At 44.8% G+C, this 254,914-nt stretch overlaps 1 protein-coding gene across 4 annotated transcripts; it reads left to right on the top strand.

The window, feature by feature from the left end:
- Positions 1-18,675: 18,675 nt before the first annotated feature.
- FGF12 (fibroblast growth factor 12) lies at positions 18,676-250,443 on the top strand. Of its 4 annotated transcripts, XM_074877447.1 has the most exons (6): positions 18,676-18,790; positions 18,910-19,064; positions 169,295-169,405; positions 178,017-178,120; positions 241,069-241,267; positions 249,712-250,443. In XM_074877447.1, the coding sequence occupies exons 2-6, from the start codon at positions 19,052-19,054 to the stop codon at positions 249,828-249,830; spliced, it is 546 nt and encodes a 181-aa protein (XP_074733548.1). In that variant the 5' UTR covers positions 18,676-18,790; positions 18,910-19,051; the 3' UTR covers positions 249,831-250,443. The 4 variants fall into 4 exon arrangements, with proteins under 4 accessions (XP_074733548.1, XP_074733546.1, XP_074733549.1 ...); XM_074877445.1 differs by lacking the exons at positions 18,676-18,790; positions 18,910-19,064 and adding an exon at positions 104,276-104,528; XM_074877448.1 differs by lacking the exons at positions 18,676-18,790; positions 18,910-19,064 and adding an exon at positions 146,153-146,382.
- Positions 250,444-254,914: the final 4,471 nt, after the last annotated feature.

Genomic DNA, 254,914 nt, shown 5'->3' with positions numbered 1-254,914 from the left:
AACAAAAAACAACAACAAAAAAAGAAGACCACCTAAAGAGCAGTACATTGTCCACAGAGCAGAGCCAAGAGTGAAAAAGAGCTTCAGATCAGTTCTAATGTTGTGGCAGACTCAGGTTTCCTGCCCAGCTGCCAGCTCACAAGGAACCTTACTGTATTATACTCTGTCTGGAAGGGGATTTGTTCTACCTATACAGCTCTGATAACTTTGGAAAGATGGAGGCAAATGCAAACCCATGCCCCACTGCTCCAGCTCAATAGTGAGCATCAGATGCAGTAGTGGTTTCTGTGTGGATGCATATGTCAGATACTTGAACTTCTAATCTTCCAGATTTTTGCTATATTAGTGTCTTAGCAGCTCTCCTGAACAGTGAAGATCTCCAGGAGATCTTTCCCACCTTGATACTTCTGTCTAAAATTACAAGGAAGACAGTACAGTGCAAAAGTGCAAGAATGAGGTACGTTAGGTAATTCCCATACAATGTGCCAGGTGATCTTCACGGTGTCCTTTCCTGGCCCTCTGTGCCTTCACACCCATGCATACACAGGAGAGGTCTCGTCTCAGGTGTGGTCTGGAGGTGTTGGGAACAGCTTCATCTCCCTGTCCCTGACTGACTGGCTCTGGGTTCAGCTGGGCAGAGCAGTCAGTAAGTCTGGGTGATCATGTCTCTTTAGAGTCCAGTTGTCCCAGTGGCCAAATGCTCACCTTTTATTTCAGGCTTGAATAACTGTAGCTATACAGTTGCATATGCCTTAAAGTACTAAACAGATCTTTACACAAAGGTGGGGGAGTTATGAATTGCTGTGGTTTATGACTGCGCATGGGATTTCTTTATCACAAAGAACTGAGTTAATCTATTTGTGCAACCAGATCTGAGGTCTAAGGGACCAGCAAGGCATTTAGACATCTAAGTCATGCCCATCCTGCATCACTGGTGCTTGCTGGCACAGACCTGGTCCCTCAAATACTTGTTTAGTGGCATGATGCCATTGTCATAAAATAACTTGCCCCAGCAGCTGGCTGGGTCCTCATGTAACCACATGTACTCCTCTGACCTGACTGCAAAAAGGTCCTTCAGATCCAAATGCTATTTCTCTTTCAATAGTTATCACTCGCTCACGGAGCACTTCCCTCAAGTACATCAGCAAGGCACCCTGTGAACCTGAAGAGCTCTGACCGGGAGCCAAGGGCCATCGCCAGCCAGGAGGAGATGGGATGCATCTTGCCCCCACTTCCAGTGCCCTGTGCTTGGCTTGGAAATAAGACTTGGGTCTTTTATTGACAACATTCAGCAAGCAGAGCTGATGCGCCTGCACAGCACGGCCCCGTGCAGGACCAGCCCAGCACTCGCAGGTAAGGCAGCTCTGCACACAAGCTGATTTGTTCTTTCCTTCAGTGGCACTAATTAGAGCACATGCAGCTCCTGCTTCGGGGAAGAGCTGTTTTAGAGCCAGCTCAGGTATATCTCAACTGCACAGCATTTGCCAGTTTGAAAAGATCCACCCTGCTTAGAAAGCTAAATAATGTGTCACAGCAGTACTGCAGCCTCCCAGTTCTTACTGAAAATAACCTGCTGGTGTTTGTCTGTGGCCTGGCCTTGTCCCTTCATGCATCTAGCAAGATAAAACATTATTTTGAGGGTCAGGGTGATGATGGGGAAGATATCTGCTGTTCTCAATTTTACACACAGTACTTCAGCAAATGTCCACATTTGCCAGACTGAATCCAAAAGATGAAGGGAGGGGTGTGAGGGTACAATAGCAACACAAATTAATGAATGGGTTTGTAAAATAATCTCTTGTATGCATAACTCACTTCTAGTGCCTGATTTTCAGTCTAGTCACAGAGAGATTATGTTGATTTGCACTTCTGCAACCACTGAAATTCCTTTGCAGTCAGTTAGAGCCAGGAATTTCTGTTAAAAATATATATATAGTATTTCTCCAGGTTCATTTGAAGAGAGTGATAATATATCATTACTCCCAGTGGGGACATAGCTGCTTCCTAGCTTATGTCTGCTCACATGCATTAGGGCTGAGCTTGAACAGTAGCAATCAATAGTGGGAAATGCAGAGGCTGAAACTGCTAAGTGCAGCTCTAATGTTTCTTACGCAAACGTTAACACTCATCAGAGAGCATGCCTGCTCAAATGAGCAAAGAAATAAGATTGACTGCTCTATTTGCTAAATGATTCCCAATATTTCTTGGGGCTTTTGTGGTCTGCATATCTTATGCAGAAAACAGTTGCTGAAACTGCAGAGGCTAGTACCAGCCAAAATAAAAAAAAAAAAAAAGCACCTCTCTTTTTAGGACAAATGTGTGTTGCCCACACACTCAAGGGCAGGTGGGCTATCCTGGGCTATGTCCAAACACATCAGGACACAGCCAGATGGGTTCTGCCCCCCTCATCTGCTTAGTGCCTACTGATTCCTCTCCTGATGCAGACCAAAGCAGGCACACATGTCTCTGACTCAGCTCCTGGGCAGAACTAGTGAATGGGTGTTACATCCTTCTGCATAGCTCCTGGGCACCCCCATGCCCACCCAACATTGTTATACACTAACCAGCCGATCAACCTGAAGCTGGACCTGATGCCCAAGGAGCTGAGCACCTGCTGCTCACGCCAGACTAACAGGAGCTGCATGTCCTCAGGATTGCCAGTGGCTGGACCTGTAATTTGCTCATGCTAAAAGCCAATTCATTTGCTCTGAACACACAGCTGATACCTGGAGGGAGACCACTGTTATGACAGGCAGGCCCTGAGGGTCTGGGATCACCTTATTCCATTTGCAAGCTGAAGTAATTGCTGTGATGACTGAGCTTCATAGTACTGACCTCCTTCCCCCTCTGTAATACACAGAAAAGTGGAATAGGAGGAGAAAAAAACCCTTAGTTTTCTTATTTCTTTCTGCACAGTAACCCTGACCTTCTTGGCACACCTGGCCGTTGCTGTGTCTGGGAAGGTTTACACCTACCAGCTGCCCCCAGCACAGCTAATCAAGTGCTCAGCAAGGCTGGGTACAGCAGCAGCCCAGGTGAGGGGGATGTGCGTTAGCAGCCATTTTGGCAGAGCAAGGTTATAAAGAAGGAAGGGAGGCCCCCAGGAAGATTCTGCTGCTGGGTGTCTGTTCTTAGGGATGTTTGGATGGGGACTGCAATCAGAGGAAGATCAGCGATGGACTGAGAAGTAAGTGAGCCTTTATGTGGGACTAGTATGAATCTGTGCATAAAGTAAGAAGCAGCTTTGCATCCTGGGTCTGGCCCCCTGAGGAGCTTTGGGCAGACCCTGTGGTCAGGAGAAGGCTAGCTCCTGTGAAATGGTGGAAAAGGTGATCGCTCATTTTGGGGGATGTGTGCGCTCACCTTTCCATTTTCTCTTATTATCTAGAGATAACAGCAAAGCTGCAAACAAACTTGTGAGCTGAGTAAGATGAAAGGCCAGGGCTTGCTTGTGTATGCCAGAAGCTGCGCTGCCTAGAGAGCCTGAGGCAATGTTATGGGCATTTGAAGCAGCAAGTGTTCTGCTGCCTGCCCTTTCCCTAGGAAAGGATCAAGGTAACAAAACAAAAAGTTGTTAGCACGTCTGCAAGGCAGTCACACTATCTGGAGGAGTTTGGTTTGGTAAGAGCTGAGCAGGAGAGATCTGCTTGATCTTGAAGGCAAGGAGCTTTGGAAATGCTGCTGGGCTCAAGTTGTCTGAAGCTGTTTGTTCCTTATGTGATAACACTGCTTGGCCAGTAGCGCCTGCACACGTTCATCTGTGGGGAAGTATGTGGTCAGACTGTGAAGAAAGGACATATCCTGGCACACAGTCAGCTTTGTTTACTACCATCACTAGTAAGCTGGACACCAGCAGGTATTTATCAATGGCTGTAAACCCTTGTGAGGTGTCATGGAGGGAAGGCAAAATGTTTTCTTGGTTTATGTGACAAATTTTTAGGAAGGGTGCACTCTTTTACACTGACTTGAGGGGGAGCATAAGCCTGATAAGCCTTGTTGTCCACATGCTTTCTTCTATCCTGTGGAGTGCTTCCCTGAACACAGTTGGGGTGCAGGTATGTGTGAAGAGCCCTGTTTCTGCTATTGCTGGATGCACTGGGCTGCAGCATTGTTAGCCTTGCAGGGGTGCTTGCTGTGAACCAAGGGGTTGCCCCAGCTGGGAAGACAGCTGACCTTTGTTGATCAAGCAAATTCATTAGCTTGGTTAGACCCTTACCTGAGGAGTATGTTGTCTGCATGTTGACTTTGGATTATCCCTGCCTGAAATGCTTGCAGTAGTGATTTCACTGGCCCAAACAGTACGAGAGTCGTCAGTGAACCACAGGTGTACTTATTTAATGCTAATGCATGAGTGTCCCAGGCTGTGTTCTCAAAGTCGTATTGCCTCTACAAAGTTTTCAGCCTGTTAAAAGCAGAAACTCTCCAGTGTAGCACCACCAATGAGTACTTACCCAGTACAGCCTGATTTTGGCTTACTGTGTTTTAAAGATTGTAATTTCTCACCATGCTACACCACCTTATTTGTCTACCTTTCTAAAGCAAGAAATGTAGCCTGAAATACAGTGTCCTGCTCTTGGAAAGGAGCATTGTTTAGTCTTCGTTTTCTATCCCACTGTTATGATATAGCTCTGCTTGCCTATGAGTGTAGTGAAGGGGTATGATTATGCTATCCTTCTCTGCTGACCCTAGACATGGTGATGAGAGCAGTTGGTGCCTTATTTTCTTTATTTCTTAGTGAAGCCTACATGTGAGCTGTCTTGAGGGTGTGGACCCAAGGGAGAGCTTCCCTGTGGGTGACTTGTTAAAAATGCAAACAAAACCCTAGAGAATTAAGTCCACCAAGTGCTGGAGAGGCTTGTTCTGATGGTCCTGAAGAATTTCAGGCAGGTCTCTCAGCCACAGGTGGTAGGCGCATTGTCACTGCTCTCTGCATAGCCTGATCAGCACATCAGTGGAAACGGGTAGAAGTCAGAGTTCTCAACTTCAGAGTTTAAATGATAGAGTATGGAAAGAAAAGCTACCACCTCCTGACTCCTGTACCCTCCCTCCAATGATGTTCTAGCAGTAGCCTCTACACAGTTTTTGGTGAATATTTAATCTTCCTTATGGGTATTTCTCTCACCTATTGGTTTCCATTACATGCAGTAGAATGAGAATTTCTCTTTTCTGGATTCCAACTTCTGGATGAATCTGAAAATCTAATGAGAAGGGTGTGTTTTTATCTGCTCTTGTTTTACCTGATGTGTATAAATGCTTGATGAACAGTCTTACTATAAATGCTCTCACTTCTCAGTGTCTGACTCCAGCCAGCTGCTGTTCCTGCTTCCCATCTCTGATGCTTAGCGAATGGGGGCTATTGATTTCAATATGGAGATGGACTAAATCATCAGTGATGCTCCAGATCTTGTGGATTTCCATAATTGCTGAAAGATTTGGTTATCCTGGGTAATAAGTCGTCATCTCTGGTGGGAGATAAGATTGTTTCATGTAGCCATTTATATTCTTGAAATGATAGTACCCTTTTACCTTTGAGATTTTTAACAATGCAGAAAGATAGTATTGCATGACCTTGCTTTTGGCAGTGAGTATGAACTGATGGCAGCCAGCAACATTTTCATCTGTTCTCAGCTCAACTTCTTCCTTCCTAGTCCTCTTCTCCCTGTTTGCCCTTGTAATTGGAGATAAGCTGGACCCACATAGTTATGCAGCATCAGAAATGTAATCTAGACATCTCTTCTGTGAATCGCATTTCTAACATGCCCTTCAAACAGAAGTCAGATGCCTACAGTCTGTTTTCTGTGAGGTGTTTGGAAAAAATCTGAGCTGCAACTATTGATAGATACATGTTTGAGGGACACCTGGAGGTGTCTGATGTTCTCACAAAAACAGCACAATACTTCTCTGAAAAGAAGCTTTGCTCTTCCTAAAAGGAGATCAAACTCTTCATGGGAGGGCAGGCAGGGGCCACTAGGGACTTTGATAAGGTGATGAAAGCCTCTAAGTGATTCATTTTTTGAGCAGAACAGGAGTTCAGGCTGTGCAGGTCTGCAGAAGAGATTTTAAAATACCTTCTCATGCTGTCTGGGAACAATGGAGGATTTGGTGAAAGATCAGGTGTATTTTCTGTCTTTGTGCCCTATCCAGGCCATTTTCTTGCTGAACAAAACCATGCTTGCTGTGCAATGAAGCAACTAGCTGAGGTTAGATTCCCAAAGCTGGACCTTCTTTTCACAGCATCACTGAGCTCCTACCTTCTGTTCCAGAATGACAAACTCATAGAAACATGGGCCGGAAAGCAAGAGTGGGGGTGAGCAGTTACATGCAAGTGATAGGCAAGAAATTTTGACAATTATTTTGTTGAGATATTGAAGTCCTCTAAGTGCAAGATAAACCTTACTTCCAGATCTTGTCCCTACCCTTGGGTTCTCCTTCTTGGGAGGCCTCATGGCTGCCTACAAGCACATACTTTGTTTGGCAAGGCTAAGGCCAAGGAAATGGAAAGCTTGGAGGAGGGTCAAGGGAGGTACCCAGACCAAAAAGAGCTATTTGGACAATGTCATTGCTTTGAGACAGATGAAGCTGCACCCAGCTGCTCCTGACAGGTGGGTTGAGATCTTGAGGCTTTATTAAAATAACAAAGGTATAGATTCTGGAACCTCTAAATACACAGTGAGATGCTCAGATAAGTGATTGCTCTGAAATCCTGGTTGTGCTGGATCTGGGGGTTCTCAGAACCACAGCAGTAAAGCAAGCTGTTGCATTTGACTGAGATCATGAGTATGTTCCTTAGCCCTCCCCTCTGCACAAGTCTCTTGGAAGTTTGAATCCTTTAAGTGGTGGAAATGAGATGTAATGCTCTGGAATTCCCTGGCTGGGTGGTCAGTGAAATCCTGTGTTGTGAGGCCCAGTAATGCTGGGTTATCCAGATTAGATGTTGCATCTGATTATCTTGCTGATAATCCTACCCTCAGTAATTTAATCAGGATGGGGATTGCAAGACCAGGATCAGGCAGAAATAATGAGTGATTGCCCCCTTGCATATCTGTAGTACTCGGAACTCCTTGTTTGTGGCAATATCTGTAATGCATTTAAATAAATATACATGTGTGGTAGTGCTGTGTTGCCAGTGGCATTGCAACTGGAGTCTTCTGTTGTTTCTCACTGTTTGTAGGTGAGAAGTCAGTTATTGAGTGGCTTGGGCTGACACAGATTCCTGCATCTGCTTTCTCTGAATTCTCACCATGTGTGAGAAGGAACTGATATGTGATGCCAATTTAAACAAATTGGGATGGCAAAGAGAATGATCCAGTCCAGTAAGAAGAACAGATGGTGTTAACCTGCCTGTCAGAGGCAGGACTCCTTGCCTACTGCTATGGGAGAACTGGGTGAAGTGATCCCATCTCTGGCAGAGGGTCCCCCAGTGTGGGTTGGGAATGAAGCTGCTTGGGCATGTGCTTGTAGAAGTGCCTAAATTGGGGATGTGTTCATGCTACCTAATTTGGTCCAAAAGGCAGTGATTTAGACTGCCTGACATCTGGAACACCAGGTCCTACAGGAAAACTGGTACCCAATGTATCCAACTTCTCCAAACCTGAAATGAATTAAGACCTTATTGAGAGACCCACCTAAATATGTGCACATGGGAATAAGAGCTGCTAAAGGGAATATAAAAAGGCAACTTTCTCCATGTACTCTATGAATCTGATCCAGTAGCCAAGCAGGATCTTATGCAAAGATGATTGGTAGTGCCTTAGGATTTGGGATGCATGCTGCAAGATACAGGTTAGAGGATAATGGGTGCACTTGGAGCAGCTCCACGCATAGCTGAGTGTCACAATTCGTGTTGAGCTTTTACCACAGTGCATATACGGGATCTATCAGAAAGACATTTGAGAAATGCTAATATGCTTGGAGGTATAAAATATGTATCCTGTGCAGACCCGCAGCTTTGCAAGGACTGTTAAAATAAGTCTATTGTGTAAAGCCTTAAGTGTAAATGCCGACTTTTGGGAAGTGCTCACGCCGTGTACAGCGCAGGGGACGGGGGAAAAGCCTAGCTCGACATTTCTTGTTCCAGCCAGGAGAGGGCAGAGGTTCATACACAACCACGTGTGACCTCGGGAGGCTGCTGATAATTAATGATGGCATTTAATGGTCACTGCCAAGGGGCTGAGCGCTTACAGCTGAGGTGGTGTTTCCCCTCCTAGATCATGACACTGGAGGAAGCATGGGGCAGCTGTGAGACAGAGCAATGCTCAGCTGTGTCTGAGGAAGGAGGCTCATCTTAGAGCAGGGATGAGAAACTGAAAGCAGGGGAAGGAGGAATGAAAAAAACAAGGGAGAGAATGGATGCTGCAGGAAGGGGAGGACTAGCAGGTGGTAATGGCAAGCCTGGGTGCTGGGCAGGGAGATGAGCTTTCCTCCATGTGGCAAACATGGCTCGTGGCTGTGTGCAGAAGCCAGAATTGCAATGCTTCGAGTGTGTAGGAGGGCTGCAGCCAGGGAATGGGGGAGATGCCTTAGCTGGAGCTCACAGACTGGAGGGCTGCCTTGGGAAGGAGTCTGCACACGCTGGCCCAGGGTGTTTCAGTTCAACATAACTCCTACCTGGTGCTGTCACCTTAGAGGTGGCACCCTGAGCACTGCACTGAGCATGTAATTTTGTTGCTTAAATATTGATAACATGGGGAATCTTTAGGATCAAGCAGTAAGTGTTTCCAGCAAATGCTTTTATTTTGGAGCTGTTTGCCAGTTGGTGCTTTCTTGGTGCTGGCAGGAAAACATCTTCCCACTGGAAAACAACCTCATTGCTTTTCCCACTTGCTGTTGCTACTGTGTTGGGTTTTTTTTTTTTGCTGCTGCTGCCAGTTGGCTGCACATCCCATCACTTGGTGTTTCTGCTGCTCTCAGCCTTGACGTTGCATCTTCTTGTTTCCTTGTTGTCTGTCCTCTTGTCTGCTACAGCTGATCCCCTGTCATTCTGAACCTCTTTCCTTCTCATCCCACTGATGTGGAGCTTGTTATTTCCAGTCTTAGTTCACTCCAGCCTTGGCTTCCTCTGCTCCTGTTACTTGGAGGGTCTCAAAGCTTATTGCCGTGCTGATTGTGCTAAACTTTTCCAGTTTTGCCTCATTGCTGACTAAATAATTTTCCTTCTCTTGCTTTCTTGCTGGCATAGGATTCAGTCACAACTGGCTTCCTGCCACCTTGAGTCAGTCCAAACCTTCCTCCTCTGCCTTCACTTCTTTTTCTGACCAAAATCTCTTCTAAGTTTAAAAAGAAATGCAAGATTATGTGCTCTCCTTCCTTGTCCTTCTGTCCTGGATGTGAGTGCAGACACATTCTCCCATCTCCCAGACTCCCTGTATCTATTCCTATCCATGCTGTTATTCTTTCCCTTCAAACCACCCTCTCTTCTGGCAGCTCTTCCTTACAAAACAAACTTACTATTCAAGCCCCCACATGTTTCTTGAAATACAGCCCATCTCTGCACCTTGACTTGCAAAGTGTCTTCGTCAGTCAGCCCTTCTTTCCTCTCATGTCTCATTACTCTTATCACCTGGGATGTTCCTCCATTGTTCTTCCTTTCCCTCCGTAGACTGTCTTCCACAAAGCCCCTTGGAGGATGCTGTTTTTCCCTTTGGCCTTTTCCAATCTAAATTTGTGCAAGTGTCCCATATCACACTGTCCTTGGGCTTTTTCTCTCCTCCCTTTACATATCATTTGACTGATCTCATCCAAGCCGTTAACTGCCTTTGGGGATGCCTGGCCACCTCTTCTTAGTCTGAGAACAGGAGGAGACAGGTCTACCCTGAAGATCTCTCTGCAGATCCAGCTATCTGCTTCAGTCAGTCTAGAGCAGAGCTCTTCAGTTTCCCTTCACTTCCAGTCCATTCCTGCTTCCTGCTTTTTCAGTGACAATGGACATTGCCATCAGGCCCTCAACCTGCATGTCACTTGCCTTGGATATGTTACTGGATTCTCAGGTCACAGCTATTTTAATGCATACTACTGTGTAAGGTTCCATCTCCCACACCACACAAGCCTTCCCTGACATCTTTGCCACTAATGGTGTAGTATTTTCCCCCCTTGACAGGAGTGATCTGAAGCTCCTCCTGTCCATGCTGAATATTGCTTTCAAGCTGGTCCTTTCCCTAACTCAGGAAAATATCTCTTGGGGTTGGTGTTTCTGCAAAGCCAACCACTAATGCAGCAAATACTGTAAAAAATGCCCAAGGAGTTGTTTTCTTCCCACCATTCATTCTTTGTGCAGCTGCTCCTCTGACAAGAGAGGAATGTCCTCTTAGCACTGTTTGCTAAAGCTGCTACTTGGTTCTGGTATTTTAGTTTTGAAAAATAACCACTTTGACTAAGAAACAGAAATACCCTTTTACTTCATCAGTCAGCTAAGAAAAAGGTTCTAGAAATGCAGGGGAGGAAAGACTAATTTTATGTGCAGTAGAAAATGAGATCCTGGGAAAGGGCAATAGTATTTCTGCTCTGTCCCTCCTGAAGCATGTGGAGATCAGCTCTGGGCATGGCTGGGATGGGTAGTGGCAGGACTGTATGTCTTGACGTATCCTTTCATCTGGCTGCCATGCAGGCCAGAGCTGTCCATGGCAGATGTGTGCAGCACTGACACAGCTCAAAAGCTCTGTTATTCCAGGGCTTCTGGGCCAGAGCAGGATCTTCAAGGGCAAGGCTGGAAGATGGGCAGAGAAACATGAGTCTGATCCCATCTAGGTGGTAAATTGAGTGCTTTCTGGACTTGGTTCTTGACCTCTGAAACCCAACCTGGACAGATCTTCATGATGGGAAAAACAATCTTTTATACTTAATATGTGTTGGACTCTAAAGAAAGAATCTGCACTGGAGCATATGGTTCTTCAAACTCAGTGCTATGCTTGCTGCAGTCAATTTGAACATCTAACTGGCAACAGGTTACTAATGCTGCCCATGATCTCAGTCTTGCTTCATCCTTTGCTGAAAGGTCTGCAACAAGAGCAGAGATGGGAAACTGCTGTAGAGTGAACAGGACTTAAGTAACTTCCTGGCTACACTGAGTGTAGTCCAAAATTCTTCCTTGAATCTGCATTATTTTCTACATTTATGTTTGACTGTCACTTGGAAGATGCCACTGCAATGTTTAGGAAATACTATAGGTTGCTATGTCTACTCCACCTATAGCGAGAAGGAGGGTTGTACTTGCTGGGTGGAGCTGAGCTCCTTCTAAGTCGTCAGGATTTGCAAGTCTTGGGTTAAAGGTGTGTGGTTTGGTTGTGCAGATGGGTGACACAGCTGAACTCCTCTGCACCTCTTGGCCGTGCTGTGGCCACAGCAACCAAGAGCCTGCAAATGGTGTTCATCGTTTCAGGGTCAGTCATGCTGATTTTCATCCTGCTTGGGTTGGTTGTAGCCCAGACTTCTGGGATGGATCCAATGAGATCCCGTCAATCAAGGAAAGGAAGGCTTAAAGAAATTGCTATTTATGTGTATAAGCAAAGAAACCAACCAAGGTTTCCTATAAGCAAAACATCAGCGGAGAAGAGCAGAGGCAGGCAGTATCTTGGCAGGCTCATTAATAACCCATTGAAGGCTCTCTGTGCCTAGTGTCCTGCAGATTAGGGGACAGGTGGCAGGTCAAGTTCATTTCTGGGTTCTGTGCTGGTTGGAAACCAGGGCTTCCTGAGCTTTAAATTAGAGCCATCATGCATATTCTGGGCCTGACTGGTGCTTTCCTGTTGATGCCAGACCCCTCTGCCTCCACTGGAGCTGTTGTCCTTGCAGTTCCTTCTAGGTTGCTAGGTGAGTATTCTCACCACACAGTTTATAGTCCACTTAAATGACACTAGAGCACAAAGCAGCAGCATCTCTTTGTATTACAGGGCTGCTGGAAGCTGGTGTGAGTTAAAATGGTTTTAAGGGTCAGGCTTCACCCAGGCAAGGTGGAACTTTCAAGGACCAAGTTTATCCTACAAGCATGAAGAGCTGTTTCCTCAGCTTGCAGGCAGCCTTTCATGTCAGGGATGAAGGTGCTCTATGGGTGCTGTCTGTTCCTGTGGATTTGATTTTTGGGGGAGAACTGAGCCAGCTTTTTTCTCAATTTCTCCCAGCAAAATGCATGATTTTGTACTTCAGGATAAGCATGTGAGTATTTTTTTGCCGTTACCATGTCTGTTCAAGTGCTTAAGGTTTGTGTCACTGCCTGATGTAACCATCTAGTGTGGGGGTAAATAGCTTCACACCTAAGGGTTGGTCTTCTCATTTTTGCAGCTGAGAGTGAGCTAGTTTAGTTAGGATTGCCCTTTGCTTTTGTCACTCTCCCTTCTTCACTCCCCTTTCCCCTTGCTTTCTATTACATATCTCACTCATTTCAATTTCACTTCTGTTCTCAGTATTTTTCATGATATCTGCCAAGAAGATCTCAAGCTCTGAACTGGTCTGGTCAAATGGCTATCGGTGGGACTGGTATCAAGCAGCACTAATCTGCCTCTTGTATTTGGACAAACTCTCAGTTTCAGCTTGAATTATCACAGAAAGATCCAATTCCCTGAGGCCTGGGAAAGCTGCACTACAAATACACCGATGGTAATGGTCTTGGCTCTGCAGGTTTTATTGCATTTGTTATTTTCTAGCATTCTGGAAAACATAACATTAAAACCAACAGGGTAAGCATAGGCGAGTGGAAAAAACGTTGGAGCTGGATAGGAGATGACTCTGTGCCCAAGGCTCTGCTTGTCCCCTACCTCAGGGACACTGGAGCTGTCTGGCACATGCTTAGGATTTTGAGTCTCAGCTGGCATTGAATAGCCTTCTTAGTGGGCATCTCACAGGACTGTGGGGTCCAAGGGTTCAGTGCTCTAGAAATGGCTCTTACGTGGTAGGAATAAGGCAAAGAAATTGCCTCCCTGGGATTTGGACCTCATCAGAAGACAGTCTGCTATGATTTCTTGAAATAGCAGACAAAGAATATGAATGTTATTCAGCCCTGATGGCTGTAGAGTAGTGATGAGCTAATAGTTTTTTATTGTAGGAAACAGGCATAGGCAAATAAGATTTTAGGGTAATTAGTCCATTCTCTGCAAGCATTTGAGCACCTGGCTCTTATGAGGGCTGAGCTGCCAGCAGGAAGCTCCTGCCTGCCTCTGCCCTGTAAAGTTTTTTTTTTCCTTGTGTAAAGCATTCCAAATGCATGTAATTACCTTTTTTTAATCAAGTCAAAAAGGGGCTAGTGCTTAAGTAGCTCCATTCAGCAGCTTATTTTCATAGTTTCTCTTTTTACATTAAAATCTTAAGCTTTTATAATGGTATAAAAACCTGACTTCAGACACCTTCCTCCCTGTCACCACCTGGCAGTGGAGGTGACAAAGTTATTTACTAAACTGAATAAGTAGAAATCTGTGGTGGGGCTCAGAACATCTGAGAGCTAGCCCTGACAACACAAAGTGTTTTGCTGCAAGGACTGAGAACAACCTGCTTCCATGGACTTTGAGGAGCTCAGGGTGCTCAGTACCTCACAGAAAACTAAAATTTGGAGTTGAACTGTTTGGGTCAGATCCAACTACCATTAAAGTCAACATCAAGACTCTCATTAATGTAAATGGGTGTATGTGGATGGTTATGAAGTATAGTAGCAGAAGAAAGCTGGTGGTACTCTACTAGCCCAATCATGGTGCTCAGAAGGACCTTCCTCTGCGTCAATACAAGGAGGGTTACCTCCATCCATGATTTTCTTCTACAATAATTTTTGACTTAGTTGCAAGAAATTACAAAACTGCTCCCTTGTTTTGGTACTTTTGTGACTTTGCTAGTGCTTTTTCCTTTATTAATATAATACCTACTGATTAATCTCAACAACATTTGATCAATAATTTTATGTAATGAAACTGACTGTGCTTGCTCAAAGGTTGTGACTTGCTTTGGTTTTTTTCCACACACTAACTGCTAATGCACTTATGCTCTGCTTCTAGCAACTATTTGGATGATGTAGGGAAGTGACATCAGCTGATGATGTAGTAGTTATTATTTTTGTTGTTCATAATGAGAAGCTTTCTATGTACATCATCCTCAGGGTGATGGGTTACAGCTTGTAGAATGTTCTTTGTATTTTGCCCTACCTATATTATTAAAAACCTCTAGTCTCTATTTACTCCCCTTTTCCCCCCGCTGTGTTCTTTACTTTTTCAGTAGTGTTAGAGGTCCTTCCTGCTCCTGCTGTCTCATGGCCTACTTTCTTGGAACTTGCTGCTTTTGCTTGTGCTTATCTGAGCACAACCCATGGCATGTGGACATCTTCTGAGCATGGTGTGATGCAGAGCTGTTTTGTTTTCTGTCCTAAAGAAATCTGTTCTGCTGGTTAACGATGGCAGTTAGCTAATGATGCCCACTGGTTTTGGGAATAGATGCTTCAGAGTCCAAAATAGGACTTCCAGAAGCACTTGGCTGAGTCCTGCTCCCCATTGCAGCTGGTTTCAAGGGGTGCACTGGTTTTGAGGTTAGACCCACACTGAACAAGGTTAATAGTTTTCCTCCCCTGTGGTCAGAACTCAGAACAGCTCCTTTTTGAGCTGTTCACTGCCTTTAAGGAACATTGTCTTTAAGCTCTGGGCAGGACAAAGTTCCTTTCTGTCACCTGCTGTGAGAGCAGCTGTGTCTCTAGCCAGGAGGTTTGATCTGCACACTGAAGTTGGCTTCTGGGCAGTTTGGAAACAGGCTGAGACACTGGCACCCTCTCTTAATATCAAAGCAAAGAACTGAAGCTGACTTGTGGCCAGCTTAGTAGAGAAGCTAGATGCCCTGGCCCTTGAGATGGTGCATTTGCCTGGGTTTGTTGCCATTCTGGATGGTCATCACCAGAAACTAGCACTGAGCAGATGAAATCCCACCACTGGTGATCATCTCCCTCCTGGCCCATCCAGCCTTATGTAGAAGTGCCCCATGCAGACATGGCAGCATGTGTGTGGCTACATGCATGACGTTGCAGGCTAGCTGGTGCCTCTGCTGCCTTGAACGGAGGTTCCCTCTAGAGAAGGAGGCACTGTGCCAGGGTAGCAGATGGGCAGGAGCAGCAGCAGCTGGGAGACCATGTATGATCATCGCATGGGCTTACTTTCTGCAGCAGTGCCAAAATGGCCACTTGGCTTCATCATGTCTGTGCTCAGGGTTGCTCCTAAGCCAGCCTCCTAGAGGCAGGGTGTGGAAAGGGGGCAGGCAGCACTGATTGCAGCAGGCCATGGGCTCTGCCCAGCATCCACCATCAGTGGGGGAAGCAGCAGGTTCCTCAGGAGATGGAGGCCTGGGTAGTATTTCCATTTCTGTCTGGAGCACCATGTGAGTTTTCTCATCTATACAGGCTGAGCTCTTCTCTGCTAGGTAGAAGCCTTATGTCCAGATGCACTGTCCTGTCACCACTGGGGAGAGGGGGTAGCTCTAGGGATTACTGTCACAAAGCAAGCTAGTCTGGTGGGGTGGGCAGGTTTCCAGTAGTGCATGCTGTGCAAAAGCCCTGCTGATCAAACAGTGCAGGTGGCCCTGAAAAAGCCCTGTGTTGGCAGTCCCAAAGAAACCACTCAGGACTAACATCAAGGGGGAATAACTCTGACTTTCCCAAATAGTCATCTCCCTGCCCTGACAGGAGTCAAGGACTGAAGCGTTATGAACCCTGCATAGGGTGGTTTGCTTGGACTGAGCCACCTTCTTATTTGTACCATCATTCTAGCTTACTCTCAAAGCTTGCACATGCAAGGGAAACAGCTGACAAGTGAGGGAAGCACCCTGGCAACCCTGTGGACTTGGTACAGGAGAGTGGTGCTTCAGGAGCCCTTCTTCTACCTTGGTTCAGAGGGCGTGGATGAGAAGGAGTCCAGGCTCAGCACACTCACAGCTCCTGAGTGCTGCAATGCTTTGTCTTATTGTGGTTCAGAGAACAACTTAATGGGTTACTGAGATGCCATTGCTGTGTGTATCTTCATGTGATTCTTGTTACTTGCAAAGCCACAGTAGACACACATCTGGCTTCCCTGAGGGGCTAGAGGAGAAAGTGATCTAACTCAAGCTGGTCCAACTTGAAAGATGACCTGTAAATGGTAAGGGAGGGAAAATACCCACTCGATTTTTTTCCCCTTGAATTTGCTTCTTTGTATTGAGGAGAGAAGCCTTGAAGGGGCTTCATTCTTCAAGCTGGCTTTTTATTTTACAAAACATGTATCTTAAGGCCTTGTGATTGTTTCATGATGTAGAAGGAAAACTGTGATGTCCCAGATATGACCCAGAAAGAGATCTGATAATCTGTCATTGAAAATGAATGTGTGGATTGATGAGTTTTGCTTGAACTATGTTCCTACCTGCTGTTACTCCAAAGGAAGAAATGCTTCAGAGATCAAAAGCAAAACAAGAATTCACATAAATGTTTCTTTTGCCTTGCTCCCCAAGGGTGAGCCCTCTGGACTCCTAACTTGTGGCCTTTTCCACTGAGAGGACCTCCACAAAGAAAACAAACCCTAGAAGAAATCATCCTACCTTTGCTAATGGGGAGCACATTATGGCTGTCCCTTTCAGGATATTAGAAAAACGTATTTTCTATGTTTGGGAAATTTGGTCTTGTATTCTCATAGCAGTGGGTCTCAGCCTGATGCCTGCAGCTAGGAACTGTTCCCCAGCTTTTTCTGTGAAGCTGAATTATTGATGGCTGTAAGCTTTCCAGGGAGTGCACAGCTTTGAAAGGAGTCTCTTGGTTCGTTGGTGCAGTGCGTGGTATTACAAATAGTGCCTCAGATTATGTTCTTGGTAACTAGCCTGGCTGTACCTTAAAAGTTAAGGTGTTTCTTTGCCTTCCCTTCTTCCTGTTGAAAGTTATTCTTCATCTTGGGTGCCAGGAACCTTAATATCCTCTGACAGTTTGCCTGGTTTTAATCTGTGGGAGTTGATAACTTAAGTCCAAGAGTTTTAAAAGAACCGGCTGAGGAGTTATTGAGCACTCTGGTGTACGTTCTGATTGGGTTTTGAAACATTAGTAGGGACTAATAGATCTTGAAAGAGTTGTTTCATTGCTTTTCAGAAAAAGCACAGAGGTGGGCCCTGGAAGTGTAGTCTGGTCAGTTTGGCATTGATGGTGGATAAAGACATAGCAACGGGGAAATAGGATCCCACCAGCCAATGAAAGATACTGAAGAAACAATAGAAATTTAATTTGACCTTCTAGTCAAATCATAAAGTCTAAGATGTCTTTGTCAGTTCTCTATAGAGTGGTTTTGACACAAAGCTCATCTACAATACCTGAATATTCTGTCCTGAAATAAAACTTATTCTTCACGATAACATAGAACTTAGTAAAAGGGTAGGAGACAGTGATGTGAATTTTGCACAGTGGGTCTTTATCCGGCTGGGCTGTTTCTAGCTCATTTTCAGGGGTGTGTTCTTGCACTAATAAGCCATCTCTAACTTAAGTACCCTGCCACCCTTGTGGGCTGGTAGCTGAGGTTGGAGCAGGTGTTGTTCAGAACTGCCTGGACTGGGTGCTAAGGTGGGATCATTTGCACAATGTTCACTTCCACACCCAAATTCAGGGTTCTGCTTTGGGATAGGGAAGCCTGTAGGCAGCGTCTGCCGCATGGGTTGCAGTACCTTAAAATGAGGAGCACGAGAGAGCCTACATAACCACTGACTGGTTTGCGGGCAATGGGCTGTAGGTGAGAAGGTGAATATAAACACCAGGATGTATAAAGAAACAGTAGGAGAGAGGAATTACTGTTCCTGTATTTAGAAACTTATGTAGTGCTGGAGCCATCTATCCTCTATGTGTGCAGCTCCCAGCACAGTGGATGCCTCGAGCTGCTTTTTCAGTAACACAAATCATAAAAATAAGCGCAGAACTGGGTTTTACCTTCCCCATCGTATCAAAGTTGAAAAATCTGGGAAAATTTAAGAGCTACAGAGGAATAATTTCAATGTGGAAAAACTTCCTTACAGGGACGAATTTAAGGAGCTCAATCTGCATTCTCTGAAAGTGACTTGATCCTGGTATGAATGTTTTACCAACTTCTCATTAGCAGGGAACTGCTTAATTTATTAAGCAAAGGGAGAGCAAAATCCAGTGGCCGGATGCAAAAGCAAAAAAGCCCAAACTAGCCATGAGGCCAATATTTTATGAAACAGCATAATTAATCTCGAGACAAGGCATCCAGAGAAGGCCTGAACCCGAGACTGGGCATCTCCGAAGAGATCCTGGCGGTGTCTGCGGTGGGGTGGGCTCAGCCTGGCGTGTGGGATACGGGGGTGCAGGCTGAGTGGAGCGATCCCCCGGACCTGACCCACCGAGCGGCGTGGGCTGAGGCGCAGCCCGATGTCCAGCGTGCGCATCACCTGCGCAAGAACCGCCGATGCGTATGCAGCAGCCGGGCGCGGTTCTTGTCGTGCCGCACGGTGCCCCCGCCGCGCCCGGGGGGCGATTGACGTGCCCGGGGTGGGGGAGGAGGACCCCCGCGGGCAATACGCGGGTGTTTGTGCCCGTGTTGTGTAACCCAGCGCTGCCGCTGGCGGGGCGCAGCCCCCCGCGGGTTGGGTGGAGGGGGGGAAGCGGGGCCGGGGCCAGCCCAGCCTCGCCGAGCGGGCGCGCCGCCTCCGCGCCCCGCGGAGCCCGCAGCCGGGGGGCTCGGCGGTGCCGCGGTGCGGGCCGCGGAGGCGGGGCGCGGGCGGGGCGCGCATGCGGGCGGTGCCAGGCAGCGCGGCGGGCCGCGGAGCCACTCGCCCCCGCAGCACCGCTCCGCCAGGGACAGCTCCCGCCGGCGCCCAGGTAACGCGCTCCCCCCGCGGCCGCGCTCCGCGCCGCTCCCCCCTTCCGCGGCGGGGGCGTGGGGGGGCTCGGCGGCTCACGCGTGTCCCCCCCCACCCCCGGTGGTTGCTTGCTTGCAGCTCCGAGGCTGTGACGGCGCCGTCCCCACCGCGGAGCAGGCAGCGGCGGCCGGCTCTGCCCGCCGGGCTCTCGGGCTGAGGAGGGAGCGCGTCTTCCGGCGACAACTTCCCGGCAACTTCCCGGCGCTCGCCAGGCTCCGCGATGGAAGGGAAAGGTGAGGGGGGGCGGCGGCGGCAGGACCGCAGTGGCCGGGCCGGGTGCGCGGCCCGGGGCCGGGAGCGCCCAGCCGAGCCCAGCCGCTGTGGCGGGGACATTGCAGCAGCGGCGGGAAGCGGGCTCGGGAGGCGCTTCCCTTCCCGCTCCAGCGGGGGCTGAGCGGTCCGTTGCGTAGTGGAGTGTGGGGAAGGGTGGGTTTCGAGGTTTTTTTTTTTTTTAAAAAATATACATATTTTTTTCCTTTAGGGTGAGACAGATGTTAGTTGGCGATTTGTTTTCTTAATGCTGAGGATTTGCATAATAAATAGGAGGTCTGTCCCGTGTTTTTTAGTCAGTCGGCGATGGGGAGATTTTTAAGAGATGAAGAGCATTTCATAATTAGAATGGCTTTTAAAAAAAAATCACAATTTTTTTTCCGAAACGAGAAGAACAGGGCTATAGAGCTCTGCCCTCATTACGTTGCATATTTAACACATCAGAACATCCTGATAAATTGGGAGAAATGCAACGAGTATTGTGCTATTGAACTCTATCCACCCTAGAAAGAGGAAATCATTAAATATTGCCTGCCTAGCTTGTGTGTCTGCATACAAAGAGGCATAGATCTAATCCAAATATATCCCTTCGTGTCGGGCATATATATCTTGTTTCCATACATAGCTACGTAGTCCTGCACATTTATTTACCTATCTACCTCTACAATTGCATCAGACATCACACATTCAACTGGTACATGAACTCAAAATCTGTAAATGTTAATTGCCCATGAAATATTGATGGCATATCAGTCCATGCAGTGGAAAGTCTAGTTGCCATTCCCACCTAACCCTAGCTGCCAGCTCTCCTGTATAAGACAAATCAGGTAGCTGTTTAATTGACAGAGATCAAGGCAGGGGGAGAATATGGACTATAATAATTCAAGGAAAATGATGGTAGACTTGTATAACACAATACTACATACCTTTCTGGGAGCCGAGCAAGCTATATTTAAACCTCAGGTTTATTTTTGTAACTATCTTGTCAATCAGGGCTATAGTTCTCCTGTGTGGGAATATCTGATTATATGCTGATTAAGGAAGGAAGCTATTTCAATCATATGGAGGCAGTATGTCTTATAAAGCACAGTTTCTTGTGGGTAGTGATCAATAGAATTACTGGGGCTTGAGGACAGGTAAGTACCTCTTTTAAAAAAGTGAATCTGTAAAGCTTGACTTAGATTAAAAGCTCACAGCAGTCACGTTAGTCTTGATATATTTTTTTGGCTATCCACAGTTTTCACAGTTAACCTTTACCTTTTTTGCATGTCCTACTGGTACATGTCTTGATGCAAAACAAATAGACTGTGACTTTAGTATAATACATTACGTGCCTTGTCATGCACTACACAAGCAGGCGAAAGGCTCTCTGTGGACCTTCTGATGGGACTCGTGTAGCTGAAGGAGTTCTACAGGGGGCAGAAAGGTAACATCTGCAACAAAATAAAAGAAAAAGGGTCCAGCTAGCTGGTGGCAAAAGCAGCACCTGAGAGAGGGTCACCCAATTCCTATCTTGTGCAAACAGAGATAGCGACTGTTATGATGCAGTCGCTGCCTGAATTGGCAATGAGCAGCTGAACATGGCAGCATTTTGGGTCACTGGTACTTGTGTTTATTAGTTGCAAGACAGGGTCCACAGCAGTCCCAGGCTCTTGGCTTTAGTGGAAGAGTTATCGGGGGTGAGACAACCCCAAGAGTCACTATTCTGTTATCTTTTGCAAAAAATTCTCAGCAATTTGCTCTTACTAGAGATTTTCCTTGATGGGTTAGAGGTGGGGAACAAATACTCTCTGGGTTTCCTCTACCTATGCAGGCAAAAAAGGGATGTTCAGAGCAAAGCCAGCAGAAGTTAAGGCACCAGAATGGGACATGTCCAAAGTAGATTTGACCTTAAAGGAAATACACAAGCAGCTTTGGCATCTCAGAAAATGAGAAGGCAGGAGAAGTCTGCTCACAGCAGGGATCCAGTTGTGTTGGCACTGAAGTAATTCTTGGGACTCACTTGGTGTTGGAGTAGCATGAGAAGGCCTATGGTGCACAGATATAACAGACTAATTTTGTGTACATGTATAGTGAGGCACAGTGCAGGATGCCTCCCCAGAGGGGAGGGTATGAGCCAGCCTAAACCCTTCACATCTTCATCTTTTGTGACTAATCCTAGATGGACTTGCAACTGCATTGCCTTACTAGGAACTTGTTTACATTTTATTATTACTAACCAAGCCTCTGCATTGCAAGTGTTATGAGACTGCTGCTTGTATACGGTGTTTCTCTGAAGTCATCCCTTGCTTTTTAAATGCTTCCTCTGGCAGCCCTGCTCCCACCCCTCCAGTCTTCCTCAGTGCAAATCTTTAGAACATTTCAAACTCAGCATTATGCAGACACTGGGGAAGAGTGTGTGCTATATTAAGCAGCATAAAGTCTGTTTAAGAAAACCTACCTTCTGGTCCCTGAATTCAGCTGTCCCCGGTGACTGGTGTGGACATTTCTGCCTAGGATTTGCCACCCCAGGACAACTTGGTTGTCTGACTGTGGCTGGTGCTGATGCTTGCAAAGCCTGCAGTCCTCTGTATAAAAAAAAAAAAAGGGCTAATGGCCCATCTCTGGTGCTGCTCAGAGCAGCCATAACTGATTGCACTGGTTGGACTCATGAGAATGAGGGGAAGAAGACATATCCTAGTTCTTGTGCAGTGCGGTGCAGGACTAAGGACCCTACTGTTGTTAGGACTGTTGCAGTAAGACTGCAAGAAAGAGGGGTCCTGGTGTGGGCTAGGAGGTGGTGGTGGTGCAGCCTGTGCTAGAGATGAAGATCTCTATCTCCTGACTCCTAAAAGATAAATAATTGTAGTACTCTATGGATCTGCAATGTTACCAACATTGGTGGTCTAAAAGTAACATTTGGCCTCATCCAGCTTACAGCTTCTTCGACTTACTCTGTTCTGCACATTCACTGTTTTCAAACCTTTTCCAGCAGTGAGAAGCTTAAAAGTTGTAGTTGCTCCCAAAGCTCGTTAGGCAATGGGGGAAGGGAGGGCATTGTGGGTGAGGACTCTGTTTTGCATCTGCTACCTGATCCCTGTCCTCTGAATCTCGCCACTACAGCAGTTCCTGTAGGCTGCAGCAGTAAGCGATACCATGCCAGGCATCCCAGGAGCTGGGCTTTGCCAAAGCTAACAATAGTTAATGTGGAGGTTAAAGAATACTTGGTCATTTGCCAGATTCTTCAGTCACAGTCAGAAAGACGCTTAGTAGGGGAAGGAACGTCACACAGTGATGTTCAGACTTGGAGGCTGGGAAAGAAATCAGCCAAGCAAGAGTCAAGCTGCACAGTGTGGAATGTATCCCTGGGCTTCTGGATGGAGTGGGACTGCAGGCTAGTCTTGCTGCAGGGAGGGCTCCCTTCCTCTGAAGGTGCTATACCGGTTTCTGTAGTCCTGAAGACATGGGGAAATCCCTTTCTGGCAGTGAGTGAGAAAAGACATATTACTGCTATTGTCTTGTCTGAGGGGGAGACTGGGGACTTGACATGTCAATGTTTCATGGGAGGCAGGGGCATACTGCCTGCTGGGCCCTTCTGCAAGGGTCCAGCCAGTTCTTGGTGCTCTCTGTTCTCCCTGGAGGTCAGTGCTGGGGACTGGTGGCCATGGTGAGGTTTCAGTGCCTGGGTGCAGGGCAGGCTGCTGACAGCACAGGTATGTACTGTTAGCTGGGAAATACAGCAGGACTTGTTCTTGTCAGCTGGTCTACTGGGACAGCAAAGCTAAAGCACATTGTTGGCTACCTGACTGAGATCTAGAGGTGCTCTTGTCAGTCCTCTGAGCCATGGTGCTGCCCTGTTGGATAGTAGTGTCAGGTTGGAGAGACATCCTCTATGCAGTGGGTCTTCCCTCAGGAACACCATCCTTGTGCTCAGAAGGCTGTGTGGTAGAAACCAGGGGATCTGGCCTTACAGCTCTTTTCTGCTGGAGAGTCCCAAAGCAGCAGGGCTTTGAGGAGATGACCTCTCTGCAGAGTGACTGTCCCAGGCAGATGCTGCCACACTAGTGCTATCTGAGTCATGTTTTCTTTCCAGTCACAAAAGCTGGGAGCAGGCTTTTTGCTTTTTCAGAAAAGTCACAATGTTGTTGTCCATAGACATGCAATGTTCAGGCCTTTAAATGAGGTCCTGTAAAACAGCAGTATGATCTGGTTTACCTGGGGCACAGACTTGCCCTTCATGGGACTAGCAAATGGGTCCGAGCTCTTTTGCAGTTTGCTGTCTTGTGGATATGTGAATGGGCAGGGTGGTTTGATCCATCTCTCCCCATCAGAGATGCTCTGAAGCCTCCCTGACCAGACCCAGCATCGTGGGCCAGCTTTCTCTGTGCAGCTGTCTGTGTGCTATGCCTGTAAAGGGCAGCCTCTTCACCTTGAAGAACTTGTGATCAAAACCCAACAAGAGCCGATGAATGTTAGGATTGCAGATGGGCTTTGTGGACAAGGTGAGAGAGGGTGTCAAATGAGAACATGCAGTTCTGGAGATTGCTGTGCACTGTTCCCACCTTCATGGCTTTCTTCAGCGATCAAAGAAAAGATCTTAGTGATCCCAGCTGTAGTTCATGTTCTGAAGCTGTTTAGGATGCTCATGTCAAAACCTACCTCATCATGCATCTTCCTGACATGTATATTTGTTAGAGGTGAGTCTGCAGCACATACTGTTGACCACATGTTGAAGTAATGCAGATTGCTTTGGTAAAGACTAGGTCACACAAGCCATCTTGTTTACTTCTTTGTACTGGAAACCAAGTACTGGCACAGTTACTTTTGTTATGAAACTGTTCCCTTTTTTTGGGGAACACTTGCATCTATGTGAAGATGGTCAGAGCCTTCTCCGAGCAGCTCATTCTCCGTAGAGGAGGTACCTGCATGCTCTCTGCCTTTTAGTGATGTGCTGTGAGAGATCCAGGATGTGTTACTGAGCCCAACAGTTCTCAAACTGGCTGCTTGAAGTTTGTCACAGGGAAGCACGTTAGCAGATGTAAATAAATGGCCTGATTTTTTTAATATCTCCCCCATGCCACAAGCTGTGCATTTTCATATGGGTGCCAGCTTTCTGTATAGCAGGGGAACACTTTATTTGCCTGACTTTAAGACCTTATCCCTGAGGCCGGAGTGGGGTTCTGTGAAGATTGCTTTGTTCCGGTGTCTCAGACTCAATCTCTGCTGAAAGGTGGGGGACAGGATTATAAGGCACTAAGCTAGCACTGCATGCATGCTTTTCTTTAATGTGTTTCAGAAAACAAGTGAAATGTCTGTTCCTCTTATGTTAGAAATCACATTAAACACGACACATACATGACTGTCCTGGGAGGGTTCAAAGATGGTAAGAACTCAAGTTGCTCTGTGGGACTAGCAAATGAGCAAACCTTGGCTATGTGCTGCCACCTAGAAGAGCAGATAACGGTCTAATACCTTTATTAACCATTGGTTGGTAGCTGCTGAAGTACTGTGGGCAGACAGCTGCAACTTCTGGATGAGAGGATGACCCAAGCCTATCTGATGCTGGGGAAAGTAGATATGGTACCCCAGAAACCATCTGTGCTTTAATGGGCTTCATAACGAGGAGGGGGAAGTGGCCATGCTTGTATTACTTCATACCTACAAACACACCATGTTACTAAAACAAAGGGGGAAAGAGGACCCTAGTAATAGGCTTAAATGTTATAAAAATGGGAGGAGAATTTAGTCATCTGGCTATTTCTCCACCCCACTTCTACAAGTTACATGGGAGCTGTGGAAGTTGCATTTAGCCTGAATGAAATACTGGAGTAATTTAAAATATTTTTAATGTATTAAATTGTTCTGACGTACCATTTATATGTATAGTGGCTGGAAGTGTAATCGGTGAATACTTTGAGTAATGACCTGCATACAGCTGTTCCATCCTTAGTTCATTTAGAGTCCAGAAATTTAAAAAAAAACCCTTGATTTTTTTAAAGCAGGTTTTTCAAAAGGCTTAACTTACTTCAAGATTTTTCTTATCTGCTCTTATCTTTCCCCCTCTATCCACTCAGCTATTCAAATCCTGTCTGAATTGCATTCATTTCTAATGTGCCATAAAACTTGATATGCAAAAGCTAGTTATTTAGGGAGAATTGCAGAAACTATTTTAGTCTCTGTCTTTTGACCTATAAATGAGATAACATGATTAATTTTTACATGCAAAGTTTGGTGTTTATTAGCATGGTAAAAGGCAATTTGACAATGAAAAATATTCCTGATGGGCATAATAATTAATGCTTTCACTCAAAGTATAAAGATTTTAATAATGCTGTTATACTAAAATGATTGAAGAAAGAGTTTACTGTTTTCCTGTCAGTGATACAAGGATGTTTCCTTTTATATAGCTCCTATATCCCTGCTTTTTCAAAGTGTTCTTTATAGTCAATAGCAGTACAAATCATCACGCTAATTCATTGAGTTTCTTCTCCCAGGTCCCAGGTTTGGATGAACCTTATGATTTGATACTTATGCAGGATACACATTGAAAGCTATGGCTTTTTTCTTCAGATTGAATTAAACTATTTATGGTGTCGTCATGTTTCAGTAGAGATCTTGTGGCTTGAGATGATGGCTGCTCAATAGAGTGCGGGAGCAATACTGCGGCGTGCCTTGAGCCACGTGGCTGAGGGAGGGCTGTGTATGCATTGGGATGTGTACTTTAAGAAGTAAGGCGTTTTACTTGCTATTTTTAATAGCATGTGCAAAGCAAGAAATCAGGAAAGTATGGAATAGCATTTCTAATTTGGAGAAACGTTTTTCTCGAGCTGTGCTTCTTCCTCTTGTTTCACCCCTCTGTTGGAAGCTGGTTTAGACTGGCTTTATCCACCATCAGCCTTCAATTGGTAAGGTTAATTTACTGAATGTAGCAACTTGGAGGATTTATGAAGAAAATCCAGAAGTGCTGAACGTTTTATTGGTATAATGAGGGAAAGTTGCCTTGCTTCTCAGTCATTGAGAATGTATTATTAATGCAAAAACACTTTCCTTGAATTTAAAGCTATGTCCTAAAGAGGCTGACAAGCAAGAAGGACTCTTCAGGAAGTTTGAAGCCTATCTAGTCACTGAGTCTCTTATACCATTCTTATTCCAACATAAAGTGCTATCATTGATTTTTATTTTTAGTTTTCTCTCCAAGTTCATCCAGCCAAGGGTTATTGGTAGGATGGGCATGTTCACGTGTTGTGTTAGTCACTACTCAAGTAAAATGTTGGACTAGAGACCTTGTGGTCTCTTCTAGCTGACATTGGTCTCTGACATGACCCTACTGAGAAGCTTGAACTCTAAATCTGGTTCTGAATCCTGCCTCTTCTTTCTCCCATTCACATTCTGGTCTGTACCCTCTTCTCATATCTGAGTGTTTATCATTACTTGGGGCATTGAAGAGCTGGATCCAGATGTTGTAGCTAGAATTTGGCTATGATTTGGGGGGGTGGGGTGGGTGTGGAATTACATGTGCCTGTGTAGTTTGAAAGATCAAATTTTATGAAATTCAGCAGTGGAATAAACTACCTTGAAGGACAGCCCTCTGAACTTCATCCTTTATTGATGTGTGGTCCTGAATGTGTATTTTAGGGGAGAGCTTTAGTGAGTAGAACACTTGTCTGACCTTCAGTTAAGAATATCTTGCAGCAATGGCTTTAGAATGGTAAGAAACAAACACAAAACCCCAAAATATTTCAGATGTCCAGAATTACTGTTTCATCATAGGTGATACAATTTTGAGATTCAGCTTAGTTTTCTGAAACTTTGTCTAGGAGAGATGTACAGTATGAATTAATTATTTTCTTGAGAATCCTTGCACGTGCTGTGTTTGCTACGACGGAAAAGTATCCATTTCATTGCCACTTTAGAATAACCCCACATTCAGTATTATAAATGTTAGTAGCTCACACATACTGTAAGAGAGAGGAAAACAGCAATAATGCCAACAAAATAAGGGAAAACGTAGAATCCAGCACCTTCTAGTATATGGAGAAAAAAAATATATGTAGAGGAAGACTTGGATTTCCTTATTTGATACTAACAAGCCATTGCAGCATAACTGGTTGACAGTAGAATAAGCTTCCTCAGCAAAACCTGCTTTCTATACTACTTCTAGCTTATTTGATCTCTCTGAAGCCTGAATCTGAGCTTTTGAGATACTTTCTACCCTTAAATTCATATTCCCTTTTAGTATTGACCAGTGCTCCTGGTATTCTGAGGTTGCCTGTTAACCAGTGCCATACATTATCAAATAATTGCATTGACGAAGTGAGCTGTTAATTTTTAAACTTTTTATTCATATCAGTATGTCCCAGTGGAGAAATTACATACTGCAAATTGTAGCAGTTTTGTTGCCATATGAGAAGTGAGGGAGAAATGAGCAGAGAAGTTTAAAAATTACTGTCCTGAGTCTCCTCTTTCAGTCAAGATTTTAAATAAAGTCTGTGGAGCTACTCTGGATTTTCACTTGTGTAGATAAATGTATCATTTGGAACATAGGCAAAGGCCAGGTCTCTAATGCTTTACCTAACTGAAAACACGATGGAAATAATACTGATTATATGGTGTAAGACCTATTTAAATCCCTTTAGACCTTAATTATTAACTACTTAAAAAGTAGTAGATGTTTGAAGAAGTCATTTTATATTGGTTCCAGGGGATGTTAAAATAAATAAGCCATAACTGTTTGTTACCTTTCTTTCTGCCACTTTGAAAGCAGTTTACTTTATTGGTACAAATTATATAGCTTTGAGGCTTTTGTGTTAGCAGCTGCTATTAAAATTGCTATATAGTATCTTCAAAAGTCAGAATATCCACCCCATCTTAAGAATGACTATTAATTACACTTATAACAAGTGGCTCTGTGCTGAGCCATGTCTCTGCCATTACTACTGAACATAGTACCAGACATCTAGAATTACATGTCAGTTTTATTTGTGTGATTCATCTCTCAGTAAGGTGCATTTCAGGCTTTCCTACCTAAACTGTGTTTATAGTGCATTCCTCTCCCAAATAATCAACATCCAGGAACAGTAAGACTTGGTTTTGTTTTGTTTAAAAAAAAAGTTAGGGTTGAATTTTCCACCTCCTTTGATTAGAAGGTTCCCAGAAATAGTGAGCACAAGCCTGACATACCGGAGCAATGTAAGCATGCAGCCGTGGGCAGTATACAGAGACAAAGAACAGAATGTGTTTAAAATCTTAATTATTTATAGTAAGAAAATACTGGTTTCGATTCAATGGTCCCTTCTGTGGCACCACCCTAAGGTTGATGACAGCAGAACTGTTCTGCTGTCTGAAATTGAGAACAAGGTATTGAGGCTGATGCTGAGCTTTGCATGCACAAGGATCTTCTAGTGCGAGCAATGCTCTGCGCTGTGCAAGTCGGTCAACTGGTAGGAACTTTTGGATTGATGGCCTGTTATAGACATATTGCTATACACATGAAAACACAGGCAATTCCTTTTTTATTTAAAGGTTTTTGGGAACAGTGAGTCCAGAAGAGTCTCGTGAATCTCGGCACCCTTAAAGCTGGCATCACCACCACTGAAATGAGTTTATGCTCATGTGGAGCATGAGTTTATACCTGGTAATCTCAAAGGCAAGGCTGGTGTACAGCTACTTTACTGCTGTAAAGTCATCTTTATTACACAGAAGCTGCACAGCAATTTGGTCATCCAAACCAAACAGAGCATGCCCTGAATGCAGCTTTCCATCTTATCTGGGAAGTGGCTGTGGTGGGCTATTGGCTTGCTGAATATGAGGAAGGACCATTTCGGTGGACATGTCCCACTTCTGTCCCTCCTCTGTACCTTCATATCAATTCTGTAAGTTGGTCTTTGGCTTGAAGCCTGGCTGGGGCATGTAGGAGCTGTGTTTAGTGCTTTGCTCTTCAACCTGACTCCTCAGATGTGTGAAGGCTTGGCCTTCTGCATTTTTCCCTGCTTGTGGGCCATCCTTCCTCTTAGTGTCAGGGACTTCTGTTCAGCCTTAGGGGGTAATCAGGAGTCTAGCAGAGGATAATATATGACACTTCTGGGCTGTCCTTTGCCTGTCAGGAACACGGAAGTAAGCATCTGCCCCTTCTCCTTCCTGTTTGCAAAGGAGCAGCCTAAAAATCAGGTCTCCTATTTTGCAGAAAATCGCATTTCCTGAATTGGATTGAAGCCAATATTTTTCTTACCATTCAGGCCAGTCAAGGGCTTCCTAGACTCTACACTTATTGATGGGTCCTGCCTTGAATCCATGAGAGTTTGTCAACACTTGTGGTATTATGAACAACACAACTGAGATTAGAGACTCATGTTTTTTCAGATAAACAGTTTTATTGTGTGCTGGTTTTGTAAGGAGGTATCAAAATAGCCAACACTTACTGATCTCTGAGGGACTGTGGATTTCATGGAATGCTTTTAAGGCCTTTCCAGGTGGATGTACATATGGACCATAAAGCTTTATTATTGTTTTTAGTTCTTGTGTTATTTCCCTAATCAACCTTATAGCTTTTCTATCTGTTGAAGTATGGAGGTATGGAGGATGATGGGGAAAAAGTTGTTTACAGCTTTCCATTTTAACTTATTTTGTAAAAGATAAACAGTGCTGTTTGCCAAGAAAGGAGAGCTGCATAATCAGGAAAACCTGTATATTATTCTCTTCAAAAATACTGTATTTCAGTTCTAAGTAACATGTTTTAGTTTGAAATTGTTTTGAAATTATTTCTTTTGAGGGAAAAAAATTATAGAACGAAAACCATTTTAAACAGAACAAAGAGTAATGTTTCATTTAAAACTTCAGAATTTATCTTTTTCTATAGAATTCCCTAAAGCAGTTCAACAGTACTGGTCATGAAATTTCAAGTGTTAAATTTACTATATCAAGTATTTCTGTGCAGATGTCAGCTGTAAATGTTCTGCCCATATTTTGCCAATGGTAACTGGCTCAAATGCCTTGCAAGGCCATGTGAAATTGTTTAGTTCCATGAAGATGGCTGACCTGGCCTCACCTGGATGGATTATCTTGTAGCTTTACCAAAAAAGCATCACTCAAACCAGACTGTGTTGTCTTGGTTTTCACCCCATGTCCCAGAATAGCCCCAGTTGGCACCAATAGCTATGAACTACGCATATTTATAGTGATGCTGCAGAGTACCAGAAATAGTGACCAAGGTGGATATCGGCCAATGGCTGCTGAATGCCCCGAGTCTAATGAAATGAAAAGCTCATGTACCTCCTTGAGGGGAAATGCAATCGGATTGTCTCTAATTAAGACCCCAGATGATAATAGAACAATCCAGAAATAGCAAAGCATGGGCAGTGAACTCCCTTGATAGAAGACAAACCTGGATGGGTCTGGTATTGGATCCTTCTTTTTCACTGAAAGACCTATTGGACTGTTGGTTCTGTTCCTGGAGGGGCTAGTTACAGCTACATGAGGCAATAAATCAGCTCCTGCTCCTCTGGAAAAGAAACCCCTTGGCTCTCAGCTCAGCCCCTGCTGGCAAAAAAGAGTGGGGATGGAGAGCCAGAGATTGACACAGCTGTGCCAAGTCCAAGACACAAGCTTGTAAATCACCTGGGTTCAGCCCCTTATGTCTGTATTCTACAGTGGGAGAACATCTAGAGAAACTTCTGGTTAATGGAGTTACTGTGCATGGGGACTCTATGTCAGTATGGCTCTGTACCTTATGTGAAATGGGAGGTTGGCTGGTGCCTGGACAGCATGTGTTTATGTGTACACTCTGGGGTTGAGGCATGTCTTCATTACTTTATACAGGAGTTGTATTAGGAATCCAAAGTGGTTTCTTAGTGTCTTACACTGCTGTTCTGAGGCCTTGCTTGGGTAGCATTTGCAATTTGGGAGTGGTTGAATCCAGATCTTGATGTATTGTTGGCTAGAGAGCTTAGCGAGCTTTGGAAGGAGGTCTTGCTTGGTGATAAGGAAGTGGGCAGTACAGAGCAGCAGGATTCCTGGGTTAAATCCTGTCTCTGAGTTTTCATGTGTTAAGATCACTTTTAAACCTTCTCAATGTTGCTGAATGTTATGAAGATTGACAAGGTAATGCAGCCCTGAAACCAGGGCACTGATGTTTTGTTTTCTGCTAACACAAAAGATTTTGAGCCACTTTACTACTAAAGCATCTGTTTACCTCTAGCCTAGTGGGGTGCTGTTAGATTCCCTTTCTTCCTTTTTCTGAAGTTCATAGCTCAAAGATGCTCTCTGAAATCTCAGATGAGTTCAACTGGAGAGATGCATCCCATGACAGCTGCCATCATGACTAGTGAAGTTAAAGTTTACCAGTTAGTTTTTGAATGATGGATCCTAATAGTTTTTCAGCACTTCAGCTACAAATAGAGCAGCGGTGTTTAATAACAGAAGGTAAGAGCATAGTGTCAGACCTGGAGGCATGCATTAGTGCTGCAGCATCCTAAGTGGTGGTGAAAGATTGTAGAAGGATGAAAGCACATCTGATTGGTTTGGCAGGATAGACAAGGACATTAGAGAACTTCTGTTTTTGTTTTTCTTCCAGGTGATTGTTATTGTAACACGTTGTCTTAATCTGTGTTTTTTCCTCTTAGCTATTGTCAGGCCTGTATGTTTAGGCAGTAGTCTGATGTGAGTGTGATATGGTGATGTCTCTCCTGTGCCTCAGACAAAGGTCCTAATCTTGTCCTTAGTAAAGATGATGATGCAGAAGACACTGGAAAAACTAGAGGTCTGAGAACTGCTTCTGTAAGTGTGCCGCATCCTATAGACTGATCTGTGTCCTGTATCCCAGAGGGTTATCCTTACAGAAACCTAGATGAAGGGACTGAAGTATCAGTCTACGTAACTGTCACTTTTTTTGGTACAATTGCTAATCACCTGGCATTTCATAGCATCTTTTTCTCTTCCTGTGCTGTCAACTCTAGTACCTGAGCTTTACAATCTCACATTCACTGGGATGGCAGAAGATTGGGATCCCATAACTGCTTTATAGTTGGTTTGCTGTGAGACCCAGCGGATGGAAATTACCTTGAATGGTAAATGAAGTTATAAGTGCATTTGATTGAATGCCAGTGTGCGTCACTGCCCTCTTCACATTTTTATACTGCATATGTAACGTTTCTGTTAGCTATAACTGAAGGACTTGTTCATTTGTTTGCACCGTTTTGCAGGATACGCTAGACTCCTGTCTAAAAGATAATACCAATATTTTTCCTCCTGATAAGGCCTGATTGATATGCGCTTTCTGGTGGGATCTAAATCTTTTGGTGTAAAAGGCATTTCACTTACATAAGACATTTCATATTTTTAAATACCAGAGAATCTTTATAGAGCTATGAAAATGTTATGAATCTCCCATATAATCTGACTCTTAAAATCTACAGATGTCTTGTAAAATTATTATGGTAAACTTATTAAGTTTAAAATAGTGTAGTTGGTTTGGAGTAATAATCTGTAAAGTTTCCATGCACAGTAAATCTCATTTTTCATGCAGAAAAGATCTTCAAAGACAAATATTTGCAGTAATAGAAAAGGCAACATGGAGAAACAGTGTCAAAGAATATTATTCTTTGTATAATTGTTTCCTTTCTTTTCCTTACGGATCTTCACTGGAGGAGAATACCCAGGGCTGTGTGTGGATGTGTGTGCCTCTAACAGGTAGCTAGCTTTAATCACCCTTCCTTTGATGAGGGGAGGGGATTGGGAATTTTGAATGACAGGGTTTAGGAGAGCTGTGCTGCCTTAATGCTTGAGGTCTCTCAAGTACTAGTTGGCTTGGTTTTGTGGGTGGTGGATGCATTTGGGACTGTTCCAGAGAGATCAATGAGTCCATCTCACCAAACCCTGCCAAGGGCACGCCACTAGTTAGCGATACTTGCATAAAAGTGTGCATGCACTGTTGGGGAACAAGGGACAAGTCGATAAGAATCTGTATGAGTGGGTGTTTTTCCTGTATTTGCCTTGTCATGTTCCCTTTGACTTCTGTCATCATACCTGTCCTGGCACAGCTACCTGTGCCAGTCAGTAGAACTGGCATATCTCAAATCAACGTCTCGGGCTCTTATCCGTTTGTATTTACACTACTGGTGCTTAAGCAAAGATGCCTGGTAATGCTCTATAGCTGATATTGTCTGTTTGAATAACGTAGCCATTTCAGCAATACAGGGTACAGCCCCAGGAAATCAAAATCCTTTTCTGAAAATGTTCCATGTTGTTCTTTTGCAAAGCCCAGCCAGGAACAAGCAGTGTCAGCTCCTTCTGGTGTTAGAGTGCTTTTGGGGTGGTGCAGCTCACCTTGTATATTCAGCAACTATCTCAGCAGACAATTAGAAATATTGGCAAAGGCAAAGCCTTTCAGGCCTGGTGTAGACTTGAATAACTCTTGGAAGACCCGTCTCCTGGAAAGTTCAAGCGTTTCAGTATTTGCTTTTGCCCAGACTAAGAAAAAACAGAATGTAAAACTGTGGGACATGGAAGAACTCAGTACAGCAACACTGACTGCTTTGTTTTGATACTTCTGTTCAAAACCAGCTCAACATCTCAAGGATGTTCAGGTGACACGTGTTCATGTGACATTTAATGTTTTACTGAAAGAGCCCAAAAGCTTCATTTGCATTGACTTCAGTATTTTCTCCCAATGACACATGGTTTCTGGAGCTGGACTCCACTTTCCTTCCCTCAAGTCAGTCTGCCTGGTGAAACACCAGCCTTTGTAACATACAATACTAAGTTGTTGCATAGCTCTTTGCATTCATGATTACCAGTGCTACAAAAAGGAAGCCAAGAGCTTTATCAGTGTTAAAAAGGAAAATGAAGCATAGAGTAGAAGCAACTTGCTCAAGGTCACCCTCTAAAGTGCTAGGATAACCTTCCAGCACAGTTAGCAATAAAACACCTTTTCCATGATACTCTGAGCTAGAACATCAGAAAACTCATATCCTTAGTGAAAGACAGGAAGACTCCTTATTGCAATGTGGAGGGTGTTAGTTCTCCAGGGATTTGCCCTCAATAAGAGAATAGGGGTATGAACCATGGGTTTGAAGCAGCGTGTTAGTAGGAAAAGGCAGCTGAAGTTCTTAAAAATATTCTTCAACTATTTTTGGGTTAGTTGAGCATGGCACAACATTCTTATTTGGCCCTGTATGATACTTCACTGCAGTTACCCTGAGGAGACTGTCTCAGTGTTGAAAATGCAGGTTTTTTCTTGCATAATAGGGAAAAAAAAAATCCAAAAGACAATTCTTAATGGTGGTAATGAAGGAAGCCTGGGGGCTTGTTGAGGAAGCATCTATGGACCTGGTTCATAAGCAGATGATTTCTGAGGATATTGTTGCCCTCCTTTGGCATAAAGAAATATTAGGAAGCTCAGCTTAAAACAGCAGTAAGACATGTCCACTTCTGTAGCACTTATGATACCTGCAGTTTAGGAACTTTGAGGAAATGGGATGTTTTCTGCTATTGACCCAGATATTTATGTATCTCGGTGTGTATATAGCGAAATTAGAGGGTGCAGTTCTTAGTCTTAAATGAAGATTTTTGCAGAGTTAAGAGAAAGCTAGGTCTCTAAGGTGTTCACTTTCTTCCTTCACCTGCCAGCATCGTGACCATCCTTGCAGGACTACTGTGGTCCTTATAAACCAGAGTTCAGTGCCCTACCTGCAAAGCTTTTGACTGCCTCTAAGCATCACCCTCCCCGAAGGAGTAACACTGACACAGAAGAGGAGTGTGCTGAGAACAGAGCGATGCCTTTGTTCGGGGTGGCAAACGTGGGGGTTGTGCTCTCAGAGGCATAACCCAGCCTTCAAAGCCAGCCTTTGAATTGCAGCTTCAAAAACAAGCTACCTGCTGGAAAATCAGGGAGTCCAGGGGAACAGTTACATAATGCAGACTTAAATGTGTATTTTTCCCAGAGATGGGTATGAGCTGCTCAGCAATTTAGAGGTGAGCGCATGTTCTTTAGGATGTGTCTTTCAGTAGGTAGGACCTGGGGTCCCAAGAGATTAATAGAAATGGAAGCATACAGAAGTATCTATGTGTAGGTGACACTGCTGTCTGTTATGGGAAAGGATATATCAAAATATAGTGTTTATTTCTGTAGCCTACACATAAAAGGATATTCTTTGTGAAAAGGTAATACAGCTTTCCTGGACCCCAGTTTTTATGAAGTGTAGCAATTTAGTAATTTGTTAGAAAGCCTAGGCTTCCTCTATTCAGAAAATATGATACATCTGCGCAGTTTTGGTTTTTGCTTTTACTCTAAATTCGAACTGTTCACACTCAGTGGTTCAGTGTCTCATGGTTGATTGCTCTGTATGGAGGATGGATATTTCTCAAAGATCTATGCATAGTGTTCACAATATCAGCTGCTGTCTAATCTCTGCTCAGACAGTATTGAAAAGCAACAAACAAATGGCAAGACACTTCTCAACACTTTAAGAAAGACTCAGGGACTGTTTATAAAGTGTACTTTCTTCAAAAAGCAATATATGGCACAAGAAATTATTTGTTAAGTTTGTGTAAATCTGTCCTGCTGGCTGGTTATCTTCAGGCATTGCACCCAGGTGGCAGGCTGTTTCTTGTTTAAGTCCAAAAAACCTGTCTGAGTGTTAAATTCCACTTGGAAACTGGTCAGAAGCTCTGGGTGGACATGAGAATGTTATTGTAGTATATTCCCTGCGTGAACTGTTGCTTGGTAGGTTGGCAGGACCATGGAGTATTAGTTTAAGCCCTGGGTGCTTTCTTTGTGGTGGTATCTTAAAACCAAAGGGTAGGGCTCTATTCTGAGTGTGGGTGGTGGTCCTTGCTCCATAGGACAGATGAAAACAAGCAGGTTTATCCTGGGCTACAAATAGAGCTACCTGAGTCAGTGCAGAGCTCCAGGGTGCTCCTGCTGCCACAGAACTAGTCATACATATGACATGGTCCCAAAGCTGCTGTGATCTCACTTTTTCCAGGCTTGTGCCTGCCTTTCCCAGCCTAGAAGCAACGGTCTGTACTTAGCTGCTGTGGAGGTGTATTGTGCTGTGGCAGCCCCTATTGCTTGTGGGAGTACCTGGTTGGAAGCCTCTACTGCAAAGATTGGGCTGTGCAGATGGAGACTAGGATGCTGGCTGGGGTTTGGAGTTGTCTAGCTCTTGGTTCGGTGAGAGTGCTGGATTCAGGGCTGTTCTGTGGAGGGCTTTCCTCCTCCCAGATGTGCAGTCCTGGTAAGCCAAACCATGGTTGCTCTGCAGAGTAGTGGGAGAAAATCTATCAAAAGTGTTAGCTCCAATATGTGCTGTAGTACAGTAGAGTCTTGCTCCCATTGCTGTCTTGCCCTGTGCCAGAACTACTTCTGGAAAGCTATTTAACCATGTAGGGATTGACTTAATCTCTTGCCTTATGTGGACAACAGAAAAGATGGTGCCAGCACTCCCAACCACTGAGTGCCAGCATTACAGATTAGTTTGCCTTTGCACTTCATCCTTGTGCTTATTTTTGAATATGAAACACTACTTATAGATATTTATAGATTTGCCAGGCCTTTTCTGAAGCTCAACCAACAAGACATTAATGGATGTTTCTGTCATCGAGAAATCCCTTCCTCTGTTGGTTACTTAGGTTTATTAATTTATTTTGAACCACTGTTTATTAGCATATTACATGGAAGGATTATATTGAGGAGTACCTGATAGATCTATAGAGGTTCTCTCCTTTCAGTCATTGCATATCCATTTGAGGAAAGAAGCATAACAACCCCAACCTTTACTCATCCGTAGGCCATCCTACTTGCTAGTGTGCCAGGCAATAGCAGGGATGCCCAGTGGGATGGGGACACAGATGTTTAGTATCCCTATCTGTCCAGTCCAAGATAGTTTCTTTTCAACTCAGGCTTTATCAAGGTGTGGGAACAGCTTGGATTATTTGGGGAGAGTCAGAGCCCTTTGAATGTTCTGAGGGACCTAAAAGTTACTGGCCAAAACCAAGCTGACTTGAGGGTTCTAAGAGGTAGGAGAAGGGACATTTACTTTAATGAGAACCTGAAGCCCTCTCAGAGCAGGTCTCTGTGCATGTGGCTTTCCTTCTCTATCTCTGCCTAAGAAAAGAAACCCCAGCAGATCCATCTGAATGCATTTCCAGTGAGCTGCTGTTAAAATGTACTTGGGTCTGAATACACAGAGAAGTAGGGGTCAAGGTTTGGTTGCAAGGGGTGGGAATTACTGCATTCGTTTTTTATTGCGGGCATTTGAGGGTGAGAAGGTCAAGATGATGAGATTTAATGGCACACAAGTCATTGCAGTTAATGGTAGGCTAGACAAATTTAAAAAACCCATGTTTGATGCTGTGCAGCTTGAGCAGCTCATGAGTTGCTCTCAGATGCATTTGGCCAGCAGACTTTTAGCAATGACTTTCTAAGTATTTTTGAGGTAACTAGAGAAAGAACAGGGTCAAATCCTTACCCTGAGTTGTTATTGCCTATAAGTCTTTTATGCATGCATCTTGGATCTTTCTCAGGTGCCTTAGAGGAGTTAAATGAATAATGTACACCCTTGAGGAGAGTGGTGCTAATTGTTTAGGAATAACCCTTGCTAAGGTACATGTAGTCTCAAATGTCTGCCTTCGCAAGCAGCTTGCCTGAGACACCCTGATGGGCAGGTGATGAGCTTCAGTAGCTCTTTTGTGTGGATATGATGAAACTGCTTAGGTCTGCTGCAATACACAGTAGGGTGAGGTCAAAGAAATTACAAAATCATTGTTTGTCCTACAGAATAGGGATCTGTGAAAGCCTATTTTCCAGCTAGGCACTTCAGAGACGTTTTAATGTGGATCTGAGCACTGTCTTGGCATTGTATATGTGTTTATGCTTTTGCACCCCACAGATTCTCATTTGCCAAATAAATTAGTGTCTCACAGGTGACTCTTTAGAAAGTGAAGTCATCCCTGAGTGGTCAAAACCAGTCAAGGATGCCCTGAAATAGGAGAAATCTGCCCTCATTGTTCTTGGATGCTTCTGAGTTTCTTCCCCTCAAACCTTGTTTTTTGCTCTTTTGGAAAGTCTCAGGGGCCAGGGTACAGCATTATTGATGGTGCCAGCTTGGCTCTCTTCAGAAGAAGGGAAAATAATATTTTAATTGATTTGTTAATTGCAGATCAGAGTCAGACACTGTCTGTGGAAAAGTAATTGGCTTATCTTGATCTGATTCCATATTGGGCAAGCATCTCTGTTGCAGCATTCATTAGCAGTGAGACTGGCTTTGAGGAACGAAACAAGCTGGGAGGCGTGTGTGGACAGCGCCTATTGCTGATGGAGTACATGGTACCTGCCCTGCTGAGAGGGGATGGACTTCAGTCTCGGGTGGCTGCTGCTTAGACAGGCTTTGCCAGCACAGGATTCACACGTTTCCAAGGTGTTGTTTAGAGGAGCTTGATTACCAGGGATAGGTGTGGCTAAGCCTGTGCAGCTCTGATTTAAACAGCTGATGTCAGGACAGGTGGTCACTGCGTAGTTGTAGAGAGGAATGTAGGAGGGGGACTGGGGAAAGGTGATCAACTGATGCCCTGCTTTAAACTCCCCAAATAAGCCTGAAATCTGTTTTATTCTGCTCTGAAATAATATTCTCCTTGACTGGGAATTAACATGGCTGTGATGCTATTCCAGCACCTTAAGTGGGATTGAGGCTGTTATGTTCTGTGCCCTGGAGAGTCACTGCCTCAGAAATCTGCTGGGGCTCTGCAGTTGTCACTTCCACATTGTATCAGCATCCTCAGCCTCATCAGTGGTTCAGTTTGAAGCAGCATGGGCTTTTGATCCTAAACCATTTTACTTTCAGGACAACATGAAGGAAAGTGCGTTATGCTTTGCTTGGAGGACGGGAGGGAGAGGACCGTGGCTTTCTGCATGTGTATTTTTGCAGCACACTGAGCCCAAACCTTCTAAGTTAATGGGACAGATTTGCAAATTCACACCTGCAAATTCTGCCTTCCCAGGGTTTTTGTGCGCAAGCTCTTTATTCATGCCCCAGAGAGCAGCCTGCACCTGCTTCATCTCGCCTGTGAGACAGGCAGCTCAGAGCAATTGACAGTTTACTCTCTCTGGTAATAAATGGCTCATCCTGCAGCACTGACCCCCTTTAGGGGGTAGTGAGGGCTCGCTCAGGTGAGCAAGGGCCAGAAACACAGCACTGCTCATCCATGCTGCAGATACTGTCACAGCACAAGTGCAATAGAACATGTATAAAGCACTGCTGCTGCCTAAGCCCACGGATCTCCAAGCTGTCAAGAAAAGCTTTTTTTTTTGCTGGTGCCTGCATGTAAAACATCAAGGAGCCGTAGTACACAGCTGCCCATAAGACTGGCCTTGTTTCTGCTTCTTCCTAACAGTAGTTCGTGCATTGCATTTTTCCTGAGATGGGAAGCTCAGGCTCCCATAACCATGGAAACCTGGTTTGTCTTCCCTAATAGCTTCAGCTGTACTCAACATCTGTCTCCCTGGGAGAAGGAAGGCTGCAAGCTACAGGTTAGTTGTATGCACCTATGGGGATGCTAAATCCCTTGAGTACCTCCAGCAGGCTCCTGGCCCACCAGAACAAAGAAGCAATGTTGAGATAATGGTTGAGGGGCTTATAAAAGATATGCCGGACAAGAGGGGAAAGTAGGGAGTGAAGGAAGGTTCTCCTGAGGCAGGAAAGTGTTATGAAGCTGAATGAGAAAATGCTGCATTTTGGTTGTCTTGCTCTGTGTGTGTTGGCTTGACATGCTGGGCGTATGGAGCTTTCTGTTGTGACTTTATGCTTTAAAAAAAGCCATTTTCCATTTTAAGTTAGCAACCCTTTAAACAGCTTGTAGCAGAGAGGGAAATCTGGGTATAAGCTGGTGAGCATAAAATAAGATTTGAGATGTGGTAAGTGCCTCTCTTTGGTAGCTGCTTGTCTCCATACAGCCCCTCAGTTACTGGAAGAATGTTTGCTGATAAATGTGTCTCATGGCTCTAATTTGGTGCTCGCAGTGTTGCCAGACTGGTTAACATGGGGAAAAGTGGGGAGAAGTGTTCTAAAACAAGACTAAAAACTAATTCAAAAGGTCTCTTTCAGCTGCATTTCTTCATAAACATGCATGCATCTCCTATGGGCTGCAATTTAAACTTTTCCTTTTCGACTTTGAAAGCTAGATGTGTCAAATAAAAACTAAGCACAGTTGTAGCCCTGGACTCCAGGCTTCCAGCAGCAAGTCCTGCAGACTGCAAGCCTCTCGGGCATCGTGGGAGCTTGCGAAGCTGTGCTCCTTTCCTGATGGGCTGAGTCCTGTGTCTCTGTTAAATGCAGGAGCAGGCCTGGTGCAAGCTTTTGGAAATGTGTGAAGTGCCTTCCTGCACCAGGGAGGTGTTTGGTGCAGTGACCTGTGCCAGGGCACTCTCTAAACTGGAGGCAGAAGCAGAAATAGAAGCAGCCTTATCCACTGACAAATCACAGCCTCAATGTGTCCATCTGAAATGGAGGTGGTAGTATTTCACTGTGGATGATTTAAGGCTTAGTTAGTGTTTATGGAATGTTCTGAACTTTGGGAAGGTACCACTGTAGAGGGCACTTAGAATGGTCCCCAAATGTCTTTGTTGATGCAGCAGGCACATGAAAACACTGGCATCTTCCTAGTGTACAGTATACAGCGATGCTGGACTTGTTCACAAGTTAAAATCAGGTATTTCTGAAACAAACCTATAATATTAACCTGACAGCTATCACCTGGAGGTGTTGTGAGCATGAAGAAAAGGAAAATAGTAGCAGGTAAAATCCAGGGTTGAGGTTAGTGCCTGAACAATAAAAGCTGTTTGGGAAATGCTTTGTACCTCTGCTTAATATAGCTGTTGATGTTCTACATCTGAGCACAGAGCCACCGGTCTGTGTGATGGGTCCACATTTCTTTGTGGACATGACAGGCATAAATCTCTGCTTTCTCCATGGCAGCCTGGTAGGAGGGTTTTCATGCAATTTGCTGCAGTGTTAGAAGATTAGACCAAATCAAGGAGCAAGTACTCCAAACTCACCCTCTCAGTAGGAAAACTGGCCAGTATAGCTGCATAAGATGTAGCCTCGTAATACAATATGCTTCACAGAAACAGTTTTTGGTTTTCTGGCTCCTTGAGTGTTTAGTGAGCAGAGAAACAAATGCCTGCCTCTTGTCTGCAAAATCCAAGTAAAGGTCTTGGGAACTGATACAGCCTGTGTGCATCCACATACACAGCAACTGCTGTAGGTTATTTTACTGGCAGTTAGAAATCAATGTTTTTTCCCCCACAGCTTTTTTGGTATTATAGATGCTTTCCCACTCCTTGTTTACACAGACTGAAATGATCTTTGATCAGGATACCTGGATCCCTGTCTGTTCAGAGTACCAGTCTCTATTTCCAGCCTGGACCTGAGGAACCTCTTCTTCAAGTAAATTTAATCAAGATTATTCCTTCTAATTAAGCTTCAATTAAAAGGCATTTATGACCAAAAAACCTTTTTTTTAATACAAGAGCCAGCTGGGAACAGTTTTTCCCTGTACGTGCTTCTGAGAGCCAGCAGTTCCAGCTGTTGGCTGTGTCATATGTCAGAAGTACACTGAACTGTTTCAGTGCTCAACACCACTGTTAGAAGGTAGCCGGAACTGCTCCAGGTTTGTAGTTTTGTCGTCTTGTAATAGGGATTTCTCTGGTAGTACCAAGCAACAGCTCTGTTTGTCCAGTGACTATGGACTAAAATATGCATAGTCTATGCATTTTTTATACATATGTGTGTATATACACATATGTATAAAAAATATGCACATGGATCAGAGTATACATACTCTGTGCATTTTTATGCATACAAACATGTAAGTATAAAAAAATGCGCGTGCTTATTAACTTGGCTACAACAGTAGCCATTTACCCCACCGTCAATGCAACCAATGGGATGTAGTGAATGGCAAATGTTACCTGAACTATCTCTGGTAGTAAATTAACTTAGAGCAATACTGCAAATAGTGCCTTTTTTTGCTCTAAGCTCACTCTGGCATTTAAAGTAACACGAGTAAGTTCAAAGCTAACCTCTGTATCAACACTTCAGAGTTGAGATTGCAGCTCTAACAATATTCAGTTGATCTAGCATAGTCATTGCAGGGGGCGTGTGTGTGAAATAACCCCACCTGGAAGTAGACACGAAGTTGAACCTTCTGAGTTGTGCTAGAAAATATCTATTTTTCTGTCTGTACTTAAGTCAAGATTTGTACAATGACTTTGAGTTGGGTCTTGACAATGGAGATGAAATAATGAGTGGGAGTGCATTCATGATGAACAAGTCAGCATCAGGAACTGGGCAGGTGATTCTTGTAGATCCATTGATTTGAAGTTGTGAGGGGTGACTTTGGTTTGCTGGGGCTAGTGATAGGTGCTGATTCTGTCTGCTGAACTGCATTTTCCTGGTGACCTGTTTCTTGCCAACCTAAGTCTATGGATTAAATGGCGAATGAGTGACTACTGACTGGGCTATGTTGAGGACCCCAAATGAATGTGAATGCAGAAGTGACAAATCATCCTGTAGCTGCTGAGGAGAATTATCTGATGACTGCAGCTCTGGTGCAGGTTCCACTTACTGTTAATATTTTTGCATCAATAAGATAGGTCTGCAAAGAAGTTACAGTTAAGGGTCAAGTTCAGCAGGCTGGCAACTGAGCAGGAAAGGAGAACAAACTGGTTCTGGACACCCTGGTAATAATCTTGCCTCTGTACTTATTTGCTCTGTGACCTTAGTCAAGCCTTGGCCCTCTACAGTGCTTTTGATGTGCAGTCAGGTTTTTTTATTTACCTGTTGAGACTGTAAATGCTTGACAGGCGCTATCCCTTCTTGTGTCTGTATGTGATAGTGCATTCAGTCCAGATTCCAATCATTCCTTCAGGGTGTTACTGAGCTAGAAATTATCTAGTAGCAGTTATGATATATAAAGGAGCTGAGTGACCATCTAGGGAAGGTATTCCCCCCTTCAGGGGGCATGTCTTGAGAGACTCTGTTAATAGTTTACATGTTTCTGTAATGTCTAGCTTTCTAAAGCTGAGGGAAATCTGGAGGCAGTGGATTGATCTTACTAATGCATGAAAGAAGGGAGCGTGGAAAACAATGAGGAACTGGGCAAAGCTGGACACCTTTTAGCTTCTAGAACTGGTGCAAGGCTCAGACCTTTTCACTCCAGTAGCCTGAGGCCAGTTAGAGGTGGCTGTAGTGAGTTCAAAGCAGCTCTAAGCAGTAGCGGTTTGTAAAGCTCTGTACAGAGTTCAGCTCCTCATTGCCCATGTGCTGCCTCCCTTCGTTGTCTTTAGTGCTGCAGCACACAATTACACTGTGGCAGCCTGAATTCACTGGTCAAATATTATTTGCGATCTTGAATAATACTCTTAAGTAATACTAAGAAATTATGGTGTAGTTACAGATGTTAAAGCAGGTGTGTTGCATCTGAGCATAAAGCATGCAGATGGAGCCACATGCAGAAGGGTGTAAACCTGATACTGTCCACATTAGAGTGTGAGGATTGCAGAGAGCTAAGCAGCTATGTAGCTTTACTTGTGCAAAAGTTAGCTCTGATCTTAGGCTAATGGTATCAAAACACAGCTTTTCTTAAATATGTATGATCCAGAGATGCTGCACTATGCTCTGTAGTGCAGGTTAAACCAGATTACTGCGGTGGCTTCTTTTGGATTCTCAAACTTGGAAGTGACTATGGGTTGGGTTTTGGTGTGTTATAGGCTTTCCTGCTAGAGGAGGATGTGTGCAGGTACTTGCTATGTCAGCATGATATGTTAAAGAAGCATCCTTGAGTTGCCAGGAGACCTTTAGCTGGATTCATGATCTTGCTTTTCAAGTGATAATCCAGTCTTGATTTCAGAAGATCTGGCAACAAACAGCTTATCTTGTATAACACACAAGGCAAGGAGGAAAATGTGAGAGCTTCTCTACTTTTGCTCTTGTCTATCAGTTACTTGAGAGTTTGGAGCTCACTGGGTCTGAAGCTTCCCCTCTCCCAGTAGTGACATGCCACCAATGGGCTGGTTGCCACTGGCAGGGGTGCATGGGTCCCTGCAGCATGGTAAGGTTGCGTGTGTCACAGGGCCTGTGCTGAGCAGATTCAAAAAGCTGCTTCTCTGAGCAGAGGAGGTCAGGGAGTGAACCAAATGGATCCGAGTTATAACGCCAAACTTGTGGCTGTTCTGAGGTTTGAGTTTTGGGTTTGGTTCCAAATGTAGAGATGCTTTTTTTTAAGAAGCAAGTCTGAAAAGTCTGAACTATGCTGTTTTTAAAGCTACCATGCATGCCTCCATAGGATTACTTCTGTCATTGCTGCTCTGTGTGACCTGGGTGTGAAAATGTACAATGAAAAGGTGGCAAGGTATGGGCAGGAATTTTCTAGTGGTTGGGGACTGTAGTGCCTCTTTTTAGAAATGGAGTTGAAGATGCTTTGAAAGGTAACAGATTTGATAAATGATTGCACACTATTTTAAATGCAATTAAAAGCCATATGAAGAATCTCAATTTAAGGCATCCTCAATCACCAGTCACTTCTGGAAAGTAAGTAATATTTCATCTCATTAGCAGTGCATAGAGAGCTAGAGCTATATAACTGAGTCTGGAAAAGGGCCTGATAAATGTCTGTATTGCTACCTCCCCAAATAAAAAAAATAAACAGAAAAATGTCTCTAAAAGGTTCCTCAGCTGGATGGTTGCTTGTGTGTTCTTTAATAGATCCTTCCCATCTCTTTCTGTGACAGATCTCTCACTACATGCTGTCAGTACTTCCCTTGCTTTACTCTCTATGATGCTTAATATTGGAGAACCAAAACCCCATTTTCCTCTTTGAGAAGGCTTCTACAGCATCTGAAGTTAATAAAAGTGAAGGGGATGGCAACCTAAGCCCATAGAGCTTCCACAGCTGGATAAAAGCTTATGGTCCATGAATTTTGAAGTATAATTTTTCCATGTGTTTTGAGCTTCTAATAGTTATGTTGTACAAAGTGAAACAGAACCTGAAAGCCCTGGATTTCCATGGTTACTGTGGAGACTTCTGCTGAGACCAGTACCTAGAGGTGACAAGCATCCCTTGCAGGAAGGAGATCTGTTTCGTGTTCTGTCCAGCTTTGTGGGATGTGACAAGGTGTTTCAGACCTACATGGATCTCGTAGTTGGTAGAGAGTAGAGCGGGGTCCAGACTGCAGCCCTGCTGACTCAGACCGTCATGTGTTTAATTGGAGTAATTTCTTCAGGCCAGGTTGGGACTAGGAGTTGGTGGTTAATCCAAAATAGAGGGGAAAGGACCAGCTCTAGCTGATCCAGCACAGCCTTTCTCTTCCATGAAGAGCTGAAGGTTGTGCTGTTTCAGATGACTAACAGGCTCATATGGAGTGACTGCAGAAGCTGAAGCTCATGTGAGGATGCTCCAGTTTTGTTTCTAGTTATTTATGTCTGCTGGTGCTTTCAAAACATCTTTGTGGGTCTCAGCTACTATGGTGCCTTATCAAGGAGACAGATTTAAGTCTAAAAATTCAAGGGCTCTAGAGACTGAAGTCAACCTCTAAAGGAAATGCAGTTTTCCTCAGCTTAAAATAACTTTATTTATAATGTCCTTTACTCTCCAAGGTCTCTTTCAAGGCTCTGCCTGGGTTGCATTTTGACTTGTGCAGAGCAAAGCTCCTGTGAGGAAGGAGGACTAGGAAATTCAGGGAAGGCAGTTTGGGGCAGAGAAGGGGGAAATGCTGATAAGGGTGATGAACAGTTTCACCTTCAGGAGTGATGAACTGTGGGAGAGTTGGCTGCATTGAGGGTCTGGCACAGCTTCAGCATAGGCACGTGGGGATGGATCAGCTGAGAGAAATGACTGCATTTATTCAATGAATTTACATGAGGTACCTTCATTGCCAGAAAGGGATGGGCTCCCTCCCCCTCCAAAACATCACTGGCTCTGTGCAGGAACGGCAGGAGTGGAGCAGCAGGCTCGGCAGAGGGATGGGGCTGGGAATTTTTCAGCAGAGCCTTTCCTGTGAAGGCTGCTGCATGAGGCACCCACACACAGTGTGGGGTTCAACTCCCCCCCTGCTGTTCCTGGGATCTGGCTCCTATGAACTGAATTAATAAATAGTTACAGATAGCCAGTTTGCTGCTGGCCGCTCTATAGGTTGCTTCTGCCTCTAGCCAAATTCTTTCTCCCCTTCTCCTCCAGATCCACATCTCTACAAATCCACCAGCAGCTTCTTGCAGATCTGATTTGAGGTAACAGCTTCTGCTCCGTAGTTTCATTTCACTTAAAACAGCGTCTATATGCAGGGTGTAGGGCAGGAAGCATTGATTTGCAATAAGTGTAAGGGACAGAAGAGGAGTAGGTCTGTACTGAAAGGTTGGAGCCACAAATGCTTTCACTGCATGTGGTGAGAGAACTGGGACTTGAGGTGGGGAGTCCTAAGACACCTCATGCATCCTTTGGGCTCCCTCAAAGTATACCACATGCAAAACAAACTCCACTTGCTTATCTGCTCTTATTCCTGGCTCTGAGGAAATGTCCTGCCACAAACCTGTGGCACATAGGAGTCAAAGAGCTTGTTAAGAAAACAGGCTGAAGAGGTTAAATTACCCTGCTGGGTTATTAACAAGGTGACTGTTAAATAGGTGGCCCAGGCCTGTGACTGGGGTGTGTTTATCCTAGGGGGTTGTTCTCAGCACAACCTATTGAGCCGGAAACAACTGGTCCACATTGAGAACTAGTGGGGGTCCTGCAGATGATGCTCTGCTTCCTCAGCTTCCAGAGCCAAACAGCATTTAAGGAAAGCCATCTCCCCAGTCCTTCTAAAACAAAATTGAATAATACACAATAACCAATGAATACTTGATCTTAAAATGGGGTTTCTTTTAAGGATTGGGTTCTTCACTTTAAGCCTGGTTATAGCTGTTGCCCCGCTGCATGGTCCAGGGTCCTGCAGGATGTGGGCTGAGCTGAAGCTCCATGGGGTTTGGGTTCCATGTGAATGTGCATGTTTTACCCCCAATAGTCATGTTTTGTGGGAGATGCTGAAGGATGAGGTACTGCGATAAGTACTGGTTTGGCAGGGGAATGCTGGCCAGCCCATGGTACAGCAGAGATGCTTCGGTCCTATCCTTTCATTCCTGATAGCTGCTAGAGTGACAGAGCCTGTCCCCAGCGGCACACCACAGTCCCCACCTTGGAGCAATGCTACTGCTGTAGGGGCCTCATGGGACACAAAGAACTGCTCATGAAAAGCCTGTGCTATGAAAATAATTCCCTAGCTGCTCTGAATTAATTCCCTTTTTAGCTAGAAAGTTGTGTCTGAGTAGGAAAAATAAAATCATCCCATCATGTTTTTAATGTGTGATGGAGAATCCATGACAGCTTTTACTGTCCTGCATTCAGCCTTACTGACAGGCATCAATCAGTACTGGTAACACTGTCAACATCAGCATTAACTGATAGGGTTAACCGTTATAAACATGTATTGGTTTGGGCCCCAGTTTGGTTTTGTATTGCCTCTTGTTAGACTGGATTTGCTAAAGGACAGAGCTCTTTGATCGAATTTCCGTTCCTTACGTAGGTACTTGCAAACTGTGATCAGATCGTCCTATTAACCTTCTCCCTTCATTAAGGAGAACAGATGGTGCTTCTGGAGCCCTTCTCGAAGCTGAGCTTTTGGTCCTTTAATCATCCTCTTGGTGGTTCTTTGCACTGGATCCAGTTTTTCAACATCACTCTTGAATTGCAAGTGTTAAAACTTACTATAATTTTGAAAGTATTAATGTCAAATGCCACACACTGATTTTTTTTTTTCACTTGAGCATCCCCCATCCAAAGCCTTTCAGCTCTCTTGACCACAAGACTATTCCAGCACCATGTCCTCAGCTATTTTTCCATGTTGGCCAGGATGTTCCTGCCAAAAATCAATGGCTTCACAGGATGTTGTTCCCATCACTTGTGTTGCTCTGTGTGTGTGGCAATACTCAAGTCTATACTGTATTCTTTGGTGCAGCTTGTTTAGCCATGCAGATCTGTTGGTCTCTTCTTAGTTATTTAGCAGTCCCACACTGTTTGTCATCTTCAGGCTTGATAAGTAATAATTTTAGGCTCTCTTCCATTCATTAACATATGTGTTTACACCATAGGGCCAAGGATCAGCCTTTGCCAAGTCCTCAGTAGGAACATACGTGTATACCTGTGACTATTTGGTCACTACTGCATGAGATGATTTTAATCCATTCACACATGTCATATTACTTCTTAATCAAATCACCATGTAGTGTGAAGCTAAATTCTGTATGGAAAATCAACAATGTCATTTTAATGAGTAAAATCATGTTAAGTAAAAGTTTAATTATTTTATACTTCTTTAAAAGTAGTACTAGATACTGCCTGTTCTGGAGAATTTCCAGTTCATACAGATTAATTTTATCACTCTTCTAGCTTACTGGAGATCATTGTTAGGATTTTCTATTTACTTCTTAAAATACTTGGCACATCAGCAGGTTTTGTTCCAGGCACTGCAACTTCCATGCGCCCAAGATACGTTTAAAATTGATATCAATAATAGTGTTTCAGGATGTTCTTTAAAACTGTGGTGCAAGTCATTCAAACCTGCTGAATTTAGGTTCTGCTTAATTAGCTGCACTTTCAGGTTCTGCTTAGTTGGTAGTAGAATAAGGAGCTCAGAACTGATGCTATAACATGTGCATGCTCCACCTAACTACTGTCCCCATGCAATGAAAAGAAATTTTTTTGACCCCTGCCATGTGGAAATGATTGAAATAGCACTAGAGTAATCTTTAATTGCCTCAAAACCCATCTATGTGGTTCTTAATTTTACTAGCTAGATTCACCCCTGTGCCTGCCTTTATAAACTTACAGTTCCTAGTTTTTGGCTCCTTGTAATCACCTTTACCTTTCTCCAGGGTGATATGTGTTTAATCTCGTGCTTCTAAATGAATTAGTGTTGGACACAGCACTTTTGAGTTAGTACGTTGTCATCTGGATGGTGGTGGTAATGTTTGGAGGGCATTTTGGTAACAGCCATATGGGACCTCCAGTTTTTCCATGCTGAAATCCACTGCCATATCTCAGTTTTTATTCTTATCCATTCTTGATGATGGTTCAAGAACGAGTAAAATCTCAACTTCGTCTTTTTTCTGAGCTATCATTGACTCAAGGACTGAGGGTTGTTCCATTTCTTCTCTAGTTACCATTTCCCAAACAGGTTAAAGCCACTGATTTCTTCATGTTGTGTGACTGTCTGCCAGGATGCAGCACTGTTGAGTAGTGGAGTTTTCAGAAATGAGCAATCCTGGCTCCTCTGATGTGTTGTAGTCCTACTTCTGCTGTGTAGACAGATAAAACAAATTAACCTAATAGGAGACATGCAGAGAGGAAACAAATCCTGAAGTTTACTTGTTTCATTTTTTTTTTACCTCATGTATCAAAGTTTTGCTGTTCTTTTCTCACTTGTCTGGCCCAACCCAGAAGATCTTTCTTTTGCCGAGACATACATCCCACTTCTAACAGGTGGTGGGGCATTACTGCATGAAGTCAAGGTCCTCTGTGCCCCACAGGGTTCCATGATTGAGCAGTTGTGAGCTGAGAAGGGTACTTCTGAAGAACAGTGAGGAGTTCTCTGCCAGTGAATCGCTCAGATGTGCCTGTATGCGGTGAAGCGCTGCTCTTAGTCCCTCAGGATATTTGCCAGCCAACTTCAAAAGCCCTGAAGTGTGCATCTTGTCTTGGATCTGGGAGGCCACCAGGCCGCCCTGTTGTTCTCTTGCCTCCCTGAAGAACACTTCCATCCAGAGTTCAAAGCTGTCACTGTAGGGGGCTTGTAGGGATGAAAATCCCTCCCAAATGCATGCATTATGAAAGCACCATTCATAGTTATTAACTAAAACCAGAATTTTTAACACTTTCAAAAGGACAGAATAGTGCATTCTTCCCAAAACGTGTAGCTTGATCTCACCTGTATGCATGTTAGTGTGGTGTATGGTGCAAATATCAGCATCTACTTAGTGCACAGCGTTTGGGGGCAGAGAGGCAAATGCAAAGCAACTCAGGCATGCTCAGCTTTCTTTCACTGAAAGCTGAACTCATTCAAGTTGGTTTGAGCTTAGGGTTTCCTCGGTTCTGTGTAAATAGAGTTCCTTGATTGTCTTGCTGCCTTGCTGTGCCTTATTTATCTTGGTCTTATTCTTTGAGAATAGAAGGAATTCTTTGATGGTTTGTGTGGCACTCAATTAATGGGATTTTTATAACTAGAATCAGGTGATTTGTAGAAACAAATAGAGAAAATATTTTTTTAAAGGTTTCCTTTGAGAAAACAGTGTTTAAGTGTTATGAATGACCTTGATATCAAAACAACAGATACATCACACAGCTTCTAAGTCAGCCTTTCTGAAATCTCATCCATACTCTGCATTTGAAGTAGTTCTTTTAAGGATTATCTCCTTCACCCTCGGCCTCTCCCCTTCATAATTGAAAGTTTATACGGCAGCCATGTGATTTCAGTATGGGCAGTTGGTGAATGTGACATCTTTAATTCTCTCCCTATGCCGTGATGCAGTGGGAATGAAGATGTGTGGTGTTACACCAGATAACTGTGCAAGGACTGTTAATGTGGAACCGTGTTGTGGCCAGATGAAACAAGCGTTCAAAGTCACATGGGTTTTCTCCCTATTGTTTTGACCCTCCCACCTGAATTGGGCAGAAATGAGATGAGATGAACTCGTAATTAGACCTACCTGATTTTAACCTGCTTGATGTTGCAGAAGGTTAGCTGTAAGTCTGAATGTCCCAGGCTTGGAAATTGAAGCACTTGCTTGTGACAACTGGCAGGTCTCTGTGGGGTGGTTAGTTCTGTATTACTGGTATATATGGTTTCAACCTGCACTCTGCTGTACTGTATCTTTTAATTAGTAAATATATATGGAATAAAATACGGCCCTTGTCAATGCTGCTAGTAAGGTGCACTTGCAAGTTGGAACCCTTGAGAGTAACTGCAGGTGTCACCAAGCACATGCTGCACCTGCAGAAGGGAAGACGTCCTCTGGAAAATACAGTCTCAGATTATGGGTGGTGAAGAACTGATTCTTTAAATTGTAGTCAAGTGCAGATGGGAGTCACAAACAGCATTTTTTCTCTCCTTTTGCTTTTTAATGTTTTTTCTGTGCTGTAACTCTGCTTCATCTGAATGTACCCTAAACCTCCAAAGCAGCAGTGGAGAGGGTAGCTACAACTGTTCTGTTTCCTGGCCATGGGCTGGAGGTACCACGTCTTTAATTAGAGCAGTGTGGCAGGATCTTTTCTTTCTGTGAATAGTGGCGTGCACAGTAGTATGCCATTGGAATATTCTACCAAGGATAGAGCTACAAGCTTTAAACTTAATATAGCAAACCCAGGACTTTAAAGATTCCTTGGAGGTCTCATTTGTTATTGCAGATGCTGCCCCTGCTGTGTGATGATTTCTGAGAGATGGCTACTCTCTGCTTTGGAGAAAGTACCCTGCGCCCGTGAGCAAGTCTCCCTGACACCCTGTTAGCAGTGGGGTGTAAATTCATTGCAGGGTGGATATTATTTGAATCATCTCATAAATGACTTCTGGTAAATGATCTTGACTCAAGATCACCTTCAAGAGCTGTATTTTTGCCATGCATAATGCTATATTTGAGATCAGATTTTTAGGATGTTTCCTGCTGGACCTGAGAGCTGCCCCTATGAGCAGGGTGGAGGCGGAGTGTTGTGTAGAGGACGTGCCCAGGGACCAGTCAGCCCCAGCTGGCATGGGACTGCCCTCTGCCTTCAGCAGGGAGCAGGAACATTTGTTCCTGGGGTTCAGTCTCAAAGTTGCTGTGTGCTTGGTGTCACAAAGATGCCCAACAGTGAGGTTCAGAGGACTCTGTCACTGAAGCAACTACTGGGTCCAAGGACATATGTCCTGTCAGCAGAGCAGCTGACTTGGGGGGTGACGCAGGATAGTAATCCCCTGGATAGAGCAGGTGTCTCTGAGCATCACAAGGGCTTTTGCTGCAGACCTGTGCTGACTATGTCCAGGAAACTTTACTCCTGTATCCCCCATCTCCCCTGTGCTTCTATTGACACTAAAGGGTGATGCTGGAGCTGAGATCCTGGTCTGAGATTGTTCTGGGAACAGGCTCAGGAAGGCAATTCAGGTGTACCCCTGAGCTCCACAGAGGGATGGGGGCTCAGCTGTGGGAGGTGATGTGGGGGTGGCTGCTTCTGTCCCAGGGCACTGCACTTGTCAAGGGAGATGTGGTTGGGGTTAATGAACACTGAATTCCCTGAGTGTTAGACAGAAATCATTGGTTCAGGAAACCCTGAAAAGTGGAAAATGGTCAGTGAATATGAGAATATTAGGGGCAAGTAGCTAATATTTATGGTGCATCCCTAGATACCTTTCCCTGGCTCTCTGCTAATACCCTGTAGGAGATGAGATACTGGTCTATGCAGCCCATCTTCATGTTGAGAATGGAGAAATCTAAACAAACTGGAGATGTTTGTGACAGTTCACACTTTGTTAAACTTCATGTTCCTCATGCGGTAATCATTAAATCAAACACCATGATGCCAGCTCTGTATTTTTAAGTATACCAATATCTCAGTTCCTTCTTAGTGCCTCTCCTCTTTTGTTCAAAGACTGTTCTTGGGGTAAAAGAAAAAATGTGTTTGTTCTTATTGTTAATAAACATCCAGTTATGTTCAGTGACAGGACAATGAATCAGTGCAGCAACACACTGAATACACTGAGGCCACTTCTTGGATATATGATGCTGTGGTTCACTATGGACCGAGCACAAGTCCCTCCTGGGTGTATTGTTTTCTGCTGTCCAGCTCAGTGAAAATTAATTACAGAGAATGGTAAAGGGAACTCTCTTGCAAGCTACACATGCTGTGAGCAGAGATGAATGGAAAAAGGATTTTGAAAATACCTGAGTCCTCATTTTGGAAAAGGTGGAAAAATGATGTTGGCTAATTCATCCCTGGTGGGATTCTGCTGCTACGGAGTTAATCACAAGGCAGATTTGTCCCTGAAGTGTGGTATTTCTGTAACAGTGCAAACCTGCTTATTTGGTGGATAGAAAAGGGTTTTACAGCTCAGCTATTAAAGACATAAGAACCAGCCTGGCTTCACTATGAATGTGATTTGAGTGTGAAATGGTCCCAGACACTGTGCTCCATAAAAATATTTTAGTATTTTGAAACAGTTTCTAGTTTTAGAATTTGGGAAGAGGTGGTGACTTTTTTTTCACCTAGGTTCCCCTTTCATTCCTTTTTTACTTGAACTAGACTGTAGAAGAAATAGTTTTGCTTTAATTGACAAAGAGGCAAATCTCCTCAATTTTGTAATAGACTTTTTCTTGTTGTTTGGAGTAATTACATTAATATATTTTTATCTCCAGGTGAAGAATATTCTCCTGCCCTCATCGCTGTAGATGAACATAAGTCCTGGAGTCTGTATCTGTTTTTCAGCTTTTTCCCTATGGGCAGACTTTAGCATTAATAGGGCCTTCTCTTATAGTGCTGCTTTGATACACACACACATAGACATCTAGGGCTCACCTCCCTTACAAATTGGAGCTTCTCTCTTCACAGAGAAGAATCCAAAGAATTACTTGTAGTAGGGAAATCAATGTGGAGTTTTGTCTGATTTCTTTTCAGCTTAGCAAAATAGAAATGAATATAATTTGTCCTTAGAAACAATTACTTTAATTATTTTTTGCTATGCTGCACTCTGCTGATGGCGTATGTGGCCAGTGGGACTTATTTAAAATATGTATGCTCTTAATATCAGCTCAAAAAGAAAGCTCTCTCAGCTGGAAAAAAATAATGTAATGTAAAAAATTAGATTATTTTTTCCATCTGACCCTGCCTCTATTTAGTTATCTCTGCTTTTGATGTTGAAATTTACAGATTAATAATTGTAGCTGCTTGAGCAAAGTCAGGGCAGAGAACAATTACGAACTGCAAACAAATCCCTCTTCTGCTTTGCCTTTCCCTCAGTCGGAGTGCAGCGTCTACAGCACTGTCATAACTACACATGATTACTCACTTTCCTAATAACTCAGGGAAAACTAATTACTTTTTTAGGGCTGTTTGCTGCCAAAAGAGGGTTTTCCATTATCTGGTGTAGCTGAGGTCTGCAGGGTATGTTTACACTGCATCATTGTGATGTCAGGCCCCAGTTTATTTTATCAGAGCTGCCTCGGGTGTCAGCAGCATCCCAGCCCAAGCAGCACAGAGGTCCGCTTAGGGCTACATGGGGTTTTTCAGGCTGGTTTTGCAGTCTATGCTGAATTTTACTCAGTCCTTGATAACCTGCTGTCTGTCCCTAGCTCGGTGCTTTGAAGGTAGCTTGTCTTGCTCTGATACATCGCAGTCAGTCTTTCTGTGCTGTGTGAGCGCTCGTCCTTGCTGTGGCTGTGATACAGTATGCTGTGACAGTACCAGTGGCACCAAGCCTTCTCCAGCCTCAGAGGCATGTGCTTTGTGGTCATCGAGCTCTTGACTCATTCCTCCCCCTCCCCGGGCTAAGTTTGGCAAATATTCTTGTATCTGCTTGATTCAGGAACACTGACTATAAGATGGTCCAGTTTGTATGAATAAGAGTGACTGTTGCAGGTGCTGGCATGCTGTGGATGAACTATGCTTTGGGTACTGCACGGATAACGTTTAGAGATTGAAGTCCAGAGGTATTGCAGTTATTGAGGCCGTGTAAAAGCTATAAAGGTCAAGTCTCAGACACGTAACAGCTGATTGCATGTGACTGTAGGCGTCACTTCTTGAAGGTGCCGTTGCAGATAGCCCTTGCAGTGTGCAGCATGTTTCCAGGGTACATGCTGTTCTTGGAAACTAGACCTGAAACTGGCTTTGCCTTTAGGGTTTTGTAGTGGAACAGCTTGTTACAGCATAACTACCTGAATTTTGGACTTTGAAAGGCTCTTAATCATCTCATAAATCTAATCAGTGCTGTAATTTTCTGAAAACTCGGGATTCAGTTTGGAGCTGAAGCCAAGTGTTCTTGGAGAAGACCTAAATCTGTTGGAGAAAGTAGATCCTTGAGCTAGAAGGGTGAATATAGAAGACACACCTGTCCTCACCATTGCTGACAGAAATTCAAGAGCTGTTCTCTATGCTAAGCTGCTTTTATTTTGCATCTGTAGGTTTGAGGATGCTTTTAACCCAGAGCACTGCTCACCAGATCAAAAGCATGATTGGGAAATTAGATGTTTAATTATTGCCTCATTAGATAAATGAACCTGCTGTACAGAGCCTCCATCCCCTGCCCCCAAAGTTGTTTCTAAAGCTCAGACCTTTAAATATAGGGGTCCTCTGGCTACTTAAGGCATTTTTTAGAATTAAAGATCAACTGATTTGCCTGTGCAATTTGCAGCCCAGCTCTCTGTTCAAGGCTAGTGACGTTTGAGGAGCTGACTTTGTGCTCTATTCAAGCAGGAGTGAAACCCTCTCTGAGTAAGGGGAGTTCTCCTGAGTCTTTCACACCTGCCTCACTTTGTCTCTCCCTGGATTTCCATGACTCTGAAATGACTGATAAACTGTGGAGCTGTGAAGGTGTAGGTGCAAATAACTGCAGTGCTCTTTGAGGACCTTTTCTGTGAAGTGGTAGTGAAAAGTAGTTATATGGCCATTGCTTCTTTGTGCACACCAGCTACAATTAACACTACACCACAGATAGCTGCAGTGCTTCTATAATTAGCTGATGACATGGTGAGTGCTGGTAAAATAAACTTTACTTGGAAATAGACCAGCTATTTACCCAAACACATACTGCCTTTTAAAAGACATCATAAAAGGGGCTTACTCAGTCACAACTAGCACTATTTTACATGTTCTGTATGTGAAAGGATTTCCATTTTCTAATCTGGTGATATAGCCAACTAACCACCTCACTAATAGAGCAGAAGGGAGTTAAAGCAGTGAATTTAAAATAGTCTTCAAAATTATTTTTGTCTGATAGTCATTCCAGGAGCTGGATTTTGCCATATGCCCATGTTCCTGTTCCTACCAGCAGCCTGTTGGATCTCACATAGATGTGGTTATGCATCACATCATATACTGTCACAACATATGACCCCTCCCTCTACCCAGTCCTATCATTGACTTCAATGTTGCTTATTCATACAAATGTGAATGGCTCAACATGGAAGAAGTCTTGGAGGTGGGGACAAAGCCTGAACAGAAGGATGCCACCTCTCCTCAGCTACTGCCAGCCAAGCCATTAGAGGAGATACAAACATTTTTCTTTGCCCCTCTATTTGCCCTGGGTTTGCCTGCACTACTTCAGTGCAGCTGATCCCTGTGCTGAGCACACAGCCCTGTCCTGACTGCATCTTGCTTTGTGCTGTTGGCTGTGCAGGGTTTTGGGGCTGTGGAAATGACCGAGCTTTGCTGGAGGGAGGCACAGGGACTGTGCATCACTTGTGGAAGGCTGATGGTTCAGGAGGATAGAAAGATACTGTCAGCCCTGAGCATCACAGCACTGTGCTCCTCACAGCCTGGGAGGATTCCCCATTGTCCTTCACTGTCCACCTTGCTCATCCAAAATGGGCCCTAGGTACAGGCAGCAGGAGCTCTGCCTGCCCCTTGATTGGGTCTGAGGGCAGAAGTGAGCTTGGGCATGAGATTTGGGTAGGAAATCCCAGAAGTGCTCACAAGGCTGTTAGCACAGCTACGTGCATCTGAAAAATACTTGGTATTCACTTTGATCTGCTTCAAAGGTTGCTTCTTATTGAAGAGATGAACGTGTAAAAAAACTGGTGAGAGGATCCTTATTGTATGCAGTCAGGAGATAACACTACACATGGGGATAGAATCCCATCTTTGTCAGGAGCTGCTCAGTTCTTAGGTCTGTGTTACACACCTCTGTTTCTGTAGCTTCCACAAGCCCCAGTGGAGGTAGGAACTGCTGGACATAGAGGTGCTTGTGTTGGCAGGCTGGTAAAACACTTGAGTAAACACTTGCTCCTTTGTGTATGGTCCAGGAAAATCTCTAGTTTAAATGCTGGTGGCTGCAGAGAAGATGCTAATGAAGCGAAGCTAGCAGCCTCATTTACCCATATGAAACCATTACCAGGGGATAATTCATTCTCCTGGAAAATACAATAATAGTAATGTAATATACAGAACACAATACTACCTTCTAATAAGTCTGACAGGCAGATTGCAGTGTCTATTTAGACTGTATTAGCCAGCCAGCATGCTTTTATGTGTGGACCATTGTTGCTTAACTCCTGCTCTTTCCTGGTTGAGCTAAACTAATTAAAGAAAAATGTGCTATAGCTGAGAAGTCCAAAAAAACCTAAAACCAGCTCTTCTAAACAAAATAACCCTCCCAAATGAACAGCTTTCAGTTGTTTTTGCAGAAATGAAAGTCACCTTGTTTTTCTTCAGGAACGGACAGGGCAATTATGCTAGGTTTAATAATGTTGTTGAGGATCTTGGGTTCATAAACAGGGATCTTTATTGCAGACTACAAGCACTCAAAAATACTTTTGTTCTTAGAACACGAGGTGACAGTTCTGTTGAGACAACTGGTGCTAGACATTTAGTGCATGCTACATGGCCTGTAGCCTCTGAGCACTAGCACTTCTGATGAGTGTTTAAAGCTAATTGTGGCTGAAGCTTGCAGTGCCTGAAGGCTGCCTTGATGGACTTCTTGGGGCATGTAGCCTATGAGGGACTGTCCTGCTTTTCCTTTGTGCGTGCAGAATGCTGCCACTCTGCTTAGGCTGATGCAAGCTGCCGGGCAGAGGATATCTGTGTCCTTGATGGCTGTGGTGTGAATAACTCCTGCTTCAGGTGCTGGAGTGCTGCTCAGTGCTGCTGGATCTGCTTTGCTCGAGGTCAGCAAACATGTAAGAGCTTTTGTGAGGCGTGTGTTGTCAGTAGAAGTAATGCCAGTTGTTGTAGAGCTGTATTTACAGGCTGCCAATCATTTATCTGCCATAGTTGTCAAGCCTTCAAACTAAGTTGCAGACCCTGAAGACATCTTCGCCTCACTTGCACAGTGGCCCAGGGACCAGATATGAGCAAGGAGCATGGATGGGGTTGGGGTCTGTGCACTGAATTGCTCGACAGAAGCACCATCCTGATCAACCTATTTCTCTGTGAAAGACAGTGATGACCTTGCTGGTGCACCCATATACCTAAAGGAGTCCTTTCTGTGTTCTGTGCCATCCCATGGGTTGGAAGAGAACCCAAAAATCCTAATCTTATCTATTTATATGAAGATTACTTATTTCTTTTTTGGACATCTTGACCTGAAAAGCAGTTTATGAAGCAGTGAGTTTGTGCTTTTGTCTCTCCGGATTGCAAACCCTGCATGTAGCTGGGGCTGTTGTGATGTGTTCATGGTTTGTCTGGGTTAAACCATTGTGGAGAGACTTGGGCAGGTTCAGGCTGCTTCTTGGTCTGTTTGAATTTGACTCAAGTAGCCTGTTCTGATCACCTCAATGGTGAAAATTGGTCCAGAGTGGGAAAACTTTGTGCGTGTATTGTAAAGTCAATAACTGGTTATGATCTTGAGCAGTGCTTGAAGTCAAAGTTTAGAAGCTCCAGTGTTCAGGCCATTCACTCTGCAGCCCGAGTTTGAAAGATGCATACCCATTTGGCATTCGAAGAAATATTGGCACAAGGTGCTGTTGAATGCTGGCCCGCTTCAATTACTGATGGAAAGATAAAACACTTTTTGCTCTTGGCTGGATTCCTTGCTTGCTGATGCTAATAACATCACGAGCTCAGCATTTCAGGGGTCATCTTGAAAGCAGCAGAGACCTGAACCCCCCCGGTCCTGCCTTCCCGCTGCTGTTGCCACTGCAGGGAAGCATTGCTGGGTCAGAGACCAGTGTTTGTGCTTCAGCAAAGCGAGTGCCAGGTGACTGCAAGGGCTGCTGTGCGCAATGGGAGTCATGATCCAAAGCAGGGTGGTGGTGGTTCTCCTTCTGACTGGCAGGTTTCTCCATGCACATCTCGTCTTTTATTTTGCACTTGCACTAAGGTCAGTCTGAAAACCTGCAGGACTGCAGCTTTCTCAACCACCTTTACAGGATACAGGGCTGAGGAATACCTGGTCATGTATATGTGTGTACATATTTCTCGTCCTCTAGGAAGTTTTGTAGTCTTTACATCATTTTGTAGCACCCCAGGGAGCTTCTCTGTCTCTGCCAATTAATTTGCTGTGGTTATTTCAATTTTGTTCACAAGCTGCTTGACAAAAGCTCTTTAAAGCTAGAGTCCTGACGTTGAGGGGGAAAAACATGAAGCTGGTCTAGATCACAAGTAACAGTAAGGGACATAACGCTTAGCCATAAAAACTGTATACATGCCTATAAGCTGATGCATGGAAAACTCAAGTGCTTCCTCAGCTGCCTGCCACTATGAATGATAAAGATGATAGAAATAAACTTTAACTTGTTCATTAGTGTGAAAATCAAACAACTGCAAAGCCAGCTTTTGCTATACCTCGCTCATAGACAGTGGTTTTGCTACAACTACTTAATGCCAGTTATACCTCTGCATGTAATTGTCCCACATGAAAAATAATGGCTTTGTAGTCTGATAATGGGAACTTGTGCTTTTAGCACATGATGATGTAGACTTTGGCTTTGCCTGGACACCCAAGAAAGATGGAAGAAAAGGGGCAACACATAGTGTCACCAGTGGGGAAGTATTTGTTCCTGCTCAAGAACAGTGATAATTCTGAAAACATTTAATTGTGAAATGAACACACAAAGTAGTGTCTAAATGTTCATCTAGATATGCCCACTTATCTCCCTTTTGTCCCTGAAAGAGGAATATTGAATAAAGAATTACTTAGGAATTCAATGCGTATGCTGCTTCTAGCTGTTTTTTAGCAAACTGCACAAGCCCACAGATAGTGGAGAGCCGGGGAGGAGAGCTGCTGCGCAGTGCTCTGACTTACCTCGGGGAGGCTGCTTCATCTCTCCCTGCTCACACTGTCAGGCAGGCTTTGACTCATGGATGTTAATTAACCCCAAATTGTTTTGCAGCCTCCACTGTGGAATTTCTCTTTCTCAGCACTTAGACTTCTGCATGGAGTTGGTTTATTTATCCCACATCCCCCCAGAGTCGAGAATTTTAATTCTATGAGGACCAAATGTCTCTTTCCTTCCCCTACATACAGCCTTTTATTAGCCTGCTGCTGTAGATCACTAATTAGCTACACAGGTGACGTTTGCAATCATATTTTCTACCCGTGGAGGTTATGGTAGCTGCAGGACGGCAGCAATTCAGCCAGTCCATATACAAATATATCACTAGCTCTGCTCCTGCTAATGCTCTATCTCCTGGCAACTTTCTCTAAGGGTGCTGCATAATTGCTCTGCTGGAAACATTGTCATTAATAACACAATTTAACTTCTTAACGTGCTATTAACTAGATTTCCTTCTTTTAGGTTGACATTAGCTGTAGTGGTTCATGGGGCTTGTCATGTGCATGCAAATATAACTGTGTGCGGAACTTGGTCTGTCACTCGGGGTGATAATTCCCAGGGCCTTCAGTGAACTTTGTCAGTTGATCTGAGGCAAGGCACTTGGATCCTTCAGATCTGATTTCTGCAAAAAGACTTCATGTTGTTGAACTTAACAATGTTGAAAAAGACTGCTCTGAGAAACGGTGGATGTCTTGTGCCTCAGTTTCCTCCAGTAATTTTAGTCCAGCTGATAAAATAACCTCGGTCATCTGGAGGTTTTGATGCTTCAGGCTAGTCTTAGTGATTTAAAATTGTTAAACTTCAACAAATCCTCTGTTGAGGATTTCCTACCGTACAAAGATCAGCAAGCTCACCTCCCACCAAGAAAAGCTGGCTTGATAAAGCTTTCCCTTGCAGACCTGAGGAATGGTGAGGGTGACCTGTGAATTGAAGGGGACCTTGTGTCCCTTCCTGGCAGAGCAGCAGTGGGGAGCTGTCCATGTCCCATCTCAGCTGCTTAGCTCAGTCCCCCAAGGGAGGCAGTGTTTCTTAGAGACCTAAAAGCTGTATCAGCTATGCTTATCAGAAAAGGTATTTTGGCTGGTTTTAAGTTCCTTTAATTTATTAAAATCTGTTTTCTTCTCCTGGTTATAAATTAAGGCAGTGTTTTCAAGACTCTTTAATTTGGGCTGTAACAAGGCTCATCATATCTGGCAATGATGAATAAAGGGTTTGACTGGAGCATATGCTAATGCACAGAAAACAATGACACTTAAAATAAATGCCCCCAAAGTGCCATATTTGGCAGTGGCTGCAGGAGATACGTAGTAAATGATGCAGGGCTGCTGCTGTGCGTATGAGGGCTAACAGCAGCTTTGGGCTGGTTCAAGAATTTAATTCTACTGAGCTCCAGCAGTTGTGTGGGCAGTGACCTGCAGTGAGTGTCTTGCAGCCAGGTTTTCAAAAGTAGCCACTGACTTGAGCTGTGTTAGAGGTTTGCAAATCTCTCTGCAAAAGGCTCTGAATGCAACGCACCTCCAGCACCAGATGCAAGGGCTCTGGAGGCTCAGTGGGTTTGAAACCTGGGCTGGAATTTGATTATTTCTTTGAGGCTTCCAGGCTGAATGTAGTCAAGGTGCCGAGTTATCTATAGCTGGAATACAGATCTCTTCTCTGTCTCTGCTACAGGATACCACCTACCAAAAGGTGTCCCTGCATATTGATTTGCATGTGTGCTGTGTAGCTTAAATTGTTTGGATGGAAGAGCAAAATGCCATTTGCACCAAGACACAGCTTTTGCAGTAGCTGGGTGTTTGTACCACTAGCAGAGCTATTTAAGCACAACAAATGACACTTTCTTTTGCAAGATTCTCTTTCATCTCTTTTACTCTTATGTTTTCTGTCATAACACATAACTGAAACTTAGTTGTTACTTGCAAGGGTTTTGGTAGTAGCAGTATGATGCCCCTGGAAAGGCACATGTAGTAAAAATTTGGGGGAGTTGTACGCTTTTCGATTAGTAAAAGACGTTTCTTGCCTGTGGGCAGGAAAGTTTTGTTACACATCAACTCATCAGTTTAAAGAAAGCCAACAAAGTTTGCTAGCAAGCATAGTGCTGTTTTGAAATGAAACGAGGTCAGGGGATGCACAGACAATTAATTTATCACATAGTCGGCAGTCTGTAAACTTCACCAGAAGGCTTGTGCCTCCTAGTGCTGCTTTTGTTTTAGGAGACAGAAAACAAAACCAAAACCAACCAAACCAACAAACAAAAAAAACTCCAACCCTGAAAGCACAGGTAAAGTCTGTAACTTCATGTTTCTGGAAAGGGGTTAACACAGAGCATAGGGGCAGCACAAGGTAGAGAGTAGGGCTGGTTCAAGCACGCAGGAGGGGTGACCTTCTGCTTAGAGAGGCTGCAGCCACGTTGGCCTTGCAGGCTTCCCAGCTGGTGCATCTGGGGAAGCACATTTGGGCTCCAGAGCAGTGGGGCTGGAAGCTGAGCAGGGTGAGGGAAAAGGGAGGGGGCTGTGCTGGATGTGCCGTGGGGGTCCGTGCTATGCAGCAGCTCCATCGCGGTCAGTTTTGCCATTGCATAATTGTGTTTTTGCACTCACAGCATGACTGAGGCACGTGTTGGGCTGGCCATGGGCAGGCAGCTCTGCCGTGGCATTGGAGCAGCTCCAGCACACCCATGGGAAATGGCATATGGGACAGCATGTTGTTGGATGCTCTCACATGGGGTGCTGCGGCTGGGCTGGGGTCCCATCCTCCCAGGGAAGTAAACATTGCAAACTGCGTGCTGCGGCTTAAACTGAGCCTGCTCAGAGCCTGTGTTTGCTGTTGTATTCAAGCTTTTAACCAGACTGTGCAGGGGCATGTGTGACGGTGCTGAGAGCCAGCCACGTTTCTCAAGCAAGCAAATCCAAGCCCTGTGGCAGGAGCAAAAAATGTGGCAATACTTCTTCACTCTGACAAAGCGGGACTGTTGCAGATGCCACAGATAAGATCAGTGTTGAACAGCTTGCAGCAACCCCCTTGCTACAGCTAGAAGTGGGCTGTGAAAAGCTGGGTGGGAGAAAGATCTTCGTGCCTGTGCTGAGAGCCCTTTTGCTTAAAGGAGTCAGGGGTGAATTTTACCTGAAATGACTACAGGTATGAACTTACACATTTATGGAAACAATTTGTATCATTACCCTAAAGAACTGCTATGCTGTGCTTGAAAGTAATGGGAATTTAGGATAATGTGAATAATAGGAAAAAAAACCCAAAACCATAACCTGGCTAGTAAAAGGATTTCTCCTTCCAAACCTCAGTTGGGTGTCGTTGCACTGTTTCTTGCTGCTCTGTGTTCTGAGAGGGCTTATTAAACAGCACAGTGCTGCAGGAGGTCTGGCAGACAGGTGAGATCTTCCTGGACCTGTTAGCTCAGGCCAAAAGTCATGACAGTTGTGACAAACCCTGCCAAACCTGAACTAGCCTCCCAGGAGGAAGTGGAGGTGCTGGTGGTGTTGATCTGCAGCCTGGGGAGCCTGCCCATGGCAGTGGTTGGGTTTCTCTAGCATAGCTATGCAAACACCGAGGAGACAGAGATGCTGTTACTGAAAACGATCTAGAAAAAGAGGCTTTTTTTCCTCTTTTCTGGAAGTAGATGTTCCCTAAACAAACTCTCGGTACTTTAAAGAACACCTGACGAGGAGCCTGGCTTTTACAGCACACTGGGATTTAATGCTGAGTGAAAGCTTGGTTCACTTTCAGTAGTTGTTTTCTCATTAGAATTGTGCTAGGGAAATGCACTGTCAGTTCAGCAGGGAGAGAAATTAGACTAATCCTTTAGGATTTTTCCCACTTTTACTTGAAGATACTGCTTTATTAATGAAACAGAAGAAGATGGGATTTCAGAATTTTTTACAAAAATGCTGATAAAATGAGCTTGTAACAACTTTTACTTTGAATGAAGAACTGATATGAATTAACCAAAATATTTGTTCAATAGTCTTGATTTTTGATCTGTGTGGGAAAGGGAACAAATATGGACCTACCTCAAGACCAGAAACCTGAGTTGGAATATCACCTTTAAGACAAAACTGATTGTTCCCCAAGCTATAGCTTCCAACTCACGAAGGCTAATTAATAGCAAAAACATGAATATGTGTTTATACTTGCCCACCTAGTTGCCTTTTCTCTGAAGGTATGATATCTGCTCCCAGCCAGCTGCTGTAAGCTAAAATCTCTGGTTTTCCTCATGTTGTTTCTACCACGTGGCTCTAAGCAGGTTTCACTGGTGACTTACATTTTTGAAAGCTTTTACTGTAACTTATCTTCAGTTGTATTAATTGACAAAGCTTTTTGGTACTTGCTAGTGTTTCACTGAGCCTGGACAGCATGAGAAGCAAATAAATGTCACTGCCTTCTCTAGGACAGCAGGACTTTGTGAGCTTGCAGTCGAACTGAGACATCCCTTGGGATTGCCTTACAGGCAGAAAAAGTCCTACAGACTGCATATTAAACTTCCTATTTTTAACTATGTCAGGTTTAGAGAGCATAGCAAGACAACCTGATTTTTCCCCTGAGGATTCAAGTAGCAATATCAGTCTGTTGTATCAGTTCACTACTTGGGGATAATTAATTACTGTTGAGGACAATTAATCATTTTAAAGAATTTGTTTCTTGAGAAGGACAGGGACAAATACAAGATAAGTCTCTAGCTGACTCCATGTGAGGCCAAGCCAAGTCACTGATATCTTCAATATAATAGTTATTTGTTGTCCTGAACCTTGGTGATTCAGAGTGGTTTTGGTGGTGTTTGGGTTCCTTGGTCCTGTCCTGGATGGGTGAAACCATAATTCAATTGGTATGGGCAGTTTCTGACGAGTTTGTTCACTAGTGGTTCCTGATTTCAGGTGACTGTGGAGAAAGCTCAGCCTGTGGCAAGAGCCAGAGGGGCTCAAAACCATATGAATGACTTGTTCCTGCTGTGCTGTGTGGGCAGTCAAGGATGAAAGGGCCTTGTGCCTCCTGGCTTTCTTCTCTGCCGGGCCTGTGCCATGAGCCCATCTTAGGAGGATGTGTGACAGCAGCTGAAGTTGGCTGAATATCCTTTGCTGTGGGTGTGATTGGCTCTGGACTGAAAGATCTGAGAGTGCTTAAACCTGTCTGATATTAGCTGCTGCTCTCCTACCTGTCATCCCATTTTATACTGATTGCTAGATGCTCAGTGCATTGCAGAGCCAGCCTCCTAATGACATGGTAAAAATGGAGCTTGATATGAACCACTTTTCCCCAAGTTCAGCTGTGTTCTCTCTGTGGTCTTGGCAGGCCTCATTGCCTTGATGTTTATCCCCACCTTTATGAGAACAAGGTAGTTGAGTGGTTCTTTTCCCAGGACTCTCAGCCATGCCATAGGTTTGATGGAACAAAACGCTAACCTTCAGAGACCCTGCCCCCTTCCCCACATCACCTCTGAATGGATGTTTGATCTTGGCAAAAGCATCTTTCTACTGGTACTGCTGGTGCAAGCTTGATGCAGGTTTGTGGTGACTCACTCATGATAATCTGATGGTAGTTCTGAGCCTTGACAATCCTTCTAAATATCACATCTGACACTTCTAGACCATGTTGGCAGAGCAGAGGGCACACAGCTTCAGGGTTTTCCTCTCTGAGCTCAGGACCACCTGCTCGGATCCTGATGGTATTGAAGTCTGTGGAAGCTTTCCCCATTGCTCTTGCAAATATCTACTAGGGGTTTCTGAATATACTTGCCATTGCTTCTCTACTGACTGCACTCGGGTGAAGGTCAGGCAGTGCTGAGTGATTTCATGTTTTCAGTGTTAGTGAGTGCAGCTTTCTCCCTGGAGCCTGGTGCCTTTAGTTCAGAGTGGCTGCTGGAGGCTAGGGCAGTTTGGAAAAGTTGGCTGGGAGGAAGAGAAGCAAGAGTTCATTCCTGATGCAGCCAATGAGACATTTGTGTTGCAAGAGCTAAAAGGAGAAATGGATGGAAAACTCTCCTAAAACTCTGGTGGCTCTATCTCTCCAGCAGGATGCTAGAAGGCATCTATTTTCCTGTTTAATTATTGCATAGTTTCTGTTATCCCTTTTACAGGCCCATGAAATCCATGAAAGCATTTCAAAGTTTCTCAAGCTTTGTTCCACATAACCCCATAGTCACCAGAGGTTGTGCAGTCAGCTGTTGGGGACTGCTCATGGGGCAATCCTTTTCTGTCAGGAAGTGCAGGGAGCAGCAAGCACCAGCGCTGCTGGCGAGCCTGAGCACGAGGAAGGGGTGTGAGGCAGACGGGCGTGCTTAGCGTGCCCACAGAGGCTTGTCAGGGTCAGATACTGCCCTTGAGTTATCATGGTGGGTGTCCTAGGCAATGTCACTGGTTTAATGGAGGATTTACCCAAGGGGGATGTAAAATCAGATGTTTTTTCTCATTGTATATCAATCTTCCCTGACCTACTTGTTTCTGGAGTATCAAGAGCTATGGTGTATACACAGGAGAATGGGGAAAAGCAAAGGGTCAGTGAAGCCAATTGTATAAAGACTTGTTTTGTGAAAGTAATATAATTTATATAATTTTTAGACCATTGGCCCAGTTAAGCACTGGTCTGATCCAGTAGTGCATCTACAGTGTCTCAGTGCATGGCCCAGCCCATCGCTTCCAGTCATCCATGTTGTGAGCTCATCCCAGGTCTCCTATTGAAGAAAAACATCATGTCCCTCAAGTGGGAGAATCCAGCTGCTGCTGGTACTAACCCAACAGGCTTGTAATGCCTGTGGTTGAATCTCTTTCCCTCCTTAGGCCATGGTGCAGGTGTTAACATAAAACTGCAAACCTCTCAATGAGTATAATAACAAGACTTCCATAGGTTTTTACAGGGCAATTATTATGTGTATTGATTTCCAATAAACAGACATTTCAGAGCCAAGTGGAACATATTTTGGAAACATGTAAGATCAACTATGCTTTATAAATAAATCATAGTTGTGATGCGTTGTGAGACTATCTTATGAATAAGTTAGGCTGCCTGAGGTCAAGCACACTTTCTTCAGGTCATCGTAAATATGACAGAGAAAAGTCAGCTTTGTGTCTATACTGTAACTTGACTGGGAAAGCGGGGCAGACTGTGGTGGGAAGGAGGACCAGCAAGTTGCTAGTTGTAAAGAAAGTAGTCAGATAATGTTGTCCTGACGATATTTTTCAGAGAAATTTCTCTCTGGACTTAATGGGCCATACTTTAGTTTCTCAGCACAAGTCCCACAGGCAATGCCAGTGGTCAAATAAACTTCTTTCTCAGTTCACTCTGTCCACAGTTAACCTGTTTTTGTCCCAGTCTGGCTTCTTTTAAGGAGAATGGCAACAGAGCTGTCTGATGGTTTAAAGGTTCTCCTCAAGTGCAGCCTGTTGTGCAGCGAGATCAATGGCAATGGATATTTGGGATTTTGAGATCCAGGTGTTTGGAATTGTTTCCTGAGGAAGTGCAGAGAATAAATGTAGTCTGAAAGAGTGTCTCCGAGTGGAAGATTCCTTATCTCATAAGCACTTAATTAGAAAATATGACCTCCTGCATGCCCAGATGACTGTCATGTACCATGCAGCTGGTATCCTCTCTCTTTGGGAGTTCATGGTAGACTGAAGTGGTGCTTTAGCATCTGACCTGAGTTAAAGGTGAAGTGCTCCATGGGCAAGAATAGTGTCATAGCTGGGTCTTTGCTTAATTCATGCAGCAAAAGCAGCTCTTCTTGATACAGATTACTTCCTTAGCCTTTGCTGCTGGCTGCCTGTATTTTGTCCAGAGCCTGCCAGCAGGTCGGGGGAGGTGATTCTTCTCCTTTGCTCTCGTGAGACCCCCCCTGCAGTGCTGTGTCCAGCTCTGGGGCCCCCAACGTAAAGATGGACTTGCTCAAGTGGGTCCAGAAGAGGCCATGAAAATGATCAGGGGGCTGGAGCACCTCCCTTATGAGGACAGGCTGAGAGAGTTGGGGGTGTTCAGTCTGGAGAAGAGAAAGCTCCAGGGAGAATTTATAGTGGGCTACAGGAAAGATGGGGAGGGACTCTTGATCAGGGAGTGCAGGGATGAGGGGTAATGGTTTTAAACTGCAAGAGGGTAGATTTGGCTTAGATATAAGGAAGAAATTCTTTACTGTGAGGGTGGTGAGACACTGGCACAGGTTGCCCAGAGAAGCTGTGGCTGCCCCCTCCCTGGAAGGGTTCAAGGCCAGGTTGGACGGGGCTTTGAGCAACCTGGTCTAGTGGAAGGTGTCCCTGCCCCATGGCAGGGGGGCTGGAACTAGATGATCTTTAAGGTTCTTTCCAACCCAAACCATTCTGTGATTCTATGAAATACTGCGAACTGATGCAGTGGCATGTTTTTTTCCTGCACAGGATTGAGGACAGCTGAGCTCTTACGTAAGTAAAGTTTACTCCTACATGCATGCATGCAAGCCCCAGTGCTGGCTCTTACTTGAAGCTGGCAGGTTTTGGCTCTAGCCCTCTGTTAATCAAATTCCTGAGTTCCTAGTTTGTTATTTTTCCTGTCAAACATTCACTGAGCTGAGTGGGCATCTAGCAAGAGTAAATCTGTAAGACACCCTAATAGAGAACGGCTGTTATTATCCTGAGAGAAACATCAATGTGAATTTTCCCTCAAGGTATTTGTGTTTCAGAACAGAAAATGTTTAGACAGTGGCTGGCCCATAGGTGGGAAACTGAAACATGTTTGGAGAGAGGGGACTGATTAAAATGCCCCTCTGCCTTAACCTGCTATTATACCAGACAAGGAGGGGCAAAGACCTCCCTGGCCAGCTGGCCTGGCTTCCTCCCATTGCTGAAAATCTCATTGTATATCACATTCATGAACTTCAAGTGCCCTCTTAAAAGCTGTATTTCTGCTGGGAAACTGTTTCAGAGCCTCCCTGTGCCCATCAAACCTTTCCAATTTCTAGGTTATGTGTATTCTTGGCCATATTTATCTGCACTGGGCTCCAATGCTATCCTATAAATACCTCAGGGATGTTCATATTCCCTCTTGCATTTGGTTTTGCTAGGTTTAAATGGGCCAAGCTGCTTTAGTCTTTGTCACGCACAGCTCCGTTCGTCGGCCGATCCTGCTGACCCTGCTCTGTACCTGTTCCAGATGGACTTCATCTCGCGTGAACACTGTAATGCAAGCAAGCCACTTTATTTAAATGTAAAAGTCTTCCAGGTTGACAAGCTTAAAGATCAACATCTTGTCTGGCATAAGGCTGAAGTCTGCGAATTCAGCATTTGGACTTAAATAGTTTTTCATTTTTCACACATTTTTAAAAAAATGCAGTATACACACTAAACAGATGATGCTCAGCAGGGCACTGTATAAGCTGCTTTCTGTTGTGTATTGCTCTTGGTGATGGATGAAATTAGGCTTCAAGAGTCACTGGCAACCTTTCTTCTGGATGTTGTGTATCCAGATCTATGGCAGGGGACATTTTTTGGTGATTTCATTTTCAGCTCTTGTGCCAGCACTTCTTAAAGTGCCTGTTTAGCTCTGCCAACCTCCAGAGAGCCTGAGGAATTTAGAAACATTTGGATCCAAATACCTTGAAGGGTTTATGAAGTTCAGATCCAGCTATGAGCCTGGCAAGTGCCAACTAATGGAATCTATCACACTAGCTAAGATTTATGGTTGGTTTTGTCCATTATCTCTCTGACCATGTCCAAGGGCCAATGCTTCACAGGGACCTCTCACGAAGCAGCAACAGATCAATGCTTCTGTAGGAAAAGAGTCTTCTCAGCCTCCAGTATTTGGCTTATTCCCTAAAGCAGGAGTGTTATATTTCTCATAAAATGTGTCAGCCAGTACCTGTGGATGTTTTTTTTTTTTCTTATAAATAGATGATCCTTTGCAGATTTGTGCCAGTCTCTTCCAATATAAGGCATCATTACAGTGGTTGTTATAGCTGAATTGTGCAAGGAGGAAAATACGGTGAATTTTGGAAATGCTGGGATCCAGTTATAAGTTGGACTTCTTTGTATTTATGAATTGCATGGAAAACATAACCCTATGCAACACATTCAGTGAAGTCTGACTTTTGTAATACAAGTTTTTTTCTGGTCTTCTAATAGACAGTAGAAATTACATGAATTTATTAAGGCTTGTATTAATATCCTTAGTTCCACTTTGTTACTGAACCTTGAATTAAGCTCAAATAATTGGTAGAATAAAAGATTACCAGGAACATGGGAGTTAAATGATTTCTGGTATTTTTTCGGAATGAGTGTGGATGTGAATGAAGCAGCAGAGCAGCAGTTTTGAGGTGACTGGTTCCTGAAGCTGGTGTAAGCATGCTGTTAATTAACATTTTTGCAGCGCTTTGAAAATGTAAATTACTCCAGGAATGTTAAGTATCATTATTATGGCAGTCTTGAAAAGTAATAACTTAATCTATGAAATTACATGTCTATTCTTGAGAATTACAAGTGGGACCGTGATGTGGCTGCTAGAGTAACAAACTGCAGTTCGGGACACTGGGTTCAGCTCTTGGGGCTTTTTAGTGGGAGTCTGTCTGAGATCAGCTCATAGCTGTTTGCTGCTCAGTGATAAGTGACCTGGAAGAAGGGTAAGGAAGATGAGAACAGATCATTCATGGAGAGCCATCAAGTTGCTTGATGAATTGGCACAAGCAAATGGTATGTAAAGTGTTACTTCTAAAAGCAGGCATTTGGGTACAGAGAATTAAGGTGGAGCACCACTGGCTAGTCAGCTGAACCAGAGCTCTTGGGATTTAATCTGAGCACTCCCTGTTGCCATCCATTGTGTCTGCACTTATGGGTGTAGTAGGGGTGAAACTGCTTCCCCAGCAGTGAAGATCCAGTCCAGGGCAGCTCCTTGCTGGTAACTGAACACAGGCAAATGTTGTCTGTGGGAGGGCAGACACAGAAATTTGGAGATGTAGTAAAGTGATTATATTTTCTCTGAAATTAGCACTGGTGCAATCTCTTATAAAATGCCTGAGGCAGTTTCTGATACCTGTAATCAAAAAACTATGTTGGGGAGGAAAACATATCAGAGATAAGTCAGAATAGCAGGAGAATAATCAGAAAACACGATTTTTTTTATAATGAGGCTACAGGAATTTGATTAATCAGAGTGATTTGTTCTGTCTGGTATCTAGATGGAGAACAGCTTTTTAATGTACAGCAAGATCCAGTGGTTGGAAATGAAAGGTAGGCACATTCTGACCAAAAATAAATGGAAGTTTAACTGTGAAGCTAATTAGGCATGGGAACAGTATCTGATAGTGAGGATTATGGTGAGCTCTCCATTACTAGAAACTTTAAAATCAAAATTGAATGCTTTTCTGCTTCAGCTTTCATAGAAATTGATTCAGGACTATGTCTTGGTCTGCGTTACGTAGAATACCCAAACAGATAATGATAGTGGCCTTTATTTATTCAGTCATTGTGTGGCTTTGGGCAGGTTTAACGGGGACGTCGCAGTTTTAAGTACTATCAGTGACGTTGTATCTCAAGGGATATTCAAAGGCAAAACTACCACTGAATTTGCTGGGGCTAAGGCTTCTCCTGTGCTGACTTTTAAGAGCATTGAACACTCCAATGTCTATTTATTTCAACTGGAGTTTGCTCAGCAGCTGTGAAAATACAGCAGTCAGCTGGGAAAATTAGTGTCTCCAGAACTTTGGGGGCAAGAAGAGCCATGTTTTCAAATTTTGCCTTATCCTTCCTGTGAGAATGAGGTTAGTTTCCTGTGAAACAGGAGTTAATACTAACCATTATCTCCCAAGGATGTGTATGTGACCTAATGAACACTTGTAATGTGTCTTGCAGAAAGGTGTGTGCAGTTAAACCTCTCCCCCCTGGTGCTGTTGATTGATGCTCACTGTACTGCCTGTTGCAGAGTGGCTGAGCTGACCTACTGTCTGGCCAGAAAACACGAGATCTGTCTTGAAGGAGGGGAAAAAAAAAAAAGTCAGGATTTGGTGCATGTTGCCTGCATCTGGAACTTTTCAAACCCTCTTGTGTAAAACCCTGAGGAGAGGCTGTGCAGGTGATGCATCTGAGCGATGCTCCAAGCTGGGCAAAGCAGGACTCTGAACAGGCAGTGCTGCAGGAGGGAACTTGAGCATCACCTCTTCCTGGTTTTTGTTGAGTTTTTGGTTGTGGGTTTTTTGTTTGGTGTTTTTTGTTTGTTTGTTTAAACTGTAAGCTCAATTTTTTTTTTAAACATCAATTCTATTGAAACAGTTTACTTTGAGAGTTGGTGTTTTCCAACAGTGGTATTTTTACCTAAGCAGTTCTTGTAACAGCAGAATGGTCCCTGGCCAAGCAGGACTCTTTGAGGTATGCTGCCTCTCCCAGGGGTGAAGATGGTTTGAGGCAGCTCAGCTGGGCAGGGATGGAAAGATTGTTCTTACATTAGTGTGCATGTTCCCCAGTGCATAGTGAGAGGATAAAGGGGATTTATGTTCTTGAAGTTTCCATGGTTTGCCTGAACTTATCTCTGTCATTGGGATATCTGCTAAGTGAGGGATATTGCTGTTACTGCTCTGGTGGGGTGCAGCAGACAAAGCACTAGTTGTCACCAGAAGATCACACAGTATCAACACGATACCCCCTGTGCATAAAATGCTTAATTCACATACAAACTGCCTAACCTATTACTAATTGATGCATCTTGCATATATGGGGAATCTAAGCATGGCCAGTCACTCCAAATGAACCGGCATCAAAATTTGACCTATGCAAAGTCACACATTGAAGCAGGAAGCAAAAGCCAAGAATAGATTCAGGGTCCTGAACTTCCCCAACCTCTAGAATGGGAGCCAAATTTCATCTCTCACTGGTAATTATGGTCAAAGCCTGGGCTGGAAATGAGAAGCACTGATTTCTGTTTCTGCTCTGCAATAGATTTACTGTATGACCTTGGAGGAAAATGTGTCCTTCTGTGTCTCAGTTTACCTCCCCACTAATGGAGATAATTGTACTAGTATGCAGTAAGCTTTAATGGACTCTGTTTCTGCACCTACTGAAGTTAATGGCTCTCCTTGCAATGGGAAGAAGACCAGATGCACTATTTGTCTGGATGAAAGGATGTTGCAGAAGTGAGACAGGTATTATTTGTTTTAACATATGGGCCCAGATAATAGCTACATATGCTTGAGTGTTGATTGCTCACATGGATAGTAAGGGATAACAATGCAGTCTTGAGAACAACAGCTGCCTCGACCCTCCTTGTGCTGCTGCTGTGTGCATGTGTGATCTCACCTGGCCCGGGTGGTGCTGCAGCACTGGGAGGCTTAGGGGGGGATTTTAAAGAAATCCAAGATCCAAATCTGTCAATAGTTCAGTGAGCCAGGTGAATGCTACACCTTGATGCTAATGCGTGGCTGTAGTGAACAAATCCAGTGTGTGGAGAGTTCCTGGTTGAGCAGGGTTCTGCCTTGTGCCTTATTTTTCTCATTAGGAATATCAGTCCGTACATTCATCCGAGCTAGTTGTTTTTCAAGTGTACAGAAATGGGACAACTACTTGCAAAATAAAGCTGACACTGACTCACCATGGTTCATAATGCTGAGCTAGAAAAGCTAACAGTCCCAGCACCATGCAAGTTAGTTCAGTATCACTTGTTGCTCTGTATTCCCTCCTGTACATTGCAATGGTCTGGGTGGCTCTTCCAAAAAACTAACCTAATGTTGCAAAGTGTATCTGATGTGTTTCCTGGTAACTGGTGTCACTAAGTGGAATATTTCTGGCAGGTGGAATGATGTTTCTCTGATCTTCTGTTAGTAGATGCTAGTAGTAGCATCTAGTAGATAGTAGCGCTAACAGTTTACACCTTTTGTGCTGATTCTTTGTTTCCTAGGCCAAGGGGAAATAAACCACCATTTGATCTGCTCACCAACCAAAAGTCTGTTCAAGTAAATTACCCCACAAATACTCTTTCTGTGCCTTTTACTTTGAAGTTTTTCAGAGCCTGATTAAGAAGTTCCTATTTTGAAGTATCTGGGTTGGTCAGGTTTCAGTGTGTTACTATTTCCTCAGTACTAACACTGGGGATCCCTGGAGTGATCAGGTATTGATGAATACTTGGTTTCCACACACAGCATGGGACTGTGGCTGCCTGATGGAGACATGCAGCTACATCCAAACCTGCACTATTGCTCCCGTTTGTCAGTTACTGCAATAGGTTCCTTTGAGATTTTACCAGGTGAACAATTGCATGCAAAAGACAGCCTCCATCCCCAAAATTTTATAACTTAGAGAAGGCAAAGGGAGATTTAAGTCTCCAAAGTTTTACTGCGTCAGGTCACAGTCATAATGTTCCCCATTCCTCCTATCCAGGAGGAAGGACAGGATTGTTTGCTTGCCAATATGAAGCTTTACACATTTGCATACACCCTTACCACCACTTTTTTGTTTCAAAAATTATTTTCTCATAAAACTGCCCTTGATCTCCAGCCTGAGACTGATGCATATTTATAACCCTTCCTCTGTACTTTCTTGTCACTTGACTTTACCAAATCACAGTCCTTGTCTGAGTTGACGATATAAAGCACGAGCTGCAGCCTGAGTGGGGATGAGGACTGGAAGGACTCTCTTGCTTTGCCTTTACTCTGTTCTACTTTGAGCTCCAGATGTGTAAGGGGGCATAATTTCTCTGCCTGCTATGGGATGTGACCTGTGCTTAGTCAAATCCCTCCAACTCTAAGACACCTGGCTAACTTCCACTGCACAGCTAGCTGAGCTCTTCTGTGGGCAAGCAGTAAGTGGCAAAATCCCTAAACAGAGTCCTCCTGCCCCCAGATCCTTTCCAGATACATATCCTTATGACAAAGGCAAAGCAGGGGCCAACTTTTAGTCAGTGTTGTCACCCCTTCATCACCTGATTCAGTTTGCCCTCACAAACGACTTGTGCCTTGCTGTTCAGCAATAAACGAGAGGAACAGGGATATGTCAGACAGCTCCCAGTCTCCGGAGACACTCCAGGAAAATCAGGCATCAGAGATCTTGCACCTCAGTGCAAGCAGTGTGCAAAGCCTGCACGCAATCTCCAAGGCTCCAGCCATGGCAGTGAGGGTGCTGACAGCCTCACAGCTGGTCTCCTCCGAAAGGGTCCCTCCTTTCCCTGAGAAGCTGAGCACAAAGCAGGATGGCATCGCATCGCCAAGCCCTGGGGGTTATAATTCAGCAATTCAGTGCACCATGCACTATAATCCTGGGGACTATTAAGACAGTGCAGCAAGCTGGGGGAGAGGCTGTTGGGAAGAGCTGTAAAACGGCAGCATGTTTTACACTCTGTCCTTGGATGTGAGTCATGGAGATCTCGGTATGCTGAGAGTAACTAGCATTTGAATTCAGATAATTTCCCAAGCTCTGCTGTTGAATGCTGGGGAAGAAAAAGTGTTTACTGTTGTTTTTATAGGCAGGGACAAAGTGCAGGGTGGTCTCAAGCTGCTCTTAGAGATATGTTTATTGGGCTCTTTTGCTTGTTCTCTGCTTGCACAGAAACAGTCAGAGCTTTCTGTGCTTTCTTCCACCTGCTGTCAGTGTGAGACAAAACATGATTCTCTGCACAGGTCCCAGCAAAAGGCCTTGTTATGGTTGGACAGGTGGGTTCCTACCTGGTAGTCTTTATAACTTAGATACAGCTAATGTCTGCTAGACATGAAGCATATTCAGACACAGAGAAACACTACCTGCCTTCAAGAGCGGGGTTTTTTGTTTGGGGTTTTTTTGTTGTTTTTTATTTAAACTTCAAAATAGGGATTTGCTATGGCTTGGACGGGGGTATGACATGTCCTTTGCTATCAGACCTGTCCATGTCAGGGCCCTGGCATCCTGTCTTCTGGGGATGAAAGAATAATATCCCTCATGAGCTGTGCTGCAGAGCTGTCAGCCAGGAGTTGCTGCATGTGTGTCCTCTCCTCCACTTCTTTGCATTGGACTGTGGTGGTGCCCCAGTGGGGCTTCTTTTCCTGGCAAGGCTTCTCCAGAGGTGCTGAAAGACAGGGAATTTTCTGAAGGCAAGGAGGGCCCTTTGTGTCGTAGACTTTACCCATTGACACAACGTGTCTTTTTTGATGATGTGGTGAGAATTCAGGTCTGGTGTTGAAAGGGATACTCCATTTGGTGCCATGGGTCAGCTGTTGACTGCTAGCTGAGAGCACAGCTAAGGCCACCCCACTGAATTCACCAGCTGTGTCAGTTAAATGATGACTGCATGCTTCATTGGAAGCTGCTGCTTTTTGAAAGCCATAGAAGCGATCATCTCCACTGGGAAGACTATTTCTGAGCTTCTTCTGTAGAGCAGGTGTGAATTTTAAAGAAGTGGGGTCATCTTTAGTTAAGTGCCCTCAGCATCAATCAGTTACCAATATTTCAGCTCCCTTCCCTGGTGCTTTTGGAGGCATCTGACATCCATCAAATAAAGCAGCCTCCAGATGGCCCCAACATATGGTCCGTGTCTTGGAATAGCTGAAATCTAAATGCTTGCCTCCTTGGGAAGCTGTGGCCCCTTGCTGAGTCTCGACATCCAAGGGAGATGCCTGCTGCTTTAATCAATGTGTGTTCTGTTTTTTTCTGCTTTGTCATAGTCATAATAATAAGCAAGTCTCACTTTGGCGTCCCTAGCTGCAAGAACCTTTCTGTGCTTGAAATACTAAATGCCTGTCAGTCCCTTTCTTTCCTCTCGTCTTTTACCTTGTCATTTGGACCCTACTGATCTTCTCAATGCTGACAGCCTGTCCCTTCTTCTCTTCCCTCTTGCTATTGCTTGCTTTCCTTCCTTCTTCTAATATCTTATTTGTATAAATCACTAAGCGTGAAGAAAGAGTAAATATCAATAAAGCAATTCAAGCCACTTGTGACGTTTCTAAGGGCTGTCCAAGCTCCTACCTGGGGAAAGGCAGTTAGTGATGGCAGTTATTGGTCTGTCTCGCTTTGCACCAAAGTTTGTTTCGGTCTGTCATCTCTTCATTCCTCTGTCCGTGCTCTGCTTAGCATTGTGAAATGGCAAAGCAATTTCTGAGCCTCCTGGTATACGCCTCAAAATGTGTGCTGCCTTAAATCTTCTACTTGTTGTTGATCCTGTAATCCTAGCGTGCCTGAGAGTGACACGGTGTAAGGGCTGCTTGCTGGGCAGTACCCACGGAAACGTAGCCTTGCAGCCTTTAGTCACCATTTTCCTTGTCCCTGTTGAAACCCGTTTGGAGGGAAAGTCTCCAAAGGATGATGCGCTTCTGTAACTCCTGCTCCCTGTCAGAGTAACAAGTAATATAAAAATAATTTTCAAAAATAATTTAAATTATTGGAGCTGGATGGAAAAAAGTGCCTGCACAAAAACTTCAGATGGAAACCTTCAACCAATTCTGTAAATATACAAGACAAAAATACGGTCTTCCTTTAAAAAGTGGCCCATGTGACTATGTGATGCTGTTGTCACATTTAGGATGTGGAAGTAGTTATGATTTGTACTTATTTGCTTTGTGTGCAGAAGTATTTGGCCAAGACTTGCCTAAATCAAAATTTCAGTTAAAATTCCCATTGATGAAAAGGCCTATCTCTGCAAATACAAAAACTGAGGAGTTGTTACTGCAGCAGTAGATTTCTGTCATTCTGCAAGATTCATAAACTTTACAAAGTTTACCTTGTGAGCAATGTAACTTTGTGTTGGAGATGTCAGAAGAAGAACAACTTGCCTGGATCTCCAGCGCCAAGGTCCCTAATGGCCTTGACGTGCTGAGTTCTGCACAGGGTCATTATTGCAGAGCTGTATTCACGCACCCTTCAGACTCTGAGATTGCCGTTCAAATGGTGCAATCTACTGGTATGAGATCTAGCCTTGCGTACTCATCTGTGTAATCTGCAGCTCAGTTAATTTAGCCTGTGGCATCTACTCAAAAGACCATTGCTTTTTATCTAGCTTGGTGGTAGTTCTCTGCCCTGTGTTTGAAACTCATGGCAGATGCTCCCCAGACTGTAATTTGATTTTAAGTTTTTGAAAGTGGAGATGAGAATGAGATTCAACAATGCGGGAAGGAGTTACTGGTACCATGGTTTCTCTTTCACTTTCCGTGAACCTTCAGGCTTGGTGGAGCCCAAAATTCAAAGAAAGAACAGCCTCGCTTTCTCCATCCCAGGCTAGGCTTGGCTGCAAAGAGGTGTGTATTGACAGACCTGATGCTTCATGTCCCACCATTGTGACACTGGACTGACAGCAGGTAACATGCAGCCTGTGTCTGGGCTATCTATTGGGATGAGACCTTTATTTAATCTGCCTGTTTGCTGATGCTTGTCCTTTCTGCTGAGCCTGCCAGCGGGGATTCCTGTTAGCACCCATTGCTGCAGTAGATTAAATCAAATATAGCAAGTTTATGTTACCTAAGTCACCAAAGAGCCATCACGTAGCAACAGCTTCCCAAAGTGACCTTAACAGCTGCCCCCACCTCACCTCTTCCTTCCCCAGAGGTGGCAGCACATACACGTGTTGTAGAGCGAGCGGTTCCTTTGTGTGCAGATGGCAGTGTATTCATGTCTCTTGTAAATTATTTACAAGTCTTGATGCTTATGTGCAGGAGGTATAGGGCCTCGTATTGTGGCAGTATTGGGATTACATTAATGAATTCAGGCTTGAAGTTAGAAAACAGTTTGTGATGAGGAAAAGGGCAAGGTTCTGGAAAACCTTCCCATGGGAGTAGTAAGCTGCTTGTTTTTTTTCAGATGGCTTTTAAGCATTTATGGTGAGCCCATATGAAGTGATGATCTATGCTAGTGGGTGTGTGGGACAGGGCACTTTATGTTTTGGGGCTGTAGCAGTTGTCTGTGGACCTCATTCACCATCATATTTGCAATGGCTTCACTTCCTCTTTCTGAAAGTAAATTTCAGTAATATGGATTATCTGTGATCACTTTATTCAGCTCGCAGAGTGACCCTGCCTCAGGTTCAGTCACTGGGATGGCTCTGGTGCAGAGCAGCAGGGCTAGAGCCTGGCACGGTGCTGTGCAGACATGGCCGTTCGGCTTTGGAGATGCTTTTGTATGTGGAAGCATCCCAGTGAGGTTTGTGTAAGAGGCACTAAGCTCCATGGGCCTGCACTGATGGTTACCTTTGTGCTGTAGACACGTGGGCAGGTTTGACTTCAAGGAGCCCCTCCCTGGCTCTGTGGGGCAGGCAGGACTGGTGGGGCAGCTGCTGAAGCAGGCCAGGAAATTGTCTGGGGTGTCTCTGCATCCCCAATCTCATATTTTCCCTGTACCTGAATCCCCTCTCTCTTTCCCCCTGCTGCTCCCAAATACTCCATCCCTTCCCTTCCTCCCCTTCTCTTGCAGATCAGTCACACCTCTCTACCCCGCACCTCATTGCCGGCAGCGGAGTTGCATAAGTAGCTCCTTTAAAATGTGCTGGTGCCCTCTCATTGGTGAGCAGTGGGAGCTGCAGTAAGCACGGCAGCCTGGCACCTTCCTTGCACCTCCTCATACCAGTTCTAGCTCTCCATCATTGAAGGCAGATGCCTTTTATAATTGGTGCTGATAATGGTCATAGGACACACCGTTTACAAGATGTTAGGTGGTAGCTAGCAGAGGGAGAGAAAAATCTTTCTAACCATATGGCTGTATCAGCACTAGTTTGATGCCAAGGTTGGATCTTGGTTAAATTGGGATCCCACTTTGCATGCTTATGTCTGCTGGAGGAAAAAAAAGTTTGAGTTGGGGCCATAAAATTATTAGTTTTTTTCATAGTCTTATTTCTACATTCTTTTTCTATATGCAAAGCATGCAGCATAAAAAACATTTCTAGGTGTAATATGTTGGACTGACTGTGATACTATACCAAGACAAGTCAATTGATTCTGTCTCCACTGAGATATAGAAATAAAATCTCCATGGCTGTCGTTCTGTCATCTTTCCTAATCACTTTGACCATGTGTTTTTGAAGATGCCACCCTCGTTGTCTCACGTGCCAGATAACTTATACAGCATTTTGAAGACCATGGATGGTGTATGGGTGTAAGGGAGTGTGCTACATTTCCAGAAGGTACTCAGGAAGGTTTCAAGGGTGGCAAGCTCCTTATTTCTGTTGTTATTCTCTGTGCATTTATTGGTAGGTTGATGGGTATGAATAAAAGTTTGAGACCTTGTTGGATCTGTTCATGAAGATGATGTGTTACCAAAGCAAAGAGTAGCCTTTGTTCTTTTAAGTTCACCCTTGAATAAGAAAACATACAAAAGTTGTTGTTTGTACCAGCAGATACTGGAACAGATAATGTTCTGGAAAACCTCATGAATTAAAACTGGGACCTGGGGAGAAGGGGCAGTGGAAGGTGTGGAGGGACTTCTGGCACGGTTTATTCATGTAGATGTGGGGTCTGGGACCAACTTCCCTGTGAATGCAGTGCAAACAGGAGGTGCTTTTCCATGGATGCTCTAGGTCAGTTTTATGCCCACCATGTGGTGTGCCAGACTGGCTCAGCATTCCTGGGTGGTCAGAGGTTAAACTGTAACTCACATTTTAAGTGATGCAGAGCATTTTGCCTGTGTTTAAGACTATGTTAAGTTATATGGATGTAGCCAGTGTGTTTCATCCTCAAATTTTGGATTTGGGTCTTTTTCTGTCCCACTTTCTCTTTAAATTCTTCATTTATGAAGCTTCATATAACAGTTATACCAGTTGGAAAGTTATATTAAAATCAGCTAGAAAAAGAAGAGACTGTGAACTCTCAGCACATCTGAGATGGGATATGCTAGGGATACAGATCAATTTAGAGACAAAAAAGTTTTAATGCATTAGAAGAATTCTTTGGGTGTGTTTTGCCTCAGCCTGTGGCTTCTCCACTGCGTGATGTGAATGCACTGAGGGCTGGTGTTGAAAGCATCTTCACAGTATGGTGTTGTTGTGGAACCTAGAGTGATTGCACGCTAAAGTCGGTATGTAGATAGAATTGTGAATTGGATTGTTTTCCTTATGATGTTCTATATCTTCATTAAAAATACATACATACCTAATATTCTCAAATGGCAAATGTGTGAATCAGAAGCTTATAGATACCACGTTTTGAGGATACTCCATTTCTTATGCAGCAGTTAATCTGAAATACCATAAGAAAATATGTATTATCTCCTCTCTGAGAATTTGCAAGTAGGGCTTTGAATAAAAATAGAGTTTTAGTGGAGGCAAGTATCAGTTCTCCAGGTAATCTGACAATCCTTTCCTGTTATGCCACATGCTTTGCAAATGCTCTTTTCCCACACAGTTTTTCTTAGTGGGAAATGTGAACTCTTTTCCCCAGTCAGACAAACTACTTCAAAACTGGGAAAACAACATCAGGCCCAATGGTATTTTTTCTAGATAATGTCATAATGAAAAAAGTTATGTGCAGAGGGACAAAATATTCAACCTGCTCTTGCCCACAGGCATGGCAGAGTGCAGACTAGGCACATGTCCTTATTCCTCAGCTTGTGTAGCCCCCAGACAAGCATCCTGGAGCTCCAGCACTGGGACATGAGCTGTGTTCTCTTTGTGGATACCAGCCAGGCTATGCCGGACTATTAATGATTACAGAAGGGAGCTCCCTCTCTGAAAAACTGTATTTCAGGCATTACGAGGTCCCTATCAGTGTTGCTATTTTTGTGCATACAGAACAATTAAGAGAAAACTGCAGTATTTTAGGGCAAGTGCTGAGTCTCAAGGAATACCTGACAGTCATTATCCCACATCATCTCCCCTGGCATATGTCTGTCTTGTTTCAGGGAAGGTGTTGGAATGGATGGGGCAGAGAATGGAAGATAGATTTCTGAGGTGATGCTCTTAAAGATGTTTGGGACTGGACTAAGAACTGATACAGCAATTTACTGTTCAGCCTGACACAAGACTTTTATCAGGAGCAGAAGCATTTGCTGACAATGCTGGCAAAACTGCTTAAATTGCCTGTTGTCTGACTTAAGGTGAAAACAGGCCTGTCCAGACTTTATGGATGAGGTTCAGTTGCTGAGCACTGGTGTCTAATGCCATTTGAGTCTCCCCAAGATATCCGTGTTGGTGCAGGCAGCTCTGGTACAGCCTGGAGGCCAGGCAGGACACCCTATGACTCCTTAAGTAGCACTGAATACATACGTTAGGGGATATAGGTGATTGATTTCCCCTTCTGTGTGTGTGCCACTGTGCATCTGGGTACATCTGAATTTGCTTCCTAATGAGGTCTGCTCTGGGATTTAGCGAGTAACTTGTGATGCCTGACAAGGCACTCAGCTACAAGAGGAAACGGAGCTGAGGTACTGAATGAATGAAGCAGAAATCTCCAAGCTTTGGGTAGACAGGAGCATATTTTTTGTGACTCTGGAAGCCCACCAGCAACATCTACACAGACAGGAGCCAGAAGGACCAAACTGAGTGGAGAAGCAGGAATGGTGATGGTCGTGATTCATCTGCCGTGGAATGGCAGGAGCAAATGGGTAAAACCCTACCAAGCCATGTAAGCACAGCGCTTTGTGCTTATGTACCAACCTCTCCCCCAAAAGGTCTGTAAGCCATGTATGGCACTTGCCAGTTCACAGAATCACAGAATCATCTAGGTTGGAAAAGACCTTGAAGATCACCTAGTCGAACCATTAACCTAGCACTGACAGTTCCCAACTACACCATATCCCTAAGCACTATGTCAGCCCGATGAGTTCTCTTGATGTGCTCACAGAGTTACCTTACTTGGTCTCCAAAGCAGGTGGGTGTGTGTCTGTGAACACTAGCAATGGAAAATACCTCTCAGGAGAGGATGGCACTTGCCCAGCCTCAACTCCCAGCTAATAGCTACACCACAACTCTGGTCAGTAGGTGAGAAACAAATCCTGTTTTTCCTAGATAACTCTCTGGGTCTGAATATCTAATGAGCTGAAAACTCATTGAAACCACATAGCTTTGTTTTGTTTTTCCTTGAACCATAACTGAGTCTGAACCAGTGTTTCAGACTCTGTTGAACTCAGTCTGCAAAAACATGAGTCAAAACTGAACCTAGAACTGGACGAAGTCAGTGGTAAGAATTTTACCTGGAGAATCTTTATTAGTATAGGGATGCAAAGGTGCAAAGACCAAAAGAATTGAATGGGCTGTCTTCTTGGTGTGTGTTGTGTTGGGATTTTTCTGGTAGGATAACTTCCATTATAATGGAATCTCAGAAGTTTTACAGGAGAGGACTCATAGCTTCCTAAAGACCTTACAGTGTAAGGCTCTAGCCCTCAGGACTTGTCTATACCTCCTAGCCCCCGTGGGCTGAGCTACTTCATTGCAGGCTTTAGCTCTGCATGTCACTGTTTCCAGGACGGGGTCTAAGGATTGAACAGGAAAGATACAATGTTGTATAGTCAGTGCTGTGTGTTTTATCACAGTCATAATTTTCTATACTAAGGCTTCTTCTAAACCTTCTTTCTCTGTAATCTTGCAGACTAAGCCACTCAGGCTCCACGTGAACGTGTGTGATCTAACCACTGTTAGCAAGCTTTTGCTTTTATTAGCCTTTGGCCCAGGTTTCATATAGTTATCACTTATTCAGATCTGAAAATGAATGCCTTTGTCTTCCCACAGCACTTCTGTGCATCTTCTGTCTATGTAGACTTGGGTTTAACTCCTCTCTTTCTGTTGACTTGATCATCTTTCCCTGCACTGCCTTATCTATATTAGCCTACTATAGATTTTCCACTTTGACTCTGCAAGAGCTAAAAGGAGTTTAGGAAACAATAGGTTTGTAGAGTGAGAAGCCACAGCTAACTGTGTTTCTTAGGACATCGTGAATATCCCAGGCAAGCGGTAGTCTCATCTCTTGGTGCCCCTAGAAAGCCAGTACGTCCAAGCTTGAGCCATAAAATTGCCAGTCAGTTGCACAACGACCCACCCTTGATCCTCAATAGAAAGGGAGTGTTTTGCCAAGAGAGGGCATCTGCTGGGCAAGAAGGACTTAGTAATGTACAAGCTCCTTCTAGCCTCTGTCCCTGCCTTCAGGGCTTGACACAATGTCCTGCAGAAGTCAGTAGCTCTGGACCTCCTGACTAGGTTTCTTGTTCCCTGAGCTAAAGGTTTGTCAGGCTGCTTTCTGTCACTGTTGTAATTCTATGTTTGTGTGGACATGTCAGTGTGGGGAAGGTTGTTACTTTAACTGCTTTCAATTGTTACATAAAAGACTGTCAATGAGGGGCTGTAACTACTCAGAAGTTTTAATTATGGCCTGATGTGATGTTATTGTCCTGGCCTTGCACACTTCTGTGGGTGTATTTCTGAAGGAGGTGGCTTTTGTTGCTACAAGCTGATGATTCCTTCTGAGAAGTCATTCTCTCCATCAAGGTGACATTCAGGAATGACAGTGCAACACATCAGTGAGGAGGAGGAGGAGAAGTGCTTGACAGGGAACTGTAACTTCGATGTGATGTTTCCTCATATCACCACAGTCTTTTCCAAAGGGATATTAGTGATCCTCCCATTTTTCTGTGGCATCATTCCCAATAATAATCCTCTTGATCATAAAGAAAAGTTGTATCCTCCTAAGCCACTCTGTGAGCAGCCACAAAAATTAGTGATGTGCGGCTTCCTTGTTGCAGGTGCGTTAGCAATCTAGGGCTCCCAGAGAGCAGGGAAACTGCATCACTAAACACCTGAATTGCAAATAGGATGAACGAGGGGCTGAGAATGGCATGTGGAGCCTTGTGCTTTGGTTAGCTGGTAGTAGCTGTCTCTCTTCTCTCTCCCCTCACCAGAGGTCCAAATCACATCAACTGGGGGATGCAAAGTAGTGTCTGCAATTCCCCTATCTTGAGCTGCCCAGTCTCTCAGGTCTTCTAAGTCCGGACATTCTTCCCAGAAGTTGCACAGAGCTGCTGTCTATATTCACACAATAACTGTAATGGGGTTCCCGGTGGTTTGGAAACTAGAAACTTAAGACATGGGTTGAACCCCTCAAATTAAGACATACTGGCAGGAGTACTACAGATGGTGTTGTGACAAGACAGTAGCCAGGAGAGGACTTTGAGGGCTGCCCAATCATATCCTTTGCCCATCTTTCAGAGAAAAAAAAAATTGTTTGTGCTTTTTGCAGGTTAGAAAAGGGAGAGAGTTACTTTGTGTAGGTGTACTTAATTTGCTGTAGCAAGAATTAAACAGGTTGTAGCTTCCCACCAAAGGGGCAGTGCCTATGACAAGAATGCTGGCAGTGAGATCAATGCAGTGTGACTGTCATGCAAATGTATAGCAATGAAATGCAGCCCTCCTTTTTTAAACAGGTTCTGCAGCTTGTTTTCCCCAGTATTTGTTATGTTTTGGACTGTTAACAGCTTTCTTGTGTGTTATGAAACACACAAGGATTACTGGGGCAAAAATGAAGAAAAGGAGTGACTTTGTAGCTGGAACCATGCACATCAAACAGTTAGATTGAGGAAGGGTCTGTTTTAGCTCACTGTCTTGTCCCAGAATGTCTCAGGCTGCAGGTTAGAACTTGGTTGAGTGATTTGTAATAACAGATGTGTTTATATTAAATATCCAGACATGTTGGATGGGCAGTGGGGAATCTTAAACTGAGATGCCCATGCTCTGACTGTCCTATCAGGGATGCTCAGTGCTTCCAAAATATGTTGTCCCCTTGAGGTGTCCTGACCTCAGCTACAAGAAAATGAAAACACACTTATATATTGGATACTTTCTTTAAAAATGTAAATGGATCTTGCACAGAATGTGCTCTTTGTAATTCATGCAGAAGATGTAATGGAGGAGTGAGCCACTGGACTGGATTTAGATGACACTAGAGATTTTTCACAGTGGTACAAGGTGGTGCTTCTGTTGTCTTTAGCTTTGGTGTCTGCTTCAGGGAGCCTGTGAGCGAATATGTGTGTGTCTATTATTGATGGGACAGGGCTGATAATCAAGTTCTCTACAGGGGCAGAAGCTTTTCCCTAGAACTGAAAGTCTGCAAGAGCCTTTCCTCTACCTCCCATTGCTTCCTGACAATGTGGCAAAGGGCTGATCCTCAGGTGTGGCACAACATCTGGGTAGGGGAAGTAGGATACTCCAATTTGGGGTACAGTTTGTGGAAAATGTATTTAATGACTTCCATCTGTAATAGTCACTGAAAGCAGCTGCGCTGAACAGATATAAATTGACAATCAGTGCAGTGTCAGCTGCACTACAGTGTTAACCTACTGGGCGAGACATACCTGTATTAAATAGGATAGACAAGGGAAGTTTAGTTTGTCTTGATTTTTAGCAACGGGCAGATATGAAAACTTCTGATTTAGGGGCTTGAGGGTTTCTTTGAACTTAGGTCTAAGAGAACGGAAATTTTCAACTCTTCAAGTGCAGCTGGATGAATAATTTCTAGTGAATAATATATCTGATGGCTTTCGCCGCATTTGGGATTGACAGCAAACACATCACAATTATTGGGAATGATCTGCTGAAATATTCAGGAACTATTTTTGGTTCCTGCAGACTGTGCATGAAAAAGTTAGCTATTTAAAAGCCAGACTTCTCCTTTTTTTTTTTTTTTCTTCCCCCTGAGCTCCTGGCTGGTCTCCTTGCTCTCTACAAGGCTCTCCAAACAGGACAACATGGCTCCTTACATCCTGGCTTGCAAATCTGACATACAGGAACCTTACAATAAAATAATTAGAAAGAAAAAAAAGTTATTGCAAGTCTTCCTATCCTAATACTCAGTAGAAAGCATGCGAGAGGGATCAGGACGGAGTTGGTTTGTTGGCTTCTTGAGGTGCTTGCAGAGCTGAGGGCTGTCCATATAACTGGGGTGGGAATCTGCAAGGTGGGGAATGGAGACTTTTGTAGAGGTGAGGGAAGTATTACAAAAATGTTACACGTCTCTCCCTCTTCTGTACTTTTCACAGCTTTGAGAAAATCAAAACCTCAGGACTGACCATCAACAGTTCAGGCTGAGTGTTATTTGAATGTTGCATAAGCAAGACTGTTGGGGTAATCCTGACTCCTAATGTAGGGAGTTACTGTCGTGGCTGGTCTCCCCAAACCACTGGAAACAGCTATTTGCCTTCCTTGACCCTCTTTCCCTCCTCACACCTCCCCATCGTGTGGTACCATATCATTGTACCGTGGTGGCATCCTGGTACCATACTGCATGCTGCCCACTGCTGCAGGGGGTGAGTTAGCCTGGGGGTGATGCAGACACTATGAAGAAAATTAGGGAGAAACAAACTTCTTCCCAAGGAGCAGGGCAGGAATAACATGAACTATAAATTTTCCTTCTTATCTGCAAAGAAATCAAGGCAGCATTTTGAAAAAGGAATGGATAGGGATTAATAAAAATGTGACTTTCCTGAAGAACTGACATAGCAACTAGAAAGTACGGAGGCGACACAGGTATGCTGGTTTGCCTTGGCTTCTGTTAGCTGCTCTCTAAAATGTTTTGCTACCCTCTGGTGGCTTTCTGAGGATTTGTGCAGTCTAGTTTCCATTCCTTATACAATACCCTGCCAACTTTTTGAGATGCATTGAGAAACCCAGATCTGCCGATGAAGGTTTTTATTTTCTCTGATTCCAAAGCAGCAGTACAATAATAATGGAAAGGCAGCTTTAGGTGTTTTTTTCTTTTTATTTTTTTCTGTTTCCTTTTGTTCATAGGAAGTCTCTTTTGGTCTAGAGTTATCATCACAAAGGCAGCTTCGTTGAGAGGTTAAAATGAAAGAATAGTAACTTTGTACCTAGGCTGGCTGTGTAGTGGGACCGTTCAGTGTTTGGGAATGACACAGGCTTTGCAACCCTGCAGAATGCAAACCTGTGTCCTCTACTTATCTGCAGAGGACACAAAGCAAGTACCAGCAAAGTCAATAATAGCAAAACAAACATGATCTCCAGGAGCCCAGAATAGGTCCTATTCAACCTGGTGCAGGAGCAATGCTCAAACCTCTGTCATCCTTTCACTGTGCCTTGGTCTCCATTATTCAGTAATTTCTTGGGTTTTCCCTTTTCCATCTTTCCTGCTCTTTAATTGATTCTACATTGTGGTTTCATAGCAGAAGAGCTGTAGGTAGGGATTTAAAGGGCAGTGGTTTGACAGATTTTACAAGAAACTCCTCCCAGGCATTAATTCTTGGGTTATGGGGTCAGAGAGGCTCTTGTGATCTTCTCAGTCTGATCTCCTGCAGAGAGCAAGTCACAGGACTGCCCTCAATTGACTCCTGCTTGAAGTGCAGCATTGAATATAGAAAACATCCCCTCTTGGTTTAGAATTTTCCAGTGATGGAAGATTCACCTTGTTAAATTGCTCCAGTGCTTTATCACCTTCAACGTTAAATACTTCTGCACTTTTAGTTTCAGCTTCCAGCCTTGGGTTTTCTTGTTACTTTATGAGTTTGAGAAGCTGTGTGTTGCTGAAACTGTGTCCTGTGTAGGGACTCATGGGCTTGATCAAGTTGACAACCAGGTGGAGCTCTGAGAAGCACCTTGGTTCTAAGAAATGAAAAGTTGTTAATATTATTGACTGAGTTGTGGGGTGCGATGTGAAATCATAAACTCATTGCACAGAAGGCACAAAAAAACACCATACAAGGGTACTGCTGGAGGCCGGGTGCACTTTTCCCTAGTGCATATCTGCACTGGATATTTCTAGGGTTCACAAACTTAAAACAAACAGTTAGTAAGGGAGATTTTTACAGGTTTTCAAATGAGATGTAATTGCAAAAGTCCTGCAGAAGTTCTTTCACAAGAGATGACTTGAAACATAAAAGCATTTGTTTTGGGTGTTGGTTTTTTTTGTAAATCAGCTGTGCTGAGATCCTTTGGGATGTAGGCTGCTACATTCAGCAAAATTATTGTTGTTAGCTTCTTACGCTGTTCCAATTCACAATATTTTTTAAAACCAGCTCTATCCATCTTATAACATGGCAAAGGTTTGGAGTGGAGAGCAGCCAGCATCTTTTGTGCTGGATTAGCCTACAAAAGCCCTGAGAAGAGAGTAAGATCACAAGTCTGGTGGGGTAGTAAGCACAGCTAGAAGGCCATCTTAAAGGAAAAACCATATTTTTGCAGTTCAGGCAGGGGAAAGGGATGCAGTAAATTTGGGTTAGCTCAACCACAGAATATGCTGTGACAGCAGATGACCCAACTCTTTCTGTGGTTTGACCTCCATCACGCCAAACTTGCTGTTTTTAAAGCCACTTGAAACCTTGCAGGAGATGATGGAAAGCAGCATGGGGACATGCATTTAGGTTTCAAATTCTTTTCTGTTCTTGGCAGGGTGTCTCAGCCTGGCACGTGGGGCCAGCAGTCCTGAGTGCAAAACTACTTGTAATACAGTTCCTTTCACGGCCTTGCGGGCTGCATGCATCAGGCACCGGGAGCTGCTTATTTCAGTCCTACTGCAATATCCCTGCTTGTGAAGAGGGGACAGAAATGCCAACCTCAGTGTCCCTGCCAAGACATACTGTAAGGATTTGTTAATGTACGCAGCTGTTGTGAGAACAGCTCTGCTCTTGATGTTCAGCATCCCCAATCCATCTTCTGGCATTGATGTTTCCTAAACCAAAGAAGTGTTTTGAGCTGATGCCAGTAGTCATGGGTATGTCTTACATGATCTTTTGCAGCCAGATGCAAACTTTGGGCTGTGTTTTGGGCTAGCTGGACTCAGTCTGGTTCAAGACTGCAGGCTGTGTAATTGCCTGGGTGTCTGAGCTGATAAACCCAGTCTCCCAGCAGACCTACATAGCTAAGTGTAGTGCTTGGCTGATATGGTTAGAAGGCTTTGGGACTGGAGATGGTTTACATCCATCCCTCTCAGGGAAACTTCTCACACGCCAAGAAAAGAGAACGTAGACCCTTCTGAAAAGAGAGCATATGCATCAGCCTTTGAAATCCCTGGACGCTCACCCTGGGTTCAGTGACCAAATGGATGACAGAGTGTAAAACTGAGAAGACTTCAACTCTGGCACTTTACACTTTAAAATTACTTTTTACTTCCAACCTCCACCTTGATCCTGTCAGACCACAGCTAGTTCTGGAGGAAGACAAGATGCAGACTGACAGCATCAAGGTAAGACAGTAAGGGAGATGCTAGGGATGTGTGTGAATACCTCTGTAGCGAGGACCCCAGACTGCTGCACTCCCCCTTATAGAGCCTGTCTGTGTAGTGACAAATTTTCCTGTAGGAAATCAGGACAGTTTCATGAAATCAGGATTCCTGCAGGATCAGCAGGAAAGCACTTTGCCAGCTGGGATGAGGGGTCTATCTGTGATCACTGGGAGTTCCTGGAAGCTGTTGCATTGCCATGCATAGAGACCCTTTTTGTGCAAGGTAACCTCTTTGCCAGCTGCCTATATGAGAGGGCATCGAAAAAGGAGGTGTGAAAAAGCAGAGGAAGAAGCATTGCATCATTTACTGCTCCAAAAGGAGAGGGGGGAAAAAGGCAAATAAAGGGAAAAGAGGTCTCTATGTCCTTAAAAATCAGTCTTTCCCATCAGATTTGGAAATATAACTGACAGTGGTTAGGAAAGAACAATCCCATCTAAAAGCTTCACCAGTGAGGTTTGGCTCCTTGGTACTGAGGGGAAAAATGCACTCCTGAAACTATGCTCCTCCCTGTTTTCCAGGGGGGAGCTGCACCCTCAGTCCTGCGAGTACATCAGACAACTTTCCCAAAGAGGCACTTTGGGGATGTAGCCTACATCTCTGGAAGGAACTGAATGGGAAGCATGTCTCTGCTAATGAAAGCTGCAACCAGAAATAAGAGTTCTGGAGGTTGAAAACTAGGTTAAAAGCAGCCAGCAACGGAAAGCAGCTGAAGATGGAGTGGGTTAAAGAGCTCTTGAGCATTAGGCGGTGGATGGTTTTGCTTCACTCCCAACTCCTGGGTAGTGCAGTCCTGGCAGACTGACAGGGCTTCTGGGGTGAGTTGTCACAAGATGCTTCAGGTTGTTGAGGTTTTTTTCCCTTAGGTTTTTATTTTTAGTTCAATCCTCCCACTTAACACACACTACAGTGACCCCTACTGCTGCCAGCAGTCAAGGGCCCATCTCAGTGCAATTATTAAACTGTGGGAAAGTATTGCCTGTAGTCTTATAAACAGATAGTATCATTTATAACCCTTAACTATGCAGAAAGTCTGCTCAACCCTATATCATCAAAGGGGAAAGCTTCTGTAAACCCTGTGATGCTTAAACTGTGGTTATAGTGTTTGTGTAAAGAATAAGAATCAGGCAAAACCTTCACAATAAACCTTTTCTCCCTTTTCGATGTAAGACTGGAGAGGGCATGCTGACCCAGTTGGACCTCCCACACTATAAAACTGCTGTACTGTGCCACATGCAGGAACAGCATCCTTGCTGCTCCTGCTTGGTCCCAGCCACCAGGGCCCTCTCCCATTTTTCAAGAACAGCTGTAGGGTGGGAAGATCCTGACAGCAGTAGCATGAAAGGGCATTCAAGGCTACTGCCCTTGCGAAAGTGAATGGCAGCTGCTCTATCTTCTGTAACTTTTTGTGATGCTTTAAGGGAAGAGCCTTATACTGGTCTACATGTATCATTTTGTGTCTGTGTTAATCACCCTGACCCTGGTCTGAACCATCACCTGCTTATTTAATCCCACTCTTTTCAGTATGATTTTTCTGGTGGGTGAGTTCTTAACAGGGACATGGAATTACAAAGAGATCATGAAGGAATATGAAATGTGCGATGTGGAATAAAAGGAAGTTGAAAGAGTTGGAATATTAAATATAAATAGCAGGGTCTCGGTGAAGTGCAGTGAAAACACAGCTGCTGTGTGGCAGGCTGGCCAAGCCACCACGTGCCCATCTCCATCAATCCTAGTTGGTGTAAACACCCCTGAGAGAAACGATAACTGGCCTTGGCAGGCATCCTGCATTAAACTTCCCTTGGTGAGAATGCACTAAGGAAGAAATCATGAGGTACCAGACACATGACCCAATGGTTTCTCCAAGATGAGGACTTAACTGGGAAAGCGAACTGGGGAGGAGCAGAAGGAAGAAACTCTAAAATGAGATTATCCAGGCACTGCTGCCTGCATCCCTGACAGACCAGTTCAAGCTTTTCCATATGACTTGTTCCCCAGGAATTGTTCTGTTCCAGTTTTAGCTGCTCAGAGACCATCCCACAGGCTGGAGCAGACGTCAGCTCAGAGATTGTTCCTGATTATTAATTTACTCTGTCTTAATGTAGGCCCGTTACCAGATGCTTCCCCCAACGGTGTGCAAGTAAAGCTGGTGTCTGTTCTGCCTCTCATCAAAGGCAGCCACGTGTTTTACCTGGAGACTGGGGACTGTCACGCTTTCTGTGCTTGCTGAGAAACGTCTCCACTTCTTTTGGTCTGGATAAATGGGCAAAGAGGCAGCTTCGGTGCTGCCCTGCCTGACCCCAGAGGTGCTCTGCCAAAGGGCAGGGTGGTGAGCATGGAGGTGGCCAAGCACCAGGAGGCATGCCCGGGTCTTCCTGTGAGTGGTGCCTGCTCCTCTGCATGGACAGCCTGACTCATGGCCATACTGCATCCAGCATACATCTGTGGTCTCTGGCAGCAAATGCCCTTCTCCCCTGTTGCCCAAGTTAGTGATGGCTTAGGTCTGGGGAAAGGCAGCTGAATTACTGCAGCTGGGTAGAGGCTCACAAGTCCCACTTACTCTTTCAGAAGTTATCTTGGGCAATCTGTCCCCTGAAAGCATCATCCTGACAGTGATCCTTCTGTTTTCACCTGCTTTGCTTCATGTAATTTGCTGTTGGCATTAACCATCTTAGACATTTGTGGTCTGCCTGATGCCTCTCACTGTAACCAGGAGAGTGAGCAGGGTGAGGAGCAAAGCTTTTCTCTGCCATGCCTTGCTCTCATTTGCCATCACTGCAGTTCAGGGAGTGTAGCAAATAAAAATGGGGAGCCAAGTTCTTTGTATCAGACTCTTCTCCTTCCTGCAACACTGCACACTACCAATCCTGCTCTGCCAAGCTGGACCAGAGTGCTTTTGTACACTGTTGAGTGATGCTAGATTCACTGAATCATCTAAGTAGGAAAAGACCTTGAAGACCATCCAGTCCAACCATTAACCTAACACTGACCGTTCTCAACTACACCCTATCCCTAAGCGCTATGTCATATTCTTTATAGTTTCATTATGGCTTGACACTGAGCACAAGTGGAATGAAAAATAGATGATGTGGCCATGACGCTTGCAGTAACTCAGCAGGCGAAAGGGAAAGACACTCCCCTGGGAACCTGCCTTTCCATTCCTTGCACCCTCAAATGCCATGTGCTGCCTCAGGAGTTTGTGGCTCTGCCATCATGGAAAACAAATAGCTAAACTTGTGTTTTACAACAAGCTGCTCCTGTGAGACTTAAGTAAGGACGAGCTGAGACTGTGACAGAGGGAAGAAGAAGGAGCTGTGGTTTGGGCAGAAGGTCCCCTGCTGTGGGTCTGTTTTTCCTTACAAAGCAACCATTGCTCCCTTTTCCCTGGCACAGCAGCCCCAAACCAGATCCATGAGGACCTTCTGGAGACAGGCAGTGATTGTTCTATAGCAGGAGAACATTTTGATGGCATTCTGTAGGTCAGTCATCCTGCTAAATCTGTGAATAGCAGCTGAGTGAGAAGGGGAGTGGGGGATGGAGAATCCCCTGTGTGATCAGGATAACAGTGAAGGAACCAAAGTGGTGGAGAAAGGCTGAGTCAAGCCTCTGAGTGATGGGATTTGAACGTGGGGCTGGCCTTCCAAATAACTAGGTAGAGCTCCTTTCACTGCTCCCAGGGGGGAATGTAACATCTAAGGAGGGTTTATGTGAACCCCAGTACTGCATAGTTGAGGTTGCCTCTGTGTTGGGGGTTTAAGCAAATGCCAGCTGGAAGGGAATAATTTTGACAGAGGTCTGGGGATGGATATGTGACATGTGAGAGCTTGCTCAGAACAGTTTTGCTTTAACCGGATATTTTTTCCCATCATAACTACTGTTTTTCTGCTGAATTGTAGGACATAGCTCTTTGGGAATGGAAAGCAATGGCTGTGGTTCCACTCACTCATGAGCCCAGTATACCTGGTAGGACGCTTGGGCAGGGACAGAAATGGTGTGTGGGGCCAGGCAGCACTGAGGACTTGGGATGACTCAATTGTCACTCATGTTTTTTAATTCTGTAGGGTCTTCCTTGTCTGAGGGTTGCAAAGCACTGGATAGATTTCCTAAAATTTAGTGCTGCCATTGTGTGGTGCTTGTTTGGACAATGTCTGTGGCTGTCCTGATGTAAACAGGCAGAAGGCTCATGCAGGACTGACTGGAGGTCAAACATGTCCTGCAGTAGAGTCGATGCCGTGGCTCTGACAATAGCCTTAGCAGGTAACATGCTGTGGTGACTTTTCTCAAGTAGCCGGAGAAGGTACTTTGGCCACATGCCATTCACAAGTTAAGGTGAGAATTTGAAAAGGTGTATTTTAGTGACTCATAAATAGCTTAGCACATGCTGATGGGGCAGCAGCTCAGCTTTATCATTCCAGCTTTGAATGCCTAAAGTGTAAAAATAAAACAAACAAAAAAAAAGTGCCTGAAATGTATGGGCTAAATTCAGACTTCATGGAGCAGTGTCAGTTTATAGTGTCTGAATCTGGCGCCAGCTCTCTAACATTATTGGTAAATTCTCTGCAGCCACCTCTCTCTCCTCTAACCCTCCCTTGGTCTGTTCTGCTGCTGCAGTAGTTACAGCTTTAGCTTGTGCTGAGCTGCATTTTGTGCTGTGCCAGGTCCATCACATGTGCCTTGCATATGGTCCAGGTTTTGAACTTTTCTTGCAGGAAGTAGACAACCACCGCACTGATTGACCTTCAAGGCCTTTGGTAATGCCTTGTGCATGTTTCCCTGCTGATAAAGTAATGTCTTGCTGATTTATCTGCTCACACACAGAAGTATTTGCCTCCCGTATTTTATTTTCCTCTTGAAATTCCACCCATTGGTCATTCATCTTTTGTAATTTCCTCTTTCTTGCTGTGCTCTGCAGCAATCTTTATAGAAGGGTCTTCATCTTTCACGTGAACATTTTTCATTCCTCATCAATTTTGCCAGATTATGCATGTTTTGGAATGGGACTGGCTGGAATTTTTCTTCCAGCATAAGTGCAGTATCTTCAGCTGCTGAAGAAAGAAGGCTTTTTACCTTCTCATAGGGGAGCAGAACTTTTCAGGGGCTGATAATCAAAGCTGTCATCTGGGCTGGCACTGCTCTGTTTTCAGTAGAAACAGAGTAAGGCTGTTACCAAGTGTGTCACAAGTCAGCAATGATTCCTGCCTCTGGGAGCCAGCCATGTTACCTGTCACTGGTGTGATTGTTGCAAACTGGTGTTTCTAACTCTTAGAAGATTTGGGGCCTTTCTTAAATCCCCAAGCCATTATGTAACAATGACAACTTGGCATATTTAGATATTTTCTGGTTCTAATGGCTGCAGAGAAAAGCTAACAACAGAAACCTTAGAAGACCCTAAACCATGAGTCAAATGCAAGAACGAATCCCAAGTGTGTTACTTAAGTTTGGTTTTACTCTTATAGCAGAGGATGGAGGCAGTGGGTCTGCCTTGTAGCTGGCAGTGTCTGAGCCTAGTAATATTGACTACCTTAACGGTTTGTTCTGTGACTATGAACAGCAAAAAATCTCCTCTGTCCTCTGAAGCCAGTCTGTGGTACATACATACCACTGTGCATAGGGCTGGGGCTGCAGCAGCAGTGTGGAAGTTACGGCCCAATGGGGTGGAAGTAAAGCTCTTCCCTGTTCACACCAGTGTCAGCCAAACATTCCTGGTATGCATTAACTGGCAAATTTTGAGAAACTTAACATAAATGTTTTGTTTGATAAGGTCAAAACCTTTCCTTGCAACTTGATTTTCATAATATTGTCTAAATATTTCAGCAAAGTTGAAATACTTTAGAAAATGTCATTTGAAGCAAAAATGATGAGTGTGTTGATTATTATTTTTTTTTACTACTTCGGTGTTGTCCTGGTTTTGGCTGGGATAGTTATTTTTTCTTTTTAGTAGCTAGAATAGTGCTGTGTTTTGGATTCAGTATGGGATTTGGTATGAGAAGAATGTTGATAATACACTGATGTTTTCAGTTGTTGCTAAGAGATCAAGGACTTTCCAGCTCCCCATGTCCTGCCCATGCATGGGTGTACAAGAAGCTGGGAGGGAGCACAGCCAGAGCACCGGACACAAATTGGCCAAAGAAATATTCCATATCGTGTAACATCATGCTCAGTATATAAAGGGGGGTCCGCTGGGAAGGAGTGGGTTCTCTCTCACTTCCAGGATTGCAATTGTAGGGTCTTGGTATTTCAGGATCACTAGCCAGGAACAGGCTGGGTATTAGTCGGTGGGTGGTGGGCAATCGCATTGTGCGTTACCCATTTGTGCTTTCTAGTATTGTTATTGTTTTATTTTATTTCAATTATTAAACTGTTTTTATCTCAACCTATGAGTTTCCCTTTACCCCTCAAATTTAATCCCCCACCCCCAAGTGAGGGAGGGTGAGCAAGTGGCTGCATGGTGTTTGGCTGCCAGTGGGTTTAAATATGACACGAGCATCTGCCCAAAAAGCAAAAGTGTTCCCTGAGAAAGAAAATGTGAATATCTTTTTATTTTTTCGCTTTCTTGCATTCTGGTGAGGACTACACTGCATGAGACAGTCTCAGAAAAGGAATTTTCCCAGACAAAAAGTCCTCTTAACTAAGTTAATCTGGAAAAAATGTACCCAGTAGGAAGTCCTGTCCTGAGAAGCCAGGATTTCAAGGCTGGCTCTTACAAAGGTCATGTAAATCCAGTCTTCAGTTCTCTTGAAAGATGAATTTTCCTTTACATATATAGCCACATTGTAACTATGCTGTAATATTATTATTTAATGTCTAGCTTTTGTCATTTTTTTGCCTTCAGAACCAGCAGGGACAAACCTGTGTGTGGGTGTGGAAAAGACCCTGCTGTCTTAGCAATGCTACACTGGAGGAGCTGGGAGCTACATGTTCCAGAATAGCAGTCTTGCCAGTGCAATCTGTGTTTAAAATGTGCCTTCACGTGCTCTTCAGCCACAGTGGCCAGTTAATGAGTGAGGGTCTGAACCATGGTGTCCCAGTAGTGGCTTTACTGTGATCGGAGAAGCTGTGAATTGGAGCAGAAAGCGTTTCTTGTATCATCGTTCCCAAGGCAGGGAGTTAGGCAGGCAAGTACTTGCTTGTCTCGATGAGACTGTGCCACACGTGTTGTATTCACATGCCAGAATAAATACACTTCAGATCTGGATGACAGTAAAAGGCTCTGTGAGTGTCACTGGAAGTAGGCAGATGGGGAGGTTCACACTTCCACAGATGCTGCTTCTGACCTCAGATGCACTCCTGAACATTAGGAGTGAGTTTGCTGGAAGAGGTGGTCTGTTGTACTTGCCCTCAGAAAATCTTTACTAAGCTTCCCAACTTTTCCTTGTGAGATGGATGGATTAGTTGTGCTCTTAGATGAGGGAAGTGCCCTGCCAGTTGTTCGTGTTTCACTGGTGAATTGGGGGGAATGTGAAGAGCACACCTGGGTTGAATTTCGAAGATGCACCTCTTTTAGTGCAGGCTTTGCCCCGGTGGCTGCCTGCTGAAAGCAAAGGAGCCAAGGGGCCCTCCAGTGGGCAGAGCCCGGCACTTCTGCTGGCCTCCAAGCTCGCTTGCCTGCCCATCTCAAAAGCTTGCCCCAGCTGCGATCTGTTGCCCTTTAAACTCGGGTCAAAGCCATTGTTGCCTACTGTGAATTAATAACCTCAATTACTGGGGCCCTGTGGGTCAGATCTTCCCTGCGCTGGCTGCATTACAGCCCTTTTAATCTGCTTTCCTCTCTTATGTATATGCCTCTGAGCCTGGAGGGATCAGCAGATGGGGGGAGATCTGCCTTCCTGCATGTTTTCCCTTGTGAGGGGCTGCAGAGACTGATGGGATGTGAAACAGCAAGCAGAGCTGGCAGGGGAACTGTACCCACCAAGGAGGCGCATCTAGAAGATGCTTCCACCACTTCCAGGTGCAAAGGACAAATGTGGCAACATGTGGGGGTCTGTCCTAAAATTAAGTCATCTGCAAAAAATCACAGCCCCCCACCCTGAGGGGGCCTGGCAGTCAGGTTTGGTCATCAGGGGAAGGGGCTGCACAGCTCTTGCAAGGGGAGGAACGTGCCCCCCCTGAGCATTTGGGTAAAGGTGATGCAGAAGTCATGCACTTGGACTTCTAAAATGCTTCCCTCGCTGGGTGTTTCCTTTAAAGAAAATGGGTCAGGTCTCATCGGTGGGGAAATTGCCAGTGAAGAGGGAGAGGACTCTGCAGCCCAGCATGCTCCTAAATGATCTTGAAGGGCAAGGGGATGGAGGGAAGACAAACAAATCATTTGTAGTAAGAAAAACAGAAGTGGATGCTAAAGAGTTGCAGGAGGATCTCCTGATACAGACCTTCTGGTTGACTAACAGCAATATAAAGTGAGGAGTGCAGGGTAATGCACCCATGAATAAAACCCCCAAAAATATATATTTATGCTCAGTCATGGTAAGGGGTGCTATTGGGGCCATTTTCTCTCTGGAAAAAGACCTCAGAGACAGTGTGGATCTCTCTGAAAGTGCTAGCTCAGCAGATGCAAGCAGAAATTATTGGGAAAGGTACACAGAGCAAATAGGAGCTATCATCCTGCCATGCTAGAAATCCCTGGTGCACTTGCACCTTGAGTACTGCGTGCAGCTCTAGTTATCCTGTCTCAAAAAGAACTAGAAAGGCACAGGAAACAGTGACAAGGTCAGTGGAGTGTGCAGAATAGTTGCTGCCCAGGGAGCAATGGAACAGATTAGACATTTTCAGGTGTCTTCAGAAATGAAACAATTGAGGAGGGAAATACGACAGAGGTGTATAAAACCATGACTATCATGGAGAACATAAAATTACCATCTCACAATATAACAGCTAAGGTGAGCATTAAATGGAACTACCGAGAAGCAGTTTTAAACTAATAAAAGCTTTTTCCTGGCACATGATTAACCTGTAGAATTTCTTGCCAAGAGATAGTGAGGAGACCAATGGTATTACTGGCTTAAAAAAACAGTTATAAAAATTTGTTGCAGAGAAATCCGTCAAGGGTTCTTAAACACATTGTAAGACAACCTGTGGATGAGGAAATCACAAAGCTGCAGGGCACTGGAAGCGGGTGGAAGGAGCAATGTATGGTGCCCCTTTCTCCAGGGCATCTGTTCTGAGCTGCTGGTACTACTACTAAATTATGTTTGGAGAATCCCAGAAATTCCAACTTCTGAGGAAATGTCACTGTGCTGAAAAATATCCAGAACAACCACTTCTCACTAATTCAGATTTGATACACAAAGCCTCTTTACACATAATATTAGATTTCTTCTTAATGTCTGGAAATGCAGCTACTAAGTACTCATTACTATGAGCTTTTATGTGTCTGAGGATAAACCTATTAAATAGGACATCTTTTCTTTTTCTTCTGAGTCTGCTTTGGTGTGCTGAGAGGAGGCTGAGGTTTTACCAAGTCAGTCTCTCCACCAGGAGCTGGAGTAAGTGGTTCCTATTCCCTCTTGTTCATATGATAGCACTGCTTTTTAACCACAGAAAAGCAACCAAGAAATTAGTCTTTCTCATCTGATGTACAAAATCAAGCTATGTCTTTTTTTCTGTCTCATCTTCTATTTGCTGTCAGGACGTGTATGGTATACTTTTTCCATGGAGTTTTCAGCAGAATCCTTGCCTTGTGAGTGCGATTTTATACTGATTAGGAAGAGGCTAATCCTCTCATTAAATCACCAGAATGAGGACTGACAGATGATTCCCTACTTGGCCACAAATTTATTGTGTGACCTTCAGCAAACTCCTGAACCTTGTACCGCAGCTCCCACTGGCTCTGGTGTGAGTGCTCTGTGCTTTGGTGGAGCTGGATGCAGTAGAAGCTGTACATGGTTAGTACGTCTCTGAGGCAGACCCTGACATCCCTCCTTGTCAGCAGCCCTCTGCTTCACAAAGAAGGGGCAAAGGGTAAGCAGAAATAGGCAGAGAGCCCAGTGATGACAGTGGGGTAAATACTTGTTTGTAGTGAAAAGGGCTGTACTTGTTAGCTCCTTCCAGGGTAGATTTTGCTCAGATGGCTTCTGCAAAGAAAGGTGCTGAGAAGTGGCTATCTGCCATCACTGAGAAATATACCAATACCGATCACAAATGGATCCATGGAGTAAGGGCTAAGTGCTCCTATAGGAGTTTTGTAAATTTACAGAGAGGGACAAGGTCTGAGATCTGCACCAGCACCAGCTTAAACAAAACTGTTGAGGTTAATGGGCCATTTCTCACCATGTCCACCTGCATTTGGCCAGAAAATACAAGACAAAGACTTGCCAGAAAAAAAACAAAACAAAAAAACCCCAAAACCAAACACCACCCACCCCCCCCCCCAAAAAAAAAACACCCACCAAAAAAAAAAAAACCAAAAAAAAAACCAACCCAACAAAAAACCAAAACCCAACCCCCAAAACCCCACCTGCACAGGCTGTTTTTCTGTGTACCAGTTGCAATGTTCTAAGAACTACCGGTAGTCAATACAGGTGAAAACAGAAACAGTACGTACCCAGTACCTTAAAAGATTATTACTTGCTTTTGTATGAACACAAGGAAATTACCTTTCCTGACTAGTCTCTACTTTGAGCTTTTGTAGATTTTCTTTCTTCTTTGGCTTTTGTAACTGATGAACTCATGCACTTTATGCTATTTTAATACCTAGCAAAGAGCCTTGTCTGCTAAATCACCTTATTTTTCTCTGATCAGTGCACAGTGCATTCCTCTTTTTAGTAGGAGGTATTAATTTAAATTCCATAATCCCAAACATATTCTCATTTCTGTTCTGTGGTTCAGAAGGCCAATGGCATTTTAATTTAATAAGGGAGAAACACACATGACACTGTGTTCCCTCTGTCTTCTGACCTCAGTGAGTCTTTCACAGCTTGCTTTGTGTTTCAGCAAATGCAATCTCTGCTTTTATTCAAGAACACTATCATTTCTAATACCCATGTTCTACTGGTGGGCAAAAATCTAAATATCTAGCATTTTCAGAGTAACTTTTGAGATGTTGTTTGCATTATTATTTAGTAATTTAGCAAGATTTATGTACCACTTATGTCCCATTGAAATACTGTTTGGGTACATGCTGTCCCTTTGCAGAGAAATAAGTTTTATTTTGGTTTAACTTGGTTTTTTTGGAATGAAATGAGTTAACTCATCTAGCAATATCTTGATTTATGTCAGCTCCATTTATCTTTCTAAGTTCCATAAGCTTTGTTTACTGGGTTAAGGTTTACCTAATTGAGTACATGATATTACTGAGTATTTTGTGGCACGTAAACACTTGAGTCATATGAATCACAGTTCCCAAAGAATCATCCTTTGCCATTTTTATGCTTCCATTTTGCTGTTTAAAGTTACTTAAACCCACTCAGTTTGAAAGAAGCACATGTGCTTGTTGCAGTCTTCATGGCCCTTCTTGGAAATGTCAAGTAACACTCATTCATTCTTTTCACTGGTTTGGTTCTGCTCTCCTTTACTCTGAAGTGAATCAGGATCTGACCCCTTGGAGCCTGCCCCACAAAGGCAGAAGTCCTGGCAGGTTAAGCCTGGATCACCAGCCTTGCTGCAAGGTGATGGAAACCCCTCAAAGAAACAGGGATTGTTTTATTAGTGGTTTTGTGGGTTATTCTGAGTAGATTTTCCAAGAACAACTTATTAGTTTAATGAACAGAGGTCTCAAAATTCACCTACCTGTTGCATTCTCATTTTTCTTCTTCCAAGTATCTGTATTTGTGTTCAGTACACTTGTCCTCACATATCCAAGTAATAATGCTTGCTTGTTCACATGCTAGCTTAATAAGTATAACATCTAAGTGCACCTCTCTCCTGGCACCTGGACCTGCACTTCGGTACTAGTATCTCTAAATAAGAGCCCCCTCATTTACAGCTCCGTGTTGGCTGCTAAGCAAGGAGGGCACCTTGACTTCAGATCTCACTGTACTGTCCTTGATCTGCCAGACCCAGAATTGTTCTCATCTCAAACACGCTGCTGATGCATTTGCAGAAAGAGGACTATTATTTTTTTTTGTCCTATTACAGAAGTACCCAAGAACCACTGGTTATGTTTTAGGGCTTCAGTGTGCAAACTACTTCTGGGCTTGTTCCAGAGGGGCTACAGGCTGGCTCACTGATCTGGTATAGCAGAGAACAAAGGAAGACTATGGGTGAAGGGGGGGAGATGTAACAGCTGTAGTCTCAGTTTGGTGTCTACCCTAGCACAGCAGTCTTCTGTGATTGCTGTAGAGCCGGTATTGCTAAGGAATGTAGCTGGAACAATGATCTTGGGTAAGCGGGGACATGTAGACAGGAGATAGAAGGGCAGTTGCATTTAGCTTTTTGTTCTGACTTGGTGCATGTGCAAGGTCCCGTGTAAAATAGCTTATGAATTAAGACCTACAGAGTGATGATTTTCAGCACAAGTCACAGAAGACAACAAAAACTGAGTTTAGCATGGATCCCAGGGATTAGTTATTAATACCTTGCATCCTTTTAACAGTCCTGAACTGTATGCTACTGGCTTTACTTCTAGGTGCTGTTTTCAGTGTATGAAGTAGGGCTGACTAGAAAACAAGAGTTTCTCTTTCATGAAACATTTAGCATTTTAACTGTTTTTCTTTTTTTTTTTCCCCTGTTCTAGATGAAAACTCAAACTGTAGGGTGTTTACTAGGTGTTACTCCAAGTGCTCTCTCAAATACTGGTTTTGCCACAAGTCCTCAATAGACTCACACTAGAACAGCATTTCTTTTGCTATGCCTGGTTTATGTGTCTTTGTACTCTGATCTGCATGTGTTTTACAGCTTTTACTGTTCCACACTAATGGGATTCCCAGTGAGCAAACCAGTGTTGCACCTTGTATCATGCTGACTGTGCCTCATTCTTTTTGTTTGGACTTGAGAGATATCCTAGCAAGTGTTAATAAAAAAGTCTGTATCCACACTCTTGCATCCCTGCAGAGTGTTGGCCAAACGCCTGTTACATCCTAGAGTGCACTCTAGAAAAACTTCTATCTCATGTGCTGGTCAGAGAAGCCTGGTCACTTCTGCTAGATGTCAGGAGAAGTGAAAGCAAGGAAGGTGTTGAAAGGTGGTGCAGGATTCGGTGACCCTGTTCAAGCACAAGGTAATACAGGTACAAACTCATGCTGGTTCAAGGTTGATTTGTCCCAGAGGGCTTTGGAGTCTACTCAGGTGAAAGAGTTCATTTGAGAGGTGTTTGTATGTACTATTTCCTCTGAGGAACTTTCAGTGCTCTGGTGCTTTCCAGCCGTGTGTTGTGGGTTTTGCACTGTGCAATTTCGTGAATTGAAGACAGCTTTAAGCAGAGCATCTTTCCCCAGCCTTCCTTGCATATGAAATACGGGCCCTACCTCTCCTTGTGCAGCGTGGAGACTGAGCCTGGACTTAAGTCTGCAACCCTGTAACCGCGATCTTTTAAACATGCGTAGAAAAGAATTGAACCTTCAGTTCCAGTGGAGTGACCTTTGCAAGCAGCTTGTCGCCTTAGGGTCTGTAGGTGTAAATGAGGAACCTTGCTCGTTTAAAGCGTGTGCTTATAGGAACACCCCTGCTTCCAGGCACCCGCTCCTACTGGTGATTTAAGACGAGAGGTGTGTCTTCTTCCCAGCCACGCTGCAGGTCCCGTGGTTTCTGCCAGGCAGGGAGCCCCGAAAGGCCCCTGGGTTTATGTCCCCTGCACGTGGTGCCTTCTCTCGCTGGAGGGACTCACGGCGCAGGGACCCGGCCGTGCCCCCGAGGGGAGCAGCCCCGGCGCCTGCGGGGGGCGGGCGGCAGGGACGCGGGGCCACCCCCCTCCCTCCCTCCCCGCCGGGACTCGGACAACTTCAGCGCGGCGGAGCCGTGCGGGGCGGCGGGGTGGGGGGGGGGGGGGGGGAAGCGGCGAGAGCCTCCGCCCGCCTCCCCGCCGGCGGAGCGGCGCGGCCGAGCCCGCTGGCAGCCGGGGGGGTCCCGGCGGGGGCTGTGCCGGCAGGGGGCAGGGCCGGGAGCCGGCCGCTCGTGTTTCTAGGGCTTGACGTCCTTCCAGCTAGCCCGCCCCTCTTCCCGGCAAAGCCTGCCCTCTCCCAGCGGAGAAGTCCCGAGAAGTGGCGGCGGGGTCCCCCACCATCCCCCGGGCGCGGCGGGGCCGCGGCGATGGGCCGGGAAGTTTGGCGGCGAGGGGGGCCGGCGCCCCGCCGCTGAGAGCCGGCCGCTCCGGGGCCGGTCCCTTTTCCGAAGAGCGGGAGGGCGCCACAAAGTGAAATCCATGAGGATTCTCGGGCTTCTCCTGGAGAAAGGCTCGCATATGCTGCAGTGTCTCTGTGGAAGGCGCCTGAGATCCAGCCACAGCCCAGGTGGGGAGCGCGCGTCCTTGTCCCCGCCACCCTCGCCTCTCCGCCCGGGCGCCGCTCGGCCCGGGCTGGCCCCGTTTCCTCGCCTTCCTCTCCGCCGCCTCCTCCTCCCTCCCCTCCGCCTCGCTGGCCGGGATGGGCCGGGCGCTGTCCGCGGTGCTGACCCCACCGGGCACCCCCCGATCGCGGCCGCTCATCAGCCCCGGATCCCCCAAACCCGCCTCCCATCCGCCCCCAGGTTCCCCACTCGTGGCACCAACCCCAACCCAGACCCCCATCCACCCGAGGCCTCCACCACACCTGTGTCCCCTATGCTTAAGCAGGTTCCACACCCCACCTGCAGCTCCCACCCAAACAGAACCCCCACACAACTCCCTGCCTCAGAGATGACCCTCACTAGTGTCCCCCATCCCACCTGCAGCCCACACCCACACAGGTCCCTCTTCTCCACGTGGCACCCGTGTATCTCCCATCTCATGGGACCCCCAACCATGTCCACTATATGACCTGGTCAGGAGAGGGATAACCTCCCCCAGACTGCCTGTGGCCCTGTGCACCTCTAGGGCTTGGCCCACTGTAAGAGCTCCCTGTACCTTGTGTTTGTAGTAGCAACGTTGCAACGTTTTTCTAGTGGAGGGTGTTAAATGTGTTTTTGAGTGGGGATGCCCCTAGAAGCAAAGGGAAATCCCCAGCTACTCCTGATGGGGGGCTGGGAGACTCCCAGCACCTCTCTTGGGGAGGGAGCATTACACCAGGATGGGGAGTGCAGTGGGGTGAAGGGCTGAAGGATATCCTTCATCTTAAGTGTACCCGAGCACTTTTTGAAGAGGGGAGTAACTGTACAAGCGCCTTGTCTTGGTGTGGTACTGGCCATGAGTTTTAGGGTGATCTTGTTGAAGTTCTTAAGGTGACGTCTCTGCAATTTTTTTTGTGCTGCACATGTTTTGTGAGTCTGACTTCCCCTTTCTACAACACTGTGTAAATGCCTGTGGACAGAAACCCCATGTTGTTGTTATTAAGATCTGGAGAAGTTACAGCACTAACTCTATTGCTTTGAGCTTCATTGGGTTTCAGTTCCTATTTGGCTTTTGAGTAGGTCTGCTTATCGAACCCTGACCATTGTAATCGCTGGGCACTGGATGCTTACAAGGATGTCTTTTAGAGTACTGCTTGTTAACGCTCCTGCTGTTTCCTAACCTGTGATCTTGATCATAGAGGGGAAAACTTTCTACGCCTCCTGCGTAAATACTTGGTGTTGTCCGTTGAAGAGAAAGGCTGTACTTGGGGGAACACTGTTGCTGAGGTAGCCTGGATTCCCTTTTGGCCTTGCTAAGAAACATTTGTTAATGGTTATAGCCACCTGTTTATGCCTCCATATCCCCTTCCTCCCTATGAGACTCCTGTGTGCAAGTTGTCTGTGACTGGCTCACGGCAATAGGGGATATGCTGGAAATATTTGAGAGTGGGCTTGGTTCCCTTGAAAGTATTTTCTGCAGTGCTTTGAAGAACAATATGATAAACAGAACAAATTGTGGCTGTTCTTGGAAGCATTACACACATTGTTCTCTTTTCGGTGAAAAACTGGAGTTTTCTCTGTAACGCTATGTGTGAATGTTTTGTGTCGTTTAGAAACCTGGGAGAGCATAGAGTACAATGACCTACGGGTAAAAATGAGGTGGTGCTTAGGATATAGGGCATGCTGGGCTGTAACTTCAGCAAACCAGAAGCTGATGATAGTGTCCTGGTAGTTGTGTTGCTGAGCTGGTTGGCTTTACTGCTGGATCCTGTGCCGAAGTATGCTTGATGTGTATGTGGTGACTGAATCTTTCCTTATTCCTCCTGCTCTGACAGAGTGATATTGAACATTGTGTAGTCTTTGTAGTTCATGATGTTGTGCTGAAAGGAGGCAATCCTTGGGAATTATGTCCTATCTCCAACTGACCTTGTTCTCCAGGTACTAGCCCCATGCCACCATGAGCCTGAGCACTCCAGATGTGGTCTGTTGCTTTGAATCAGGCTGATAAAATAAGTTCCCACTTCCTGGCTGCATTTGTTCCTTTTCCATTAAGGTTGGGCTTTATGTTCTTGAAAAACATGCCATAAAAATAAAAGCTTCCACCTATAAAAGGGTCACTGTGGGCTAGGCCTGCTAGAGGAGAGATCTCCTTGGTATTTCTTTGAAAGGTAAGATGCTTCAGGAGATGGGTGTATACTCCTTCAAGAGCCCTAAAGGTATAGTACTGTGCCCAGCATGGTACTGTGGGGGCTATGCCAGTCAGAGGTGTAAACCAGCAAAAGGGTTATAAGTTACAGGAGAGGAAGGATCATGGAAACATGGACGACAGCAGTTGTGGCATAGAGTGCTCTGAGCTACTTGCATGCCCTTGATCCTCCAGTCTGAAGTGTTATCCTGATAGTAGGTGATTTATGCCAAACTATTCTGCACTTTGTGCACTTGAGTTGAATGACAGATTGACCAAGCCCTTTGCCCTCCTCCTATATATGTTTTCTTTAACACAAACAAGTCATAAGCATGTAAGCACGTGTTTAAAGTCAGATTCCTACTCATGTGTTGTGCTCAGAGCCTTAGACCACTCCTGATTCTGGCAGAAACTAATGCACGATACTTCAAAGAAAAACAGTGAAATATTGAAGATAGTTGTAGGGTACTCTACAGCTCTGTTGTGATGCTAGCAAAAATATTAGCAAGATTTTTGTTATTGTTATGCTAAGATCTCCCACTTTTTTACTCAACTAACTCTAGCTTGTTGTTTTCTTATGCTCCACTTCTGAGGTCTGCAGACACTTATCTTAGTCTGTGTACCAGCAGGCTTCTTTGGTTGTTTCAGCAGCACCTTGCAAAATGGGGCTTAATGGGTCTTCAAGGCACCACAAAAGTGCAAGTAATTCATAGAGATTTATTCCTAGTCCTTTGTGTATTTCTTTGCAAGTATTTTAGCACAGTAGTGCCCTGTATCATCTTCCAGGTACTTCACTTGTTATTTTAGTTTCAGAATTTGTAAGCTGACTGATTCTATTGCATGTGCAGAGATATTTCCCTTCTTGATTAATCGCAGTTAATTTTGTTAGTTTATTTTTTAGTTAGTTTATTTTCTCTGCTAACACCTTTTCCCCCTTTGCTTGGGAGGTGTGGTTTGCCAGTCCAGAATCTTTTTTGCTTTTGGCTTCCTAGTCAACATTATGAAATAGCTACTACACTGTTAAGTTCAAAGTAAACATCAGATAATGATCATATTGTTGATATAACTGTGAATGGAGTTGTGAAAAAACATTTCAGGTGACTTTACCTGGTTTGGAGCCACTTTGAGGCAAAAGGTCCTGTACCCGAAGACTAAGTTAACAGCAATATGGAGATTTCTGGGAGTGAGTGTTTCAGTTTTCCTCTGTAAGGGCTTTTGGCTGTATTGTGAGTGGTTGTGTCTGATGTCTGTTCTGCCCTTGGCTCCTGTACAGATTCTCCTGTGGGATACATTGCTGCTAAAACAACAGGTATTTCTCACATCATCACATCAACTAGCAACAACGTTCAGCATCAATGGATTTTCAGCTTTGTTTTCAGTAGCAGAGGCCTGGTTGTATCCAGAGACTGATCTATTCCCAAACGGATACAAGTACTTCTCAGTTTAAATCCCTATTCTGCAAATTGGTAACTTCAGTAGAAATTAAGCTCATATTGAAAATAAACCCTGAACTGGGCTTCCCTGGGACTCTCACACTGGTAAAATTTGGAAATGCTCCTGAAAATATGCTGATTGATGCCAGCTTTATGGCAGATTCAAATGATGCTTGGCACAGTAGGTCTTCATGTTCCTCTAGGCATCACGACACTTAAGTTTGATATTTGGGGCAATAGGAACTAGCCTTCTGTCTAGGTAGGCAGGGTCAGATTGTGACTCTGCTATTAGCCTGCCTCTTACTGCCAATACACATCTTTCCATTTGTCCTGAGACTATCTGGGGCACTGTCATAACGTGTCTGCAGTGTCTGCAAATGAAGTCACACACATAAGAGGTACAATTGCATATTCAAAACTAGCATTTGGCTTATGAGCAGAACAGGCATTCCTTGTTTTGCTTGTGCCATGATCTATGCATTCATGTACACTTTACACTAGTTCTAGAAAATTTTCCCACTACTGTTTATTCAAGCAGAGAGTGGGTTATAGTGTATAGCAAATACTGTACAGCCAGCTTCAAGTTAATGGAAGCAATAGCTCTGTGTACGTAAGTGACAGATAGTAAAACTTGCAATTCCTTGCTGAGTTTAGGGAGCACGGAGAGCCCTTCTTGTCTGTGGCAGTTTGGAGTGTGGTATGTGCATTGCTGGTGGCAGATGGGAAAGGTGGCTTAATGCCAGTGAACTGGAGATGGGAGTGAGTCGCAAGGCTGAGGAGCAGTGGAGTTGCACTGGGGGTCACCAGTACTCTTCCCTTCCTGCACCAGGTCCCTTGCCTTGCCATTCTCTGCCACTGTTCAGAATGTGTCAGTGTTCCTGTGCACATTTTGCTCAGGCTTCCTTTTCCTGTTATGTGTCTTCAGAAAAGTAACACTTGCTGACCAGTGGAAATTAAGGACCTGTGCTGTTCCAGGGTAATGCCTATTGTTGACACTCACATGCTAGTGGAAAGAATACCTTTATCTGATTTAGTTGAAATCACCTGGGAAATGAATTAAGCAAAACTCTGAAAAATCTTTTTTATTGTAATAGGAGCACTTCTCTAGGGTATTACTCAAGAATAGCTATAGCATTTTAAATCCACACTTTCCTTTATTCTGAAGTAACCCTCTCATGTAGACATATGCTAAGCATCTCTCCTGGAAGCCCATAGTGCTTGTGCATCTTCATAAAAAAAAATCTATTCCACTGAACTATAAATGATGGATTTGATAAAGTTTTTATTTGGTGAAATTGCTTGAATTCTATCATATGGAAGTTCAGAGATATAGATTATAATGATCTTAGTTATATGTATATAACTTTTCTAAGTGCTCACAACCAGTTCTGCGTAGTTATGCGAAGGAAAGTCTTTGATATTATGTAGGATTTTATTGTTCAGTTTGCAATAAAATATTTCATAAATCTTCAAAAGCAAATGTGGGTCCAGGGACTCCTTGGGTATAAGGTGGTTTGGCAGTACATATAGTTGTCAGCCAGATGCCTGGGCTTACAGAGCTGGGCGTCTGAAATTCACGGATCTTCACCCAGTCTTCTGAGTCTTGAAACTTGTGTGAGTCCTACTGGAGCATCACTGGTATTGAATCATTTTTGTGAAATGCTTTACTTCCACTGAATGAGCAAATCCAGGCAAAATAAGCTTCATCTGTATTTTCTTAAGTAGCTGTGATAAGGATGATAAACAGTACTCTGAAGCAGAGGTTGGCTGGTTTATGGCACTTCTCACCTGGAGGTTTACATGGTTTTGCAAAGGAATAAAGTTTAACTTCCTTCACTTCCCCACCTAAACCAAGGAAAGAGGAAGAAGTTTGTCTCAGTTTAAACACTATGTGCAATTGTGACACTTTATAAACTGTAAGTCCGAGCAGGAAACGTTAACCAAGAATTTAATGAAAGATTTTTCGAGCCTTTCCATGGGTTTTCCTAAATAATTGTACACATAAAATATTGTCTTCTGTGTTATTGTTTTTCCAATTGAAGAGTAACTAAAGAATCTAGGTTCATAAGCAGATATTTAAAGCTGATGACTTTCAGAGCAAATGCTTTCAGCTTAAGAGCTGTGTGAAGATCGTTAGGTCATGTCCACTCAAAGACCAAGGAGTATTTCCGGAGGTAGGTCTCAGTTCAGTGAACCGTCTAAGTGCATATTTAACTCTACGCATGCACCTAGTCCCATTTTAAGATGATCATGTGCTTGAATACTTACCAGAATCATTGTTTTAGATGAGTGGCTTTCAACCTTTTTTAACATGTATCATCCCCAATATTCTGCCTGTTTTCCCTGTCCAGCAGATCATTGATGGTAGGCGTGTTTTCTGTTTCTAGAGGATCCCTCTGGAGGTGTTCACAACCATCAGCTCCCAGTTGAAAAGCCCTGTTCATTAAAGAAACTCAAATCCTACTGCTTTACTTGTGAGAATGATCTACTTCTGCCTTACTGAACTTTGTCTCCAAACCAGTCCATTTCTCTTGCCACAGTCTTTTCTGCTGCTTTCCAGAAGTAACCTGTTCCTTTTTTTACCAAACTGATGTTAGTTGTAAACGTTTTAAACCAGGTGGTACAGATATCATCAAAAGTTCAGCATGCTCTGAAATCTAGATGAGATTGCTTATAGAGTTGTTTAGGTTGGAAAAGACCATTAAGATCATCCAGTCCGACTGTTAACTTAGCACTGCCAAGTCCACCACTAAACTATGTCCCTAAGCCCCACATCTACATGTCTTTTAAATACCTCCAGGGATGGTGACTAAACCGATTTCCCTGGGCAGCCTGTTCCAATGCTTGACAACCATTTTGGTGAAGAAATTTTTCCTAATATCCAATCTAAATCTTCCCTGGCACAACTTGAGGCCGTTTCTTCTCATCCTGTCTCTTGTTACTTGGGTGAAGAGACTGACACCCACCTCGCTACAACCTCCTTTCAGGTAGTTGTAGAGAGCAATAAGGTGTCCTCTCAGCCTTCTTTTCTTCAGGCTAAAACCCCCCAGTTCTCTCAGCTGCTCCTCACAGGACTTGTCCTTTAGACCCTTCACCAGCTTCATTGCCCATCTTTGGACACACACCAGCACCTCAATGTCTTTCTTGTAATGAGGGGCCCAAAGCCGAACGAGGCCGAGTACAGGGGGATGATCACTTCCCTAAATGCAGTGGTAGTGCACAAAGCTTTCAATTGTATGAATAGATGCTTACTTAAAAGGCCTTTAAATAGCTTCTTCCCCTTGGAGGAAAAGAGATGTGTAACGTTTAATAATAAAAATAGCATTTCTTCCCATAGCCTGAAATGGCATGGAAGGAGGTAATCATGTTTTGTATGGAAAAGCATTTTTCTAAATGGCATGTTTATGCCTTTCTAGTATTGTGGCTGCGATTGGCTGCTGGGCCTATTTGCATGTGCTAAATTGCAGTCCTGGGGATCCGTGAAAACAACCCAGCAAAGCCAATCTCAGCTGGGAGCATGGAAGCTGCTGCTAATTTTGTGATGAGCCACCCACAGGCCCAGCGTGAGTCATTATCATTGTTTTGTTTTCCAGAAGTTGGCACCAAATGCTTCTAGGATCCAAAGTGTGGATTATCTCTGGAATTGTATTTATTCCCTCATAGCTTTGTTTGTTTCAGATAAGAGGAAAGAATAGGAAAAAATATGTTCTAAAAAACATGAAATAATTAACTGTTTCCTTATTAGTGTCTTCTTCCTGCTTTAATGTGCATTCACAGCCATTTGTTCACTTGAAAACTCACTTGTGCACAGCCCAGCAATGGCACTGCTTCGTCCTAATCAGCTTGCTTTGTGCCACTGAGGGGATGGGTGGCAAACAGTAAGTACAGTGAGATGAAGTGACTTGACTGAAGTCATTGCCTTGCCTCTGACAGAGCTGAGATGGGAAGTTTCTGCTCTCTGTCCTTGTATGTGTCCTGCTAGTTTTTCAGTGAGTCTTTTTATAAAACCACAGGACCAGATGAGACATCCATTTGTTGAGAAATGCACTGGCCTTATCAGAGTCGTAGGCGTGGTACCCGCTTGCTGAGGTTGCTAGTCCTCCTGAAGATAGGACAAGGGGCTGAGAGAAAAAGAAAATCCCCTGCCCTGCACTGAGATTGTGACAAACATAGTCAATTTGGTTCCAGTTTTTAGCCCTTCTTTCCAGGGTGTCTTCTCAAATGGACTTCTTTGCTGTGCTACTGACCGTGCAAATGTACCTGCAGGAACCGTGGGCAGGATGCAGAGAAAATGCTGGGTCCTTCAGGGGAAAGGTCCAGGGGTAGGAAAATGCATGCGTGTGGACATACAGAAGCATAGAGGAGTTTTCTAAATGCAAAACTTGGACACAGAGTGGGTGGAAAAGACGTGGACAGTGTGGGAGGGCCACATGAGCGTGGGAGTGGAAAAGGAGCTGAGAACACTGAGGAGAGGAGTGGAGAAGGGGGGACTTTTAATGAAACCGGCTTAAAGAAATGTAGCTAGACATGTGGTGCTTGCTTTGTGGATAGAAGTACCCAACACAGCACTCCCTGCTCTGCCCTAGTCTAGTGACTTTTCAGGGTGGGGAGGTCTGCTGGGAGGACCCAAGGTATGCTAGGAGGGAGGGACAGGCCATAGCAATCTTCCTTATGGGGCTTGGGTTGGGCCTAGACATACTTAAACAGAGCATTCAAACTGGAAAAGCACAAGGATCAAAAGCATCCATGACACTCCCACAGTGACAATACTCAAGCATCTCTCTGATGTTGGTGTGTCTACAAACGACCACCGGAAAGGTGTTGCCAAATCCTCCATGCTGCAAATTCCTTCTCAAGTTCTGTATTTCCTCTTTTCTAACAACGTGAAATGGAAACCAAACCAAACAAAATAATAATGATTATACTGCTGGTGGGACTGGGCAGCCAACATGCTGCCACTGCTTTTCTGAGTTCCTGTGACTTACTGTTGCCATTGCTTCTCCTCTTCCATGGTGGTTTTTTGCTGGTGGAGAAAGCAGCTTTTCATTTTATGTGTGGATAGCTCTAACACAATAAGCTCTGGTCTCTTCCAGGAGCATGAATACCATGGGCTTTTATAAACAAAATAAGTAACAGCCAGATCATCTTTTAGTGTATCTGTGACCTTATGTGGACTCGTAGCAGTGAAATTCAAGCGCAGACCCTGACACTCTGGGGACACCTTCCTATGTCCTGGCGTACAGTGCTCCCCTTGCTGCCAGCTCTGTATGCCCAGGCCCTTTACTTACCTGATTCTAGAGTTTAGCAGTAGCTTAGGGGTATTCTGGGTGGTGTATTGGTGACTCTGGAGGGACTCTTTTAAGTGTTGCTTTTGAAAGGCTGATTTCCCCAGGTATTTATGTTCTGTGCAAGCAGGGTATAATCTTTGTAAATATTCGGTTGGTTGATCAGACAAATATGTGTATAAATATTCATGTATGGCTTAATATCCTGTGGCTGTGCTCGGGTATTCCTCTCTAATAACTGGGATTTACCTTTTATGGGTAAGACAAAGAAACTAGGTTTGCTTTTCCTATGTTTCTGTGTTTGCTGGAGTTGCCATGATGAATCCTTTACTGTTCTCACCCTTAACCTCAAGAGACAGTTCTGAGGATATAATTCATGTCTCCCAGCCACTTACTGGCTGCTCAGCAAGTAAAATGCACCCTCCCTGCCCCCACCTCACCTGGTAGATGGCTGACACTCATCTTACATCTTGCTGGAGATCTGTTACTGCCCTGCAGCTTGTTCACAGCACCTTGGCCAAGAAGGTAATGTGACTTTGTTTTTCAGGTTTGGAGCTTTTTTTGATGTTAGAACAGGTGAATTAGAACAATCAAATTTCTTCAGATGGTATGTGAAGCATGAATAAGAACCACAGTTAAGTGGGAGCATGTCCTTTTCTGAGGAAACACTTAAGTGAATGAATTTTATACTTGTTTGGCGTTCCTGGCAAGTGGTGGGTCTTGCTGACAGTGCTCCTGTGAAAGCTTCTCTCCTGCCCATCCACAGCCCGTGCCCTTTGGGTCAAGACTTCTCTGTCTAACATGCTGACTGGCAAGGCAAGCTTTCCCCTCAGCAAGGGATGCTCCAACCTGCCAGAGAAGGTCAGGAAACAGCAGACTACCATATAGAAACTAAATATAAAAATACTCAAAGCAGAGGCTTTTCTTTGTTAGTAGTGGGGGAAAAAAAAAAAAAACAAACTGGAAGAAAGATCCAGGCAGGCACACTGCTTTGTGGAATAGCCAAGGGTGCCTCTTGGGGACTGTGCTAGGGGCTGTACTGGCACAAGGTGGCCCCTGCACTGTGGGGAAAGCTCATTGCCTATGTACATGTCCACTGAGGAAAAAGGGTTTTAATAAGAAAATCCTGTTTTGACAAGGGCCTGGCAGGGTGCAGAGAGAGAAATGCAGAGCCCTGAAGTATGCTGGAAGGCAGGTGTGGGTCTGACTCCCACCCTGAGCAGGGAGGAAGGGCTGGGTGCATCCCCCTTGCTCAGCCTGGAGGCATCGCCTCTCTCCCCTGTCCCCCTGCTTACTCGGGTGAGCTCCAAACTCAGTGCAAGTCTCAAACTCACTAGCCTTTCCCCACTGTTTCATTGTTCCCAGGCTGTAGAAGGGGAAGACAGCACAGTGCTGGGGACCAGAGAAAGGCATCATGTCTCTATTATTTATGAGAATGTTCATTTGGCTGGTCAAACACTGCTGGGATTAAACATTAGAGAGGAAAAATGTCCTTCCTACTCAGAGAGCACATGTTGCCCCACTAACTGCCAAGAGACAGTCTTCTGTTTTAGCACTCTGATAATCTCTGTTTAAGCCTTGAGACCAGGAGCCAGTGTGTCTTACTGCCTATTTCAGCTTCACTTTATCCACAGCACTGCTGTGTTATAGAACCAGATCTTCACTGGGTTTCATATAGACTGGAGAGCATTATTTAGCAAAAAAGAAACGTCTCTGAAAAAAGTCACCGAAAAAAAGACATGGAGGCAGCATCAATTAACAGAAAAATATGAGTGCACTGGGCCAGAATAAAGTGTCCATCTAGCCCAGAAGTCTTTCTCCATCCACATTAAACAGATAAAAAAAAGAGAACAGTAATATGATGTGTCCCCCAAATGCTCTCCCAGCTGCTAGCTATTTTCAGCTTAGAAAATTTTTGGAGTCAGACATGGTTCAATGTACTTAGAAGTTCTCAGTGGGTTTCTCTTCCATGTACTTGAGTTCACGTACATTTTTAGCATCATAGTGTCCTGTGGAAAGGATTTCCCCAGACCTGTTGTACAAAGAAGCCCCACCTTTCCTTTGTTTTGAACTTGATTCCTGCTAGCTTGGGTTGATGCTTTCCCAAGACCTAGTACTGAATGAGCTAGTGAATAACAGATCCTGTCCTCCTCTCATGCTGCTTGTGATTTCATGGACCTCAAGCATACCCCTGCTAAACTGTCTCTCTTACAGTCTGAAGAGTCTTTGATCTTCTTTGTTGCTTTTCTTTAAACCATTCCCAGTTCTAGTAAGTGCTTGTTGCAATGAGACGAGCACAATGGCATGCACAAAACTATAGCTTGAACATTTCAGGGTAAATGGAAAAAATTAATTGAAACCTCCTCTTGTGCTTCTTTCTAATTTTTTTGCCCTTAAATGCTTTTCTGATTCTTGTGCATGGAACAGAAATATTCATTCCTGGGTTTACTGGTAGCTCAGGTTTGCTTGCTGTTCATGTTCTTCCCCATGACTTCTCTCTCTGTGGCCGTCAGTTGCACGCCAAGCTCTCCAACAGAGGCTGAACTAGAACTGAAGGGGAAAGTGGTTGCACTGTCAAACATCCCATCTCTGAATTACAATTCCATCAAAAAACTTGAGTACATGTCTCACACAAACCAGTTTGCCATGGAGGAGAACTGAATCCTATATAAATCCAAGTCCCCGTGATTGTCAAAGTTCAGTGTGCCCTCCAGAATGACAAATCTCTTTTTGAAGAGCAGGAGGACCTGAGCCAGACTGATCTTCATGGCATGCCATGTGCAGTGGCACTCCCCATCCTCACCTGGCAGTGCCTGCTGACAAAAGCAGCTCTTCGGTTCGTTTCCTGGGGCCATAGGCAGGCTTCTCACTCCTTCATTCCTTCTCTTGCCTCAAGCACCAAGAAAAACAAGGCATGGTATTTATTTGCTTTTCTTTCATTTATGATGGACAGGATGGGACCCAGCTCCCATCCCCAGGGGCTCACAGACAGCTGGAGAGATGGTAGTTGTCATGTGGGGTGCAGAAAGGAGAGCAGGCTGGTGAGTAGGCTGTTATGGCCAAATGACGAGTTTCTGTAGCTGTCAGTCCCTACAAGCCTGTGATTAAACTGGTATCTTAAGCTGTGTGTGGACACAGCCTTAGTCAGCCGTTTAGCCACATCAGGAGATGAGGATGGCCATGCTGAAAGCTGTGTGTGATGAAGCGTGGGAGATCACCTTGAGGCACAGTTTCATCTTTTGGATGCTTTGAACTCCATTCTGCCTGACGACCTGCAGTGGCAGCTGCTACCCCTGGACCAGCATAAGAGCGGGGGAGCTGGTTCCATGCTGATGTGAGGTGGTGGGGTGAGATGCTGCCCCTCCTGTGCAGATCTCTGCAGTTGATCTCTGCAGCCAGAGGAGAGGAACCAGAATATTTGGGTTACAACTGAGTTCCTTTGTTGTACACATCTCCTGCATGGTGAGAGGAGCTGCAGCTTAAACCCCATTGATTGTACTGTCAAGATCTTCATTGAGTGTAGGGGAAGCCGGGGAGACTTGCTCAGTCTGACATTTAGGCTGTGGGTGTCTGCATGTGACTCCACCCTGGGTTGCCACCACACCTTCTTCTGCTTTATTGCCCTGTCTGTATGATGGAGACGATACTGCCTTCTTTGCAAGGTAGCTGTGGGACTAACCCAGGACCTGTACGGACCACTGAAAAACTGTAAGTTTCAAAGCAGTTTAATATTACTCTGTCTGCCCACTGGAACTGTGGGAATGGGTTAGGATTTTAGGTATTTAGCAGAAAATGCACCATGAGAATTTTAGAGTACAGCTGAGATTCCTCATTTGTGATTTAAGAGGCATTTGAGACTCCCCAACTATTCAGTAAGCTCCCATTAAAAGCCCATGCATTACAAATTTCTCATGTAAAAGTATTTAAGGTTCAGTATGACTGCAGCTTGCCAGGGAGAGTATGTTGGCTGCCTGTTAAGAAAAAGAGATGAAGGCAATTGCTTTCTACGGGTTAAGTGCGACCTGTAAGCCAAGACCTGCAGGGTTAGCCAGTGGCCAGCCAGCAGCTGGAATAGCGCAGCAATGGACATGTGGATAATAAGTGCCCTGTCCTTCTGTCCCTCCAAGGAGGGCCTTGTCCAGTGAAGGTTTCTAATACTGAATCAGCAACAGTACTGATTTTAAAGTGCTCAGAATTAGGGCTTCTGCACACTAAATGTTAATGGAGATGTTTCAGGACGTAGGTTTCAGAGAAAACAGGGTTTTCTCTGTTGTTTGGGGCTTGCTTATCCTCTCTACATCACCTGCAGCAGTGTGCTAACACATAGGCAAAGTGGGCTGTGACCTCAATCAGCTAGTTAATTTTAAGCCTATGCTTAAGTGATTTGCTAAAACTGTGTTTATTCAGAGAAGGAAAGCAGACTGTATATTCATTGCTCAAGCTAGGTGAATTATAACATGTAAGCAATTTTAATGATGAAAGGGTAAATTACACTTTGAAACAATTATTTAATTTTGCATTATGAATATTAGTAGCAGTCAGGATGTCAGATGGTAGATAGTCATGTTTATACTTTGATAATAGCCCCTTCAAAGTTACTTGAAACACTGTGTTGTGCATTTACATTTTTATCTCTGTATTTTTAAGATGAGAGGAGCTCATTGAACCAAAGTCTTTTTATGGCTTGTGTCAATAGAAAATGTTCTTTTAAATGTTCAGAAGGAATTGGTTACAGAAGCATGGGAAAGATAGGGAAGAGACTTTTCCTTTCGTGTTCAGTATATTCTTCATCCTTTCACTTTCTGATGACTAAACTGTTCTGTATTTGCAATTGAAAACTGTTGATTGGAAACTCTTGTGAGTGTGACACAAATGGGGCTTGATTTGAAAAACGCATTCATGATTGTTTGCCTAATTTTTGTGTGCAATTAGCATGATTGCCACTGGAAATGGCCATCTGAGAACAGACTTTTGGAGATTTCTCTTTTTCTGATCTGTTTTTTCTCTCTTCTTCTTAAGGTGCCAGCTTCTATGATGTCTAAGTATTACCCATGGAAGTTTAATTTGGTAATATGTTTATTGATCTCCTTTCATCTCTTACCTCTCCACTTTCAGATGTTTGTTAAAAGGCTGAGGATGATTATTCCCTTCTGCTTCCTTCTCAAGTCCACTTGATGCAATGTAAGAGAGGTTCTTTCATCTAAGTGGTTGATCTTGAAATTTAGAGAGTCAGATCCCACTGGGGTGTCTAGAGATTCTTAAATGGCCATAGTAATATTTAAGCAGTTTCCAGGCATGCATAAAGGATTAAGGCTCTTATCTGTCAAGTCTCTTACTGCCTCCTGAGGAGACCTGTGCGTGCAAGGGACGTTTGTTGGTGACAAGGTGGGATTTTTTTGTTTTCTTTTGTCTTAGATATGTGATGAATTAAACAGATGAGTCTCTGGAGTATTCTCTTCAGGGAAGCTGAAAAACCTGGTTCAGGTTAGGGATTTGCAGGGCACATTCAATCTTTGAGCTGACTTAGAGGTGGTTCTTGTAGGAGCATGGTACCAAGGCTGCAGCTCCTCAGTGGCTTCACTGCCCTGTAAGAGAAGGGGATGAGCCTGTCCTCCCATCATCTGTGGGCACATACTCTTATTCCCTCTCTATGCTGGTGCTGGGGGGGTAAGCCAGAGCAGGAAACTAAACTAACGTGTTTTGTTTTTTTTTTTTTAAATTATTTTTGATAAGGTTAACTTTCATTCAAATGAGCCTTACCTGAGTCATCATGTGGTCACAGAAGCGCTGCTGCTGTTGGCAGAGAAGCAGCAGGGAAGGTGTAGTGGGAGGCAGGGAGAGGAATGGGTGGAATTGTCCCTTTTAGCAGATACCCACGCTTATCTGGGTTTGAAGTGAATGGGGTACTGCCCCCCTCCTGGTGACATTCACGTCATGTTCAGTGCTTCTGAAATTTTCTCCACCCTGAGATACAACTAAGTCAAATCTAAAGATTAGGTGCCCCTCCTGTTTTGGGATGTGACTCAGACCTATAGTTGCAGAGGTGAGAGGGCCATGGCAGTGCTGCAGAAGACAAATATCCTCTGGATCGTTAATGACAGGATGGAGAGCACACTGGCTGATTGCTTATTGGCTGTGCTCTTTCGTTAAGAGTAAACTCAATTTTCCCAGTATCGACAGCTGCCTGATGGAGGGGCCATGCTATGTGGCAGGCACTGAACTGCTGAAAGCAAACACCCAGATAATAGCCATATGTCAAGAATGATACCAGCAGTATATTTCCTTCTCTCCTGTGCTCACTCTCCTTGTTGAGAAGAAACAACTTCCAGGGATGCCAATCCTGGCCTGTTTCCTTGCTAGGAAATGCTGGGATGTGAATGTACTTTAAGTGGGGAAGCTGATTCTTGTTTGTCTTTGTTCATTCCTGGCCTGGGTTGTGACTGATTTAATTATAGAAATGTAGTACCATTGCCAAAAAGTCCCCCAAGTCAAACAAAACCTTGTTTTCTTCCTGCCCAGTCCTGATCCTTCCCAAAGGACAAACATTTATTGTGCTGTGAGGAAGAACTTTGGAAAGAAACAAGCGGAGCATGGTTTGCCAGGGAGCATGTTTCTGCTGGCCCCTGCACTGCTCTTCCCCCTGTCCTGTCCAACCAAGGGCTCTCTCCATCAGCACAGCTCACTCTCCAGCATCTTCCCTCCTCATTCTGAGAGCTGCTCCAGTCCCTTCCAAATGTATAATTATAGATATGAAAAAATAAACTTGTTCGTATTCAGCACCTGATAAAATAGTGACTCAGGCATTTTCATTTTGCATTGGAAATGCAAGTTCTTGTGCATTCAGAGTGCTCACTAGCATGCTGTCTGAATCTTAAAAGGAGGTGTGTTTGCCCACTGGAAAGGCAAAATGGTTACAAATGCAAAAGGCTCCATGGAGGCTTTAATAAGTGATTGCATTTGGCCACATGATGAAGCAAACCAAGATCACTTACCTGCCTCTGCACTTACCCTTGCAATATAGTTATCTCAGCAAGACCCTGACCCGCACCTAGTAGTGGACTGTGGAGATTTTATCTTCATACATTTATCCATTGCTGATAGTCAGGATAAATATTCTGCCCTCGACAGCAGACAGCCTGCAGTGGGCTTTGCCAGGCAGACCCCTGCTAAGGGGATCTATATTCTGGCAGCTACACAAGAGAGCAAAGCAACTCGGTGTATGCAGTGAAACACAGCAGAAGTTGATACTTGCAGCCCCTCGCTGTACCCACTAGACAGCACTTGTGCAGTACCATTGCCTTGGCAGGAGGGAGCCCGGCACGGGAGGTCTGAAGAGCATACTCCTCTTGAATGTACACTGAAGAGTGTACTCTTGGGTGACTTCTGGGCAGTGGGAGTCCTAACACTGCAATGCCACGCTTCAAAGAAAGATGCCACATAAAGCAGAAGAGCAGGAAGGAGAAGTCTTGGACAAGGAAATTCCTGGCTTGTCCCAGCAGAGAGCTTTATCCAGGCTTCTGGAAGATCTACTTAAGCCAAACATGCATACAGCCTGTGGGGCTTCATATAGGACTGCTTACATGCAGCTGTGTGACCTTTTGATGCATTTGCAATCAGGTTAAACACACAGGAACGAATGAGAGTATTGACCCAGGCCAGCCTGGCAACGAGGAGGAGCTCTCTGGCCACTGGGGCTGCAGGTTCAGCCTGTTTGAGATAAACAGTTGAGCAAAGACACCTGATCAGGTTTATGATGACCCTTGTGAACAGGGTGATGCACCCTGTTCCTAAAATAAAGATGTTTCTGTGCTGTGTCAGGAGATGGCTGGTATACAGGCTGGAAGCAAGGTACTTGCTGAAAGGTATAAATCTTTCTAACCAGCTTCAGGTGAGTTATTTTTAAGCTCAGGGTAGGCAGTGCTATGAATCCCATCCCATTAGGGCTGGAGGAGTGTCAGCCAGAAAGATGGGCTCTCTGGATGAGTCCCCTCTTCCTCCTGCCCACATGCCCTGTGCCATGCAAAGGAAGTCCCTGGGGTGTGACAAGCCTGAAAGGGTAACAGGGGCAGCAACTGAAGCAGCCATGCCCTATCTCTGCCAGACTTTGTGAGGGAGGACTTGAAAGTCCTCCTGGTAAACTGGGTAGGTACAGCATGTTGTTTGGTTTTGGTTTAGAATTAATTAATTAAATGGTATTTTATTGTATGCCTCTAGAGCAGTCAGAGTTATAGGATAAATATTTATATAGAACAGGTGCTAGGTTAAGATGCAGCAGATGTACAAATGCATGCACGTTTTTGTCCTTGCTTCTACCTGAAGGTCCCTGAGGACTTGACTTATGGGTCCCTTCTGACTCAAAATGTCCTATGATTCTATGACTTTGGATTCAATTCATTCATATACCCCTTCTGGACATGAGACTTTTTTATGTTTTCATGTAATTCAGGAAACAAATGTATCCATGAGGCAAAAACCCAAGTCCATACCTGCTTCTCCTCCATCTTGGGCCCAACCTGTGCCCAAACCCAGCATCTCCTGGCAGCTTTTCACAGGAATATACTGAACTGAAGCCAAATTGGTGGCTAGTCCCTCTTTCTCCCAAACATTTACACTTGCATCAAACGCTGATGTAGCTGAGTAAACAGAATCTCTCATGGGAAGGACTGTAACATCTCTGAACATGAGCCAAAATCCTTTAATCATAAAGAGATAATCCACTAAGTAATTTGAGCCCAGCAGCCTGCAGGGCATAGGGGATGCTTTCTGGCTTTGCTCCCAAAGATTGAAAAAGTTCTCTAGAAATTGCTGCCCAAGTGAAGAAAACAGGGGAGAGCCAGTAGAAGATGACATCTGGATTTGGGGTTTTGTTTTTCCCGTGATAACGTAACTTGCTAAGTAAAAAAAAAAAAAAAAAAAGCCAAAAACAACTCTTGCTTTGGTGTTTTTTTTTTTTTTTTGTCTGTTGGGAAAAAGTTGACATTTCTTGTAGAAAGAAGGATCTTGCCACGGGATACTTCCTACATCTAATTCTTCTCTGACAAAATGTGGGTGCATTTTTACTGGTGGAAAAAGTCTTTCCCTAAATGTTCAAGGATGTGGAAGCAGTGGTGCTTTACAAATCACACTGTCATGAAACGGCAGGTGAGCATGTATGTATTTGTGCATGTGTTCCCACTGCCTGTAGTGCCTGGGGTGAGCTCTCACCAGCTGTGCCGTAAGCCCAGTAGCATTAGCAGAAATGCCTCCGCAGCTCAGGTGGCGGGATGTTTTGGAAGGGCAGAAGCCCAGGGTATCCATTGTCCAGTCCAGGTTAATGGCATGCAGGTGATCTGTCACTGTGGCTCGTGTGATATGGAGCTGCAATAACGCTGTTGCTTTGGCTCTGGTGATCAGTTTCCTCCTTGTTTCTGGGAAGTCAGATGGGGCTCGCAGTGCGTGATCCAGCAGCAGGTGACAAGTCCTTGGTCTCTCTACAGACATCTCAGGTGGTCGTGGGGGCCCGTCCTACACGGCAGTTCAACAGAGATTTCTGCCTTTTGCAGGGCCTAGAAGGATATTTACAGGCAGCCTTGCAGGAAAACTACACTGCAGCAGGACAGCTGTGTCCTTTGAACAGCGTATAGGGCCGAGGAGAAGTTTGTCAGACCTACAGTTCTTGGCAACTGCCTGGACTCCCTTAAACCACTGACAAGAAGCTGATAATGGGAGAGGGATAGAGACTTGGGATGGCACTGTGGTGGGGTAGGGCCCGTTAGGAGAGCAGGGCACGTTTGTCATCAGGGACCTAAGGGCTACCTGGGAGTAATTGTGCCTCTTGGTTGCAAAAAAGTCCTTGCTGTTCCCCTCTGCCAGAGGGGTGGAGGCAGCTGTGGTGGTCGTACCTCTCTCTGTTGAAGGGTTTTTGTGTTATTCTGCTTTGGGTGATCTGAGGTCAGCAGTGACAGCTGCCTTGGAGGCTCTGTCGGTGAGACCTAACCAGCCCCTCATGGTACAGAGCTGGGACCTCCAGCCTAGGACTCTGCATCACCTCTGTCCCCTGCTTGGATGAATCACCTTTGTGAGAAAGGTCTCACGATTATGCTGTCTCCTGGAGTGTCCATTAGCAGTCACTGGACTTGTTCCTCTCCCCATCTTTCTTGTAGTAATAGTCCTTTTTTCTTTACCTTTGGGATGTTTGCACTGAATTTGGGCATGTGCAGAGCAGAGATTCACATAATTTGCTTTAATCTAGCTAGGTCCAGCAGCAATGGCAGTGTTGATGTGTTCATCACATAAGCACATACCCAGAGCAGCCAGTGTGCTGGTATAAGTTATGCTGCAGCTCAGGCATTTTAATTTTTCTGATGTTTTTATTACCCAGGATAAATAGATTATAGTTATGTGTGCCTACCAATAGCTCAAATACACCTTCAGTTCAGTAACACTCCACCCCTGACCCATCCTGCATGGGACTTTACAGTTAAAGTTATATCCCATAAAAAGCACCAGGATTACTCTTGTCTTAGACCAGTTAGTATTCTTCCAGTTAATGTCATCCTCCCCAGAACAGAAAAATTTTGATCAACCAGTTATTTTCAGCTAAGCCCCTGACGTGCCCAGTTTATACCACTTGAAGGGAATGTCAGATATTTTCACTGCTTTGACAGAAAAGCATGGCCAAATTATTTTCTAAAAAAATATTCTTAACTTTGTGGTTACTGTTTCTTCTGTACTGGATTTAAGTTTTTACTTATTCTTGAAACTAGCAAGAGATACATATCCAAATCTGCTAGATAGCTTTTCAAACTATAACCTAGTTTAGGTGCATGTATGTGCCTTTTATTTTAATGATAACCCTCAGCAAGCTTGAAAATTAGTGATACGGACTGATAGCTACTCCTGGAGGCATCTGTAGCCTTAAAATATCAGCCCATCTTTCTGCCTTTTATTTAATTGTTGGGGTTTTTTTGTCTGTATTGTAATATTCATAGAGTGAAGCAAAATAAGGAATTGAAAAGAGCATTTTTATGTAATTTGAGATACCTGTTAAAGTGCTTTCCATGCTTATCTGAATGACTCAGTTGTGAGTCTGTGCTCTTTCTGCGTTTTCTGACACTGTGCAAATATGTACATAACTGGCAGAGGGAACCAAAGTTAAGTACAATATGGGGAAGCAGAGATGCAGATGGGGAGTATCTGCTGTGAATTCCTGTGATGGTCAAGGAAGAGGAGCCCATCAAGCTGGTTTTGAAGAATGTCCTGTCAGAGCTGGACTGAACTTGAATGTGTCCTGGTACATTTCCATAACGAAGAAAAAATCCCGCAGCGAGGCAGGCTGATTGAATGCTGCCGACGGCTCACCCAGCCCGCGCAGCAGCAGCCTCCGCACCTCCCGTCTGCAAGCTGGGTCTGATCAGGGTGGGAGCAGCCGTGGCTTTAAAAGGTCCTTTACCATATGTTACAGTGCTACCTGTGCTCACCAGCCTAACCTGCGGCTGTGCGTGACACAAACAAAATCCGAGGCCAGAAGATGTATGCTGGGCAGAACGTGGGATCCTTTTCTGTCTGTTTTCCAAAACACTCGCCGTGCTTTTTGTCTCCGTAGTTTCCAGTTTTTCATCACCTGCAAGTCACTGGTGTTTTCTAAATTCTGGAAAGAAAAAAAACCACCAACCACCTTCTGATTGCTGTGTGTGCTGTGGCTGCCGGCACCACGCAGGCCTCCCGTGGGCATTAAGGCCAATGTCACCCACATTGTCACCCAGCCGGAGGCTGCTGCTGGCAGAGGCAGCCTCTCTCTGTGGAAGCAGACAAGGGCTGAGGCTCCTCAGCACACAGCTGCTTTCCACAAACATATACTTAATTAAGAGGTGAACTCTCTGCCTGCTCTGCAGCCTGGGTACCTAGGCTCCTCTCAAGACAGGTATTTGCTTTGCTGGGCACTTATGCTTTTTAAGGGGTCTGAAAGCGTTGGTGGTTGTGTTTGTGCAGCTGCACTTCAAACCCCACGTGTCAGGTGCTGTTAGCATGCAGAGCTGCCAGCTTCATTAAGGTAATTGTGCCCAAGGCCTTTCCTTCCTTCTCCTGGTTTAATGAGGAGCCAGAGCATCCCCTTGATGCCTCCCTGTGGCTGCTCGGCCGCATGGCTACAGGGAGCTGCTGCCATCACCTACAAAGCCCAACACTGGGAAAGGCAAGGTGAGCTTTGAAAAGCACATTTTGTAGATTAAACAAGTATCTTGGCTTCTAAAGATGCAAAGAAATTCGTTGCTCCCTTTTGAACACTCACCCCTATTAAAAAGCTGCACAGGTTTGGAACCCCTCGTCAGCCCTTCTCTAAGCCTCGGTCTCTCAATCAGCAGCCAAATCCCAGCTGCGGCAGCCCCGGCTGGGATAAATGGGCCATGCACTCTGCAGCGTGTTGGTGGCATGGCGGCAGGGACAGATTAACCCTCTTTTGCAGAACCAGTGCAGCAGTGGCAGCTGGCAGGCAGCTGAGAGCCCCCTCTCCCTGGGGGAGGACAGCCTGAAAATGGGCGCGTGGCTCAGCAAGCTCCAAATACCCGTGCTTAAACAGAAGTCGCTTAACATATCTGCCAAGCCCGGCCTCTTTTCTTTCTCTCCACTGTTCTCTCTGCACCCTTTTCCACAGGGAAGTGTGTTTTCTGTGCCCAGTTTGTGATGCATGTGAAATCTTTAGTGAAAACGAACACTTCTCCTGCAGCATTTCCAGGTTTCCAGGTCCCTAGAGGAGATAACGAACAGGGATTTCAACCCGCAGCCCCAGGATCTCTCACTAGGGAGTTCAAGGAACACCTGCAGAAATGCACATCTGTGCCTCAACCATGGAGCCATGTTCTTGTGCCCGGCAGGTTTCCAGCCTTTTCATTCATTAAAGATGATCCAGGATGAGAACAATTAATTATTCATTAAGAATAATTTTGAATTTTCATTGCCTTCAAGAATGTGCCTGTGGGACTACAAGAAAACAAGCATGGCAGCAAGACATGGGCTTGCTCTGTGCTGGCACACGGGGTCAGAGCCCCCTGAGAGCCTGCCAGCCTTGCAGCTCCTGCCAGGCCAGTACCCCACTCCCCAAGGGGCAGGCAGGCAGGGCACTGGGGGGGCTGAAGCACCGTGCCAGCCTGCCATGAGCTTGCAGAGGCAGTAACAGCACCACATGAGCCCTCCAGAGATCCCAGGAGCCTACTTGGGTTGCTGTGCTGTGTTGCAAAAAGCCAAGCTGTCCCAGCCCCATGTTTTTCCAGCTGGACAGACACACAGAGGAACCAGGGGCTTATTGCATTGCAGGACACATTCTTCCCTGCTGTGAGGCAGAAAGCACCAGCTCCAGTACTGTAAGGTGAGAGGAGGAGAGGGAAGGCCACAGTCAGCTTGTGTTAAAGGATGTGATAAAGATACCATTCTGGTTCATACCTGAAGGAGTTTTAGGCAGGCTGGTTTGTGTACTGTCTGCAGTCCAGCTGCTGAGGGTGATGCCGGCCCATGAGGCTACACTGAGCCGCAGGCTGCATGTCAGGGTTGTCGCCGGCACCCCGGCGAGCACGCAGTAGCTCACAGCACTGTGCCTGCCTGCACCAGACTCAACAGTGTGAGAAATGTGAGCGGAGCTCAGCTTGCTCCTGGCAGCCCCTCTGTAAGTCCAGGGTGACTCCCCAGATTTCAGCGTAAGTAGAAGCAGCATTTATGCCTCTCTTGCTTTTGATGGGGCATCACGTACCTGAGCTGGTGGCTTGCTCAAGCAACAGTGGCTGCGCTTACTGCTATTCACACTGGGTGTAACAGCCATTGGCTGTGAAGTGTTTGTGATTACTTGACACCAAGGAAACTGGAAGAATCTTATAAAATGAAAATATCTCCTAGAAACCCTAATTACTTTCCCTAGCATAAAGCTAACAAGGTAGAGCACTAGCTGTGGGGGTCTTTGGGTCATTTTATTCCAACTGGAGTTAATCTTCTACCTGTGCTGCGCCCAGGGCTGTGCTGCAGGTACACAGGTGGCTGTTCTTACACCTTGTTCAAAACAAAATCTAATGGAAAAATTGCTAAGAAGAGAGCTCAGTGTTGGCCCACCGAGACTTTGCAGCATCCTGCATGTACTTATTATTTGCTGTGATCAATGACACTGCAAAGGCTGCGTCCCAGGGTAGGGAGTGCCTAATTGTATAAACAGGCTATACTGGGAAGGAAAATAGTACCCAAGAGAGAAAGCAGTGGTGCATTAGAAAGAATGGGCTCTATCAGTGTAATTTTGTTGGGCAAGGTAACCTCAAAGATTTATTTAAATAGGCCAGAGATGTGACTGCTACAGTCCCACTTTGTAATACGTTTGCCAGTCAGCGAGCAGCTAACAGTAAAGCCACTGCTTTTTACAGCATAAGTTCATTTAAACCATGGCTCTGCAGTACTTGTTCTGTGGTGAGCTAAGGCAATACCCAACACCTTTCTCTGTGTAGGAGAAATGGGTATTCAGACAGGAATAGCTGCATCTGTGGCTTTTTTCTGTTCATTTTCTGCAAATTTTGAACATCTCCTGGAGAACAAATATTGAATAGATGTTTCCTGAGAAAAAAGATGATTTGCCCCTGTGATCTATTCTCAGTTCTTGCTGTGGAGTCAGGATGTGGGACCAAGAGGACCATGGAAATTTCCTTTTCCTAGGCAAGCAACTAGCTAGTACAGCACAAACCCATTTTATTCTGTTAAAATGGAATATAGTGCTTGACATTAATGCAGCGGTGGAAAGCTGTATGCAGCCTATTTCCTACATTAATTTCCTGTTTTATAGGACAAATTACAAATGTTGGGCTTGCATGACTGGCAGAGCAAGAACCGCTCAAGGCAACGTAAACAAATAGCTAGGAATAACAGAGCGAGCAGGGACTTTCACAACTTGCTTGCAGACAAATGAACAAGCAATACAGCTAAGGCCAAGCTAGTTAGCAAACGTTTTTCTTTGTAATCTGGGCACCTACATTACCCTGCAGGTTGTAATATCTGGAGCTGACATGGTAGTACATCTGTGTGGGTGGGTGTCCCTTGTTGCTTGGCGGTGTACCCAGAGGAACCAGATTTTGCTGGACATATATTCAGACAGCTAAAGTGCAGAATCTAAGCTTCCCAGCTCTCACCATTTGTGTAGAATAACTATACTAAAACGGATGGTAAAGGGGCAAAAGCTGCCTCCCTTGTAAATTGTATTTATGAAACAACCGCGAGTCCAGACTTGGGCAGCTGCCTCCTGCTTCTGAGCGAGTTCTGGATTGCAGTGAGCAGGACCAGGCAGAAAGAAACTGTTGCACACCCCTTATGGGGTAGAAAAAAAGCACTGAAACCCATATGGTTTCTCTGATTAGCTGTAAAACAAGGCCAAGGTGGTTTAATGATGCCCGCTCTAAGGCTCTGTCAGCTTCTGACTTGGCTGCCTATGGCTTGCTCGAAAATCCCAGTCTCCTTTGCTGTGCTGTCCCCTGGCCCGTCTGGCAGGGACATTGCAGGGTGTTGCTCTGCACTGTTAAACCAGTGATTTGTTCCACCCTGTTGCTGGTTGCATTTTCAGTGGGGAGTGAAGGTGACCTTGGTACATACTCAAGTTTGCTGGAGTCTATAAAGCAGAGCAAGATCTGTGGAGGCGAGTAGGCGTTTCCACTGTCAGTTATAGACCTTTGCATTTAGCACCAAGCAATTCTAGCTTAGAATTTGCACTCAGATTTGCAAGTTATGGAGCACAAGGGTTGTGTGCTGTGAAGGGGAGAGGCAGTTTTAACTTAGTGGTGGGAGAACAACAGATCGAGGGTTTTGTGCAGTGCCAAAAAGTTTGGAGAGAAAAAGTGAGATTTGAAACAGTCCAAAACTCCAACAGAAAAAAAAAAAGCATGTTCTAGCTTGTTAAAAATACTTAGAATAAAGCATCTGAATAAAGGAATAGGCAAGTGTTTGACTTGTGGAGAAAACCATTTTCCTTCCTTTCAGTTCTTCCAAGTTTTTTTCAAACTAGCACTGTAAAATGGCACAAATTCACCAAATATTCCGGTCAAACCAGATGCAGATGTGGGGGGTTTTTTTAAACGTGGAGACGATGAGGCAGATCACTGACATGTCACCTGCAGTGCAGGGCACCCATGCTTCTGTCACAGAGCTGCCAAGGGCGCACAGGCTCAAGAGCCGCTTGTTGGGTGAAGGGAAAAGCCTTGCTAAGAACGACACAAAGCTGCAGCACTCGAACCGGGGCAAGTGGTGGCCCCGGGCACGCGGCAGAGCCATGGTACTGCTGGAGGAACTCTTCCCTTAGAAAAGGGTCTAGGACAGAGGGGTCGCTCCGGGCAGGGGCTACAGGGCCGCAGGTGGCCGTGGGCGAGCGGTGGCCGTGGGCACCAGGTGGCAGTGCTGTCGCGGGGAGAGGAGCCGCGGCCACCCCCCCACCCCGCACCCCCCAGCGCGCTGCCGGAGGGGGCCGCCGGAGAACGCCCTGCTCGGGAGCGGCCCCGCTGCCCCCCGTAAGGCCCCTCCGCACCCCCCTTCCCGAGGTGCTGAGCATCGCGCCCTTCTCTCCATGACTCCCGCGTATTTCCCGAGCTTGAGCTGAAACTGCCTCATTTCCAGTTCCTGTTCAAGGGGAAGCTCCCCGCTTGCGGGGCTCGAGTCCGAGGGCTTGCCCCGGGGGGCGGCGGGGGTGCTGACGGGCCCCACGCAGCGAAGCGGGGCTGCAGGCGTTGCCAGGCGGCAAGCGGGGTGGCGAGCTGCCTCTGCCCCGGCCAGCCCCGCGGGACTGGAGCCGATCCCTCACTGCCCTCCTCCTCTGCCACACAGCCCTTGAAAGGAGGATTTCCTGGCTGCCAGCAGCCCCATTTCCCTCCAGTTGACCCGACAGCAAGTCCTGGCCCCTGGTGAAATCTCCCGGGGCAGCTTTGCTGCCAGAGTCCCAGCTCCTTGCAGCAGAGCCAGCAGCGGGGTCCAGGCGCAGCAGCTACGCTAGGACATGGCTCCAAAGGTGAACGCTGTCAGGCTCCCGGAGTGGCTTCTGGGGGTGTTGGTGTGCAGAAGTCCCAGGTTAAATGAATAACGGCCTTCTAGACAGCTGTAAAAACCCTGCTTTTCCATTTGCACTCTAGGGGGTTTTTCCAGACTTTTTTTTTATTATTATTTTTCTCTTTTTTTCTTCTTTATTTTTTCTTTTTCCCTCTTTTATTTTTTCTTTTCCCCCCTTTTTATTTTTTCCTTTTCTCTTTTTACTTTTTTTCTATTTTTCCTTTTCCCCCTTTTTCCCCCTTCCCCCCTTTTCTTCCTTTTTTATCTTTGTTTTCTTTTCTCCCTTTTTTTTTTTTCCTCCCCTTTTTCTTTCTTTTTCCCCTCTTTTCCCTTGAGTCTTGGGGGGACACGCAGGCTGGAATGCTGGTCTTCGGCCCGCGATGCTTGCGCGGCTGCGGAGCGGCAGTGGCGAGGATGGCGGCTCAGCCACCGCTGGGCGGCGCTGCCGCTCCGCAGCCCCCCCCCGCCTATGTGCTTGGTAGATTTTTTATATACTGTTTAGACATGCTGTTTGATAATCGGTGCATTTTTTGCAAGCACTTACAGACTGGCACTAAACAAAGAATGGGAGAGGGATGCTTCAAAAAGGGCATAGTTTAACATAAAAATCATTAGTGGTGTCTTTCCCGTGTAAATTCAGGGGTGCACGCACCTGCCTGGACTGATGTAAATAGTGATTTTTATCCCAATTTTCTTAAATCCATGTGGATTTGATTGTGGACCCTCTATGTCTCTTGCAGCATAAAGAGTGCACACAGCGGTAGCAGGCTTGTTGTGTCTCTTGGTGCAGTGGAGGTACGTGGTACCTGGTCAGCCCCAGGAGGACAGCATTGTAGCTCGGTGAAAAGAAACTCAGACTTGTTTTTTCCTCATTTCGTTAGTGATTCTTGTGGTTTTGCTCAGTTTCAGCAGCAACACCGGTGTGGTTGGTTCTCCTTGCATGGCAGGGTCTCTCCCTTTCCACCTCCCATACTGGCTGCCATCCCCTTCTGTTGCATGTCAAGTCTGTGGATCCTCGTGCCCTGGGACTGTCCACCTTCATAATAAAAGGGATTAATTGAGCCCCCTTCAATCTCAATTATAAATACCTGGTTTGGACTATTCCATGTGAAAAAAAAAAAATAGGCTTTCTCTGACCCACAGACCATTGGAAGCAAAACTGGGAAAGCTTTGGCTTAGGTGCAGTGGTGACCAGGATGCCCCCAAACCAAAACCAATGTTGTATTCAGAGGTAAAATGAGGTCTTTTCCCAGTTTTCTAAAAAATACATAAAATCACAACTTGGGGAGCTTTACTTTGTTCCAAATCATTATCTAATTACACTTCAAATTTTTCCATAAGAGACATATTCCAAGATATTTTGCAACCCCCTCCCCCAAAGACATTGGAAAGTTTAAAAAGTTTAGGGTTTTCCTCAAAATTAACATTTTACGGGTTAAATAATGTGGAAAAGAAACAAGACTAATTTCAACTAAACTAAAATAATTCTGTGAATCCAATATTGTTTTCCATTTTTTTAATTTGTTGTCGGAAAACAAGACGACTCAGTGCAACGCTATGTATTTTTCATTCTCCTCACATGCACAAAAAAACCCTTGAAAAATTTCTGAAGTTGCCTATGCTGAGAGCTTTAATCCTACAACCCTGTGGGGTGCAGTTACTCTTGCCGTGCTGCTGTGGTTGGGTTCCTCAGTTGTTTATACAGGATGCAAAAGGATCTTTCTAAGTGGGAAACATCTCTGTGAAGCCCTGTTGCTTCCCAGGAGCTGGATGGAGGCTGCAGGACTGACCCCTGTTCAGCATGCTGGAAGGACAGGGTTTCCCTGACATTCATGAGCAGTGTCTCTTAGTAGTCAGGATGATTTTGTTGGTGCAGCCCTGAGGCCCATGGGGGTTTGGGTGGGATTAGCGGGGCCCTGCTACTTGCCTGATGGCTGTTGGGGCTTCACACCTCCATCTTCTTCCCTGCTTCTGGGCTGCCAAGCTCATGTATCATGTACTGTGTGCAGAGGGACTGTGGGGCTGAAAAATGAAGTCCTCGTGAAGCAAGGTGGCAACCTTGTCATTTATAGCAGTGCCACAGAAATCCTGCAAGCCAGAAGTGCTGGTGAGGGTGGAGAGTGTGACTGGTGGGGCCCAGGGTCCTCTGCAGCAGCGGTGCCAAGCCCTCTCCTTATGGCCTCACAGGGGGAGGTAAGATATGACAGGGCCTCAGCTTGTGGTAGAGAGGAGTTGGGCTGGATGCCGAGGGGATGCTATGAAAGGTGTCAGCTGAAGAGTGTGTCAGTCCTTTCAGAGAGGGGGGGCCCTTCCTCACAGCTCCATCTGTGTGAGCATGGGGAAAGTGGGGACTTCTCTGTCAGCACCACTTGCCTGCATTTCTTGAAAAATCCCACCCTGAAATCTATCTGACCCCCCCGGAAAGTATTTTTGCAGTATTTCTTATGGTGAAGGTTCACAAAAGCAGTATCATTGCCCTCATTTTAGGGATTTGAAGCGTGGGGAGGGGGGTCTGCACCTGTGGTCACTCTGCGGGTTGGTGGTGGATGTAGAAGTCAATGTGAAGCCTGTCAACTCGGTGCTTTGCTCTTGCCATTGAGGATGATCTGCAATGTTTGTGTCCCAAATGCTTCAGTGCTGTGAGTCAGAGAGAAAGACTGCTTTAAAAACAGACAGTCTAGTTTTAGAGCTGGCATAATCATAATTCCTATGCCACCAGGAGCAGGGGGGAAGAGCAGATAAAAATCAGAAAATTAGAATTTATTACAATAAAAGCCAAAGTGCTAGAAGCCAAAACTGTCATTGTAATGTGAGCTCTATTTTGATAGTGTGCTATTACATCGTATAAGAGGTTGAACACGCGTAAGAATATCTTGGTTGGTAATTATCTGATTTGTGATATGTAGCTAATGTGTATTTGTTGTTCTGCTGTACATTATGCAGCAGCAATTCATTTCTAAACAACATTAACTAGCAATATAGCAGTTCAGTGCAGAAATTACAGGCATAAACATAAGTTTTACTTAGGATGAGTAGTAGCTAAGTTGAGAGACCTGCAATCCTGGTCAGGGGAGATCTTCAGTGATGAAGAGCTGAGGGTACCTCTCCCCCTAACTCACCCTGCCAACAAAATACCCCCCCGCCAGATGATATTGGGTATCCCCAAAGTATCCATCAGACAGAAAAGACACAGGCACACAGATGTGGGTACCAGCTGGCTAGGGGACCCCACACGTGGGAGCTGACAGCTTCCCTGTTCTGGAGGGAGTTTGTGGGAAGTGGTGTCTCTGCAGACTGCACCAATCAATAGCAAAGATCTGCAGGAGTGGCTTTCAAATTAGATAAGCTTTGGAGCTGATGTCTGAACGATAGTAACAATATAAACACTTGACTAAACGCCCTCCTGTCATTGCATCCTTAACAACACTTACATAAGACCATTTGTATTTTATGAGATCTTATTTTCTTTCTCTTTATTTAATGACACAGCTAAATAAAAACACTCAATAATTGCTGTTGCTTACTTTAATTCATCAATTAAATGAGTAAGTCTATTAGGATAGATATATTTTAAGATAGAACAATTAGTAAAGGTTAAAGGGACAGTGCTCATTAAACCTACTGTGCGCATCAAATGTCTTCCCATTCTTAGAGCATTAAAAAGGGATTTTTTTAAAGACCAAAAGTGTTTGTGCTACAGATGAGAGAAGGGGTCTCTTGGTTGATGTTATTGCAGGTTCCGTCTTTTCACAAATGCGTGCATTTGGCACACTTTTCACAAATGTGTGCAAAAATCCTCCTTGGAAAGGAGGGAGCAGGATGGGAGCAGAGATGTGCCCACTGGTCCTATTGGAAGTGTCTTACTCTTCTGATCGCTAGAAACCATGTATAATTTCTAGTCTAAATTTATTCTTGGCCAGTTTCTATCCGTTTGCTCTTGTGCCAGCATTGTCCTTCAGCTTATCTGTCCTCTGGCTGCTGTAATTTATGCCCTGTTTACATTTCTTTCTGCCTGGGCAATGAAGATCTATGAAACATGTCCATTCTGCTTTAGTCTGTAGCCAGTTTCACTTTCTTAATTGCTCCAGTGCCAGCATTTCAAGCAACACAAGGGAGCATCCTTTGTTTTAGAAAGAAAAACTTCCATTCAAGCTGTACAATGTTGTGGGCGTATTTTCTGTTTGATTGAAGGTTTATGAGTGCTCCAGGGTTGGGTTGTTGGGGTTTTTTTTCCACAAAATTGAGAAGCCAGGCCAAATTCAAAGTGACAGAGTCCATGTGAAATGGTTAAATAAATAACAACAGAAAGAAGACTTTTCAAACCCTACATTGTGCCAGGGGTCAAGAAAGAAAAGTGAGAGGATTGCATTAGTTGCTGGAGCCATCCAAGTGCAAATAATAAGGCTGGGAGTAGCCTGTAGCCTTTTCTAGAATAAATGCCTGGTGCCTGCCTCCTTATGTCAGCTATTTTTTTTTGAAGGGGAAATTTGCAGGAGTCAGTCTGACATGTTTAATTGGGGCGAGTGCTGGTGCGTGCTGCACTGGGAGATCTTGCACGCTCCACATTCAGCACAGAGCACTGGTAGTGCAAGGGACTGAGGCTGGAGCTTGTGGGGGTGATCCCTGGAGCATCAGTGAGTTCTGGAAGTCTGGTTCATTTATGTCCGTTTTGATAATCCCAGCCCACGTTTTTTGGCTCATGACAGTTAAGACTTGCTGATGAATAAGCAAGGACCTGAAAGTTGTTGAAGGTAATGAAGTGTCTATGAAATATGCTCCTTCACAAGGACATGTTTGTGTTGCATATGCTCCTTTTACTGCTACTGTCTTCAAGCTTCTTTACCTGCATCTTTAATGAGGAGGCAGACATTGCCCTGGTAGCTACGGATCCTCACACTTAATTTCCTAAGTGCCCAAGTTTGTCATGAGGAAGTTGCTTCAGACTTAAAAGCAGCTCTATTTCCAGTCACTTCATTGTCAAATCAGTCTTTTCATGTGAGGGTACCTTCTTGCACCCCACATTTTACAGCATTTGAGCTGGGCTGGAGTGGGTATTAGAGGCACAAGTTTCTAGAAGTATCTGCTATAATGGACTGATGAAATAATATATTTGTCTCTTAACAGTGAGGAGAAGGGAGCATGTATTATTGGCATTCTTTAAGAAACATAAAGATCCCCAAAGCCAAGCAAATGGAAGACAAAGCTTGCATGAGGCTTATGAAAATAAGTCAGGGAAGAGAGAGAGAGGATCCTTGAAGCCAGGTCACAACTAACCTTCCCATGCCACTGAGGCATAAGCCATCCCTCTTCTAGGCTGGAACTGCCCAGCATGTTTTGCGTCACTTCCTTTGGGTGGGGAGGTTTTCCAGGAATTCAGGGCTTCTGTGGCTGGTGAAGACAAGAGGCACCAGTGGGACCCACCTCTGCTGAGGAACAGGGACCTCGGGAGCTAGGTGCCTCCATAAAAATAATTTTGTTTATCCTTTTCCCTGGTGCAGAGGATCTGAGACATGAGAGTATCAGGATTTCAGCCTCTCTGTTGCCCTGGCCCTCCTTCAACTCTGAAGGATGTTCTTTGGGCAGAAAATCCCAACATGCTTCTGCAGCTAATGGATAGCCGGTCATCTCTGTGTGGAGTGCTGATGATATCTGTTGCCATATTGCCACCTGTACCCAGCACAAAGCCATGTTCTCCTTAATTACTGACAAAAATGTCTCTTCAGAAGCCTCCCAATAATTACTCAAGTACCCACTTAAGTAGCTTTTAATTTAGGCTCCCCACCCCCACACTTGTACATTTTCCAATTGCCAAACATAGCTAGTCTTATGTATAACCTTCTGCCAAAAGAAAATGCAAATAACTTGCCCCCTGGTTTATACTACCTTGCATGAACTTCTGTGAGCCCATAGGACCTCAGAAGATGGTATTTCCAACAGGTTAGAGCAGGAGCATTCAATCATAATGAAAGATGAAAGCTCTTATTGTGAGTTTCCCTACATCCAACAACACTTGGCAACACTACAGCACCTTTTGTTGGTACAGCACCTTTTGCTGGAGTGCTGCTGGCTGCCTTGCCAGCTCGTCTTGTTACCGGAGACTGCCCCTTGCCCTTGCGCCAGGGCAGGAGTATCACACAGCAGATAGCCGCTCCAGGAGGGCCCATGGGCTTCTGTAAATGCTGTGGGGTAGGTGGCAAGGATGAGCCATAGCCAACATCCTGGGTGCCACTGGAGGGGCAGCTGACACTGTCCCTGGGGTGGTGAGGAGGGAGCATTCCCAACTTTGCAGCCTTCTTTGTGGGGGTAGAAAGGGAAACTCAGGGGATCCTGTCCTCTCATCCTGAAGGACCCAGCTGCATTCAAAAGGGAAGGCTTTAGGACATGACTTTGATGGGTAAGCAGGGTCTGTTGCCTGTTTCTCCATGCCTGATAGAAGGCATTGAGCTCTCTGCTTATTTTTACTGTTTTACTGGGGTAGTCTCTGGACACCAGATTCAATCAATGACTTGTTTATAGTAGTCTCTAACAGCCCTTTAACTGAATAATGTTTTCTGTGTTATGTGATGGAATAAGACCAAAGAGACAGTAACTCTTTCCCTGAAGTGGGAAAAGAAACATGTATGTGAAGGGGAAAGAGGACAGGCAAGCATGGCCAGAGAGGAGGAAAGACATCACACTGTACAGGAATTCCTTTTCCAAGACAGGTGCGGTGGAGATGTCATGAATAAAGAATGTAAGGAAACAGGGTTGCCCATGTCCAAAAGCTATCCTCGAAAAGCCCCAGAAGAGCCCTACAAAGTGGTTAGAGACACTACTGCAGCTTCTGCTTTAAGCACTTCTGGAGTTCAGCAGTCTAAGGGCAGAGAAGGCCAAAACTGTGATTTGTGTCAGAGAGACATGTATGAGTGATACAGGTTGGGAGGCTGTGATGGATGCCTGCAGAAGGAGCAGCTGAACAATCGGTAGTGGTGCTTTTTTGCCTTGAAAAATGCCACTTGATCAAAGCTGCAGGAGAGAGAAAGGAAATAGTCATTTTAGAAGAGCCTGTTGCACTGGGATTTGGAGACCCAGTTTCATGCTGCTGCTCTGCCTAGTGCAAAAGCAGAGACTTAAGTCTTGGTCTTGAAAGTGGTGAAGCCACCAGTTCTACCACAGCAGTGTGCTTTCTTGCTCTTCTGGCATTTCATAGTGAGTCCAAAAGGTCTCATTTTCATTCCTCGTGGGGAAGAAACAACTTTGAATCCAAGGTTTTCTGCAAAGTGGATTTCCATTCATATTAGCTCTAATACCAGCTGACGCTGGGTGAGTCTCAGAAGTCAGATGGAAGGGACGATTTGCGATTGCGCCGTCTGGTCTCCTGCTTCACTCAAGTCAGGACTGCACAGAGCAAGCTCAATAAGTCCTCTGTGGCAGGCATGTCAATAGGGCAAGAAACTTCTAGGTAAGTGGGATTTGGACTAGATGTTAGAGCCTTTGTCAGCTGAGGGTGGTGCAGAGCTACATTCCCTAGGGGACTGTGGGATTTCCGCTGCTGCATGTCCCTAAGCAGGGATCGGACCAACCTTGTCAGCAATGATGAAGGTACCACTGGCACAGTACAGGGGTGACCTCTCCAGGGTCCTTTGTACCCTGCGTGCTATGATATCAGCTCATCTATTTTTGAAAGAGGTTGGCTCTTAGGGTGAAATGATAGTGAATCCATCACAGTTCTTGCCATATCGTTCTCTTGATGAATTACCTTTGCTATTAACAATAAACATGAGCCTTGCCTTGAATCATAGTCTCCAGATCTCATTCTGACTTTGCTGGATTGAAAGAGCCTCCCCTTTCAGAAACGTTCTTACTGAAAGGTGAGAGATTTATCAGTCAGGGCTAAGTCTTCTCTGTCATTCTCTTGGATACAGAGGATCTCAACCATTTTTTCTTCTGTAGACAGATTTTCAGCAATAGCAAACTATCAGTGGGCACAGTATTAACAGGCTAAGTACAGCTGAGTACCAAAAATGTTTTCACAGGGTGGCCCCATGTGAATCCCCTGTAGATGTGCTTATTACTGCAACAAAGAGACTGAATTGCTCAAGTCTCTCACTATACCCATATTCTTTGTAGAGCTCAGACCCTGGGAGCTATGTTCTGATCTCTACCACTTCTGAAGTGTGGCAACCAGACTTTGTGACTTTTGTGACACCGGTGTTTGTTGCACTGGGTACAAATGTGATAGAGCATTTCTGCTTCTGCTCCCTATTGTTCCACACGTGCACCCACGGGCTTGGGCTCTTCTAGCTGCAGTTCTGTGGAGAAAGCTCCTGTTCAGCTGTGTCTCTCTCATAGTTTCCAATTCCCGGAGTCACAGCTTTCTGGGGAAAAAAAAACGTGCCCAGTCCTGAAGTAATACAGACAGCACAATTTATCCCCAGAGGTTTGATCTGGCTGGGCTAAAATGAAACTTGTTTCTATGAACTCAGTTTCCACATCAGTTCAGTTTAGTCTCTTCACCAGACCTGCTGCAATCATTAATTACTACTACATTAGTCTTTGTATCCTCGGTAAACTTAGATTTGCTTCTAGGCCACTGATATCTTTATTGGTGTCTGTATTGCAGTAGCTGTGAGAGTCCGAGGAGAGAGGACATCTGGTTTCATTTTACTGGGGAGATAGAAATGTTGATTTATCGCTGAGGAGGGAAATAAATTACAATGCAAATAGCAAGAGGTGTCTTTGGAGGCCAGAGGTATGTGGGGAAAGTGATGTGTTCACCCAGATCCTTTTTACCCAGCACTTTAGGTCAGCAGGGGATGAGGCAGTCTTCAAACCTTGTCCTAGCTGTATGACAGCTGTAATCTCATATTTACGTTTAGTGTTGAGTATGCCCTTGCAGCATGCAGGAGAAATAAACAGGTTTGGTTAAATAAGATGCAATCTGGATGCGTATAACTTCAGAGGCATCCTGAGGGCAGGATTAATGTCCCAGCACTCCTGTTCTGCAGAGCTTGATGACAGTGGGAGTACCAGGTTTTGTCAGCGTCACTGCATTTCCTGTGAGCTCCCTGAACTGCAAGGAGCCTTTGCTGAGTGACAGAGCAATGGGCTGCCCCTCTGAAGCAATGGGCTGCCCCTTTGAAGCATTGCTCTTTGGACCCAGCAGGATTTGAGATATGACTCAGGCTGCAAATGCTGGCCTTCTTATGGATTTGGAGGCTGAATGAAGGGACAAGTGAAGTTTGTGGTCAGGGAACTTTCTAAGGCCTTTTTAAGTCTGGCAGAATCCATTATGTGCAGATAGAGACATTTATGGGTCTGGAGGGTGTTTGTTATTTCTCCTTGACAGCTTCTCTCCCCTTCTCCCCCCTTGGCCTATGCCAGTGTAACACGTGCATTAAGGAGGCTGATGTCTCCAATCTCCAAGCCTTGACTTGCTGTGGAGCGGATGGTCCCGCAGCCCTGCTGGAGGAACGCGATAGGGGTTTCATACTCCCTCCCTCTTTTCATCGTTCTCAGGCATGTAATCGGGCTGTTTTGCCTCAGTCAAGATCTAATCAGGAAGGATCTGTCTGACTTTCAGCAAAGTCAGCTTGATGGAAACTTTAAATTGAAAGGCTTTTCCTGACACGCTTGAAAACAGTTTTGGTTGGAATCAGTGTCTGGCTGCATGGTTAAATGTGAAGAGGCTTCACAGCTTGAGCAACTTTCCTTCCTCCCAGGGAGGGGGGAGAAGCATGGGCAGCCCCTTAGACCTCCCAAGCCCAGGGGTTTGGAGGCCCTGGGCCTGAAACTGCATGGTGGGTTGTCACTCCCCTCTCCACCCAGACCACAGCACTTTAAAGCAGGTGAGATGCAAAACCAGACACAACCAGGTTCAATGTCCATGGGAACTGGGCACCTCTTGCAATATTGATACTGTAGGCCAGGATGGGCTACAGGCTGTCATCAAATAGGATTCAAAGAGAACAATGGGGATGGCTGACCTCTCCTAAGGAGGGGAAGATTGTAGGAGTTGTCTTGTTCATGAAGGTGCCGCTGCCCTGAGGTCTGAGGACTAGGTCTCTGCTTCAGAGAAGGGCATGATGTGTGTGTATTCAGTCTCAGGCTCACAACTGGGGTTGTTCTATGGTGGCTATTTCAGCCTCAAGCTTCTGCTCTGCATTAAAAGCACAATGGATGTGGTCTTTTCCTCCTCCTTGCATTATGTGAATGCAAACGTAAGACCTGGGATGAAATCTCAAGTCCATGCTTTCCCTCCCCTTCGTGGTTTAGGGCTATTAGATCAGTAGCCACAGGTGAAAAAGTCCTTCAGGGTGAGGATAGAGGGAGTTGCCAGATGTTGGTAGAAGCCTATTGAGGAAGAGGAGGAAGGAAGGGAGGCAGCTGTCTGTCCTGTCTTTTAGATTCAGCAGCTATAGTACAGGCAAGAAGACACTTCAGTTTTCTTTCCATATGCTTCGGTGGGTGCTTCTAGGCCTGGAGCGGCTGGTTGGCTGTCCCTTGCTCAGGAAGAGAGGGCTCTTCACTCTGCCTTGCACAAGATTATCAGCAAGTAGAGTACCAATTGCTCCTTGACTGGAGACCCTTCCTTCAGTGAGGCCTCCTCCCTGCATTGCCTCAACCACTGAAGTGTCGTGTGGGAGCTGTCAATGGGTGGGTGGTTGCAGGCCCTTTCCCTTGGACTCCTGCCACTAATGAAGCCACAACTGAAGCACATCACTGCAAGGACAGGGGTTTCTCAGGCAAGTTTCATGCCCTGATCCCATTGGGGAAGGTAATGGCAGAGTGGCTGATGAACAGGATGGGTGGGGTGGGATGAGATGGGATGGTAACAACAGCTTTGAGATGAGCCCATCTTGAACAAGCCCCAGGTCTTGCTCTGGCATGTGGGACAGTCACTGACCTGTCTGCAGGGAGGTCTCTCTTCATAGGTGGGAACAGTTTCAGATGCCCTGTGCTACTACTCCTTTTCAGGCTTCGTTTTGGGGAGATGATTTTTGCAGAAAGGTGTAGGCAGCAGAATCAACCCTAGACAGTGTACCTTCCTGCTGTTCCCAGGAGGTGCTCCCAGAAACCAGGAAACAAAGCCTATTCAGCCATACATGAGGCTTCTTGAAGAGAAATTTTCGTTCCTAGACAGCCACAGTTGCCTTCAGTGAAGCAAAGCTTTCTTCTGTTCCCCTGCCTCCACCTGGTATAGGCAACAAGTCACTGAGGAGAAATAAAACCTTCTGTTAAGTAGAAATCCTCTCTTAAAAAGGAAAAAATATATATGAACATATAAAACCTGGGTAGAATTTTTCATGGGCTCCATCTGGTTTTGTTGTCTTGGTGCTGCTTGTGGCCTGGTTTCTGCAGCAGTGGTTTCATTCTGCAATCTGCGTAACTGCTTACCTGCCACTTGCTTTAAGACACAGACAAGCCCAACTTCTCCCCAGGCTAGAGATGTTTTTAAAGACACCAGGTAGGCTAAGGAATATTCCTCGTGATGAGTTGCAAATTTTGTTTTAATTGAATCTTTGAAGCCAAAAAAGGGGGTGAGGGGCCCATTAAATAAATTATTTTAATATAGCAATCAGATGATGCAGGCTTTTCTGTGTTTATTAAAAGGCCTAGTCAGCTCAGAGCTCAGCTGTGCAAGAAAAGCCCAGAAAGCCAGCCAGTTTTCATACTCCACTGCTGTTTTAGGGCCAGATCTCTCTCCCTGAACTGCATATTTTTAAGTAGCCATGTGAATTCTTATTAGGATTCCAAACATAGATATAAACCCATGCTTTGTAAACAGAATTACCCTGCACATAAAATGAGCAAAATACTGTAAGGTCTTTTCTTTTCTTTATCAGGTTACGCAGGCATGTTTTTTTAAAAAAAGTCCACCCACGCAGAGAGACTGGGGAATGCCAAAGCTGCATGAATTTTAATTATGCTAGACATGCAACAAGGGGCTATCTTGTAAAGAATAAAGTTAATAAAACATGGATATGGGCTTAATTCTGCTTAATAAGCAGCCCTGGCAATGCACATTTTAGATGTAATTTACACAGCGTGGAAATTGGGTACAATTCTTAAGAGGTGTCTGCATGCAGACTTTCAAACTCAACAGTGCCATCCTATTGGAAGAGATTTGTTGCTATGCTGCTGTAAAATGGTGAATTAGGCCATTCATGATTATTGGCCAGAGATAGGTGTCTTTCTTTTCCCCCTTCAACTACAGCAATACACATATACATTTTAAAGTAGTATTAAATTTAAATCTCTTCCTTAACTTTCATGCATGCATTTTCAGTAGCTATGCAGATAAAACAGCAAAAAACCTGCATATTTCCTATCTGTAGTTAGCTCTGTGTGTACAGAATTAGTAAAGCAGAGATATGTCTAATGACTGAACTTACAGAACATAGCCCATGGCTTTTGAAGGCTCTGTGAAAAATAAACAGGATATTCTGTTAGCAACCCTGCGGGAATTATTGCACTTCGCTAAGGAAAGATGCCAATAACCTCCGTTTTGACCTAGATAGATGGTTCTGTTTAGGAAGGTAAGGGAATGCAATTCTAGATCTCTTCTCTGTTCAAGTCACCAAAGCCCTGAAATTCAGCCAGGCCTTCATTTTAAACCTCAGCACTGAGGACAGAAGAGTTTGTTTATCAAGTGAACAAAACCTCAGAAATGACAGTGTCTTGAAGTGTTTATATTGGCCTCCTTCCATAGTGAGTACCTAATGCATAGGCTCTCCTGTAGGGTGGGGTGGGGATATTGAATAAGCATTGTGAGGCTGATTCTCTAACAGCCAAGGGGAGTCTGACCCTCTGCCTGCTCCTGTGTGCAGGATGGGGCCTTTCTCCACAAATTGCCAGAGGAGCATTGGCATATCTCTCCGGCGTGATCAAAAAACTGTCTTGCTTGTTCATTTTACGAATCAGTGCTGTTCTCTCCTTCCCTCTCCCTAGCGCACACTCTGCAGCTTTCCAGACTGGGACTGGAGGCGAGGAGGGAGCCCAGGGGAAAAGAGGCTGGGGAGAAAAATTGCCTTAATAATTATATAATATAGGGATTATTCTATTAAATATCAATAAATGTTAAAAAAAAAAATGATGTGCCTTAAGGAAAAATGCCATATTGCCTAGTTCAGTCAAACAATTTGGCTTCCATTGGTGACAATGAGGAATACAGCTCCTCGATTCAACAGGGGCTAGTTGGTATTGAACAGCATAAGCTGTGCTACGCTCAAAGAGAGGTAGCTGATATGGATGAAAATGGGAGGTATTTTGAGCCTTGTTTACCCAAATGGAAGTCGAAGGAGAGAACTTCCACTGCTAGAGACCAAAGCACATTTCTGTTTTACTTGGCAGCCCACCAAAGGTAACATTTCACCTGCAAGAAGGACAGTGCAGGAGCATGATGAGGTTGGCCTTTAGTTCTTCAGCTCAAGACTGCTCTGGGCTTGCTTGGTGGTTGTAAAAGCATGGGGTCTTCAGAAAATTTTGTGAAGTTGGGGCATGATCCAGGGTGGTGCAGAGGAGATGCACATGCCAGTAACGTCACCAGGAGTTCATGGCACTGTGCTCACGTTCAGAACCAAACCCCGTGGACTCTGGCCATCTATAAATACAGACCTGTGTGTTAGCAAATGCAACATTATGTTCAGTTTCATAAGCTCTGCTTTAATTTAGTTCTATCGCTGCAGAAGCAGAGAGACCTGGGAGAAGCATGTCTTAGAGTTGCAGGAGCTCTCTTTTCAGATCCACAAATCACCAGAAAAAAAATTCTGTGACCAGCTTTATTACTGATTAGGATCATTTTTAAGTGCAGAGCTGCTGTTCCTAGTTTACAGCTACACAAGAAAACAAATTAGTCGCATGTCAAAATAACTGAAACTTATCTAAGGGGGGGGATAAAGCAGCATTCTTTCACCAGAGATTTGAAGACTACAGGCAAAAAAAGTATCTTTATATAGAGATGGCAAACCTCTTTCTTGGGAAGATATCAGATTTGCTCATATCCTTTGAAGGTGAAGCTTTGGATAATTCACTGGCAGTTCAGACAGTGATTCTCTGATTGCAAACAGCTTTCTTTAGGCCATGCCTGTACCTTGTACTGCAAGATTCTTTGATGTCAAGTGAAATAATCTGGCAGAGAAAATTAAAATATGAAGCATTTTAGTTACAGGAAAGGGAAGAAAAATCTTTATTGATTGGGACAGTGAAATCTGCTCAGAAAAGTTGGCAGCAGTTAAAAAGAGATCAACAGCCAAATATTTATATCTCCCAAATGGTTTTGACTATCTTTCTCCCCTGTTCTCTCCTGGAGAACCTGATTTCACCTCGGTTTGGCGTGCACAGGGATTAAGAGTGAAAATCAGGTAGTAATGCCAGAGTTTAGTTAATTTTTATGGACGTAAAGGGTGGTTGTTTCAGTTGTCTTTTTTCCCAATACATAAAAATAGTTTAGAGCTGAAGTTCTTGCAAGAAGTAGTTACAAAGATTATTTTGCTGAAGTTGATAATTCCCAGGGGGTGTCACCAACTGGTTTAAAGTGCCCTCTTCAGGGGGCACATGCTTCACCCCTGCACCTGCAGGAGTGGATTAGTCTCGTCTTTTCACTGGTACTCGCCAAAGCATAGCTGGGGTCGGTCTCCTCTTCCCAGCCGAGACCCCCCCCCTCCCTCCACCCTGACCGCTGTACGCTCCCCCAAGTATCTTGCTCAGCACCTCCTGCACGTACACTCGTTAGCTGTAACTTGAAATCTGGAGAGCACCGCTCTTACGGCAGCAACAGCAGTTCCTCATCTGGATAACCAGAGATGTATTTCTCCACCTCACGGTTTGTTGGGTGCAGTTTTCGTGGCTGGAGGGGGGCGGGTTGGCCCGAGCCGAGCACCCGCTGGTGACCCGGTGCTCTGCCTTGGGGCCGTTCTGCCCGGGGCAGCCTGGCAGTGCCACCGCCGCGGCCGGCTCGCACCCCCCCCAGACCAGGCACCGACCCCCCCACCCCGGGGCAGCCCCTGGGGGGCTGTCGCCTTCCCTCTGCTTGCACGGAGAAAGTAGGGAAAGCCGTGGAGACTGCTGAGGCTGGGTGCTCGGGCACCCCCAGCCGTGGCCGAGGAGGGGGCCGGGGTGGCTGCAGAAGTGGCAGGCGGCTCCCTCGGAGGGGCCGGGCGGGGCTGCGGCTCCGGGGAAGCCCGGCGGGGACAGCGGGCCGGCCCGGGGGCTGCCCGGCCGGGGGGGCAGCGCCGCCGCGGAGCTGCAGTTGCCTCGCTCTGCCTGCACGATTTTTCTCATCCAAACCTCGATCACGTAGGATTGCGTAGAGGAGGGCGAGCGGGAGCAGCTGCAATTCTCCCCGAGGCTGGAGCCCAGCTCCCGGCCGGCACCGACCCGCCCGGCCGCCGCGGGGCTACGGGGCTCCCCGCCGCCTTGGCAGCAACCCCGCTCGGCGTGGGCGTCCGGGGGGGCTTCCCCGGCCCCTCCCTCCCTTCTCCTCCCCCCGCCTCGCCTCAGCCCACCCCCCCCGCTCCCGGGCCGGGCCGGAGGATGCGGGCGGGCGGCGGGCGCGGTTCGGCTCCTCCTCGCCCCGCCGCCGTCGGGCGGCACAGCGGAGCATCCTGAGCCCCGCACGGAGCAGCAGCAGCAGCAGTAGCAGCCGCACCCCCCCCCCGCCCTCCTCCTCCTCCTCCCCCTCCTCCCCCCACCTCCTCCCCCTCGGATCGCTCCTCCCGCCGCCGTCCCCGCCGCGGCAGCCGGGCCCGGGGCCGCCCCGGTGCCGAGCGCTCCGCGGCCTCCCGCCGGGCCGGACGATGTGGGTTGCTGCTGTCGGGGAGAGCCGCTGCCGGGGCAGAGGCGGCGAGCAGGGCTGGGGGAGCTGCGCCAGCCATGGCGCTGTGAGCCCGGGGCGCCGAGCTGCGGCGATGTGAGCCCGCACCCGCGGCCGGTGCGCTTCTTTTTTTTTTTTTTTTTTTTTAAATTTAATTTTATTATTGTATCGCCTCTTTTTTATTTGTTCGCTGGCCTGGTGCTTTTTCCCGTGGCTGCTTTTTCCTTCCCCTCCCGCCCTCTCTGAGAGCGGAGTGGGGAGGGGGGGAAAAGAGGAAGAGGAGGAGTGCAAACAGAAATGCAGCGCGGCTCGCCCTGAGCCCGGCCGCGGGAGCGGAGCGGAGCCGCGTCCATGTGCGCGCACTGCTGCGCCGCGCCTCGGAGCCACCGCGCTGGGGCCGGGGCTGGCCGCGGGCCGGGGGGGCTCTGACTCATCCCACGGCCCCTCGCCGGAGGGCGGCCGGCGGGAGGAAGCGCCTGCGCCCGGGCGGAGCGGAGCGGCACCGCGCCGCAGGGACCCGCGGATCCTCCGCGGCCCACCCCCCACCCCCTGTGGACTCAGCTGCCGCCGGCTGGACCTTTGCAAGTGGGGCAGCCGCCTCCCGGATTTACAAGGCGCGGGGGGCTCTGCCAGCCCGCTCCGGGGGGGGGGGGGGGGGGGGGGTGTCTCGCCGACGGCCGCCCGCGCCGGGATTTGCGCTCCCCGGGGACAGACCCATGGGCGGCGGGGTCCAGCGGCCAGCCATGGTTGTTAGCCCGGGCTTCCTGCTCCGCCTGGCCGGCTGAGCCCTCCCCGGCGCCGGGACTCGGGGCCGCAGCGCGTTAAGCGGGGCGTCCCCGTCCCCCGTCCCTGCGGGGCGCGGCGGCGGCTCGGCCCCAGCGCGCCCGGGCGGCGCCCCCCGGAGCAGCGCGGAGCGGCGCGGGGGGCCCATGAGCGGCGATGGCAGCGGCTATCGCCAGCTCGTTGATCCGGCAGAAGCGGCAGGCGAGGGAGTCCAACAGCGACCGGGTGTCCGCCTCCAAGCGCCGCTCCAGCCCCAGCAAGGACGGGCGCTCCCTCTGCGAGAGGCACGTCCTGGGGGTCTTCAGCAAAGTGCGCTTCTGCAGCGGCAGGAAAAGGCCGGTGAGGAGGAGACCGGGTGAGTACGGCGGGCTGGGGCCGTGGGGACCCGCTGCGCCGGGGTGTGGGGCAGCCCCGGACCCGTCGGGATGGCTGCCCCGGGGCGGGGGGAGCGGCCGGCCCTGGGGCTCTCCCGGTCCCGCCGGGTACCGTCTGGGGACAGGCTTGCTCCGCGCCTAACTTTCGGCTGGGTCCTGGCGGGTCCCCTTCCCCGGACTGGTGGGATGGGTGGGCACCGACCTGGCGCCAGCATCCCTCCACCGCTGCCCGAAGCGTGAGCAAAGAGGGTCCTCCGGCGGGAGAGGCCCCCCGGCTTAACTTGTGCCAGTTTAACCCAGAATTGTATTTTTCCCCCTCCCTGTAGATACACTTTTTAAACAGTCTCCTCTTATTTTCTGCATAGTGACAAAGAAATCGATAAACCAAGGATCAATTAGAATTGTGGCTATTTGATAACTAAATCTATCAAGTGCTACTTCACGAGCGGAGTTGCATAGGGAATTTCTAGATGGCAGCTGCACGACTGTTAACACCTAATATTGAGCTTTCAAGGACCCAGAAATGCTTTTTAGGGTAGTCTTTTTTTTCTTCCATTATCTTTTTGTGCGTGTGTGTGCGCTCAGTCTTGGTTCCTTATGGAAAACTTCAGCCCTAGTGTACGTGTTGCTTCCATTTCCACGATGAAGTCCCACCACCCACGGTTTCAGTTCTGAGCGGTGCTTTGTGCTGTCATCTGTCCTTGGTAGGCGTGAGAACTCAGTACCTGGCAAGAGTAGGCCCTCTGTGATTTCTCAGTGGGATTATTATTTACTTCTTTATTTTTTTTACTGCTAAATCACCGCTAAGGTAAGAAAACAGACAGTGGTTTGAGAAGCTGCTGTGAACGTGTACTTTCCTCAGGTGTCGGTTAGTTAAGAAGAGTAACACTCGGTTACAAATCGGTTGGTTAAGGAAGAGTAACACTCATTTACTCAGCTCTTTGGGATGTACCATCAACCTGTGTAATCCTTCCGTGTTTTCCGTATACAGTAGTGTCTTGTTTGTTGATTACTCTCTTTATGAAGCCCCTTTTGCACCTCTGAAGTCTGTCAGTCATGACTCTATGGCAATGTGTCAGAGCTAGCTGAGGGCTGCTCTTCTGCTCTGTAGATTGAGGTATGTGACCTGTACTCAAGTGAGGAACAAAAAGAAATAGGGGGAAAGCCTCTCACCGTAGAAGGCCACTTACTGTTGTTAACAAAGGGGAAAGAGTAATTACTCTGGATTGCTGTCAGCACCTGTCAGGCAGTGGACAGGGACTGTATTTAGTTAGCAAAATGCTTCAAGACTTGCAATGCATGGATTAGGCTGTGAAAACCAGACAGAGGATGCAAATTATTTGAAACATAGCATGACTTGAAATATTAAAAGGGAAAAAAGTTGCCCTTTTTTTTTTTTTTTTTTGCCTTCTCAAGTTATGGTGAGTGGTAGCTTGCTGGACTATCCTATATACTAGTTAACCTGTGAGCCCTGACTGAAAGATGGCTCTTGCCCAAAAAGTATGGTAATTTTGTGTCAGGAATCACTCTTTGTAGGATCAAGAGTCAGACCTGGGAGTCTCACTGATGAAATCTTTCCCCATTCCTCTTTCCTCCCCATCTCCATCTGCTATTGAATGAGGTCCCTCAAGGACTAAAAGGGCTGGGAAGTCTAGACTTGTTACCTAGATCTCAGGATGTTTCATCTCATTAAAGTTTGAGTGACTTGTACAGCAGGGTGTGGTTGGTCCTACCACAATGCTCCCAGCTGCACAGGTCCAATTCTGCTTTCTCTGGACTCACTGAATACCTGTGAAGAATGGATGAATTGTAAGAATTCCCTCAACTTGCATGAACATTCATGCTGAGGAAGGTGTTCAGTAACTTACAGAACGGAGTGATTGAAGTAAGACTTTTTATTGACTTAGAAGAAGGATCAGTGCTACTCAGTGCTGTAAAAATAGAGGTGTTAAGTCTTTAGAGCTGTCAGTCAATCACTCATAACCAGTACTGTATTCATTTTATAGAATTAAAGAAGTAGAGGAATTAATTTGCTTTGAAAAAAAATTCAAGCATCCTTTCCTAGGCTAAGGACTGTGTCTGCTTTAGTTCCCTACATTCATCTTTTAAATAGAGGTTTGGTTCACTGGTACATCCTATTCCCAGACTCAGGTGTGCTGCTCAGAAAGCAGCATGCCACTGGTTTGCTGCTGCTCGGATTGTTTATTCAGGGAGTGTATTGTGCCCAGATAACTTATTCATTGCAGAGTTGCTCTTCTGCATAGAAAATGACATGCAAATGAATTGAAACTGGTTTAAAGAAATGTGCATACATTGTGCAGTGACCCACAACCCTAGTGATTATGTGTACTTAATGATATGCTGGCTCTGTAGTTTGCAAGTCAGTGAAAGGAACGTAAGAAACATCCATGTTCAAAAGGGGTACAATCCCATTTGCAATTAGTACAGTGCTAGGGAAACTACCTTTACCTTTTCAAACATGACCTTGTTTTATGACTATGGGGAGTAACTGTCAAAATACATCACGTTTACAGAGTAATTTTCATCTGTGGTATTCCACAAGCTCTACCAAACGGAGAGGATTCTTCCCATTTTACAGAAGGTGAGACCAAGGCATGGAGCAGTTACTTGACACAGAAACCTAGTTCCTGATGCTTGTTCCAGCACACCACGCTTTGGTTTCCCCACTGCCAGTGAGCTTACGATGCGGCAATGGTGGAGCTGTAGCAACCTGCACCGTTACAGAAATGGTGGTTCATGTTCCCTTTGCTCTTTGCTTTTGTAAAAGTAACCGTGTGAGCTTATATCACTTAAGTGTTTTTAATATGTGACTCAAACAGTGCTGTAACTAAAATATTCGGTAAAGATGTGCGTGAGCAGAGTTACTTTGCACTGATTGGCACCTTGTGCTCCACTTCTCAGCCTGTGCAAAGCAAGAGTGAAATACTCCTGCTCTTGTATGGGAAGGGAGAATTCGCACCCGGTAGCAGTTCAGGCTCACTTGGTGGTGGGCATGAGTAGTCACAGGTTTTGGCAAGCTATGGGGAACTGTGCAGGGACATCTTGTATAATCAAAGCTCTCAGTTCCTAGGGAAAACAGACTGCATTAACATCTCATCTGTTGGTTGCAATAAGCACTATGTTGTAACATGAGCACTTGTTTTGTCTTACTTTTCGACGGGCAAAGGCAGCCCTCTTGCATGCTCGCTCTAGGTTCTTTTATATCTCCTGCATGTGTTTGCCTGTAAGATAACTATCAGTTTAAGACAGGCTAAATAAGGATGCTGAGTGCTGTGGACTAAGCTGAAAATTTGGGCACATGGGCTTGATCGCGTTATCATGAATTAAAACAGGTCATTGGCCGCAGTTGTGCAGGTGCCAAACAAAATAGGTGTATGTTGAACAGCACCTGTACGTTTGTATGTATAAGGTATAGCTAGAAAAGATTAAATGATAGGTTTTGCTCTGACCATAGTAACTTGATAGGGGATTCAGAAGTAACTGCTGTATGGCATGGGTTTTTGGTGCAGGTTCAAGAGATGGATCTTTCGTCAGAGAATGATAGATTCAAGAGTTGAATGCAGAAGACTAGTCAAAGCAGTGCTCTCTACATGGCTTCTCTGCCAACAAATGGTTGAACCAAGTAGTTTCATCCCCTTTGTGGCTGAGTTAAAGCATCCAGGCACATCCCTTCTTCAGCTGTTTTGTAACAGGGTGGAAACCCTGGTCTGGTGGGTCCTGCTTGTTTGTGAAAGTTGGGGCTGTTGCTTCACTGACCATCTTCTCAGGCAGAGCTCACTCTGGAGAGTTGTGGTGGAGGTGGCCTTCCATCATGCTATTGCCACTGAACAGCAAAGCTGAGGAGTTTCAGGGCCTTGCATGAAGGAAAGCAGGCTGGAGCATCAGGCACAATATCTGGGGGAGTTGATGGAAATTTTTTCTGAGTGAAGCCCACTGAAAGGGTGTCATTACTTGGAGAAATCATATTTGAATTCAGGCAGCTTTGGGTCAGGCAGTGCCAGGCACTGTGTAGCATCATCTCCATCCCTTCAGGCGTTGCTTCCGTAGATGAATTTCCAAGTCAGAATGTGGAGCTCAGTCTCAAACAGGTTTTTTATCCTGGGAAAAAGAAAAAAAATCTGTATTGTTTTTTCTTCCCTTTTTTTTTCCTTGTCTGATATATATTTTGTGCTCCTCTAGGGAGAGGATACTTTTCCTTAAGGAGATCTAAAGGCTTCTTCCAAAGTGAAGGAAATGCTCACTCACAGGATAAAACTCAGTAACTTAAAACATGTTTTCCCTTTGCAGTATTTCTCGTTTTGAATAATAAATGGCAATTTGGAATTTAAAATATACGTATGTAGAATATTTTTGCAGCAGCATAAGCAAAATATAAGAGTAACTTTAGTTGAAGGACACAGAAGGACTTTGTTCATTTGGAGATTCATTTAAAACGTTTGAGAAGTCTGTCATCTCTGCAAGCTGTTAAATTCCCTGAGTTAAATCCTGAAGTCCTTTCTGATTTCATGCAGGGTGAAAATGATGATTGAAGCTCATGGTAAAAAACACCTTTTTAGCTCCTCGTTAAATTTGTGGTAGTCCTTGCCTACTTTTATGGAGTGGTTCATCTCAGAACAGCTGTAATATCTGCCTAACTTGTGCAGTTTGGCCCCTCTGTTGCCACAGTGTCCTGATACCAGCTATATTATCTCAGCGCAGAGCTGCTGTCTGCAGTAAGATTCAGGCTGGATCCCAGCACTTTTGCATAGTGTGTGTACACCTGTCTGGGTGTTCGCCCAGCCAAGGGGGGTCCATCACATTGTTCTGCCTGCTCCTCTGCAGGAGATGCTGTACCCCATCTCTGAGGAGTGGCTAGAGGGAATGGAAGTGCCTGGAAATCCTGGCATCGCCCTGCCAGCGAGAGCTGTTAGAAGTGCTAGCTGAGATGAGGGCATGTATGCCAAGTGGCCGGCCAAACATGAGCCTAGATAATGTCAAGGGGAAGGGGCAAAGCCTTGAGGGCATCTGTCCTCCTTGTTTGGGGCAGTCTGTTGTTGGAGAGGACCGCTGTTGGTGCTGCAAGCTCCTTCTGCACCCGACGGTGCTGATGAATGCCAAAATAATCAGAACGGGGGAAAAGGCTCCCTCCTGCTCATGACAGCTCAGCAGATGGGTTTCATTTTGTCAAATTGATCCCCGGGGGTGGTATCGCACACGTTCGTGACTTGCAGATGTGGTGACTGTCACAGTGTGTGTCTGTGCTTGGTTACTGGTGGGGGTCAGATAGCAACCCCAAGCTCTCTGGCTCTAAAATCTGGGGAAGAACTGCAGGCTCCTGCCTTACTCCAGAGCATGGAAAACTCAGCTGCCAGCCTGCTTTGCAACACAGCTTGCGGGTGAGCATGTCAGTCAGTAAGCCACTTCGTACTAGTTCTGGACTGGATATAGTTGATGCCAAGAAAATCCGTGGAAGTCATCCAAGCTCCTAGAGGGATGGATATCTTCTCTACCCATGGCCTCAGGGGTAGCTGTGCTTGTGGGAGCAGAGAAAATCGTTAGCCAGCAGAGGAGGTTCACCATTAGAGCAATACAAATGATTGATTCCTCCGTCACCAGCCAAATGGAAAAGTCAAGGCGAAAAGAGGCTCATGAGTGATTATTTTCCCTCCCCACAAAATAAAAGGCCCGTATAAATCAGTTTATCATTGACTGATATATCTGTTTCTTTGGGGAAAAATAAGGTGCAATTTAATTTGGAGGATTTTTATATGTGTATTTTTCTTTAACTTTTAGGTATACTTCTAAATGAAATGTTGCTTTGAAATAAAACACAAAAGCTTGAGTTCTGAAGACAAGATTTTCTTCCTTTCTTCCTTGCTTTGCTGAATTCAGCATGAATTTAGAATAATTTCAGTAGACCAGATACTGTCTATTTTAACAGATAAGATAATCTACTACAAAAAAAATTCAACAGCTTGAATCGGACAGTGTAGAGAGCAGAGCTGCCACCGGAGCTGAAGAGATTGTAAGAATCTCACTCCTGTGAGAGACAAACATGATCATGAGACTCGGTATGTTGAGGAGCAAGTGCAACTCACTTGGGCTTATCTTCTTTCCTTCTTTCCTCTCCCCAAATGATCACACCGTGAACTGCCAGGTAACATGATGGCCAGGTAGGCATTTGTTCCATCCCTCTGGCATTCATTCCATTTGATCCATCCCGCTGAACAGTCATGTGTACATTATTTCTGGGAGTTTCCTACTCCTGCACAGTTGAAGCCAAGCTGTGATTTATTATTATTAAAGCAAGAATTTTAACAAGCAAAACATGTAAGAGATTGACATCCCATTCATATTTGCAAGCTTCATGTCTTGGCAGAAAGTGACCAAGAGGACAGAAGAGAGCAGGTCAGGGAAAGCACCTCCAAAGAGCTAACCTTTGAATACACATACATTTCCACACGCTCCGTGTGCAGTTGTAGCATCATTGTCATGGCTGCATTATTGTTGTGACTTAATCGTGGAAGTCTCTTGTGAAGTGACCTGTACCAAAATCATCTACTCTGTACCTGAGCTGTACACACTGCAGTCTGTCAGGGAATGGTACCTTTATACTCTGTTCTCCTGTTTAATACGCGGTTTGTCTCTATTCCCTAGCTAACGTGATATTCTTTATATTAATGTTACCCTTTCTGAGCACAAAGCAAACTACTACATCTATTGTTTTACCTTTGCCCTGTTCTGACATGTAGCTGAATGCTGAAATAACTCTGCCTTTCCAGAGGCTCGTTTTACTTTGCATCTCTGTTAAAAGCTGTAGTAGAACCATGGACACACTTCGTGCCCCTCACCCAGTAAACGCCACTAGCAGGGACTCCTGGAGTAACTTATTTTTAAAGGGGGATTTGTGCTTTGAGGGGAGTCAATGTGGACACTGAATTTTTGCAGCATGGTAGCAGGGCTGTAGGGCTACAGCCTCCTGACAGTACTGTCTCTGAAAATAGCAGCTACGACACATTTTTAAAACGGTAAACCAGAAGGCAGCTTTCTAGAGAGCTGTGGAACATGACTGTGGTATTCACTGTTCAGGCAGACCGCTCTGGCTTTTCCAGCCCCCACGCTGCAGCATAGATAAATAACTGTGTGCTTGTTCCAAGCATTGAATTGGGGCTCTCTGAAACCCTGATGGAGCTTACGTGGCTGCTGAGAAAATTCATCTGGATGCATCCTGACACCTGTCAGACACCTCTGCTGTCCCATGCTTATTCCAGGATGTCCTGGCTAAAGGTGACAGAGGGACAAAGCCACAGGCTTGGAGGTAGGGTGGTGTCCTGAGCCCTTTGCCCTTCGTGTCCTCTGGGATGAGCTGCTGGCTGGTTCCTGGCATGGTGGGGAAGGCTGGCTCCATGCAGCAGCTCTGGCTATTTCAGCTCTCTGCCTTTTCCCTATGGAGTGGGCTGGGCTGCGAGATGGGGTTAATGCTGGAAACAGCATCATCACTGGTTGGGGCTTCGCAGCTCTGTTCCTGCATCTGCTCTGTGGCTTTGGGTTTGTCTCTTTCCCCTGATATCGTGGGGAGATCATGGCACTTCTGTGCCTGGGGTCCCGCTAAGGAGGTGCTGTACAGGGTTGTGCCGCTTCTGGCAGAGCTCTAAGTTTGGAGGAGTGTGGAGCTCTTGTGCAGATCCTGTCTTGGGTCAGGGTGAGGGGGCAACAGGAGCTACTCTGTCTTCTCAGCAGCACGTGCATCTGTTGTACCTGAAGTTGTATGCAGGAGGAAGGGGGAATTTTGTCCAAGGTACACCTCCTTCAGAATCTAACTTGCGTCAGTGTCCCCTTCTTCACTGTTACTGAGTACAAGGATGAATTCTATTTTGGATAGTCCTTGGCACCGTCATCTTCCCAAAGAGAAATGGGACCTGTGGCACTTCTCTGGCCAGAAGGTGGGCAGCCATGGTGAAAGGAGGGGAGCGCTTATGCTGCCGCCTGCCTGTGCTCCCTGTCTTTCTTTCTGAGGCCTTTTCGGTGTGATAGTTCATGTTTGCAGTGCTTGGCTCCGTTGACAGATGTCAGAAAAGGGGAGATGTGAAATGGCTGGTTGCCTACAGTGATGGAGGCTGGGTTTGAGGGTGAAGATCCAGGGCTAGATACAACTGCTACGGTGATGGAGAGCACAGAGCTTCTCCCCATTCCACAGCAGCATCCATGGAGCTCTCTCCCTGTGGCACTCCTGTCTCACCTTCCTTCCAGCTGTGTGCTCTGTTAAGGGGATGTGTTACATCCAGTGGACAGCTACATGCTGTGAACTGGCAAAATATCCTCAGAGAGGCAATATAATTCAGTACTTGTTCCTCTTTCTGAGCTGAAAGCTGATTGCTGTCATGACAAAGAAAAAAACCCCTGAAACATTTCTTTCTTGAAATATTTAAGCACTTTAGATTGAAATGAAGGAAGAAAAGAACCAGGTCTTGGGGTTAATAGAATATGCTCGCTTAGTTGATATTTATCTAAAACAGAATAGTTTATAGTCCCCTCCTCTTGCTGGCTGCACAGTTTCTTTGCTTAGCAGTTGCCACCTATATTGCCCGAACTGCCAAATAAATACGTTTCCTTCATTCCCCAAAGCAAAACTGTTTGGAAAAGGTCAAGCAGTATGGGACTGCTGCAAGTGAAGCCAGCCTGTAAAAAGAACATCTACATCTTCCAGAAAATTGAAAAGCAGTAGAAACTACCAAAAAGGCATAGTGGTTTGGGCTTCCAGGGACCGACTCGGGGTTGGGAAGCACACGGCTGTGGCTGAAGGATGCTCCCTGGGGACTTGGGAGGCACAGGGCTGCAAGCAGATGCAGGGATCACACATTGGCAGGCAAGAGGCTTGGACTGTCCACCTGCTCTCAAGCCCGTCCTTTCCCTGGCACAGCTCCTGTAACTGGATCTGGGTCTGAACTGCTGGCCGCCTGCACCCTCTGCCTCAGTTATCAATCTGCAGCCGTTTGTGCGGGAATCCTCTGATGACCGACATCATGCTCTGGTGGGGAATTTCTGTGACGGTGGCTAAAAGGGCTGGCAGAGCATCTGGTATAACTACCAGTTCTCTGCTGGCTTTTTATAGTTTGGTTTTATGCTCTCCCGTATGGGGTCTGCCTGCTGGCAAACAAGAGAATTGTTATTTAAAAATTTATAAACACTTGTTTTGGCTTTTATTTCATTTCCCTCCATGCCACTCCTACCTTTTCCTTTCCTTAAACATTTATTCTACTATTTTTCTTTCCATTTCTTCACAAACACAGCTCTACTTTCCATTAAATAAATTCTGGATTTTAGAGCTAGAGCCCGATAGCGACTCCTGAATGATTAGAAGCCACCAGGTGAAGTTCGAGAGCTCCTTCGCCATGAGCCCTCAGGCCGCAAGTGGCTCCTGGGCAGCTGGAGGAGCAGAAGCTGTGTTCATAAACCTGTTGGAGAGGCAGGTTTTCTGTTTTCACTCCATCTGCACTGTGTCATCCTCAGCACATGCATCCCTGGGGAGGGAGCTTGTTTTTTACAGCTCTCTCCTGAGACGGCAGTGGGGTGGCTGGTGAACCTGCCTGTCTCGCTGGAGTCCTCAGGGCTGCCCGACATCGGGAATTAGATGTTTGTAGTGAGATACGAACCATAAAACGTCCTTCTTCAAAACAGAGCTTTAGATGGAATGAGGCGGATGATGGCTTTCTCACACCATGAGTGTTTTCATTAGGTTGAAGTAAACCTCTGGCTTAGATGGAAAATTAAAATCATTCTGCAAGTAAAAAAAGGTGGATTTTCACAAAACAAAAGGAGTGAAGAAAGAACTTTGAATCACATGGTGGGTTTTGGCCATTTTTAGTGTGATCTTGCTCTTTGAAGTGTAATGTTGTTTTCAAACCAGAGTGGCACAAGCAGCACATTTTCTTTATGCATTTGGGTGTTGTGTAGGATTTGTTGAAATTTAGTAACATCATAATTTTGGGTCAAAAGATGCTTGCAAACTGCTACAGGAACACTTAAGCTGCATTAGTGCAGTGAGCACAAAAATTCTTACAATACAACCAGTCTGATTCAAGCTTTAATTTTTTCACATCACAGAATCATTATCTGTTAAATAGTCTCACACCTCTCATCCTTTTGGAAAATGCTGCAGGAGTGCATGAAGAATACTGTAGCAAAAGGGGACGTTATTCCCTAGTGTTATAATATATGCTTGTAGAATGACACTGGGCCCCAAATTTTATCCTGAGTTGCCATCCAGTGATTACCCAGAGCTATTCTGTGAGCTGATGTTGGTAGGACCAGATACCCTCCCCAACACCAACAGCATCTTAAGTGATTCATTTCTGCTCAGTGCTTGTTGATAGCATGTTCTGTCTGTTTGCTATTTTAATGAATTTACTTTTCTAGGCATGCAGAGCAGGATGGAAGATTGATGTAGTCGCTTCTGTAGAGTGTTTTGTTTGTGTGAGGGACTTCTCGGCGTTTCTGCAGTATTGCAGGCCTTGTTGGATTGATGGGGGAAGCGGAGAGATTTAGCATCTGAGAATAGCACAAATCACAGCGCCGTGGCAGGCGTGAACAGCAGGGATGGTGTCTGCTCTGCTTGTGTGAGGACTATTAGTGATCTGGTGCCTTGTGCGGAGCGCTTCAAGGTGAGGGGAGCCAGGGACTTTGTCGTGCAGCCCTTCAAAAACTTGGGGTGCGATAATGTCACCAAGTCGTGATCACCTGGCAGCAAGGCTGAAGGGACCCCCAAGGTAGGCTAGTCCAAGCGCAGCCCTGCGCTGACACCAGATGTACATTCCCCAGACAGATGGTTTTTAACCTGTTTTTTACGTCCTTGCATGGAGCAAATTCTAGGTAGAAAGAATTTCCTAATATCCAAACCAAATCTGTGTAGGAAACCAGAAAGAAATCTGCTTAATTGACAGTGAAGAAGTTTTATGTTGCACACTGGAGTCAACAAAACAAAACAGCCTTTCTAACTGTGCAAGCAGCAAAGCACTGCCGCAGGATTGCCCAGGATTTCTGACCCATCAAACAAGTCCTTAGGATGTGTCTGGGTGATGCGTGGCCTTGCATCCCCATTTGTAGGGTGAGAGGTGCTGCAAGCATGGGGAGAGGGCAGAGCTGTTGTTCTATTTCTCCCTCCTGCCAGCTCCAGGCAGCAAAGCCCAGTGAGTGGCATCTCCAGGAATCATCCTCCAAGCCTGCCTTTTCACCTCCCTTGGGGACAGCATAGCTGTGGCCCCTTCTTTGCTGGTATGAGCTTTGGGCTCAATCATCCCTCAACCCAAAAGTTCTGCAGGGTGGGGATACACGTTTGCTCAATTTTCATGTAGCGCTTGAGCTCTCATTGCTGATGTGGATAAGGTCTGGAACTTACTCCTGATGTTTCCCCTTCGCGGGTGCCCGCTCAGGAGCTGGCACAGCCTGTGGGGGCCAGGGAGAAGTCCCCATGAAGGGGCACACGCTTGGTTGATTCATGGAGTCACGTTTGCACCCAAATGAAATGCGTTCTGTGATTGTAGGCTCACACATAATATTTATGCTATCCTCTGTTTCACTCTGGGTGAATGTGCTGTAATTTTGGCTAATTATACAATATGTCAGGAATAATTACAGGGTGTTCCTCAAAATAAATAATATATCTTGTATGCTCTGCTATCCATACTTATGAGTATGCTTTAACCTTCAGTAGCCAAGGCATTGACTGTGCTGGAAAATGACAGCTTGGGAGCGGTAGCTACAACTTCTTTTCCATTAAGCTTATCTCTTTTTTTTTTTTTTAATTCCCTTACCTGAAAAAGCTCATCCTGCATAAGTTCTGGAATAGCCCTACATCTCTCCTTTATGCTTTCCATTCTTGGCAGGCTTTGGTTTTCTTCTCATTGGAGCTCAAGTCAATACAGGTGTAGAAGATTGCTCTTTAAAGGGAAATGTTTTGAAATTTTGACTGCTGGTAAAACATACTGGATCAACAGAGCAACACAAACCATGTCCCAGGGGAGGCAAAGACAAACCCAGGAGTGTAGCTGTATGAAGAATTGCTTTTTTTAGTTCTCTGGTCAAATAAAAGAAGTTTTGGAGGAGGAGGGGATTCAGATCCAATGCAGTATTTCATTCTACTTAAAATGAAACCTTGGCTTTCATGTCCAACTCTTTTAACATTTTTTTTCATTAAATTTCCAAACAAAACATTGTCTCAAAAGAAAAAAATCAAAACTTGTACTCTTTTCAGATCTCTCTTTTTTTTTTTTCCCCTGTTAATGAGATGGAGTTTGTGTATAGCTTCAGCTTCTTTTACTCTGAATTTTTTAGCAAAATATTCAGCTAGACAATTTCACCCAGAGGTAGTCAGCAATTCTGTGCCAGAATAACTGGTGGTAGTTAGGCCATCAGTCTTCTTCCACTTGCCACCCCATTGTTTTCACCTGTGATGATCTTTGGGGACCTCTTTTGGCCCTGTAGTTCTGGAGATGGCTGTCTTGTCCTTAGCTTGTTTGCGGGGGGGTTGCTCATGTGTCATGTACATTAGTTTGGCATTTGCATTCTAGGAAAACTCATCCAAGACTTTTGATCTCTTTATCCTTGAGCTTTGGACCTTAGGTGGCTGTCACATGGGATCTGGGGCTTGGAGAGTGGGTGAGCTGCAAGGTGACTTCTCTAAGTCCTAAGATCCATAGGCTCCTAGGAGAAGGATGGTCTGGGAGAGACATGTAGCAGTGGTCCCATGTTGTGCCTCCCATTTTCGGTGCTTTCTATGATTCCTTTCCCTGCCACTTACCTTGGACTTGTATTAACATCTGTGTAAAGCTGATTCCCTGGATATGGGAGGGCCTGCATAAATGCCAGTGCTGTGCAACCACATCCTTTGCACCTACTCTACAAGGGAGATATAAGACTTCCCTGGAGGGACTCATCTTTGTAAGAGCAAAGCAGGCGTAGTGCAGAGCTTTGCACATGTCTGCTCTGTGGTAGAAGGCTGCAGGCAGGCAGCTGTGCTCAGTGCTGGAGGACTAATTACTATTCCTCCTTGCAGGCATCAGCACAGGAAAGGAAATCACTTCTCTGGATGCTCTTTTTGCCTGCAAGGTGCCATTCTGCTTTTGTGACTCACTGACAGTGACAGGAGGCGATTGCTTTCATGGGTGCTGTCATCAGCTTGAGCCCATCATCCCTGTGAGTTAGGAAAATGTCATTTTCGGAAGCTTGTCCTTCAAACGCAGAGGCCATCCCTGTCAGCACAGCCTGTTATTTCATGTAATGCATCCTGGAAACACCAGTTGTCTCTCTGTAGTCATTAGCCCTGGGTGGAGATTCACACTTGAGGCGAGTAAATACACAAGTGTGCCATGCAACCCTATTGTCCCAGAGTAATTTTCTTCTCAAAATAAATTCCCTGTAATTGGAGGGTGAAACTAACCTATAATCATGTTGAACTGGAGCTGGGCATGGCCTTCATTCTGCATCATCGGGAAAGGAGCTAGGATCAACTGTTTGGTGCCCCCGGAGTCACAGACCTCGGGAATAAATCTTAGCATCAGTCAGTCTGTTTACATCTCTCCATCCTACTCACAGGCTGGGTGATGTGCCTGTGTGTTAAGCTGAATGGCTGTATCTGAACTGAAGGAGTTTGTGGCAGCTTTGCAAGGTGGGGCTAGGTGTCCGACTTTGCTACGGAGCCCCTCCTAAGGCTTGGGCAGCCACTGTTGCCCGTGAGGAGGCATCCAAATGCCCACTGGTGCTGCTCACCTCCCTCAGCTCTGCAGTTCATTTTCCCTCTCCCTGCCTGTTACTCTGGACTACAGGCTGCATTGCCCAGTCCACCTGCTTGTAGGCTTCCTTGAGGCAGAGTGTGTCCTTCTGCTCCGAACAATTTTGCTGAGGTTAGCCACAGAAACTGTGGAAAACATTTGTAGGGCTGGGAAATGTCCTCCTTGCCTCCGCCTGTGTGCTTTTCTGCACTCAGTGATTCCCATGGGAGCTGAAAGTGCTCAGCACTTTGCAGTAGGATTTCCTACCTCCGCACCTGAGTAACACGGTTGGAGTGTCCTCCAGGATCCCCGCGTGTGGCTCAGGAGGCTTTGACCTGCTTCGTGCATGGCTCACTGCAGGTGCAGTCACAGACACCCATGCGCAGCATCTGCTAAAGGCTCACGCTCTGCTGTGGTCACAGCTTGGAAGAGTTGGGCAAGGTGTTTGGCCAGGGAAAACACACCCCTGATCTTCAAGGGCAGCAGCTCCTGGTGCAGCTGGACGTGCTGTTATTCCTGAGCTTCTAGTTTGGGTGGATTCAGTGTGAATCGTTGTAGTGAGTTGAGCTATTAAGCTTATGCCGACAGTGATGCATTTAATTGGAGACAGCCACTTACTTCATCTTAACTCCAAACACCCTGGAAAACTTACCAGCTCCTAACTGAGAGAAAAACCCAACATTTTTCTCCCTCAGCTTTTCATCTTTTCTTTCTCCCTGAGTCCTGCGCTGATGCTTGTCACCATAATAATCTGCATGGAGCTCACTGATGCATTTTTGTGCTGAGTTAATACAAGTCTTCATTAACAGTATACTTCCAAAGGAGGGATTTCGGTGCCCTTCTCTGTCTGCATGTGTTTACAGTATTTGGTTTATCGAGTATTCTGGAAACCATATTTTTCAGGGGAGGGGAACAGCAGTTTCTGTGGTGGCACTTTAAACGTGGAGTTAATCTAAGTAAATTAGGAGCAGTTTATGCTCTGACTTGAATTCTGGTTTTGGTGTGTTAAGGATTTGAGTGCTGGTTGGGTGAGTCATAAATCAACCTCCCATTATGACAGCTGCAGCCGGAATGGAGGAAAATAAGAATAATGGAATGTGTAAATTCCAGGCTAAAATGTTTAATTGCAATAAACAAATGTTTAAAGAACATTTAGGTGAAATATGCTCCTGAGATGTATTATAGTTCCTGTGTATGCAGTCACATCCTCAGCAAAACTATTCCACAGGCACAGAAGAGAGTCAGCAGTATGCCCAGCCATGGTTCAGATCAGGGCTGGAGATGCTTTCTCCCTTTGCCAGGTCAATGTCCTTAGCAGTACTAGAGGGACTGTTTTGGGAGCCTTCTGCTGGCTTCTCTGACAGCCTTGCTGTGCTAAGACCAGGCAGAGGCACTGAGTCAGAGGGCATCCTACTGCAGAAAAAGAGAACAAACAAACGGGCAAGTCTCCTGTCAAAATCACACAGTAGGTACCTTTCTTCTACCTTGTTGTAGGTTGCTGAATATAAAATGGCTGCTTGCTGTCTGAGCTAGCAGAGTCCTTTGTTGTTTGACAGCTTGTTGTGTGGAGAACAGTAACCCCTAGAGCTTCAGAGTTTATGCCATAACCAACACAGAGTACTGCTGGCACCCAGCACAGTAACTTCTGGAGTGGATTTAAAAGCAGTTTTGCACCAGCAACTTCAAGTGGAGGCCTGCCTGCCAACTAGAGCATCACTATGAGTTGCGAGAACCCTTGGAGCCAGTGGCTCAAATCCCTGAAAGGTCACTAAGCCCTTTGTCTTTTTAGGAGATCGTTGAAAATCAGCCCCTGTGAAAACCCTACCACCAACTCGGAGAGTTCAGATTAAGGTGATTTTTGTGAGTGGGGTCTTCTTGAGTCCCTTTAGGTTTCCTAGCCCAAGGGCAAAGTGGGGTCTGGCTTGCTGCAGCCTCAGTTCATCATACTGCTGTAATAAGAGGTGTTCTGTGAATTGCAAGAAATGAGGCCATGGCAGACTGCCTTCCACGATGGAGTCTCAGCTGGAAATCAGTGTTGTGCCCTATTCCTTGGTCCTCCAGAGCTCAGGGTTAGGATTAAATTGGAATGCCCTACAGTGTTTGATAGAGTGTAGAGTTCCTCACCCAGGTGTTTATGCTGCTGCACGTGGCCAGGCTGTGTTTCTGCTGCTGCTTTGCTGTTGGGAATAAGCAAGAGTTAGTGCCCTCAGTGGTCTTTGCTAAATGCAGCATTGGTGCAGAACCTCATAGCTCTATTCTGCTTGTGTGTTCTTCATTTTCAGTTAATGGGGTGAGTTCCATTTTCACCTTAAATAGCAGAACTAAAAGAAAAGGTCATTAAAGAGCCAGTGATATTTACAATAAGAAGCATTTCTGGCAGTGTCCCTGCCAGAACTCTTTCTCTTTTCCTCATAGCACACAGCAACTACCTTCAGCAATGCCTGTGGTTTGAGGGTGAGGGATATGCCAACCGTATCCTGGGCTGCATCAGGAGAAGTGTGGCCAGCAGGTAAAGGTTGGTGATTCCTCCCCTCTACTCCACTCTCGTGAGACCCCCACTGCAGTGCTGTGTCCAGCTCTGGGGCCCCCAACATAAAGACATGGACTTGCCACGAAAATGATCAGGGGGCTGGAGCACCTCCCTTATGAGGACAGGCTGAGAGAGTTGGGGGTGTTCAGCCTGGAGAAGAGAAAGCTCCAGGGAGACCTTATAGCAGCCTTCCAGTACTTAAAGGGGGCTGTGGGAAAGATGGGGAGGGACTCTTGATCAGGGAGTGCAGGGATGAGGGGTAATGGTTTTAAACTGCAAAAGGGTGGATTTAGATTAGATGTAAGGAAGAAATTCTTTACTGTGAGGGTGGTGAGACACTGGCACAGGTTGCCCAGAGAAGCTGTGGCTGCCTCTCTGGAAGCGTTCAAGGCCAGGTTGGATGGGACTTTGAGCAACCTGGTCTAGTGGAAGGTGTCCATGGCAGAGGAGTTGGAACTAGATGATCTTTAAGGTCCCTTCCAACCCAAACCATTCTGTGATTCTGTGATGACTCTGGAGTAGCTGATTGGGACATGATCCTCTGGTCTTCTGTGAGCATGTCCTTGGAGATTATAGTATGTGTGAGCACCCTGCAACTATCATGTCCTTGGCAAGCCCCAGGAGAGTGTACAGCTGTACAATAAGGCAGAAAGCACAATGGCTGATGGCGAACTGAGATGACTTTAAGGCTCAGCAGCAGGACAGCTGAAATAAATCATGGCAGCATCACATTACCATTTAAGTAGAGACAAGGAGATTAGCAATCAGATCATGATTTAGTTAGCCTCAGTTGTGTCAAAGGCCTCATAAAGTTAAAAGCAGGCAGAGTTGGGGAGTTTGGCCTGTGGAAAGGGAAGCAAGCAGGATGCTCTTCACAGGATGTGCCGTGAGTTGGTCACTGGGTCTAAGAAGGGTGATCATCTGAGAACTGCATCTTCACCTGAGGGAAAACCCTCCACCTGGCAGATGTTGAAGACGAGGAACAGAGCCATGGCTTAGCTTTTGCTCCTTGTTACTCTTATTGGTCTGTTCCGCACTGTGACTGTGCCTGTTGGGGCTGCTTCCTGGGCATGATCTTCTGCATCCTGTGGGAACACCACATTTGAAGGATTTGAGCTCACTGCATCTGTGTGAGGAGAGGGTCTACTGAGCTTTCTCCATCATCCCTCAGCCCTGAACAGCTGTGTATGAGCAACCAGAAAAGGATCTTGAAAGTAAGCATCCTAAAATATAACAGTATTGCTTATAAAATAAGGGTAATCCCTTTGCATATCGCATGGGAATTGTAATAGCATGGGGGCTGCACTGGGAATACATACTGTGTGGAAATCTCTTGTGTTTAGTCAGTACTTTGGGATCAAGGCAGTCATAAGTTTACTTAAATCCACTCTGATGTACTTGACTTTGTGTTTAGGGAGATGCTAAGTTGGTGCTGAAGTCTTGTCCACATTAGTTCAGTTGTATTTCTGCAGGGAAAGCCGCTCCTACAGCAAAATATAAGCGTACAGAGGAGCGTAAGTGGGAGGAATTTTATTCCAAGTATGTTACACAGTATTGCTCCTATAAAAGCAAGAGGCTCTGGGTCCCCCTTGCTACACAAGGATGAGGTTAGAGAGTAGGTTTGAGTTTGATTCCTGGTAAATTCTGTGAATTATAGAAAGAAAATGCTCATGGTAGGGTTTGTGCTTATCTGTGCTTCATTTTTTTTTTCTTTTTTATGGTTTGCTTTTTTCTCTTACTGATTATAGCCTGGAGCAGTATCACTGAGGGAACTTTAGACAAAAGTAGCAAGATTGTGGGGTTTTATTTCAAATTTTTTTCCTTCCAGTGCTCCAATAAGCACTGGAAATATTGCCTGCTGAGAAGTGTTCTCCTTTTTTTTTATTGCAAAACTGTGAAAAGTTCTCAGTCTATTTCACTGGTTTTCTGCCTTCTGGTTTATCAGGGTGTCCCACCATCCTTAATTGACAAGGACACCTACCTGGTTTTGAGATTTTTCTACAAACTGAGGTTTTCAGCATGATTGCTGCAGCATAAGAGATAGCAGTACTGGAAGACTGTGATAAAATTGCTCCGTAGATGGAAAGGAGTGAAGTTAAAATACGATATGACAGAAGTAGGGAGTCTCTTAAGTCATGTGTAGAGTTTTGCCTCTGGGCTAGCAGGAAAAATCCTGTCCTGTGATTATACAGTTCTCTCTTCAGGTAGTAACTCTGTAGTGAGCTTTGGGGAGAAAGCTGGGTAAATCCGTGTTCCTTGTTAAAAGCTGCCTTCACCTAAAACTTTGTCTGTAGGCCTCCCAGCCACGCTGCTTGCTGTATGAGTGATAAATCCCAGTATCCTACTTTATGCCCAGACATGAGACAGGAGGTTCCCTGGTGGGAAGCAGCTACTCTGCCAGCTGTCATCACTACCTAGCTGTTTGTGTTTGAGCTGGTTGCTTTGCAATCAGTAGAAAGATTCAGGTGGTTTCAGGACCATATGGACCTGGCCTGGCTTGCCTGTTGATTTTTGGGATGCAAAGGGAGTCCAGTTCAGGTGCGGAGATGACTGTAGTAGGTGAGACAAATCACCCATTGCCCAGGCAACTCCCTAACCCTCCTGGGCTGTGCTCTGCGTTAGAGGGGAGAGTTCAGTGCTGGCTGTGCATGTCTTTATGCTGCTTTTGTATTTAGTTCAGGGAGGTACCCAAAGGTGCAGCTGCTCACCAGCTCTTCTGTCCTGAAGAGACCCAAGGAAATGCTGAAACCAGGGAAGGAGAGATCTGTATGTCTCCAAAGTTCTTTCTGATGCTTTGGGGGCTGGAAAAGGTATTCTTTTTCTGGCGCTGCAGGGCATCCTAAGTGAGTCTAGGGAGCAGGGATGCTCCTGCAGAAGAGGATCTGTGCGGCAAGGAGACAGACACGCTGCTGCTGTCAGACTCTGTTAGGGCCAGGAGAAATGTGATGGTTTTGTGTATGGCTAAGAGCTCTCAACTTCACTCACTTTGAGTTTTACTTCAAGTTTGGGCATGAGCCTCAAACTTCAGCAAAACCAGGTCAGGAAAAAAAAACACATGTAAGATAAGATTTCTCCTCCAACCTGTCCCTAGGCAGGCATTGACTCAGAAAAGCCTGGGATTATGAAGAGGACAGTTGTTAAAGCTTAAATCAGACCTGACTGTGTGTCTATGTCAGATCAGTAACGAAAAGGGACCCTGGGGCTTTAACCTGTGTTTTACTATGGTGACACTTCGCCTTCTGGTGCAACAGTGTTTGCATCTATAGCAGAGATGCAGGGGAACCTCGGGGGATCTTGGGTGCTGTTCTGATAAACTCTGAAAATGACATGAAACTGCTAATGGTGAGCAGATCTGTTCTGTATTTTACTTGGTAGGCTATTCAGTAAAAGTGGGAGATGTTTTCATGTTGTTTCAAAATGATTTACGTGATTGAAGTATAGTTTGCACCCCAAAGAAGAAGGAAGGGGCCTTTCATCCTGTAGCTAAATCATCTTCCCAAGAAAAGCGAAAAGGTCAGGGCTGTTTTGTATCTCCACTCCTCATCCTTGAGGGGCTTTAAGACAAGATCTCCCCCCTTTCCCAGCACACAGCCTCAGGCTGCAGAAGCATCTTCTAAATCGCTCCTGCTTGGAGCTCTTCCATTTTGTGCAAAGTACTTAAACTTTAAAATTAACCAGAGAGTAAAAATGAAGCTAAGACTCATTCAGGGACTCAAACATAGGTCTCATATCAGAGAGTGCCTATTAGTGCCTTTACTATTCTGGTATTAGATAAAAGGGAGGAAGAGGACAGGCTCGAGGAGGGTGGTGCAGTCATCTATGCCTGAGAATACAGCTTTTCATTTTCTCTAGCTTTGATATACTTGTTAGAAAAGCAAGTTAAATCATGCTTCTGCATTCAACAAAATAGTTCATTTTGGTAAGAAGAAAGCAAACACTTGGCTCAAGCTAAGTCTTAATTTAACATATATTGGCTTGACCAACCTTAGCTCTGAGTAGATGGCCAGTACAATGGTACTTATTTACTGTCCCAGAGTTGAGTCTTGCTGGGAGAAAGCCTGCCTGCAGTCTACAACACTCTCATGGCTATGAAATCACTTTTTAAAGCAGCGTAGAAACCATCTGATACTGATTTATTCAGCGGCTTTTGTAGCTACAGAATAGTACCTGACTGCCTGGCTGGTGGAGAGGTTGCTGAAGCTGAAATCCTTTGCACCTGCAGCCTGTCTGCATCCAGGGTCCCCGCTTACTGCGGGGGGGTTTGCCTGTGCAGAAGCGCAGGCTGAGAGTGCCATCCTCAAATGGAAGTTATACAGTGCAGTGCAAAATCGTTGGAGACGGGGGCTCCTAATGGAAACACTTAACACACAACGTGACCGGAGTTACATAACGACTGTGGCTTATTAAACAGCCTCACTAGAGGCATGAAAGACGTGAGGCTGATGAGATTTTTAGTATGCTACACTGGATTTTTTCCTGTCTGTTGAGCCAGCAATAACTAGGTTTTATTTATTTACTTTTGGTGGGTGGTCACGTAAAACTACAAACTTTTGTAACACAAGGAAGATCTCTGCCATCCAGCTAGTGTGTCTGTTCACATGGAGCCAGCTAGCTTGCTTTCCAGAAGCAATGCCTGTGACAATTGTAAGACTTGCATGATTAAAATTGAATTTATTTTTGACCACTTAATTTGTGTTTGATCAGTTGGATGGCAAGAAGACAGGCAGCAATGCTGCAGACCTCTGTCATGTGAGGTTCAAATTGTTTCTGCTTTTTTCATGTTTTCCTTTTCTTCTTCCGCACGGGTATAAAATGTTGCAGAGGCAGTAGGGAAGCCCCTAGACAGTCTGTGGCTGGCTCATGATGTACAGTGGCTGGGAAAGGACCCTGCTAGAGGCAGTGATTCTCATCTACCAGAGTATGTTGGCATGTGTTTTGGGAGGGAGGAAGGAACATGCGGGATTTTAAAACAGAGGCGTTTTAAGGTGCCTATAAATGCTTCAGAGGTCATTTTTGGAGGTGTCTTGCATCTGTTCCTTTCAGGATTTTGCTCCCCAAGTCCCACACAGTTGGACTTATGCAGCCTGATTCAGCACTCAGTTACTTGGTTTTACACCACTGTGATACCAGTGATGTAAATAGGTTTTCATTGGCATAAAACTGGAACTACATGACAGTGAACCAACCATACAGAAAGCAAGGTAGTTGGCTTCAGGCAGAATAAGAAACAATAAGCATATTCTTTGCAACACTGCTAGCAAATACTCTGAACGAGTGGCATATTCAGAATACATAAGCTGTCTAAAGACTTTCATTTGGTAGGTAACTTTCAGTGAAGTGATGTTCCATAAATCTGTTACTTTCTGCTGCACCAACTATGCATTGCATTTTACCTGCTCATCTGATCTCAATTTTATTTGCCTGTACATCTATGTATATATGAATATTTTACAACAACTCTTGAAAGGAATCACAGAAAGCTGTCTTATCTGCCAAGCACTCAGGGCTTAATGGGGGCCAAGCAAATTGGGTCTCTTGCTACTTGGTATATCTAATAATTTTTTTTTTTTTTTCAGAACCCCAGCTGAAAGGAATTGTGACAAGGTTATTCAGCCAGCAGGAATACTTCCTGCAGATGCACCCAGATGGTACAATTGATGGGACCAAGGACGAAAACAGCGACTACAGTAAGAAAAATTAGCCTGTTTTGCAACCCAGTTACAATCAAATGCATCATCTAGTGGGTCTCCTGTTTTCAGCACAGTTTTTCTATCTATCCTTCCCCTTTAAATCTTGCCTGTATAATTTCATATGTTTCCTCTCCAATCTTCTTCCCTCCTGCCCCGATTCTGTAACTGCCATCTGGGTGGGGTGGAGAATAAAACCCATGATTTGAATTGCTGCCAGAAGAGAAAGGAGATTATATTTATACACATGCCACGTGGGTAAAGGATACGGGGAATTCTCTCGCCAAGGAGAAGAGGAGAAAATTGTTTTCTCTATTTAATCCTGAAAAATTCAGCAGGCATCAGGAATTTCCAGGCTGGAGAAAACCAGCTGTTCACTAAAGTCTAGTGCTTTGAGGCTAGTGTAAAGGTTGAGAGTATTGAATGACCTTTCCAAAGGAGGTCATCTTCCAAAATCCTGCTCAAAGGGGTTGGGATCATGCTGTCCAACAAAGAACAGCAAAGTGCAGCAGAGCCATGCACATTTAAAAATTATGCTCATGTGCAGGAGCCATGTTGGTGTAAACAAATGCAAAGTAGTAACCTATCTTCCTTTTGCAAAATAAGTAGTTTTGTTAATACCAAAGCTCCTCAAAAGGTTAAAAAAGGTGCGGAATATTTTCTACAGCATCTCTTTATTTCATAGGTGTCAGATTGCCTGCTCAGAAGCGTCAGTAATAAGGTCAGATTCTTGGTGCTACAAACTGCATCAACAAAGTAGAACTTAGGTCTTGATTTGTGCCATCCTATGTTGGTTTGAAGCTCCCTGTGCCACTGCTGAAGGGACATCATATCTAGCCTGTCCAGCATGGAAGGTGTCATCTCTAGTAATGACTGGTAAGAACAGAAGTTCATCTGTGTGGTAGGATTGATGGAAACAAACTTCATATACTTTGAAAGGAGGAATCTACTTAATTTAGAGACAAATATTGTTCTAACTCAAAGAAGCTCCTATCTGGATGCAAGGCATCATTCCTTCAGGAAGGCAGGGCCTGGGCTGCGGGTAAGGAGTGTCTGGCAGTGGTGCAGCACATGTAACGGGGCATTGATGTTGTCCTGGGAAGGTGCATTTGGACAGGGGTGCAAGGTGGCTGCAGCCCCATATCCATGGTGTTTGCCCCATCCCCAAGAAGCTGGCAGAGTGTTGTGGCAGGAGGGCTGTGCATGGTGGGGCCGCTCTGCTGCAGCCAGCTCAGGGCTGGGATCCATGTGTGAGAGAGGAGCTTGGGGAAGATGGCAACTGAAATTGCGGGAGGCTAGCAAAGGCCTTGTGAAATAACCCAAGAGGCTGCATTCAACAGAAACTTGGCCTGTAGCAGATTGTGAGTGTTGGGTTTTAATCCCCTTTTTCGCATGCCGGTGTTGAGCAAATGAAATACCACAAATTGCAATGACATAGCTTCTAATTTATGTTGGAGCAGGAGAATCTGTGGACCTCCACACACACACTTTTACTCTGAGCGACTGAGCAGGTCTCTCCATACAAGAGTCTGGTGTGATTTTTCACCAACACATGGGATAAATTCAGTGGGCTTTAGTGGGTGAGTAATGACCCAGTGTTGGGTTGTATTAGCTGCTTTTTTTTTTTTACAGAAAGAAGACATAGGGTGTTCTCAATGTACAGAAAATCCCATTGGAGGCCTATTTGTCAACGACATGGGAAGAGTTGCTAGAGATGACAGGGATTCATTACCCTCATCTATCAGTGAGGACTGAACAACAATGTAATGGGCTTAAATGGCAGCAGGGATGAATTTAGATAAACAGCAGAGACTAATAAAATGTAAGAACAATTCTGCAATATTTCAGGCTGGCAGGGGACACGTGGGAAGCTGCTGCTGCTGCACCTCAGTGGGTGCAGGGAAGCCTCCTGAGTCCCCATGACTGAGGTTGGACCCCAATCACCTGAACAGCTCTTATTTATATATCCCATTAGAAATGTTAGAGATCAGTTTGGCAAGGTACTGAGTACTTGTGAGCCACTTCCACACAGTTTTCTTAATTGGAAATAGATGGGCTGAAGGGCACTTCTAGAGTGTGAATTTATCTGGTGAGATGGCAGCCCTGCCTTGGCAGCTTGGTGGGACAGGAGGCATCTAGCTGAAGTGTGCCAAGCCACTTGCTGGAAGTCAGGGGCTATGTTGAAAAATTTAGTGAAGTTTTTGAGAGAAGATTGAAGCCAAAGAATTCCCCATCCCCTGATCTCAGGGGATATCAAAAGAGGGAAAAATCCAACCTGATAATATTTGGCTTCTGAAAGTGAAATGAAGAATGTGCTTTACTCAGTTTTGTCAAACTTTTAACCACATGTTCTCCTTCACAAATCTTCAGTTTGAGTCAACATTTGATATTATATGAAGCTTCCAGTTATACCTTCAAAACAAAATCACATTTTTTACTTTGGAAATGCCAAAATAAAGCATACAGACTATTTTTTTTCCTTTTCTATTCCTCCAAACATCTCAATTTTTTGACCAGAAAAAGGTCAAATCTCATTTGTCTAAGTGAACAGCTTACAGATTTACTTCATTGATATTTTCTGTTTTAAAATATTTCTCCAGAAGATTCCTGACCAGCCAGTCAGAGTTCTGTCAGTATTTTTGTGCAAAGGCAAAACCCATCCAAGACTAGATAAATAGTATTTCACTATCCCTGGAGAGGGGTTGGCTGACTTGCATCCATTGGCAGAGAAGGACAATCTTGATGGCCATACCAGGATCCTTCCCACCCTGGATGACCACCTATTCTCCATGCAGAAGCCATCTTAGCACAGTTGAATATGTGGTGAACACCTTGTTCCATAGATCGCTCTGTGTTCTGTAGCCACACTCTGATTATTCAAGTTAGCATTATGAAAGGAAACTTAATTTTCATAGAATATGTTAGGTTGGTTTACTCTGGCAAAATAAACATTTAAAATGAGACACAACATGTCCCTTGGATATGTCTGATGCAATTAAAAGTTCTAATAAAAATCCAGTTATTTATATAAGAGGAACTGCTAATATTTAAGCAATTTTTAATTATCTGGTGCCCATTTTATGTGTGTTCTTGAGAGGCTGATGGCATTTATTTTCCACCTCCTCTCACTTAAAGAAAAAGAAAAAAAACAACCTAGAAGCCAAGTTCTAATGGCATTTGAATGGGCATCAAGCCAGCTTCCCGCGAAACAGCGCTTGGGACATCTGTTCCTTATACCATGCAGTTAAAGGCACGCCATCTTAATGTAAGCAAGAAGATAGATTCTCTGCCTACTTGCATTGGGATATATGAAGAATTTTCTTTGATTGGAGCACAGTTTCATGGTGTACGAGGGCCTTGTTTGTGTTCTTGGTAATGTTATATATGAACCTGAATTTGGGGCCGTATCTTTTCCTTCCAACTCCAGTGATCTCAAATGGTCTTTCAGGGCTGAGTGTTGCTGTTAGTGCTTGCATCATTATTGCTCTTTCCTGGGCTGAGCAGGGTAACACCCCTTCATGAAAGCAACTGGACTTCTTTGTTTGCCAGCATAATCCTGCTGAACGTCTGGAAAACCTCAGCAAATGTACAATATATAAAGGATAGGTCAACTGTACTGACCAGATGGAAACAGCCTAGCATATCTAGGATGTTGTTTAGGGCTTTCCAGCTAGAAACACAAAATATTAAGACTGGAGGTACCTCTGGAGGTCTCTGGTCCAACATCCTACTTGGAGCTGGATTATCTTCAGCTGCACAGAGCCTTGTCTAGTTGTTTCAGATGTCTCCAGGAGTGAACTGTTTCATAGCTTCATAACCTATCTGGTTCCAGTACCTGCACTATTCTTGTTGTAGACAATTTTCTTTATATCTAGTCATAATTTCTTTCTGAGGCTTTTGCATAGTGCTTCTTGTCCTTTCGTTGTGTTTCTCTGAGAAAAGTCTGTCTCTGGCTTTCCCTTCTTTGCGCTAAGCAAACCCAGTTCTCTCAGTTTCTTCTCTCATACATGTTGCACCACCATATAGATCATCTTAGCAGCCTTCCTTACTCCCCTCAGGATCTTAAACCACCCCATCTCCTGGTGCACCAGGGCTGCTGTTGCCTGTTGCATCCTCCATTAGTTCTTCCTTTTTTGATCTGCAGCATGAATGTCTTTCTCCAGAACAAATCACCTTGTGTAAATTAGTTTAGCTCTTCTGACTTAGTACTGCTTAAATCAGCTGAGCATATGGACCACATCTTATATATGCCACGTCTTGCCTTCCTCTTCCATTTCTGTAAATAAGTTAGCCCAGACCCATAGCTAAGTGTATGTTCAGATTTTAAAAACATGTTATGCAGCTGATAAACTGCCATAACATAACAGTGAATAACATACTCATGACCAAAGGGATTAGGACTGGAACGTGCTCAAAGTAGTATTATCAATAAGCAGGGTCAGGTGTAAATCTACTGATGGTTGAAAATGGTAAGATGTAATATAGGAAAACAGGCAGAAGTATTTCATGTCTTAATTTTTTTCCCTTCTGCCCATGAAGTCAAAGAGCATGTCCATTCCATGTAGTTGCAGATGGTATTGAAAATGTACCATATGCAGGAAAGAGTTTTAAAAGCATGTTAAATGTTCTCTCTTTCACATCAGCACACCTGGTGTCCAGTCCCACTCTACCACAAGTCCCCTTCCCCATCTCTAAATGTGCTGTTTCATGTTAACCAGAAATTTTTAATGACAAAAAATGAGACAGCTTGCTTTTAAGGTTGGTTGAGGGTTTTCCCCCCCCACATTTTTATGGTTTTATAATAAAGTTTATAAACTTTTTAAATCTGTTCTAAAATAAGATGGAATATTCTTTAGGAAGCATGATAACAAAAAGTTTCAACTTCAACAATATTTCTAGATTTGAGTGCAGAAACAGCTCTGAGAATTTACAAAGTCTTGATTGACCCAAACCACTTTTTTTTAATGGAAGACATTTCTTCCTAAAACTTCTCTGGCTATCAGTTACCTATGTCAGATGCATGTCCTCCTGCTTGCCTGCCCAGTTGCTCCCTGTCTCTGCAGTGTGCTGCAGGAGATGCTCTGCCATGCCTAGAGGCTGTGACTGTGGGTGTTGGTGGTCTGCAGCATAGGGTTCCAGGGAGCTTGGGAATTGACAGTGGTCTTGCTACTCTAACACAGAGCACACAGGATTTTTCCTGTGCTCCCTTAGCATGTATAGGTGGAGAGATTTAGAGACATGTGGGTGCTTCCAAGTGGAACTTCTCACCCACTAATTCTGGGTATTATCACCTCGCTGCCTAATGAATGCTTTGAATGGTCTGTCACAAGTTTTCTATGCAAAACAAATTGGCTGTAGGGACTGAATGATGATGCCCATTTTGTTTCATTACTAGCAGTAATACTCTCAATTTTTCAGTGGGAGGAAAGATTAGGGAAGGGGAATTGCTTATAAATAGACTTGTTAATTGCAGAGGGTTTTAGACCTTCATGGTAGTGAGAAAGTGTTAGAAATATAAGCTTGCTTTGGTTAGTGAGCTTTTCAGTGGTAGAACAGTGTTATAATGCAGCTTTTTAATGCTCAGTAGCTACACTGGGGTGTGTTTGTCTCGTCTGGGGACAGTATCAGAGTAGCACTGACCTTGACTCCAGTTGTTCACAGACCAATACCCAGGCTGGACTTAATTTGGCATATACATCTGACATCCTCCCACGAAAGCACAAATATAGGCACTGGCTTTGGTAAAACTTCAGCACACACTTTGATATTTTACTGAATATGGTGCTTAAAAGCATGAAAAGAAGCTGAGACTAGGTTTATTTTCACCAGACTCGAGGTGCCTCCCTTTTAGGCAGCTCACTGAGGAGAGTCATCCAGTCTTCCTGGGGAATTGAGTGAGAAAAAAGTGCATTCATCTGAAACTGGGGCCCATGAATCCCTTTTTGGAGACAATCCTGAAAACAGCTCAGCCAAGGCACCTGTTAGATATCTTGAGCAAAGTGGCTTTCTGTCTCCTGTGCTTTTTTCAGGTTTTACTTCTGACCTTTAAGCAGATCGACCTTGAGTTCTGGTCGAATGTAACCAGTTTACCATTACATTTCACACACCCTTTGGGCTCTGCTCTTTCTCTTAGAAATTGTACAAATCCTGGGACTACAAAGCCTGAACCACTGGCTGCAAGGAAAAAAATCAAGCCATAGTTTCAGTTCTTCCCCACCCCATCCTTCTCTCCATGTTCACTATAAATGTTTGGGGTTTTTTTCCTTTGGAAAGGAATCCAAGCACACTTTTGTCTCCTCCCCTCTGCAGTAATCACAGGCTGTACAGGAGGGAGGTTCTTGGGAAGTACCTTGTGGTTGAGTTAAATCCATCCATTACCTGGCACATGCACATCTAACCAGTCTCTTCAAGGCGGGGACTTGATGTTGAGCTGGACTCAGTACTCTCCTGTCATACGAGGATTAACACTAGCCTGGCCTGAGGAGGTATAGCATTCTGAATAGGCCATTTTGGCAAAAGCTGCTGTATGCTTCAGGGCTGATGTTAAATAAGCAGTGATCCATCTCTGTTGTGGTTTAAACCCGGCTGAGAGCCAAACACCACACAGCTGCTCGCTCACCCTCCTCCACCCTGGGGAATGGGAGAGAGAATTGGAGGGGTAAAGGTAAGGACACCCACAGGTTGAGATAAAAACAATTTAATAATTAAAATTAAATTAAAATAATAATTATAATAATAGTAATAATAGAATATACAAATGAGTACAATGCAGTTGCTCACCACCTGCTGACTGATGCCCAGCCCATTCCTGGGTAGCGATCCCAGAGAAGTGAGAATCCTGAAACCGCAGTCCTGGAAGAGCTTCTTCCCAGTCAGCCCTCATCTATATATACTGAGTGTGACGTTGTATGATATGGAATATTCCACTGGCCACTTTGGGTCTGTTGCTTTGGCTGTGCTCCCTCACAGCTTCTTGTGTACCTGCACACTAGCAGGACATGGGAAGTTGAAAAGTACTTACTTCTTAGCAACAGCTAAAAACATCAGTATATTATCAACATTCTTTTCATGCCAAATTCCATACTGAATCCAAAACACAGCACTATTCTAGCTACCAAGAAGAAAAAAAATTAGCTTTAGCCCAGTTGAAACCAGGAGAATCTCCCAGGGAAGGAGAGGCTGAGAGATGGCACAGTGAAGAGGAGGACTGTTTCTCCTACAACCATTATGTGAAGACTCCGTTGCGCTGTGCTTGCTCCGATGTGATGTCAGGCATAAAACGTCATAAATGATATATACATTGAATCAGCTAGAGGATGGTGTACTTAACAGCTGGAAAATAGGAATGCTTCACTGTGTACTCTGTCACTCAGTGTTTCCTCTGTACTCTGCCTATTCACAGGCCTCCCATAGGCTAAGTTGAACACCCCAAAGCTCCTGAGAAGTTTCAAGCAGGTTTTTGCAAATAAGTGAATGTGTTAAAAGCCATGAGAAATGCTTCATGAATGTGGAAGGGGCAGTCTGACCTCATGACTGTGGAACCAGAAAAAATATTCTTGTTTGAGGGCAGTTGTGCAGGAAGAGACCTTGAGTGAAGTATTTCCATTGTGTTTGTGCTCACATTTCTGCCTGACCCTGTGCCTGTCTTTCCATATCCTGAGCTCCCTGGGATAAGGTCTAATTAGCTCTTTGTAAGCTAAAGCACAAGAGGTCCTACAACATCTGGATACTCTTGTCCTATAAATCTCAGTGGAAACAAAGCCGTGCTAATGCCTCAGTGCTCAGTCTGTCAGTGCTGATAGTCCTTCCGTCTTTCAGCCCATTCTGTTAGAAATGTAGCAAAAGACTGACGGTACATTAATGTATATGCTCATGGGAAAGGTCTTTCAATGAGATACAAGGTCTACTTGGAATCAAGCAGTAAAGTAATTAATTGGAAGTGGTTGCAATGCTTTAATCAATAAGATTGCAGTAAAATTGAGTATTGAAAGGTCTTGTCCTCTTCTGTCCTATGTAGTGCTGCTTCTGAATGAGGAGCAGTGCTCAGGTCCTGGAGTGGAGCACTATCTCTTCCCGAGTTTCTTCATTCCCTTGACAGCAGGGATCACGGGCAGACACACAGTCAAGTTAATTTGCAACCTTCTGGCTGTGGTCCTGTCTGTATACTCTTTTAGCATATTGCAAATGCAAGAAAGTGTGACTAGGCTTAAATCTGCTTCAGGGTGAACTAGACTATGTGTTGTTATGTTTGCCACAGGCAAAGACATGAACATGTGCCGTTACCACAGCTCAGCTGGCCCGCAGAAAGCTGTTGAGATGCATTAGCTTGAGTGCACGTATGAGCCCTTGGCATTGCAAAGGCAGTGATCAGACAGACTGATGGTGTTAAGGCCTCTAGGAGGCAGCCAGATTCAGTACTTTTAAAAATTTCCTTTCAGCATGGGCCCCGCAGCTGCAGGCCTTTCCTGGAGCTGGAAGCAGGACTTTTGATTCTAGTTCCGTATCTTTTGTTAAGCATCAGGAGTGGGGTGGGCTGGCCCTGGGGCTAAAAGCAGCAGTGGCCATGCAGGGTGATGTCTCCATAACCTTTGCTTTTCTTTTCCTTCCGCAGCCCTTTTTAATCTAATTCCTGTGGGTCTTCGTGTGGTGGCAATTCAAGGGGTGAAGGCAGGTCTGTACGTTGCCATGAACGCTGAGGGATATCTCTACAGCTCAGTAAGTACTTTGCACCGTTGGGTTCCTGGGGTGGTTTGGTTTTGTAGATGGAAGGGGAGAGACTGCATTGGGACTTGCAGGTTTTTCTGAAAATGGTCACGTAACAGCAAACCTTTAAAAGCAGAAGCAGGGGGAGCTGCTGCAAGGCCATGCAATATTCACTTTAAAGTGTCTCCACGGGGATTCATGGCAGTATTTCCTGACCTGTGAAGATACACTTTGTGTTCCTTTGAGTGGTTACTTAATGTAGGTCACGTTGTAGAGGAGGTTGTGTGGTTGGCTGGTTATATTCTAGTTTCACGTTTGTGAAATGGCATGAACTGAATAGAATTGCTTCTGAATTGTGCCCGGTTAACTGATCATAGGTGATGCCCCAATGGGTCATACTCCACTTTTGACTGCAGTGTAAATCCACAGCAACACCCTGGCTTCATTAAAATGCTTCTGGACTATTCTGTTGGCAGAGCGCTTGAGCAGAGCAGAATTTCCCTGTATTTGTGTGGTCTTTTTAATGCATATAAAAGATAAGTGAGGCATTTTTTACTGACTAATTCCCCTATAACTTTCTTAGATGGCATGAAAGGGCATGAGGTTATTCATAAGATTCTAATTTGAAGTAAGTAATTGATTTTCACAGTGAATAATTGATTCAGTGATTTATTAAATATGGCAGCCCTTTGCCAGAATTCTTTATGCTTCAAATAACTTTGCTCTAGTTCTGCATAGTAAAAAGTGGTAGTTAATAATGCACTTCTCATTTCTGTAGTTATGATATCTTTAAAGTGTATGGCCAAGATTCTAATCTCATCTGCCTTTGTGTAAATTTACAGTACAGCAATTCTGCTCTTGTCTAGCATTTACTTTGCTTTAAAAGTATATGTGAGAATGGAGATAGGACCACAGAAAGGACAACAGCTTGAGTTGCTCCTACACAATTTTTCCTAACTTTTACCATCCATCTTTGTTCCTGGTCAGTTTTAAACTGCTCACATGGTTGGGATTTCTTTCTTTCCCTTGGGAGGTAACAAAGCTCTGTCTCCCCAGCGGCTCAGGGTAGAAAACAGCAAATGGATGTGTTAGTATGCCTGGCGAGATAGGTCTCAAAGCTGGCTGCTTGTCAAGAAGAGACAGAGAGATCAATCTGGATCTCTATGGATGCCAGACGCTTCCTGTTCTTTCATAGCCCAGTAAACATAAATGACTGCTTCTAAATAAATTACATCGGTTTACTAACAATGAAAACTTCCTCTTTTTGTAAAGCTATCAGAGTCCTAAAGGTAGTACCAAGCATAATGTGGTACTGCATTATCGTTTGTGCTTCCCTCCAGGCACATAGTCGGGGGGGCCAGGACTGACATTTTGCCCCGTGTTTGTGCAGTGCTCGGCATAAAGGGTGGTGGCCTGGTGCTAAGGCTCCTTGTGCTGCTGATGCCCTGTAAATGAGGACTGCAGGAAAGCAGTGTGTGACACAGAGCCACATCCAGCCTGGGGGGGTCTTTTAGGAGCAATGAAGGGTATGCATTTTCTGAACAAATAGTGCAAGGGAGGGAAAGGTGTGGGGCTCAGGCAAAAGAAGAAATGGAGAGTTGGAAACATGATGTTGGCAGCTGAGAGATTAGAGATGGTGCAAAGGAAAGGTATATCTATGTATATAAAGTATATATATAAGTGTAGTAGTGAGACGATACAAAGGGTAGGAGGGACATACGAAGAGATGGTGGGGAGCAGGAGGACTGTGTATCCAGGAAACACATCTGCTAGTCATATAAAGTGTCCTAAAAGGAAGCAGGTCATACATGTATTCAGATGAGGGTGGTTTAATGGGGCCTACTTATTCCCAACAAGTGCGCCTGTCTTAAGTAGGAAAATTAATCAGGGAAGGCTAAGGATGCACCGTGATGGCCAGTGGATAATGAAGTACACCTCATTACATGCCACAGCTTGATGGTATTCAACTCTGTCTGAACTAATAAGAGTTAAACTGTTCATTTCATCAACATGATCCAAGTTTTCTACTTGCAATAAATGAATGCTACTGGCCTATCTCTACTCCAGGGAGATGGACACTATTTTCTTCTTGTATTGACTGGTGGCTGTCTCTGTCTTACAGCAGTAAATCAATGAATTCACTGTGCTTTGGAGCAGACGCCAAGGCAAGAAAAAAGAAAATTTGTGGATAAAGCCTGTTAGGAGAAAGGAGTGTGGGTCAAGCCACTCATAGCATCAAAGACAAGGAATGAGGCCAGGGTTCCATAAGAGGATTGGATATGGCTGAGAAGAGCTCAGCCTGTTCAAGCAGTCTCTTCTGGATGTTTCAGCTTTCCTTGTAGGACCAGGATCCCACTCCAAGCCAACATTTGGCATGGCTGTGTCAGTCTCGAACACTGTGCTGGGGAATTGCTTTGGGAGGACTTGACAGTCTGTTCCTCTCTTGGGACGAGCAGGGCCCCTGGCCATGCTGCCTGGACCTGATTGCTGCCCACACCAAAGGATGCATCGTCTCTGTTCCTTTGCTTAGCAGACCCTAAACTACAGCTTTGCTTGTCTCAGGCCGGTTTTCTTTGGTGTTGTGCACATACCTATTTTTTTCACTAGCCTTTTCTGAGGGATTTCTGAAAAAAATGGGTCAGTATTCCCCATAGATATTGTTTGGTCACACAGATCCATTGATCAATGAACTTTTTCTGCTGCTTGGCTGCCTCCCCTGCTGTCTGTCCCAGGCCTAGCCCTGCTAGGACGTCTTATAACACCCTCAAGCCCAGGACCGCTTTCAGATAAAATGCAATTCTCCAGGGAAATGTAGGGTTTTTTGGTGGTTTTCTTTCTTTCTCTTGAGCCCAGATTGTGGCTGTAACTGAACACATCATCACTGTGGATTTGTTTTGTTTTTGTTTGGTGGGGTTTTTTCAGTGATATTTAATCTGTGTGCGTCAGCTGAGACCTTGGCTGACATTCTCTGCCCTGGATCAAACCAGAGGCTATTATCAGCCTGGACTCTCAGATGGTTTGTGCCAACTCCTTCTGAGTTTTGGCCGAGGGGCTCTTGAATGGGTTTAGAATAGCCAACCCTTGGAAAATATCTTCCTGGTACCGATCAGCAGAAAAGCAGGGTTGAGTAGTGTCCTCTAAAGCCAGATTTGGTGAGAAGACTCTTTACAGAAACAGGCAAGACCCTCCTATGTGCTTGCCCACATTGATGCCTTTAACAATGAGTCTCCTCATCTCTTCTGTTCAGTTAGGGATGGGTAGGGACAGTATGGGGTTGGGTTGCTGGGTTGAAGCCAACTGTAGATCTCTATCCAGCTTCGGAGGCCTGAATGCCAAAGCCTCTTTGCTTGGGAAGCAGCTGTTTGTGACTTCTGTGCATTGTTTACTTACACTAGATACCTGATTTTTTTTTTTTTCCAGACTAGCTTATTGCTACCTCTGAGGCCTGCTGAGGAATTAGGTGCTTAGTAGGCAAGACAATCAGGTCTTGGTCTGAGACACCTGGCTTGGCAGACAGTAAGATGCAAAATACCGTCTTCATAGCAAGCTTGTAGAGTCATTGGTGTGTTCCCATTTGATTCCTTGCAATGTAGAGCAGCTGTAAATTCCCTCATGGTGCATGATGGTCTTTATCAGCACCTGTTTTGGGGAGTGACATGACTCTCCTGAGGATCCAGTTGTAGCATTTTATGCCAAAGTAGAAATATACAGAATGAATGAAGGGCAATGGGTATTACTTGTACTGTCTTAGCACTTGGGAAGCTTAGACTAAAGGCTGGTTGTTGCAGAGGAGAGGAAAACACAGAATAAAGAGGTACGTCCTGCTCCAGTGAGTTTACAGCCTAATCATAATGGGAGAAGACACAGAACATGCTCTCCTGTCTCTGTCTGGAGTTAATAGTTCCACCACCAAATTAATTCCTACTCCTGTATAACCTTTCTGAAGTATCTCCTCAGTGCCCAGCTTCCTCTCCATTGCCCCTGCTGCAACAACTCACAGAGGCATGGGGAAGGGAGTCCCTGCAAAGTGTTTTACCTGAGAGGCAAACCTGTTTCTCCTGGAGCAGATGCTCATCACGGGGCTGTAGAGCCTCTGCAGGCCTACCAAATCACTCCGAGTACACTGAAATTGCAGCTCTCAATATGATGATATGTATAATTCAGTGGCGTTACAGCTGGGATTGGTTTTGCCCCAAGTGCATAGCACTTCTAAAATGTACTGCTCTCAGATATTCCTTGTTGTTTAACTCAGAGTTCTAATTATTTTTGAAATGGCAAATCATGATACATAATTTATTGGAAAGACTGAGAAAACCCTAGCAGAGATACAGAATACAGAGGGAAAAAAATGGGTCGCTGACAAGAGCTCTGTATGGTTTTACAGTATAAACCTGTGAGTTTGAAATGCTGAAATTAGAGCTTGAATCACTTCAAAGATTCCTGCTAATAAGGGAATGATTATGCACAATAAAAAAAAAAATCTAAACAGCACTGAAAAAACCCATCATGTTTGTCAGTGTGTCTTTGCATTTTCTTTTTCTCTGCTTTTTTTTTCTTGCTCTATCATTTTGCATAATAAACATGTCTTGCATAATAATAAACAAGCATCTGGGGAAGTATGTATATTAACTGTATTTTTTAATCTGCTTGCAATGCTATAACTATTTTGCTACAACTCCTCTAGGGTTGCTGCACTCTTTATTTACGTCATTTCAAGGTCAGGGTCTGGAATCAATAATGCTGCATTCTCTCCCCTAATGGGCTTGGGGTGTTAAACCTGCTCCTGCCAATGTTATTTCTTTAATTCCTATTTGACCTCCAGTGGTGCTAGTTGATTTGATCAGAAGTACAGATAGGCCAGGCAGGTATCCTGGACATCTCCCTTTTGCAAATTTTGCAAGCAAGCACACTTGCTGGGGGGATTCCCTAGTTTACATGCCTCATTAGGGAGCCAGGTCAGTGGAAAGAGAGAGAAATGTCTCCAAAGGCAAAGCACAGCAGGAGCCCAGTGTAATGTGCTTTTAATTTCCCTCCAGAGTATCTAACTCTTCTTTACTGACTGTTTAAAGGGGCTCGCTGAATGAAGACATTGACTGGGAGATGTAAAACTCCTCCTGTCCCCTGGCTTATTCATAAATATGGAGGGAACAAAATGGCTGCTCAGGGAAGCAGCTGTGCTGAGAAGAGCCAGCCCCTGGGAGCAGATTCCTGCCTTGCATCGAATGTTCTTAAAATACAGCTCCTGGCGGGCACCCTGGCATGCCACCCTTGTAGCATGGAAACTTGTAAATACGGCTATCAATAGCAAATTGGTCCCTTTTCCCTTGGTGAGGAGCTGCCACCCACGTTGCTCTGCTTGGCTCTCAGGAGCAATTCAGTGATCCAGCTTTCCTTTCACTCCAGCAGAGTGAGCTTCCCCATCCTGTGTGTGACTGGTGCAAGTCGGGGAGGACCAGTGCTGGCCCACATCAGCTCAGGGGTTACTCAGGATGTTGTAAGAGCTAGAAATGGGTACGGCCTCATTTGGCAGGACCCTCTGGACTGCTCATCAGACAAGAGCTGGGACAGTGCAATACTGTGGCTTTTTTTGGGCAGGTTTCCCATCTGGCATTCTGTCGAGGGACCTGTATTCCCTGAACTTTCCTGGCACAGGCACTACAGCAGGGCTCCCATGGGAAGGGTGCTGCTCTGCACCTTGTATCGACATCTGGAATGAGTTAGGTCAGACTTAGCTTTTGCCTATTCAGTCAGGAGATGGTCAGAGGACAAAATCAGTAACAACAGGACCTAATCCTGTTTTCCTAGCTAGCTGTTCCTTGTCTTGTGTGATAGCAGTGCAAATTATAAAGAATAAGTATGCTTCAGTAAGAAGTGCCTTCTCTTAGCCTTGGTTGCATAGAATATTTAGGAATGTGCTATGTTCCACCTAATGACAGCTGGAGGAGCAGGGACAGGACATTCCCCTTTGTGAGCAGTGGTCTGTCAGTGTTGGGATGCACTATAATCTTTTGCTGAAATTTCATTGTGGAAGAAAATAGGGGAAAAATGCTCCAGTGCTGCTGACTCATCTCATTTTGACACTTCCCCAAAGAAACGTTACAGATTCCCATTTTGAAAGAACTTCAGAGTGTTTTATATTGCTTTATTGTTCCTAATAAAATCAGAACAAAATGTTTAGATTTTGGTTGAGCATTTTGATCCCACATGATTTCCTTGAAGTGTGGAAGGGGGAGGAGGTAAAACACCAGTAGAGAGGGGTTGCTCTAAATTGTAAGGAAAGCAAGAGTAGAAATCACAGAGATTAATCGATCGTAGCTGCTGTCTTCTGCACAGTGTTCTTCTGCTGGTTTCCTTGAGGTCAAATGTACAGGTCTAACCTTAGGTAAGTGGGTAGGCAAGGTCTTTGGAGCAGGTACTAAGCAGCTGTAGCATTGCATAGAGCTTGCCCATTTTTGTCCTGTGTGTTGTGTGTGATCAGTTAACCACTGCAGGGGAAATGATGAGGTTAAAGCAGAGCAGTCGATGGCAATACAATATTTGAGTTGGATTTTGGAAGGAAACTCTAGAAAATGTCTAGGTTGAGGAGGGGACAGTGTGCAGGGAAAGCCCTTAGTTAACAGAAATGATGTGCAAGTGGAGCACTCATCCTGGCAAACAAGAACCAAAAGCTGACTGTCATGGTGTCGCTCTGGAGAGGCAATCACAGTAGAAGTCCCTTTCGTTACCTTCCCTTTGCATCCTGCTACAGGGGACGCAGGACTGGCCAGTAACCAAGCTCCAAGCTCCTCTCCCTGGGCTAATACTTTGCTTTTCCTCAAACTCTCCAGCCTGCTTTGCTTGTTTTTAATATCATTTATCCAGTGTCTGGTTTGTTCATAAATAGAGCCATTGTTTGTTTTCCACAAGTGAAACCTAGAAAAAAACTCCAGGACATCAAGGGTGATGGTGGAACTGTTATTAACATCTTACTTTATAGTAGAAGGAGGACAAATATTTGCCTTCCTGGGTCCAAGACTCTGGATCCAGGAATATGGGGGGGTTGATATGAAAAGAAACAAGAAAAGTTTTGAGTGAGGACATGTTTGGCTGAGGTCAGGTGCGTGTTAAGGAAGCGATTCAGATCTCCTTTCTGATAACACCAAACTCAAATATAGAATGGATAAAACTAGTGAATGGTGTGCCTTTGCCAAACAGTGACTAATGGCTCTGGAGGCGAAAGCAGGAGATACAACAGTCATAGGCTAAGAAAACCAAGAAAAAACCCTACTGACTGTGTGCATGTGATTATAACTGGGAGCCAAGTGATAGAAGACTTTAAAAATGGGAAACACTGTTCAACTGTAATGCAGTTTTCCCGGGGGAAAAGAAGAGAGGTTCAAAATACTTGGGCTATTTCAAGCCAGACTGGCTGAATCAGTGGGGAATGTAGTGTGCTATAGTGGAAAGGCCTGGATAGGAGCCTGAACCATCCCTGCTTTGCTGTGACAGGATACTATCCTGACTAGGCACTTGCAAAGCAAGTTATTTTCTTGAAGTCTCTGAATCACGGGAACTGAGTTCAGGTCCCATAGCTTTTTGTTACCATGAATCCCAAGATATAGGGCTGGTTTCTGGCACCTACAGTTACATGGCATGGTGCCTCACAGGAGCCTCCTGAAATTGTGGAGTAAACATGATTGGCAGGAGTTATGAACCTGGCCTGAAATGTGTTTATACAAGATCTAGTTCAGCAAAGCTCTGAAATTGCACCTTGATGCTTTGCTGAATCCATGCTCACCGGTCTCCTGGTGCCACTTTCAGTTGCCTCTTCTGGCATCTTTTCTGAAAGAGACAATCCTTACTGCAAGGAAAACTCCAAATCTACCCAACTTCTCTTGCTGTGAATTAATCTGTGAAACCGAGAGCGGAGTGGAAGGGATCTTGTTCATACTACTGGCAGCCAGTCACTGCTGTGATGTGTTGCATGCTGACAGCGTGCTCAGCTCTGCAGAGTGCGTGGGATGGCCAGCATGCTTGTGCCAAGGAGCCTGCAATCTGTGCGCGAGCAGGGAGGAGCAGAGGGGCACCTTGCCAGCAGCATTGCCCAGAGGCATCCTGGCAGCAGAGCAGGCAGGACACGGCTTTGGACCCACTCCAGGGCCTCCTGAACCATGCCTGGGTCTTATGTCTGGCTTCATGGTATACAAGGTGCACCAAAGAGGCCCTGCAAGGTCTGTCGTCTGTACATACTGGCCGAGGCTGAGCCCAGTTCTGGCCCCATTGCAGTGGGTTAGAGGGCAGCCAGAAAGCAATGTGCATCAAAGGCAGAGCCCATCCCACCCATTGCGTCTGCTACCACAGGGGCTGACTTTGTTTTAAAAATACGACTGGTCCTCCTGGAAGGCTGAAAACATCAGCCCCAAGGGGAAATGACTGAGTGTTTTAGCTCTGCTGGTTGTTTATTACTGGAGTATTTAATTGTATTATCCAACTTGTAAATTTTGAATGAATGAATATGTGCTGAAAGACTTTTTTTTTTTCTTGTTATTTTTTTCTCTAAAATGGAGACTCTAGGATGGGACCCACAGAGTTTTGAGGTGCTGCCACCCGACACCATGGGGACAGGCAGGTTCGTTAGGGATCCTCAGCTGAACAATGACATGACAGCATTGTCACTACAATAAAAACCTTATTTTAACCTAGACCCTCTGTAGAGCAGGTTGGTTTAACCAACATCCTAGACCCTCTGCAGAGCGGGTTGTTTTACACATCTACCACAACTTGAGCTGAGATGTGCACACAGAGCTCCCTCAGTGCTCAGGGTCTGTGGTTGGTGTCAGGGAGCCCTGGCCCGGGACTCAGGGCCCAGCCTCGGAGCAGTCACCACTGCCCCACTCCCCATCCCGCCCCAGGAGTCGCAAGCACGTGCTGTTACGAGCAGGGCACTGCGTGTGCTTACACCTCCCCGCTCACGATGTCGGTGATTCTGATTGATGCAGGTACCTGGGACCCCTTTATAAAGGAGAAGTGGGTACATGACCAACCCGCCCACGGCTAATGGCCACCTGCCCCACGAGAAGGAGCAGCGGGGGTGGGAGTGGAGGACACAGTCATGGATGTGGGATTATAAGAAAATGAGAGATGTTGAGAATTGTAGTAGTAAAGTCATGGCCTCTTCTGTGTCGTGAAGAGGAGGAAATCTTCACTTTGCTGGAGGCTGAGCCCAGACGGGATGGTTCAGAGCAGAGTTTGGACTTGCGGCCTGGCCCTTATTTTCCAAGCTTAAATTAAACTATCTCTGCTGCAGCAGCAGTTGTCTGTAGAACTCTCATAGGACTAGAAAACCAAACAATGATGGTTGTAGTGGTACCCGTTAGTCCCTTTATGGTGTATCATTGCCTTTCTGCCTGCAATTAGGTTACACGCTTGATCTTTTACTCTTGTGACTAATTTCACTTGCTTGCAGTTTTGCTGTGCTTTAGTTACACCTTCCAACAGCTTCTGCTACTCACCTTGTTGCTGTCAGCATTTTCCTTTTCCTTAACCACTCTTTATTAATCTCACATCAGTGTGTTTCAGACAACATATCCAGACCAAAAAATTCCTGTTGGTGGGTGGATGCTATGTAGACTTATGCCTGTGGCCTTCTCTACAGCTTTTGCTTGACTAGAAAGGGGACCATCTTCCTTGCTGATGAACAATAGATTGCATCCTTTGTTGTGTGGAGGTGTTTACTCTTCTGTGGAAAAGCCTGACAAGCCCCGAAACTTTTAAACGACGTTAAATTAATTGTCCCTCTCTGAAATCAATAAATCGCTCGCACACACATGAGTCCCAGGTTAATTTGGTAGTTTGACATCTCAGCCATTAACAAGGCATAAAGAGACTATGAGGGTGTCTTGCCACCTCTGACACACCAGTGACATCCAAGGTGCAGAGGAGCTGTGCTTTGGGAGCAATGGTAGCCTTTCATGCAGCTCTCTTCTATAAGTTAGTTGAATCCCAGAAAGTTGAAAGTATTTTAATATTCATAACGTGCTCTCTAATCCCCCAAATACATACCTCAGTACCAGCCCCACGCTAAAAGCTTTCTGAAATGTGAACACCCTCTTGACATAAATAAGACATGGCACAATGGTGGTAAGTCTTCCTGTCTTCTCACCACTTTCCTTCTGATAAGACTGAAGGATTGATTTCTCTTTATAAGAAGCTTCCCTTGGTCAGCTCCTCTGAAGGCTGTGCATCAGATGCATTATTGATAACAGCTCTGGGGATTTGCATGCACACATGCAGATGTTACAGACTCCCAGATACTGTCTGGAACACTGCAGAGGAGTTACAGCAGCTGGACAAAGATTGTCTGCTTCTCTCTATCTCTAAAGCCTGTGAGATACAAATCAGCATGAATTTCCTGCATAGCCTTTTCTCTTCCACCACTAAATCACTGTAAGCATGAAATAGAAGAGGAAAGTAGAACCTCAGGGATTTTGAACAAGGCTGTTAGATGAGGAGGCACCAGAAAGATAATGTCCAACTTTCTAGGCACATGCAAAGTGAGATGAGGAGCAAGATTTAGCCTGATTCTGACATTCCCACAAGCACAGTGGCCATTCTGGGCTATTGCTTCCCCCAGTAGGAATCTCTCCAAAGCAGCAGGGGTTGAGAAAAAGCAGTTCTTGGTATCCCCACTGCAGTGTTCAAAGCCTGTGCACTTGTGCCAGACATTGCGTGCCTTTTAAGGTGACTTGTTTACCACTCCTGCTAGGTTGAGGAGTCACCACGTTGTCTCATATTGCTCTAACTTGATACATGTGCACTGCAAAGAAGTTCCCCCCTTCCTCCTGACATTGGACAACTACTGTTGGCGGAGCTGGGGCAGCTAATGGGTTTTGAATTTTGGACTGTGCTCAACACCAAGAAGAACCATCACCATCTGCAGTTGGGGGATACCATCTATTTTCTGCAGCCCCCTCTTTTCTGTACTGTGCCTGTTCCCGTGTCAGGTAGATGGCTGCAGAGAGGCCCTTTGCTTTCTAGTGGGGCAGAGCAGACTCTGGCTGGAGGAAGGACCTTTGACAGGGATCCAACCAGCTCAGGACAAGAGTGCTGTGCAGGTGTGCGACCAACCAACTCCAGCTGGGATTCATAATGTTGGATCCTATGGATCCTGTCCTAAATGCCTTCTTAGTTCTTAGAGGAAGAAGGCTCACAACTGTTACACTGGCTTGTCCAAAGCAACTTCCATCTTCTTGCACCTCTTAACTGCTGCTGTGGACACTTTGGCTGGGCGTTTTCCTCTTTGTCTCTCCTGGCATGCTCTGGGAGCTGTAGCTGAACAGCACTGGTTGTGCTGTCTTGAGTGTTGCTCTGTGTCTGTCTTAGCTCCTGCCTGCCTATCTGCATCTGCACAGAGGTTTAGCAGGATCTTGTCCACAGCAAATGTCTGTGGATGTCCTGTAGACACCTGGTGTGATAGGTAGGCATCTAAAATACCACTGCCATCCAATGCTTCTCAACTTGTAGACCTGTCTGGAATCTGACATGCTCTTTTTCTGGCTTAGCATGGAAAAAACTTGAAGACCTTGTGTAGGGACTTCCCTTCCTCCTCGTTTTCCCAGTGCTCTGCCCTAGCAAGCAGTCTGGAAGTATTGAACCCAAAGGCAGACATCATGTCTCCAGCTGGAGAAGGTGGAGGATCACCGCAGGAGTCACATCTATGAACTTTTCTTTAGGGGGAAAAAAATATAAAGCACCTCTAAGAGCAGACCACAGCTTGGCCTGTCATGATGCTCATGGTCCTGTTGCACTCAAGATTGTTTCCAGTTTAAACCCTCTGTCGTGGTTTATGATTTATGTTTACTGCCTGTAGCAGAATTTCCCTGTGGATGCTGGGGAATCCCACCATACACTGTGGTGAGCAGGAAGGGAATGGAGCATACTTGAAATGAAACCAGAAGCAGGGTAGTCTGGTGATAACTACCAGTGTTGGAGTAGGAGAGGGAGTGAGAGCTCATGCTGAATACCAGTTTCTGATGGGAGGCTGGGTCCGAGATGTGCTGTGGCTCTTGCATGTCTGGTAGATAGCTGTTAAAATGCAGTTCTTTCACCTAAAGCTACATCCCATGATTGGCCTTCAAGTGTGTGCTGGTCTGAGGGTGTCTGGGTCATCTGGATCATTGGCAGTGGGAGGAATTAACTTAGCTGGGGCTGCAGAGGCCAATAATGTGGGCCCTGAAAAGAATCTGTTATCACTTACCTGTGAGTTGCTCCTGAGCTCTCCCACGCGCTCAGATAATTTTCCATTCATGCTGGGAAGCTTCATCACATAGTTAAGGAAACCGAGTGTAGAGGAGTGATGTGACATGCCCAAGGTCATGTGTAGAGACTGGATTAGGCCTTCTGTTCTTCCTGATCCTAATTCTTTGCCTTGATCACAAGCTTTCTTTTGTATCACTGTGATTATTCAGGGAACTGGTGCATCAGCAGTAGCACAACTTGTACGTGTAGTATCTTGTGTCTGAGCAAATCAGTTTGCTTTGAAAGCTGTGTGCTGTGTAGGCAGGGCTCGCTTCTCCTTCTCTTTCTTCCCATTTCACTTCTTTTCTGGCTCCTCAGCATTTATGTCCCTAGCAATCTTCATTGAGGATAATGGGAGCCGGCAAAAGAACCACAGGAGAGTCATACTCTGCCAGCCATCTTCCCTTGCACATCTTAATACCATATGTCAAGTGCAGTTGCTCAGGGCTCCACAGATATCTCTTTTTCAGCCACCCAAGGAGCTGGGCCTGTTTACAGCATCGGCTTCATAAAATGGCAGGTGGAGAATTGGAAACAGCTCCTCTGAGAAGCTCAGGATTGCAGGAGTGCTCTGGAAGGAAGCACTTGTAATGTGCTGATGCCCCCAGGAGCTGAACAGCCAGGTCTTGCAAGAAAACCATTTGCACTAACAAAATCACGCATGGATTTTCAGGCAATTTAAAGCCCTGCTTTCAGAGGTATTGGGCACCCAGTACATCCCCTTGCTCTCACTGAGATGAATGTAAGGGTGGCCCTTGTGGGTCCATTTAATTCAGTGTCCAGTTCCAGTAGGTGCCACTCATAGTAACAGAGACAGTAACTGATCTGACCACTGAGAAAACATCTCCTTAGACTGTGCAGAAATGCCTGTTTTTTCAGAGCTAGGCTGGGTACCAGAAACGTCTGGGTGGATTGCTAGGCAGTCTGTCCAGCATTCATGGTGCTTCAGTAGTGCTTTACAGCCCTGGGATGGTGCCATGCACGGTGTCTTCCTCTCTCCAGGGCATCTTGTGCCATCCAGGCGTGACCAAGGACTTAATGATAGCTGGGGACCAAACTCTGCACTGGAGGTTTTGCTTGGAGGTGGACTGCGTGTGACTCAACAGGAAATGTTCCATAGGATTTTTTAGTGGTGGAAACGTGACCATAAAGCATCATGTAGCAAAGTAATGGTGGAAGGACTAGTACAATTTGTGTGGTATTGAGGGATATTTCAGTATCTGATGTCTCTGCCACTGAGTTATATCTAGAGCAAACCAACTGATGTTCATGTGGTCAGAAAACTGAGATGAGTGTATTTACCCCAGCATATCTGAGACCGTGGTCTGTTCAGGCATTTGGGTAATGTCCAGTGAACGTGTGCATGCTCATACTACTACGTATATAGGAAACCAATTCCTTTCTGAAGCCTTGGAATAAGAATTCTCAATGAATTTTCTTTGTTAATAGTGTTCTAGGATTTTAGTGAATAAATGATAATTATTAGAAGTAGTGCCTGTTTTGGAAATTGGATATCATCATATCTTTCTGTGAAGACATAGCAAGACCTGCTTTTCTTCTAGAAAGCTCAAAGTGGTTTCCAGAAAAAGGAGAGAATTATCCACCTTCTTACACAAGAAAACACAGGTGTAGAGAAGGGAAAGATGGCTGTTGGTCACACTTCTCTTCAGTTTGTAACTCCTTAGTCGCAAAAGCAGATAGAACACCCAGATTCCCATAGCCTCAGTTTCTTGCATGACACTGACTAATTTCAAGTGGTTTCTCAAATTTTTCTGTACCCCCATGAAAGTGTTGGCCACTGGAAGTGTGAACGTCTTAAACTTTTCACTCTGCAACAACCTCTGTTTTTGTAAGGAGCTCTGAGAGATGATTTATTGAAGTATTACAGTTTCTTGCATCTCCAGGAGATTCTTTCAAATAAGTTCTTTGTGAAAGTTTATTATTCAAATTTGGAGGGACAGAAGGAAATCAATTTCCTCCTTCAAAGCTACCTTTTTTCACCTACTCTATTTGCTTATCACTCTGCCTTGCCAGGATTATTCTAATCAGATTTCACATATAAAAAAATAATAACATAAAAATAATTCTCGTCTTTCAAGTATTTGGGAGGCTTAAGTAAATTAAGACATTGATCAGATTCTGCTCACTGTTGCAGCTGTGAATACAATGGAGGGTACCTGGGGTGGCTGGGGAAAGGACTGTGTCTGAAGTGTGTCTTTTATCCTCCGAGAGAGGCCAGAAGGGAGGATTGCAACTAGTCTCATCCGTGGGGGTTGTTTGGTTAAACCTGTGTGTCTGGGTAGCAGCTGGGATGTAGGCCTGCAAGGCATATGGACACAGCCCAGACCAACGGGGCAAATGGCAGAGAAGAGATGCTTGTGTGGCCGCAGGTTGCACTGCAGGAAGCTGCTCTAGCAACCAGACGTGCCAGGCTGGTGCTTTGCCACCACCTCTTTCATTGAGCTGTTTCAAAGGGGAACCAAATGTCCGAACTGCCCGAGCGGTTTTGCAAATCTGTCCTCAGCCTAATGCACCAAAATAACAGCCTGCAGCAAGGCCAGCACAGCTTCTCTGCATACAGCTTATTTCTGATTTGGCAGCTGAGAACCTTATTTGCTGTACATGTCAAGACTGATAGCGCTCCTGTTGGGGCTATGACCTTGACCATCCTTTCATTCTTCCTCAGTAAGCTCATTACAAGCTTCTAAATCATCATCAGGGCTTTGCCATGAGCTAAAATGAAAGTGTCTTTCTGTAAATACTGCCATAAGGAGGTAGATTCGCCTTTCAGCGTGAGATCTGGGGCTTGTGGACATGGTGGAGGAAGGCCACACCGATATTGATTCTGGCTCCTTGTACTACAATCTAAGTGTTTCTATTGAGTTTGACAGAAAATAGCTCCGTATTCCATAGGTGGGATCTTCTTGATAGCAGCTGAAAGACAATATGGATGTGTGTTCATACTCAGCCAGGAAAAAGACAATACACAGGCTCCTAACAGCAGCAGTTATTTTTCAGGTCCCAGACATGTGAAACTTGGCCTTAGTAATAAAACAGGCCTGCAGTCAAAACATGGAAAAAAAGTTGTGTCCCTCTTTGCAGATGGAAGGGAATTCTTGTATTTAGAGTGCTAGCAGGGCAGTTCGTAGGGTACAGCTCCTTCCTCTGCCACAGATGTCTTGCCTTGACCGCAGAATTCAATTCAGTTGCCTAAACCTAGACATTCATCTCCCTCTGCAATGTGCCAGCATATCCTGCCTGGCCTCCAGAAGACCATGGATCTCCCTTAGGTCCTGTGTCCTACCTGCCAGCCCTGTGCATGTCTTGCATGCCCCAGGACATCCTAGATGGCACTAGAAACTTACGTTTAGGTAACTAGATCAAGCCCTTAATTTCTGTGCCTCAACTGCTCATCTATATGGTGGAGATAAGATTTCTTTCCTACTCCTACAGAGACAGTGTGGAGATAAGTGCATTGGTGATTGACAGACATGCGGATTCTATGTTGAGGGCACTGTGTAAGAGCTTGAATAGATAACAGAATGACTACATGACAGCATGAGGGTTTTTTGCTTTGTTTTTTACCTCAAAAGATTTTCTCCTTCACATGTCCTTTTCCTATCAGGATGTTAGTGCTGTGAAACAGAGATGAGCTCACATGAGCTTCTCACACCTGAATCCTTCCCAGGTTGACATTGCTCCAGATCTAGCTGTGTTTCTTTCTGAGTCCAGCCATCCTGGCCCTGTTTGACTTATTTGCCCCACGTTACTCAACCACAGAAGTGTGCATATGCCTTGGCAGCATTTGGAGGCAGCTTCAATTTGGGATATCACTATTACTCATCAAAAAAAAAGACAAGGCAAAAGGAGGCTTTTGGTTTTCAGGTCTGCCAAGTTGGAATGGTGCAGCAAAGTAGGGGAATCACTGTTTGACTTCAAAATGGAATAAATTGACCTGGCACCACCTAAGAGAATAAACACAGAACCTAGCTATCTTATTTTTCCGCTAAATCACTGTTCTGGCACCTAGTTACTTCATTGCCAGTGGAGCTGTAAATACTTGCAGCTCCCTGTGGTTTCAGCGGGATTTCAAAGTAATCACCATTCCTGCAGTTCTTTCCCCTTTTATTTACAGACTTCAAAAGCTCAGTTTTATGCTCATCATTTAGGACTCTGTTTCCTGACATCCATTTGGAGACTATCCGAAAGAAATTTTCTATAACCAAGAGATTATTGCAAAGTTTTCTCTGAGGAAACTGAATACTGTAAGTCTCTGGGACATAAGAGACCAAACTAGCATAGGCATTTTAGATAGTACCCCATTGAAATCTAGGGCAGGATATTAGGTCATCTCTCTCCTCAGGTCTCCCCTGAAAAAAATCAAACCAATATTTTCTGCAGCAGAGGACTTCCACACATAGTGGGAGTGGTGGGTGCATTGAGGGCAGCCAGAGGAAGCTGTGAAGACCCCCGTGCTGTGCAGCACAAGCTTTAGCCACACAAATGTTAGACAAGAAACTGAGTAACCATGTACATTTTCCCAAAGACTCTGTAAGTGTGACTGCAGCGTGCACTTTTTGGGTCATTATGTCCTTTTATTTATTTCCACTTTCACAGTATCCCCTTTCTCTGCGCCTGTAGTCATCAATCATATGTTCAAATACTTGGGTATAATCTGCTCTCAGTAGTGTCACTTCAAATTGTAAAATCCTTTGTGGTTAACAGTTTCTCGGTTTCTGTGAACAATGCACTGATGTAATTATCAACAATGTACTTCCCCTCCCACAACTCTTGAATCTCTAGTCATTGAAACATCCAGAAAGTGAGCAAAAGCCAGCAGAGGCCTTCTGAGTGCATTTGTAATTCACTGCCATTGCATGGGTTCTCTATTCTTTTATCCCTTGGGATTTTACTGAAAACACTCAAGAGAAGGCCACAGCAGCCATTGCTGCAATTCCTCCTATACGCTGCTAGCAGTTGGAGTCAGGAGCCCTTCATGTCCACCCAGTTCTTGCTGGATGTTTCTCTGCCTGGTTCAGTGGCCTTACGCAGTAACTAAGTCATCAAGGACACAAGCACATCCTTAATTCAATAGGAAAACTCTTCTGTCTGCAGTTACTCCTCTGATCAAGTACTTGGCTGAACTGAGGAACTGTTTTCCTCCAGAAGATCCTGGGGGACTAGCTTTTGATCTAGACCTCAGGGCACCTCTTGTGCCCTGCAAAACTTGGCAGCATCCATCTGGTGAAAATATCCCTCCCTGCATCTTTCTAACTCATCTCTCTGTAGGAGCCATCTGTCTGTCTAATCTTCCCAAGCACTAACGGATGGCTGTGCTTAAGAGTTTGACCATCCAAATAGAGTCCTCTAATGATGAAGCCAACGATGCAGCGATTGCTAGTGCATGGTGAGCACTGTGCAGGCTTCCTACAGCTGCTTGCTTGTTTGCTTTCACCACTCAAATCTGCAGTGTAATTTTTAAAATGAACATCCCAATTGCCCGTAATCTTGTGATTAAAATGCAAATATTGACCACTTTTCCTTTGAAAAATTTGTGGAGGAAGGAAGGAGGAATGCCTCAGTGGAACTACATTGTCAGCTATACAAAGCTAAATCCACATTCACTAGGACAAAGATGAATTTACATACTCGGACTGGGTAATTGCATAACGAAGAACACTGCATGCTAGGTAGGTAAATTATAATACTCTGAGGCTGTTGTAACAATAATGTTGAGGGGACAAACAGCATTTACGTATTTGAAAAAGTGGGCTTACATATGATTCTTGTTCATTTAGATAAATCAGCTAATGTATTAGCCTAATACATGGCAGAGACAATAGTCTGACTCCTCAAATATATATTCAGAGAAAAATAAAGATTTAGAAACAATTGTCTCAGTAAATAGGGGGATTATCCACAAATCCAATAAAAATATGCAGTTTTTATTTCCCCTGTTACAGTATTTTCTGTCTTGAAAGCATCTGAAATGATGCTATTTCCTGATTAGAGACCTTTCTAGAATTCCCTATCAGCCATTTTCTTTTTTTTTTTTTGAGCCTTTTCTGTTTTCTAGGTAATAAAAGCCATTCAATAATTCTTGAGTGTGCAACTGTGGAATCAGCAGAAAAATAACTGTCCAGACTGCAAAGGAGAACTTATTTAACCTGGTCTTTAGATTATGGTGAATAAATGAGGAGAAACGTGTTCCTGGATTCAGCAATTCAATAGCCATGCCCTTTTCAACCTCAACTGACTGAAATACACACTCCTAAGGAAATTCTGCCATTCAATTGTTTTCATGTTTGGGTTTTTAGATCTTCATTGCCCAGAACAGTGGCATCTCGGTAACTTTGTCATTATGTCCCTTTTTTGCTTAGGACATCCCATCACCTTTTGTGTTGGAATACCTGTAGATTTCTTTGGGAAAGCAGTTGTAAGATAGAAAGTGATTGATCTGGCCAGTTTGGCTTTCTGTGGAAAGCAAGCTGTGAAGCTTCTGTCAGACTTGGTTGAATCATTTTTGCCTGGAGCAATATTTTAATGAAGTGCCTGAGCCAGGACTGGAAGGTTTTCATCTATCCTTTAAGGAGGATGGTGTATGCTGAGAGACTGCTTGTACTCTCACAGCAGTTTGGAAGGTGCCTGGAAAGTTTCGTGTGATGTGACAGAGCAGAGCAAATAGGAGACTAGTTAGATGTAGGCACACAGTGGGGCAAAGAAGGTCCTAGAATCAGTGGAAGTGTAAGCCTAGAGGTGAGTCCTTGGAAACACAGCCCCACTGAGAGTTTCAGAGGAGGGTAAGCCTCATTCTCTGAGCATCCCTGCCAACATTTTCCAGGAGAACATTAGGAAGTTTAAAACAGAGAAAAAAAATACTTTTCACATAGTATGTGATGGCTGTTAAAGACAAGGATACCACAGATTGCTGGAGGTTCAGGGCTGTAAGCTGTGTTCCTACATTCTTCACCAGTGCATCCAGTAGTGATCCCTGCCAGCCACAAAATACTCATCTAGATGGACCTCTGGGAGAAGGGAATCTGTGTTCAAGAGGGTCTAGGAGCACAGAAATAGAAAAGAATGCTCTGAATGAACCTTTACCTTTCTATAACCTCCAGGTACCCACTCTAAAACAGGGATGAAATATCAGCAAAGCTGTCTCTGACAAAAGGGCTGATGACTAGGCCCATTGGAAAGCAGGACAGCAAAATTAGAGGAATTTCATTTAAGTCCACCAATGGCACATGGGATGTCTGGAAGAACTGAGCATTTGCTTAGAATCATGATGAAAATTCATCAGTCTCCTGCCTTAACTGTTGGAGTCTTCTTCCTCTCTAGCTCATCATGTTTCATACAGTCTTTTCTCTCAACATCATGTATGCTGAGGGCGTTAGCCTGCAGGCCTGGAGTACAATGGAGTAGACTTCTTAGCAGAGCTGGATTTTTCAGCTGGCTGCAGGGCTGGAGGCAATGGGTATAAACGGAAACGTGGGAAGTTCTGTATGAAGATCAGGAAACACTTTTTTACTGTGAGGGTGACTGGGCCCAGGAACAGGTTGCCCAGGGAGGTTTTAGAGTTTCTCTCCTTGGAGGAGTTACCTCCATCTTTGATTTCTGGCTTCCCCAGTAGGCTTTAGTAGTCTTTGCAGATGGCTCTGGAGATGGTTTGTAAGATTCAGCTGAAGTGGCTTCCTGGTTATGGAAACTAACCAAGGACCACAGAATAGAAAAAAGCTATGGGATGTCTTTAGATGGCTTTAAAGTGCAAATACAAAGATGTTGCCAAGATTAGAGCCAGTGAAACAAACGCAGCAGCAGAGCAACCTGCTGCAATAAGCTAGTGCATAAATATCCCAGCAGAAAGGTTCAGAGCCATCTGCAAAGACCACTAAAACTTACTGGGGAAGCCAGAAATCAAAGAGAGAGGTAATAATCAGTCTTCAATGTCTCAGAAGCATACGGGCCTCTTTCCGCGTTATGCTACATGAATGTCTTTTGTATTGCAGTATCAGCCTTTAGGTGATAAAAAAAGAGGGAGGAACAGCAATTTTAATAGAGAGCTCAGATATAGACTGAAGCTATTAACTTGCTTAAAGTCTTGGTTGTTTTGAAGGAGCAATCTGGTTACCAGTAAAAAAGCAACAATAAAAAAATCTCCCTGCCCAAAACTTTTGCATGTTTGCATTTGTGCTAATAGTTTCCTTTTTCTTCTCCGTAACATGCCTTTTTTTCCAAGAGGTATGAAAACAGTGACAGGAAGGACACTTTGACAGGAATGGTAGAGAAGACTTGGGTAAGGGACAGTGGAGGAGATTTGTTATGTGATGCAAAACCTATCGCCTCCGTGTCCAGATTCCTCTCTGTTCAACTCAATACCACCCTAATAAATCTCCACCTCTTGGCTAGTGTCCACATCCAGGCCATATCATTAGTCACTGGTGACAATTACTATTAGTCATTATTGCCAGTATAGAAATTCAGTTTGAACAGACTGGCTGGGACCAGAGAGAAACCAGTCTCTCTGTGCTAAGAAATGTTTGCTGCCAGCAGTGTGTGGTGTAGGAGTTGGTACAGCTGACTGTTGCCCAGTGCTTTCCATTTTGCATTCTCATGTCTTGGACAATACTTGCTGCTCTTGTGTTACCAAGTTTTAATGAATAGTGTGTTCATATGTGCATTACTTCCCCTAGTGTGCACCAGCCCTCCTCCCAGACACTCCAGAGGTTCTGAGATGATCCTGCAATCATAGGTAATAAAAATGTTGCCACTTAATTTGCACTTTCATTTCAGAATGAAGAGATAATGTTTCCAATGATCTGCCTTTAAAGGGTGCTCATTTATTGCTGTTACTCAGGGAGAATCCAGGGAGATTATTTTGTTCGGCTTGGAAGCTGCAGTGTTAATTAAAAGGTGTCCAGAAACCGTCTGTGAGTTTTTATTAAAATTTGAGATTTGTTCCCACTGATTCTGCAGTAGGGCGAGAGCAGGGGTTACGCGCTGATGGCATGTAATTGCTTCCACGTTGGTGTATTGATCACTGTGGGCACATTCACAGCAGAAGTTATTAAGGTCAGTAGTGCTATCTCGCTGTTTTCCCTCTACAGCATTTTCCCCCAGTCACCCAGGTTCTCCCTGTAAGCATGTTTCCTGCCACTATGTATCTGATATTTCTGCAACTGTGAGTTTAATCAGCAAAATTCCTCCAGACATGCTGTCGTGGATTGTTTCAAGCCACAATCCAACAGAACAGAAGGTGCCCGAGTTAACTTCAGCAGTGAAATTATACAGCAGAAGGCATTATTAAAAGTGGATCTTTAGTCCAATAAATCCTTTATGAGTCAGAGATTGGAAGGAATTCAGAGAAGGGCAACAGAAAGTTACAGGGCTGAGGGTTGGGTTAGAGGGGATGTATTAAGAGAGGGTAAGGTATCGGCATTTGGTAAGGGAGAAAATTGAGCATGTAATGTGCTGTACTGACTAAGAATTGGGGATGTTTTCAGGAAAAAAGCAATGAACATGAAACATTGCAAGAGTTGCATAGGAAGTTCCAGCCTGGTGATGGGAGTGCACTAGGCCAGTGATTTTAGCTCTGCAAAATGGAGGTTTCTAAGTGAACGTAGATACAGGTATGTGATTTAAATCACTGTCCTTGCACTGCTAGGAATGTGTCCTTTGACATGGCCCATAACCAAGGGTGGGAAGGGCAGTGGTTACTAGTACCCTCCCTTCTGGTACCTGTGTACAAGGACATTTTTGTTCCAACAGAAGAATCCCTCTCATTTGCAAAGGATAACAAGTAATTTGGGAGCTGAATAAAGCTTTTCTTTTCCAATGAGTGTGTGTTAATTAACTGTCTGTCTCACAAATGAACTACTAGTGGAAGTTGCTTAAGTAAAATGCCCTGAAGCTGCCACTTCTTAACCACCTTCTCTGGAAAAAGGTGTTGGGATCTGCTCTGAAACCCAGTCACAGAACTGAGGAGAGCCTGCAGCAATCCCCCTGCAAGAAGGGTGCTGGCAACATTTCCATCTTAGCTTTGTTAGATCTTCTGGCAGCTTTTAATTTCAGTGATGGCAGTAATCTTTAAACCCACCTTTTATACCTGTTAGGTTTTCCTGGAAGCACCTTCTCTGGTTTGCACTGCATATATTCTAGGCTAGTGGTTTTTGGGTTCATTGTGCACGTCTAATATAGGTGCATCTGATCTTAAAAACTACTAATTAAAGGAGTTTCTAGACTTCTGGCTCTGAGGTGACGTTGATGTTTTCCCAGCTTATTGGGGTAACAGCATGTGCCATCATCCTGGCTGTTGACCGTTGGGCTCCAGCGTGGCAGGGAGGGGAACGTGGCTGTTTTCTTTTTGCTCTATTTGTGGCTGAAGGTCACGAGCATTTCCTTGTGCCTGCTCTGGGTGCTGGCTCTGTGGCCTCCATTCATGACTTTGCGTTAGGATTTTTAACTCTTCTCTCCAGTCACTGCCTGCTATTTACCTCCTGTGCCACTTCTTTTCTTGTGAAAGCGTCGTCGTGACTGAGGCAGTGGGGACCGCTCTGTGAACACCCCCTGCTTCTCTTTTGGGGGACAGGGCTTCTCTGTTTAGGGCACATGGGAACCTGAAAAACGCAGCAGGGATGCAGGCAAGGATTTGTCCCAGCTTGTCAGCTACCCATCAAAACAGATGTGTTTCAGTCTGATGCCTCAGCACCTCCTTTCTTCATCTCCCTAGGAAAGCAGAAAGGACAACCCCAGCTCTATTTTCAGCGGGGGAAAGTGAGAATTACTCACCACAGCACTGTGCGAGTCAGTCTGGATTTATATCGGCGTGATTGAAGTGGGCTCATAATAACTAGGAGAAGGGGAGTCCAAATTTCTTTGCTTCCAGCATAGGGTGGCTGTGCCGTGGAGCAGGCATCCTTGCCCTGAGCCTCAAAGCGGATTTCCATCAGCAGCAGGAGCAGACAGGGATTTCTGGCACGGCATGGATACCTCTTTCTCTGCTCCTAGCAGGACTCTTTGGTTCCCAGTGTTAGCAGCCAAAGGCACCAATACTACTACTGCATACAGAACTTTGCTAGGTAACAATGGCTTGCACAGATTAATTATTTTAATTGGAATTAACAGGGAAAATAATTCCCTCTTCCAGCAGGAATAAGCAAGATATGGACTGTCAGAATTTTTTCAGACGAGCTCTGCTGAAGGCAGAGGTGCAGAGATATGTAGTCAGCCTGCTTTAATGAGATTTGGCTGAAATTACTCTAGGTTAAACTCAATCACAAAAGAAATGTGTTTCATTGTATTAAGGCATATTTGAGACTCAAAAATCTCATTCATATTATTGATGAGATAAAAACTATCAGAAATTATGTCATTTTGAGAGATTTTCATTCTCCAGATAGGCATTGGAGAACAAATACTGCTCCTAATGCTGGGGCCAGTTATACCAGGATGTTGATAATTCATGGATTTCTTTTCTGAATTGTTGTTAAACTAAAAAAAAGCAATGCAGATTTGCAAAATACTGAGATTATTATAGAAGACTTAGACATAGAAAGCAACCGTCAGCTGAGAGATCATGAGTTGTTTCAATTTAAATTAAATGGAAAGCTAAACATTCAACTGTAGCTAAGAGTTATTATTTCATAAATGTGAAAGAAGCTAGTTAATAGAGGCAAACTGGGCTGTAGAGCTCTGGACTTGAATGCAAAAGGGCCTTGGATTTTTTTTTTCTCCGTGAGAGGAAAAAACCTGTAGAATTAATATACTAGACAAAGGAAAATCTGGTGGGGAAAGACACTTAGTCTAACAGATTAAAACAAAGAAAAGAACACCAAGAAAGCAAAACAAGGAGATACTTTATGCAGGCAGGAAGTCCACAAAAACACAAAATGTGATTCAGCAAATAAAGCTATTGCTCTCTGGTCAGAAAGCATAGGCGAGAAATGAGAATTACAAATATGAAGAGGAATTAGACCACACACACACAAAAAGAGAGTGAGTGGAGAAAGAAAAAAAAGGAAGCAAATAGTAAACTACTGTTTAGCCATTAAAACCAAAGCAAGAAGGAAGAAGTAGACCTGATTTGCGGTGAGGAGCCAGCAGAGATTGAAGGTGATTTAAAGGGATCCCCAAATATGTGAACAGAAAGAATAGCGCTCTTCGTTGCTTAGAAGGGAGCGTGTTGCCAGAGGGGATGGAGAAAGCGAGTATCTAGGGAGAAGAATGAAGCAACTGCATCTAAGGAGGAAGTAGTGCCCCAGGCTGCTGAAGGATCTGACATACCAAATTGCGAATCTGTTGACGTACAGTTTTATGAAGGCTATGTGGAAATGTACTTCACACCGGGGAGTGCAGGAATTTTATTTCAAAATCAGCAAAATAAGCATTATGGGCATATATAGGCTCATCCTGTATTATGTTCAGGATGTTATTCAGCGTTATCTAAAAAGGAAAGAATCATTTAAAACAATGGAGATAATGAGAGAAAATGTAACCTGAGTTTAATAAAGGTAGATTGTGCAGATTACTCTGTTACTGGACTTCGTAAAGTGTTTCTAGATAGGGGGGATGCAGTAAATCTGATTTATCTGGATTTCGGTGGAGCGTTTGCTATCATGTCATGCATGTTACTAGTCCAGCGGGGAAGTGCAAGATTAGCAGGAGAGGATTGCAAAGGGAGTGAGGATCCTTGCAGTGGAGATGACAACAGGTTGTGCTGCAAGGGTGAGTCTGGCCTGGCTGCAAAGTTGCTGAAGTTTGGGTGAGGGAAGCACACGGTGAAGCCAGATCTGGGAGGTGCTGTCACTGCAACGGACAGAATAGCACATAGGAAGAACAGGGTAATTTTGGGGCACTGGAGTTATAGAAGCATCAGTTAAACGAAAACTTGTAGTATTAAATGGATATTAGAGATTTTGGCCTAATAATAAGAATTTGCACTCTCAGATATTAACTTTGTTGGAAACAACAGCTGAAACCTTGCCTGTATTATTTATATCAGGGAACTGTGAACCGTTACTGAAATGCAACTTGGAAAATGCCAGATGACCATGCAAGATGTAATAGGTGCAGATTACCCACAGAGAGCTAAGGGGCGTACTGAAATGCTGAAGGAAATCATCATGGAGACCCAGTCTAACTTGTGCATGCATTTCTGATTAAAAAAGGTTCTGTATTAAAAAAGATTGAGCAGAACAAGTTCAGAGAAGGTCTTTTCATATGATCTGCATTCAACTGATTTATTTAGTCCCCAGCAAAATGGAAGATGAAAATGCATTATAATTACTGTATAAATTAACACCAGGGGGTAAATACCAGCAATGTTTATGCTGAAGGCCAAAGCTGGCACAAGAACAAATGGTCACTGCCTGGCAGTGAATCCAGCCCAATAACTCATTTAAAAGTGAAAATTGATGGTCTTATGAAAGGGGTGATGTGATATTGCCAGGAACTCGACAGTGTGAACCAGGAGGGTACTTCCTCTCTAGTAATTTTCCTCTGTCTTGGAACAGCCATTTTTTATAGCTAAAAGTCCAATTATGGTGAGATTGTTATTTTAAATGGAAGTAATTTATATATGACATTGAGGAGCAAATTATAAATGGCGAAAGCCCTGTAAGTATTCCCTTGGAAAACTGCAAAAGTGCATATAAATGCACCTTTGTGGGATGCTGCCTGTGAATTGGAACAGGTAGAAGGAAGGAAATTATAAAACATGGGTCATGGTGCTACCAAAGGACATTGCAATGTAAGCCGCTGTAAATGGCTGAAGTTGTTTTCCTGTTGTTAAACATATGTGTCATTGAGGGATTTTTCCCAGCCATGCCCCAGCTGTCTCTGGTGTGCAGGACACACCTGGGTGCCCAGCAAGTGCCTGTTGTGCCCATGGCACAGCCTTTGCCAAGAGCAGTGGCCGGCAGTCTCGGTCCATCAGCCATGTACACAGCTATGGGAAAGGGCTTGTAAATCCTTCCTCAGTCTGCCATGTGGGAGAGCTTTCTTGTTAGGTGAAGGCAGAGTGGAGTCCCTTGGCCTGCTGGGCTGCTTTCTGGTTCCTGAACCCAACCTATTTGTTAGAGCTCCTCAGCAAGAAACCTCCTCAGCAAGAGACCTCATACATGTGCCAGGTCTCTTATTCATATAGCTTCAGGGACTTATAAGGGAAGATGTTCTCAGCTGGGAGCTGTGCTGGCGATTCCACCTGAACACTATTTTAGAAAACTGTTAATTTTTCCTATAGCTAAATGAAGTTAATCACCTGCTCATCTCTGTACATCTTCTGTGGTTCCCTTGCACTTTGCCGAGAGATACAGATGTTTTCATCTCACTTGTGGCTTGGTGATTAATATTCTGCAAGTTGCTGAGCTTATGGATACCAGCGATTTCCTGCTCTACTTAATGTACTTAAGTCAGCCTGGTTTGTTTTTCTTCCTCTTGCTAATATCCACCTGGTGAGTTAATTGTGTAGGAAAGCAGCCAGTGAAGACAGAAAATGCAGAAAACATGACATCAAGCTCAGCTGGGAGTATTCTGCAGTTCAGACCTACGTGCGTTAGAGAAGGCAGTGTGCAAGAGGCTGGATGGCAAAGTTTGCTGTGCCAGAGGAAGCTGTTTCTGGTTATGTTCCCTTGGTACAATCCTGAATTATGAGCAGGAGTGATAGATTTAGTCATGACCTGCCATGGTTTGACTGCAGGGAAGGGCAAGCCATGCGTGGATTGTGGTCTTCCTCCCCAAAAGCTTGTATAAGGGCTGGGTGTCATTCTTGAAGGTGAATAGATATTAATTTAAAAAATTTGTCCTTCTCTTCCTTAATATCTATTGCTGTTCTGTGAATTGATGGGAATTCAGGCAGTGTTCCTTGGTTTACCTGACATGCAAAAAGATTTTATATGACTAAATTAAAACTAAAATGCTGGAGGAGAAGTATGTGACAGTGTTCGCTTCTTGGTGGGTAACTCATTATCAGGGTAAGGTAGGCACACATCTACTGAAAGCCCTCATCTCATTGAGACTTGCATCTCCAAGCAGACCTTGTGAAACAGCAGCAGCTGGGTGTGCTGGACGCACTACTTGGGTTGCACACTTCCACTTTGTGTCAATAAATATGCAGTGGATCAGGGACATCAGGAACAACAGCCTCAGGACTTGCTGTGGAGGGGTGTAGCCACTGGGCAGCTACTGAGGCTGGGCTGTTTTGGTGTCTCCTGGGGAAGTGTTCCAGTTCATAGAAGGCATCAGTGGTTGGACAAAGAGAGAGAGTAGTCTTCCCTTCCAACCCAGCCCTGCTTTCTTCCTGGTCTGGTTTCTTTCTTCCTACCAGTCTCTGTACTAATTCTTCCTTCATCTTATCCCCTGAAATGGGATCATCTCAGTACCTCCTTTTATTGATCCCTGCCCAGTCAGTCCCAGTTTACCTCTTGCCTTCCTCCTTTTCCCACGTTTCCCTTTGTCTCTCTTTCTGGTTGCTGATCCAACTTTCTCTCATTTGTATTCAAATTGGCCAACTCCTCCATTTTGTCAGGATCCAGCAGAGAAGATATATGAAAAGAAATCTCTCTGCTGTCAATTCAGAGCAGTCCTGGCACAGCCTGTAACCATCCAGAGTTGAAATTGCCAGGAATTTGTTCACTGGAATGCATTCAGTTTGGACAGAATCAGTAGGAAATAACAGCTCTTGAACTATAGCACATCTCCCCTGTACTCATGTGTGAACTGCTCATTTTCACAGATCATCAGCTTAGCTAAAGCTTGGGTGAATATTCTTTACTCCAAAGGATGAGGATGAAGAATGTTTCTGCAAGAAAACTTCACCAGAATTAACATTTTTTCTTACTTTTTTTCCTGGATATGTAGCAGCTGTCATGGCTGAAAGTTTCCAGGTGAATTCCTCTTGAAGTAGTTGAAATTATCAGTCAAATGGTTAAAACTTGGCAAAGTTATAAGCATCTGAAAACAGGGGGTTGTCATGGGATTTGTCAGACAACCTTAATAATAGTTTCACCTACAACAGCAAAATTCAGTAATGCAATGTAATTCTGAGGCATCAGCACTGCACGGATGAACACCATTAGATAAATGGGACCTAAGAGAGTGCAAAACACTAGTACCCTGGCACTTAAGCCTGTGGTTCTACTTCTATATTTGTAAGGATTATATGAGCATGATAACAAAATGGAAAACAGCTTGTTACTCCTAAGATGGGAGCATAGCAAAACCCATGCTGCGGGTAGTCCCCAGCGCTGTGCCACACCTTAGCCTCGTCGCCTGTCCCATGTTTCCCCTTCGCGACTTGGATTTGGGCGAGATTTGTGGCAGTGCCAAACTGATGGATCACCATCCCATTTTCTAAAGTGCCCTGCCTGACACCACGGACTGCGCCAACAAATCTAACCAAGAGTCCAGGATAGCAACTCCAGGCCATTTATCAATTCAGTTTGAGGCTTGCTAGGTACAGTTTCTAAATTCTCCCAGTGTCAGTACCAGGAGTACAAGATATCCATCCCCAGCAGATTTCCTCTTTGTGTACCTCTCTCTTCTGCTCAGGTGTAATGAACAGATTAATCCTGGAACCCATGTGTCAGTTTAGCCTATCTTTGCTGAATAGATGGAAGAGAAAAAGTGTGGGACAAATGGAGTATATGCCCTCTCTCTTGCTTGGTTTCTTGACAGTTTATTTCGTTGCCTTTGCACTGCCCTGTTACAGATAACATTGACTTAATATGAGTTTGTTTTCTATGTTCCAACAAGATGTATCAAAAAATGTGAAAGTAGAAGAGTGAGGGTGACTCTAGCAAAGAAAAGGGACTTCTGTGAGTTTTCACCAGCTGGGGAGCTGCCCAGGGCTGTAGGGAGGTTGTTTGAGACTCTTCTGCAGACTTGTCAAGTCCAGTTTCTACTTACGACCTGAACTAATAAAGACCTGTGGACTACTCAGTGATGTGTATCAAGATACCATGAAAGTGCTTGGAGCTTTAAGGCATTCTCTTACTGATAGAGGTCAGGATGAGATCAAGTATAGGGTACTTCCCTTTCCAATCACTGTCAGAGGTCTTGGACCTGGGCAGCTCCCATATTTTCCAAAATGTTCTACAAGGAGATTCCATGAGTCATCCTGGTCATGGTGATAAGCTGAGCCAAGCCCGCATGAAACTGTTGGAAGCTCTTTGCTGTGACATTAGCTTCTGACTTTCTTCTTGCCGCAGGGAACCAGCGTTGCAGTGGTATAACATTAGAAGGAAATGCAGAGTTGTTTCCACTCACTCATTAAGTGGGCTGAATTGTGCAGCGTGTTTTGGGCAGTTCAGCCCAGGCTCTCCTTCAGCTGGTCTCCTCTTTAGAAACATTGCTGCCTAGACAACCAGACAGCTTCTGCGTATGTCTGATAGTTTGGGCAGGCAGGCAGTTGTCATGGTTATGGGTGCTGCATAAGAACCAAAATAGATGTATAGAAAGACACTGATAGAGGTTGGCACAGATGCTGTCTTTTCTGTACATGAGCTGACAGGGTATAGCATGGAGGAACCACCTGTGTCCTGGCTCCCTCCTGCTCCCTCAAAGACAGGACTAGCCATGTGTTTGGCCTTGACTGCTGCAGACGGCAAAAGAATCCGAGCTGTCTGAAAAAGGAGAAGTCATCTCAGCGAAGATTTTTGGGGATAAGATAGACAAGTGAAGTTGTTAATTTGTTAGAAAAAACACATTGCTCGAGTTTTAGATTGCAGGGAATGAAAAATACCAGTGTCTGAGAGTGTCAAACTTTCTCTTTCCTTCAATTATTTCTCTTCTCCCTCTTGGAGGGAATATCAAGACATAACACTGCCTTTCCTCCTCTCAAACTGATTGCCAAATGCTATATTTTTTTAGTAATATCTTCTTTACTGTTTCTCATAATCACAAAACACTTCCTTGGGCTTTTCTACACAAACGTATCAAAACTCAAAGGCATGGGGAGTTCCACTGAAGATACAGTGAGCTGCTCCTCAGTGGATGGCTGCTTCAGGTGGCCAGCTGAGTGCAGAGGGGAAGCAGAGAACCTCCTTGGCTCCTGCTGCAAAGGTCTCTCAAGCCCCTGGAGAAACCAACCCAGCTTGGGCAGCTGCACCACTTTGTGAATCATGCATAAACCACTGCAGGCTGTGAATCTCAGTCACAAGCCCCTGGGAACTACTGGGCAGAGCGGTTCGTCTTTGCAGCAGGCAGGTAGGTAAGCAGCTGAGAGGTTGCATAAATCCATCTTCTCCTCGGGTTTCCAGTTGCACCTGGAGGGCAAGGGAAGTCAGAAGGTGGAAGGCAAAGGCACTGGGAGGTGGTGGTGGAGAGCTTTAGTCAAATGTGGTGCAGGGTTTTGGAGAGAGACTTGGCTGAACTCTGCATCCAGATCCTCACAGGATCCCAAACAACAAGAATTTTGGTTGAATTTAGGCTGCCGACATTGGGTCCTGCACTATCATGCCTTACGCTAGTGCTTTTCCTCTGTCCTCTTTCTGCTACAAAGCCTAAAACTACCTGGACATTTGCTTGTAACACCATGAGATAAAGGGTAAAAGTAGAGGGGTTATTCTGAATTCTTTTTAACCCGGTTCTCCCTTTTGAAAGCCTCTTACAGTAGGGTTTTAAATTGGTTTACGGACAGAGCCTGAATGTGATAAGATGTTAGTTAACACGATGGGATAATCAAGTCACTTTGATTTCTCCCCAGGCAAACCTCTCTGCAGTCTATTAAAATGAAATATGATGCCAGTGCCATTTCCCTCAGCTGTAGTCAAGGAGATATTTGTTTTAATTCACCACAAGATTGCCCCACAGGCTCCGATTTCTACTATCCATATTGACATTTGTAATTTATTGCCCTTTTACAATACACACTAAAAGGATGTTGTATTTGCCAGGCTGGCTTTTGAGAACTTCATCTCCGAATCAGTCTGTACAGGATACACTGAAATTGTTCTCTGTCTGTTGTTAATGTACTGTGTCATACAATTTTAACACAAGTTCCATTCATTTTTCAGGCAGCCATTTTTCAGGAAGCCTAGTAAGGGACACAAATAGAATATAGCATATTCACAGAATATAGTCATATTGTCCTGGGTATGATTAAAACAGAGGGGCCCTTTTGTCCCATCTTGTATAAATGTTCAACATGTTTCTGATTAGCTGGCACTTTGCCTTCAAATATAAATGACCTGAGAAGGTACGAGGAACCAGAGCATAGATGATAGTATGTGTTACTGTCATGTTTCGTCCAGCACGGATGCATTTCATTAAAAGGTATATAATTCATGAGGCATGTCGGAATGAAAGATGCTGCAAAAGCACAAAACCTTGTTTTAAACTCCCAGTTTAAGCAAGTCCATGAGAACTGGAACTATCTGAAGGTTACAGGCACCAATACCATGTGAAGCTGTGCTACGCGTAATCAACAGGTCAGAGTAGGTGATGCAGGCAGCTACTTCCACTCTTCCACCTCATACATTTTCTAGTTGGCAAATCTGAGTTTCATACAACTTGACTTTTTCAAAGGGAGAATGACAAATTGACAAGATGTTACAATTTTTCAATTAGATGAATTGAAACAAAAAGTTCATTTTGGCATTGTTATGTCATAACATTATGATTTGATGGAAAATTTCCTTTCTGCTGTGACTGATTCTACTTTCATTTCTCCCTTTCCTTTTTTTTTTTTTTTTTGGACTGGTTAATACATCAATATCTTGTTCTGCTTTGAACCAAGAACATTCCAGATATTCCTAGCAAAAGAAACTTTTCCTAGCAAGGCTGGTGGTTCACTCCCACTGTCATGTATGGAGTTGTTCAGCCTGAGATGTGAGGCCCTTGCATCCCTGTCCTGTGTTATATTATGGGGGTTACATATCTCACCATTTTGTTTCTTTTGGAGAGCAAAAGAGTGGCAAAATTTGGCCCCACCACAACCCTGGAACCAAAGTGTTATTGCAACTACATCTTGTGCAGTATTTTATATTTCTTAAGGCTAAAGAGTAAAGTGAAAAAAAAAGTAAAAGCAAAATTGCTGGATGGAAAAAGAGCTGTTAAACTAATTCAGATCAGATTCCTTTGAGGCTGAAGATTTATAGTTGGATCTCATTTATATCTCAGTTTGTTTGAGATACTTTAGTGAAACATCGAGGAGATGCGTGAAACCCCTTCATCTTTCCTATCCATCTCCTCTTACTCTTCCCCATCTCAAAGACTTGGCTTATTAGAAAAATACAATAAAAGACTAATTGCAAAGGATGGGGGATTTTAATGACTTCATTTACATATAGAGGATTAGTCTAAAATCAATATTAGGCTGTCAGAAAGGAGAATTAGCTGAATGTTTTTTCTGGGTTTTCATGTCAAGGAAATGTAAGTTTAAGCAATGCAGTTTGGAATACTCTTTGGGATTACTTTCCTCTTCCTTCCCTAACAGCTCATCCTTACCCATTTCAAGACATTTTTTTTTCCTATGAAAATTCAAGTAGAAAGAGAACTTTGAATGTTTTCTTTGTACTTGTGGCAAAAAGCTGCAGATCCGGTTGTCAGATGGTGTGAGGAAGGGATAGTGCTTGTGTACTGAGAGCCTAAAGTCAAGGCTGAGAAGGAAACACTGACAAGTATGTTGACTGTTCTGAAGGAACAAGGTTGTCTTCCCTAGATGTGGCCATTGCTGGTGCCTAGAGAGGCAGATAGACACATCCTAAAGACTGGCCTCAGTAGAACTGTAGCAGTTGATGTTTCATCAGCCTGTGAGCAGTACCTGGATTAAGTTTTCAATAAGAGCACCAGTGAAGTGACCCACTGGTTTGCAAAAGTTACACATTATTTTAAATTATCTTTCTTTATTGCAAAAGCTGTTGCAGTAGACTTTTCTCTCATCAGCATGGGACTCTGTCCCCCTCCAGGGTAAAACCAAGTGGTAGACTGAAGTGCTGTCCCAGCTGCAGGACACTTCCCATGTCCTGACATGGTGAGCTGGCCATTCCTTTTGCATGCAGCAAGTGTTGGCGAGGTCCTACACCACCCCGTCAGTCCATCTTTCTGAGCCTGGAGGGCAGCCAGCTCCCCTCCCTGCCTTGGTGCAGGATAAACTCTAGTTCGAGTCCTGTGTTTCTTTGTACCATGTGTAAAATGCTGTACATGCTAATGCCACTGCCTAAATAACAATAAATTCCTACAATTTCCGTAGAGGTCTCAGGAGACTTTTTACTGCTCCTGGAAGGGGCCACTGGAGTACCCGTACTTGGTACCAGTGACTGAGCTTCTGGGATGGGACGTATGTTTGCTCCCCCCTTTGCCATCTTATCAGCCCCTCCAGTTGCTCCATTCCTTCTCATCCCCTGCTAGATGAGAATTCTCCATTAAAACGTCTTTCCTATTTAAAATACAAAATTAAAAAAGAAGTAATAAAGAGCCTAGAACTCCCACTTGGTCAGTTGCAGTGACATTAGGAGTTATTTTATGTAAAATATTAAATCGAATAGACAAAATGGAGGGGAAAAAGCCTTGGTGACCTCGAGTAGGTAAAAGAAGTAACTCTGGATGATCAGTGATTTGATTTTATTCCTGACACTTGATACAGCATCTGTATTTAGAGTCTCTTGTCTGAGGAGACATTCAGAGCACAGGGAGTGGATCACACTATTATGGACTTTTGGATGAAGAGGTGCAAGGAGCTTGTTTTAGTTTAGGTGATATATGGAAAAAATCATACCAGGTACCCCAAACAGACTTACTAAAGACCCACAATATCTGTCCTCCTGCTGTCTCTGCTCCATGCTGGAACTGACTCCACTCGCACTTCACACCATCTCTGTCCCCCAGCATGGTGGTGTGGGGGCCTCCCATGGGACTACTGTGTCTTTGGCACAGTGCTCCAGATGGGAAGAGCCCTCCAGCTTCTCTCTACAACATGAGCTTCATCTGCACGTCTGAGACATGGGAAATCGCATTTCACTGGGACATCCTTCAACACCTTCCAGAACTCAAGCAGCTGGCTTGCATGCATCCATTTGTACTCAGTTCATGCTTCTGGATTTGAAATATATGGGGGGAGGAGAAAGGAAACCTGAGATTTTGGAGAATGTAAAGACCATTTAAAGAGTTGCCCTTCCATTATGATATTGATCTAGTCGAAACTGAGGGAGATGTTGCTATACAGAACTTGTATAGCCCTCACTTGCAGAATGTGAACATGGACCCAGATCCTGAACCCTCAGATTTCTGCAGTATGTTGGCCCTGTGCAGCATCTGTTTTTGCAGGTCCCTCTTACAGCCACCAGTGAAGTTCTGTCAATTTGAGATGGACATTGTTGATTTAGGTTCATCATGCATTTCAAGAATCTTTTCCAGTCATGATACGCTCTGGGTTAGTTTTAAATTATCCAGTCTTAAAGACCTAAACAAAAAGTGTCTTAAACCCAAAGCTCATTATTTAGTTGTACATCAACAAGAATAGTTTTTCATTCTGCATTAAGATTTCTCCTGATACATACATAATAAAGCTCAACAAAACAAAACAGTATCTCTTTTCATATGCGCTGAGGCTGATTCATCACTGACATGAACATTGTTCCTCTTTCTGCCAAGGGAGAATATAGCTCGGTCTTTGATCTTCAGAGTGACTGGGGATGGAAGAGCCCTCAGAAGTCCATAATCTCTCTTATTTTAACTTTATCTGCATTGAGGGAAGGTTCCTGCAGGTTTTTCTATATCAAGCTGCCTGTTATGCTTGATCAAAGGTTTTGATTTCTGTCCCACTTCTTCTAGACATTCTCCTACTCTGTGGTGGATCTACACGTATCCGCACACAAGTGTTGGTGTTCCATGGCATATGTAAAGTCATCAAGAATGATAACCACAAGAGTCAGCTGGTTTCCCTTGTGATCTCCTGACCTGGCCTACAACTCCTATGGTTGATGGAGGCTATGGATTACCCACTAACCACCATAGTGGTTTAGCTGAGCATAAATGAGTAAGACATCTAGAAACAGGAGTGTGGCTTATCTCAAAGTTGGGAATACAGACATAAGGTTCTACAGTATCACCTTTGATCATGCATCAAAGTCCTAGGGACAAATGGTGGGGAGGGGTATACACCATGTTCTTTGTGTCTGCTCTTCTACAATTACAAATACCTATGTCATTGACTTTTATTAGATACAGATTCACAGAATATCTGCCCTGACTCCCACAAAATGCTTCTTTAAAAAGATCACCCTTAAAGGATGTAATAGGAAATGCCAAAGGCCACAATAACAGTGTTAATTTTATGACTGCAGAGGATAGAAATGAGACATCATGTTCAAACTTTGCGTAAAGAAATGATATTTTTATATAAATGCAAACCAAAGCTCAGGACATTTTGACCGAATATTATTTAGTGGCTCATGTTCTCTCCCAAACAGGATGTTCCAAACACAGACAGATCCTTTGTCTAGAAGAATATATCCATCAGAGAATCCACTTCCCACCTCTTCTGTTCATAAAATATGTAATTCCTCAGTCATCATTCATACACATATTATTACATTGATTTCCTTGTCAGTAGTTGATGAAAATGGTTCCATTCAGGCTAAATTTGAGAGGAGAAACAAGGACAGGCATGTGCTGGGGGAACAGAGTCAAGCTCATATAGTGAACCATAAACCATGCTAATGCCCAGAATTTTCTAGTAATACAGCTAAACTACGTATATGTGAACCAAAATGATGCTAATATTTTAGTTAATAAAGGCATTGCCAGCCTCCTGTTCTTATAATACGTATTAATCCCTAATACTAAAATAGCTGAATATATTCAGACGCTGCAAACAACTTTATGAATTGTGAATTAATTAACTCTCAACCCACCCTATATAGCTAGAGGGAAATTATCGCTTCATCTGTTCTATATCATCCATGTTCTGAGTCCTGGTCCTCTGCACTCTCAGTGGACAGGACTCCATTCATTACCTATTGCCAACAGGTTTATGAATAGAACATGAAGCATAAGTGAAACTGCTATGTTTTGTACTGGGAAAGCCTCTTAATAGGTATTTCCAGCAGCTGTTTGCTGGGTGGAAAAAAGAATAAGGAAGAGTAACCAAAAATACCTTCTTAACTAACAGTTTGTGTTGAAGAGGAGCTGTGTGGTACATGGGGCAGTCCTTGGGACTAACTGATGTCCAGTGGTTACTCTCGTGGTCAGGACTGTTTTTGTCTCTGTTTTTCTTGCCTCATCTTCCAGGCGGGTAGGTCAGGTTAAGTCTTTCCCTAGAGGGCACGAGGCGCAGACCCACACCTCAGACATCCCGCTGGAACTCAAGGTGCAGGCATTTTGATTCTGATGAATCACTTTTCAATGGAAGAAGTTTCGTTTAAGCTTTGGGGGGTTTTTTAGGCAATGCTATGCTTTGCTTATTTGTCATTCATTACCTTCACCAAAAAAGAGCCTGAGAAAATGAGATGTGTATGTACTCTGGAGATGGGAGGGTGGGTGCATGGGTGTGTAGTGTGCACTGCGGAGGCTTGCCAGATGTGACCTCCCTCCTTGACAAGTTAATCCAGCCCTTCTGTCTCCAAACTCGTGAGCACATTTGGGGAGCTTCCCCTTGGCCTGTCCTCACCAGCAGATGGAAAGACTGAAAAGGGTGGGAGGATCCTCCTTGCAAAGCCCCTGTGCAACTCCAGAGCAGGGGCAAAGGAGAGGGTTTGAGGCACTGGGAAAGAATAAGGTGCCCTGCCAGCACATGTAGGTGTTCTCCTGGGAGGATTTGAGGTTTTCCGTAGGTAACAATCAGCCACCTGTGCAGGCCACAGTTATCAAACCTTTCCTATCAGTCCTCAGACAGCAGAGATCACAGCCAGTTCATTTGATGTTTGAATCAAATGAGGCTACATTCAATGAAACAAATCCAGGGAGCATCGCAGGTCCCCTTCTGCTGCTGCTGCCTGTGGGTTTGTTGTCAAGGTTGTTAAACAACCTTGACAAATGTTCTTAATAAGTGACAGGCTGCCTTGGCAGGGTTTCCATGCACATCAAACATGCTGCTTGAGGTTAATCCAGCCATCCCGCTTGGGAGGGATGGGAGAAACTCCTCAGGCAGAGCCTCGTGTTTTGTGGGATCAGGGCCACCCTGCAGTGGGGATGTCCACATGGATCCACGGAAGTAACAGTCCTGTGGACACAAATGTCAGGTCTGATGGGGTGGTAACATTTCTTTGCTTATTTATTTTTTTTTATCCTTGTAGCTGTGATGTGTCAGGACAGACCTGCCAGTGTCATTTTCTGTCCTTGGTCAGTGTGTGACATTTTTTATGATGGCCCTTTATAGGCCACATTATCTTCCCTTCTATTACTTAAAAATCTATTACCTTTTTATGCATCAGTTCAATCTCCTTTTCTGCAGTGAACTGCTTTGTGGTAGGACATGGAAGTTCAAAAATGCTGCGGCTGTGGATTTGGCTTCCCCAGGAGCTGAATTGATGCAATGACTTTTTATTTAAGCCAACCTTTAAATTTTGAGGCTACAGAGGAAATTTTCCTTGAGGCAAGTTATGCCATTACTGCCATGGTGGGAGCACTTGCATGCTCTCTGAAGCAGCTTGTGATGCTCAGAGAGGGGATGTTTTATTAGATACCCCCTGGTCTTATCTGATGTGGCAACTCCTACGTATAGTAAGAGAACTTGCATGCAAAAAATAAAATCTGTTGTTGGAGTTGTCTGCATCCAATACAGATATTAACTGGGACTTGCTGATGGCAAATAAAAATAGGAAAATACAGTCTGAAGAAGTCCTTGATGGTTTTGACAGTTTGTGCCCTTTCAGACGTGAAAAAGATTTTCTAGTCTGTCAGGATCAATATTGAGTGAGCTCTGCACACCTGGTCACACCATCGTTCATTAGCACAGCACCCAGAGGCAGTGATTTGAAATTACCATGTCACTAGATTTCTGCAAGTATTTTCTCCTTCCTCCTCTGCCCTTGGTTCAGTAACCAATATCCTCTCGGTCTTAGCAGAGCTCAAATATTAGTTGCAGATAATTGTAAAAATCATTAAAAGCTCAAAGGACATGCTTTTCACTCTGTTCTGCCCTGACACTTGGTGTCTGGCATTAGGCACTGTTGTCCCAGCTAAAGGCTGAGACTGCTAGAGGATGAGAAACAGGATCTCTGCTCTCCTCTGATTGCAAAACCCTCAGATTGCAGCTCTGCAGTCTTATGTTTAATAATATAATTTATCTACTATTTAAGTCTGCAAGAGTTATGCTGAATGGAGGCATTGTAGTAAGTATTTGGCTCTGCAAATACCCATTTTCATGCAATTACAGATTAAATTTTTAGTGGTTGAAGTTGGCATAATAATTCCATTTGATTTACAGCCCTCACAACTAGTAGATAACTGTCACTGTGTGAGTACCTGTGTAGCACATGTGTGTATCCATATATGTTTCCCTGGCTTACACGGAGCCTGTCCACTCATATGCCAGTGATAGTTCCCATTTCAATCTCAAACAAGGATTTAGCAGCCATGGCAGAGCAGCAGTGAGGATTCCTGTTACTGAGAATTAAATTACTTTTCAGAATAATCTGTGGTGGAACAGTCACCAGCACCCTGTGAAGCAGTGGCATGCATAATTAAAAACCAAACTACTCATGTCAAGTAAATGAACAGAGTGTGTCTTGTCAGCTTCCTCCTTTGCCTTTTTATTTTTTGTTATTGTATGTCAACCCTTGCATCGGAGTTCACAAAACTCAGCCATTTGTGGTGCCTCTCGCATCATTAGTATGGCAAACACAGCAAGAATCGGCTTTCTTGTGATAATAAAAAAACAAACCATAACTACTGCCAGATTGGGTCAACCCTGTACTCCCATCTCATTCTGCAGCTTGCCCATTCAGAGTAGACAAAAAAGTATTCTGCAGCAGATAGGACTGAGATAATCTGCCAACCCTACCACATTTGTGTGCTGTCAGGTCATTTAGCTCTCCATTGTGCTCCCTGGCCCAGTTTTCCCAGTTATTCATACTGAATGGATGGCAGCTTGCTCCCAAGGTCTTTTTTGGAGTGAACAATCTGATTCCCCCAGGGCTGTCGAGATAGCGACCGTTCCCCAGGAGGCAGTATGGAGGAGAGAATGTGCAGGACAGGTGTGGTGTCTTCCAATCCTTATGCTGTCCTCCAAAATTTTCCTGGCAGGTCTTATATCCTCTTACATCCCTCCAAGCTATAACCCAGGGCAGGCAACGCTTAGTCCCATGCTTTAAAGACATCACCACTGGGCTTCTCGTTATTTCAAGGACTGTGACCTGAAGAAACATGCATCAAATAATGATGGTGTGACAGAGCCACAGGAGCACCTTGTACAGCCCAGACTTGTGAGTCAGAGGCTGCGCAGACACAGCAGCATGCCTTTTCAGGGGGTTGGCACAGCAATTTGGACACGAGCCCATCTCTAAAGGTCTGGGTGGACTGGGTGCATGTAGCATCCTGCCTGTTGCCTGGGCTTGAATGCTAACCCAGATTTCTTTTACACAGCTCTCAAGAACATGACATCTCTCTCATGTCTCCAGTCCTTCTCCTTGACACATATGTGTCTTCAGCCCTGGAAAAAAGTGAAACTTGAGCCCAGGAGAGAGAAAAACGTAAATAGAGGAATCTTAGGTGATGGATGAGGAAAATCCAAACTGATCAACAGTCCAGCATGTTCCCTAAAATTGCTCAGAATCTCACAGAAATTTCTCTTATCCCAAAAATCAATGAAAGCCAATTAACTAGAGGTTAAAAAGGGTTCTTGCTGATAAGCCAAATAGATGCTTGGCTTCTTCCATTCACCTGCCAGGCTCATTAACAAAATCTGAACCAGTTCCAGAGACCTGCTTGCTGCTTCCCCTTAGGGCTTGCCCTTCCTCCCGGCTCTCATAGCCCACCTCTGTCAAACGGAGCACTTTGGGAAAATCACTTAGCTAGGCAGCTTTCTAACCCTCTCTCAAAGGAGAGCTGGGTTGGAAAGATTTAACTGAAGATGGGTTCGAAAAAAAAAAAAGAGATAGCAAGGACACAGAGGGGCTGTTCCAAGGGGAAATAGTTATTAAGCAGCTGGAGAATACAGCAAAGCATGCTCTGTACAAAGAATTAGCTTCATGAAAGTCTACCCACTTTTTATAGACTTACCTTGATTTTTTTCACACTCCAGTACCATTATTAACTGCCTGAACCCATATTCCTGAACAGAAAAGATTTATGTATCTAAAAAGCATATAAGTTTGAGAAACCCAGGCCTTACTCTGCTCTCAGTCCCATTGCATCTACACAGTGACTGCAGTCAGGATGCAGGGTGACAAGCTCTGCTTGCTTCTTCCAGGACTGTGGTCTTGCATTAGTATAAAGCAAATGAGATGCTACAAGAGATCATTTCAAACCAATGCAACTGCTGCCTTTAGCAGAGCAGCTAACTGATCTAACAGACAGAGGGGAAGAACTGGGGATGTAATGCACTATGATATTAGTAAGCCTTTTGAGAACTCTTCACAGGGAACTCCTATCTGGGCAAAAGGGGGCTGGATTAAATTAATGTAAAATGGGAGGACACGTACTTAAAAAAATCATCTTCTGCATAGCAGTGTGTTGCAGTTAAATAGGGAACAGATTCTAAGGAGTCTTGAGCGGTTTGTCTTGAGTCTGGTTCAACCCAATGTTTTCATTATCAGTGCATGTGATAGGAGACCGTACTCCTAGAAAAATGGGTGGATTGTGCCAAATTGGGATTCACTTTGAATATAGTCAGAATTCAAGTATCACCTTGATACATTGGAGTATTAGTGAGTTTCTCATGAGTTACACTCTAGAAAGAAAAAAGTGCACAGATAGAGAATGAAAAGTATTGAAGGCAGCAACGCTGATGTAAAGAAACAGGAATTTACAGCGGACCACAAATTGAACATGAGTCAAGATTGCATGGGAAGCTTATAAAAAAGGCATCTTTCATTCTGGCTCTGAATGGATGCCACTGGGGAGAAGGTTGTTATTCTGCTTCTCAGGTGGAGGACTGGAGCCAGTTCTGGGTACTGTGCTTAAGAAAACCAAAGGAAAACTGGAAAAAAAGAAGGCAAGGAGGAAAAAAGACATACAGATGAAAACAATAAGCTTTAGAAGGGAAAATATAAGATATAGGAAGGATGGTGTGCATTTACACTGTTCTTTCTTAGAAGAGAGAAGGTCAAGTATGGCACAGAGGCTTGAAGGATGACAGACAGGCATGAAAGCAGTATTCACAGACACAGGAATTGTTCTTAGGATGGTTGTGACCGATTGTTCTGTGTGACCATTGTGGGAATGGCAAAAAACAACAGGTTTAACTCTCAGCAACAAAGGAAGAACTTCACTAGCTAGTGGAGCACTGGACTAAGTAGTCAGGGATATTGTGCACATTTAAGACCATGTTAGGCAAATACCTGTAAGGATTGGTTTTGGTATATTTACTCCTGCCTCAAGAGAAGATAGACAGATTTGAGGTCGCTAGATATAATTCCTAGCCCTGAAGTCAGTGATTTATATGACAGCACTATTTTCACATTAAAATGATGCTTGACTGCTTGAGTGTCTTCTAAGCAAAGACGTTTGGAATCATATTCTGTCCTCATCGGTACCTCTGCAGTCACTGAATTAATTTCTGTATATGCATAGCAGGCTGTAGGTACAGGCACGTTGCTGACCTGAGATGGCGGGCTGTAGACAGTGTGTATTTTAATTCTATTCAATTCCTCTTCTTCCACTTTTTGAGACCTGTTTGATTACCAATGGCATTACAAGTCATTGAGCACTGTTAATAACCCCAGTTAATCACAGAAGCACATTTCCCCTTGAAAGAGTTCAAACAGTGAGAGCAAGCACAGCCAAGTTTAATGCCTCCACTGCAGAGATGATGTGCTCCCAGCCCTGGCTGCCGGGCTTTGCTGCAGGGCTGTCAGGACCAGGCAAAAAAGAGCTGCGAATGCTTAGCGCCTCTGCAAGTTGGCTCTCCTGTAGTCTGTTTGGTTGCTCAGATGAGGCTGAAAATTTTTGGATGGTTTTGGACCAGGGTAATAATTATGATCCAGTTTTGCACACAGAAATTTGCTTATTGTATGATTTTTGTTGCATTGGAATTCAAGCCTTGTCCCACATCATGTTATTATTAATGAGCGCTGTGTATATAACATATCGTGGCCACTTAGAAGTCTTTAATAGCACTAACAGGTAACTTGTAGATATTTATGCGTCTTCTACTTCATCTACATTACAACACATATTTCCAATAGTATTTGGATGTGGAAAGATGCTTACGGAAGCTTTGTGGGATTTACAGATGTGCTTAAATGACTTAGGTGCCCAATTCCCTTTGACACTCAGTGGGAGCTAGGTGCTAAAGCTGTTTCATAGCCTTAGTAAGTAAACAAACTACATGTCAAAACTGCTAAATATCTGCCTTGGGAGATGGGCATCCAAGAATGTACAGTCTGTCTATGACAGTACTTAAAGTAGGAAAGACTGATGCTTTTAGATCTAAAAATCCAGGGCCAGATTTCCACTTGTGGCCATCTACTGTGATATAACATATACAGATCTGAAACCATTAAACCTGGGGCTCATTACTGAACCGCTGACAAAATTCCGTGTACCACTCAAAATCAATTCATTTTAATGCCAAGGGCCACTGACCCTCAAACCCGAAACCACATCTGGCACAGAAAATGGCATGGATGGGTTCCAGGCCAACCTTAGAAAGGTATCAGCTGCTCTGCAAAGTAGCTGCAAAGCAAAGGAAAGAAAAATGTTATGTAAAAAATGAGATGATTAATATTCATGCAGGTGCTAAGGAGTGACATTTTGATTCCAGAACACCACTATTAGCATTTTGCTTTTTGTCAGCAAACCTGAATTGATTTTTGGCTCACTTTTGCCCTTTGAGCTAAATCCATGGGAATAAAGTTGTACTTTCACAGCTTACTGAGTGTGCACGCATGCGTTAGAAAAAGGTGGCTGTTTTGATGTAAAATGAGAGACTGTATAAAAAGTAATGTAGCAAGTAGCCTTTTAGTAATAGCCATTTCTGTTAGCCGTTGGTTTGTATTTTCATGGTAGCTGGATAGCCTGGGGCCAGCAACATGCAGGATAAAGAAAGTTCATCTTCCCAAATTTGTATGGAAACTTGAACAGGTAGAGGGACCCTGGAAAGCGGCTTGGAAGGACCAGCAGGATGCTCAGACAGGCAGCGCCAGGCTCCATTACAGCTCTGTCCCGCAGGAAAACAGAGGCAGGGGCTGTGCCTGGAGTGGGTCTGTCATGGCACAGAGGTCTCTGGAGTAATTACTTGGGAGTCACGGCTGTGAGAGGTTATTTGCCCTGCTGTTGAGGTTATTTGTCTCGGTTTAAAGAGCTGCACAGTGAAAATGTCATTATTGGCAAAAGATCCTGGAAGAATGAGTATCTTGCAGTGCAGTTGAGTGTTCACTGCCTGCTGATCAGTTGCGGGACCTTTACGCTCTGATTAGAAGCTGAGTGTGACACTTTTTGTTTTCAGAAACTCCCAATTTAAATTAATCAACCACAGGAGCGCTATGGCTGGCAGGACACTCGGGAAATCAGCTGGGAGCTGAGGTGATATCTCCAGCTCTCATCTTGTTTCACTCTTATTGCCACTGCTTGGTGACTCTCAATTTGAAAAATATTGGCTTAGCAGAAATGGACTTGTCACCTGTCCAAATAGCCAATCTCCGATATTCTGAATGTCTGAAGGATTTTCACTAGGCGTGACTGAAGGGTTCATCAATAATATAGAAACAGCATTTAAAATACAGAGGAAAGTTTTGTCAAGGGATCTTCAAGGTCAGGGGAGATCAGGAAAGTTCTACCCATCTGTGGGTAGTGTATTTGTCTTCTTTGAAGGCATAGAAAATCGCAATTAATATTATACCTGTATTGACAGAACAGCAGGGAAATCCTGCTGTCAGCTACAGCCAGCCACAGCCTATCCCCTCCCTGGCAGACGTAGAAACCTTCCAAGAACTACCTCTGGTGTCTTCACCTAGCACCAGAGTGGTTGTAACTTTGCATAGGCACCATCAGACCAAGGTGAATGTTCAGAATATGATGAGGTCCTTGATGCTTCCTTTCAAGATGGAGACAATGCCTGTCAGTGTTTTTTCCAGTCTCCACAACATCAATAAAATATTCAGACTTTGGGAATCATTGCCCTAAATACTCCCTTACTTACAGGAGGGATGACCCTGACATCATAAATTACCTGGAGAGTCTGGTCCCTGGTTTCTGTGCCCCCAGGTGATGAGGAGACATAGACACTGCAACGAAAGTCTTGCAGACAGACCAAGCTGCAACACCACTTTTGTTCTCTCAACAAGTATATGAATTTGGACAAAATCAAACCTAAAAAGCACAAACTGTGTAACCTGCTGGCACCAAACTTGCTATCCATGCAGAGAGCCTCTACTAAAAATGTGCCTTTCTCCTGGAGCTGTCAGGTCCCCTGCTTTGTCACAGAGCCACCCTGGTGTGACGGGACATGGAGGCTGCGGCTCTGCCAGCCACACTCCTTCCTCTGTCATCTTTTCCATCCATACCAGGCCCTGCCCAGATTATTTTTTAAGATTTCTTTTTTCTTTTTTTTTTTGGCACATGGCTGTATCAGTTTTAATAAAGAGAGGACAGATGGGAAGCAAGGACCTGAATGCATCTGCTGGACTCTGAGCTGGGGGTTAGGAGTTTGCTTTCTCTTGCCTTCTCTCAGCAGTGGTGATGTTGACTTTGTTGAGGCCAAAGTCTAGTCTCAGTGTGGTTGTCCTGGGAAGACTGTTGTTTGGATAAGGTGAGAATCAATGAGCAAGAGTTACTGAAATTCTCTCTGGTGACCTGCTCTTAAATACAGGGGAAACGGAAGAGAGGAGATGCCTCTCAGGGTCTAAATTGCTGAGTACAGTTGCTCCTGACCATCGATGGCTGCACGCTGCTTCTAACTCTTTCCTTCCTTAGAAACAGCTTTTTTATGGAAATTAACCTGTTTGGCCAAAGATTCTTGCTGTTGCCGTTTGGATTATTTTCAACAGAGTGAGTTGACAGCAACAGCAATAAACTGTCATGTGTTTGGGCAGGAGCCACCTCTCTGCACCACTTACCAGCTGTTGTGAGGGTTGCATGTGGTACGGAGGAGTTGAGGGTAGACCCAGAGGTTCCTGACTGCAGAAGTGCGGCAGCCCGACAGGACACTCCTTTTTCACACCAAAATTTTCCCCAGAGCAGAGAGGTTTGGCCATTGCTAAGGTTTCATCCAGGGTAGCAGAAATCCCATGCCAGCAGCCGCGGCACATGTGTAGGCAGCACAATATATACAAGTCAGCCTGGTGTATCTAAAATGCAGCATGTGTTGAACTCATCCAGCCTTTTTATGCAGCACCTGTACGGTACTGATGCACTAGGACATGCTGAATATATATGTCTGCTGTGTGCATTCCTATTTCCCGCAGGGGAGTGACGGGAATGGATAAGCCTTATCACAGTGCAGCAAGCACTCCCACGTCCCATGAGGCGGTCTGGGTGGCGTAGCTGTGGGGCTGCCCTGCTCGCCTGCGAGTGGGTCAGGGCTGTGGGGGATCCCCCAGGAGGATCCCTGCTGCCTCTCAGGGTGGTTTGAGAAGTGCAGAGCCTGAATATCTGTTTCTGCAGAGACTCTTTCCCAAATTCCTACCATTAGCCCCAAGGAGAGGTAATGAGGGCTGCTTATGTACCACAGACTGCACGTGTGAGAGCAAGGGGGGGCTGGAGTACCCCTGTACCATCCCATGGTGGGCACAGTGTGCCCTGTTAGCCCAGGCTGGACCAGTTCACAGCTCCTGGCTCCGGTGCTGTCCCATGTGGTTAGGCTGCCAGCCCCAGGGGCCTTTGTCTGTCACTGCTCTGTGCCGTGATGCAGGATTGCAGCAGAGAGAGGGTAACAGATGTGCTGAAATCAGTTGCATGAAACTTATTTCACATGTGCAGCACTTGGAGATTTCTTGCTGACTGGTGGGGCTGAGGCTCCTGATTTGGGACGAGATGTTGACAGTGACCTTGGTCCTGTTACTTTCTTGCTGCATCATGCCAGCGAAGTTTCCCACGGGAGAACAATGTGTCCCCTTTCTCATTATGCTTAAAAAGCCCTTTTCCTGCCTCACATTTCTGTATGATGGGGAAGTTGTCAAAGATAAGTTTCTTCTTACAGTCGATTGGAGTTGAAACAGAGCAGGGTTGTGTCTAAATGTTTATAGACTATGGCGTAGTGTGTGTGACCTGTGCCTGAAGGACTGGTCAGAGCAGCTGAATTTCTGGGTGATGTCATTTGTCTAAAACTGTGTCTCAGGAACAGAAGCTTACTGTGGTGAAATAAAGCACCAGGGAATAAAGGAGGAGGAATCAGAAGTGGGTAAAAGATAATGTAAGTTACGAACTGAAGGAAGGGGAAGAGGTTGGTATGATGTGGCACTGCCCCTACTGTGAGACTGAAGAGAACTTGTTTGGGGATTTTAGAGCAAACTGGTATCCTGAAAAGCATGGGAGAGAGCGCATCCCTTTCCCAGTCCAGACAGCCATAAGAATAAACACCCTGCAGGGTCATCCCTGAAAGGGCTGTTGTTGGATATGATGAAGATGAAATCGCTGTGCTTATCTGCTGTCCCCAGCACATTTCTTCTGAAAGTGCAGTCAGTGCAGTTGTTCTGCACAACCCGTGAATGCCGACACATCTCCCTGGTGCCCTGTCCCTGAGCGCACACCTTTAGCTTTCAAATGGCTCCTGGAGCTGTGGGATTGCCTGCCACACCTCAGGTATCCCCGGCTGCTCTGCGGTCATCAGATTTTCATAAATTGTCTGGTTTTAGCAATTCCCTTTATAAACACTCCTGAGTACCTGACCACAAATTTTCCTAACGTCGCAATATTCTAGTCACTGTCTGCACGGATTTATCCTTTGTCCCAGCATTGCATAGGGATGTGGAGCAGCTAATACAGGAGGAATTTGCTTTATGAATGATTCTTCCTGGATGACCCTCATCCTGTTCGGTTCAAAATGAACAGCAAAAAATGGCACAATGAGAAGTGGGACAAGAAGAGGCCCTTGAAGAACTGTGGCCATCCCGCATTGCCTGTCATCGCTTTCTCTGGTTTGTGTTTTCACATGGAGCTGAAGGATGTCACAGAACCTCATCTCGGGGCCTTTTGAGGAGCCACAGTGTGGAGGGATTGTGCTGGTGAAGCTGTGAGATGCATCCAGCTCTGTTTTGGCTTTTGCTCACTGGGACATGCATGTGTTGAAGTGCAGCAACAAGAATGACAGTGTGCTTCATTCTTTTGCCTACAGGGACAACAGCCCACTGCTTGAAGCACATGGTGTTCAGGAGCTTGCCACATTGATTAAGGGAAGGCATATCAGGCTTTGACAAGTTACACTGGAGGCTGAACATTGTCAGCTGTAGAGTACATGCTAGCACATACACTGCATACATAAAAAGCTATTTATCTTTGCAAAGGGAGAAGCTGCTGCTGACGATAGGAAATTCATTTCCATGGACCTTTTGGGGCTTTTTGAATGACTTTATGTTTCCCAAACATTGATGCTACTAGTCAGTTGATTGCTAGTGAATAAAAGGAGATGGGCCACAGTGATGTTGTGCCTCAGTGCCAGGGCTCTTGGGCTCAGAAGGTGATGTAGAGTGGAGCTTTTCTGCAGACTTCACATAAAGGGCAGTGTTTTGTGGCTGCAGTGGATCCTTCTCTGTCTGGCATGCCAGTGGCTTCCTGAATGGGGCAGAGAAAAGCTTTTACACTGAAAGCGTTGGGCTGAGATTCAGAAAATCCAGATTCTGACTCTTTCCAAGGATCTTATTCAACTGACCTTGTTTCTCTGTGTCCTTTATCTCCTCAGTGCGGTGGGACTCCATCCCTCATAGGACCCTTGCGTGAGTGAGATAAATTAAAATACTCAGTTGCTCTGCTGGCAGGCACCATTTGTTTCCCTAAAAGGATGAACCACCACACTTACTTGTGGCATTATGGGGTTGATCCTGCTTCTGTTACACCAAGCTGCCTGTGTAGGTGAGTCTAGCACCACACAGGCAAGTATGATGGTCAAAATTATGTTTGACAATTTCTTTTCTCCCTAAAATACCACATTTTCTTTTGCCATTTCATTCCACCCACCTTGCAATCTCGACACAGGTGAATTCTCCATGGGCCGAAACCTGACAGAGGTACAGCCTACCCCGAGCTGGGCAGTGAAGTGCAATCCTGGAGCTGCTCTTCCAGGCTGGGCCCCATCAGGAAACCTCCCTCCTGTAAACATTTCCCTGAAGCCTCTCCTAGCTCAGACCCTTCTTGCCTCTCCTTGGGGAGCAACATCAGCTCCCACACCCTGCTCTGAACACACAATGCCTGCTACGCTTGTGCACTCCCACGGGAAGCTGGTTGCTTTCCCTAAGCACCAGGACACTGTCACCAGATCCAGAAGGCACAAGTTCCCCACTGCTGGGAGCAAGAAGCTCTCACTACAAGTTTGCCCTGGTTTTACACCTTTCCCTCGGCGCTGTTGCTGGCTGCTGCCAGACTGCTGGTCTGGCTCAGTACAGCTGTTCCTAAGTCAGTTTTAATAAGCGTGTTTGAAACAGAGATGATTCGGTGGAGAAGTTGGTATCCTCAGGAACGCTGCCCTGCCGCACAGCATGCCTGTCGTGAGTGTATGTCTGGCGTTGGGATGAAACCCACAGTGCTGGCTGTGAGGCTGCGGCATGGAGAAGGTTGCCAGCTGCCTGCAAAAAACAGCTGATGAGTCAGGGTTGCCAGCGGACATTGTCCCCTGCATCATGGCCAGTAATTGGTACATGGGGCTGTGCTGTCCTTTTATAATAATCACTGCTTTCATCACCCTCTTCAAAGGTGGCTTTGCGTACAAGACCAAGAGCAAAACCATAGCTCATTACTTGGTTGCATAATTATGTTCTGCTACAGTGTAATTTGGTTATGGAGATAATTAAATGGATCAAGGTCACCAGTAGGGCTCAGGACACAAGTGGGGGCTAAAAAGGCTGAGGACTTTTTAGTGCAGAAGACCACCTTGTTGGCATCTTTTGCAGCTTAGGGTAGTTTTTTGTGGCCCTGCTGCTTGTCCCTCTGGCGTCACAGGCAAGGTGTGATGCTTTTCGCATGATCATGAGGTGGCCAGCAGCAGCACCATGGTTGGCTGGCTGATGGGGTGCAGGTGGTCAGTTCATTTGAAGAGCCCACTTGCCTTCTTTGGAGAGCCTTTCCACAGGAGTCCCTTGAGACCCCTGAACCTGACGCCTGTGTCACTGGGGGCTTTGGGCTAGATTTCGGCTGGAAAGCAGAAGATCTGTAGCTGTTGGAGCAGCTGGTTTCCAGAAGAGCATTGTAGTATGAGCTGTGGGGGAAAGAAATCAGAGGGTTATAAATGGAGCTTTGTTGAGAACTGGTGGTGTGCCGTAGCAAGGACTGGATCAAATAACTCAGGGAGCCTCTTCCACACTGCACACGTACTGTTCTGCGTTGGAGCATGGGCTGAGCTGCAGCACAGCAGCTGCTTCCTGGATATGGACAGTGTATGTCAAGGCTTGTAAAAATGAATGTACATCCCTCAGAACAGTAACCGAAAGTAAATCATGCAACAGTTTATGAGAGTTGAGCCCTTCAGAACAACCTAGTCTTTCTACAGGCCTCCAGAGTCTGATATGAATAAATAATTTAATGGCTATTAATGTGAATGCTGCTGATTTTGAATCTTGGTTCCTACTGTATTAAAGCCTACAGCCAGTTCCACCCTTAAGGAACATTCTTTCTGCAAGGCCTTTGTATCCATGCAAATGTTATCTGCACCCTCTGAAGAGGCTAGAGCTACAAAATGGCTTTTGAAAATATGTAGTGCCAGGATTATCACACCTCATTTTTTATCAAATTTACACTAACAAAAAAACCAAAACAAACCCCAAGACTTTTCAATATCAAAGTTAAATTTAGAAAGCAGACTTTTTAAAGTATCCTTGTCACTTGAAAACTTTATTTTTTTTATGACCAGCTTAAAAAGCAAAATCTCACAGTTCTCATTATTTTTCTTTTGTACCTCACATGCCTCATGTCTTTTTACTGCCCTGTTCTAAGTAAAATGATGCCCATGGTGCTCTTACTTTCTGGGCACAGGCTTGTTGCATGTATTTCTGTGTGTATTAGCAGTTTGCTAATATGCTTTGTCCAGGCCAGTAGCGATGCAGTAGTATAAAACTAGTAAATAAAGTCCAATGATTTTATAAGCATTCTGCTGCTTGCCTGATTGAATTTCTGCTTCACAGGTTTTCACCTTCCAAATGTTTTTATGTTGTGAAATACACTGACAGTTGTTCATGACTGCACTGTTCATTGCCCTGACAGATTTGGACAGTGTGGGACACTGTGTGCCTATTGCTGACCCCAACACCATAGACTATAGGGGCAGAAGTGACTGTTCCGGTCCTTTAGTATGAATACATCATCATTTGCTAAATAATTCTGCTTGCATGAAGTCCTTGCCTTTGGTTGAATCACATCAGGCACTTTGGGACAGGTTATCTTTGTGTCTTGTTCTCCTAGCACCAGAAGTGATGTTCCCACAGGACTTCTAATCTTCTCCTTTGTTTCCCTTGTTATAAAAGTGATCATATCCATTTTAATTGAAACATTCATGAATCAGTGTTTATTCCTTGAGCAGAATGTGTAGTCCAGCTTTAGTGATTCTTAGAGGATCCAATTCTGCTCTTGTTGCTGCACTAATGATTCAGGACTTAGCACTGATGAAAACATATGAAAACTATGAAATATTGTGGATAGTAAGAAAGGATTGTTATGCCCATGAGCAAATGGTTTCTCTTTTGTGGGGTTTTTTGTTTCTCTTTTTTTTTTTTTTTAACTCCCCCTGTTCAGGAGTAGTACAGAAGAAAGCAGTAATGACACAGTCCTTCTTCAGTGATATAGTTAGGACAGCTCTGAGGTTTCCTTCCCTCTCTCAATGTGTTTGCTAGAACAGATGAACAAGATTTCTTCAAAATTTATCATGCTAAGAGAAAAATTTTCAGACCTCTGAAGGATCCCGCTGTGACACATAGTAAACTACAGGCTTTCTGCAGGCAAGGTAGTGAGATTCAAATAGGCAGGCTTAACAACTGACCTTTTTGTTATTATTGCTAATGGAGCTGTTTCTTTTTGTGGATGTTGGTGGTAGGTGCTTTTTGGAAGGCTTCTTGTTCCTATATCCAGTGTGGCTGTGAGGCATTTCAGATCATAAAGGAACAATTTGAAGTGCAAACTCCACATGGCAGGAGAAGAGAAGCCACCACCCTGGTTACAGCATGCTGCTCACATCCCTGTTTTCCAGTGTGTGTTTAAATTGGAGTGCACACAGGGCCCTTGGCTCCTTTTAAGGATCACCAATGTGCAGTAGGTCACTGACATTTCACATCCATCACATGCCTCCTTTATTATACCCCACTGCAGTAAGCCAACTATCTCAGCCGTCTCTGGGATTAGTGTTTTAGTTCAGACCAGGACTGCACTTCTGGAGCAGTCACCCTCACATACAGCTCTTCAGTTTGCACCACAGGGTGGTCTTAGGCTGCGCAAACTAGATTCCTTTTGGATAAAGCTAAACTGAAGTGTGCCCTCCAGGAGTGCCCCTAAAGTGACAGATATTCAGACCATGGGACCAGGTGACAGCTAGACCAGACTGAACCCATCCTGAAATTTGTACAGTGCGAGTGTCCAGCCCTTGCCACCCTTTCACTCATTCAGTCCTGCATTGTAGACACAGCCTCTGTAAAACAAAATCATATGTCTGTGGATCTGATTGTAAACCCTGGATCTCACTGAGACTGCATGCTGCAAAAGTAGCTACAAATAGGAAATAGCAATTTTTAGCTCTGAATTGCTTTGTTGATATATTTTGGGTTATATAATTTAAAGACAGTTGCACAGTCTTCTGTATACTAGTAACACAATAAAATGGTCTCCTGCTTTACTGTGCATTGTGCCAAATAGAGTTAGTATATTATATTACTCTCTCTAGAGTGACTATATTATCTTAGATTGGAAGTTGTAGTCATTAGTTGGCTTCTGAACAGGATCAGATGCCAAAGCTAATCTGAGTTCTCTAGCAAAGTGTGCAACAGAGTGAAAAATTTCACTATAGCCACTACTGCAAAATCCCTGGTGATATACTTCCATCTGTCTGATTCCTGGGAAGCACAGCATCAGCTACGATGGGTCACTTGGCTGCATAAGCTGGAACAATCAGATCTAAGCTGTGGCATAATGCGGGTCCATTCAAAATGTTTGTGCGCTGTCCACGGGTTATTTCACATCCAAAGGAAACTATCAGAAAAAGAACAAGTCAGGCTGTCAGCACATCATGGAAATCCATTCAAGGTATAAATAAGCCCAGTCTTCTCTGTGAAGTTGTTTTGGCCTGTGAGATTTGTCAGCTCTTTTCCAGCTATGCAGAGAGACTGTGGTCAATATGTGGATGGGACTTCTGTCACAGCAGAGTTGGCTGATGTTCTGAATTTCCAGAAAATAAATGAACAAAGGACTGTCTGCACTTCATGCCAAAGACTTTCTTCCTTCTGTCTTCTCTCCCACATATGTTCTGAGGAGCTGGAGGCGCATTCATTTCTCAGGCTGAATATCCTTCTATTGTATACAACCAAACACAGGCTCTTCATACACAAAGAGCAATTTAAAAAGTATTAGATGGGACAGTAGCCCAAAGTGTCTGGCTTAAGGACACGGAGCCTGGAGGAGTCAGGACCAGCAGAGGAGCCTGCTCTCAGGAATTAAAATCCAGTGCCTTAGTTATGTGGCAGGTGTTCACCAACAAGCTGCCTTCACTGGCAGTAAATGATGCTCAGGACCAACAGAAATGTGCCTGCAACCCCTCTTCACAGTCTTCCTTTATAGCATGTAACCACCTTCACTGGTGGTTGAGATGATAAGCAGAGGGGTTTGAAGTGCTGGGCATGTGGTTTGCTTGGCTGCAGTAAAGCAGCCCCCAGCAGAGATGGGGCAAACACCTCAGGGTCACCCTGGCAGATTTTAAGGAACTACCATTGACCGTTTTTGCTGGCTTTGTCAGGTTTCCTTTGGCTCTCCCCATGGGCAGCAGAGCCATCCTCTACCCAAGAATATGCCATGAACCTTTCCTTTTCTCTGTGTAGGCGCCGCAGCAGGTGGTGCAAGGGGGAGGGAAAAGCCACATAAATTGTCAGGCTTCATAACATTTCATATTGGTTGTAAGATCCTGCTTGTCCAACACCAGCTCACCCCGGCCTCAGTCGGTGCTTTAGACTACAGGGCTTGTTGTTAATTGGCCAGTTGTAGCCAACCTGTCAGTAAGCTGTCAAAATATTAATAGTCTAGCACCGCTCATTTTCAGGATGGAAGTTTTAACAGCAAAGAAATTGAATTTCCAGCACTGGTCATGACAGCTTTGAAATTGGTTTAATGCAGGAGAGATCTTCCTAGCATTAGGAAAGATAGGGAGAGTGTCAGAGATGGTGTGTTTCCACCGAGTCTCGCGGTTTGAATTTAAGAGTCAAAGCAAAGAGCTATCTCAGTACATCAGCAGCTTATGGTTGTAATAGGCCTTGTGAGCTCCTTGGCAAGTGCTCTTATTTTCTGCCCACGTGATGTGTTACTTCAAAAAATGAACTACACAGAAAATTAGGCTAAGGCCATTTTCTTTCTTCGGAGCTGCACTCCATGCAGGGCTGTACCCTCGGATAAGAACAAGCACAGTTTTGTCTGTGTGCTAAAGCACTGTCTGCTGGAAACTCTGACTTATGAGGACTTACTCACAGTCCCCTTCTCCCTGACATCGTTATAACTGCATTATTTCATTTATGTCAGAAAGAGAAGGCATTTGCCTAAAACACTGAACTGGAACCTGGGGGAAATAAGTTTCTCTACAAGCTCTCAGACCTCTTGTTTTACAGAGCACCCAGCAAACTGGTTGATCTTTCAGTGCTCAGGATCTCAGCACAAAAATGTAGAAATAAGAGGTCTTCCCTGTACTCCTGTCATGGTGAGGGCATTTTTGTGCCCAAAGCACTTGTACTCCGGTTTGAGCCTTTGAGGATAGTTTTAATACAAATAATAGCATGATAAATCTAATATTGACTGCTAATTTTCCACTAAGAGGTTTTTTCTGACTATCAGAAGAAAATAGTGTCATATTTATAAATGCATAATACAAATAACAATATCGCAAAAGTAACCAAACGCCACAAATCAATTTATTGTGCCCTGTGCTCAGACTCAAATTGATGCCAAGAAACTCTCTCTGACCCCATAGAGAGCTCACAGGTTTGAGGCATCCCATCTGTCTGTGTTTCTAGGGCTCTTACATTATTATTTTTCTTCATAGTTATTTCAGGCTTTAGCAGATGAGGCAGTACGATGCTAATTTAGGAAATCTGTTTTTCTTGTATGCAACTAACATATCTTCATCTTGTCCCATCTTGTCTCATGATCATTACCTCTGAATCCAAAGATGTATTTCTGGATACTGTTTTGGAGTAAGCAGAGTTGATAACATTGTTACCAATTTCAGACACTTTGTCAGAAAAACAGAATGTGGAGAAAACAATGGATGAGCTGGGATTCCCAGGTTAGAAATTATTCTGGGGTTTCTCCAGATCCCCAGGCTGCCAAGGAATGCGGTACCAGAGACAATGCTGTCAGAACCCCCCCACACCCCTTCGTAGGAAGCAGTTGCTTTCCTAGAGGAGTTATGCTGAACTGGATGGGCCAAGTGCCATGAGAATGAGCTATGCTGTGATCACTACTCCAGTTCATATCAGCCCCAAACTTTAAAAGGCTTTAAAATTCCAGCTTGAAATAAGATCCGAAATTAAAAAAACCAAATCAATCAACTAAAATCCAAATGTATTTTAAAAAAGGATAAAAATTTATTCCATCCAACCATGAATTTGAATTTGGGGTTCATCATTAAGAAAAAGTGAAGCAAAGGACAAAATGCATCACTTGTTCTGTGTGCCCCGTTGGTTGAGTTGCTGGACGTGCAAGCTTCCCTGGATAACACTGTACACAGAGCTGTGCAGTCATCGGTACCCAGATGTTACTCCCAGAGCCTGTTCTCTCACCCGTGCTCCCCAGGGAGCTGTGGGAAGCGAGCAGCCTGGCTTGAAGAGTCATCCCAAGTTACGTTCTTGTCAGCACTCATTAAGTTGAAAGCTGTGTTCCCATCAGGACTGCAGAGCAGCTCACCCAGGGCCAATGCAGTGAATTTGGGCATTTTTATCTTTATGAAGTATTTGGTAAAAATGTGCCTGCACGGTGGACAGGCCAAGAGCTGAAAGCAGAAGAACACAATACTGAGGTGTGGTGGGATGGACTGGTCTGAATTTGGATTCCCCAAAACTCATTAGGTTCATCTGCTTTGTACCCAAATGTGAGACTGTAGCTTCTGTGGATCTATACAAGCTCACTTTGATCTAGGTGACCAGTTAGCCGAGACAGAATGGAGCTCAGCGTGTCTTGCAGAACCTGCCACGAGTTTTGGCAGTACTCTGCTGCATGCCCGGGCAGATGTCCTTGCTGCTGCAGGGTTACGTTGGGCACGTCCACACAGCAATAACACCTTTGTCTTCAGCATTGACAAACTTTCTCTGTGATGATATGGATTATTTAATCAGTCCTTGAACACAAAAAGGTGCTTTAGTAAAGCTTGTGTCCACATATAAAGATCTGCAGCTTAATTACAGAGGCACATCCAGCACTTGATTTTTTTGCTTGTCTAGGAATATTGGGTCAGCTTGCAAGACTTAGCAGACCTGCATTCCACCTCTTGCTTGGGTGTTTTAAAGTGAAGCCAACTGAACAAATACGTACCTCGAGCACAGTAGTTCCCACAAAAGTCAGGGCAGATAGCCCTCCACTTAGATTTTTCAGAAACAGTGAAGTTAGATTGCTTGCTAATGCTGCTTCTCAGCTCCCAGAGCTGGGGACCAGACCTGTTTGGATGGTGATTTATTTGAAAATGTGCTCCCTCCAGCCCACAGATGGTCCAGGCAGAGTCAGAATACTTGCAGATACCATATTGTCTCATCAAGTGAATCTCTGCTCTGCAGCAGGGCTGTACACTCCCATGTAGCAGCTTGTTATTTTAAAACATATATGCTCTCTCCTACTTATAAAAGGCCACCAAGAAGACTTGTCACCAATCTCTTATGGAGCTAGAAGGGGGAGGAAAAGTGGAGTGTGAACAGTAGAATATCACCTGCCATCTGGACAAAGATGTGATGAGATGTAAACTTTGGATGCACATTTGCGCTTCTTGATCATATGCCAAGAGAGAGCTCAGCTACAATTATTTTAAACCATTTCCAGATAGATGCAACCCTAGGTCATGGGGGAAGCTACACTGAGGCAGGAGGACACTAAACTCCCATCAGGCTATATGCAAGGCATCATTGCCTGTGGGAGTGCTGCCGTGGTCTGCATAGGGCTTATTCTGTGAACGGGACCTACATGGTTAAAGACCTGTCCTGGGAATAAGAGTATGCCAGGATCAAGTGCTAGGGTATGAGACTTGTGGTCACAGGTTCTCAGATACTCAAAGACGTGTTTAGTCTCTGAACTTTCACAGGTTTAAATGGGAGTTGGGCATTTGCATTTCATCTGGGAGCCCAAATGTCTTCGAGAATCCTTTGTTTATCCACACAGGTCTATGTGCATTGATATCAATGCTGAACTTCTCGGTGCTGTTGTCATAAGAGGGGTGTTGATTAAACCCTGCTCTGGCTGAGGTCAGTGAGGATTGTAGAATGGGCTTTACTGGGTAAAGAGCACCCTAAAGCAGATGCTCTTCTGCAATGCCATCCTCTCCCTTGGGATGGAGCAGTGCTTATAGAGACATAGTGAACATGATCCACTCGTTCCATGGTCTGCTTCTGCAACCACAGTGAAATGCCACTGCTGATAGCTGTGCTGATATTTATGATTCCTACTTAATATGTTTTAAATGACTTGATGAGCTCTAAGTATTAACACTAACATCAGTAAATATCCTGAGCCAGATTCTCTGGGAGGGAAGCCTTGCCATGCCATAGACTTTCGTGCAGTTTCGTGCTTTTATCCCATCTGAAGATCTGGCTCAGTAATTGTGCAGACATAAAAGAGAAACCCGTAAGTGCTGTAAACAAAGGAAAACTGTTACTCTGGGAGTGTGTTAGTTAGATATTTCAACACTCATAATTAACATCCCTTTCCTAAACTGTGGCACAAACTACTTGCAGAATGGGCTTTTTCTTTTATTGCTGCTAGTTTCAGTGACTAAATTTATTAAGTCATTAGGTTTGTATGTGGATGTGTATATTTGCTATTCTCCTTTGGGTTATAATAAAATGAGATCTTGAGGAAAAAAAAAGTCTTTATTTATCTGGCAATTTTGAGAATGTTTGTAGGGAAATGGCAAGCAATGCAAACAAGTCGCCCAGTCCGGGAGGAGACTGAGTGAGCAGCTGAGTAGTGACAGTCTTCTCCTGGCTTCCTGGCTGTCCCTGAGCATTGCACATGGAAAACTGTCACCATTTCTGACATGGTCTGGAGACATCAGGGACTTCTGTGCCAGTTAGAGCTTGGACTAAACAAACAAGGGAGCGAATTGCTCGCTTTTGTGATCAGAATCCAGGAGCACCATGCTGTTGCTTACTGGGGACCCCTTCTTTGCACCTCCCGGCTGAGGATGCTCAGGGTGCTGGTGGCAGTGGTGCTTCCAGCCTGGTACAGGCAGGGGCTGGCACTGCTCTTCCTTGCTCAGAGCAGCACCAGGGCTGTCCACTGCCCTGGCAGTGCTATGACTGCACCGGGGATGACACCATTGGATCAGCATTTTTTGAAGGAGCCAAACCTCCAAGGGTGGCAGTGCATTCCTGGAATACCCTGCAGCCTCACATCCACAGGTTTGACAGCAGTGCTTCTCCACTAGCATCTGAGTAGCTTGTCCAGCTTTACAGAAGTGCAAAAGAGAGTCCAATCAATGTTCAAGGCCAAGAGGCTGGGTTAGATTTACCTGACCAGGGCAGGTGAAAGCCGAGGTAGATCAGAAAAGAAAATCTGTCCTCTTACAAGTTGCCCCCAGCCTGTGCTATGGTGGGGGGCAGATGGGGCCAGACATTGCCAACACCTCCCTGAAGGACCAGACTGACCCAAGTGATACAGAGATTGGCTTGTGCCTGGAAGTCCCATCCACATTTGCATCTATAGATGGCAGGAGGCACTACTGGGATCAAGAATAAATGAAACATCTTTTTTTTGTAAACCAGAAATACTTTTGGGGTAATCCATGGTACCTTATACCCGCCCTGAGCAGATCTAACACAATGAATCCTTCCTATATGGCCATTGCATCCATTATCTCCCTTTGATTCCAAGTGTCATTGAATGTGGTCTCCCTAATTTTCTGTGTGATAGCTACTATTTTATTTTTTTCTAGACTGTGCAATTTCCAGGAAAACTAGAGTTAGCACAAACCAGACCTATGTTTGTTTTTCAAAGCAAATCTAATTACTTTTCGTACTGGAATTGCCTTTTGTTCAAGGAATTGGATTGAAATACAGAAAACAAGTTGCAGGCAGATGCTCATCATTTTGCATGTAAATTACTAACATTTCTTTTACAAATATTTCATGCAGGTTTTTAGTTTAACAATTAAAAGAATATCTGCTTTTTCAAACTGCTTTCAGTAATATCTATAGTCATTTAACAAAATACCTCAGGCTCTAAATCTTCAAATAGTAAACAAATAAATGTATTTATTTACTTTGTATTCAAAAATAATTTAGTCAAAGACACATATTTCATGTGAAGATAAAACCAGACAAATTTCCTTTTTTTTCTCCAAATCACAAGCACACTCGTTAATGAGGACAAGTGGTGGGTTTTCTGAGTGAACCAAGTTCATGACAGTGCTGACAGGGGACCAAGAGCTCTGTGGAGTTTGTGCAGAAAATAGAGTCACGATTTATTTCTTTGTTTAAAGACTGAAAAAAGAGCGGTGATTAAAAGATGAAGCCATCTGTCCTCTCACTGTCTTGTACCTGGTCATGCTATTTCTATCAAGGAGAGAGTTAGAAAAATAATTGGGTGGGGTTTGTTATAAGCCTGTTTCAAAAGGTCCCTGCACCAAGTGAGAGAGTGAAGTGGGTGCTCCTTGACCCCAGGGCTTACCATACCATTACCTCTGGAGGAGGATGTCCTTACGTCCTGTCAGAAGCATATGGGGGACACAGCCTGAGGATCTCCTTGCTGGTTTTTCCCACTCTGTATCTGTGGGATGAAGATAAAGTATTGGACTCCAGATCTGCCCATCTAGCACATTTCATCAGCACTGAATTAATCTTAAAAAACAAACAAAAAAAGCTTGCATGCCCCAGAGGTCTGGCCAATAGTTCAGTGATTTTCCAAAAATGCCTTCAGTTATCTCAGATTTCAGCCTGTGCAGCAGTGGCTACTACAAACTGCTTTATTAGTCTGAAGCATATTACGCTCACCTGCACTTTCCTCTTTCTTCCCAGCTCTTCTCAGCCCAAGACAACTGAAACAGCAGTTCCCACCTGATTCAGCACAATTGCCACAAATAATTTTGACAGTAAAGCTTGTAGAGAGGTTCTGCCATTAGTATCCCAGTAGCCTTTTGTTATTGGTTGCCCCAAAGCCATCAGTAAAAGGCACGTACAGAAATTAAGGGACACAATGTAGCAGAAGGCTTGATGTTAGCCACCAAGAAGATATCAATGAAGAAAAACATTAGGGTTTGCATGTTAAATAGATTTAGAACACACTAAATATCCCCAGGGGGTGCTTGGAAGAGTGGCCTGTGTCCTGCTCATCTGTCCCATCTCCCTTCTGGTCAGCTGTTTTTTCCTTCTCCATTCTCTTGCTCATTGTGTCATGTCTGCAGGTGGTAGTGCCCACACCAAAGATTTCTGGTGCTCAAACCTGTGGAGACCCTGTGGCATATCAATTTAGTGGTAGGATGAATTGTATCTTGGAGTGTGCTTGTCCCTACATGTCACAGTGGGACACTAGCTGTTGCTGATGAGGTGATATACATAAGAAAGATAATAATGATGAATAAAAATGGCATTATTTAACTAGAACTTAGCTGTCAAATCTGTGGGTTTTCTAAACTGCCGAATGGACAGAGCTGGGATGTTTCTTGGTGGTGTTGCCATGGTTAGTGTCCTGAAGTGCTATTTCAACTGAATTGTGGGGGATGAGGAATCAACCAGCCAACTCACAAAAACAATGGGACAGCTTTCTTTGCTTGTGGGGGAGCTTAAACATTTAAAGGAAATCACTATTTTTTCTTTATTTTTCTTAAATCTTCATTAGGTTGATGTCTTTAAATATATTTTCTTTAAGATAATATAATTCTGCTGTGTTATTGGTGTAAGTGGATATACAATATGGCATCTGCTTCTGTGAACTACTGCTGCATGTTGTAAAATACTATACTGCGGTAATTTTAAAATAGGTATTTATCTGAAAACTTGATTTTCGGTAACTTTTAAATAAAGTCTGTAATTTTTTTCTTTCTGAAACACCACTTTCAAATGCATTAGCTTTTATATTTCTTCTTCATTGAAAATAAAAAAGAGTCTTTGTTCCGTGCTGAAACTAAAACAGATGTTGAAAATCCAAATACTGCATGCACAATAAATTCCATGTTTTGGTCAAGTTAGTAGCTATCCTTCACAGCCTACCAACTTTTCAGTCCCCCTAAAGGGAATTTTCTTGATTAGTTTTTATTGATGGGGTAACAAAGGCATGGGGAAGGGGATTGGGTTGTCCAATTTGGTTTTAGAGATGCTCTCCATTGTGGGGCTTGCTGCCTGGCTGGGCCTGATGCCAAGGAGAGCCCCCAAGCCAGCCGGTTGGAGGCAGCCACTGCAAAGTGCCCGGCTCCTGGGTGAGCTGCATCTTCCCAGGCAAGACAAAGCCTGGAGCTAAAGAGCAGATTTAAGGAGCGCTTAAGCACTGATCTTTTGGGAAGCTACTTCAAACATTGTTTTACAGTGCTCTAAGTCATCTAGATCTCTCTTAACTTGTTTCACTCTCTTCTTAAAATATTTATTTCTCCAACAAGGAAGTCTCCCTCAGGGCAGAATGACCTGTTGGACTGACCTTTTTTTTATCTGTGTGGCACTAACGATTGATGCAAACTTCACATGTGCAACACAGCTCCACGCTTTCTGCTCTGCTTTATCTTCTGTGGCTTCAAGCCTGCCTGGCTCCGTAGGTCTCTTGCATGCTGGATTTATTGTCAGACCAGCAACACTTTATATAACCCCCAAAGCACTTGGGAACACGTACCTGAGTGTTGCTGAATGTTCAAAAAGTTTACTCTTAAATGAGGTCTGCAGTAAGTATGTGGCATTACTCCAGATGCTTTGCTCAGATGTTGGTCATGGGTTTTCCATTAGCAAGGTTGGAGTAGCTCCCAAAGACTTCTGAGTGGCAAGGGCTTGGGAAAGAGCATTGCTCACCCGTAGCAGCACCTGCCTTCAGTCGAGGGCTCTGAGTTACCTCGTCTGGGCCCTACAAGAAGGGATTTTGTTGTTAAAACAGTTTTTCTTCAGAAAATGCATATTCGTTGTGGCTTGAGCTTTTTTTGAAAGAATGTTACAGTTTTAAGGAGCCCAGTGGGAGAACTACATCAGATTCAGTGAAGGTTTGGGAGCCCACTGCCACAGAGTCCCCTGAGCAGCCAGCCAGCTTTTTTAAATGAGGTTTAATATTTTCCTGTTGTTAAAATCTTGAAAAGTTACTGTGGCATCACAAGTCCATAGCTGAATGCAGTTTCCTCCTTGAGACTTTATGCAAAGCCACTCCAAGCATCAAAGACACAGCTGGCACAGGCTAGGGGGTTGTTTTGGACAGACCCATGTGTCCTCTGTTCCTCGGCAGGTGTAGGACCAGATCTCAGTATTTGAAGAAACGCTGGTGACAGAAATCTTTAAAATTACTTCTTTCTCTTTATTGAAAGATTTCTAGGCTTTGTGCCAGCATTTCCTCCCATCACTTCTGAAAATAGTTTACTTACCTTTGTACTCCTGTTTCTCCAAATCTACTTAAATGCCCCTGATAAACTGCCCTTGCCTATAAGAATTCGAAGAATCCTCAATATTTTAGGCAACAACCGTTGCACATTTCTTGCCTATCACAGGGAAGGTGTAAGACCAAAGCCAGGAAGGCACTGGGAGCAGCAGATGAGCAGCAAGGCTGTGTCTCTGCTTCTCGGCTCTCTTTTTTTTATTTTGCTTAGTATTTCAGTCTAAATCCTGGCAAATTCCTGACTTTTCCTGCACATTTTTCATGCCTGTTCACTGTAGGCTGTTTTACAAACCGCAGCTCTGCGGGGGAAGGAGAGCCTTCCCTTTCAGTGGGGGGTTTTCTAGATGTGTGTTATTGCTGGGAGCTGGTATTGCTGATGCTTGTTGTTTTCTATTGTTAAACTAACTGCAATGCGTGACCGTCATGTATCACTCAGTGATGCCTAATTTAGGAGATCAGTGATTAATTCCTTCCATTGCTTTTTCTGCTCTCTCTCTCTCTCACTGCAGGATGTTTTCACACCAGAGTGCAAATTTAAGGAATCTGTCTTTGAAAACTACTACGTTATTTATTCTTCCACGCTGTACCGGCAGCAAGAATCTGGACGAGCGTGGTTCCTGGGACTCAATAAAGAAGGTCAAATTATGAAGGGAAACCGAGTGAAAAAAACCAAACCCTCATCACATTTTGTACCCAAACCCATTGAAGGTATGGAATCTGCCGGCTCTCCATCAGTGGGGTATGGGCAGGGGTTTGCAGCTACAGATTTGGGGCTTCCTGGATGGGGGTGTTGGACTGCAAGGACAATATATGTAACATTTCAGAAAGGTGCTGGACTGCACTGACAGCATTTCTTCTGCTTTCCTTCCCATGTAGTAAACTTTGCACATTGTCCCGAAGGTGTTTCTCAGCTTTTGGGTGCTAAAGGATGAATTTAAAAGCCCAGCAACATGAAAGGTTACTGGGAAAGGAAAGCAGCCCTCGAGCAGCCAGCAGTTCAAAATGAATCTGATCCAGCAGTGACCATAACATTGGGTTCTCTGTGAGGATTTTTCCAGCATCATTCAGTGGGTTTCCAGTCCCATGTATCATCAGTAGAGATAGAATTTATGTCACCTGATTTCAGACTTTGACACTCTGTTTATAGTAACAGAAGAGAAATGGCACAGCTGTGGACCTACTGTATATGTCTACCCTAAGATAACTTAAATCTGTTTTTTCTCATATGTAAAGCCATCCTAGTTAGTCACTGGGGGGTAGAGAAACCTTATAAATATCCAAAGTTAGATGAGATGCTGTCATGCCATATGTCTTCATCAGAGTGTGAGGCTTCAGTGAAAGTCTTGCCCTTCTGCTGCTGACTGTACACTACTGAAGTGTGCCACAGGCTCATGCCAAGGCATTTTGCTTTTAATGGGCTGGCCCCTGGTAAATGGAGAGATGTAGTGATGAGCCTAGTACTTAAAAGGGACTGACTTGATTCTGGAAATAAGGAGACCTCTCTTTTTTTCTGTTGCTTGGAGAAAGTGCTACTTTTTGATCTCCAAACCTAGGTACGCCTTTCTGACCACATCTTGGAGCAGCCACAGCTAAGTCAATGCACTAGTAGCTGTTTTAACAGCTTCCCAGCTGAGGTGCAGGAGCAATGAGTGTGCATGTGTGAATGAAAGGCCAGTTCAGGAAGGCCGGCTGAAATCATCTGTTGGACCACTGAAGCAAAGCACAATGAGAGAGATTTAACTCAGCATTCCCAGAGTATCTGTGGCCTTTGCATAGGAGATGGAGATGTTGGAAGAGCAGAGAACCGCCTGGAGCCTCTCATCCCGTGCTTGTTTTCAACAGCTTTTCTGCAACCAGGAGACTTTTCTTGTTTATCTGAAGCATTAGTAGGATTGGTGCCCTAAGCCCTCATTGAGTTTTGCTAAAGAACAGGGCCTGCTTCAGGCATGGGGTTGGTCACCAGCTTCTCTTCTGTCTCCTCCTCCCCTGCCTTGGGAGGAGAGTCTTGCAAGTGCTAGCTTTCACAGCTGGGTTTCCAGCTCCTTCTGGTATTTCTTTGCTGCCTGGCTGAGTGTTAGCACTGATCAGTGGGTTCCTTTGAATCCAGGCTTCTTTTTTGACGTAACATGTATGGCATCTGCTGAATGGCTCAATAGTTGCATTCTGCATGCTTTAAACTAGGCCATTCCTGTGGCTCTTCTTGTGGAAAGCCTTGTCTTAACAGAAGTGCCTGACCCACGAGTTCTCATTGCAAGCAAATGCCTCTCTGACTTTCATTTTGAAAAACCCAGCCCAGCCCGAGAGCTTCCCTTTCCTGCAGTTGCATCCTCCCACGCTTGCTTCAATCACAGCTGTCACATAACCTCCTGAACGAGTGAGCGCTTTGGAAGTTGGCAGCCAAATTAAGGGCTCCTCCACCCCTTCCCTCCTCCACATGCTTTGCAGTCAGCCTCTGTGAGTGCTGCTGCATCAAAGAGCTGGCAGTCTCCCAAGCTGAGGCACGTGTCAGCTTCCCAAAGCATTCAGCTGTCTGGGACTGTGACTCCAGACGGAGGACTCTGTTCCCAAGCCTAAGATTCATTGTAGGTAGCAGAGGCTTGTGGGGAGGGTTGGAGTAAAACGCACTCAGCTCCACGTGACTTCTCTGTGCTGCATCCATCAAAGCCTCCACAAGCAGAGCTTACAAGCAGAGATGTTACAGAAAAGGGGCAATTCCTACCCTGTTTTAACAGCTCTTTCTCTTTGACTCTAAGGAAGTATTCAGAGCGCTCCCCTGCTATATTTGCATGTCCCTTCTGTTAAATGCTGTGGCATGCACCAGTGTGGGCTTTGCTGCTTATTCCAGCCAGTACTTTGCAGCTTCTGTCTGCAGTAATGCACCCAGTTTCCCTTTTGCTCAGGTACCACCACCCGCATTAGCCCTGCCACAATGGCTGACACAGTAATGTATGCAAGGAGAAATCTGGTCCCCTGGCAAGGAGAGGTGTTACATACATTGCTAGGAATCACTTCACCCACCACTTCAGTGGCAATTATCTCTGACATGAAACTTCCCAGTTGTTTGCCATGTGCAGAAAAATTATGCAGCATCTTAAGAGAAGAAAGTGTTTGCATGGAAAGGAAATACAAAAAACCTCAGATTGCTCCCAGAGCTCATTTCATTCCTGTTGCTTCATACTGCTTTCTCAATTCAGATATCCTCTCCTTGAAGTTGCAAATGGGCAGTGAACTAATAAATAAATATGAAATACCCTCCCAGACAATTTCTAAGGACTACATATGTGTACATGTGCATATATACATATATATATACACATACACAGCGGTATCTGTGTATGTATGTGTGTTATCTATGGCTTTTAGCAGCTACAGCTTTGTGCTGTGCTAATCCCACAAAGTGTTTTGACTGCTGTAGATTGTCAGGATGCTGGAGGTGTTCTGTGCAAAAGTCACTAGATCCCAACTGGAAACGGTTTGGGGTTTGGTTGGTAGGAGGGGTTTTTTGGTTTAGTGTAGGTAGGACTTGTTTGTTTTTGGAAGTAACATTAAGCTTAATCAATATGAAAGCACAAAAAACTTATTAAGTAATAACAGGGGAAACGTTAAGTTCCTCTCCCATCTGTACACAGGCAAAGCCAAGGCAAACAGCCTGGCAGGCAGCAGTTAATGTACTGTGTGGTGCCAGTTTTGGTTAAAAGCACACATACACAACACATTTCTTTTGGTATTTTTATTTCTGATCACTGATCATTTGAGTTAAATGAGCTCTTAAAGTGCAGACATATAGATTGAACCAGACTGCACAAGAAATTATCTTGCGTATAATTGTTACTTGGACACCAAGCAATCTTTTAAAGCAATTTCAGTCTCTTTAAGTGTCTGTAGTGATTAATACTGGACAAACACTACTCTCCACAGTGCCTCTTCTTTTAAATATCCAAACCCATCTCAAACAATGGGAGACTTTTCCAGTCACTTAAGTGAGAATTTTATCAGACGCTTATTGTGGATGTGCTGTTATTTATGTTTCCTCTCTGTGAAGACATCATTTCCAGATTGCTCTCCCAAAAGAGCTACATTTTATCTCTCACCTGGCCCAAACAAGAATGCATTTGGGGTGGCAAATCTGGCCACAGAAAGCAGAAGACAATTCTTTCTTCATCTGAGTCAGCAGATGGAGCCTAACTCCAAACTCATGGTGCTTCAGCCCTCATGACGTGAACCCATCTCAGATATGAAGGTGACCTGTTAATGACTAGTCTGATCCATTTATTACCACTGATGAATATCCATGTGCAAGAAACAGCAGCCAGATCTTTCCCAGTGTGTTTTTCCAGGGATGCAACATCCCAATTTTGTTAAAGCAGAGTCCTCAGATGTTGCAAAGAAGTACAAGACACTGTTGTATATAGCAAGATGTATGTGGTAGGCCTAGTGAAAATGCTTCAAAGCATTTTTTGTGAACCAAAGCATGTTTTGTGAACCCTAATTCATAAAACGGCCTAAAAATTGTTCTTTAAAAAAACCCAACAAAACCCCACACTCTTTATCAGTCTTTGTTAACACAGCTCCTCTTTTGGGTATGTCTTTCAAGTGGGCAGGCTTTGGTATGTTTTCTATTCCACACTAACTCACTTGTTCATCTATCAGACTCCTAATCATCTTAGTAGATGGCAAATGCAATGTATTTTAACCATGCTTTTGTTTGGCTTTTTGTCATCCTGTGCTGTGTTTCTTACCTGAACAAACTGATTCCATCTGGCAGCATCCTGCACATTTACCCGCCAGATAGACAGCAAGCTCAAATGCCTCCGAAATGCATCAGCTGGGACTGGGTTTAGAACACAGTAATTAGAGGCAGAAAACAAGGGTGCATAATCACTTGCTCCTTCCTGCTCCTAGCTGCTGCTTAGACAATTAATTCTCTCCACCGAAGCATTAGCTAATGCAGCCGCTACTGCAGATACTGACACCCAGAGCTGTGGCATCCATCATGCGAAAGAGCCCATCTCCTGGGCTACCTGCAAGAGGATGTGTGCCCAGCCCTGCCCAGACACTGGTCCCAGCTGCCGTCAGGACATGTGGCGATCCCGCAGGGCTAACGACCTGCCTACCTGCTGAACAGCAACTTGAAAAAATTTGGTTCCTCCTAACTCGCTAGGGTCTGGGGCAGGGAAAGCCAGGAGTGAAGCTGGGTGGATGGGATACATTGAAGGTCCTTTAATAAGCTTTTCCCCGTATTCCAGAGAAAGGAAATGGAATTTGTCGCATCCCCTGAACCTCCTCAACTTCCAGCAATGCCAAGTGAGAAATAGTAGGATCAGGACACAAAATGGTGCGTGCTTTCCAAACTCAGGCAGTCCCTGACGCCCAGGGAAGCAGCACAGGGTAATTTCGGTTTCACTGTGTGGGTGGTGTACCAGTGCCATGCCTGGGAAGCAGAAATGAGACTGGGATCCTGTGCCAGCACATAGACGAGAGATTGAGCTGTTCCTGGGTGACAGGCAGCCTCCTCCATGCAGTTGCCTTCAGGAAGGATGCTCCCTGCCGCCCCCTTCCCCCTTGCTTGTATCCCCAGTCTCCTTCCTGCCTAATTTGCGAGTTGGTTTTTTGTGCAAAATTGTTTCCTTGTGCATGTGAATGGCAGGCACTGCTGGTTAGCAGGGAAGAAAGGAGTCAAAAGCCACAAGAACCTGACACAGGCGCAGCTCCACTGCCGCTCACCCCCTTCCGTTTACGCCTGTGGCTCTTCAGCAGATCAGGCTAAGGGCACTTTCCAATTAAAGTGTGAATATGGATGTGTTGATTAGAATGTGGGACATGGGAGCTGATTGTCTGATTGAAGCTCCAAAGCATTAGCTTGATTTCCAGACATTAAGGGCTGTATTTGGCTTGGTGTGTGGGTGTGGGTGGGTGGGAGAAGCAAGGCAAAGCAGGGAGGGGACTCTTGTTTGAGCCAAATCGCTCATCCTTCCAAAGCTGCCTTGTGCTGGGTGCACCAGCAGACCTCCCAAGCATCTGGCTATGCAGACTGTCACGCTGCTGCTAGTTTACCTTGATGCAGGTGACAGGGGCAGCGTGTCTTCTCACACACATGCACAGGGACCCCAGACAGACCTGTCAGTGAGTGCCACTAGTCCTCAACCACAAAGACGTACTTTAAAGCTCAGTAGATCTGGGCACTCACAACAATCCATTTGCAAACAACCCCCCTCCCCGGGCCCTGACTAACATCTCTGCGTGAGTCACACTCAAGCTTCCTCAGTACAAGGAGTAACAAACAGCAATCCAAGAGCCTGTGTTGCACAACATGTCACATTGTCCTTAAAATCCCACGCATGTGCAGCTGTGTGCATACACACCCGTGTGTCTGTGTGCACACGGGTTTGCAGCCGCTGCTGAGTGATGGCCATAGCTCAGCACACATGCACCAGCCTCTTGTGTAGGAAAGTATCCAGGCACTAGCTTGTGCATGATGCCCTATAAATACCACATGCACTGATACTGTAGGTATATCTAAATACCAAAAATATGCTCATCCTATGCTGCCAGAATTTCTGGCATGGGCTGTTGGTACAGCCTGTCTGGTACAGAGGCTTTGACAGCTCTGTCTGAAAAGCGCAATGTGAGGAGCCTCCAGCCATGCCCCATGTCAGCACTTGTATCGTGCACTACACTGGAAGATAAACTTACAATTCCTGCCCTATTTGCTTGCTATATGTACAGGGTTTCCTTAATTTTTAGCTGCAAATGTTGTTTATTTAGTTGCAAATGTCTGTGGCCTGATTTATATTCATTACTCTGTGGGTCTTGTTAGCAGCTCAACATTTTTGCCCAAAGGCTGTGGTGAGAGGCAGGGAGCTGAGGAAAGGCAACATTCTGTGGTGCTGCTGCTGCAGGCTTTGCTGAGGCTTGGCCCTTGTGGTTAAGCATCTGGCCCAGCCTGAAGGGGTATTGAGGACAGATATGGGTGAGATGAGCTTAGTAGGGTGAGATGAGCTTAGTACATGCAGCTGCCTGGGGGAGGAGCTCATGGAGGTCCCTCCAGCTTGGGACCAGAGAGGTCAGGGTGAAGACAACACTTCACTTGAGGCAGAACTTTGTGTATGGAATGTCAGCGGCACTGGGGCAACGCTGGCACAAATACCCAACCCTCCTGGGCAAACATCATGTCAGAGAAGGTCACAGAAGTGATGTGCATCCTCAGCATCATCAAAAGGTGTATGCAACTCAGGCTAAGAAACCACAAACGCACAGGTTTTCCTCAGTCGTTAACCTTTTCATACTGTTCTTTAAGATTTTATTAGGTACTTTGCCACAACAGGCAAATTCACCATGACCGGGTTGTTGAGTGACACCAAGGTATGAGGGGCAGCTCAGCACCTGAAAGGGGCTGTGAGAGCCCTTTTCCTTCTGTTGCTGCTGTGCTACACACTTTCCTTGCAGTGTGCAGACAGCATCGATAGCCTGGGCAGATGACGGGCACTCCTGGCATTGCTCATCCTGGCCCAGACCCGTGGGACAAGTCATTCATTTTCTCTTTTTTCTCATTTTCATAAGAAAATGGCTCCAGTAGCAATAACAGTTTGCAGAGCAGTATCTGCCATGCTGGGAGGCCCAGCTAGTGTGTGCGTTTAAACTGCTTTGAAAACCTTGCATGAAAAATGCTCTATGGGAAAAGTATTCTTTTTTCACTGTTCATATATTCAACGCAATATCCCTCCTATTAATACACAGTTGACTGCATTTTATCTCTGTCCTGTATTGTTGCACACTACTACAACTGTTTATCTAGCTAGGAGTAAAATGCAGAGCAGTAATGTCATTTGCAGCCTGCCTCTAATTGCCAGGATTTATTTGCAAATCAGGGGAGGCTATAAATATAAGCGCTTACATCGCCTTTTTATACATGGGCTATTTTTTTCATTTCTTCCGATAATTTTTGAAATTTTGTTCTTGTTGATTACCCGGAACCAAAACCTGATGGGCTCTCTCCCCTGTGTTTGAGCTCTGTGCTGTTGTTTGTGACGTGACAGCTTTACAAAATGAAGCAGTACACAACCATTTCTTTCTATCCTAATTTTTGCAAATATCCAGGCATGACATTTGCAGTCTGGACCTACCTTAATTTCTCAACTCCGGTGTGCCTGCCCTTGCGATGCCTCACTATTTCAATCACATCTGCACCCCACCACATTTGCAATGAGCTCATCAGAGATGCTCCTTGTGGTGTGAGATGCTGAGCATGTGCCCCTGCTCTGGCACACCTCACACAGCACGAGGACAGCCATGAGGACTTAGTCCACATGGTGAGTTGGATAAATGCTTTATGCTGCACAGGACATGAGAATGTGCCATGCCTTGGGCAGACATTGCCTTCTCAGGCTGTCTAGGCTCCAGCAAGTAGATTTTTATAGGACACGCATTGCTTAGCCAGGGTCTGGAGAGAAGGTGCCCTCCATCCACCCTGTCATCAGGTGCTGCCAGGTGACCATGCAGAGCTGGGATGGCTCCTGGCTTGCTGACACTGAACTCATCCCCAGTGTGTCTGCACACAGCTTTGGCCTTGGCTGGCTGTCTTGATTTACAGGGGAAAAAATAAGAAGTGCTGAGAGCATACCTCAGCTCTTGGCCAAAGGAGCCAAATGGGCTTGAGTCACCACTTCCAGATCCAGAGCATAACACCGAAAAGGCTTGGGTGGCTCAGGTACAAGTGTAGTTTTGACTCAAGACTCTCAAGGACTTCTTGTTGGAGGTTAAGGGCTGGAGACCGGGTAATTCTTGGACCTATTATTACATGATAATCAGCATCTTGAGACAATACATGGTGCTGTGAACTAGAATGTTTATTTTATATATTTATATATTTCATATATATGAAAAAACAGTAAAGCACATAAAACCTAGAAAGATTTATCTGTGAGAAATCCCCTGTTTCTATCTGTGTCTTTGGAAGAATCCAGAGACAGAAGGAGGATCTGACTGGCAGCGAGGGCCGGTAACATCATACTTGGTAACAGGATCTGCTGCTGGGTCACTGAGGTTTCTCTGTGTGTTTGTATTGGGGCTGGAATTTCAGCCTCATATACAAAGAAATAATTAATTATGGTCACTAATGTCTGTTACTTAATGGGTGTCTTTTCTGTTTGCAGTGTGCATGTACAGAGAGCCATCGCTGCATGAAATTGGAGAAAAACAAGGACGCTCAAGAAAAAGTTCAGGGACACCAACCATGAATGGAGGCAAAGTTGTTAACCAAGACTCGACATAGCTGACAAATACCCTCCCTTCTTCCAACTCCTCCCCTCCCACCCACCTACCCACCCCACCTGGAGAAACCACACTGAGACGACAACAACTGAGCAAGGCAGGACCTACCGGTAGTGGCTAGGAGTCTGAACTCCAGAATCTTTCTTTGTGTAGGACGAGGAAATCGAATCCCAGATCCTGCCTATTGCAACGTTTTAAAAAACAAAAACAACAAAAAAAAGTGAAGAAAAAATGTTTTAAATCAGGACTCCATTAACATTTTCAAAAGCAAACTGTTTGCTCTGTGATCAAAGGGGGAAAAAAAAATCTCATCTCTGCATAATAATAATAATAACAACTAATAAATATAATAATAATAATAATAAAGATGTTACCTTTAAAAATAAAACAAAGCTTTTGGAAAATTGAACTTAGCATATAATGTGCGAGAAACACAAGGGAAATGCAGCCTGGGACCGTGCTTTCTGTCTTATACTTTCACCTCATGTTCACACCACTGTTTTTTCCATCCCTGCTTCCCCGGGGATGGATGGGATTTTTTCACAAAGCAGGAAAGGTAGGGATGGATTATGACTGTGTTTGCTCTGCTATCAATAAAATATGGCCTGTCCGAATTAGGAGTCTTGACAGTTACGGGCAACAAACTAGCTACTCTGTATTCAGCTTTTTCTATCTACATTCAAACACTGTGTAGTTATTTGTTGCTGGTGTCACTGTGTGAGTATGTTTGACCCAAGTCTGGCATTTTTTGCCTTTTTATCATAATTATTTATATTTATAGGCTTGTTTTACTGTATTAGTTGGCAGGGGAATTTTGGAAATGGGTTTTCAGGTCTCGCAGGATGAAGTGATCATATTTATTAGGGGAAAGTTAGAAGATAAAGGGAAGGAGGGATGGCTGCTTGCTTTAAAATACAAAACAGAGCAAGAAATGCTACCGAAATCCTTGCTGTCAGATGGAAACGAGGCATGTGCTATGTGAGGGGGTGGCAGGGATTTCAGCAACAGGAAGAGGGGTGTGGGGAGGGAGTAGGTGGGGTGTGCACAGGCGGGGGCAGCTACAGGGGAGTGTGGGTGGTTGTGCATGTCCAGCTGTGCCAGGGTGAGGAGATGCTGCCATTTCCTTCTAGCAGCTGGGCTCTCCCTAAATGTTAAAGCGCCACACACATACTGTTTTACACACATTCAAAGCCAAGACCACAAACCCCTCTAATCCAAAGCCACCACCAAACCTGTTACGGGATAAGAATCCCTGAGATGCTGCAGCAACCTGGGTATGGCTGAGGGTATGTGTCTCATGAGTGCTGGGGCTGCAGATGTTGGAGAAGCACTTCAGACGTAATGAGTTCACAGATGGGGAAAGGCAAGGAATAGGGTGACAGGGTGAGGGATGCTCAGCACTGAGCCCACCTGCAGCAACTAGGGCATTCGTGGGGATACAAGTCTTCCTGTCTGGTTCTTTCCTTGTAGTTTGGAGGTCAGTGGTGAACCACACACCCTTGCTCCTGTGGGTGGTACTGAAACAGGACGGTACACATGTTTACTTTGGCCTCTGACCTCTTTAGGCAACCAGGGCCTGCATGCAGGAGTGATATAGTTGCTGTTCCAAAAGCAGGCACTGCTGTGACAGGTGCCTGGGAAGTTTTTGCTGCTCAGGCTGTGGTTACAGCACCTGTGAGAGATGAAGAGCAAAATGAATAAGCAAATCCCAAGGGCCTGGAGAGGGGAAACAGGTCAAAACAGCTCTTTATATGAGGGGAAACAGCCTAAAGCTGTTATGAGCCAGGTGAGCTATTCATAAATTTTCTGTCATTCATAAATTAATGGGCATACGTGAAATACCAAATACCACCTTAATTCTTGGGGCTTCGTTGCTATCACAGCCAATGGCTTAGCTGGCCGGCGGCTACACGCTGCGAAACTGCTGTGGCTGCGGGAGACAGGGAGTGTCTGGGCTGGCGTGATGCTCCCTGCAAAGCGACTGCTGACCCGGGCACCTCCAGCCCCGCGGCACATGCCAGCGCCAGTGCACGGCAGGGCTCTGTGAGCAGCTCCGTACAGGCGCAGAGCAAGCGGGGAAAGCTAAGGAGAGAGCCAAATTTCAAGGTTATGGAAGACTCCCAGGATCAGCATGAAGGAATGAATTTCAAGCATGTCCTTTTGTGTTTTGAAAAGCTGAAACCTTGAAATAAAAGAGCCTCTTACCATGGCTCTGCTGCCTAATGCTGCACCTACGGGCAGCCCTGCCGTGCTATAGGGACAAAGAGGGCACCAGTGCCTTCATGCCAACAGCAAGCACCAACAAGGTTTATCTGGGGCTGCCATTCATGTCAGGGTGACTTACTCCTACCCTCCTCGGAGCCCCCAGTCCCACAACACTGCGGCAAGGTCACTAATACATGTTCAGCTTGGGAGCACACCCCCAGCCCCATCTGATACAACCCCTTGCCTTCATTTCAGCTCCCTCACAAACTAGAGAGCACCCCAAATTAAGGGGTGGGAGAGATGTACATTCAAAGAAATAGAGCCTCAAGGCCAACATGTTGAGCTAGCAGGTCTCTGAACTAACCAAGCCGCCAAACACCCAGGCCATGGTTTAAGTACTGAGTCACAGCCTTTCTCAGCTGCTCTCCTGGAGGGAAAGCCCAACACCTACTGGAGAAGAGAGTATCCATGGCACACCTTGGTACCACAAGCCTCTTCTGGCCCCAGTCATGGGCAACTTGCCAGGGTCACTGATGTCTAGAGCAGATCCAGCATGAGAGACCAAAAATTGCTGTGACCTTGTGTGCAGGACATCCCTTGCCTAAGGCCCCAGAAGGTCATGGGCAACAGCAGATTCAGTCCTGCCATGTACTTATTTTTCCACTGTGTGTCACTGATCACTTCCCACACTGGGCTTTTGCCTTGATAATTTTCTCCGGCCAAATCATTGCAAGAGTCCCTAGAAATGCCACATTCAGGCCTAAATGTCAATCTCCTCCTTTAGTCCATTGTGTTTGAGCTAATCACCTTCATGTGGCACATGACTGAGCTGGCCCATAATGAGAGCTAATTAATCCTGCTCACACCCAAGGTCTGCGCTACCTCAGAGCAGGCCTTCTGCCATGTGGTGTAAGTGCTGGTTTTCCTTGCTGCCTGCTTAGCCCTGGCAAACCATGAGCCACATATGGTGGCATAAACCGTGATAAAACCCTCCCACACACATCTTAGGAAATACTGTGTGCTTCTTTAGGGAGTTTTGTGACTCAGTTTAACATTATAGTGACTACAATCCTTGTCTAGCCTACATGTGATACCAGCAGGACAAATTTCCTTCCCAGCTATGTTGACATGGCATTGGGCAAACATCTAGCACAGAAAAAGGCCAAGAAAAGTAAACAATGAAAAAGGATGTTTTCATCTCACCTGGCCTATGGTAATTGTTAACTCAGCTAAATCTGCAGCAAACCTTTGCCCTCTGAATAACAGATGCTGCTATAGAAGTACTTGGATGTTAAGAAGTTCAGCAGCAGAAAACACTTCACAGGAATACGGATACATTTAAAGCATTCATTTTGTTTCACCTTTGTTTTTTAATTGTTATGTCAGCACTGTTCTGGCAGTACATGCTATGCAACACAGCTCCTCTCATCTATGCATCAAGGGCAAAACCTGATAACACGGCTCCAGTTTGGACCATCAGGAATCTACTAGGAACAACAATACAGAAAAAGCAGCATGACAAGCATGCCATACTGCACCAGCAAGTTATGCCACAAGTGTCAGCACTGGCATGTGACAATGTGCTATAAAGTGAAGTTGACACTCAAGAAAGCAATTTATGAAAGTTGTCTGTCAACAACATTTTTTTTGTTTGCGCTCAGATAGGGTCTGGCTGATAGAGCTCCACGCAATCCTTCAAACTGTCATGGGCCTCACGTTACACCTTTACATCTTAAACTGTACTGGTTGTGCACCATGGGGGTTACTGCCCCCAAAAGACATCACACTCTCTGAGCAAAGCTGAAGCAAGAGGTGGTGTAAGCTCCCCAGGCTGATTAGAGATAGCAGGAAACAAAGTTTCCGGGTTTCATGCCAGCAAAGCTGCAGCATATACGTATGGTAGACACGAAAAAAATGTCTTTTTGAGGACTACAGTTCCTAAAAAAAGAACGTGCAGAATTCTCACTAGTTACAGCAAACAAAACCAACCTTTGCTAATGGGCTTACACTACTTTTAACATGCAGGGGATGTTGGCCCCAAAACATGTCCAACACTAGACCTCTATTAAATGTGGCATAGCTTAGCCCTGGTCCTAGATGGCAGAGCTCAGTTTGTCTGTCATTTTGCATCAAGAGAGAAAAAAAACCCCACCCAACAACAAGAAAAAACACAGTGAGTGTCTTGAGGGACAGATTCCCCTCCCAGAACTGGAACAAAATTTTTAGTCGCTGCTAAGGGATGACCCACTGCACACACCTAGTAGTAAGATCAAGAGAAACACCACTGCACTTCCTTGGTAAAGCAGAGGGGTTTCCATGGCATGTCTTCTCTCACCCACTGCCAATGCTTCAGTCTTCAGGGTGATTGAAAGCTGTTTCCATGGAGTAAAAGGCAGCAAGGATTACATCCTCCTCACCAGCACGGAGTAAACCTTGACTGCTCTGCTTCAGCTGCTGAGCAACAATCATGGCATCAACCGATTTCCCCATGTTCTTCTTAGACACCTTGATTAAGGACCAAAAAAAATCCCATAGCCAGGCTGATTGATACATTTTTAGCATCACATTTAAGCATCCCAACATCTCAAAACTGCTCAAACATTTGTGGCCACAAAGTTAAAGCTAAGTAACTACCATTTCAGGACAGAGCATTTCTTTTCATGATACTTGCATAATGAACTGCTGCATGCACAGAAAGTTGGACATCTTCCCAGCCTGCCTCCTTGTTGGACTTCAGGCACCTTCTCTTTGGCAAAGGAGGTCTAGGTCAGCATGGCTCCAGAGCTCATCTCACCAGTGCAAACACTAGGGATCACTGTGAGTGTGCAAGGAGCTCGCACAGGCTCCAGAGCATCCCCAACCTGAGGCAACTGTAGGATC

This window comes from Strix uralensis, chromosome 9 (assembly GCF_047716275.1).
Source record: "Strix uralensis isolate ZFMK-TIS-50842 chromosome 9, bStrUra1, whole genome shotgun sequence".
Classification (NCBI taxonomy): domain Eukaryota; kingdom Metazoa; phylum Chordata; class Aves; order Strigiformes; family Strigidae; genus Strix; species Strix uralensis.
The sequence above is the reverse complement of the archived record's forward strand: the minus strand, read 5'-3'. Positions and strand labels throughout refer to the sequence as shown.

Coding starts and splice junctions, on each gene's coding strand:
- FGF12 (XM_074877444.1), top strand. CDS start 147,205: ATGGCAGCGGCTATCGCCAGCTCGTTGATCCGGCAGAAGCGGCAGGCG. Junction 147,404..169,294: donor GCCGGTGAGGAGGAGACCGG/GTGAGTACGGCG, acceptor TTTTTTTTTCAG/AACCCCAGCTGAAAGGAATT. Junction 169,406..178,016: donor GGACGAAAACAGCGACTACA/GTAAGAAAAATT, acceptor TTCCTTCCGCAG/CCCTTTTTAATCTAATTCCT.